Source organism: Cryptomeria japonica, chromosome 1 (assembly GCF_030272615.1).
Source record: "Cryptomeria japonica chromosome 1, Sugi_1.0, whole genome shotgun sequence".
In the NCBI taxonomy this organism is placed as follows: domain Eukaryota; kingdom Viridiplantae; phylum Streptophyta; class Pinopsida; order Cupressales; family Cupressaceae; genus Cryptomeria; species Cryptomeria japonica.
The window spans coordinates 675,103,325-675,391,682 of NC_081405.1; the positions used below are offsets into that span (position 1 = coordinate 675,103,325).

At 37.8% G+C, this 288,358-nt stretch overlaps 1 protein-coding gene and 1 pseudogene across 2 annotated transcripts; both read right to left on the minus strand.

Annotated features, from left to right (window-relative positions):
- Nucleotides 1-16,505: 16,505 nt before the first annotated feature.
- LOC131858482 (uncharacterized) lies at nt 16,506-53,178 on the minus strand (annotated as a pseudogene).
- Nucleotides 53,179-64,693: 11,515 nt separating this feature from the next.
- Nucleotides 64,694-192,682, minus strand: LOC131026752 (importin subunit alpha). 2 transcript variants are annotated; one of them, XM_057956691.2, is made up of 11 exons: nt 191,997-192,682; nt 191,288-191,354; nt 158,724-158,820; nt 158,547-158,638; nt 158,323-158,454; nt 158,027-158,212; nt 157,745-157,908; nt 135,537-135,615; nt 106,854-106,982; nt 106,602-106,729; nt 64,694-65,475 (listed from the first exon to the last, which is right to left on the minus strand). In XM_057956691.2, exons 1-11 carry the CDS (start codon nt 192,131-192,133, stop codon nt 65,064-65,066), a joined length of 1,623 nt encoding a protein of 540 aa, XP_057812674.2. In that variant the 5' UTR covers nt 192,134-192,682; the 3' UTR covers nt 64,694-65,063. The 2 variants fall into 2 exon arrangements, with proteins under 2 accessions (XP_057812674.2, XP_057812675.2); XM_057956692.2 differs by lacking the exon at nt 191,288-191,354.
- Nucleotides 192,683-288,358: the final 95,676 nt, after the last annotated feature.

A 288,358-nucleotide genomic window follows, 5' to 3' on the forward strand; every position in this document is an offset into this window, starting at 1 on the left:
GAGCGTCAATCTGGAGCTTATAAGACAGGTCTCAAGTTATCCATTGCCATAGGGAGATATTCCATCAATTCCATCTACAAGGCTTGTGCCATGGAGAAGGAGATGAGAAAAGTAACTATAAGATTCTTCAAAGCTAGGAAGTATTTTGACTACAAGGGCATGAAGAACAAAATCAAGAAGAGTTACAGTCATTTTCACCGGATTGAAGATGTATGGATTGATTTAGAACAGAAGAGGACATCTGGACACTTGACTATTATTGTTTGACAATAGAATAAATTGAAAAATTTGATCGTGTTGAAAATCCTGAGGATCTTGATGAGGACAGAGACATCCTAGATCCTATATATGAAAAGACCAAAGTTGTTGGATCACCTTTGCCTCTTATTCAATGGTCCCAAAAGGAGAATACTTCAATTAGGGCTAGGTTTCAGCTAAAGCCTTTCCAAACTGAATCATTTAAAGAAGATGGTGCAGGGCCTAAGGGAAAGATTTATAAATTGAGGACCAAAAAGAGACAGGATCCTATGGCTCCTAAAGGTCCAAAGTTCAAGTTCATTGTTGGAAAGGGTAAGAGCCAAGGTGAGTCTTCAACTCAAGACACTCAAGTCCATGATGAATTTGAAGGAGAAGAAGAAGAAAATGAAGGTGAACAACACCAAGAAGAGAATGGACCACATAATGAGTAGGAATAAGACGAAGGATAATTTGATGAGGAGGGATTACCTAAAAAGCCAAGTACTTCCCAGTCTCAAAAGACGCACGAAGATTTTCCTCTTACATCATGTGACATCATAGTTACTAATTTAGTCTCAATTACTGATTTTATTCCTTTAGGTTCCATTGTGTCACTTTCGTCAGAAGCTCTTGAAATTCATGTTATTCCCTCTACTTCCACAAGTGAATCTTCCCTTAAGACACCTCATGACAACCTTGATATTGTTTTCCTTCCCAATTTATCTGAGATTGCTTCTTCCATGTTAGAAGATTTTGATAAATTCATGTCAAAAACCCAAGTTCTTCCTTGGGTTTCTACTACTCCAAATCAACCCACCATTGTTACCTCAACTCCACCCATTATGACTACAAGTATTCAGTCTCGGGAGTTGGAAACACAAGTTTTGACTACTGGAGTGGATGACGATGCTTCTTTGCCACCTTGGCTAGTGTCTAACACTCCTAAGAGAAAGAAGCAAGCCATCTCTCTAGATGACTTTGATTTCAGCCAACTAGTTCCTGTTAAGCCCAAGGTCACAGAGAAGGCCAAGACTTTGTCCAGATTGAGAATAGACCAATCAAAGAACAAGTATGTATAAATGGAAACTTCCCCTCCAGAAACGGACTTGGATAAAGTACAATCTACTAATTATGTCATTAAAATAATTGATTTTGGAAAACAAACACACGAGGGTGTAGTTGAAGATGCTCAAACTTCTTTCCAGCATCTTGTGGCAATGTTCAATAAGACAAAATTAAGAAATAAGGTGATCAAATCATAGAGATCTTGATCAATATTACCAAATCATTAGAGGTAGTTGAGCCAGTAACTTCCTTAGTGGATAAAAAAATTGTTAAACAAGATGAACAAGTCAATTCTCATGGGAGAATAGTTGGCGAATGGATGGATAGATTGTTGAGTCAAGGAAATCATCTCCTATGTTTAGCTGTTACTCTTGTAAACAACTTGGAGGAGGTAAAAATTGAAATTGATAAAAGTTTAAATTTATTTTCTAATAAATTGGAATCACATAACAAGGACTTTGACTCTTGGTTGAAGTTGGAGGATTTAGAATTGGATTTTCTAGTTGATAATGGAGTGATCCCTTCAAGGGATATGTACATTGAGCAAAGAGAGATATTGGAACATCAAACTAATACAATAGAGATGCTTATTAAAGGTTTTGAGGAAAACACAAAAAGAATGTAATGATAAAGTGCAAGACATCATCGAAAAGATATCAGCTCTTCCTTACACCTTCCTTGATGAGAATCAGAAGCCCCTTCATGAAGATGCCATCATCAAAGAGTTCAGTCTGCTAATTGGTGAAGAGGTCCATAAGAAAGCTTTCTTATTGTCCTTAATTGATATGTTGATAGATATCCAAGTAAATATGGATGATCTAGCCTCTCTTCTGAAGAAGCACACAAAATGCCACATAAGCCTCAGAGATTCTATCACTCAGGTCAAGGTCATAACAAGTCACACAAAAGAACCTAATCAGGAATAGATGAAAGAAGTTCTACAAAATCTTGAGAAATTCATGAAGTAGGATGAAAATGGAGTGTCTGGTGACACTTGTAGATGCATTTTTGAATAAGACTTTGACACCTCAAGTGTCATTTTGTATTTAGTTTTTGCACTTAGGCAATGGACGAGTCCAAAGTCAATTAGGACTCTTCTTTGAATTAGTCATAGTTTTTCCTATTTTTCTCAACGCACCTCTCCTATATATATGAGGTTTCTTATTATAATTTCAATCTAGAATCTTTAATCTATATGTTGAAACTCTGATGAAGTGAAGAGAAAAAGTGAAACTTTGTGTTCCTATTGTGATTTTACAAACTTGATGAAATAAGAAGAAAGGCTTGGCATCCAGACTTTGTGTTGGATTCATTTGTGGTTTATGGTGAGAGTGTTCTTATGTCATTTTCATTATAAATTCTGTTGGCATTGACAAAACCGATCAATCCAGAGAACCAATATATGAGCTAAGATTTGTCATTGATGTCTAACACTAACCAGTGACCAGTGAAGTGGTACCGGTGGAGTGGTGTATCTTAGTAGTAAAAGTGTTAACTTGTAAACACATGGAAACAACATAGGAGACAGATGACCAAAGTTTCAATCATCTCAAGGGAAGATAGACTAAGCTAACCGGTCTGTCACTCAAGAAGATCGGTGTTGAGGTCAGATCTTCAGGCTGGTCATTGTGATGATGATGAAGCCACAAAAGGTGACTTAGGAAAGAAGGCTTGAGGTTGTATGCTGTAGCATCCTAAAATTGTGACAATTGCAATTTCGACCGCATTTGGGTCTTCACGATGGCGATGCAACACGAAACCTGAATGGAGACCCCGAAACTTGTCCACGACACCAAAAACTGCATTTTTTCCAGCACCCTGCCTGATCCCTCCTTGCACCCTGCTGTCCCAGGAGGTGGGACCAGAGCGCCCAGTGCCCTGGTCCTTTAGGACCAGGGCACCCAGCACCCTGGTCCTCCAGGACCATGGCGCCCAGCGCCCTGGTCCCTGGCCCTATTTTGGGCCCGGTCTCCTGTGAGGCTTCGGGTCTTTTTGTTTGCGAATTGGAAAATAACATTTCCTGGTCGGCCTAAGGTCGGGAAAATCAGTCTATCAGCCCTAATTGACAAGTATATAAACTACATTTCCTCTCCCATTTTGGTAAGACGGAAAAAGGTGGAAACGATACTCAAACATTCAAGCATTCAAGCATTCAAGCATTCCTTCAAGCAATTGAACATTCTAAGTCTCCATTCAAGGCTAAGTGTTGCATTCAAGACAAGGATTCAACCATTGAAGAGGAGATCACTTACTACATACAACTTACAACATACAACATACAACAACATCTATACCTTCACACATAAGGATACAAACATCCTTACAACAAGGTACTAGTACTTGTTTTGCATTACAGTCATTTACATTTACAGCATTTCTCATTTCTTGGTTAATTCCAAAACCGGGGTTTGACCTAAGGGCAAACCCCTAATCCCTAACCCCCCAATCGTCTTCGCTTTTCTGTGTGTAGGTTGTAGGTACGCGGCTGAAATTGAAGATCTGGAATCCTTGTGCAGAGACGAACAGATCCCCCTTCATTTCGTGGATTTTTCGGAGGACCGTGTGCACGTTGGGCGCCATCGTCCCATCAAATTTTGCTCAAATTTGTAGGACAATGCCGTCTCAACATTTTACTGCTATTTCCAGGTCCGCAGCTTCATCCTATATCCCTAGCTCAGTTTATAAGCGAATCTTTCTCACTTTCTATGCATTCCTAGCTTAATCATTCTATCTACATTCTTTACAAAAGAGGGTAGCCTTGCTGTCTTAACCCTTGAAACTCATTTAGAGTCCAATCTTGCATTGTGTGGGATTGGATCTTGTGGGTTTCAACCCCTCTTTTGAATGTAAAGTCTCCCCTAAGTGAAAACCGTCAACCCTAGTAACCTCCCTTCTCTCTCCTTGGAGTTGGAAGAGGGGAGAGCAACTAGGGTTCGATTATTTTCCGCTTTAAGTATGCAAACTAGAACCTCATTGGAAAATAGAATTAGAGACTTGATATAATCACAACAAACTGGCAATCAAAGGTTGAACCATTAATGTAGAGTGTAGTGGTATACCGATACACTGGTGAGGCAGAAGGAAGATAGGTCATCACCATAAATCTCAGAACGGTGATTAGTTATTCAGTTGTAGAGGAAAAAGGTGAGTTTGTGAGCTTATGTCTATGCAAAACTAAAGGTTGGTGAAGTCAACTTCAGTTATCATGCAATTAAGCCATGATTACTAGCGAATTTTCTGGTTTGCATTTATAAGACTGAACCTGACCCGGAAGTCAATATTTTTGGGGGATGCGATGGCAGAATTGGTTGAGTAGTTGGCAGAATTGTTGCACGACATGCAAAGAAAGAGTGGGAATATTTGAATTCTAAATCTACCAAAATCTCTTATTGCTTTGATTGAGGAAACACCTGCAGGTGACGATAGAAAATGTATAATATATTTTTTAGTTCATTCAAAAATTCTTGATCATAAAATTTGCAAAGAGAAGATCTTATAGAAGGCGATCCAAAGTGAAGAGTAGAGTGAGAGGAGTGCTAAAAAGATTTAGCAAAGAAGAGAGCGTATGAGGTAGACTGGCAAATTGCAAAGCTGAGGGTTAGAGGACTGACAGAGTGCAGAGCCGAAGGTATAAGTAGAAAATCAGTGTTGTGCAAAGAAGACACAACCGATGTGGATAGAGTATGATTCTCATTATGATTTGATCAAGCTATTAGTAGCTAATCCAACAGATCATCCTTCTTTTTCTTTCTAACCATTACAACTTAAATCCCTTAACTAGGTGGACTTTAATAGGTCCCTTTGTAAAATCCCTTAACCGGGTGAAATCTTAATTGATGTTCTTAAGTCCTTTAACCAAGCTACCTTTAATAGGGTAAGGCCTTAAAAAAAACCCCTTAATCGGGTGGCACCTAACAATGTCTTTATAATCTCCTAACAGGGATGGCTCCTCACCAGGCATACTCGAGAAGAGTACAAATTTTGTGAGTTCAGACTCACACCATGGTTTTCTCCCATTTGGGTTTCCATGAGATAAATCTTGGTGTCATTGTGTATCTTTTCATGCATGCATATTCCTTTGCAGTAATTATTTATATTGATGAATGTTAAGTTAGTGCAAACTTGAGTTAAAATTTTTAATTGGGTAAAACCAGTAAAGTGTTGATTCACCCCTCCCCTCCCAACACCGGTTGGGACTAACAAATTCTTATTTTGCTCAAGTAAGGGTATGTTAAGAGAATATTTATAGTGTAGAGGCAATTGTTAATTGTGAACTTTGTGTCATCTTTTGACTCTTGTTATTAGAATTAGGGATTGGCGATTGTGATATCATTTTGAAGACTTTGTGCTTCATATTGGTATTTTCAAGTTAAAGTTAGCTGAGAAATATATTAAGGTTATACTTTCAAGACTTTGTGCATTATTGTTTCATCTTGGAAAAGGAAATCATAACTTGAAGACTTTGAGCTTCATATTATCATTTCATAAAAACATTATCAAAAGTGAAATTAAGAATTATTTTTAAGACTTTGTGCTTTACTTTGATTTTCTTAATTAACACATTGGGTTACGGAAGTATTTGTAAAAAGGTTGATAGGACAGAAGTGAGTTTTAAGACTTTGAGCTTAAGCACTCTTTCTCATCCCAGAGAAGCAACATAAGACTTTGTGCCTTTATAGAAACTTTGCTTCTTTCTTTATCCATATTGTATCATTCTTGCATTCTAAGTTAATTTGTAACGGTAAAATTGTAAGAATTATTGCTTCTCTATATTGTAAATTTTTTCTTTAAAAGAGAGGAAAAGAATAACATCTATCTTGGAAAAAGAGGATAGGATGATGTACAACCCAAGCTAGATTAGGAGTTGAAACTTGTATCTTATTTTATAAATATAGAGTAGTGAATTACAGGGGGATCCTTCCCTCATAAATTAGGAGAGATTTAATCTCGTGTTGTTGTGGTTAAAACCACAATTTTGTAAACTCTTCTAGTTTGCAAAATTTTCAACCAACACATTCAATAAAAGACATTTTCCATCTATTTTCAATCAGTTCTTACTTTTTGTTGTATGCTCAGCCATGAGATCAATCTTGTAGCTCAATTCTTTTGATTTTTTTAAAATATTTTCATGTAATGTAACTAGACGATTCTTCAAAATCAATGAGAAGACATGTTGTTCCTGCCATTCTCTTGTCATTTATGTGATGTTGTATGATTTTTATGAGATTTATTATCAAAATTTCAATCCTTTAAGTTTCATTTCATTTTTCATGTATCTTCTGGCAAGTAGTTTTATGTGTTGATTAGGTTGTATGTAGTGTGAAAACTCCATTTCAACAAGCAATATTGTATGAACATATCATATTTATGTAAAATGAAACAAGTTGCCTTCATATGAAATGTTTATGGTCCACATGAACATGAATAGGTTGTGAGCATGGTTGTTTTTATCAGTTGATTAAGCTATAATCAGTTATTTCAAAACCAAAAACATCAAAAAACAAAATATCTTGGTGCATCACCTAAAGTTAGTATAGATTTTTATTTCAAAGAATCCTTTTCCCCTTTTCCTTGTCTAAAGTCGGTAGTTTTTAAGAAATTTCAAAGGGAACCAACCCTCTCTGGAGGTCTACTTCCGTTATAGGGTACCCACAACCTAGAAGTAATCCCATATGTCACATGTTAGTTGAGTCTAGGCTAAGCTAGGGTGAAAACATTAGTGATAACAATCATAGTGTTCCACCTCCCTATTCTCAACCTCAACCTAGATATAATAATATTACTCCTTCGTCACAATCCAATATGTCTAATTTCAATCAATCTATAAAAGAAACCATCAATAACGTAGCTCAAACTGTGTCATCCTTACAATGAGAACTAGATTCCATTACCCAATCCAAGTTTAATGTGCCCACATTTGATGTAGTGATCCCATTATTCGATGACATTGTTTGTGTTGTCCCTCCTAGACATATGGAAGTCCCTCAATTGGAGTTTAATAATGGAAAAACATATCCCTTGACTTGTGTAAAAATATTTCAAACTTTGTGTAGTGACTTTTCTCATGATCAAAGATTTATGCCTAAATTGTTTACTCAAACCTTTAGGGATAAAGCTTTGCAATGGTATTTTTCTTTGTCTCTTTACTCTATTACATCATTTCAATGGTTAGCTAATGTTTTCATTCAAAAATTTCATAATAATATTGGTCCTAAAATTACTTTGACTGATTTGATTCATTGTAAGAAAGGTGTTAAAGAAAAAGTGACTGATTTTATTGGTAGATATAAACATTTGTATTCTCAAATTTCTTATCTTATGTTTGATCAAGATGTTCAAATAATTTGTATTTCTAATTTACAAAAGTACATTAAGGATAAGATTATCTTTTATGAGTTTACTTCCTTTACATAGTTGTGTGTAGTGCTCCATAATTATCAGCTTCAAGTGAGTCAATTTGAATCATCTTCTTCAATGGCTCTCGTTGATAAAAATTAAAGTGCTCAACAATCTATTGTGATTTTAAACTGAACAAGGGATTCATCAAGTTCAATGACAACATGAATACTCAAGTGGTAGCCATGACATCAAGTGTGGCTCCTTTATCCAAATACTTTAGAAAATAATTTACTCCTCTTTCCAAGTCTTTGCATAGCATAATGACACAATTGATAAATAAAAAATGTGTTGAAACTTACTCCCACCAAGCCAATAGATACCTCCAAACCTTTGGCAACTTATCATGATAACAAAGTTTTTTTCTAATTTCATCGTCAATCCAATCATGATATGTTGATCCCACAATACTATTGGAATCAATGAACACTGGGAGGGGGGGTGAATCAGTGTTCTGCAATTCACAAATTTATTATATTGTTTCTTAAACCACAAGATGCATAAGAATGAAAGTAAAGTGCAGAAACATAAACCAATCAACCATAAAACCATAACACCAAAATTTTTATGTGGAAACCCGAAAAGGGAAAAACCACGGTGGGATTTGAACCCATGATATTATTATACTTTGATCAAGAGTATGATAATATTACAAAAAGGGGAATGCACTTGCATTCAGGCACATTGCCTAGAGCTCATTGCTCAAATACAAAAGAAGGATACAACCTAGAGGACTCACTATCCTACATATTATTACAATAATTAATGAACTAAAGAAAAACATCTGCTAATGCCAAATAACAGTTCTGATTAAGCACAATCTGACTATCTTCTTCCGTTCTTCTTATATGCTATGTTCTACTACACAGTCATATACTTGAGCACCAAAAATTTGCATATCGATGCTCACTCACTCATCACACATCTATCATTCATCTACCATACCAAAATAATCATACAAGTCGATCTTATATATCTGCACCACCAAAATAAACTAATTCCCATGTCAACTTCCAAAACCCTCATAACACGCAACATGAAACATGTACTAATAAGTCAGCTCAACTCATCCACAAATCCATATGCAGACCTAAATGAATCAGTAAAAATATACACACATGTCGACTCAATCACTTCGAACACAAAAAAATCACCGAAATCAACCCAAAGATTCTGCATCACATGTTACATCAAAAATAGCTTTGTTCTTCCTGAATTATCAGATACTAAACCTTCAGTATCACTCATGAATCAACATCAGATTCTAGGATTACAAAATAAGTTGCCTCAAACCTTGAATCATCTGCCTCTATTACTGTAACCAAAGTTATGCAACCAAAATCAAGATCTACACAATGTACTCATACTCTGTCAGATACTATATTCCACCTTCCAGACTTATGCCTAATGATAATACAACTTCTGATAAATCAAATCTACGCACACAGGATATGATTTTTGAACTGAGTTGCCATCAATGACAACTCCTAAACATTTCGCATGCATCAATCTTCACCAGAACAATGTCTCTTGCCAACAAATATTGGGTTACACTCTTTGGTACATCTTGATTTTGTTGAAATCATACATTTTTTAGAAAATATAATAATTTAAGCTTTAAGAGGCCCCATTTGAAGTAATTAATTGAGGGTTAGATCAAAGGCTCTTACATCACAATTTCTTGGATAGACCCTTTCTACTTCTAAATCATACTTGCAATGGAGTCTCCTTCACATAGATCAAAATGCTCATAAAAAACCACTTTAACATTATCTTTGGGGGGTCAAATGAATTCATTTAGAAGTTTTATTTTTCAAAGTATTTAGTCCTTATTATAAGCTTTCCAAATAGTACAATTTTAATATATTTATGTTTTATTTCTTATCAATTTAGGTTTTTCATCGAACATTAAGGATTGTGTTTCACACGTAGAAAATTTGAAAAATAGAGAATTTTTTTTATAAAAAATATCATTTCCTTAGGTATTGATATCCTAATTTCAACACAAAAAGAATAAATTAATTGAAATGCATACAAAAAAAGTTATGCAGTACGGAATACACCTCTGTCCAAATTACACTTACTATGTCTTTAAAAATTAACGAAAAAAATATATGTAACAAAAAATTATGAAAAAATATCCATTCACTAGATATTGGTCTGACAATTCTATATTTCAAAAATTAGAATTTGCTTCTCAAGGCTATAAAAAAATTTATGCATTATCAAATAAATGTTACTTCTAAAAAATGTTGATTACTGTAAATATTGAGTTATTAGAAGTTACATAACAATATGGACAATTAATTTCTAATTTCTTTTTAAAAAATATATTTAAAATCTATATGAAGAATCTCACAAATTTATAGTTTAATTCATCTTCAAATTCTTAATGTTTTAGCTACTATAGATTTTAGAAAGTAAAGGTATGATGCAAAATGTTGATTTCAGTGTCAAGTTTGGCTAGAAAGTGTAACCCAGTATTATGGGATCACCCGATATTAACAAGTGTTATACCTTAAGGAGTAGAATCCAAGACTTTACTGATAACAATACCATATCTGTAGCTAGTTTGAATGACAAAGGAAACAAATTTGTATCTCCTCCTAATCAAAACCTTCAAATCTTTACTAATCCTTTACCTTCACATTCTACAAATGTGGTTGAGTCTGAGCCTCTTGCATATTATCCTGATAACCTTGGCCTTGAGTCTAATAATGTGGTGAATCTTGTTGATAAACCTACACCTCTTAAGGACCTATGCATTACCTTTGATCCTAGTGAGACTATTGATGCACCTGGTGACCCACTATATATCATTGTGAAGATCAAAGACAAACTCTCACGAGGAGTGCTCATTGATCCAACATGTATGTTGAATGTGATGATTAAAGAATATATTTATAATTTACAATTTCATCAAGTAACATATGATAAGCCTAATGTAGTGGTTAAGGTGTATGATGGTTTCTATTTCCCTACTATTGGTTTCGTCACTCTTCCTGTTGATATTGGTACTAAGTGCTTAGATGTCATTTTTGCTATCATTCCTACATCGGATCAATTTCGTGTGAAATTGGGATACCCTTGGCTCTCTTCTTGAAAATAATCCCTTCTACTATTAATAAATGTCTAAAATTCCCTCATAATGATAAAATAATAATAATTAATCATAACATGTATTGACCCACAATGAGGCGTGGAGATGTCAACTTTGATTACTTTTGGCCTAAAGAATTTGAGCCTATTAAGCCTCAAAGTAATGTTCTTTTTCTATATTACCAAAAGTGGAAGAATGAGATGATCTTATCTTTAAGTAAGCCTAGAGATCCTAGACCTATTCCTCCTCCACATGATGGACTCGGTCTCCTTCCTATACCTTCTATTCCTCCTATATATGTTGTAGTCCTGCCTCCTACATCTTACAAAGGGAAGTGTCTGACATCTCCTATTTTTTAACTTAGTAGACCTTCTCCCATTCATCCTTCTTTAAAGGAAGATAAGAAGCCTATGTCTATGGATCCTAAACCTTCACAACCCTTAGCTAAAGCTAAAAGAACCTATTGTGTGAGAGAATGTCGATATAGACATCGTGCTAAGGCTCATGAACTTTCTTATTAACCCATTTCCTCCCTAAAGACACCAAATTTTACTTGGTCTCATTTTTCTAGCCTTTGCTTAACCCTAGGGAGGACGTTCAACCTAAAACACCAAGATTGAAAATGCTTAAGAAAGAAGATAGTTCATGTTCTATTCATATTAGAGATCCTATTTGTATTAATCTTGATGAAGATATGGATGAAAATGATGTTCATGCTAACAATGTTGATGATAATGATGAATATGAACTTGTTGATGTTGACAATGATTTAAATAAACAATTTTCAAAAGCATTAATCCTAGTGACAGACAAAGTGACTCATCACTAGAGCATGGTCCTTGTTTCGAACTTGTAGTAGCTCCATCTACCATGCTATAAGTTGATCCTCTTGCATCTTGTCCACCATCCCAAAATAATGTTCAACAAGATTGGGAGGAGGATGACTTTCTTGATTAGCTTCATTCATGTTGTAGATTCTCTCTCTCCTCTCTTTCTTGTGTCATTAATCTATTTGTATCTCAATTCTACTATTTTTTGTCCCTTGTGTTGTCTACTTGAGGACAATGTGAAGCGTTGAGATCTCTTTTGGTCTCTTCCATGTTGACTCAAAAGACACGTTTCTTTCTTCCATTGTGGCTCTACTTCCTTTGGGGGATGAGGTGAATTCAATGCAAATATATTTCATGATATTCATTATTTATCATAAGAGTATACTGATGCCAAAGTTAGTAGAACATTTATGTGTTTTGTGACCATTATCCTTTGATTTGTCCTTTCCTGGGGGCATATCATTGTGGCGATGTGCTTTTCTTTTGGATACATGCTAACTTAAAGAAATTGTTCCTGATAAGGCGTATGCAATTTATTTAACATGGGGTATGCACTTCACTCAATTTTTCACTTTATGCACACACTATCACATATCTTGATACTCAAGTTAATTTGCAAACTAAGCGTTTTGCTTTGTAATTTGCTATTTTTCTTTTTCATAGCTCATAGTAAGAGAACCTTACTAGGATAGCAGTAATGATTCTCTCTCTCTCTTTTTCTTATGATGTCCCTTTTATCTTGATGTTTGAGTAGTAAGATCCTAAAGTCCATTGGGGGCTTAGCATGCCTTGCCTCTTTGATGTCTTGATGAAATTTTTCAATTGCAAACCTTTGTACTTTATTGTGAGTATGCTTAGTCTCATACTCCCATTAAAGTGGGGGTTAAATGTAGCATCCTAAATTGTACTCCTTTATAATTTTGTCCTCATTTTGGCCCTCACCTTGGCATTCATCTCCCAGGGCCTGATTGGAGCCTTGATTATGCTCATACCATGCACCAAACATGTTTTTCTACACACTTTCTCCCCTAAATTTATGTGTCTCTGATTGGTTAGGACTAGAGCGCTAGTGCCCTGGTCCTCAAGGACCAGAGAGCCCAGAGCACTAGTGCTCTGGTCCTCCATATCAAGGCCCATTTTGGGGCCTCTTAACTATAACATGAAATGGGTAGGGACATACATCCCATGTTGGCTCATGTTAGAAAATAATTTGTTTTACAACTAAGCATGTATAAAAGGAGGTCTACCCCTCTCATTTTGATATCCACATTCATGAATTCAATATGATTAATCAAACATTCAGTCTTTTTTCAAACATTGGAGCAGAAGTGAAGTCAAGATTAAATCATTGGAGATGAAATTCACATTTTATGTTTTATGAAGACTATATGAAACTCTAATTCCTTGTAAAGACAAACAAAACTTCATAAAAAAGTATATCATTACTGTTTCAAACATTTTTCAGCATTTCCCTCAAAAGGAAATCACTTCCATTACAACAATTCATTTACATTTGAATTTTATTTCATGGTTAATTCCAAAACTGGGGTTTGGCCTAACGCAAACCTCTATTCCCAACAAATTTCCCTTCTTTACTGTGTGTAGGAATAACTACGGAGCTCCAATTTTTAGGATCAACATTATTCACAGGGGCGAACAGGTTCCCCTTTGGACAATGAAAATTTTGGAGGACTAGAGCGTCGGGCATTCTGGTCCTGACAATTTAGGATGACTTTTTGGGAATACATCCAAACACTGTCATATTTCTCAAATCTAGGTTTGTAGCTCTGTTTGATGACTATACCTCACTATTTATGCATAATTGCTTCAATCTCAACACATGTACCCTAATTTCAACATTTTCACAATTCAAATTAAGAAAGGGAATCAAATCTTAACCAGTGAATCTAATTAAAATTATTGGCCCTATCCTTGTTGATTTGAGGCTAGATCTATTGGATTCACCCCTCTTTAATGTATTGGTACCTAAGAAAAAATTAAGTGGTTCTACTACATTCTAGGGTTTTACCACCTAATTTTTCACCATTACAAATGGCTTTAGGGTTGTGTATCTGGTAATCTATTGTTACTGGTTATTAATCTCCTCAAACCCTCTAACAAATCTATATGGAAAGAAGGCTAGTGAAAATAATGCACAATCCATGATGTCATCGTGTGTGGTTTGAAAAGATCAAATTTTGTCAGAGTAAAGCATTTTCAAACAAAAAAAGACATGTTGGATAATCTTTAGAATCTATGAAGGTGATGAAAAAGTAAAGAAGGCCAAGATCCAAAAAACAATTTGAAATCTTGAAGATGAAAGATAAAGAAAATGTTGGAGCCCAAGTCTTTCATATAGATGAAGTTGTCAATTCCATTAAAGAGCTTGGTGAAAATTTGATGAACTAGTGATTGTGCAAAAAGTGCTAAGATCCCTCCATTTCAAATTTGATGCAAAAGTTTTCTATTAAAGACGTGAAAGATTTGAATAAGTTGAGAGCGGATAAATTTCATGTAATTATTGCTACATATGAGATGAGGACTAAACAAGAAAATCCATCAAAGTGAGAAGCAACCTTCAAAGTTTCAAAGAAGAAGTAGAAAATGAAGACTATGAAACAAGCATTAAATCAAAAAATAAAAAGGGATCTCACTTAATGAGAAAGATAAAGAAAGGATCAAGAAAAGACAAAGGTAATTTACCATTTCATTTTTTTAATTGTGGTAAAATAGCGTATTTTGTTGCTAAGTCTTCTTCTAGAGAAAAATATAACAATGATGATAAAGATCATGATAATAAGAAGCAAGGGAGTAAACATCAACAATATGAAAAAGGCCACAACCATGAAAAGAAGAAGACCTTCTACAAGCACAAGAAAAAAATCTATTGCAAAGAGGACACCAACTCATTTGAAAAGAGTGATGAAAGTATCTTAGACAATGAAAGGATAGAAACTCTCTTCATAGCTATAGAGATGAATAGTGATGTCATGGAAGATCAAGGCAACTGTGTGAAAGAAGAAGAGCAAAGATAGAAACAAAAGGTTAAAAAAAATGAAATTGAAGAAGTGAATCTTGAAGAACTCATTTATTCCCTAAGTAAGATCAAGATGCTTAAGAAAAAAAATATGAAGAAAAAGTTGCAATTACAAAAATTTGAACAAGATTGATTTAAAGGTTGAGCTATCTCAAATCCTTAAGGATTTTGAAAAGTTGGTTATCATCCTAAAGGTTCAATTGTAAGAGGTTAAAAACATAGAAGTTGTGAGAATTTAGTTGAAGATAAAGAAAGAAGACTATGAGAGGCTTGGACCTGAAATTGTTACCTTAAAAAAGGAATTGGAGAAAGCCAATGATTAGTTGAACAAATCTTGAAGTTGGAGAAGAGTACTAAGATCTTAGATGATAAATTATTAATAGTCAAAGGACACCATTCATCAAGACATGTCTTCTCTATGAATAAGGGCAATAAAATATCAAAGTAAATTAAAATTCAAAGTCTTCTAAACCTCCAAATGAAAAAAAAATGCAATCAAGAAAACTATAAAGAGTGAGGACAACAAGAAGAAAGATAATTATTTTATTAAGAAATTCAGCAAGCATAACAAGGGTTTTCGAAGACCATTTCCAAATTCTCATATGACGAAGTTCAAATCTTCTTTCTCTGGTTATTTCTTTTTCCATAATCAATTTCTCCATAAGGCAATAGATTGTGCAGAAAATGCAAGACGTAATTTCACATTGGAACAAAAACAAAAATAATGTGTTCTCGAATATGAACTACAATTCAGTTGCTCCTTTTTTGAATTACAAGGCATATTATATAAGTGCAAGAATATTGGTCATATAACAAGATTTTGTAGATGTATTTTTGTGGTATCGCCTAAACAAGGCAAGAAAGAGGATACCTCTACTAAGAAAAAGATAGAATTTACAAAAGCATGAAGCTAAAGAAAAAGCTAGAAAATCGTTAGACAAAGAATTCTATGATTGTGCAAGATGCATTTCATGCACAAGATGAAGGGAAATAATGATACATTGGTAGTGGATGTTAAAGCTACATGACAAAGGATAGAATAATATTTCTATCTTTGAAGGAAATAGATAGAGGGATTGTGAGGTTTGAAGAAAATTATCCAAAAAAATAGTTGGAAAACGTGCTCTTAGTCTTGACAATGGAAAGACAAACATAAATATGTCTTGTATGTTGGAGGCTTGAAGCATAATGTTCTCAATGTTAGTCAAATGTGTGAGAAATGTAGTATAAATAGAATAAACCTAAAAATGCACACTAGGAACTTATTCATTCTCGATTTCCAATTTTTGGGATCATTTCACTAGGGGAACAACCAACTAGGTTCAAGTTCAATACTCAAGGAGATCTAAACACTTTTACTAATTGTTCCCCTTTTTTATTTGATTTGAATGGACATGATTATGATATGAATATGAAATATCTAAGTAAAATTATAAGAAATTGACAACATTCAACATAAATTGAAAGATATAGTGCTAGAAAGAAATATAAAATTACAGATTTGAAATCAAGAGATAGCGAAGAACATGTGCTAACAATATGGAGTTGGATATGTTGGACCAATTTTCTAGGTGCCCTAGTCTGAAGGTATCTTCATAAATAGAAAGATTTGGATTCTGAATTGGGAGGCTTTGTAGATCTTTCCCTCCAAAACTAAACCTAAAAGTGTCAAATAGGTGTGCAAAGTGTGCAAATCGGTAGAGTCTCAGGGTTTTCACTTGTTTGAAACTAGGTACCATTTGTTTTAGTCTACTTTATGCAATTTTATAACTTCTAGTTATTGTATGTATACCTACACACATAAGAAGATGGAAAAATGTTGTCTTGTATATGCACTTGCCTAATTCAAAGCCAACATTCGTGTTTCCACCTTCACTACATCAATGTTGGATGAAAGAGAGCTTACCCTAGTAGGGAAAAGGCTGAAAAATCCAAAGGAAATATTTGAAATAACAAATGATACCTTTAGTGAGAAACCCTTGCCTTGAAGTCTCACACAAATCTTGATGATTTTTAATGGATGTTAATGCATGCCTTCATCTTAAAGGAACACATAAAACTTGATCATGATTGCTGAAACTTAATGCTTGAATTTGTGATTGCAAACTTATCCTCAATTGCCTTGAAGATGCTTGATTTAATGCTCAATTAGAATTATATTAAAGGACCTCTTGATGATAGATGTGCAAATGAGAAAGGGATTTGTATTATATACTTATACTTACAAAAGTGACCATTATGATTTCTTGTTTGGGGCCAAAATGCTTGGACAAGTGTGCTAGGAACCCTATTTCAAGAGGGTAGGGACACTAGGCACCCTAGTCTTGACATTCTAGGCTAGAAAAAGGTCTTTAAGTAGGGGATTACATTAATTGACTATAAATTGCCTTGAAATTGAGCACAATTAGACATAAATCAAGAGCATAAGGAACAACTGCCAAAGTGAATGTGAAATTGTAGAGGTATGCAATTTATGAAACTACAATGTGATCAAGGGCACATCCTCACTTTCAATGAAAAAGGTTGTACAATCAAAAAAACAAGTACAATAAAATTGGTTGTAGATGCATATAGGATAGCAAACAATCTGTACATCCTCAATGAGATCAAGGGATAAAAGTGGTGTATGGGAAAAATAGATGGGATCTATTTCTTCTAGAGAAGAGTGGATCATATGAAATTTGACAATATTGTAAGGATCAATACCAAGCAAGTGGTGAGAGATATGTCAAAGATTACTAAGCCTCAAACACTCTTTGCAACCAGTGTCAACATGGAAATCTTATAAGAGCTAGTTTCAATTTAAAGGAATACTCAACAACAAAACCATTGTAACTTTTCTACACAAACCTCTATGGACCGAGCACAAAGTATACAAGGTGACACATGTCTTATGTTATTGATTGATTATTTTTCTATAACGACATAGGTTACCTTATTGAAAGAAAAATTTGAGGCATTTGAAAATTTTAAAGTTTTCAAAGCTATGGTTGAAAATGAAATTTGTTCAAAGACTAAGTGTCTAAGATCAGAAAGAGGAGGCAAGTTTACATTAAATGAGTTTGAATTTTTTATGAGAAACATGGAATAAAAATAAAATACTTAGTTGAGTTGTGAAAGGGAAAATAAGACTATCCTACAAATGGCCTAAACAATGTTGAATAAATTCAAGTTATCAGGCATGTTTAAGAGAGAATCAAATAACATTATTGTCTACATTATGAACATGTGTATAGTAAAGTCAACAACGACAAGAAACCTTATGAATTTTGGAAAGGAAGACTTGCAACATTCAAGTACTTCAAGGTATTTGGAAGAAAGTGCTACATAAGAAGAAATGATAAAGATTTGGGGAAGTTAACTCCAAATCAAATGAAGGAATCTTCCTCAAATACTCCTTAAGAAGAAAGACCTATAGATGTTACAACAAAAAGTGGCAAAAGATATTTGAGACTGCAAATGTGAAATTGGATAAAACAATGCATTAAAAGGAAAAATCACAAGAGGATAATCACTCAAAGGAATTATACTATACAAAAAAAGAATAAGCAATAGAATAAATAGAAAGAAAGAATAGAAAGACACCATCTAAGTGTGTTTAGAGGGTTCTCTCAGAGAGTCAAATCCTTGGTGATAAAAATGCTAGATTTTATATAGAAGAATATTAGTAGGTATAACTAAACAAGCAAACGTTTCCTTCATATTTAAGATAGATCCTAAGGATTTTTGTATGGAAGTTAAAGTATTGAAACAATTTTCTACACTAATCTTGAGATGAGGGTAATGCAAAATTTTATAGATCTTTGCAACAGTTATAGAAAATTAACAAAAATAAATATAAATAGCATGCATGACACAACATAGTGATTTATATGTAGAAAAATCTTTTGGCAGAAAAAATCCACACTCCAAAGCCATCTGATATATTATTCAAAAACCAACAATAGATTACAATATACTTGTAGAGAAACCTCCTCACAAGAGTATCACCAACGAAGATCTAGATGTAACTCAACACCTATCAAACTATCATAACACATCACAATGCACAGTTGTAATATAATTTCCTCATAAATAGGGTTGCCTTCTAGGACAAAAAAATTTCACAAAATATCCATCATTAGGTCTATGGTCTAATGAGGAATGGTTAATATTCACAATGATGAATTATAAATAAAATTATGTTTTGGGGGAATTACCCCAAAAAAACCCTCCCATGGCATGTTGCAATCCCTTGCACTTAATTTTATCAACAATAATCTTTTATTAATAATACCTTTTTATTCTTGCAAGGTTGAGACCCCATTTTCCTAACAATTTTGTAGAGGCTAGTAAAGCCAAGCATTGGATTAATGCTATGGAGGAAGAATTAAATCAAACTGAGAAAAATGAGATATGGAAACTTGTTCCAAGGCTAAAGAAAAAAAAATGATTAATACAAAGTGGGTTTTCATAAATAAGTTGAATGAAGATGGTTAAGTGATTATAAATAAGGCAAGGTTGGTTTGTAAACATTATGCTCAATTTGAAGGTATTGATTTTGAAGAAACTTTTGATCTTGTTGCTAGATTAAAAGCTATCAAAATGTTCTTAGCATTTGATGTTTTCAATAAATTTAAATTTTATTAAATGGATGCCAAGTCTTCTCTTCTTATTAACAATTTGGAAGAAGGGGCATAAAGTGAACAACTAGAAGGGTTTCTATTATCAGAAAAATAAGATTATGTGTGTAGATTGAAGAAAGCAGTTTATGGACTAAAGCAAACCCCTAGAGATTGGTTTTCTAGAATAGATAAATATCTAGACAATAAGATTTCAAAAGAGGAATCAATTAATAATCTCTATATCTAGACTAAAGGTGAGAATCAATGGATAGTTGTGGTCTATGTTGATGACATCATTTTTGGAGGTAGCAATGACAAAATGTGCAAAAAAACTATTGAAGATATGTAAAAGGAGTTTTAAATGTCTAGGCTTGATGATGAGATGTCCTTATTTATTGGTCTACAAATTTCTCAATCCAATAGAGGTATACTCATTTCACAAACCAAGTATATCGGGGATATGTTGAAGAAATTTAGATTGGAGGATTGCAAACAAGTGAGCAAACCTATGGTTACAGTTTGTAAGCTGAGCAAATCTAATGAATATCCTAAAGGAAATAAAACCTTCTATAGATCTATGATTGGTAGCCTATTGTATGTAACAACATCATGACCAAGCATTATGCAAGAAATAGGCATGGTGGCAAGATTTTAAGTAGCGTGAAAAGAGACACTTGTGCAAGTAGTCAGAAGAATTTTCAGATATCTTAAAGGCACTATGGATTTTGCTATATGGTATCTTAGAAATAAATATTTCACTTTGAGAAAATATATAGATGCCTCAATTGGGTAGGTAGTGTTGATAATAAGAAAATAACAAGTGGAGAAGCATTTTTCCTTGGAAATAGTCTTATGTCTTCGCTAAGGAAGAAGCAAGATTTTGTTTCTTTATCTACAAACGTAGTGGAGTACATAGCAATAGTGTTGTTGCACAAATGTTCTTTAGATGAATCAAACATTAAAGGACATTAAAGTAGAGTATAATTAACCAATTTTTATTCTATATGATAACACATGTGATAAGCATATCATAGAATCATGTTATGCACTCAAGGATAAAACATATTCCTATCAAGTATCATTTATTGAGAGAGGTCATAAAACTACAATTCAAGTTGGAATACATTGCCACAAAAAAAAATGTAGACACTTTTACAAAACCTCTTCCAAAAGAAATTTTTGAATATATCGGGTAGAAGTTGGGAATTATCTCTTCTTCCTCTAGTCATTAATTCCTTAAAAAGAAGCATAGTTTCAAGGGGATCAATTCAATGTGCTATTTTTCATCCCTAAAGAGTTGTAGTTGCAATGAGGAAAAGGTGAACAAAAAGATTATTGTAGCACTAAACATCCCTTTTCCATTGATGTCAAAGGGGGAGAGATGTAGCAGGAGAGATGCAATTAAGGGAAGAGATGCCCTAAGGGGGAGAGCTAAATAACAACATTACACATGGGAGGAGGAGTACAATTCTCATAAGTCACTAGTACATTTGGAGTTGATTTCCGATGACATTTTGTCAAATTTGGGATGAATTTTCGTCGAAGTGTCGACAAAATCCACCATCAAAAACTCGACGTCGGATTGGTTGACGATGCCATGCCTGTCGGAAATTCGACAACCAATGGACTCTGTCGACGGTCAAAGAACTTGTCGGTCGAAAGCTTGGTATTCATCGTAATTCCAATGATGATAATTTTTATCAAAAAATAATAATTATTATCACCGAAGATAATTATTATCATCGATTATGTGTTTTCATCGAAAGAATAATATAGATCAGGCAAAAGGAAGCTACATCGATAAAAGATATCGATGAGACCTAGCAATGTCTCATCGATATAAAAGAGCCATCGAAGGAAGGAAACGTCGATGAATTGCAGAAAGGACTCACCGAAGATAATAACTTCATCGACAAAAGATATCGAAGAAAGCAGAGAGGGTCTTCATCGATAGGAAAAGTTCTCGAGGAAATAATACTATCGGTGCAACATAAAAAGGACCCACCGAAAGGAGCATTTTCATCTGTTAGTGAACAGATTTTGCCTTTCTTAAAAATGATCAATTTCAAACTCTGTCACCTTCTTTACAAAGACAAGTGTTCAACTAAACAGTTAGGCAAATGTTGTATAAACCACTTCCCTCTGAATTTTCCATAGGTACAGCTCCCTATCTTAGTTATTCAGGGAATAATCTAATTAATTTTTTATCAGTATGCTTTTAATCTGAAAGCATGTAAGGCTACCTACTTCATTCCTGGATGAGAGGCCGATATTTCACACATATTTCAGAGAAAAAGAATTAACTTCCCAATCATTTCAACACAAGAAATGGAAATAACCGAAACAAAGTTCAGAACGCCACTCCAACAATTCAGATAAGAAAAGAACAGATAAGAGAAACCAAATCTATCCTCAAGCACAAAACCCTTTTTTTTAAAAATAAAACTTACGAAAGGAATCCCAGAAAAAAAAAAAATTTCTGCACTAGAAAGGTGATTACTATCGTTTGATTAGATCAACATATGCAAAGATATGCGACTACACAGATTCAAAACCCACAGATTTTTCTTCTTTCAAAAATAGTATGATCCTTATATATATATATATATATATTATGCGACAAAGGCACAACAATACATCTATAAATCCTTTTCTATTCCAGATTTTAAAGTTTGATCCTTCCTTCCACAAAACAGGACCTTTACAAAACTAAGGAAAATAAAAACCCAAAAGCTAACTAAAATTCTTCACAAAATCTAACCCCTATTCCATCTATCTTCCTTTAATTTATAGTTTTTAGAACAGGGGAGGTCTCCCTGAAAACTCAACCTCCCCCAAATCAGTTATGAAACCAACAAGATATAATTGGGACAGATGTCCCGAAGTCTTTGCATAAACATGAAAAATCACATAAACAAAAATAGGGCCTGGATCAATGCATTATGCTGCTTTCCCATCACCATCTTCTTCTCTGCTTTCCTGGGCGTCATGGGCAGTTGTGAGTTCCTGGATTATAGATTGGTTCGGAACCTTCATTGCATTGAGCTTTGCCTTCACCGCTTCCTTATTCCACCGGTGCTTCACCATCTTTTCCGCATGTTTCGGTAACTGATCGTTACCAATAAAGGTCATGGACTCATTCCGAGCAACCCATGTTATATCCTCAGGAGTGAAATTACCCTTGGCTTTGATTTTCTCCATGTATATTTGGAAAGCTCTAATTGCATCCTGCGTGTTCAACCCGCAAATTCCCAATTGCCAATCATGGTCAGGGTTAACCACCTTGTTGTCATTAACTATACTGCATTGGAGATCTTGGAGTTCATACACAGAAGTCTTAGCGTCAAAGATCATAGATTTGAAAGTAAGCACCCACCACATTATGGTCTTCTTCAGCATGAAGAGCTGACATTCATCCGATACCAGTTTGATTGAGTGTTCTGTCATAAACCTGGCAGCCCCATATTCTTCCATTTTGGCGAACAAAGGCAAGACATTCTACCATTTGTGTTCCTCTTTTTCCCACAGTAAAAGCTGATTTTGAACTTTTGCGACGAGACTCTGTATCTCATCACATAACTTCCAAGACTCAGTGATATACTTCTCTCCGTCCTTGACTATTCCTTCAATCCATCTCTCCACGACCTCTGCAATACTTTTGGCCTGTTGAACCTGGCTCATCAAATTTTTATTTTCTGGTGAAGTCGGATCAAAGTTCTCTGTAGCATGAGATATAGGAAGTGCCCCAAAACAACCAATGTCGTCAATGAACTAGGCAAGAATATTTATGTGTTGCTTTAGCTCTCTCTTCTCTGACCCATCTTTCTCCGATCTGGTGAGCATTTTCTTTGCCGATACCTGGAAGAAATGATTGTCTGAGTCCCTACTCATATTTTCCAGCTCCACCTTTGTGATCTCAAAATCATCTATGCCAGTTTCCTTATTTTCATCCTTGGGCTTGTACGAGGCAATTTCAGTGACCCATTTTCTAGTTCCTTCATCATTATCCAGGCAGGCGGTGGTTTTGAACTTTTTCGGCTTGGGGCCCTTCTCTATGTACTTAATGACCATCTCTTGAATTGGAATAGTCACGGGAAGAAAAATCTATTTTTTGTTTACCAAAGTGGTTAACCACTTCGGAGTTGCACTGGAACTGGTTGTTCCTTCAATCGCTTTGGAAGGTGGTGTCATAGCTACGGTTACCGCATGGGAATCCAAGGCATTAGCAACATCGCTATCCAGATCTTCAACTTCAAATATTTGGGCATCAAGAATCATATCCTTCACCTCTATATCCTTAGCTTGATCCATCCTTCTCTAAGTAGCACTTCGTGACCGGGTATGTCGAGGAGTACAAAAATCCAAAGCTGAATTAGACCTATGTCTAAGCTGAGGTGGCTTTTTATCTTTACCTGCATGAACAGGCATAGAAGCATTATTAGAAAAATGCTTTGGTAAATTCAGAGGAACCTCATTACTTCTCGCAGAATTAGACTTGATGCCTAATTCCACTGCTTTCTTCCTAGCAACCCATGTCGCGATCCTCTCCAAAACTCCTTTGGTTCTTAGTTGTATATCAACTTCCTCTTCCTCATTGCAGTTGATTGAAGGCACTTCGGTTTCTGCATGAGCTAAGTATCCTGGTTCAAACAGTTCTAGATAGTCCTTTTCGAGCCCCTTAATGTCCAGCTTCACCTGTAATGAAATAACTTGCTCTAACACCATCCTCATGTTTCCCTTTTTGAAAACCTTGAGTTCATCACTACAATCTTTCCAGAAGTCCTCTAATTGTGGCATTGGGAGATATGACATTAGACCAAGACTTTGGGAAAAACCCTTATTATCAAAACCTTTCCTTTCAGGATACAGGAAAAAATTGAAGTTTTTGAGATCCGCTCCAATACTCAAGGCATCGGACATTGAACTGCAGGACAACACACCCAATTGGATCGGAAAATGACCCTCCCATTTATCCCTAGGTTGCGCCTTTTTAATCATAGAGGTCAGCTACTTACATATCTCTGCTAAAACAAAGCAATCTGAACAAAAATGAGGGAGCTTGAAGGGTTCCTCTTCAAAGCCACCTATTCTTATGTAGCAGAAACGTGGAAATTGGATAAAGAAACTGCCAAACCTCTTTATCAATGTCTGCGCATCCTCGGAGATTCTTTTGGCTTTCATATTTTTCAATTCATAGCACAAATCGGCCAGAAAAGCATTGTGTACCCTTTTGAAATCCTACAAGGCATTATCCTTTTGCAGCATGGGGTAGAACTCATATACGAGAACATCCTCCTCAGTGAGTTGTTTTGGTATTCCAACTAACTCCTTAACACATGCTAAACAATATACAAGATATGAAGACATGAAGAAATTATGCTTAAACTATTTAGCCATACTCAGTTACTCCCTCATTGAATCAACAACCAGTTTTGCCCAATCAAGATATTGCTTCCCTTCTAAAACCAACTGCACATAGCAATAAATCTAGTCATCGAAAGTTGTAAGCTTCAGCAAACCCTCTGGCTCGATGCAACAAAAGCATGACATCGTGAATGTGAGGCAACATGTGATTATTATTGGGATTCTTGGGCAATTTGGAACCACCTCTTTGAGGGACCTTCAACCAATATTTTGCTACATTGTTACGGTGTCTGGTTATGTCCGCGTTGAACTCGATGATTGACTGAGCAGGGGAAAAGTTAGAGAACTGGTAATCAGGTATCTTGAAGACAGAGGAAATTACTTCATGATTTATGGCAAGAAGGGTTTCACCATTGTCTTTTCTAATGGTCTTAGAGACTGGATCATACCTAGCGATACATTCCCTAATCAATTATGGGCAAGGGATAGCTGGGGGAAAAGCTGCCGCTTCTATGAGGCCGCTACTCAAAATCTCCACACCAAAAGATCTATCAATTCCCTTGAACACCCTTTCTTTTAAAACCTCAAGATTTTCCCCTTTAAGGTCGGTATCGCTAACTATAGGTTCGGTACATGCAAGGCTAAAAACATTCCCGAACAAATGTAGTGTGGACTTCATAATTCAAAGCAATAATCCTTAATTAGTTGCAGTAAACCTTACTATGAGAGAGAGAATGCAAGTAAAAACTACTGGAGAGAACAAGAAATGGACTCTCCTTCACAGTTGAGCAACCAGATGACTAGCATCAAATAAGACTCCTATCCAGGAAAAATAAAACCGCAGCAGTGATGAACAAGATGCAGAGAACTAATAATCCTTCATACCTTATAGCGAGGGCAATGATATGGAACTATTAAGTGCAATAATTCCAATTGTCAGTTTGAGTGTGTTAAGTTTGTGGATTGGACATCGCACACATGCATTGAATGCATGGCGATGTTTTTGAAGTAACCGCCAGTTCCCGAAATAATTACTTACTTCAAAATGCCAACAATTGACGTCACTTAAGATATGGTTCACCTCCCTCATATTTGGCAATCAATGCATCATCAAATCACTTAGCCCGCAAGACCCACCAAATTGGAACACATATGAACATCCTGAACAGACTTCATTGGGGTTCAGGTAGTTCAAGGCATACGTCGTGCTCAAGGGAAATCTTTGCTGAGAGTATTAACTATGTCAAGCATTGTTGACCATTTGTGCTGTGTTGAACATGTTGAACACATTTGAACCTTTTGAACCTGGTTCAATGAGTTCAACGCCTGGAGCGAGATGTCATGACACGTCACCGCACAAAAGCCATAAAGAGCCGCTGCAAAACACTTAAAGGAAAAGTTAGTATGAAAAATCCCCGGAACACATAGGAACCCATGGAACCTAAATGAACCTGATGAACCCGGTTCAAGATAGTTTAAAGTGTTCACAGAGTTCAACCAATTACTACAACTCAACATTTTTGATTGAAAGATGACTTACAAATAGATTAGGGGCTTGAACCGAGATATTACAAGAAAGACAAGGACTCCAAATGAAATTTTATAGGGTGACTTACTCTTTTCATGAAGGATAAATGATGCAGTAACATCATCGAAAGAATAATATCGATCAGACAAAAGGAAGCTACATCGATAAAAGGTATCGATGAGACCCAGTGATGTCTCATAGATATAAAAGAGCCATCAAAGGAAGGAAACATCGATGAATTTCAGAAAGGACTCACCGAAGATAATAACTTCATCGACAAAAGATATCGAAGAAAGCAGAGAGGGTCTTCTTCGATGGGAAAAGTTCTCGAGGAAATAATACTATCGATGCAACATAAAAGGACCCACCAAAAGGAGCGTTTTCATCAAAAGAATAATATCGATTAGACAAAAGGAAGCTACATCGATAAAAGATATCGATGAGGATATAGGTTTCGAGGAGGTTAAAAGGCATGTTCTCGATATGCATGGTTTTGCCGATGTAACTTTATCGGTGAAGAACGATAAGGGAAAATAAAGAAAAGCTTCGGTGAGATAATAGACTCATTCATCGACAGGGCATAGTGATATAGATGAAAGAAGTATTTCGATGGAAAAATAAAGGAGGACACCGAAGCCCAAGGTTTCTTCGACATAAGACCCGATGGATATCAGATATGTTTCGATGAGGAGACAACCATACTGACCGAATACAGTATTTCGATGAAGGGAAAAAATACTTGATCGAAGTAATATTCGAAACAAAAGTATTGTCTATTGGCATTATAACAGACATGGGAGATTGTTGGCATTTCAATAAGGATATTAAGAAGGTTGTTGATGATTATGGATATAACTGATTATGGATATTTACTGTCTTAACATTATTATTTTGTCATTGATGTCAAGAGATTGATTTTCTAATTCAGTATGATGTTGCCATATCTTAAGAAGTATGTTTTGGTGAGTATAAAGAAGTCGGTAAAAGACACAGAAAAGAATATGATGAATAAGGGGATGAATAAGGTATTCAATGGGCAACTATTACCGAGTCAGACAATAATGAGATCATGATGTTTTAGATTGTTTTGATATCTTACATATGTTGTAAATTGTAAGGTTAATACTATACAGTGATTATCGAGCAAGGAACCTAGTCGATAAACCCTAAGGAACCTAGTCGGTAAACCCTAAGGAACCCAGTCGGTAAACCCTAAGGTTATCGCTATTGGTTAATAAAGGCGGAATGTCTACCGAGTGAAGTTTAGTATTCACCAAGTTGTAACCGAGTAATAACAGAATGCATTAAATGATTGAATGTGTTATTTAATGAAGGATATTGATGACCTGGCTATGATTAGATGATTGGTAAGTCGTGAATCAAGTTTGTTAAAGAATCTATGGTATAAGAAAATCGGCAAGAAGATCTATAGCTCAGATTGAACCGCAATACCCTAGCACAAGTTCCAAGGAAAGCATGCAAGTTCCGAGGTAGGGTAAAACATTTTCAGATCGAAGGATACACTGAACCTGGACAAGATTGAAGATCTGATGGCTATGATTGATCATGGGAAATGTGATTAAGGAGATTAAGCGGTTGGAAAATTGTTTATAAAAAGGAACTGTTGATAAACAATGTATGCAAGCAAATGTAAGCATAGGGGTTGCTATAGAGTGATTACTGAGCACAGAAGCTTGAAGACCTGTTTTGATAACAGAGAATAGAAGCCCAACAGATGGACAAGATTAGTTCTATGTCTAGATTGTATTGAGCAAATAAGAATCTACTTCAGCATTTTAGATGTGAAGTTGCAGATAGATTTTATTACTGTTGTTTTGTGAAAGTGACAGAAAATCTCTTAATCGAGTGGACTTAACAGTCTTATATGTAAATCCTCTAGCAAGGTGACATTCTGATTGAGCGTTTGAAACCCTTTGATAAGGTCACTTCTAACAAAGTGAAGATCCTAACAGATCTGAGGGAAATCCCTTAATCGGGTCACATCTAGCAATGTGTTTTGTAATCTTTAACAGGATTTTCTTTTAACCGAGCATACTCTAGAAGAGTATATTTCTTAGTGGGTCCGAAATCCCACAGTGGTTTTTCCCTATTTGGGTTTCCACGTTAAATCTGGTGTTATGAGGTTTATAATGTTTATATGCTTTTGAGTTTACATGTTTAGCAGTTTTGGTTATTTTACTGCAGTATATGTTACTGAGGTTGAATTTGATGTTTTTATGAAAGATTAAGTTTGTATGATTCACCCCCCCCTCTCATCTTGTTAGCTTGGCATATGTACTAAACATTTAGTATCAGAACTATCAATTGGTATCAGAGCTTTGGACTCTGGAAGAAAAAGTTTTAAGGCACTTGAGGCAAAGATCCAAATATGTATAAGAGGGATGCACCGAAGCTGAACAAGTCAAGTTTCTCTACATGGCAGAAAAGGATGAAGCTGCACCTATCAGGAGTTGGAGAATATGTTGTATACTATCTGGAGAATGTTTTCATTTCACCGAGCACCTATCCATTGACAATAGAAGAAATAAAGGCAAAGCAAGAACATATCCAAGCAATGATTGAAATAACATCTGCATTGACCGACTTAGAGTTTAATGATCTAGAAGGCTGCAATGATGCAAAGGCAATGTGGGATAAGCTCATATCTATGTATGGTGGTGATGAACATGTTCAAAGAGCTAAAGTGGATAGTCTAAGAGGACAACTTGAATCTATGAGGGTGAATGAAGGTGAGAACATAACTCAGTATAGTACAAGACTAAAGGAGATTGTCAATCAAATCAAAGGAGTGGGTGGAATTATTGAAGAAAAGGATATAACAAGTAAGTTGTTAAGAACCCTTCTACCAACTTATGCAATCCGAGTCTCTGAAATCAATGAATTGAGGTCTGTACCAAATATGCCAGTTTTTTTAGATGCTACTATTGGTAAGCTACATGCTTTTGAGTTAAGTAATTTTGATAATAGTGGGTCATCGGTAAATAAAGTAGAATTTTCTTTCAGTTCTTTTCATCTTGATGAAACTGATGATTACAATGATAGAATGAGTAAGTACATTGAAGGAGATCACAGTGGAGCAAGTGAGAGATTTCACAAGAATATGGAAAAAGTACACAAGCTGTATGAGGAAATCAAGAAACAAGAAGAGTTTGAAGCACTATTAGCCAAAAGGTTACCAAGAGGGAAAGGTAAGTACAAAGGAAAGCTACCTTTGAAATGTTTCAATTGTGACAGAATAGGACATATGGCTTCTAACTATCCTGATAGAGAATCTAGTGAAAAGAGAGACTACCGAGATGACAGACAGAAAGATAATCATTACAGAGGACACCGAGATTTTAGAAGAAGAGATAAAAAGACATGCCTAATAGCTGATGAGGAATCTAATGATGATAAATCAGATGAAACTGATACAGAGGAAGTTGTTTATGTGGCTATTAAAGATGGATCAGATGAAGAAAGGTATGAAGAAAAAGCCCTACTATCTCATATAAGTAAAAATGATTCTTGGATCATAGATAGTGGATGTTCACATCACATGACAGGTGATAAACACAAGTTTGTTATGCTAGAAGACTATGATGGAGGCTATGTAAGATTTGGTAATGATGCACCATGTTTGGTAAGAGGTAAAGGATCTATAACACTTCTTGACAATGCAAAATGCAATGATGTTTATTGGGTTGAAGGTTTGAAATACAATTTGTTGAGTATAGCATAGCTAAACAACACAGTTTACCAAATAGAATTTCAGAATGGAATTGTCAAAGTTCATGACAAGCATGGAAAGTTAGCTGCTACCGGGACACAAACCAAAGGTAACACATTTCACCTTGACTCAACTCGGAACAAGTGTTTATATGCAAAGATAGATGATACCTGGTTATGGCATAAAAGGTTTTGTCATGTAAATTTTGATAATCTGATCAAAATAAGCAAGAAGCACCGAGCAAGAGGTCTACCGAGTCTTGAGAAACCTAAGAATGCTATATGTCGAGGATGCCAGATGGGTAAGATGACAAGATCAAGCTTTACAAGTAAGTCCTACACTTCTAAGGGAATCTTAGATCTTGTGCATACTGATCTTTGTGGTCCCATTGAAGTTCAGAGTTATTGTGGTGATAAATATTTCATATTATTTGTGGATGATTACTCAAGGATGATGTCAGTAATGTTTTTAAAAGAAAAATCAGAAGCTTTTCAAATGTTTAAATGGTACAAGGCAAGAGTTGAAAATGAAATAGGAAGACAACTGAAATGTCTTAGGTCAGATAGAGGAGATGAGTTCACATCTGATGAATTCAACTTATACTGCAATGATCATGGTATTAAAAGACAAGTATCTGCACCGAGAACTCCACAACAAAATGGAATTGCTGAGAGAAGAAACAGATCTATTGTGGATTGTGCCAGAACCCTGATGATTTTAAAGAATGTGCCACAAACATTTTGGAGAGAGGCAATAAGCACAACAGTTTACACCCTGAACCGAGTACAACTGAAGAAAGGAACCTTGAAGACATCATATGAAATCTGGTATGACAAGAAACCTAATGTAAGTTATTTTAAAATCTTTCGAAGTAGATGCTATGTACAAAAAGATGATAGAAATGGTAAGTTCGATCAGAAAAGTGAAGAAGGAACATTTCTAGGTTATTCTTCTAGAAGCAAAGCATATAAATGTCAGATCAAATCATCTAACAAAATAGTAGAAAGTGCAAATGTGAAAATTGATGAATTTGCAGAAAGAAATGATGAAGGAAATTCCAAAGAACCAGAAGATTATGTTGAATTTGTCTATGTTCAATCGAGAAGTCTTACCAAGCAGACTGCTGAAGGTAATGAAGAGAATATCTAGTTACCGAGTGATGAAGAAGATCACACAAAGCCTACTGAGCCTGTATTAGCCAAGTATGTCAAAAGACATCATGCATCAAGTCAGATTATAGGAGATAAGGATGATCTAGTGATGACAAGGAACAAACTAAGACAAAACACATGTCTGATATCTGAATTTGAACCGAGAATAGTGAAAGAAGCATTTAACAGTGAAAATTAGATAAATTCTATGACAGAAGACATTGATCAAATCAAGAAAAATTACACATGGACACTGGTCCCAAGACCGAAGGACAAAAATGTAATCGGTACAAAGTGGATCTTCAGAAACAAGTTAAATGAAAAAGGTGATGTCATTAGAAATAAAGCAAGACTAGTTTGCAAAGGTTATGCTCGAGAAGAAGGAATTGATTATGGTGGAACTTTTGCACCTATGGCAAGACTTGAAGGAGTAAGAACATTGTTGGCATATGCTGCTTACAAGAATTTCAAGATATATCAAATGGATGTCAAATCTACATTTCTGAATGGTATACTAGAAGAAGAATTTTTTATTGAACAACCTGAAGGATTTATTGAAGATAAGAATAAAGATCAGGTATGTAAATTGAACAAAGCTTTATATGGTTTGAAACAAGCACCTAGAGCATGGTATGATAGATTGCACTCTTATTTGATTCAAATTGGTTTTATAAGAACAAGTGAAAACAGTAACATGTACATGAAGAATGATGAAAATGGAATACTGATCTCAGCCATATTTGTTGATGACATTATATTTTGTGGAAATGACTCTCTATGCAAGAACTTTGGAAATGAAATGAGCAAAGAATTTGAGATGTCATTAATCGGTGAGATAAAGTATTTTATAGGTTTACAAATACTACAAATGAAAGATGAGATTTTCATTACCTAGTCCAAGTACATAAAGAAAATCTTGAAGAAATTTGGAATGGAGGATTCAAAACCAATAAGTACTCCTATGACTACCAACTATAAACTATCAAAGAATGATGAATCTGCATCTGTTGATGAGACACTCTACCGATCTATGATTGGAAAATTGCAATATGTTGTTCACAGCAGACCAGATATAGCACATGCAATAGGAATAGTTGCAAGATTCTCTACAAATCCCAAGGAAACACACATGACAACAATCAAGAGAATTTTCAGATATTTGAGAGGAACTGAAGATTATGGCTTAGTATATCAGAAAGGAAATAATTTTGATTTAAACATTTATACTGATGCTGATTGGGCAGGCAACATTGATGACAGGAAAAGCACAAGTGGTGGAGCTTTCTTTTTGGGAGAAAGACTAGTGAGTTGGCTTAGCAACAAACAAGGATGTGTTTCACAGTCAACATCAGAAGTTGAATATGTTGTTGCAGCATTGAATTGCACTAATATAGCATGGATCAAACAACTGTTGGAAGGTATAAATGAGCAAGTTACCGAGTCAGTAACTATATTCTGTGACAATACTAGTGTCATTAACATTTCAAAGAATCCTATTATGCACTCCAAGACAAAGCACATCTCTATCAAATATCATTATCTTAGAGAAGAAGTTCAAGAGAAGAAAGTGGTGTTGGAGTATGTTAGCACAAAGAAGCAAATTGCAGATATCTTCACCAAACCACTACCAAGGGATACTTTTGAGTATCTCAGAAGCAAGTTAGGGGTCCTATCCCTATCTTCCATTCACTGATCGAGTTTGGTGAAAGCATCAATTCGATGACTCTACAAAATATCTGTTCAGGAGTTGATGCTGATTTACACACTTTAGGATGTTTTCTAAAGGTGTACAGGAAACAAAAACAGGGAACAAGAATTTAAGTAGAAATGCTCTGACCAAGACTGAGTAGATACATATCAGCCAGGGATCTACTTCTCAGCAAAAGAAATCATGTTTTAGTTCTTTACTTTTTGGCATTGTTGTCAAAGGGGGAGAAGACTATTGAATGGGGGAGAAGACTACAGGAGAAGTCTGAAGGAGGAGACTGCATTTCAAAACCAGGGAGAAGACTAATGACAGGGGGAGAGCATTTCAGCATTACAACATTTTTTTACAGAAATCCAAATCTGAATCAATTAGGTCAAATCAATTGGTTTTGCCATCAATGCCAAAGGGGGAGATTGTTGGCATTATAACAGACATGGGAGATTGTTGGCATTTCAATAAGGATATTAAGAAGTTGTTGATGATTATGGATATAACTGATTATGGATATTTACTGTCTTAACATTATTATTTTGTCATTGATGTCAAGAGATTGATTTTCTAATTCAGTATGATGTTGCCATATCTTAAGAAGTATGTTTTGGTGAGTATAAAGAAGTCGGTAAAAGACATAGAAAAGAATATGATGAATAAGGGGATGAATAAAGTATTCAATGGGCAACTATTACCGAGTCAGACAATAATGAGATAATGATGTTTTAGATTGTTTTGATATCTTACATATGTTGTAAATTGTAAGGTTAATACTATACAGTGATTACCAAGCAAGGAACCTAGTCGGTAAACCCTAAGGAACCTAGTCGATAAACCCTAAGGAACCCCGTCGGTAAACCCTAAGGTTATCGCTATCGGTTAATAAAGGTAGAATGTCTACCGAGTGAAGTTTAGTATTCACCGAGTTGTAACCGAGTAATAATAGAATGCATTAAATGATTGAATGCGTTATTTAATGAAGGATGCTGATGAGCTGGCTATGATTAGATGATTGGTAAGCCGTGAATCAAGTTTGTTAAAGAATCTATGGTATAAGAAAATCAGCAAGAAGATCTACAGCTCAGATTGAACTGCAATACCCTAGCACAAGTTCCAAGGAAAGCATGCAAGTTTCGAGGTAGGGTAAAATGTTTTCAGATCGAAGGATACATTGAACTTGGACAAGATTGAAGATCTGATGGCTATGATTGATCATGGGAAATGTGATCAAGGAGATTAAGCGATTGGCAAATTGTTTATAAAAAGGAACTATTGATAAACAATGTATGCGAGCAAATGTAAGCATAGGGGTTGCTACAGAGTGATTACCGAGCACAGAAGCTTGAAGACCTATTTTGATAATAGAGAATAGAAGCCCAGCAGAGGGACAAGATTAGTTCTATGTCTAGATTGTATTGAGCAAATAAGAATCTGCTTCAGCATTTTAGATGTGAAGTTGCAACTAGATTTTATTACTGTTGTTTTGTGAAAGTGACAGAAAATCTCTTAACCAAGTGGACTTAACAGGCTTATATGTAAATCCTCTATCAAGGTGACATTCTAATTGAGTGTTTGAAACCCTTTAATAAGGTCACTTCTAACAAAGTGAAGATCCTAACAGATCTGAGGGAAATCCCTTAACTGGGTCACATCTAGCAATGTGTTTTGTAATCTTTAATAGGATTTTCTTTTAACCGAGCATACTCTAGAAGAGTATATTTCTTAGTGGGTCCAAAATCCCATAGTGGTTTTTCCCTATTTGGATTTCCACGTTAAATTTGGTGTTATGAGGTTTATAATGTTTATATGCTTTTGAGTTTACATGTTTAGCAGTTTTGGTTATTTTACTGCAGTATATGTTACCGAGGTTGAATCTGATGTTTTTATGAAAGATTAAGTTTGTATGATTCACCCCCCCCTCTCATCTTGTTAGCTTGGCATCTGTACTAAACATTTAGTATCAGAACTATCATTGTCGATAGAAACAAAGAGATCAATGGACTAAAGAAACAAATGATCGAAAGACATATCCTCATCGAAATGATTATTGACTGCCACGAAAATCAGAAACAAATCCCACGAAAGGTCACATCGCCATTAAATTCAAACGTGTGCCTGAGTGACCATTGTCCAAAATGGCCATTACTAACTGATTAAATACGCCATAAGTAGTGGATCAACATCAAAGGACACAACATTAAGGAATTCACAGGCGACGAACTAAAAGCAGGAATTGGGCAAATTCACAGATAAAGCTCAGTAATTCCAAGTAAGTTGTTTGCACACATACCTCTTTTTTAAAATTCAAATGGAATCATCATCTAAAACTAATAAGACTAGAAAGGGAAAAGAACCTGTCGCTGCAGAAGAAATACCTAAAAGACAAAAAAGGGAAGGGCGTTCTTTGGCCCAAGACCCGATTGACCAGTGCCCATCATCCAGTTTGAGGTCCAAGAAGATTAGAGCTAATGAGGAAGACCTGGAGGACCGGTTTGAGGATCTTGGAGACATATGGACAAAATTGAGAGGGTATGAATTATTCATATATGGGTACAACAGAAGAGCTGCCCCTCAACCTATCAACAATTTATGGCGATTGAACTTAGGAAGGTTAACTGTGGCTAATGTATTCATGAATGTGGAGCTCATGAAGGAATTGGCAAACAATTATGACCCTAAAACCAGGACCATATATAACTACATGGGTGAGCCAATTCTTGCAATCAGAAAGGAGGTTATTGACACCGTGTTCGAGTTGGATTGGGGATTTGAAGAATTGATTGACCTCAAGAAGCTAACAAGTGAATATTTTAACCTAGAGCACATTTACAAAACGTGGAGACTCCCTATACATAGACCTAGGAATGCAGGGTCCTTAGTGCCACTAGGTCAGGATGACAAAGCTCCCTATGATGTCAACTCTTTCCATCCATATTTCAAGTATACCTATTACTGTGTTGCCCAAGTGCTAGGGATAAAAGCCCATCCTTTGATGGATATTGCAGCCATGGTCATTTGTGCCGATTTGCAGTCTAAGGACCCCTGCTTCTTTGATTTTTCTGCTTATTTGGTTGAGGTTTTGAATCATGGGTTAGAAAAGTTAAAGGGGGATGTCATCAATGTTCATTTCAAGCATTATTCCTTACTTATGCATATGCTATTGTATGTGGGCCAAGATGAAGGGATATGGCCAGAAGAGTTATGTGTTAGGACATATGAAAATGCTGGGATGAGAAAACCAGTGCAACTATGGGTTTCTTCATGGGACCAGAGGTATATGAATAATCAATATTGGCATTTTGAGGAGTTCTTTGTCAAGCCATTATATAGACTGTTGGGATGCCTGTGCGATCATGCCCTTGCACCAAAGGTTCAAAGATTCCTAAGACCAAAAGATTTCGCTGAAGATCCCTCAATTGAACACAATTGGGGAGATTGGTATTGTTTTTCATACTGCACACAAGTCAGGGTATACGGGTTCGAAGGGAGACCATACTTACTACCACTTATAGTCCCTAATAGAGTGGCTTGTCTGGAAATTGTGAGGCAACTGTCAATAGTGAGTACAGAACATCTGACAAGCCATGGGAAACAATCAATTGTACCTGGGTTGTTAGTATTTTCATATTTTATTGCGAAAAGTTCAAAGAGTTATGGCCTGCTGCGGACAAAATTGGATTATTATGGCATGGCTATGGGGGATCCAAGGCCCAATTTTGATCCTAAAGGATACCAAAGGATATCCCAGTCATCACAAAAGCTGAAGGCTGGAGAGCATAAATCTTACCTACCAGATGACCTCATTAAGAACATTGGCAGAGAAGAGGCCAGAGTGAAGCGAATAAAGTTTGAGAAAGCAATGCAAGCTTATAAATGGAAGCTTTTTAGAAGGAAAATGGATGAGAACGTGCTACAAAAGATTGAAGACCCCTTGGAGTTGGCCAACAAACTTATGGAGCATGAATTGGAAATACTTGAGGGAGTCCCGCCTCATGTTTTTAGGAATTACATTGATACTATTAGGAATACAGAGCCTTTGGCTCATATGTCTCCTGCTTCCACATCTGGCATCGTTCCATTCACTCCTCGAGAGGATTACCCCCTGGTTATGCAGAGGATACACTGATAGACTTGGCAACAGGACAACTGAATGTCCGAGAAGTGGCTGACATCAAATTCTTGGAGCATGAGGATTTCATTGCTGATAGTGACTTCATTGATTCCAAGGAGTTCACCGCATTCCTCTGTCAACATAAAGGATCTCAAATTAGGAATAACATGATAAATAGTGAAGAATAGAAACAACTTCAAAAGTTACAAGAGGAGATGGATCTTGTGATGAGAGAAATGACACCTGAGAAGGGAAGATAGTTGCTTAAGGAAGGTGGTGTGCTATTATACTCTGGATGGGACATGAACTCTGCCTTGTTGTTTGATGGATTCCTCAAGAAATAGGACCCAAGTAAGAAAATGATGCCAAAAGAGATTGATAAACTCTTTAGAGGATCAGGATATGATCCAGATCAGAAGGCTCTTCTATAGTAGGCTATCTATCCCAAAGATAAAAGACCTATATTGGTTGATACAAAAGAATCTTTTGGACATTTGATGGTGCAACAGGTTGGAAAGACTAACCCTAGAACAACTACCAAACTAAATTTGGATGTTGCTAAACTAAGCCAAGATCAGATAGAGTTTCTGGTCCAAGAAAATTCTACATACAAAAGCCTATATGAGAAAACCGATGAAGAAAAATACAGGCTGCAAGCAAGATTGCTTCAGATTGATACAGGTACCAATCAAATGGGGATGACATATGGTGTTGACAGAGATGCCATGGATGCCTTGACAGATGCTATGTATTGGAGGAACAAGGCCGAAAAGACATCTCGGCAAGTAGAAAAGGTACAACAAAAGATGGATAAGTTGATTCTGGAGATCATTGAACATAGGTTCAGAAGTATGATGCAAGTTGCACAAATCTATTGGAAAACATACACTAGAACAGTCAGAGCTTTGAAAGAGCATGAAAGGCTCAGGTCTTGGTTGGAAGACATGATGAATGACAACAGTTTGATTAATCCAGGTGAGAAAATTGAAGTCGAGGCTTACTTGAAGTCCCATGATGAATTGGTAAATCAATTAAGGAAAGAGCTTCAAAGGCTGGACAATGGGAATTCCCCTAGGGTGCCCTCTTTTTATAGTAATAGTGAGTTAACATTGTTTGAACAGTGGAAACAAGAGTTCATTGATGAGAAGAATCGAGCAATAGCAGAGTTGGATCAAGACAAAGAATTGTCACTTTGTGTTAACCATATTCTATCCAATCATTTCTAGACAGAAAGCGACATGAGGACACTAAACAATGGTGTTCTATTGTATAAAGATGATAAGTACATTCAACACATAGGAATGCTAAGCTTGTTTATCTTCCAGTTTGTTAACAAAAGTGCTAATTAATAGTTATGTGTTGAAAAGCCACGATGCTTGGTGACAATGTATACCCTCGTATAAATGAGGGAACTTTTGTAACAATAAGGATAATTAGAGAAGAAGTAGAATATAGCCTCAGGCTTACTATTGTACCATTTTGCGACCATACATAATATAATTAGTCGTCTTTCCTTTGTGTATATGTTGTGGATTACTGCATCTTTTTGTAGGTAGTTGCTTGTGATATTATCTAAAGGAGATAAGGTTACTTGTGTTCTTCCAGTAAAACTCTGTGTTTCATATTGTGGATTTGAATAAAAGATTTACTTGCGAATATAGTTTTGTATATAGTGCGCCTGCATATTATCTCAACCATGGTGCGCCTACATATGTATATAGTTTTGTTTATAGGTGGAAAGCCTGAGGTTCAATGTCGAACTTGGTTGCTCTGATACCATATGTAATATTCCATTAATTCTATACTTAAAGAAAATAAATTGTGATCTATATTAAGATAAAAAATTGAGCATTTCAAAATAAAACATAACTACTTCAGTTGAAGGAGAAAACTAACTAAATGTTCTTCAACATAATAAGAATCTAACTAATTTATCTAAAAGGAAGGTAATATTTTAACGATAAAAAAAATTGAACAAATATTATTAAGCTAATCAATCTGAGAAAGGAATTCAAATGGCTAGTTTCATCACTTAGATAAAGCATCACCATCTTGGCCAAGGTTTTAACATTGCAAGCACCAATGTGTTGTTAGTGTTCACCTCCCTTGCTCGACTTGTACATCCAATTCTTGAGCTCAACAAACTCACTAGTTACCAACCATCTAAACAAGACATCTGCTTAATGTGTACTAACAATAATGGTTATTAACAACCATCATATGATAAATAGCATACACTTGATCCAACTAACTCACTGGTTTACTAACCAACTATCTAGCGAACTACTTAATGTCTACTAAGAATAATGGTCATAAATGACCATCATAAGATAATTAACATACACTTGAGTCAGTTGATTCATTAGTTACAAAACTTCTAAGTTTAGCTGATCCAATTCGTTACATAACAGTCTCATGTCTACTGACATTAACGGTTTACAAGGACCTTCATGGGATTGTGACATAACCTAACAAGCCAACTACTACAAATCCCCTATCTCTAACAAGCTTCAACTGTCATCATGGAATTAAACCTAATACAACATTGGTTCCCTTATTTAGCTAAATTAACACATCATATTATGACTCGACAAAAAATACGGTTCTAATATATTTTTTTGTCTTTCTATATTCCCAAAAGTATGCATCTAATTGATGATAAGAATCCTTCTTCAGGTCTTGCAACCATGGAGACTCGTTATAATCTGATTATAACCGATGTGCATTGATTCCAAGATGAACCATATTCGGTTGAACTATGAGTTAAGAGTGAGAAACAAATAAACATAGAAAACAAATAAACATAGAATAGCTACAAATTATAGCAAGGTATTGTGACTATAAGATAGAAACTATCCTAGGAGCCTCCAATATATCAAAAGTTGAGAAAGTAGCAAGCTTACTGTACAAAGACAGTGATCACTATAAAGTTGCAGTCAAGTTCAAAGCATTGATTTGTGGGAACAAAGGGTTTCATATGGGGATAGAGCAGTCTCATGAAATATCATGATAGTCATAATCATAATCTAAAGAGTAGTCAAATCTTCAAGATATATTGGTGATAGTGCAGTCATTCTGTTGAGCATCAAATCTGAATTAAGTAAAATATCTTGATTTGAGAAATTAAATCATAGAAGCCATCTCTCTTTGGAAGAAATCATCATTTTCATTGATACTGTAATAACCCATAAGTTATCGAACAAGTCTAAAAGCATTCTATCGAAGTATCTAAGATTCAAACAATATTGATGAGACCCAACAATATCTCATTGATATAAAAGGGGCATCGAAGAAAGAAAACATCGATCAACTTCAGAAAGGACTCATCGAAGACAGTAACTCCATCGATAAAAGATATCGAGGAAAGTGGAGATGGTTCTCATTGACAAGAAAAGGTCTTAGAGGATATAACACTATCGGTGCAAAAAGACTCACCAAAAGAGATGGTCCCACCAACAAAAGGTATTGAAGAAACCAGAGGTGGCCCTCACCGATGAGAAAAGGCTTTCGAAGAAACAATATCATCGATGCAAGATAAAGAAGATTCATCGAAAGAAGCATTCTCATCGAAAAAGTGATATTGATAAAACAGAAGAAAACTACATCGATGAATGATATCGATAAGGATATGAGTTTCGATGGGAGGACAAAAGAAGTCATCGAAGTCCAAAGTCTCTTTGACATGAAACCCGTCGGACAACAAAAAGATTTCGATGAGAATATGAGTTTTGAGGAGACTAAAAGGCATGTCTCCAATACACATGGTTTCATCAATACAACTTTATTGGTGGAAGACGACAAAGAGAGGATAAAAGGGGCTTCGGTGAGACAACAGACCCATTCATCGAAGGAGCATAGTGATATCGATGGAAAAAGCATTTTGATGGAAAACTAAAGGAAGTCACCGAAGCCTTGGGTTTCTTCGACATAAAAAAGGACCAATGGATACCAGATAGGTATCGGTGAGGAGACGGCAATACTCAATTTGTTTATCTTCTAGTTTGTTAAACAAAAAATGTTGGTTACCGGTTATATGCCGAAAAGCCACAACGCTTGGTAATAATGTATACTCTCATATAAAGGGGGGAGCTTTTGTAACATGAAAGAGAATTAGAGAAGGAATAGATTATAGCCTCAGGCTTACCATTGTACTATTTTGACAAATATACATAATAGAATCAGTCATTTTCCTTTGCGTTTATGTTGTGGATTATTGCATTTCCTACAGGAAGTTACTTATGATATTATCTAAAGGAGATAAGGTTATTCGTGTTCTTCCAGTGAAATTCTATGTTTCATATTATAGATTTGGATCAAAAATATTTACTAGCAAATTGTAATTGTTCCTGGTATTTCTTCCTTGGATGGTCTCTTAAAAGCTAGGGTTAAATTCATTCAAGCAGTTTACAATATAGATATTGAAGTAGAGCTCATAAGAAATAGTAACTAACAGACTCATCAAGAGGTGGTGGGTTTAAAAATTGTCTCATAAGTTTACATAATAAGTCCTAAAGAAATATAAAGACTCTATAGCCCAAACAACGAAGAAAGGCACTGGTCATCTATAGAATACAATTCATCAGTTCAGATTTCATTTTAAAGCAATAGGAGTAGCTGAGTAGGAAATATAGAGTAGACTATAAATAGTGTATATACATAAATTTCAAGCACAGAAATCGAATAATTTCTACAACAACAATCTTGAAGTCATCTGCTATATCTTCATCTTGGCAATTTATGCCATTCTGAGATGCATTAGGTTAGTCTCAGTCACTAGCACACAATTTGCAACATGCATTAGGAGTTGTCCTCCTTACAAATAGTGCAAAATTAAAAAGGTATTATCAAAGCTACAACCACAATTCAAAGAGGAAGCTTACAAAGATAGGACAAAGCTAGGTACAGTCATAAGTCAAGGCAAATTCATAGTTGAAACTCAATCCAAAATAGTGAAGTGCAACAAATGACATGAGAAGTCTAAAGAAGTATTATAGCAGTCATGAGTCAAGGATTAATGAAGAGATTTTTTGCATCCATGAACAATCCTTAAAAGCATCCATGATACAATCTCAAACACACTTTTTACCATTCTCTTGGTGATTGTGCCCAATTGTGTATGTCTTGCTTATGTATGAAAATGTCATTTTGCAGCTTTCCACCGACCATGTATTTGAGATGTCTTTGATTTAGATATGGCATGAGCTTAGTCGTAGAGTGAGACTAGGAAGTTGGACCATCTCAACCATGGTGTGCCTACATATGTATATAGTTTTGTGTATTCATTAAATATTTTCATTTAATTTTAATCAACTAAAGAGCAATATTCATGACTTACAAGTAATAAAAAAACTTACAAGGATGAGGCATATTCATTACTTACAAGTAATAAAAAAACTTACAAGGATGAGGCATATTCATAAATTTTGCAGTCCTACCTTGGATATCAACACTAGAAGCAACTCATATTATTCGTGTATAGACAAGACAATATGGGAGTTCATTATACCCAGCAACTTGTGGTGTTGTTGTTCGTGTTGGCTCTGTTGGACCCTGCAATTAAGATTCAATATACATTATTCAATAAGATTAACTATGCAACATAATGAAATATTGAAAAGTGTGTTACCTTGTTGAGCTTCGCTTGGTTTCGAGAATAGTTTAATATTCTCTACTTAACAGGGCCAACCACGTGAAGGTGGAAGCTCATTTGGCCCCTCCCCCCCCCCCCCCTAACATCATTCTAAATTCCCCGTTAACATCTTATAACATTCATTCACTAATTCTTTCTACCATTAATAAAATATAGCATGCATTCATTAATATCATATAACGTTCATTAACACATAACATTGATTAACATTAATTAACACGCAACACTCATCAATATTAATCAACACATATCATCCATAACCATTAATTAGCACATAATTACATTCACTAACACATAAAAATCAGTCATTATCAAATAAGTTAGATTACAATCATTTCTTTCTTTGTTTTTTCTTTGAAGCTATGAAAAGACTAAGTGGAACATCGGTTTCTTCATCATTTCCCCCCTCTACATATGTTATGCCAACTACTCGTGATCTCAATGTATGCCTAGCCCTATACTGAGGATGAGGACACTGAAGCGAAGGGGGGTCCTCTGCAATAACAAAGAAATGGGTTAAATTCAAAAAAAAAATTATTATTGTTACAAGTATTTCATTAATTTAGAGAACATAATTGTTGTGCTCTTTACCTGATGGGGCCACATCATTTTGTGTAGCCTCAACCTCAACATGTTGAACACCCTCTAGATCATCTGGAGTTGAAATACTAAAGGTTACATTAATGCTAAACACCAATTGCAATTATATTTGTTTAAAGTAATAGCAATGGTCCTCTTTACCTGAGTGGGTAACATCACGTTCTTGAGGTTGTGTACCCAGATCATGCTCCACTTGCTCACCACCAACTACATGCTCTAAAGTATTAACAAAAAAGGTTACATTAATTACTACTCTAATTACAAATTAAGATGTTTAAATGTATTAATAGCTAAATAAATAAATTTGAATAGCAAATGAATACCTCTACTACTGTGATGCACATTCGGACCTTCATGTGCAGGTGGTGTTTCACAATTAGCAGGTTGCATTCCAATGACATGCACATTTTTATCATTGCTTGCTTATTTAAAACAAATATAGTCACTTTATGTTGGAACTCAACATCAATTAGATTATTGGTAAAGTATTCAATTTGAAACAACTTCCATTTAGTATATTTACCTGTGTGACGGATGCACTCGAATGTTGTGTATGCCCACTCAATTCTTGTAGCTGATCAGCCATGGCTGAATAGCCTTGCTAGTAGGCAATTCTCTTGTCATCTTCTGTGGGTGCTCTATTGAATTCAGAGCCCTGCATTTTTTCTTAGTATCGTAAATTTTGCTTGCATTGTTTGATTAAAAAAAAAAGTTTACAATTTATTAATATTTTGATGCAATATTTCGTTTACATGAGATACTTACAATTTGTGCAACAAGTTTCGTGTAACCACCAGAGCCGAGTTTGTGTTGCCTATGCTTTTCTTGCCTTGCCTTGGTTGCCTTTGACGTGTCACTCAGTCTATAAAAAGTTTGAAATATGTTATATTATATAAATATAAAGAGTAATTAATTAGTACATAATTACATTCTTAATAGTATCTCATACCTTCTTCTGGCGTCTAGTGGTGTATTTCCTTTTTTCCTTTCAATTCTCTCCTTGGCATCCAAAATTAGGTCCTTCCACTCCCTCTCTGGAATCATGGGGGGACACTCGTACTTTAGGTTCCTCTCCAAATGGGTCCTGTATTGGTCCCTCACATACTTTAGATATGTGCCAGCTTTTTCAAGGAGCTTGGTTTTGTCAAAGGTGGCATTTCCAAACCACTCAACCATTTGGTTTGTCAATTCATCTTTTAACCTTTTTTCTTGGTCATTCTACCTTTTAAAGCAAAAACAAACCTGTTAGATTCAGAAATGAACTGAAGCTACATTTATTACACTTCAAGAAATGGATCAAAGGAAAACTATTCTAGCAATGATATGAAATCAAAAGTGGATTAGGGTTAGTTCACATATGATGTACCACCTTTTACATATGGTGGGCCCAAATATTTGCAATGCAATGTCACTAAGATGTTTATAGAAAATATCATTGCCTACAAAAAATTCATGGGATCATTAGTCCAAAACGAGTGATCATAAAGTAAATTACAATTAGAGTATATATAATAATAATTTTAAAGTACCCGGAACCTTTTGTATCTTTAAGGGAAGCATTTCTTCGTCGCTCACCACCAATGTGGCCTGCAACATTCTCGTACTAGCAATACGAGAAGATCCAGGAAATGATGGTATGTTATCAGCAGCAGTCGCCTCTGGCACATCCTCATGTGTATCGTCTCCTACAAAAAATGAATCCACTATGAAATGGCATTAGAATTCAAGAAAGAACACTTGAAGGGAAATAAACACATGACTGAAGATAGAGAAAAAGAGGGATCTACCAACAGTGGGCGGGCCAATATGACGTGCACTAGAGGATGTCTGCATGCTATGTGTTGCCGACATTGCAGTCAGCAATACAGGTGTGGGTGACCTCTGATGAGGCGGTGGCAGCATTTGCACAGTAACATTGACAGCACCTAAAGAATAATACATTAAATATATCAAACATTAAATATATGAAAAGTGCAAGAATTGTAAACAAGGATGAACCTTTATTTTGAAAATTGACAATATCAAGTATGATGTGTTTTGGGTACTCGGAGTGATAAGCCAAGCAAGTGATAATACAAGAAAATCGGCATCACCTGAAGATCCTGCAACGCCTTGATAGTGGGAACGACTTTCATGAGGGTGGATAAATTGTTGTAAAAACAATACGTTCATATTTAAGTTAATGACATAAAAGAGAATAAAATATAAACCATTATTGAACTTTTGTTATAATTAAAGCTTTCATTACTACTTACTTGCAAGTTTTTTGCTGTCTTAAACAATAATTCCACCCTCTGTCGTATCTCATCAATGGTAGGATGCATGGCTACCAAAGCAACAATCTCTTTTCTAATTTTTATAAGAGGCATTTTAAAGAATTTCACAAGATCTGTGGGATCTTCAGGGTCATCATTGCTTAACCCTAATGATTCCACATCCCTAGAAAGGTGCTCAGGTATTGCAACTCCCTTTCCCTTTCCCTGAACATCCGTCTATGTCAAGAATATCATTAACAATTACAAAATTATTATAAATCGCTAAAAAAAGAACATAATAATGTAACAGTTTGCTTCTATCTAATTTGTACAATTACAATGAGGTTTACCTGCTCGGTAGAAGTGTCGCAAGCTACATCTCTGTCTGTGATATGTGATGGATCCATGTTGGCCCGTGACAAAGAAAAAATATAAAAAACATTAGCGAAATTACATAGTACACAACATGATCAACATGAACTTTGTAGACAAAAAGAGTATTAAATAATAAAAAGATGTTGTCATCAAAATCATTGTAATTTTTTTAATTCCTTACCTTTACTTTATGTAGACTATGCAGGATCCTCAACTAAATGGTTGACGATGTCTGTAGTCAACGACCTGTTCCCACCAAGGGTGACAGCATCACACAGGGACTATACCTAAAATCAACACCATCAATTGAGCATCATAAGCATTACTACATTTGTAAGTTGATAAACAATAAATACATATGTATCATAAGCATCAAAAGCATCACATGATGTGTCATCATATATGTAATTAGGCATCACAATTAGCATCACATATCATGTGTCATCATAAACATGTAATCCATCACATATGTATCATAAATCACCATCCATCACATAGGTAATAAACAATCCACGTTCTATAAATAAACACAAAGTTCAAAAAATGTCACATGCATCATCATAAACATGTGATCCATCACATATGTATTTTAAATCAACATCCATCACATAGCTAATAAAAATCCAATTTCCATAAATAAACACAGTTTAAAAATTGTCACATAAACAGTCACTCTCCCTATCTCCATCTCTATATTAAAAGGTGCATCATGAATTAATTATGTAATGGCATTAGAATTCAAAACATAATGAATTAATTATGTAAAAACAATTCTATCAAGAAGTCAATATTAAATAGATAATATACTAATCACATACCTCATACATTTCATTCTTCATCATCATGAACATCAAGGTCATCATCACCAACATCAACATCATCATCATCATCATCATCATCATTGTCGTCGTCGTCGTCGTCATCATCATCATCAATGTCTTCGCCATCATCATCACCATCATCACCATCATCACCATCGTCAGCATCACCATCACCACCACCACCATCACCATCACCATCACCATCACCATCACCATCACCATCATCACCATCACCATCACCATCACCATCACCATCACCATCACCATCATCATCATCATCTTCTTCTTCTTCTTCTTCTTGTTCTTCTTCATCGTCATTGAGAAACTATCGATCGTGATCATCATCCACTTCATCTTATACTTCTTCGATATCTTCTTCTTCGGTATCTTCTTCTTCCATCACATTATACTTTATCGGCCTTCCTCTTGGATCATGTCTAACAACAAATGACCAACCCGGTTTATGTGGAACCTCTTAGTAAAATACTTGCTCACATTGGCTTGGAAGAACATAGGGCTCATCCCCAACTAGTTCAACTGACCTTGTATTTAGCATTATAAAACCATTATCATGTTCAATAACAGTTCTATCAGGATCATTTTTATTCAATCGTAGCCTGTACCATTTGACGACGAACAAAACTAATTTGAAGGAATTAAAGTCACACTCAAGTATATCATCCAAAATGCCATAGTATCGATTTTGAGACTATTGAGGATGAATGTCATTTCTCGATGAAATATTTGTCACCTCAAAGACTGCAGTGATGCTAGAATCACAAGTTTTCTTTGTGTCATCCAACTTTTTTAAGCAAAATTTATGACCATTGCAACACATAGCGTTGTGGTGTTTGACCTGTGATATGTCAAACATGTAAAATTTATTGCATTGTGAGTTGATAAACATATGGGTGATTAATAAATTTATATGTACCTGTTTATCTCTTAAACCATATGCTAAATCAATTTCCCTTTGCGTAACATTGGAATCTCCATTACGATGTGCTTCTTTAACCAATGAAGCCACATCTTCCCATGTTAACGTGCATCCAAAATGTTGACAACGTTCAATCCATACCGTCATCCAATCAAGATTGTTTGCAATATACAAATGTAGTGCATCCCACTCTCGACCAACTGTACAAAAAATAAATAGACATCTTACAATCGATTTATTTTGAAGATTAAGAATTAATTAACTACAATAACATCTTATAATTACCTCTCACTTTCCTCAATCTACCTTTCCCCGTCAAGTACTCCCCTTCGAATTTGTTAATGGTGTTGGGATCCCAAATGCAATCCACGTGGATCTTTGCTGCAAACTTAGGAAGATATTCAGAAATGTACACCATAGTTTGGTATACCATATATCCCTCCACCATAGAACCCTCAGGATGTGCTCTTTGTCGAACCAAAGCCTTCAAAAATTTCAAGTGCCTCTCAACCATCCACATTGACCTAGTATGTACAGGTCCACACAATTCAATCTCCTCAACTTGGTGTATGAGGTAGTGTTCTTGTGCATTGAAAAAAGCCGAAGGTAGACACTTTTGCATTTCACACATTAAATGAGGAATTTTTCTCTTCCAATATTTCATATCGTCTTTATGGATTTCTTTACATGACAACCACCTACAAGGTATTCAAGACACCAAAAAATATATTACATAAGAAGTAAAACAAATCACAAATATAATATCTATACAATGAACTAAACAAATATCACTACTTACCTCATGTATTTGCCAAGATCATATATGACTTGCTTGACATTATTATCGAAGTTGTCTAGGAGAGATAGAGGTAGAACGTACTGCAACAATTATAAAATTATCTTTTCATTTTTTTGTAACATAATGAAAAGTACACGTACGTGCAGTACTTAAATACATACTAAAAACACAAGAACGTGAATTACCTTAATGAAGGTATGCCAATCATGCGTTTTCATCCCTAGCCCAAATTCACTTTTCTTTGATATGAGATTGTTTATGTTCGCAGCAAATCCTGTGGGAAATCAAATTTTTCGTATGACTTCTTTTATAGCATTGCTTTGCTGGTCCGTTAATAACCAAGGAAGCTCACTTATATTAATCTGGTCTCCATGGCTATTTGATTGAATGACATTTATCATTGCATGATTGGAATCTTGAATGTCACTACATATTTTGACAATTTTTTCTTTGTCACGCCTTCCATCCAATATTTTCCATATTGTCTTTGTTATATTCTTTCCAATATGCATGCTATCAAACAAATGAACAATTTATAATTGCTCATAGTAGGGCAACCTACTAAATTGTCAGGGATAACTTTTTATTCCCTTAGGAAGGTGGTCATTTATGCCTTCAGGGCCTTCATGATCATCAATCACATCATCAATAAACAAAACAAAATAGAAAAGATGTTTTATGACAAACCAATAGATGGAATGGCATTACCTTGACGATTAATTCTATTATATTCCAACTTCCACAGGTGAGGTGTCATTCTTCGTGGCTTTGATGTATTCTCTTCTTTCCCATTGAAAAGATGTTTTTCAGTATTTCGATACTTATGATTTTTGTGGAGAAAGTGCCTATACTCATCAAACACCTGCTTTCCTAAACTTTTTGAATGACGAGATTTCATCTTTGGACCACAAACAAGACATGCAAATTTTCCCTTTGTTCGAAGACCTACAAGATAATGTATAATTGGATTAAATATGATAATTTTTTGATTTATAATGTTCATGCACAACTTAAACACTATAACGTACCACAAAAATGTGTTACCCTCGGGGCATCATGTATTGTCCATAGAAGCATCACATGGAATTGAAATTGTCTTTGTCCTATTGGTCTAGAGACGTCATACATAGTGACACCATTCCATAACTCCAGGAACTTGTCGATAAGAGGCTCAATATATGCATTCATATCTTTAACTTGGTACTTACCTAATCGAATGAACAAAAACATTACATAATTATTATGATCATTTTACTGCAATATTTATAATTAAATTTAGACGACTATATTTAAATGATAAAATACCTGGAACAATCATTGTCAACATTATGTGCTCCCTCTTTATTGACATCCATGGAGGAATGTTATTGTTGATAACAAAAACAGGCCACACTGAGTAAACAAATCTCATCTCTCCAAATGGATTGACACCGTTCGCTGCCAATGAAAGCCTGAGATTACGAGGTTCTTTAAAGTGTGGCCACTTTTCCTCTATGTCCATAAATGTTGAACCATCTGCAGGCATTCGAATAATGTCATCTCGACTTCTATTGCGTGCATGGTAATCCATAAATTGTACCAAGCTAGTGCACTTGAATAATCGTTGCATACGTGGAATAATGGGAATATAGCGAAGAACCTTGCGAGGAACCCTTTTTGTTATTTGATCTATTCGATATCTACTGATATGACATTCAGGGCATTCAGTTCAAAATTCATGTTGTTTGTGATATATAATATGATCATTGGGACAAGCATCTATTGCTTGATACTCCATTCCAATATCTTTCATAACGGCAGATAATTCTCAGTATGAGCGAGGTAGAATATTTGACGGTGGTAACAAAAACTCACCTATCAATCTACAGCGAAAAAATATAATTTGTTATAATAAAGAATATTAATGGTACATCATGATTCACAGTTTATTATGACATATATGACATACCTTAACATAAGTGACATTGTTATGTTGGATAAACCATTCATAACCTTCAAGTTCATCAACAACAATACAACGGAGAGAAGAGTTGCCTGTGAGCCTTTGTAAAGGGCCTCAGATGCCTTCTCAAGTAGAGGGACATCATGAACAACATCAAGGTCATCTTCATCATCATGATCAGCTGCGCGAGTACTAAATGAGTCATGGATCAATGTATTTGTACCATCATCTTCAATTGTGTTTTTTGGCTCATGATTGTCATCTTCCATGGGATCATTATCTTCAGCTTCGATATTCACACCTCCATGTTCGTCCACTTCGAAAACCATATTCTCAGCTTTTGTGTTGATCCATACCATGTGCTCCGGGGTGCTCGACCTATATAAAATTGATAAACATAAATAAACCGTGATCATGATCTCATCATCACGTGATTTATTATGTATATAAATTGTCAAAACAATATAACGAAAAAATTACCAATGGATGATAATCATGTCCACCTTCAATGTGACCATGTAGCCTACAATGTTTCTTCATTGTTTTAATTAGAAGTCTTCTAGTCTTTAACCCCTTACAAATTTTGCATAGACAATAACATTTTCCATCACCTTTCCTTTTCAAGTTAGACCACAATCTAGCAATTGTCTCCTTATTTTATTGCTCCTTGATATTGTCTGACATGGTCTTTCTTCACAAGCAATAAAATAGAAATTATCATCATTGAACAAAGCATCTTATTGAATCTAAATTTCTAGTTTGCTTATGGTACATCACACAACATGGAAAACAAGAAATACTCAATAAATAACAGGATTCATTGATCTAGTATTATCACAATCTGCACTTGGCCTTCAATATTTTCTCCTCCTAACACTGTTTATCCATTACCTGTCAAGTACAGAACTCTAAAACCCGTGGCTATTAAAATACATAAGACAACATTGTAGCATCTTATAATCATCTGCTATAAAACCAAAGCACTTGGGAGTGATTCTTTTGTTTGTCACAGTCCAGGAAAACGGTGTCTACTAGAGACTTGAATAACTGACTAGAAAGATTTTTAATTCCTTTTCTTTTTCCTTCTGATTTTTTCACTGTCACTTCCATCCTCCGAGTCAGATGCCCTCGCCCTTTTCTTTCTTCTTGTTTTTTCATACTCATTGTCATGCTTTGAATTATTTTTCTTTCTTGGTGACTCCTTACTACTCTCACTGTCAGTTTCACTCTCAGAATCTGAGTCTAATGTATCAGAATCTGACGAACCTGATGAACTAGAAGAATCGTCATTAGAGGAAGATTCATCTGACTCGGGAATAGACTTTTGTTGCTACATTACAAGCCTTGGCATATTCTTCAAATACTCACGTAAACTCTCAGTGATACCACCAAGACCAATAGAAGTAAAGAAATTGATAGCAAACCGTGAATTTTTGGGATTGTCCTTTGGAAAAATTGAATCAAAAGACTCCTGCATTGTTGGATCGTTGAACCTTTCATTAAGAAACAATATACCGAGCTGCTCTACCAGCTCCTGGAAGAGAATCTTTATAAAAATACAAGAAGAGGAAGTAGTATCTTCCTCTGTCAGACGTATATAAGCAAGACAATGCCATGGAAGAGCATTTGTGCCAAGTAAGTGGGCAAAAAACTTTGCAACATTACACATTTTATTTGTTTCCAGTCTGTGTATCATAGAATATTGTTGTACAAAACACTTATCAAAAAATTCCTGATAAATTTTATTGATCATACAGAATCTTTGCCCAAGAAGACCATAATAACGAAGGTATGTTCTCTCTTGACTGCAGCATTCTAACAACATGATGCATAATTCCATCTCTTGACCAGGTTCAAGCTTGATCTTTAGTAGCTTATGACCAGCTTCCTCAAAATCGACACTTGACACGATTGTCAAATAAATTGTATGTCTTAAATTGACCAAGTTTGTCTTTGTCTCATCCTGTATTCTCAGTGCTTCCTCACCTTCCTCTTCATCATCATCATCATCATCATCATCATCATCATCATCATCATCATCATCATCATCATCATCATCATCATCATCATCATCATCACCATCATCATCACCTGAATCATTCTCCCCTTCTGCTTCATCTGAAGAAGCATCTCCAAGGATATCTTTCTTCAGTTTTTCATAGGTTGCCTCATGCTCTAAGAAATCAGGATCTGGCTTGAAAACATCCAAACTAGCTTCTTGATCAAGTTCATCTTCTAGGAAAACTTCATGTGTTAATTGATCTGGACGCACAGTTGGATGACCCTCGAACTTAGCTTTGCGAATTGCAAAAAGGCCTTCAATTAAAAACTGTACTCGTTTGTCAATTTCCCCCTCATGGAGATTACCTCTAAATCTTTCAAAAATCCCATAGAGACCTTTGGGTGAAAGGTCTTGCAACAAAGAACCACATTCTTTCACGAACCCAACAACAACCTCTACACTGTCATCTGTGGGGTTATCTAGTAAAAGGGTGAGAAGTTCCAAGGCAATGATCTCATGTGCAACTTGTTGATTCACTAAATGAGCTATGAATTTGGCTGCTGCTATCAACATGTGCTTGTCATTGCGTTTGTATGCCCTCTTAAGCTGCAAAATAATTCTTCGCAAAAGCAGATTGCCAACTTTAGGAAATTTTGTATTTACCACAACAACCAACACAGCAAAAACATCTGTAAATCCAGGGGATGCCATTTGGGATTTCATACAAGACCTACAAAATAGACCCCTCCCACAGATGAGATTCTCTGCAAACAACTCTGGAATGATATTCTTGATGTTAGATGCATTTACCTTGTTTACTAACCCATTGATACTCTTCCGAAGGGCATCCCATGTCATGCGCTGGTATTCCACATTGCTCTTGTCTTCCACATATTTCATCATTTGAGCCAGCTTAAATGGGGGAATGTAAACACCCCCACTTCTTCCAACACCCTTCTCAACTCCTCTTACAACACCTTCGCCATTCCCATTTTGAGATGGAGCAGACACAACACGAGAAGTTTTCACTTCCACTGCCTCTCTGTCCCTCTTGTTTCCAGAAGCCCCTTTACCACTTAATTCGTGCTTATTTCTGTACATAAACCCATCAGGAAGCATGAGTTTTTGCATATAAGCTCGTCCAAATATTTTACAATTATTTCTCATCAAGATTCCCTCAGGAGCTGGCAGATCCTGCTTCCATACTTTAATGTTGTTTTCTCAAAGGACAATCCTAAAAATCCATGCATTGCAAACAACTTTTTACACCTTTGTTGGTTGTGGTGGCATCACAGAGAGTTTACATCAATAAATGAAGAACATGCCAATGCTTTTAATGCAGCAGTATAAGTCTATCTCTTATTCAATATCTCTAGTGAAACCCCCATGATCTTTTGTTGGAGTAGAATTTGTTATATTCTAGAAAGGGTCTTGTCCTTTGTTGATGGGATATTCATCTACCTCAAGAAATAATTGTTCTTTTCTCCACCAAGAAGTGGAACTAAATGAAGATCTAGCACCATGAAATGAATCCTCAAAAGGATTACTATAGTTAGTTTTGGTAGATAATGATCTGGGTAAAATACTAATGTGGCTTTAGGAAACATTATGTACTAGCTTAGCATACTCTAACAACTTTGGTGCGACATGCTACATCCAATTAAGTCTCCATCGGTATCTCTATTTTGTTTATGGATTGGGATTCAATGTACTCTTTTTATAAACAGATTTTACTTTCAACTGAGGAGGTTTGTATGTACTTACTTGTCTTTCGATTGTATCCCTATTTCAAGAATTTCTTCTATCAACAAATCATTTGTTGTAAGTTGTACAAGTGGAAGCTTGAACATGCCTTCCATGCTAGCCTTGTTGATACGTTCAACACCATCTTGTGCAACAAATCTTTAGAACTCCACTATTTCATTGAAGAGGGAGTAGTAGGGACAATCTAGGACACTTACAGAGGTTTTGCAAGAGAGATAAATAGACCTAAATATTATTGCTTAATAATGATCAATAGGTAAACAGATAAGAAACTCTCAATATCAAAATGACTTTCTCAATTGTTTTTACTAGAAATGGATAGATCTGCTAATAATGGCTTTACGATTGTATGTCAACTTTAGACTCAATCCAAGAAGAGCTAGAACTAATATGTGATATCTAGATTTATGATCTCTATAATATAACAATCCCATAATTATGTTTCCATGCATCTATACCACAACACAAACATCATGCTAGTGTTCAGCCATAGCAATTGATATCCTAATTATAGAATGTGAAATATGCACATAACTATGAATAAAGATTAAGAAAAACAAAGAAAGATGCTTATTGCAAACATAAATGACTAATGGACAAGAATTGAATTCATTGTAGATAGTTTTGAATATCAAATTCACTTATTTGTGTGCATTTAGTAACTCATGTACTTGTGGCCAACCATTTATCTCTTTCATAAATTAAACACTAATTAATAACATTAAATGGCTAAGTAATTATGTTTTAGTTGAAATTGAAAATAAAATATTTTATTTCAGGACAGCTCACACTATTCCCTATCATATTTTAGACTCTTGGTTTTGTTAGTAGTGGTTTGATGTCTTTGGAGCTGATCATTGCATTTCTTTAGTTACGTTTGCCAGCGTACTCCCAGCCTGTGCCAAAATGGGAGCTTTGGAACAGGGTATGGACATCCATCAAAGCATAAAAGATAGAGGAATTTTGTCAGATGTAGTTGCAACTACTCTGTTAGCATGTATGCAAAATATGGAATCATAGACAAGGCACGGGAACTGTTTGACGAATTGCCTCAAAGAAATGTGGTTTCCTGGACTGCAATGATTGTCAGATATGCACAAAATGGATTTGTTGAGACGGCTTTAGAAACTTTCAAGCAAATGCAATCGGCAGGTGTAAAGCCAAATTCCATGACCATTGCTACCATCCTCCCTACCTGTGCCAAAATGGGAGATTTGGAACAGTGTATGGACATTCATCGAAGCATAAAGGATAGAGGAATTTTGTCAGATGTTGTAGTTGCAACTGCCCTAGTAGACATGTATGCAAAATGTGGAAGCATAGACAAGGCACGTGAACTGTTTGATAGAATGCCTAAAAGAAATGTTGTCTCATGGACTGCAATGATTGCTGGATATGCACAAAATGGATTTGTCAAAAAGGCTTCAGACACTTTCAAGCAAATGAAATTGGAAGGCATAAAGCCAAATTCCACAACCTTTGCCAACATCCTCCATGCCTGTGCAAAAATGGGAGCTTTGGAATAGGGTATGGACATCCATCAAAGCATAACGGATAGAGGAATTTTGTTAGGTGTTGTAATTGCAAATGCCCTGCTTGACATGAATGCAAAATGTGGAAACATGGACAAGGCTCGTGAATTGTTTGATACGATGTCACAAAGAGATGTGATCTCATGTGAACAATCAACACGCGCATATACAGGAGGAAGGGATTGCTGCTACAAAATTGAACGCTCACTCCTCAATCACAGTTCTATGATTTTACGAGATTAAACTAGGGCAATTAACCACCACATGTATATTTTTTGCAAAATGAAATTAAAAACTAGGGCAATTTGAATCTACCTCCTGCGCGAGATTGCAAGCAATGCCAAAAATGCCTTCGACGCGGGTTTAATGTTCTTGGGGGTTGAAGTCACCACGGACGCCTATGCGGGAAATTTGCAATTCACAAATGAATTCCCCTCTTCTTCTTTTTTAAGTAATGGTCGTTGTCGTCGGAATTATGATGAACTCGAGCACTTTTTTGGGAAAAGGAAAATTCTCATTGCTAATGCCTTCTTCATTGAAACCAAATGGGAAATTTTCATCGGAATTACGACGAATGCGGGTATTTTTTCAAAAAAAAAATCAAATTTGGCCGCAATATACCTTCTCTGTCAGAAACCTCAGTCGGAAATCTAGTCCAAATGTATTAGTGAGTTGTGATTTATTTAGAAGTTGCTACCAATGACAAGGGGAGAGATTATTGCAAATGTTGTCATTGGTGTCAAAGGTTGGTATTGTCTTTTTCAGTTGAAAATATTGTCATCAATGTCAAAGGACCTGTAATGGTGAAAAATTAGGGCTTTCACCTGATTAAGGTAAAAACCATTAATTTTAAGCTTAGGTGCCACTACATTGAAAGAGGAGTGGACCTAATAGATCTGGCCACAAATTAGCAAGGATAGGGTTGAGAATTCTATCGGATTCCCTGGGTCACAGGTTGACTGAATCCTCTTTTAAGTTGAGTTGTTGAAATGCTGAAATTAGGGTGAATATGTTGGAATTGAAGTAATTATGCAGAAACAGTGAGCTATAGGTGTTGAATCAAGCCACGAACCTAGATCTGAGCAATATAAGAATGTTCTGACCTATTCCTAGAAGCAACTTCTGATTTGTCAATACCAAAATACCCGTCACTCTAGTCCACCCCACTTTTCGTTGTCCAAAGGGGAACTTGTTCGTCTCTTTTAATAAAGCTAATCTGAAGATCGTAGCTTTGTATCTATTCCTACGCACATTAGAGAAGGGAAATAGGTTGGGAATAGGGGTTTGCCTAAGTCAAAACCCGGTTTAGGAATTAACCTTGAATGAAATATTGCAAATACTAAAATAAATAATGGAAAGGTATACCTCAAATATGTAATTGTTGATGATGATGCTTTGTTTCTTGAATGTAATCGCATATGTTGTATGAAATGGAATGAACCTAATAAAACCCTAATCACACACACACACACATGCTTTCATATGAATGATTTAATTTTGCTTGACAATGGTTGAATGAAGAATATGCAGCCTTGAAGATCTTTGAAAATGCTTGATGAACACTTCACGGATGCAAGAACACTTGATTGCTTAGAGATAGAGACCTAGGTTTGAAATGAATTGATTGATGTCTTTATATATGAGATCATAGGTCAATTTATTGAATAGGTCGACCTCCAACGGTCATGTTGAGCCACCAATTTCATTTTACACTGGAGAGACATGGCCCATCTCACACTTTAACATAGGGCCTACTAGCGCCCTAGTCCTCCTCAATTAGGGACCTCAATAAGCCCTAGGGAGAAGGATATCCCTCCAAGAAATCAACTAGCAAGTGTACATGGCATCAGAAATGGAATTAAGGCACTGAATAGACCTAGATAGGAGATGAGAGAAAGACATGCTAAAGTAGGGGCACAAACATGAGGTGTAAATTGGTCGAGTGACAATTTACGACGCTACAAGAGCAAGTTGAACAAACAATTAGGGTTGACATCTTTAGATTGACCTCTAGAATAATTTTTACAATGTTCATAGGGTTTGAGCTTACCTATTAAGGTTACAATATTTCTCTAAGTCCAAAAACCCTAAAGTTGTCCATGACCTAGTTACTTTTGTTATATTTTTGTATTGACTAGCTCTAGCCTGTTTTTTATTGTTTAAGTGATATCTTAAGCCTTGTTAGTTTGTGCACTTATCAAACCCACTTTCTCAGTATTACCTTTTCTCCTGGTTTCCTAATATTGATTTTAATTTTCATGTTGTATATATGTCTTTTGTTGGATGTTTTATTATACTATTGGATTGGTCTTGAAGTTTTTTATCTCATGTTTATGTGTTGTTATATTGAAGGACTTCTTTATGTCAAATAATGTATAGACGAGAAGTTGTAATCAATATTTGTATTGGGTTGGATATATTGATGGCATGTTATCTATTTATTATGATTATTCTATCTTGGTTTTAAAGGTTGGCTAGTTGGATGTTTTAAGGTTTGGCTAGTTGGATGAGTTAGCAACTTCTTCTGGTTTCTATTCTAGTTGTGTTGGTTAGTTATTTGTAGCTACTTGCACCTATTTGTTATCATTATATTTGGTATTTTTGTTTGGATGTTGAACTGAGGAAGGATTCATACTTCTATGTGAAAATTTTGTGTCATCTCTTTTGGATTGGATCTTATGTTGTGTATGGCATGATGGAGAATGTGAGAGTTCTTGTTTGAGATGGTGGTCACCTTGGTTATTGTTGTAGTTATATTGATGGAACACATGGAGAATTTGGATGTCTCAATTATACATGTTGGATTTAGAGAATGTCCACTTGATGTTTGAGTTTACTTTCAACCCCTTATGTAATGCATACAACAAGTGGAACAATTTTGAGAAAAGGTGTGTTATTTACCTTTTATAATATTTATAATGTAAAAGTAAAGTTTTATTATGGTTAATTTATAGAATCTAGGGATGCATGTGTCACATGGGTTAGAAATTCTTAGGAGGACTTTGTATGTTGTATGTGATAATTTGAGACAAATATTTAATGTAGTTTGTACATTAGGAAAATGTTTATTATTGGGAAAATATAGTACCAAAAAATAAATGAAATGGATATAGTTTTGTAAGGGCGGAATTTAGAGCTATATATTTTATGTAGTACCAAATTTTTTTCATCGGTAACTCTTACGCTTTTGACTGGAACTTTGAACCAGTGGGATCACATTGGGGGATCTCATCCCCACAGTTAGATTGTCGAGGTATTAACACCTCCAAGTTTTTGACTCATGCAAAATTAACCATACACCTTACCCCTTATCTCTCCATACTCCTTATCCCTTCGATCTCCTTACATCTCCTGTTCATGCTCCAACATTATCTCTTCGTTGCACCGAGCTTACCACCTTATCTCTTTGTACTTCTAATGCCTCCTTCTACCACCCCTTATTGCTCCATGAGGCACCTCTATTCCTTCCTTGATCTCTGCCTTTAACTATCACCAACTCCTTCCGTACGTCAAGTAGGGTCATCGCTGGACTATAGGGACGCCAATGTGGGTACCCCTATGGACTGCATCACCCTCCTTTGCTACGCATGCCACACAATGCAATTGACCTTTCATTCACCTCATACTAGGAGGATCTGCAGAGAGTCGAACACAAGATTCCTCATGAACGTAGCTCACAACATTATCGTTGCGCTATGGGATTAACCCTATGTAGTACCAATTATTGGTTATATGCAAGCCTTTTCTATAAATTAAGCACATGACTAGTTGTTGAGGTTGGCTTGTTTAACCTTTGGCTTGTTGGATAAGTTTGGATTAAGAATCTATTGCAATTTGCATATGTGAGGAGAGGAAATGTGGATCAGTATGTGTGGTTACATGATTTTCATTTTCTTATTCACATGGATTGCAATTATAGCAATTGATGGAGAATCTAAAAGTGTATTATAATTTTTGTTCATGAGATAATACATTGAGTTTGTGAGTTTTTTTTGGAGGCTAGGTTTTTTTCCTCATGGGGTTTTTTCTAGGATACATATGCATCATCTTAATGGCATGTTTGTCTGTTATTTACATTGTGGATTATGAATAACTATTTTTATATTCTTCTCTCTTGGAAACATTATATGGAAATAGTTTATTATGGTTTTGAATTTTCTTTCAAGCAAATAAACTGAACCTACTTTGATTATATTGGCAAAAATAGGATTTTTCCATTTATTTTGTGGTCATGTCGATTAGAGCCTTTGATGCAATGACTAATCTACAAATGTGTTTTTTGCACAAGGTTCCCAAAGATCCTAGACCTAGCGTAATTCTATGTGCACACATCTAAGGCCTAGTACTAATCCTTAGTTGATCCATTATTTTATTAAATTTGAATCCACAACCATGAATATAAACTTGGTTTATTTATATGATGTAAAATACTCAATACTAAATTGGGCCAAAGCCAACCCCTTCCTACTTAGGTGTTTGTTGTCAACTTAAGTTTGAAAATTTTCAAATTATATGTCAGTTCATTTTATAAGAGGACAAAACCTAATTCACTTTATGACATTTATAAAGATCCACTAGCTTGAATTCCGATTTGTATTATCATTGAAGGACTACAATGCATCATTAATTCATCAACTTACATCAACATTTGCACTTAATGACAAATTAAGAATCTTGCATGGTTGCTTGTTGTCTTTGATACTTTTGTTAAATCATTAAATCATATCCTTAAAGTTTGACGAAATGATGTGATGCCACAATTTTGGACTATTTAAAAATTTACTATATAATTTTAATTTATCTTATACACCTATTGAGATTTGTTGTACTCAGGTTTTGTGTAGTATTAAACAATTATTAAGAATTATCATCATTTCATGTATATTTTGATTTTATGATGGTTGGATATGATAAATAGTTGTTAGACATTCGGAAGTGACATATCATCATTTGAAAAATATTTGAATATTTATATTGCATATGATTTTGATTTTATACTTATATCATGCCAACTAACATGTTGACTAACTCTTAATATTTTGTGTGAGGTTTGTCCCTAACAAGGGAGACTATCATGGGGCACATTGATGTAGGGCATAGGTGTAAAGCTTGGTATTGACCCTTTGATCAAAGAAATTCAATTAGGTTATAAGTGTAAAGGTTTGAGTTATGATAGGCATTCAAGAATATGCAAAGGATAATTAAACAACATAAACAAAGAAAGACAAATAGAACTATATTGCAATTGTAAGCATATAATATTAAAACATCACAAGTAGAATTTAAGACAAACTTCAAGTCCAATTACACATAACATTCACACTAACCTACATAAACATCAAATGGAGCATTCTAGATAAGCTCTATGTTAGATAATGTGTGTTTTTCATTGTGGGAATATCTACTTGCTCAATCTAAATTGTTCATTGTGAAAGATGAGAATTCAATCTAAATTTATATATTTTTTAGGATGTCAATGAGGATTGGTGAAGTGGATAAGGATAAGCTTGCTATTATTATTTAATTATATAATTTATTGATTTCTTAATTTTTTTATTTTATTTTTTTCAAACTATTAACTAATTTGTTTTAACTCATGCATTCAATTTGCTGGATTTTATTATGATTTTATTGATTCGATTCTAATAATGATTATTTAGATTTTATTTATTAATTTTTTATTTTGCGAATAATGAAATATTTACATAAAATGAATAATAAGATATATTTAATTAATTCAATTAAGTGGATTTATTAATGATTTAAATTATGGATCCTACATGAAACATGTATCCTCACTGCACATAGGTGGAAACCTTCTATAATGAATATAGTAAAGAATGTCCATTTTATCTTGATGTATTTTGTACCATGAACCTTCCTAGGACCAACAATCTTAAAAAATGTAAATAGATGTTACTACAAAGCTCGTTTGGTTGCAACATGGTTGAAAAAGGATCTTTGATATGCATGACTAAATTGAGAACTCTAATATGTCTTTGTAGGAACCACAAGTTGTGGTGATCATGTGATGACTAGAAAAGTATTGTAAACCCATAAACAAGCAAACAAATGTGAAAAAAATATTTCTAGGTGATGCAAAATTGATCTTATGCCTTAGATGTTCTTGCACCAAAAGCATTCCACTTACGTGTTCAATTAGATATGTCCTTGATGATGTGAATTTTGGGCCATTGGTTTTGTCTGAATCTAGTTACTAGTGTTCCCACCTTTGTTCAAAGTGATGAAATAAAGGGTGGGAGGATGGCAAGTCAGAATATTGCATCATAGGTAGTAATAAATTAGACAAATGGTTGGCAAGTGGTTAAGAATGAAATTGAAGGCAATGAATTTATAAGCATATTTGCAATCAATCGATAACATATGAAATAATACTATATTTATGTTATTATCTATGTTAATCATGGTGCAATAACTTACATTTTTGTGTGTTCTCCATTACACCATTGCCCAATAAACCACTTTCTATAGAAAGAAATGGGAATAATGATCAACTAGAGGTGACTTAATATTCCCAAAGTCAACCCATTAGTCCATAGGAATAATGTTAAGATTACAAAGTCAACAAGTGTAGTGGAGGAAGGGTGCACTAAGGTTGGAAGATTCAAGGGTCAAACCTATTATGTATTTTAGTGAGAATGCCATTCCTACTACAACTTCTAAGTCAATGATAGATGAGGATGTCAAGAAGAGAATCTCTACTCTCTATTCAATCCAATATGTACTTTCATGTAAGATGATCTCAATACAACATGCAACACATAACCCACAATGCCATGAGCTTGTTTGTATAAGCACATAACCTACATGCAACACATAACCTTCTTGTGTGGTTTTACAATGCCATGAGTTTGTTTGTATAAGCACAAAGCTTGTAACAAACCACCAAGTGATTTTACAATATAATGGGTACAAAACTATGGATCCCCTTAATAATCCACGTCTCCTCATGTTACATCACCCACAAGTCTCTCCACATTCCAAGGCATCTCATTTGTTTACCCTTTGATGCAACCTTTCACCTTCAAATGTCTCTATGTTTGTCCTTTTGTGTCTCCCCATAATGTTTACAATTTTAATGTCTCCTACAACAATAGACTAGGACAAATCAGCCTAATAACCAAGTGTGGTGTCCCATTCCACGAGGACCACAACTTAGAACAGCATTTTATGCTATTACAAAAGGCATACAACACACCTTCCCTAACAAACATTCCAATGTCATCATGCAAGATGTAAAACACACTTTTCCAACAGTTCATTCCCTCCAAATTGCTCAAGTATTGTCATGGATGTGCTTGCTTTTAATGAATTCAATCTGCTACAAGTGTACAACAATTGGGAAAAGATCCTTCAACTAGAGAGCAAAAGACCTTGGCAATAATCTAATACTAGACGTTCAACAAAGTAACGAGTCTCCAATTTGTGATTAGCTCCAAGATCATGTAGTTTGAAAGCAAATTTGATATCGCCTTTGTTAATGACTTGGCCTAAAGAGCTACTATGAGAAGCATTCATATAATTTCTAAAGGTTAGGCCTAATTGTATCACCTAGCTTTGTGCAATTCACAAGGGATACCATCTACGATGGTGAACTTATCACTAGCCATTTGGAGAGTCGCATCATGCAAATTCATTGGCATGTAGAAGCAGGCCACATGACACATTGTGCATGAATGAATTTGCATGGCATCATTTGATGGAGGAGAATCTTAGGGCTGCAAGAAGTCTTGCGTCAACCAAAACACTTGCTTTATATTTGGTTGTGTTTTGTAGTCAGTTGTTTTTAGTCATTTTTCCAAGTCACACTTGAGTTTTCTATCCATGACCATCAAATATCACACTCAAACCAATAGATAGAATCAACCATGTGGTAACACATTTACTTCAGATCGCCATGAGATTATATCCAAAGCATCATATGAGCATTTAGAGCATGTCCACATGTCTAGTTTTATATCTCATGTTACATTGTAAAGGTGGCTTGCAAGGAGGTATATAAGGTGTTAGCCATGATTTTGAGCTTTGTGCAAATGGCTAATGTCATTGGTAGCATTATTGGTCCCAAGGTGGTTTGTATTTAGAGCCGCAAAGTTTAGAGTCACATATTGCCAACATAACAGAAGATGGCATTTACACGTTTCATAGCATTGCATCCAATTCTGATGCAAACTTAAAAAGTGAAATCTTCTAATATCGAACCCATAATGCGTATCCTGAGTCCATGGGGGGTTATACTGCATTTTTTGTAGTAGCAAGCTTCTACATCAACCTTCACTATAAAGGTGGTCGAATCATTGAGTGGTAATCCAAGAGTTCAAAGAAAAGCAAATATAGAAGATTGGCCAAGGTAGTTCATGTTATTGGGTCACACTCTTGTGAAGTGCGTAATTTGTGTTGTAATTGAAGGCAAAGTCATCGATCTGATTGTAAGCCCTAGTGGCAGTAAGCCAGTAACTATTGATGTATTCCAGATTGTGAAGTTATAAAATATTATTTTTCAGCTCAATGTCATGTTGTTTTGTTGGTGCTAACTGAATTCTGTTGTGCATGTTTGTGGAGTGTTTGTGATAAGGCTGCATGATTGGATAGCCATCAGACTGACCATCCATGACTGCATTATCACCCTGAGGCACGCCTGAGGAGTGAGATCTTAAGTAGGGGTGATCTTGGGAGGTGAAGATGGCTTTGTGATGTTCAACAAAGGCACACAAAATATCACACAACTCCATCAAGTTTTAGGTCTCATCTTGTATGGCTTTGATCTGATCAGCCAAGTGCCTGATGCATTGATGTTGGAAATGTTGAGCCATCCAGTCCCCAATCTTCAGCACGTGCATACGACTGCAGATTTGCACACTAACAAAAAAGAATTAGACTACATGAACTTGATTGGTCAAAAGAAGAAGCACAACAGAATACAGCTTACCAAGTACAGTACTTTAGAAGACACGAACTTTTCACAGTCCCTAACTCATTCTGTAGTTTTATGTAGATTTAAATCCCAAGAAAACTAGAATCATCAATACTGGGAAAATATTCCACCCGTGCAGAATTCTTCTTTTCAGTAAGATTATACAGATCTAACTAGACAATCATCTTAAGACATTTAAATGTACTAACCATGTGATCGAAATTCACCATGACAAAATTGGGCTGACAAAAAATACCATCATACAGCCTGTCAATATTTATTATCACTTTGAACGAACACAGAGACAAAGATAGCCAATATAGACAGCTGGGAAACTTTATTGTCGGCTTAAATATGTCTCTAACATTTAAATCCCTCAATGAAAACAATACAAAGGTGCAAACAATTCCCAAGAAATGGGGATATCCACAGTAAATTTATTTCTTTGAAAAAGATATATCACAGATTTATCTTTAAAAGTCTCACAAATACACTGCACGCCCAAAATTTCAGCTGCCACAAAATTTAGCAAAATTTTACGCACAAGAACAAGTAGCAATCACATTTTAGAACATAGAAGGCATCAAAAGAAGACCTCCTTAACCAAAAGTGAAACCGCTGGGAAGTTTTTCTGCTTGATTTGCACCAATATTGAAAGTTGGCTGATCATCAGTGCCATTAGCAACTATGCATAGGTCATTCTTCCCATCATCTTCTATTACATAGTAGTTCTCATCATCTTTTTCCCAATAGGTTTCAAGAATCTGTACAGCCTTCACATAGTTCTCATCATTATTGTAAATCTGCAAATTCTCTATCTTTTCAATTCCTCCAGCATCATTAACGTATTGAGCATATAGATTTATGCCTGCAGTGTTCCCTAGTTCCTTTTCTGCTTCTCCTACTTTCATGATATTCTCAAGGCCCTCAAGGCAAAGGTTCACAAGTTCTGGGTCTTTACAGTCTAACAGATCACACAGAGGCTTAATGCATCCTTGATCAACCAAAAACCTGCCAAATTAAGCATATATCAGTCTTCATTATGTTAATTTCCTGTACAAAGTTGACGTTAAAAACTATTTAAAACAATTTTCTATGATCCTGAAAAGACAGCAGCAAGCTGAGATGAAATAATTCATGTCTTCTTTTTCTCAGTGTTGATCAGACAACATAACTACGACTGAAACTACAATAAGAGAAGAAGTGAACCATACAACAGATGGGTTCAAATTTCTAACATACAGTGTAATACCTCAAATCACCATACATTCAAAACTGCAAACATCATCTGAGTTTATCAAATGATGTTAAAGAAATAAGAGAACCGGGAAAACTGCATAGGCTTCACCCAGAACAACACTGCATGCATCTAGTAGAATGTCACTAATAAACACAGGAAACCATTACACGTACCCTAAGCAAGGCTTGCCACCATTGCCTAACTAGTTTTCTAATCTATAAAGTTTAGCATGGGGTCACATCCCATTGATGAGCCATCTGAACAAGGAAACTCTAAATACTCATGAAACCCACAGATCACATCACCATCTGGTTTCACAAATTAAATTTGCATAGTGATTATCCAGTTATTGACAATGATATAAACCTAAGTCTAACAGAATATGCTGATGGTCAACCAAAAATCTCTTTTAATATAAGCCAGCCCAAGGTGGAGAAGCTATCTGCAATCACCACCCCAGCTCCTTAAAAAATGACAACAATGATGGGATTTTTAGGGTATAGAGCATGAAGAGAATCAATCCAGAATCTAATGGCAAATGAAATTTAAGGCAAAATTTTGAAAATGAAAAAAAATTGAGAAGCATACCTACATTGCAAGGAAAAAATTATATTAATTTCCATAATTAATTAAAAACAAGTTAATTTTGTAGTGTCCTAGTGATGCATCCCTGCAGTTTTGTGACATTTCTGAGTGGGAGGACGGGGACAGTACATCTCCACCACATCACTTTTTCTCTGTGTTTTTTGGAGATGCTCTTAATGAAGAGCATATCCTGGAAACATTCCGCAAAGGATTATGACATAACAACATGTCCCAAATACTGTGCAAACATTACATTTGTTGTCCTGCCAAGCAGAGCAGTTGTCCTGTCAATCTCTTACAGGCCATCTTGAGCACAAATCATTGAGGATCCATGAATATTCACTGTCGATGGACGGAAGTGTCCGTTCATATGGCTGCCTGTCCATAGCAGAACCACTTTTCTCCACAAATTCTGACAGAACTTGACACCAACTAAGCTGATGGAAGGATGGACAAGGGATAGTACTAACATTATCCAGGATATTAAATATTTCATTTTCTATGAATGCTTGAACCTGTTGGAATGAATTTTCAGGTTGCCAACTAAGTTACTGGGTGCCTTTGTTTTGGCTGGCATATTGGCAAACTACAATCTTGGTTTGAAAATGAATAATGACTAAGAAAATGCTTCAAGTTACCAATTCCAGAATCGCTAAGTTCTGATTTCTACTTGTAAATCTTGAATTTAAGTCCTAAAATCAGAATTGAATGACTTTAAATGATAATTCTAGGAATCGAATCATTAATTGAATATGAAACTCCTCACAAATTATGTTAAAATCAAGCATGTATACTTGACAAAGATCTGATTATAAATCTGAATGCTTGAATTAGGCTTTATAATCTGATTGCTCTCCATAGCAAGAAGCGATTTGGACTTTGATCTTCAATCAGCCTTCTTCCCTTCTCTCAAAATTCGATTTTTGCTTTCACTTCACCCTTCAATGCTTGACAAAGCTTGATTGAATTTTGAATTCTCTTTCGCTGGCTGCAATTTTGAGAAGATCTCCTTAATGCGAATTTGAAATGTTCCTCTTAAGCAGATTTGAATTTGATTTGAAGGAATAGCACATGTCTCCTTTATTTTATTTGACTTGAAACTAATAATCGCACCCTTTCACTCTCTAACAAGGCCGACTTTGCCTTTTCAAAAAAAAAAAAACATTTTGTTTTTGCATCTAATTAAAATTCACATCCCTTGTCAAGTCAGCATTCTCCTTTTCCTCATGCGATCTTACAATTAAATAATCATTAATGTGAAGCGCTTAAGTTTGAATTGCACATGAAGGGTGAAAATTCGATACTAAAAAGGAAGACTTTGTTTTTTGTTCAAATTCGATTTCAATCACCTTCAATCACTCAAAATGAAGAGTGGAAAACGCAACCTAGAAGGAAGGTGCAGAATTTTGAGGTGCACAGGGAAGATTTTGCCTTGGAAATTCATTAAACTTGGAGTGGAAAATCACCATGCACTAGGAAGGTGCAGAATTTCACTAGGAAGGAGGAAGGTTTTCCTTCTCAAAAATTTGCTCAAGGCTTGATTTAAATAGAAGAGTAGAAATTTGAACTCTACTAGGAAGATTTTGTTTTTCATCCCTTAAAATTTCACCACCTTTATTCATCGTTCAACATAGAGCAAGGGTGGAAAATCGATGTGTAAAAGGAAGATTTGACTTGTTTTTTAACCTTCCTTGTTCCAAATTACTAGGAAATTTTGCCTTGAGTAAAAAATCAACCTCTAGAAGGAAGATTGCCACCTTCATTTCCTTTCTTCTTGATAACTTGTTCAATTGCCAAGGGTGGAAAATCAACTAGCACAAGGAGTGGAAATTTGCATTCCACAAGGAAGATTTTGTTCTTTCATCAATATTTTGCCTTGCAAATTTCCCTTAGAGTGGAAAATCAATTTCCATGGGGAAGATTTCCAACTTCTCTTTAACTTAGCTCTCAATTTTCAGTAGTGGAAATTCGACATGTAGAAGGAAATTTCCAAAAAAATTAAATTGTCATGAAATAACTCCATTGCTTAACACTTGACTTCATGTAATGTCCCCTACTAGGAGGCTGCCTGTTTCCAAATGATTTAACACACATTACTATACATTATTATGCTTCAATTCATATTTCTTAAACTATTAAATGAATTAGTATTTATAACAGATTCAACATTCATTATACTAAGTCCTATCTTAGCCTCTTTCCTAATCCTAATGAGAGATGGGGATTTACTGTCATAGGGTGCTGACACCAACTACGAAGAGGCTCCCCCAAGGCCCAGGATTACGTCCCTACCCATCTTGGGCTCACCATCACTTGTGACGGGTTTACTCGCCTTTCCCTACACACACCAACCTATCCTCTTATAGGCATTAGCAAATGAATTAAAGTCCAGGCAGTTAATATAATAGTATTTCATGTACTATGAAAGTATATGAAATTAAGTATGACTGTCATACATATTGCTGTCTATATTAATATTACTATTAAATTCTGCATAATAACATTATCAGACTTCATATATTAAGCAAACATATTAAGTGCATCCCCATGCATACCACCAAGAACAAGGATGTTACTCCCTGTAACTTAATAACAGTTCTGATCTGATCTGATCGATGATGATATCATTAGAGGCTTTTGATTCCTTTCCTTTATATCTCTCAATGTGAGGGAGAGGTCACACCTCTTCATCATGTATGCCCTTTGGCAAGAGACATGCCGATTTCAACATTAGCACCCTTTGAAAGAGTGCAACTCTTCATTATTTCTGCCCTTTGAAAGGGACACAGCCTTTCACAATCAGATCTGCACTTCTTATTTAAATGAATTAAATCAGATCTGCACTTCCGATTCCCAAAATTATCCCCCCTTCAAATGAGTTCTCTTCTCCCTTTTATACCTCGTATTTGGGGGAGTCACTGTTGATTTTAGTCTTTTAGATTAATATAATACTCAGAAAATAGAAATTTATCTTACTTTCAGATTAATATTAATTGTTGTTAGTGTTTAGGAATATCCAGAATTAAGCAAAGGTAAATTAAGCAAAGGTAGAGAAATGAACAAAATGAACGCACAACACACAAATACCCTGGGAAAACCTCCTAGGAGGAAAAACCCAGCCAGAAAAGATCCTCAAATCTGATTATGGATTATGAATAATAATCTGATTACAATACTTATCTCAGTTCACCCTTAGGGCTAAGGGCATCTTCAAGTAGTTTCAGATCTGCCCCTTAACCAGTTTCGGATCTGCCTTTTGTTGTATCAACCAGCAACCAAGGGTTTGATCTTCAAATGAAATGTATGTCTCCAGCTGATGACTGTAATCAACTTCAGAACAGCATGTCCTTCAATTGGCAGATCACTTGATGAATAGCACTCCCTTACCAACAGAGATGAATCGCTTTATGCCCAGCAGATGAAAAACTAAGTTTGTTGTCCTGCAGATCAGATTCGCATATATGAGAGAGTAGATGTGATGTGTCTAAATGAAGTCAAGTTGACCTTTATTTATATGAGGCGAGGGATCTAGTTAGGTCGGCTTTGACATTAATTATTAATATAGCTTTGACATTAATTATTAATCTTTTCCTTTGTGCGAATTGTCTTTTGAATATAGGGTCGGCCCTATTTATAGGGAACACGTTTCCTTAGTGTGGCGTGAGGATTTAAGTTAGGGAGTGGCGTGTGGGTGAGGGCCCAACCCTACACGTGAAAGAGGGGCCAGCCCTTTGGGCGGATTCCAATGTTGCCTAAGGCAATTGGAATCCGCCCCTCCTACCTAATTACAATCAACACTCCCTCTTAATTAGGGAGAAAACATAATCAGAATATCATAATCTTCCATCTTGCACACAAGCAAAGAATGGATTACATAATCAGAATATTGTAGTCTTCCATCTTGCACACAAGCATATAATGGAACTACATAATATAATCTTCCAGCTCACACACAAACATAGACTAGATCCACCTTACATTGCCCACAGAGGGTGGAGAGGATCTTTTCTACCATCTTACATTGCCCGCTGAGGATGGTTAACAATTACTCTTCCCCCTGAGAAGATTACAATACCACCTTACATTGCCCGCAGAGGGTGGTTTGATACAACACAATGTATCACTGAGGTTGAGACTCCCTCTCAATCAGGGTTTCATTTTCCAAAACACCGAGTCTGTCTCTAAAGTACACAAACTTCACTTTGGATAGAGGCTTGGTAAGAATATCTGCAACCTGCTCATCAATGTTGACATACTTCAGCTGAATGGCACCTCTATGTACCATATCTCGAATGAAGTGATAATGAGTTTCCACATGTTTTGACCTGTCATGAAACACTGGATTGACAGACATTTTGATACAACTCTGATTATCACAATGAATAACTGTAGGTTCCCAAGTTTGTCCAAACAGCCCAGCAAGAAGCTTACGAAGCCACACTGCTTCTCTAGGAGCAACACTTGGAGCAATATACTCAGCTTCAGCAGTAATTAGTGCAACTGAGGATTGTTTTCTGCAAGCACAAGAGATCACTACGGATCCTAAGCTGAAACAAATGCCAGAAGTGTTTTTCCTATCTTTGACACTTCCAGCCCAATCTACATCTGAATAACTGTTGACGTGTCTTTTGTACACGACCAAACACAGAATAAAATACCTAAAGGTACCTTATCCTCTCTTGAACAAAGCTTCCTACTGCTGAAGATCTCACCGAAGGATTAGTCGGAGTAACTCCAAGGTTTTGTATGTAGGATCTCTACTCGTGGATAAGCTCTTTGTGGTATGATGTGATTTTTGCTCGAATCACAAGGGGACTTACACTTGACGACCTAAACGTCTGATTCGCTTTGAATATTACTGGAACACAAGATTTCACTAGTCTAGACTTTGAAAAAAAAAGGAAAAAAGGATGAGGGCGAGGAAAGGATCTAATTTTGACACTAAGAATGTAGGAGCAATGAATGATCCTTGATGAAATTCTAACTAAGTCTTGTTTTGACATCCCAGGACCATCTCCACAAGGTTAGTGCGATCTTCGGAGGAAAGTTTTATGATGTTCAGATCATTGTTACAGGCATAGACACCATCAGGCTGATGCATGTCAATGAAAAAGCGACAATTGAAGTTAAGCTTAAGCTAAATGATTCCAGTTGACTACACAAGGCAAGTCTGCAATCAACAAACTGCTAGTAGTATGGATATACAAATTTCACCATCAATCAAACACATTTCTTCCACTCATCTAATAACATGAAATCAAATCTGAGAAGTATAAAGACCATGCAAATTGTTGAATCAACCCATTGATTTCACCATTTCTTCAATGAAGTTTTACAAGTCTTTTACAACAACATCTTGGCAACAATCTTTGCCTTCTCTTGCTATTCTACTTTAATTGCTATTCTATCAAGTGACTATTCACTAATAGCTACTATTCACCTACTATCAACTATTGACTAACTATTAACCTTTACAAAATGAAGAGCTTGAGCCTTTTATAATGCTCTCAATACAATTCAATGGCTCAGATCAATTTGAGATCAATGGCCGAGATTTTACAATGAAAACCCTAATTAGTGTTTGTTATAACAAACTCAATTCTAGCCATTGAAATAATTGCATTATTTGGACACGTCTTCTCTGGAATATTCGACCAATGGATAGTCGAGGTAGGTACATCGAAGTTAGTGCCATCTTTGATGAGTCCGGTACATTGAATCTGGACATGCTAAAGTGGACCAACCCGACTGGAGGAACAGTGACTGGGATGCCACCATGTCTGGTACTTCCTTTGTGATGACTTTTGTCGATCCTCCATCGTCCTTGATATACTTGATGAACTATGTACCCTTCCTTGACTCTCTTGTGTTTGCCTATGAGATCCTCTTGAAGAGGTCTTCCTTTGACCTTGATGTTGAAATATTCTTCTTGAGATCTTCATTCCGATCTTCCTCCAACCTGGTCTTTCTGATTTCTTTCTTTTCCTGCTGCAAAACAAACAAATGAACATCAAACACATGATATATAGCTTCTACAATCTCTGATTTTATGTGATTTGCAGGTCTAATAGGTGCAGGTTTAGGGTAGATTGTCCTTTTCTTGAGCAAATTTGCTCTTGCTATGATGAATTCAGTCCTTCCTTTATTGAATTTTGCCGTTGTTAGGATGTACTCTGCGCCTTAAAGTGACTGATCTCTATAAGACCTGAAATTTGCCTCCTCAATCACCAATCTGTCTGATGAAATCTGCTTTTGAAATTCGCCTTGATGAATTCAGTTGCTCCTCAAATTTGCTCTTGTCGAATTCAGCTTGTGAAGATTGTTGACAAATCTGGAATTTGCTTCTTAACTGCTGAAGGATTTCGCTCTTTGAAGAAGAATGTTTGAAATGAATGATGAATAATTTAAGAATCAACCTCCCTTATATAGGCGCCTTTATGGGAGAATGCACTTCTTTGATGAAAGCCGACTTTGTTTGGATGAATAAATAAATTTTATTTCCCTTTAGCTGGCCGACTTCTCTTAAAAAAATTCGAATTTGCTTTTGCCGCCAAAGTGAGATTGGTTTATTAATGCATCAAATGTTTCTAGGTTGACTTGCACTTAGTCTTCTCTTGATCTTTTCGGTTTTTTACCATAATGCAATTGCCTTTAATAGAATTTAGCCTTGGTACCTTAGAGAGGGACATGAGCGAGCTAGGATATAAGTCAAATTTTCATCAATATTTGATGAAGGCAAGCTTAGTTCTTACGATCTGCATGAAGTTTAGGATGCTTGAACACTTGAAACCACCATGAAGAAGACTTACAACACGCTATCATTAGCATATTACTCATCGTCAATGCATTTCGCTCCTATACCTTTGGAAGGTACCTGAGCAAACTAAGGGCTAATCTTAGTTTTCTCACTCACATACTCAATTTTCATTGTCATTAGAAGGCTCATGCTGCAACAAAGACTTAAATTACCTTCAAGAAGGCTTGTCTTGATATCTTGATTAACAAAACATTCCTCTTCAAGAGATTTTGCTCTTGTACCTTCGGAAGGTACATGAGCGAATTTCTTCCTCTTGACTCAATTCACGCTTCATTCCTATCACTTTGCCTTAGACTTGATTTTTGAAATTCTCTTCTCATCGTGCTCAAGTCAATCTACTCCCAACTTTGCTTAAAACAAGATCCTCTTAGTGCTTTAGGTGAGATAGGAGGTCCTTCCAAGAGATTTCGCTCTGGACCCTCAGAGAGGGACATGAGCGAAATTCTTCTTTTGATTCAATTCCTTCACCATTCCTCAATACTTCACCTTGAACTTAGCTTTTGAATCCTTCTTCCATCATGATCAAGTCGGTTTGCTCCCTAATAAGATCTGTTCAATTGCTTGAGTGAGAAATTAGGACCTTTCAAGGATTTCGCTCCTGTATCTTTGGAAGGGTCAGGAGCGAAATATGCTTCTTGGCTCAGATTCCTCATGTTTTCCTATTCAAACTTGTTTCAATTCAATTTCAAGGCATGCATACATCATTTCCTCTTCAATCACGCCATAGGAGCAAGGATTTTGGTCCAACTTAGAAGCAATGGAGGGCTCTAAGAAAAATTCGCTCCTGTACCTTTGGAAGGGTCAGGAGCGAAATTGACGATATTGTTCAAATTCTCTAGACTTCATCATTCAGCTTGGTTTGAATTCACTTCTAAAGGCACACATAACTCAAGCTTCTTTCAATCAAGCCTCGAAAGCGTGAGTTTGGATCCAAGTAAGGAGCAAGGTGGTGTTCTAAGAAAATTCGCTCCTATACCTTTGGAAGGGTCAAGAGCGAAATTTCTCTCTTTGCTCACTTTCCTCATTGTTCATGATCAATAACTCGTTCAAACAAGTCTCTGTCACTCCAATGTGAAAAATATCAAATCAACCTTTTAAAGAAGGCCTTAGGAGGGATTTCGCTTCAAATTGGGAATACTGGACAGTTTCTTCACTTGACGAAACTCATTCCATCAACTCAGATCCTAAGTCTTAGTCATCCATATCAGATTAACCTCAAGAAGACCTTTGAAATCCATTTGCTTTCCAAAGCTTCATCCAGATTTAGAAACTAAGTTCATCGAATTTTAATCCCTAAGGCAAATCGGTCATTACATCAGTCAAAACTTCATCTTTCGTTGTCAAAACCTTCTTCACTGAATCGGCCATCAGAGGTTCTTTTGTAGCAGATGATTGATCAATCAAATTCACTTGCTTGCACAATTGAATCAGGCCTGATTTTCATAAGCTTTGGTCTGATTTTAGGACTTTCTGCATTTGCAAGATTAATTCTATCTGAGTGCATTCTTCATGTGGAGATGCACAGATCAGATCTCTTCCCTCATGTGGAGGATTCCCCATTTTTGGTTTATCATCATCTTATATTCCTTGTGCTCCATTATTTGTTTACAACCATACCTACAAAGACACAAAACTGGAATTAATTATCATGTACATTAATCATATTTCTGAGTATGAAATAATACTTAGATCTGATTGTGGTCTAAACTCAGAGAAATTAATCCACTGGAAATTGCATTTAAACCAAGAGTGAATGAGGCCTGACCTCTTCCTGAAGATCTGACAAATTTTCCCGTGATTAGGAACCACCCTGCTTGAATTTCTTCTTACACAACTTATCCCTTATAATTCACCTCATTTTTTGTAATGGACACCCCCTGTTCGGTACTAAATTTATGTCCTTTCTACTTAGTGTAATTTTGTCAAACAGTTGGCGTGCAAGCTGACTACTGGATTTTTTTTGGTTCTTGATTTGCTAGAGGATAAATTTGGTAAACTGGTATTTATTGTAAAGCTTTCAAGTTTATTCAATATAAAAATAACCAGACATATCAAATGCCAAAAGCAAGAGGATTAATGCTGATGATATTTATTTAATTCCAACTCCAAGCATACAAATCAGATTTGAAGAATATTACAGACCATATGATAATAAACAAATTCAAACCTGGACTCCACAAGTATAGAACCTGCTGAAAACACTGTTCACGCACTGTAGCTGCACTATTCACGGCACTGTAGCATTTTTACTATTCACGCAGCACTGTAGCAAAACACTGTTCACGCGGTACTGTAGCAAAAACACTGTTCACGCGGTACTGTAGCAAATCACTATTCACGCGGTACTGTAGCAAATCACTATTCACGCGGTACTGTAGCAAAAACACTATTCACGCGGTACTGTAGCAAAAACACTATTTTCAAATCTGCACTTTCAAACCCCTGTAAAAACATCATGCGAGAGCACCAAATGAAGCCCAATGTGTTTCCTGAATGAAAACACCATTAATCCTCCTGACTGTGTCTTTCAACAGCGAAGAGAATGCTAGCAAAGAGGGATTCCGTCCTCCAAGCCCAATAATCAAATTTCTACGAAATCCAACAGCATCACATTAATTCATCCCAGCATCCCAAAAGAGAGCTCTCAACCTCCATTTATATCTTCTTCCTGAATGCAAACACTTCATTTTCTCAATGTGGGATAATACATTTTAAAATAAAATATTATTTCCCACAATATACACATTAAAGGGAACTTTTAATATTTTAAACATTACTTTATATTCCCAACCTTATAATATAACGATAAAGTTAAATATTTAATTTAACTTTACACTTTATCGTTAAATATTAAAACCTTGTTGATAATCCCTTTAAATCATTGTCGCCTTCAAATATTTTCTACTGATAATTATGCCAACCAGGGAAACACTAAAAATTCCAAGTCACTGCTTGGAGACTAACTTACTATAAATAGTAAGTGTCTAGAAACCTTGTCAAAGCAGCACCGATTGGCCTGAAACTGAAAACACCTAGGCCAAAATACCTCAGGATCCCACCAATGTCCTTGTTAGCCTTCGGGATCGTGTCAGAATAGGCTAACGACACCCCATATCATGTTGCGCTAAAAAGGGGACATTACAGTCCGCCCCCCTTGAAATTGCTTGTCCTCAAGCAAATTCACTCCTGAATGTTGCAATACCTGTTCATTCTCCCATGTAGCATCCTCATCTGGCAGGTCTCTCCATTTCACCAAGTATTCCTTAACGATTCTGTTCCTGAGTGTCCTTTCCCTGACATCCAGAATAGCTTCGGGTACTAACACAAGCTTCCCCTCCTCATCCAAAGGGGGTAAATCTGCAGAAGGCACTACACTTTGACCAATGGCTTTCTTAAGCCTAGACACATGAAACACATTGTGCACCCGACTGCCCTCTGGAAGCTCAAGCTCATAGGCGACTTCACCCACTCTGCGAATCACCCTATAGGGACCATAAAATCTAGGCTTCAATTTTTCAGCTCCGCTCTTCTTGAGTGATGACTGTCTATATGGTTGTAGCTTCAAGTAAACCATATCCCCTACCTCGAAACTGCGCTCTATTCGGTGCTGATCAGCGTACAATTTCTGTTGATTCTGGGCCTGTTGTATATTCTCCTTGAGCACTTTCAGGATGTCCTGACTATCCTGCAATAAGTTTTTGGCTTTGGGCACTCTGCTGTCCCCCAAAACTAAATCCATGAAGCTAGGTGCGTCATAACCATAGAGTGCCATGAAAGGAGTCATCTTGATGGACATATGATAAGTGGTGTTATAACAATACTCTCCCATATGCAACCATCTGACCCAAGCCTTTTGTTGTGCAGTTACATAGTTCCTCAAATATCCCTCCACCCATTTATTCACAATCTCTGTTTGCCCATCTGTCTGCGGATGATAACTAGTACTAGGTGTAAGATCTGTACCACACAACCTAAACAACTCCTGCCAAAAAACACTCATAAACTTACTATCCCGATCACTGACAATGAATCTGGGCAACCCATGTAACCTGAATATCTCTCTAAAGAAAAGATCTGCCACCTGTGCTGCTGTGTAAATGGATGGAATAGCAAAGAAGTGAGCGAACTTCGTCAAGCGGTCCACCACCACATAGATGCAATCCCTTCCCTGCACTTGTGGTAAACCAGTGATGAAGTCCATCGAAATACTTTCCCATTTCCTATCTGGAATGGGCAAGGGCTGTAATAAACCTGCAGGAAATGTGTGCTCTCCCTTATTCTGTTGACAAACCGCACACTCCCTGACATACCTCTGAACATCATTCTTGAGCCCTCTCCATGTGAACCGCTCTCGGATCTGCCTGTAGGTCTTGAAGATCCCCGGATGCCCAGCTGTGGGTGCATCATGAAATGCCTTAAGTATCACCTCTCTCAAATGTGATGACGGAATCAAATAAACCCTGTCCTGAACTCTGATCAATCCATCTATCACCTCATAGCGATCATCCTGTATAGTACCTGAAATCAATCCAGAAGCCCAAGCATCTCCGACATACTCTGCTATAATCTGATCTCTCCAATCTCCTGAAATCTCTGCCAGGGCACATAAGTGAGGTCTCCGAGATAAGGCATCAGCCACCACGTTTTTCTTACCTTTGACAAACTCTATGTCAAAGTCATAAGCCTGCAATTTAGTAACCCATTTCTGTTGTCGGTCATTAAGATCGCGCTGGTTCATGAAATATTTAATACTGTTGTGATCAGTTTTGATCACAAAACGCCCACCTACCAAATATGATCGGAATTTGGCCAATGCATGCATTATGGCCAACATCTCCCTGTCATAGATAGAATAGCTCCTCTCAACACCTCGGAGCTTCCTACTCTCGAATGCAATGGGATGTTTCTCCTGCATCAATACTGCCCCTATCCCATCACCTGAAGCATCACACTGAAGTTCAAATGGCTTCATGAAATCTGGTAGAGCTAAAACCGGACAAGATGACATCACTTGTTTGAAGTGGTCAAAACATCGTTGTGCTGCTTCTGTCCATACGAAGGCTCCCTTTTTAGTGAGGTCTGTCAAAGGTGCTGCCGTCTGTGAAAACCCCTTAACAAACCTCCTGTAAAACCCGCATAAACCAAAGAACCCCTTAAGCTGTGTGAGGTTCGTGGGAGTAGGCCAATCTACTATAGCTCTAATCTTTTCAGGGTCTACTTGAACTCCATCTGCACTAATAATATGCCCAAGGTATAGTAATTCTGTCATACCAAACTCACACTTAGACTCCTTAGCATATAAAGACTCTCTCTCTAAGATAGATAATACCTCCTCCAGATGCTGTGAATGTTCCTCCCAGGTCTTACTGAAGACCAAGATGTCATCAAAGAAGATCAAAACAAATCTCCTCAACTGCTCCCTGAATACCTGGTTCATACAACTCTGAAATGTAGCGGGTGCATTGGTTAGTCCAAACGGCATAACCATAAACTCAAAGTGGCCATAGTGGCATCGGAAGGCTGTTTTCTCAATGTCCTCTGCTCTCATCCTGATCTGATGGTATCCGGATCGCAAATCAATTTTGGTGAAGAAACATGCCCCATGCAACTCATCAATCAGCTCATCAATCCTAGGAATGGGATACCTATTTTTTATTGTTTTCTTATTCAATGCCCTATAATCGATGCACATGCGCATTGTCCCATCCTTCTTCTTTACCAGAACTACAGCTGAAGCAAAGGGGCTTTTGCTAGGCCTGATGTGCCCCATTTCCAACAATTCCTTAATTGCCTTCTCTATCTCATCTTTATGTTTCTTAGGATGACGATAGGGAGTGATCATTACTGGTTTGGCTCCCTCCTCGAGCTCAATAACATGCTCTGCACCCCTGTCAGGAGGAACCCCATGCGGAATATCACTGAATACCTTGGCATGTCTGTCAAGAATCTCCTGTATATCTGGTGGATGACTCTTCACTCGAGGCTCTGGTGAAGTTGGCATAACTAAGCACTCTGTTGCCCACTCTATGTCATTATGTCGAAAAAGTTTCTCCATTCTCCTCAAAGAGACTACCCTGCAACTCCCATCTGAAAGTCCCCTGAGTACAACAGTCCTACCCTCATGCTGAAACCTCATTTCCAACTTCGCTAGGTTGAAAGTGAACTCAACCAGCGATGCCATCCATGTCATACCGAGGATGACGTCGTAATCTCCCATGTCCACAACATAGAAATCATCCTCCAACTCATAGCCATCTCCAAATCTAATGTGAAGATTTGAAACCTTCTGAGTACATAATAGCTTTTGGCCATTAGCCACCATGACTCTAAAACCATCATGCTCCTCTGTCTGTAAACCTCTCCTGGCTACCAACTGTGTATCTATAAAGTTATGTGTAGCCCCAGTGTCAATGAGAGATATCACTTTCTGCCCCTGGATAGTACCCCTGACCTTAAACGTGATTGCCTTTTGGGCCCCTGTCAAGCGTGCCAACGATCTATCATCCTTAGGAATGCTGCTCTCCTCTATCGTGTTACCCTCATCTGAATCGGAGTGCTGATCCTCCCCCTCTGACTCTGACTCTTCTGCTGAAAAATACTCCATTTGATTTGCCTTAGCCTTGAGAGGGCATTTATGAGATAAGTCCCAAGGCTCTCTACACTGGAAGCATAGTTTCTTCTTTCGTAGTTCATTCAAGGTTTCACTGTCTAGTCCTTTTGATCCTTCTTTGGGTTTGTTATACTCTTTCTGAAATGGTTTTTTGTCTTTGTCCTTGCGATAGGGAGAATCTGTTGAATGGTATTTTCCTTTGTATACCGAAGGGGCTAAATCTCGTGCCTTTTTAGTTGCTTCTGCTAAGGTGAGTGGATCATGTCCCTTCACCCAACCACGTAACGGATCAGCAAGCCCATCACAAAATAACACCACCAATCTCCTAGGAGAGATATCAGTAACAAGTACAGACAAACGCTGAAACTCGGCGATGTAAGCATCCACTGAACCTGACTGTTTTAACTGTGCTAGCTCCTTGAAATGTAACTCGGGATCCCTAGTGTCAAATCTCTCGATCAATCTTTCTGTGAATTCCTCATAGGATGTAATCTGATTATGCCCCAGAGTCACCATGCCATGATGCCACCATTCATGCGCAACGCCGTCCAAATGCATAGCCGCATACTTGATAGCCTCATCCTCAGGCATAGGATTTAGCTGCAAGTATGTATCTATCTTCTGCACCCAAGCTCGTGCAGTCATCTTCCCTGAAGCATCATAATAAGGCAAGGAAAGTTTTCCAACTTTCTTTCTTAGCTCAAAATTCTGATTCCTCCCTCCTGCTCTAGGCATATGTCTCATCCTCAAGTCCATATAATCTCTGAGGGAAATATCTGCCTGAAACTCGGGTCCACTGGCCTCCCAGTCCCTCCTGAACTGACCCTGTAACTCAGTAATCTACGGTTCATTCACTGGTTGAACCGGATCCCTAGGTGGGAAGGTGGGTAGAAGAGGTCTCGAGCTCGCTGTTCGAGCTGGGCGTGCAACGTGTCTAAAGTTATCCGCCTCATTCCCATTGTTGCCATGTCCATTATTACCATTAATATTATTCTCAAGGCCATTGTTGTTGCCACGACCTCCATTATTATCATCTCCCCTATTGTTATCGTTTCCCCCATTGTTATTGTTTCCATTGTTGGCATCACCTGGATTAATATTGATGCCCATCTGTCTAGCCATAAGCTGCAACATCATGTCCATTCGCCTATTCTGCTCCTGCTGCATACGCTGCCCCTGCTCTAACGTACCCAGCAACTGTCTGAACATCACCTCCCCCTGATCTGGAACGATATTCCTCTCATCTCGGTCACCCATACTGCTGTCCTGATCAAAGAATATTTCCTCTATGTCTGTATGACTGGATTCTATGTCCACCTGCACGGATGAACTAGACTGCTCACTCTGACTATCCGGATTTCTATTTTGTCTGGCCCTGGTATTGCGAAAATTATAATGCCCCTGTCGCATGCTCAATCATACATTCTGGACCTGTTTTATTTCTGCAATATGTTTTGGTGAAAGTTTCCCACAAGATGGCAGAATCTTCTGCTCTGATACCACTGGAATGGACACCCCCTGTTCGGTACTAAATTTATGTCCTTTCTACTTAGTGTAATTTTGTCAAACAGTTGGCGTGCAAGCTGACTACTGGATTTTTTTTGGTTCTTGATTTGCTAGAGGATAAATTTGGTAAACTGGTATTTATTGTAAAGCTTTCAAGTTTATTCAATATAAAAATAACCAGACATATCAAATGCCAAAAGCAAGAGGATTAATGCTGATGATATTTATTTAATTCCAACTCCAAGCATACAAATCAGATTTGAAGAATATTACAGACCATATGATAATAAACAAATTCAAACCTGGACTCCACAAGTATAGAACCTGCTGAAAACACTGTTCACGCACTGTAGCTGCACTATTCACGGCACTGTAGCATTTTTACTATTCACGCAGCACTGTAGCAAAACACTGTTCACGCGGTACTGTAGCAAAAACACTGTTCACGCGGTACTGTAGCAAATCACTATTCACGCGGTACTGTAGCAAATCACTATTCACGCGGTACTGTAGCAAAAACACTATTCACGCGGTACTGTAGCAAAAACACTATTTTCAAATCTGCACTTTCAAACCCCTGTAAAAACATCATGCGAGAGCACCAAATGAAGCCCAATGTGTTTCCTGAATGAAAACACCATTAATCCTCCTGACTGTGTCTTTCAACAGCGAAGAGAATGCTAGCAAAGAGGGATTCCGTCCTCCAAGCCCAATAATCAGATTTCTACGAAATCCAACAGCATCACATTAATTCATCCCAGCATCCCAAAAGAGAGCTCTCAACCTCCATTTATATCTTCTTCCTGAATGCAAACACTTCATTTTCTCAATGTGGGATAATACATTTTAGAATAAAATATTATTTCCCACAATATACACATTAAAGGGAACTTTTAATATTTTAAACATTACTTTATATTCCCAACCTTATAATATAACGATAAAGTTAAATATTTAATTTAACTTTACACTTTATCGTTAAATATTAAAACCTTGTTGATAATCCCTTTAAATCATTGTCGCCTTCAAATATTTTCTACTGATAATTATGCCAACCAGGGAAACACTAAAAATTCCAAGTCACTGCTTGGAGACTAACTTACTATAAATAGTAAGTGTCTAGAAACCTTGTCAAAGCAGCACCGATTGGCCTGAAACTGAAAACACCTAGGCCAAAATACCTCAGGATCCCACCAATGTCCTTGTTAGCCTTCGGGATCGTGTCAGAATAGGCTAACGACACCCCATATCATGTTGCGCTAAAAAGGGGACATTACATTTTTGCTTGAAGATCTTCTCTCCTTTGGAGCCAATCAGTGATTAATATCTCCCTTCAAGGTGGATCTGTAGGTACAAACCTAGAAGTTTTGAATCAACTTTGAAGTGAATTGCTTTATATTTTTTACCGCTGAATCTTAGTGAAGTCCAAAACATGCCACAAATGTGAGAAGGGATGAAAGGTGTAACAACAAAGAGGATGTGGTGTCAAAGAGGATGGGGTGATGTTGTAAGGAAGTGCCACGGGTGAATAAGGTGGAAGGATAGAGTGAGGTGGATGCTCTCCCTTTTAAAAATTCTATTAAAAAAAAGTACTTTTCTTTCATTCCAAAAATTCTGGTGGGGCCCATTTAATATCAAAGACAAAAAAAACATTTAAATTCCCCAAACCAGTGGTTGGTGGGTCCCAACAAGAGTCTTCAATGAAAAGTTAATTCAATTCTCCATTTTGAGTTTAAAGTGGGGCCCAAAAAGGTGATGAAAGGAATGTGAGGGAAGTGGTAAGGGAAGCTGCTACGTGGAGAAAGAGGGGAAATGGGATGTTGGAGGAAAGGGGGACATGGGGGATATAAATGATGGAAGTAGGAGAGGCGTCGAGTTAGGAGGTATAAGAGGTAGTGGATGGAGTTAGGGAAGGTTAGGGAGTAAAATGTAATGGGAGGTATGAGGGGGTAATGAAAGGGTAGAGGGGTGTAGGTTATAATGGGATGAGGTTTAGACTAGGGGAAGGAAAGGTGGGATAGATGGGCAAGAAGGTTAGGGGTAGGTGTAGAGGTAAGCTTAGGGAAATAAAGGAAGTGAGACTTATGGGATATGGGTTAGAATAGGTGATTTTAGGGGAATAAAGGGGGAAAGGAAGTTAGTGAAGGGAGGTGAGGGTGTAAGATGGAAGGGTAGGTTTAAGTTAAGTGAAGGGAGGTGAGGGTGTAGTGGTAGGACTAAATGTACGTGAAGGGTAGTAGATGAATATGTTAGGTGAAGGTGATAAAAGATAAAAAGAGATAGAAGGTAAGGGATATGGAAGTGGAAAGGGTAGGGTAAAATGGTGATGGTAGGAAAGGGGAAGTGGAAAGCCGTCAAGATGGAGGGTTATGGAATGAAGAGAGAGACGAAAGGATGGAAGGGTGGAATGGTGATGGCGAAGGCAAGGAATGGAAATGAGAGTGAGCGGGCTTGGGCACCCACGAGTAGTGTTGGGAGAAGTGGAAGTGATAAAATCTTGGCTGGGTAAAGGAAGTGTCGAACCTCGGTTCATTTTAAAGAGACAAACTTGATCAACTTCTGACCTCTTGACCCACTATACCACTTCAATGCAAAGGTTCATAGCAAAAGACTCAACACCAACCTAGAACTAAGCTAAGAGGACTAATCCTAGAAAGCGAAAAGCAGGGGTCCCCATTCGCAATGGGGCGATGTGTGAAAACGTCACAACAATAACCTTCCAAGGTTATTGAAGTGTTAAGTGGATACTTCAGCCCATAACCAACTGTACCTAGCAAGTATCTTAGGATGTGCTTGGTTGCAACAAGATGAACATGTTTGGGCATGCTCATGAACTGGCTGAGAGCATTCACTACATAGCATATGTCTAGTCTAGTGTTAACTAGATACATCAATGATCCAATCAACTGCCTGTACTCCGATGGATCTGCAAAATCAGAGTTAGCTACGGAAACACTTAACTTCTTTAAGTTAGATTCCATAGGAGTAGACATTGGTTTACAATCCATCATTCTAAATCTTTTCAAAATATCAATAGTATACTTTCCTTGCTTAGAAAATTTTCGTTAGATCTTTGCCATACTTCTAGACCTAGAAAATAATGCATTAGACCTAAGTCCTTCATTTCAAATTCTGAAGCTAGTTCTTTCTTACATCTAATGATAAGTTCATCTTTACTTGTAAGAAATAAATCATCCACATATAGAACTAGAATTAGCATTTCATCATTAGTTATCTTAAAGTAGATGTTAGAGTCAGCATCATTTTTACAAAATCCTAAACTTAACAAGTACTTATCAATTCTTTCATACCAAGCACGAGGGGCCTGTTTGAGGCCATATAGAGCTTTCTTCAATCTGCACACATGAGTTTCTCTATCCTGAATCTCATAACCCTCAAGTTGTTCAATATAGACTTCTTCCTCAATGACACCATTAAGGAAGGCAGACTTAACATCCATTTGATGTAGCTTCCAACCTCTAGCTGCAGCAATAGCTATTATAGTTCTAATAGAGGTATATCTAGCAACAGGAGCAAATGTTGCTTCATAATTTATGTCTTCCTTTTGAGAAAAACCACGAGCTACAAATCTAGCCTTATATTTTTCAATACTACCATCAGCATTATGTTTAATTTTGAATAACCATTTAGAGGAAACAACAGATTTACCTTTGGGTCTAGGCACAATGTCCCAAACATCATTCTTAAAGATTGACTGATACTCTTCATCCATAGCAAGCTTCCAGGCATGATGGTTCAAGGCTTCTTCAACATTGCAAGGCTTTGACTCAATGAGATTACACATCAATGCAACGTAGTTGGAGAATACTTGAGGTCTCTTGGTTTCTCGAAAAGTGCCACTGGGAGCTGCAAATCTTTCAGCTTCTTGAATGGTGTTTCTTACCCAAAGTAGCCTCTTTTTGCTAACAACAATGTCACTAGGTATATCAGTGGGATTCATAGGCTCCGATGGATCATTATGCTTTTCTTGAGGTGGAGGTTCAACAAGCTCCCTCTGAATCTCAGGGTTAGTATCAACATTCATATCTTGATTGTCATTAACTTCATCAATAACATAAGAACCTTTTGATTTCTTAAAGGCAATATCTTCTTCAAAAGTAACATCCCTACTTACCTCAACATACCTTTGACCTGGAATATAGATCATGAAGGCCTTGGAGGATTCACTGTATCCAACTAGCGTGCCTTTCTTCCGGGAGGGCTCCAACTTGGTTCGCTTTTCCTTGGGCACATGAACATAAACAGGGCTTCCAAAAATTCTTAGGTGACTGATGTCAGGTTTGGATCCTGTGAAGGCTTCTTCAAGAGTCATATTCTTTAGAACACGGTGAGGACATCTATTCTAAATATATAATGTTGTTCTAGAAGCCTCAGCCCATAGAAAGGTCTGCAAATCTTGATCATGAATCATAGCCTTTGCAGCCTCAACAATAGTTTTATTCTTCCTTTCAGCAACTCCGTTTTGCTGAGGATTGTATGGAGCACAAAACTCTCTCTTATTTCCTGTCTCAACACAAAAATCATGAAAGCTATCGGAGGTATACTCACCTTCATTGTCAAATCTTAAACATTTAATTTTTTTACTAGAAGAGTTTTCAGCCAATGCCTTAAACTCTTTAAATCTACTTAAGACTTCATCAGATTCTTTAGATTTCAAGAAGTAGATCCAAGTTTTCCTAGAGAAATCATCTATGAAGATTACGTAATAAAGAAATCCACTAGGAGATGCTATAGACATAGGACCACATAAATCAGAGTGAACAAGTTCTAGTTTATATTTAGCTCTACTTTCACTTTTATGAAAAGGGCTTTTAACATTTTTACCTATAGCACAACCTTTGCATGTATCATTGTGAATTTGACTGAGTTTAAGCATACCTTTGACTAACTTTCCAAGGGAGGGAAGTGCTTGATAGTGTAAGTGTCCAAGTCTTCTATGTCATAGCTCACAAGATTCGGGAGCCTCATCAATGAGGGCTTGAACAGGGTTAGTAGAGAGCTTATATAAACTATCATATATATTACCAATTACACGAGCAAATTTAAAACTAGATTTCTTAGGCCAAGCAAGTACTTTTCCCTCAGAAAATGCAATTTGATAACCTTTATCTTCTAGAACAGAAATGGAAATTAAGTTTCTTTTAATTACAGGTTCAAATAAGATGTCACTAAGGTGAAGTGAAATACCAGAGTCTAAATTTAAAGTAGTGCCAGAACCTCTTACCGAATATCAAGCATCGTCACCAATTATCACATGAAGATTGGTATCATTTTCTACTAAGTCTGCAAAGTGATCATGGTAGCCTGTGATGTGTCTGGAAGCACCATTGTCAATCAGCCATGTGTTACTGTCTGTGGGCATGCTGCTTGACAGGGCAGAGATGAATAAAAAGTCATCATTTTGTTCTGAGACTTCATTTAGGTTGGCTTCTCTTTGCGTAGGATCATTCTAACATTTTTTAGCATAGTGACCAGATTTGTCACATCTGAAACATCGAACACGAGAGATATCTCTTGGCTTCTTCCAAAAATACTGAGAACTAGGTGGTCTGAAATCTCTATTCTTCTTGGGATAATGTTTCTTCCAATTTACACCTTTCTTGCATTGGGCTGCAAACATATGTTGATCATCTACATGAAGACTTTTGAGTTGCCCCCTTGTGATAAGACGTGACTCTTCTTGAATGCAATCATTCTTAAGGCGATCAAAAGTAAGTAACTTAGTTTTACCACTTATGGTTTGAATAAAGGACTCCCACAAGTGTGGTAGACCATTTAAGGCAATCATAACAAGATCCTTGTCTTCCATGTTATGTCCAATTGTACCTAGATGATTCTTTAGTTCTGAAATCCTCATAAAATAAGACATAACAGAATCTTCTTTTGACATTTTGATATTAAGTAATTGTTGCCTTAAAGTAATTGCCCTACTGAGATTGTTAATTTCATAGGTACCTTGTAGATGACTGAATATTTCTCTTGTAGTAGTGAATGAGGCAATGGAGGTGACTAGGTGGTCTTTAACTGAATCAATAAGGAGCTTTCTGGTTTTGACAACATCCCTTTTGAATTGTTTTAGCTCAGTTGCATCCGTAGGTTCAGTTAGCTCTTTCGCTTCTATGAAGTGAAGAAAATCTCCCTCTAAAGCAACCATGATTCGAACCTTCCATGCAGCAAAGTTGAGATTTCCATCAAGTTGAGATTTCCATCAAGCCTATCTTCAACTTTCAGCCCCATTGACCTGACCTGTGAATGAGACAACAATCTGGAAATAAAAGAGTACTAAATTCTGAAACTGAAGGTTGATCTAGCCTATAGCTCTGATACCATGTTGATTTTAGTCTTTTAGATTAATATAATACTTAGAAAATAGAAATTTATCTTACTTTCAGATTAATATTAATTGTTGTTAGTGTTTAGGAATATCCAAAATTAAGCAAAGGTAGAGAAATGAACAGAATGAACACACAACACACAAATACCCTGGGAAAACCTCCTAGAAGAAAAACCCAGCCAAAAAAGATCCTCAGATCTGATTATGGATTATGAATAATAATCTGATTACAATACTTATCTCAGTTCACCCTTAGGGCTAAGGCATCTTCAAGTAGTTTCAGATCTGCCCCTTAACCAGTTTCAGATCTGCCTTTTGTTGTATCAACCAGCAACCAAGGGTTTGATCTTCAAATGAAATGTATGTCTCCAGTTGATGACTGTAATCAACTTCAGAACAGCATGTCCTTCAATTGGCAGATCGCTTGATGAATAGCACTCCCTTACCAGCAGAGATGAATTGTTTTATGCCCAGCAGATGAAAAACTAAGTTCGCTGTCCTTCAGATCAGATTTGCATATATGAGAGAGTAGATGTGATGTGTCTAAATGAAGTCAAGTTGACCTTTATTTATATGAGGCGAGGGATCTAGTTAGGTCGGCTTTGACATTAATTATTAATATAGCTTTGACATTAATTATTAATCTTTTCCTTTGTGCGAATTGTCTTTTGAATATAGGGTCGGCCCTATTTATAGGGAACACGTTTCCTTAGTGTAGCGTGAGGATTTAAGTTAGGGAGTGGCGTGTGGGTGAGGGCCCAGCTCTACACGTTAAAGAGGGGCCAGCCCTTTGGGCAGATTCCAATGTTGCCTAAGGCAATTGGAATCTGCCCCTCCTATCTAATTACAATCAACAGTCACAACTTATCATTTCATGCCTTTTGACCATTCATAATTTTAATCAAGTTCTAATTATATTTAATTTTTTTTATATATTTTAATTTAATTTTTCTTTTTATTATTTTGTATTTTAAATTTTATTATTATTATTTATTATTAAATTATGTTTCAAAGTGGGGGCATTACACTTCTTCAACTCTCCAAAGTATGAAAAAACGATTTTAGAAGGAAATTTGGGGAAATTCGCTCATCTTGACCTCTTTTGACAGCCTTGCAACATGACAAACTTGACAACTTTACAACATATTTACAAAATTGACAACATTTGACATAATTGCCAATATTGCACTTGCTTCTATCCTTCAATCGCAAGGATCCCTCATCTAAGCTAGCTCGAAGAGCAAACCTCTGAAAGTGAATTGCTTCCTAGTTCCTGGAGATCAAAATTTACTGCCAAATTAACAAAACCCTAAAAAGCAAATAGAAACCCAAGCCAAAAAGGGGGGTCCCCATTTGCAATGGGGCAATGTGTGAAAAGGTCACTACAGTGCCCAAGACAAAAAGTTATAAAGACTGATCATGTTGAAGACACATAAATATATTTGCCATGTAAGGGGTCAATGCCAACTCAGAAGAGCAGCGACTTAATCAGTATGAGACACAAAAATTAAAGACAATGAGCAGCGATAGCATATTGAAGCAGCGGTGAGATTTTAAGTGCAATGATTTTAATATGGACAGCAATTTTTTAAAATGGTGGTTATACTTTATAAAGATCAGCGATTTGTTTGAGAAGCGGCTTTAGGTCTTCATACACCAGCGCTTGTAAATAATAATAGCTTGTGTATATATTAAGTATAAACAAAGAACATAAAGCAGCGATTTCATTAAAGATTGTTTTTAAACATAATTATGGTTTAGAGCAGCGATTAGACATTGAAAAGACATGTCTCCTTTGAAAAGAGATATCTAATCCCAAAGGCTATGTCCCTTCAATTGATATGTGGATATAAAGAGAGAGAGAAGTGTGTGCAAGATAAATAAAACATACCAGATATACACCAGCAGGTTGATGTGAAGAAGGAATTAAGTGTAGAGTCAAAGGGATACATCATACCAATATAAGAAGGGTTAATGAGGAATAAAGAATTGTGGGAATATTAGAGAGAACTTGAAGGGAAACTTTATAGCAGATTTGTGAGTACGATTATAGCAAATTTGTGGACAGAATTTTGAGGAGAAATTTATATAGAGGTTGGTGTCTGTTGTGACCATTTCACACATCGCCCCCTCAAAATGGGGACCCCCTCTCTTTTTGGGGTCTTGCTTTCTCTTTGCTTAGCTTTTCTCTGCTTGTTAGGTGTTTTGAGTGAGTTAGTGGTGGCCTAGGTTTGGTAAGTTAGGGTTTCCTTCGTAGAGCTTGCCTAGGGTTCCTTTTAGAGCCAAGTTTGACCTAAGCTTGGGGAAGTCATTTTTCTCTGCCTTAAAGCCCTGATGTAATTTTAGCAAGACCTTGTCTTAGAAAGTTGCAGAATGTATATTTTGTTGAGGAAGTCTAAGGGGAGTCTGAGTCTAGATGAGTCAAGGTTGTGAGTTGTTAGGCCAAAGTCTTGTCTTCTGTGGAGTCTGAGTTGATATGATAAAGCAAGTAATCGAAGTGTGGGCATGAACGATGAAGGCGGGCATGGGCAAGTTAGGAGGTATGAAATTATGAGGGATTGACTTGAAAATTTGAGAGAGAGTTAAGGATGTGAGCTCAAAGAAGAAAATCACTCCTGACCCTTCCAAAGGGTCCAGAGCGAATTTCCTCATACCTTCTTTCTTAGTCCTAATTTACATCACAAACCTTGCTCCCATGACATCTTTGAAGAGGATAAATACACTTGGAACGAAATGGGATGAGGAAACCGAGTCTAAAACATCAATTTCGCTCCTGACCCTTTCAAAGGGTCCAGAGCGAAATCCTTAGAAAGACCTAATTTGTCATCAAAAGCATTGAATTAACATCACCTTGAAGGCAAATGGACTTGATTAAGATGAAGGACCCAAAAACCAAGTCTAAGAGCAAAGTTGAGGGGAAAATGAGAAAATTGAGCCTAAAACCTCAATTTTGCTCTGGACCCTTCCAAAGGGTCCAGAGCGAATTTCCTTGGATCTCTCTTCTTGGTCCTAATTTGCATTATAAACCTTGTCCCTAGCGCATTATTGAGAGAGTATTGATGTGTGCAATAAAGTCAAGTGATGAGAAGGTCAATAATTTGGGCATAATTGCAAATTTCGAACCTGACCCTTCCAAAGGGTCCAAAGCAAAATTTATCCAAGCTCCTGACCCTTCCAAAGGGTCCAGAGCGAAATTCCCTAAAAGACCTAATTCTTCACCAAATTCATTGAATGGTTGTCATTCTGAGCAAAAGTGAGGGCAAATTTGCAAGATCATGGAGAGAAAAGGGTCAAAGATCAAATTTAAAGCAAAGCTAAGGCAAATTGGATGTGGATTGAGCCTAAAACATGAATTTCGCTCCCGACCCTTCCAAAGGGTCCAGTGCGAAATCCTTAGGATAGCTTATTTCCTCACCAAAAACATTGAAATGAACATCACCTTAGAGCAAGTTGGCTTGAGTATGATGAGGTAAAGGTCAAAGGGACGAGTCCAAGGCAAGTTAAGTGAAAATTGGGTCTAGAAAGGAAATATTCGCTCCTGACCCTCTCAAAGGGTCTAGAGCGAAATTCATCCAAGCTCCTGACCCTCTCAAGGGGTCCAGAGCGAAATCCTTAGATGGGCTCTTAATTTCACCTAGTGCAACACTAAGACAACCTTATTTTGATGGCAAATTGACTTGATCATGGTAAGAGGAGGTTTGATAAGACAAGTTTAAGGTGATTTAATAGAAAAAGAAGTGTAAAATGAGCCTAAGGAAGAATTTTGCTCCTAACCCTTCCAAAGGGTCCAGAGCGAAATTTCTTAAACCTCTTTTTTATTCCTTGTTTGAAGACCAAGTTTTGTTCCTAGGACATGGTTGAGGGAGAAGTGATGTATACTTGCCTTAAGAAATGATTTGGAGCAAAAGAAGTGATAAAATTGAGACTTAATCACAAATTCTACTCTTGACCCTTCCAAAGGGTCCAGAGCGAAATCCTTAAATGGACTCTCAATTTCATCTAGTGCACCAAGGGAAGCCTTGTTTTGATAGCAAATTGACTAAATAGTGATAAGGGGAGGTATAATAAGTTAAATTCAAGGCAAAGAAAGGATGAATGAATGATGGATTGAGCCTAGGAAGAATTTCGCTCCTGACCCTTCCAAAGGGTCCAAAGTGAATTCTCCTCAAAACATATATTTCCTCCTTGTTCAAATCCAAGATCTTAGTCCCTATGGTGTAATTGAAGAAAGATTGAGGTATACTTGCCTTAAGAGGTGAATTGGAGTGAAGGCAATGATGGATTTGAGGTTAAAAGAGCAAAATTGCTCCTAACCCTTCCAAAGCGTCCAGAGCGAATTTTCATAGAATCCTCCCTTTTGCTTCAAATTTGGACTAATTTTATGCCTTAGAGCATTAGCTAAGATGTTATCATGCCTTGGAAGCAATTGAGGGGTGAAAAGGTGAAAGATTTGGGTCTAAAAGACAAAAATCACTCCTAACCCTTCCAAAGGGTCCAGAGCGAAATGCATTGAAGAAGGGAATTTCGCTCATGTCCCTCTCTAAGGTACAAGAGCGAAATCAAGTGAAGAACAAGTGCTTTGCATTGGGAGGTGTTGACGTGTATTTTATACACAATCATACACAGAATAAAATACCCAAAGGCATCTTATCCTCTCTTGAATAAAGTCGCTAACTGCTGAAGATTCGCAAGAAGGATCAGTTAGGATGACTCCAATGTTCTTGTAAGTAGGGTCTCTACGTGTGGACAAGCACCAGTGGTCGTTGTGATTGCTGTATCATCAAGGGGCCTTACGTTGCCGAAGATTTTGCTAAACTAAAGAAGCTTTTTCAAAAAAAAATAACAAAAGGATAGGGTTTGCAAGAGGTCTAATCTAGTCCAACCCTAAGAATGACTTAATGCGGACAAGACTTGGCAAAATTCAACCAACTTCAACATTGCCATAAAGTAACAACTCAATTGAAATTGATGCGATCTTCTAAGGTAACAAATGATTCTTCAATACATCAAAGATCAAAGACACTACCACGAAGGTACATATCCAAGATACAACAACGATTGAAGGTTAAGTGATTCAAGTATTCTCCAGTCGACCACGCAAGGCGTTCCTACAATCAGCAAGAAGCTAGTGGTTTGGAAAGCGAATCCTACCAAAGATAAAGTCCAACACTTTGTCCATCGAATTAACACACTACTTTGATTGAGAATGATTCGAGAAAATTGAACAACCATGAAGATAACCAAGAGAATTGCAACAAAACACCATAACTTCAATATTTCATTGATCTCAAAGCCATCATATACAACAATTGTTTGAATTCCTTCTTCAAAGCTCAATCTTGCTACAAAAAGTAAATTGCTTCTAAACTCTAATCTCTCTCTAATGCTGATATCTAATCTTCTTCTAATAATCTAATGACAAAATGAAATGAAATGAGGGTATAAATAGCATCCTCAATTACAATGAATGGTCCAGATCAAAAGCAGATCAACGGTCAAGATTATGACACCTAAACCCTAATTAGGGTTTGTTACAAATAGCCTCCTTTTTACTGAACAATATTAAATGCATAACCAAATATTAAATTTGGCACAAAAACCCAGGAGACATAGACCAATGACAATTAAGGTGCCATGTCATCTATAACAACCTCTCATCTAGAATCTTATTCCCTTTCCAATGCTCCTTTTTAGCATATGCAATGAATCTTGATACGATTCCTTCGATCTCAGCAATTGGAATTTCGGGAAGATTCTTCATTCTTTCTTCCAAGTGGATGACCTGATCAAATGCCTCGAGAAGAGCAGTGTCCCATTCAGGTTCAAGTTCCTTAGTCTTTTCAATCAGGAGCATGGTAGCAAACATCTGGTCCTGTTGCTCATCTGTGATATTAGCGTCCTTCCAAAAGATGACCTTGATTCTATCCTCCAATTCCTGCAAATCCACATCTGTCTCAACTTCGATCCTCCTGCCAAGAATGGTACGAAGTACCTCAAATACTCTGTCCTGGATCGGGTTGATCACCTCCTCAACATGGCTACATCTAGTACTGATGTCCTCAAAGAGAACACTCTTCATCTGGAGTAAGGTTGACCACTGAAGCAAACTGTGAGGTCCTCCATCCATAATCTTTTCCTACGCTAAGACCTTCCTCGATGTTTGTCTGATTACTTTCAAGACAGGAATGATAACATCCTTGGTATGAGCAAAAGCGGCTACTGTTATCATCAAGTTGTGGATGATCTCAAGAACCTGGATAGCCCTATGAATAGTCTTCATCATCCTTGTTGCAAATTCTACGGCAACTGTATGAGATTTGTCCATCCAAGTACTCATACGCTGGACCATACTCCTGAATCTCTCTGCCTCATTAATTGATTGAAGGGGAAGTGCCTGCACGGGTGATCTTGCTGGATCCTGACGTCCTAAAGGCTCATTGAGATGGCTGAAATATGTTCTCCATGCACCGACTTCTCTCTCAAGCTTTCTATTCTTCTCCATTTCTTCTCTAAGCTTGTCTTTCAAGGCCTCAAATGAATCGGTGGCATCGTCCATCGTCTGTTCGGCTGTGGATGGACCTAGCTCAAATGTCTCTACATCATATTCCTCTGCTAGAATCTCCCCTTCATACTTGTCCACTGCCGGTGTAGCTATCTGTAATTTTCTGGATCCAGTCTCATCTCTAATCATCTTGGACATCTTGGTAGCCTTCCTCTTCTCTGTCACTTCCTGAGAACGTCCAACAAGGCTCTCCAAATCAATTACATTATCTTCGTCCTCAATCACGATCACCTTAGTTAATCTTTCCTTCAACCAATCTGGGATGGCTGATCTTGTCTCACCTTAGTTAATCTTTCCTTCAACCAATCTGGGATGGCTGATCTTGTCTCTTTAACCTGTATCTCCTTATGCAATGTTTCTTCTTCTCTGGGAGGAGATGCTGCTTCGTCATTGTTCTTGTCTTCATGTAGCTCATAATCTTGGAGAGATCCACTTGGTGACCCTTGAGGTGCCTGTCCTTCTTCCTGCCTATCATTCTGTACCATCGACTCCATAGACTCTTCCACTTCAAGTGTCCTTTTCTCTTGTCGAGAAGATGTGCCGGATGAACGATCTCGGTTGGCCCCTTGCTTCTTCTTGGAAGATTCTTTCTTCTCAGGTCTTTCTTTCCTTTTCGAGCCTCTTGGACGGAGATCGCCTTCACTTGCACTTCGAAGGTTACCTTCACCTGTATTTTTGGGATTAGGATTGCCTTCGCTTACACTAGCTCCACCTTCGGCTGGTTTCTCTTCCAAAGTGAAAGTCATAGCTATGCCTTGCTCTCTCAACTTCTGATGCTGCACATCAACCCATCTGCGAGTACAAGACAAGACTGGAGCCATCAAAGCATCTAGATCCACGACCTCGGGCTCATTCCAATCTAACCTTACTGACTTGCTTTCTCTATCATAGGATGACTGGAGATGTCTGCCACTGTCCTGAGCTTGGTCGACCACTCTGTAAATCTTGCATTTCCTGATGAAATCCAAAGGCAATCTAGAATGCACCTTTCTTTTCACTTCAAGATCGTCTAAGAGATTCATCATAAAATCCTCTATTTGAAACTCATGCTTAAACTTCCTACCGACTGTCTCCTCTATATATCCATGTGGATCAAAGCTTTCTCTCAAAGCAAAGAATGAAAAAGAATACAAAGCTAACTCCTTCTCTGCGTCATCCATGGCTAAAGCATTAAGACATACCTCAACCGAATTGCCCAAGATGATAGGTACCGGAACTCCATTTCCATGTCTGTGTCTGAATGCCTTCGCATAAGCTGCCAACTGTCTTGTTACCTCAAGTAACACAATTCTGTCCGTCGGATATCTCGGCAACATGTATGGAGGTGAAGGACATCCATGAACTCTGATATAAGTAAACTTCGGAAATTGGATAAACCAAGCACCATACCTTTTTACTAGCTCCTGTGCATCCTGAGATAATCTGTTGTGAATCCCACCTTGCAACGTCCTTGTGATGTTCATCGTGAAGGTATCATTAACTAACTTGTAGTTACTTCCTGGTGGATGATGCAAGTGGACATAGGAATCACAAACTCTGACCTCGTCGGGTCCTCTTCCAATCACTCCTCTATGAGGTAGTCCTGCGTACTCGAAGCTCCTAATCAAGGCATATATGACGTACGAACTCACGTGGAAGGACTTGGTAGCCTTAAGTCTCCTCAACTGTACGTCCAAGCAATGGCTAATCATTCTAGCCCAATGTATTGTTCCTTTTCCTTGAACTATCACCTGGATAAAATAGAACATCCACTTCTCAAAGTAGAAGGCTTGAGGGGCTCCTGTGACTCGGTTGAGCATTGTAATCAAATCTCTGTACTCCTCCTGGAAATCAATCCTGTGTGGTGTGTTCGGGATCTTGCTCAGGCGAGGACGACTCTTGAGTAACCAATTCTTGTTGATGATGCTTAAGCAAGCATCTGGATCATCTTCGTACATTGACCTGGCTCCCTCTATGCTTTTGTAGACCATATCTCTGTGCTCTGGAAGAGGAAAGCCTCACTTATAGCTTCCTCTGAAAGATAAGCTAAAGTGTTTCCCTCGTTGGACACGATCGTTCTGGACTGTGGATCGTAATGACGAGCACACTCGATCATCAACTCATGACATTGAACTGTTGGAGGGAAGCCGGCCGCCTTAATGATGCCACTTTCAATTATCCTCCGGGCGACAGGTGATGGCTTGCCAATGTAAGGGACCTCTCGAAACTTCTTCGTGTTGAAGTTGCCCAAGTTAGTATCTCCAATGTTGCTCCACTTAGACACGATCTTGGTCTCCACTTCTTCGGTCTTTTGATCTTCCTTCATGAGAGCTGGACGGCTGGTGGATGCTCCCGCCTTCGGGGTCGCCATACCTACACAACATTTCATAATAAGTAGCCAGATTTTGCAATGTATAACAATAGATTAGAGATTAAATTTAGGAAACTTCATAATAAGTCCTTGAGTTATCATTTCCTAAAAAAAAACGATTGAGCCATTGGAATTCAAACTTTCAAAATTCAAACTTTAAGGCAATGACGATCAAAATTCAAAACTCAAAAGAAAGGAAGATTTCGCCATACCTTGCTTGAGAGCTAACTCTAAAATGCAAAATAAAGAGAATCGCCTAGGCAAAATTTAGAATTTGAAACTTTCCCACGTGGTCTTCCTTTAGCGAATGTCCTCCTTAGCAATTTCGCCACCCTTGGGATGTCTTTGACGTAGTCTTTGGCAAATTCGCTCAAATCTAACCAAGGTTCGCACTCCTTTGATAATGCTTCGCACCTTCCTTTAAACACAATTCGCACCACTTTGTCTTCTCCAAAATCACATATGAAAGATGATAAAATGATGATTTGAAAATGAAATAAAGCACTCCCCTTTATAGGCGCTCACCCTTACAACTACCTCAAGGCTGACTTGGTAAAAATGAGATAATTAAAAGCAATTTTTAATAAAAACCAAGGCCGACTTTGCAAATAATTGAGAATTTAAATCAAGCGCTCCAATTCAATTTTTAATTAAATTAATAATTAATTAATTAAATGCCTTAGTTTATTAATTCAATTTTTAAAAGGCAAAAATTAATTAATTAAATGCTCATGCATTAATTTTTAAATGCTATCAATTGAATATTCCAATTTATCGATTTTTCTAGCATTTAATAAAATTCAAAAAATGTTTTAGCACCAAACTTTGGATAGGTGGAAAAATACGAACCATATCGCCCTGGTCCCTGGCTGAGGGACAGGAGCGAACTTCATTTTGGCCTTGATTCTTTTGCCTTTTACGTTCACGACCATCATCTTCATGTTGAAACTAGCATGTTCACTGGGAAACTCGAACTTGATTAACTTGATTTGTGGATGAGTGCCTTTTGTGACCATTATCGCCCTGGTCCCTTGGTGAGGGACAGGAGCGAACTTGGTGTTTTCTCCTTGATCCTAGCTTCTTCGATCATCAATCTTTATCATGTGGCAAGTAATGACATTACCCTTTCACTTCATGTTCACTTTATACGTCCTTAACAAGGCATTTTGATGCTTAAATGGATTTCGCCCTGGTCTCTTGGTGAGGGACAGGAGCGAACCTTATGTTCTAGCTCAAATTTGCTATCTTTCAACCTTTGCTCCTTGTTCATTGCCTCCCAAACGATATCTTCAACCTTGTGTAACTTGGCTTGATGTGATCTCGTGGAACGAATGATAGATTTAGTGAAAATCGCTCTGGTCCTTGCCTGAAGGATAGGAGCGATCTAGCTTCTTGGCTCAATTTGATCACTTTTTGATGTTTAACTTTCTCGCATATCATCCCTTTAAGATCACTTTAACCCTTTGCAACCTTGCACGACCTTGGTTTGACATAGTTTTCGAAAGAAATGGCCAATATAATGAATATCGCCCTGGTCCTTGCCTGAAGGACAGGAGCGAATTTTAATGTCTTCGGCTCATCTTTGTTCTTGTCAACTTGCAATTGCCTTCACAATGTAAAACGGTGTCCTTTGATCCTTCTTGAACGTACGAAATGTGATCAACATCCAAAACTTAAGCCTCCATAGAAATTTCGCTCTGGTCCCTGACTGAGGGACAGGAGCGAACTAGGGCATTTAGTGCAAAATCTTCATCATATTAACTTGTAATTGTCTTCAAAGTGCAAAACGATGTCTTTTACTCCCTTTCAAACATTTAAAATGTGAATGGCAACTTAAATTTGGCCTCATTTGAAAATTTCGCTCTGGTCCCTGCTTGAGGGACAGGAGCGAACTTGAGCATATAGTGAAAATCCTTCATCCTTGGCGGTCTTTGATACTTCGTTCTTTGTCGAGACGCCTCCAACGTCATTGCCACCTTGTATTCTGACTTGGAGTGATTTTAAACTCGGAGGAAAGGCAACATAACTAACATATCGCCCTGGTCCCTGGCTGAGGGACAGGAGCGAACTTTGATTTGTAAGCTCAATCACACTTTGCCAACTTCAAAAATTATCTTCAATGGACTCGTTGTGTGCCCTTCCTTTCATCCTTAGCCTGGAGTTCGTTCTAACTTGGCAAGAAATTCGTTTAAGGCAAAAATCGCTCTGGTCCCTGACTGAGGGACAGGAGCGCCTAGGCAAATAGGGAGTTCATCAGGCGTCTTGCAATCTTCAATTTGTCTTCAACAGGTTCATTACACCTTCTTTGTTTGCCTCAAACTCAAAACTTGCTTGATCTTTGCTCAAATTTTGCCCTATGAGGAATTTCGCTCTGGTCCCTGGGAGAGGGACGGGAGCTATCACTGAATTTCGCCCTGGTCCCTGGCTGAGGGACAGGAGCGATTTAGCTTCTAAGTCAAATTTTCCTTATGTTTGCGCTTTCAAATTATATTCAACTGATGAAACATATCTCCTTTGATCTCTTCAAATCGTCAAATTGTTCAAATCCTGCAAGGACAAGGCAATGTTTGATTTTGAGCTCCGGTCCTCCGCTGAGGGACAGGAGCGATTTTTACTCCTGGCACATCTCCATGCTTGTGAAATTCTTCAAATTATATTCAACGGAAAGATCATGCCTCCCTTTATCACTTCCAATTCGAAATTTGTCTTGATCCTGCAAGGACAGTAAGATTTCGAGAAACAAGCTCCGGTCCTTCACTGAGGGACAGGAGCGATTTTGCTCCTGCAAGCCAAAATATCAAAATTTTACGAGTTTAATCACTTCACAAGGCAAAAACAAGTCATTTCCAATGCCCGGGATCAATTATCAAAATTTTCAAAATTTGGTCAAAATTACTCAATCGGACAAAAATCAAAATCTCATCATCAATACTTAGGCAAATTTGGACTCTGCATTCAAAATTCCAACTGAAACTAGACCAACTCACTTAGCCTCTGGCGAATTCTCTTTATTCAAAATTGCATCCTACGAGAGGAAGCTCAAAAAGCTCTCAAGACTGACTGGATTCTGGCCTGAAAATGTCAAAATGAAAACCCTAAGGCTTGACCCTAATCCAGACAACTGACAAACTACCAAAACCCTAAAAAAGCAAAGAGAAGAGCAAGCAAAACGAGCAAAAAGAGGGGGTCCCCATTTTAAATGGGGCGATGTGTGAAATGGTCACAACAGGAGGTCAGCTTGAGAGAATATCATTTTGAACAAAATTGAGGACAAGTTAACATGAGCAACTAAGGAAGCAAATTCGCTTAATTTAAACACTTATTAAATTCAAAACTTCAAATGTTCACCCTTTGGCGCCAAAGCATTTTTTTAAAAACTCTAATGAAAAGTCGGCCAGCTTGGACAGGGAATTATAATTTATTTTTTTTTTATATAAGCAAGGTCGGCCTTTTGGAAGAAAGGTGAAAGCGCCTATAAAGGAAAATGGATCTTAAAACCATTAATCATTCAATCAAACATTCTTCCTTAGCGAATTTAAAGAGCAGACTTGGAGAAAATAATTCCAGCAGATAGTAGGCGAATTTCAAGACTTAAGAAGGCTGGTCAAGGTGAATCTATCAATCTTCAAACCTGGATTTAATTCTCCTAAGTGCGAATTCAAGGAGCAATGAATAAAATTTAGATTTAAGGAGGTGAATTAAGGGAATACCGATCCTTCTAAGGAGATTCTCACATATTTAGATTGCAGGTCTGAATCATTCAGGAGGCTATCTTGTGAAAGCATCACTTGGAAAGAAGGCGAATCCAACAGCAATTTACTCTTTTACACATCTTTTTCAGGTTGATAACTAAAAAATCAAGATTAATTATTTTTGAGAAGTTAAGTCTTCATGATTTAGATTGATTCATTTGTAATTTCAATTTGTAAATTTCAATGCTTATTCATTTAAGTTCAAATTGAAGTTCAATTGTTCTTTTTAAGGTCTTCAATGCCTATCTTTGTGACTATACCTAAAACCTAACTTAAACCCTTTTTATAGGTAACAAATGGCGGCCCCCAAGGCAAGTGGATCCTCTACCCGGCAAGCCCTCATTAAAGAAGATCAAAGGAGTGACGACTTGGAGACGAGGATCGTATCCAAATGGAGCAATATTGGAGACACCAACTTAAGAAACTTCAATGTGAAGAAGTTTTGAGAAGCACCCTACATCGGCAAACCATCACCCATAGCCAAGAAGATAATTGAGAGTGGGATCATCAAGGCCGCAGGCTTCCCTCCCGCAGTCAGATGTCATGAGCTAATGATCGAATGTGCCAGGCACTATGATTCGCATTCAAGGACAATTGTAGCCAAAGATGGAAATATCCTCGCCTATCTCTCAGAAGGAGCTATAAGTGAAGCTTTTCATCTTCCAGAACAGAGGGATATGATCTACAAGAGCCTAGAAGGAGCCAAGTCTATCTACGAAGATGATCTTGATACTTGTCTACATTTCATCAATAAGAATTGGTTACTCAAGAGTAGGCCTTGCCTAAATAAGATACCTAATACCCCTCACAAAATTGATTTCCAAGAAGAATTTAGAGACTTGATAACCATGCTTAATCGAATTGTAGGTGCCTCTCAAGCCTTTTTTTTCAACAAGTGGATGTTCTTCTTTATACAAGTGATTTTTCAAGGAAAGGGAATGTTCAATTGGACCAGGATTATCAGTAACAACCAGGATGTGCAATTGAGGAGGCTAGTCCCTACTAAGTCATTCCACATGAGTTCATATGTTATATATTCTTTAGCCAGATATTTTGAGTATGCGGAACTACCACACAGAGGAGTTGTTGGGAGAGGGCCCGAGGAGATAAGAGTATGTGATTCTTATGCTCAATTGCATCATCCGCCTAAGAATTACTACAGGCTAGTCAACGATACTTTCACAATGCATATCACCAGAACACTACAAGGAGGAATTCACCAAAGATTGTCTCCAGAAGCACAAGAGCTCGTGAAGAAACATGGTGCGTGGTTCATTCAATTTCATAAATTCACCTACATCAGGATCCATGGATGCCCTTCACCTCCTTATATGTTGCCGAGGTATCCTATGGATAGGATAGTACTACTTGAGGTGACTAGACAGTTGGCAGCTTGTGCTAAGGCATCAAGACATAAGCATGGGAATGGTATCCCTATACCTATTTCACTTGGAAATTCAATTGAAGTTTGTCCTAATTCTCAAGCAGCTGAAGATGCAGAAAAGGAGCTATCTCTCCACTCATTCACATCTTTCGCTTCGAGATATAATTTTGATCCTAGTGGTCATATGGAAGAAATAGTCGAGAAGAAACACAAGCATGTGTCCCGAGTAGAAGGATTTTGGATAAATGCTCAAGATGATTTGGAAATACAGAAGAGGATGCACTCTCGATTGCCCTTGGATCTTATCAGGAGATGCAAAGTTTATAGAGTAGCGGATCAAGCACAAGACAGTGGCAGATATCTTTAATCTTCCTATGAGAAAGAAGACAAAGAAGTGAAGATTGATTGGGATGAGCAAGAGGTTGCGGACTTGAGAGAATTGATGGATCCAGTCTTGAGTTGTACTCCAGATGGGTAGATGTCCAGCATCAAAAGTTGAAGGAACAAAACATAGCTATGACATTTAGCTTAGAAACAAGAACAAAAGAAGGAGAGGCAAGTGCAAGTGAGAACACTTCTCATTCTAAGGGGTCGAAGAGAAAAGGACCTGAAAAGAGAGAATTGTCCAAGAAGAAACAAAAGGTGAATCTTGATCATCCCTCTAGTGCTTCTTCTAGACATGAAAAGGAGATAAGTCAAGGAGAGGATCAAAGAGAGAAGGTGTATGAGATAGATGAGTCCATGAAGTCCACAGTACAAAATGATAAACAAGACAAAGGAAAGACACCACAGCACTCATCAAGTCAATCTCTTCCCTCTCCAAGTTGGGGTTAATGAGCAACAAGGAGAAAGAAATGATGATGAAGAGACATCTCCTTTTAGAGGCGAGCGGCCATTGCCTGAGGAAGTGTAAGTAAGAGAGGGAAAGTCTTCTATTACAAATTGGCTTAAAGAAATACTTACAAGGGTAGTTGTGGTTGAAGAAGAGGAGTAAGTATTTGATTTGGAAAGTCTTCTAGGCAAGTCTCAAGAGGAAATTGAAAAGAAGAAAGCTACAAAGATATCCTAGGTGATCAAAGATGATACAGGCTCCAAAAAGATACAGATAGCTACACCAGCAGTGGACAAGTATGATGATGAGATCATGGCAGAGGAATACGATTTGGAGACATTTGATCTTGGTCCACTTACCTCCGAGCAAGCCATGGAAGATGCAACTGATTCAGTGAGGGCAGTCAACGATAAGCTAAAAGAAGAAATGGAAAAGAATAAAAGGTTAGAGAAAGAGATTAATGCTTGGAGGAATTATTTTAGCCAGCTTAATGAGCCATTAGGGTGACAAGATCCAGTAGTCTCACCCTTGCAGGCACTCCCTCTTGAGTCAATAAATCAAGCAGAAAAGATGAAGAACTCAGCCCGACTCATGGATGCATGGATTGATAGATCTTACATGGTAGCCAAGGAATTCGTCGAAAGAATGATGAAAAAAGTCCACAGGGCCATCCAAGTCCTTGAGATCATTCATAATCCAGTGGTAACTGTCGATGCATTCACTCACACTAGAGACATTACCATCCTAGTATTGCAAGTGTTAAGGAAGACATCAAGACAGGTTTTGGCACAAGAAAAGATGGTTGATGGTGGAACCCGTAATCTCCTACAATGGTCAACCTTGCTCCAAATGAAGGAGGTTCTATTCAAGGACATCAATAGTAGGTGCAACCGAGTTGAGGACACTATCCATCCTATTCAGGATAAGGTGTTTGATGTACTATGTGAAATCCTTGATAGAAGGATAGAGATTGAAACAGATGTGGATATCCAAGAGTTAGAAGACAAGATCAAGGTCATCTTTTGTAGAGAGGAAGACAAGATCACAGAAGAGCAGCGAGATCAAATCTATACTACTATGTTCCTAATTGAGAAAACAAAAGAGCTGGAGCACGGATGGGAGATACCTCTTTTTGTGGCCTTTGATGAGGTCCTTCACTTGGAGGAGTGAATGAAGAACCTGCCTGAGATTCCCATTGCAGATATTGAAGGGATCACGTCCAGATTCATTGAATATGCCAGAAAGGAACAAGGAAAAGGGAACAAAATTCTAGATGAAAAGTTCTTATGAGATGATGTGGCGATTCAATCCCTATTGGAGGATGCCTCCTCGCTATTTGTGCCAATTTCTATTGGCTATGTTATGATAATGCTTATCTAAGTAGGGTTATTTTTGTAGCAAACCCTAATTAGGGTTTAGGTGTCAAAATCTCAGCCCTTGATCTTCTTTAAATTTGGGCCATTCATTGTATTTGAGAATGCTATATAAGCTCTCACTCAATTCATTTGTAAGGTCAAGAAGAATAAGTTTATTAGCAGCAGAGAAGAAGAGTAGTTATTCATAGAGAATACAAATTTGGTGAAGAGAGAAAGTTGAACAATTGTTGTTATATTTTGCTACGAGATCAATGAAATATTGAAGTTATGGTGTTTTATTGCAATTTTTGTGACTTCTTACGAGGTTGTTTATCTTCTTGAATCACTCTTATTGAAGATAGTATTTAGATGTTAGAGTTAGATTGAGTGATAAATGTTGTACCTGATCTTTTAGTGAAGCTCATAGTCCAAACCACTAGCCCCTTACTGATTGTAAGTGTGCCCTATGTGGTCAACTGGAGATATTGAAACTGTTTAGGGTTCAATCATTACTTGAATACTGATATGTATCCTATTGATAGTATCTATATTTATTAATGATTCGAAAATCTTTGAATTCCCTTAGAAGATCGCACCGATTCCAGTAGAGTTGTTGTTTTATGGCAATACTAAGATTGGTAGAGTTTCACTAAGATTGCCCTTCATTTAGTCATTCATAGGCTTAGTTTAGCATAGCCCTCTCTAATCCCTTATCTTTTGTCTTTTTTGATACATTGGTTAGTAGTTACAAGAACCAGCTTTCATAGAAAGTACGTAAGGCCCTTTGATGAAACAGCAAACAAAAAGAACACTGGTGCTTATCCACACGTAGAAAACCTACATATTAAAACCTTGGAGTTGCCTCGATTGATCCTTAGGCGAAATCTTCAGCATCCGGGGAAGCTTTGTTAAAGAGAGGATGAGGTACCTTTGGGTATTTTATTCTGTGTTTGATCATGTATAAAAGACACATCAACAGTGTATCATATTGAAAGACATTTGTGTGTGTCCTATTGAGTTCGTTCTCAAGTATAGGAGATTGGTGTCTCCTGTAGGTTGATGCCTACAAAGTTTGTAGAGACAAGTTTATATAAAGCAAAATTATTGTTGTGGTTCTCTCCCACAAGGGTTTCCATGTAAATTGTGTTCTAATTGTGTTTCTTAGTATTAGATCTTTCATATGTGCTAATATTGATTAAGTCTAGAAGTGATTGAATAAATTTTAAAACGTAAAAGATTGTTGTTATAGTAATTCACCCCCAGCCCTCTTAGTATAACTGTATGCTCATCAAATTAATGGTGTACAATCTATAATGGCTGCCTCATTGACTATGCTAAAATTGATGCTTAATTTATTGTGTGAAATAAAAAACAATATTGAAAAGTGGGTCAAGAGGCCCCCTCACACTTCTTTTGTCAGCCCCCCTACTAGACTTAGGCCAGTCGCCTCAATTCCATTCTTTGCAATTTGAAGGCACCATGCCCCCCACCACTCTTCATTACAAGGATAATAGTGCATGCAAAACCGTGAAGGGTATCTCTCTTTCTTTGTCCACTCACTGCATAGAGCGAGGGCTTTGCATCCGTGCCAATAGCCAACCATTGAGCCAAGACAAGGGCACAAAAAAAAATTGTGGAACTCGTTTGAAAAAATGTTGTAAATTGCAGCACACAATTTTAATGTATGTAGACAAGAAGAAATCGGTCAACAAACATTGATCGTTATATTTTTACAAAACAATTTTGTCCAAGGCAAGTCGCTAGTAGTGGCATTTCATGATTTTGCTGATTAATCAGGCATTTTTGGCAATTTTCGCTTCCATGAAAACGACCCTAGAAGCTGAAGAAGTGACTAGGCCTACAGCTAGAAATACTAAAGGAATGGGGTAAATGCAATCCAAAGAATAAAAGGTTAAATATATAAAGTCAAGTGAAAAGAGCACGCCCAAGGGAAATTGATTTGACCTTAAGTTTTTATAGTCAACAATCACAAGTTTTAGAATTATACCCTTTGAAAGAAGTGGTCTTGATTGCACCAGCTTTTAGACTAAATTGAAGCACTTGAGAATTGGTTCCCTTGCAGCAGATGATAGACAAGGCCTGGTAAATGAATCTTTTACAACAGTTCATTTAGATGTATCTAAGCAGCCAACTAACAATGCTTCTTATTCACATTTACTTGATGTTAATGATTACTAATTGTAGTGTGTAGGTTGTGATTGCAGCACAGATGGATTCAACTGTGTAGAATTATTTAAGTCCAACATTCTGAACCTTGTTAATGGGCTCATTGTTAGGGAAAAAAGCTAATGCTTTGAACAGTGTCTGTTGAGTGTGCCACAGTTTATTTGAAACATGTCTAGTATTATTACTTGGGAATATTTTGAATACTGTAAAAGTTTATGTATCGAATTTGAGATATTTACCGCATGTTTCCAAACAAGAACTTTTAATTGAGTTAAATTTTCTGGGAAGCTTTCTGCGGACTAGCTTTAAAACAGTAAAATTGTTGTATAATTATTAATCTAGGAGACAGCTGACTTTCTAGTTTCTAAAACTGCAAGATTTACTTATCTACATATATGAGGAACAGGGTTATGAATTAATGTCTTCAAGCTTTGGAGGACACAATATATGTCATGTTAAAGAAGGTACGTATAGCTCTAAATATAAATTTGCATAGCTGTTAACTACCTTTACAGTTTTTCACGTTGCTGCTTTTCTTATGTACACAAAAAATCACAATACAGGTGGTTTTTGTTTTTAATATATAATATATAGTTACATACATGATTTGCTCATGCGAACCACCTGATGTGGCATTGGAGATTGCCCAAGCCGCCTCTTTCTTGATGTCAAATTCAGCATTTTGAAGCAAACTCATAAGTGGTGGAATAATGTTTGCATCTATGACAGCCTGCAGACCAGAAGGAAAAGCAATCAAAGAGCATTGAAGCCAGGGAAATATTTCATAAGACCTGTGTAGCAGTTAAAATTCAAGCAGAATAAGCTCCTCGCAGTGAATAATGTACACAGCTGACCTGTATTTGCTCTTTATGGCCTGCCACGATGTTGGATATCATCCAACATGCTTCCTTCTTGATATTCTTCTTAAGATTATTTGACAGGATAGGTAAAATGTAAGGAAGCACTTGATTGTCAATCACAATCTACAACATAATGCAATATAAAATTGTAAGGTAAGATCATCTAGCAGTACCAAGAACAAGGCTAATTGTAACATTAACATTAGAACAGATCAATGTTAAGGTACAGAACTAGACGATACATTATAGTCAAAGCTAATTGTGTGCGAGTTAAATCCCAGGAACTCAAAAACATTATCAATAACTAAAATATCAATAAAAATTTGCTCAATTAGATGCCAAATCATTTATCGAAGGCATAAACATAAAGCTTGAAAGCAGTAAAAAGAAAAGAGGTAACTTTCTAAAGTAAGATTAGTAGCAAGGTCCATAAACAAGGGCATAAACAAAATGCCAAACTATTCCCTTGCGGCTTCCACAAATGGGGTCTCATACACCAAATTGGCGTTATCTTTTACATATACTTGTGCTACAAGATGATATTTTTAATTTAATGATACAAACATAAAATCCTACAATATTTATGAGACTGAACTGTTTTCTTTAAATATTTTCCTTGTTCTTGCCCTTTTTATTTATAAACCATCTCATTCCCTGTGGTTTCTAGAGCTACTTTTATATCATATATTTTCTATAGACGAATATCCAATGAAATTAATGTCACCAACTTTTTAAAGTATCGACATCCCTAGACCCTGAAAGTGGGATTTTGCATTTGTTTAGCTCTGATTTCAATATACAATCTTAATTTTTATTTTCTTCTCAGCTGCTAGCAACCACATGCAATTCAATTTAGTATAGTGTTCTTTAAAATTTTGACTGTAAAAAGTCTACATTGCCTATTTGACTATGGGTATGTGTTGTGACCATTTCACACATCGCCCCATCGCAAATGGGGACCCCCTCTTTTCGCTTGTTTTCGTTCGTTTTTGCTTTCGTTTTTAGGATTTTGTTAGTCAGTTAGTTATCTGGATTTAGGGTCAAGCCTTAAGGTTTTTATTTTTGTCTTTTCAGGCCAAAATCCAGTCGTTTTTGAGATCTTTTGAGCTTCCTTTCCTAGGATGCAAATTTTGAATGCAATGAATTCGCCAGAATGGTCTAATTTTCAATTGGAATTTTGAGTGCAGAGCTTAAATTTGTCTAAGTGTTGATGTGAAATGTGAATTTTTGTCCAATTGACTAATTTTGACCAAATTTTGACCTTTTTGATTTTTGATCCTGGGCATTGGAAATGATTTGTTTTTGCCTTGTGAAGTGTTAAAATGTGAAAAATCATGTTATTTTGGCCTGTAGGAGCAAAATCGCTCCTGTCCCTCAGTGAAGGACGGGAGCTCGTTTTCAAATATCTCACTATTCCTGCAGAGTCAAGACGAATTTCAAGTTGGAAGTGATGGAGAACAACGAGATCTTTCCATTGAATATAAATTGAAGATTTTCATGAGCACAGAAATGCCTCCAGGAGGAAAATCGCTCCTGTCCCTCAGTGAAGGACCGGAGCTACAAATCAAATTTTGCCTTGTCCTTGCGAGATTTCGACGACTCGATGATTTGAAGACGTCCAAAGGGAGATGCTTTACCAAATGAATATAATTTGAGATGCAAAAATGGAGGAGAATGGTCCACAATGCAAAGTTCGCTCCTGTCCCTAAGGAAGGGACCAGGGCGAAGTACCTTATAGCTCCTGTCCCTCTCCCAGGGACCAGAGCGATGTCCTTCATTAGGCAAAATCCAGGCAAAAACCAAGGCAAGTTTACGTTCAAAAGCAAGAGAAAGCATGAGATGAACTCATTGAATACAAATTGAAGATTTTAAAACGTCCACAGGGGTCCCAAAAGGCCTAGTTCGCTCCTGTCCCTCAGGAAGGGACCAGAGCGATTTTTGGTATAAATGATTTTCTGGCTAAGTTACAAGCAATGTTAAGGCATGGACGAATGGAGTGGAGTATGACGAGTCCGTTGAATATAAATTTAGAACCTGACAAAGTGAAATAAGAGCCACAAAAGGAGGATCGCTCCTGTCCCTCTCCAAGGGACCAGGGCGATATAGTGAATATATTGCTTTTCACTCAAGTTTGAAGCCGATCCAAGTCAAGACAAGGTGGCAAAGGACATTTCAAGGCGTCTTCATCAAGCACAGGCACTCGAAGGTCGTTATAATGGAGAGATTTGCACTCTAAGACCTAGATCGCTCCTGTCCCTCAGGAAGGGACCAGAGCGATGTTGGATATATTGGCCACTTCATGCAAGTTTTACGTAAGGACAAGATTTTGCAGGGTCTTAGAAGGTCCATGGTGCCTTTTGAAGATGGTATGTAGAGATTTTGAACGTAAAATGATCATCATTTTGAACATGGAGACCATATCGCTCCTGTCCCTCTCCAAGGGACCAGGGCGATTTGCTTTGGACTCTTTATTTTGCTTCAAGTTCAAACTAAGTTAAGACTTCACAAGGTTATACAAGGTCCAAGGCGTTCTTTGAAGATAATATGCAAGAGTTTTGAACGTCCAAACGTTGCTAGTCAGGCTAAAAGACTCACATCACTCCTGTCCTTTGGACAAGGACCAAGGCGATCTCATCAAGGGCACTCATGTTCCTTCAAAACGAGGCAAGGCGAGGATAAGCAAGGCAAGGGACGGCGTTTGGAAGACATCTCAACAAGGATCTAAGTTAGAAGTTGCCAAGGTCAAGGAGAAAACATGGATCGCTCCTGTCCCTCTCCAAGGGACAAGGGCGATGATCCCTTTAAACGTCCAAACACGTCATGAAAACGAATGGAACAAGCTTAGAAGGAACGAGCAAGGATGTTATTCACTCTACAATGAAAGATCAAAGATCAAAGATGCATATTGAACGTGAAAATATGGAGATCGCTCCTGTCCCTCTCCAAGGGACCAGGGCGATAAACATCCAAAAGGCACCCATGAACGCATGCAAGATGATCTAATTCGGAGGACCCGTTAAAATGATCGATATTGAACGTGGAGATGAAGGAGTTGAACGTAAAAAATGCAAAAATCACGACCAAATCATGGATCGCTCCTGTCCCTCTCCAAGGGACCAGGGCGATGAGGTACGTCCCTTTCATTTTCATAATTTTGGCGCCAAATAGACAATTCGAATTTCCTTAAATGCTAAAATCGATAAAAAATTGAAAATCCTATTTAATTTGGCATTTAATACGGCGTTGAACATTTATTAATTATTTTGCCTTTATTAGAATCGAAATTTGCAAATTAAAAAACGTAAGGCATTTAATAATTAATTAATTAATTAATAAAAATCGCATGGAGCGCTCATTTAAGGGAGGTCGGCCTTGTTATTTCATTTAAAATCATTAAAAAATTGTTTTATATCCTCAAGTCGGCCTAAGGGATGAATGCAATGCAAGCGCTATATATGGAGGGTGAGAACTATTATTGTCATATCATTATTTTTATCCTTCATGCGAATTAAGGAGAAGCGAAGATAGTGCGAAGTATTTCATGTGTGGTGCGAATTTAATCCAAAGGTGGCGCTAGTCTATCAAAGGGTGGTGCGATATTTGAAGACTTCATTGGAGCGAATTTGCCAAGGATCGAAGACCACGTCAAAAGGGCGAGACTTGGAAGATTTGTTTGGGCGAACTTGAAGGTCCATTTGAGCGAATTGTCAGAGGTGCAATTGAGGATCGCGTTTAATCCAAGGGTGGCGAAGTGGATTTTCTTGAGGAGATAACATTGAAGACTATTTATACCTCAATTTTGCCTAGGCGATCTTTTCCTTTTTGCATTCTAGAGTTAGCTCTCTATTGAGGTATGTGTTGTGACCATTTCACACATCGCCCCATAGCAAATGGGGACCCCCTCTTTTTGCTTGTTTTTCGCTCGTTTTTGCTTCCGTTTTTAGGGTTTTGTTAGTTAGTTAGTCGTCTGGATTTAGGGCCAAGCCTTAGGGTTTTAAATTTTGTCTTTTCAAGCCAAAATCCAGTGGTTTTTGAGAGCTTTTGAGCTTCCTTTTCTAGGATGCAAATTTTGAATGCAATGAGTTCGCCAAAATGGTCTAATTTTCAATTGAAATGTTGATGCAGAGCTTAAATTTGTCTAAGTATTGAAAGTGAAATGTGAATTTTTGTCCGATTGAATATTTTGACCAAATTTTGACTTTTTTGATTTTTGATCTTGGGCATTGGAATTGATTTGTTTTCACCTCGTGAAGTGTTAAAATGTGAAAAATCATGTTATTTTGGCCTGTAGGAGCAAAATCGCTCCTGTCCCTCAGTGAAGGACGGGAGCTCATTTTCAAATATCTCATCATCCCTGCAGAGTCCAGACAAATTTCAAGTTGGAAGTGATGGAGAACGGCGATATCTTTCCATTGAATATAAATTGAAGATTTTCATGAGCACAGAAATGCCTCCAAGAGGAAAATCGCTCCTGTCCCTCAGTGAAGGACCGGAGCTACAAAACAAATTTCGCCTTGTCCTTGCAAGATTTTGATGACTTAGCAATTTGAAAGGGTCCAAAGGAAGATGCTTTGCCAAATGAATATAATTTGAGATGCAAAAACGAAGGAGAAAGACCTATATTGACCAAATCGCTCCTGTCCCTCTCCAAGGGACCAGGGCGAAATACCTTATAGCTCCCGTCCCTCTCCCAGGGACCAGAGCGATTTCCTTCATTATGCAAAATCCAGACAAAGGTCAAGGCAAGTTTACGTTCAAAAACAAGGAAAAACATGAGATAAATGCGTTGAATATAAATTGAAGATTTTTGGGACGTCCACAAAGGTTCTAAATGCCTAGTTCGCTCCTGTCCCTCAGGAAGGGACCAGAGCGATTTTTGATATAATTGATTTTCTTGCGAAGTTACAAACAATGTCAAGGCATGAACGAATAGAGTGAAGAAGGACGAGTCCGTTGAATATAAACTTGGAACCTGGCAAAGTGAAAATAAAGGCCATAAAGGGAGGATCGCTCCTGTCCCTCTCCAAGGGACCAGGGCGATACAATGGTGATGATACTTCCTACGCAAGTTCAAGGTCGTTCCTCCAAAGTTCAAGGTCGATCCAAGTTAAGTCAAGGTGGCGAGGGACACTTCAAGACTTTTTTTTAGCAAGCACAAACATTCAAAGGTCGTCGCAATGATGAAATTCGCACCCTATAGCCTAGATCGCTCCTGTCCCTCAGGAAGGGACCAGGGCGATGTTGAATGCATTGGCCATTTCATGCAAAATTTACGTAGGGACAAGACGTTGCAATGTTTTAGAAGGTCCATGGTATGATAAAAGGATGATATACAAGGGTTTTGAACGTAAAATGATCATCATTTTGAGCATGGAGACTATATCGCTCCTGTCCCTCTCCAAGGGACCAGGGCGATTTGCTTTGGATTCCTCGTTTTGCTTCAAGTTCAAGCTAAGTCAAGATTTCATAAGATAGCATATGGTCCAAGGCATCGTTTGAAGATAATTCGCAAGATTGTTGAACGTCCAAACATTGCCAATCAAGGTGAAAAGCTCCCATCGCTCCTGTCCTTTGGACAAGGACCAGGGCGATATCACCAAAAGTGCTCATATTCTTTCAAAAACGAAGCAAGGCGAGGTTAAGCGAGGTAAGGGACGACGTTTGAAGGACATCACAACGAAGATCAAGGTTTAAAGTTGACAAGGTCAAGGAGAAAACATGGATCGCTCCTGTCCCTCTCCAAGGGACAAGGGCGATGATCCCTTTAATACGCCCAAACACTTCATGCGAGCAAATGGAATAAGCGCAAAAGACACGAACAAAGGATGTTATTCGCCAACAATGAAAGATCGAGGAACAAAGATGCATATTGAACGTGGAAAAAATGAAGATCGCTCCTGTCCTTTGAACAAGGACCAGGGCGATGAGCATCAAAAAGGGACCCATGAACACATGCAAGGCAATCAAATTCGAAGGACCATCAAAATGATCGATTTTGAACGTAGAGATGAAGGAGTTGGACGTAGAAAATGCAAAAATCAAGACAAAATCATGGATCGCTCCTGTCCCTCTCCAAGGGACCAGAGCGATGAGGTACGTCCCTTCCATTTTCATATTTTTGGCGCCAAGCAAACAAATTCAAATTTCCTTAAATGCTAAATCGATTTAAAAATTGAAAATCCATTTTTATTTAGCATTTAATATGGCGTTATCTTTTATTAATTATTTTTTGCCTTTATTAAAAATCGAAATTCTCATTTAAAAAACGCAAGGCATTAATAATTAATTATTTAATTAATATAAAATTCGATTTGAAGCGCCCAATTAAGCAAGTCGGCCTTGTTATTTTATTGCAAATCATTTAAAAAATGGTTTTATTTATCAAGTCGGCCTAAGGGGTGAAAGGATGAGCGCGCTATATATGAAGGGTGAGAGATTTTCATTTTCACATAATCATTTTTACCTTTCTTCATGCGAATTGAGGAGAAGTGAAGATAGTGCGAATATTATCGAAGGTGGCGTAGACACTCCAAGGGTGGTACGAAGTGTGATTGAAAGGTGGTGCGAATTCAAACCAAGGGTGGCGCTTAGTTATCAAAGGGTGGTGCGAATTTGAAGACCACACCAAATGCGAACTTGAGGATACATTAAGGCGAATTTGCTAAGGACTTGGAGGATTTGTTTGAAGACTCTTGTCAAGGGCAAATTTGAAGATCATTTAAGACGAGACCACGTCTAAGGCGATACTTGAAGATCACGTTCACTCCAAAGGTGGCAAAGTCAATTTTGAGGAGATCATATTGAAGATTATTTTATACCTCAATTTTGCCTAGGCGAATTTTGTTTTTGCATTCTAGAGTTAGCTCTCTATCGAGGTATGGCGATTTTAATTATTATTGCTTTATTCATTCATCGTCGTATTTCAAATTTTGAAATTTTGAATTTTGAATCTCTTAGCTCAATTGTTGTTTTTTTTTTACGAAATGATAACTCTAGAGACTTATCATGACGTTTCCTAAAAATTTATCTCTCTTATTTACGCTATTTATTGCAAAATCTATTTCTTATAATGAAATGTTGTGTAGGTATGGCGACCCCAAAGGCGGGAGCATCCACCAGCCGCTCAGCTCTCATGAAAGAAGATCAGAAGACCGAAGAAGTGGAGACCAAGATCATGTCGAAGTGGAGCAACATTGGAGATACAAACTTAGGGAACTTTAGCACGAAGAAGTTTCGAGAGGTCCCTTACATTGGCAAGCCATCACCTGTCGCCCGGAGAATAATAGAGAGTGGCATTATCAAGGCGGCCGGTTTTCCTCCAGCTATTCAGTGCCACGAGTTGATGATCGAGTGTGCCCGTCACTACAATCCACAGTCCAGGACAATTGTGTCCAATGAGGGAAACACTTTGGCGTACCTCTCAGAAGAGGCCATAAGTGAAGCTTTCCATCTTCCAGAGCACAGGGACATGATATACAAGAGCATTGAAGGAGCCAGATCGGTGTACGATGATGATCCAGATGCTTGCTTAAGCATAATCAATAAGAACTGGCTACTTAAGAGTCGTCCCCGTCTAAGCAAAGTACCGAACACACCGCACAGGATTGATTTCTAGGAGGAGTACAGAGATTTGATTACCATGCTCAACAGAGTTACAGGAGCACCTCATGCCTTCTATTTTGAGAAGTGGATGTTTTACTTCATCCAGGTGATTGTTCAAGGAAAGGGTACGATACATTGGGCTAGGATAATTAGCCATTGCTTGGACGTACAGTTGAGGAGACTCAGGGCTACTAAGTCCTTCCACATGAGTTCATACGTCATCTATGCCTTAATCAAGAGCGTTGAGTACGCAGGACTACCTCACAGAGGAATGATTGGAAGAGGACCCGGCGAGGTCAGAGCTTGTGAATCCTATACCTACTTGCATCATCCACCAGGGAAAAACTACAAGTTAGTCAATGATACTTTCACGATGAACATCACAAGGACGTTGCAAGGTGGGATTCACAACAGATTATCTCAGGATGCCCAGGAATTCATCAAGAGGTACGGTGCTTGGTTCATTCAGTTTCCCAAGTTCACTTACATTAGAGTGCATGGATGTCCTTTACCTCCATACATGTTGCCGAGGTACCCGACAGACAGAATTGTGTTACTTGAAGTAACAAGGCAGTTGGCAGCATATGTGAAGGCATTCAGACACAGACATCAGAATGGAGTCCAGGTACCTATTATTTTGGGTAATTCAGTTGAGGTATGTCCTAATGTCTTAGCCATGGATGACGCAGAGAAGGAGTTAGCCTTGTATTCTTTTTCATCTTTTGCTTGGAGAGAGAGCTTTGATCCCCATGGACATTTAGAGGAGACGGTCGGTAGAAGATTTAAACATGAGCAGCAAATTGAAGATTTTATGATGAACCTCCTAGATGATCTTGAAGTGAAACGTAAGATACATTCTAGATTGCCTTTGGATTTCATCAGGAAATGCAGGATTTACAGAGTGGCCGACCAAGCTCAGGACAACGGCAGGCACATCCAATCTTCATATGATAGAGAAAGCAAAACAATTAGTTTGAATTGGAATGAGCCCGAGGTCGTGGATTTAGATGATTTGATGGCACCAGTTTTGTCTTGTACTCGCAGATGGGTAGACGTTCAGCATCAGAAGTTGAGAGAACAAGGCATAGCTATGTCTTTTACTTTGGAAGAGAAACCAGCCGAGGGTGGAGCCAGTGCTAGTGAAGGCAATTCTAATCCTAGGAATTCAGGTGAAGGTAACCTTCGATGTGCCAGTGAGGGCAATCTCCATTCGAGAGGTTCGAAGAGAAAAGAAAGATCAGAGAAGAAAGAGTCTTCCAAGAAAAAACAAGGTGCCAACAAAGATCAAACACCAGGTACTTCTTCCAGACCAGAGGATAGAACAGTTCGAGTGGAAGAGTCCATGGAGTCGATGGTACAGAATGACAGGCAGGAGGAAGGACAGGCACAGCATGTTTCGTCAGATGGATCTCTCCAAGACTATGATTTAGATAATGATAATGAAATGACATCTCCTCTCAGACAAGAAGAAATAGTACATAAAGAAATTCAAGTTCAAGAGACAAGATCAAATATTCCAGATTGGTTGAAGGAAAGATTGACCAAGGTGATCGTCATAGAGGACGAGGACAATGCAATTGATTTAGAGAGCCTTGTTGGACGTTCACATGTGATAACAGAGAAGAAGAAGGCTACAAAGATGTCCAAGATGATTCGAGATGAGACTGGATCCAGAAAACTGCAGATAGCTACACCGGCAGCAGATAAATACGAGGGTGAGATCCTAGCAGAAGACTATCATATACAAACTATTGAGTTAGGACCATCCATTGCAGAGCAGACAATGGATGATGCTACCGACACATTTGAGGCATTAAAGGACAAGCTTAGAGAAGAAGTGGAAAAGAATAGAAAGCTTGAGAGAGAGGTCGGTGCATGGAGGACATATTTCAGTCACATCAATGAACCTTTGGGACGTCAGGATCCAGTTAGGTCACCAATGCAGGCATTGCCCCTTCAATCGATCAATGAAGCAAAAAGATTCAGGAACCTGGTCCAGCGTACATGTAGTTGGATGGGTAGATCTCATACAATGGCCATAGAGTTTGTTACAAGGATGTCGAAGATCATTCATCAGGCTATCCAAGTTCTTGAGATAATTCAAAGATTGATGGCAACAGTAGCTGCATTTGCCCATACCAAGGACGTTGTCATCCCTGTCTTGAAAGTAATAAGACATACATCCAGAAGAATTTTAGCGCAGGAGAGGATCTTGGAAGGTGATTCTCACAGTTTGTTTCAGTGGTCAACCTTACTCCATATAAAGAGTGTTCTCTTCGAGGACATCGGTGTTAGATGTGGTCAAGTTGAGGAGGTGATCAATCCGATCCAGGACAGAGTATTTGAGGTACTTCGTACCATTCTTGGCAGAAGGATCGAGGTAGAGACAGATGTGGATATACAAGAATTTGAGGATAGAATCAAGATCATCTTTCGCAAAGACGCAGATGTTACAGATGAGCAGTATGATCAGATGTATGCCACCATGCTCCTGATTGATAGAACGAAGGAACTTGAACCTACTTGGGACGCAGCTCTTCTAGATGCATTCGATCAGGTCATCCACTTAGAAGAGAGTATCAAGAATCTTCCCGAGATTCCAATCACAGAAATCGAAGGAATCGTGACAAAATTCATTGCATATGCTAAGAAAGAGAATTGGAAAGGGAATAAGATTCTAGATGAAAGGTTGTTACAGATGACATGACATCTTATTTCTCATTGGTTGATACCTCCTAGATTTTTGTGCCAAATTTAATATTTGGCTATGCATTTAATATTGTTCAGTAAAAAGGAGGTCATTTGTAACAAACCCTAATTAGGGTTTAGGTGTCATGATCTTGTCCGTTGATTTACTTTCAATCTGGACCTTTCATTGTAACTGGGGATGCTATTTATACCCCCATTTTTTCATTTCATTTAATAATAGTGTAATAGATAATAGTCGAATAGTCAGATAAGAGTGAAATAGAGAGATTAGAGTTAGAAGCAATTTTTATTTTGTAGCAAGATTGAGTCTTGAAGAGAGAAATTCAAGCAATTGTTGTATATGATGACTTGGAAATCAATAAAATATTGAAGTTGTGGTGTTTTGTTGCAAATTTCTTAAGTTATCTTCATGGTTGTTGGATGTACTTGAATCACGCTCAATCAAAGTAGTTTGTTAATTTGAAAGACTAAGTGTGAGATTTGATATTTGGTAGGATTCGCAATCCAAACCACTAGCTTCTTGCTGATTGTAGGAACGCCTTGCGTGGTCGACTGGAAAACATTTTGAGTCCTTAACCTTCAAGCATTTTCGTATCTAGGATATGTACCTTCGTAGTAGTGTCCTTGGTCTTTGATGCATTGAACATCATTATTACCTTAGAAGATCGCACTAATTTCAATTGAGTTGTTATCTTATGGCAAAATTGAAGTTGGTTGAGTCTTGCCAAATCTCATTCATGCTAAGTCGTTCATAGGGTTAGGCTAGATTAGACTTCCTTAAACCCTATCCTTTTGCTATTTTTTGAAAGTTCCTTTTAGATTAGTAAAATCTTCGAGCCTTTGGAATCCGTAAGACGCCTTGGAGGAAACAGCAAATCACATCATACCATTAAAAAGCTTGTCCACACGTGGAGACCCCACTAAAAGAACCTTGGAGTCCATCTAACTGATCCTTTTTGCAGATCTTCAGCAGTTAGAGACTATTTTCTCAAGAGAGGATAAGATACCTATTGGTATTTTATTCTGTGTATGATTGTGTATAAAATACACGTCAACAATATGGCGATTTGATTTTATTGTTTTATTCAATCATCGTCATATTTTAAGTTTTGGAATTTTGAATTTTGATTCTCTTAGCTCAATCGTTGCTTTTTAGGAAATGATAACTCTAGAGACTTATCATGACGTTTCCTAAAAAAATTCTCTCTCTAATCAACGTTATTCATTGCAAAATCTAGTCCTTATATTGAAATGTTGTGTAGGTATGGCGACCCCGAAGGCGGGAGCATCCACCAGCCGCTCAGCTCTCATGAAAGAAGATCAGAAGACCGAAGAGGTGGAGACCAAGATCGTGTCGAAGTGGAGCAACATTGGAGATACAAACTTGGGGAACTTTAGCACGAAGAAGTTTCGAGAGGTCCCTTACATTGGCAAGCCATCACCTGTCGCCCGGAGAATAATAGAGAGTGGCATCATTAAGGCGGCCGGTTTTCCTCCAGCTATTCAGTGCCACGAGTTGATGATCGAGTGTGCCCGTCACTACAATCCACAGTCCAGGACAATTGTGTCCAATGAGGGAAACACTTTGGCGTACCTTTCAGAGGAAGCTATAAGTGAAGCTTTCCATCTTCCAGAGCACAGGGACATGATATATAAGAGCATTGAAGGAGCCAGATCAGTGTACGATGATGATCCAGATGCTTGCTTAAGCATAATCAATAAGAACTGGCTACTCAAGAGTCGTCCCCGTCTAAGCAAGGTACCGAACACACCACACAGGATTGATTTCCAGGAGGAGTACAGAGATTTGATTACTATGCTCAACAGAGTTACAGGAGCACCTCATGCCTTCTATTTTGAGAAGTGGATGTTTTACTTCATCCAGGTGATTGTTCAAGGAAAGGGTACAATACATTGGGCTAGGATAATTAGCTATTGCTTAGAGGTACAGTTGAGGAGACTCAGGGCTACTAAGTCCTTCCACATGAGTTCATACGTCATCTATGCTTTGATCAGGAGTGTTGAGTACGCAGGACTACCTCACAGAGGAATGATTGGAAGAGGACCCGGCGAGGTCAGAGCTTGTGATTCCTATACCTACTTGCATCATCCGCCAGGGAAAAACTACAAGTTAGTTAATGATACCTTCACGATGAACATCACAAGGTCGTTGCAAGGAGGGATTCACAACAGGTTATCTCAGGATGCCCAGGAATTCATCAAGAGGTACGGTGCTTGGTTCATTCAGTTTCCCAAGTTCACTTATATTAGAGTGCATGGATGTCCTTTACCTCCATACATGTTGCCGAGGTATCCGACAGACAGAATTGTGTTACTTGAGGTAACAAGGCAGTTGGCAGCGTATGTGAAGGCATTCAGACACAGACATCAGAATGGAGTTCAGGTACCTATTATTTTGGGTAATTCAGTTGAGGTATGTCCTAATGTCTTAGCCATGGATGACGCAGAGAAGGAGTTAGCCTTGTATTCTTTTTCATCTTTTGCTTGGAGAAATAGTTTTGATCCACATGGACATTTAGAGGAGACAGTCGGTAGAAGATTTAAACATGAGCACCAAATTGAAGATTTTATGATGAACCTCCTAGATGATCTTGAAGTGAAACGAAAGATACATTCTAGATTGCCTTTGGATTTCATCAGGAAATGCAGGATTTACAGAGTGGCCGACCAAGCTCAGGACAATGGCAGGCACATCCAGTCTTCCTATGATAGAGAAAGCAAAACAATAAGGTTGGATTGGAATGAGCCCGAGGCCGTGGATTTAGATGATTTGATGGCACCAGTTTTGTCTTGTACTCGCAGATGGGTAGACGTTCAGCATCAGAAGTTGAGAGAACAAGGCATAGCTATGTCTTTTACTTTGGAAGAGAAACCAGCCGAAGGTGGAGCAAGCGTGAGTGAAGGCAATCCTAATCCTAGGAATTCAGGTGAAGGTAACCTTCGATGTGCTAGTGAGGGCAATCTCCATTCGAGAGGTTCGAAGAGAAAGGAAAGATCAGAAAAGAAAGAGCCTTCCAAGAAAAAGCAAGGTGCCAACAAAGATCAAACACCAGGTACTTCTTCCATACCAGAGGATAGAACAATTCGAGTGGAAGAGTCCATGGAGTCGATCGTACAGAATGACAGGCAGGAGGAAGGACAGGCACAGCATGTTTCATCAGATGGATCTCTCCAAGACTATGATTTAGAAGAAGATAATGAAATAACATCTCCTCCCAGACAAGAAGAAATAGTACATAAAGAAATTCAAGTTCAAGAGACAAGATCGAATATCCCAGATTGGTTGAAGGAAAGATTGACCAAGGTGATCGTAGTAGAGGACGAGGACAATGCAATTGATTTAGAGAGCCTTGTTGGACGTTCACATGTGATAACAGAGAAGAAGAAGGCTACAAAGATGTCCAAGATGATTCGAGATGAGACAAGATCTAGAAAACTGCAGATAGCTACACCGGCAGCAGATAAATACGAGGGTGAGATCCTAGCAGAGGATTATGATATACAGACTATTGAGTTAGGACCATCCACAGCAGAGCAGACTTTAGAGGATGCCACCGACACATTTGAGGCATTGAAGGACAAGCTTAGAGAAGAAGTGGAAAAGAATAGAAAGCTTGAGAGAGAGGTCGGTGCATGGAGGACATATTTCAGTCACATCAACGAGCCTTTGGGACGTCAGGATCCAGTTAGATCACCAGTGCAGGCATTGCCCCTTCAATCGATCAATGAAGCAGAAAGATTCAGGAACCTGGTCCAGCGTACATGTAGTTGGATGGATAGATCTCATACAGTGGCCATAGAGTTTGTTACAAGGATGACGAAGATCATTCATCAGGCTATCCAAGTTCTTGAGATTATCCACAGATTGATGGCAACAGTAGCTGCATTTGCCCATACCAAGGACGTTGTCATCCCTGTCTTGAAAGTAATAAGACATACATCCAAAAGAATTTTAGCGCAGGAGAGGATCTTGGAAGGTGATTCTCACAGTTTGTTCCAGTGGTCAACCTTACTCCATATAAAGAGTGTTCTCTTCGAAGACATCAGTGTTAGATGTGGTCAAGTTGAGGAGGTGATCAATCCGATCCAGGACAGAGTATTTGAGGTACTTCGTACCATTCTTGGCAGAAGGATCGAGGTCGAGACAGATGTGGATATGCAAGAATTTGAGGATAGAATCAAGATCATCTTTTGCAAGGACGCAGATGTTACAGATGAGCAGTATGATCAGATGTATGCCACCATGCTCCTGATTGATAGAACGAAGGAACTTGAATCTACTTGGGACGCAGCTCTTCTAGATGCATTCGATCAGGTCATCCACTTAGAAGAGAGTATCAAGAATCTTCCCGAGATTCCAATCACAGAAATCGAAGGAATCGTGACAAAATTCATTGCATATGCTAAGAAAGAGAATTGGAAAGGGAATAAGATTCTAGATGAAAGGTTGTTACAGATGACATGACATCTTATTTCTCATTGGTTGATACCTCCTAGGTTTTTGTGCCGAATTTAATATTTGGCTATACATTTAATATTGTTCAGTAAAAAGGAGGTCATTTGTAACAAACCCTAATTAGGGTTTAGGTGTCATGATCTTGTCCGTTGATTTACTTTCAATCTGGACCTTTCATTGTAACTGGGGATGCTATATATACCCCCATTTTTCATTTCATGAAAAAAGGGAGTAATAGTTGATGTAATAGAGAAGAGAGATTAAAGCTAGAAGCAATTTTATTTTGTAGCAAGATTGAGTCTTGAAGAGAGAACTTCAAGCAATTGTTGTACATGATGACTTGGAAATCAATAAAATATTGAAGTTATGGTGTTTTGTTACAAATTTCTTGAGTTATCTTCATGGTTGTTTGATACACTTGAATCGTGCTCAATCGAAGTAGTTTGTTAATTTGAAAGACTAAGTGTGAGATTTGATATTTGGTAGGATTCGCAATCCAAACCACTAGCTTCTTGCTGATTGTAGGAATGCCTTGCGTGGTCGACTGGAGAACACTTTGAGTCCTTAATCTTCAATTATCATTGTGTCTTGGATATGTACCTTCGTAGTAGTGTCCTTGGTCTTTGATGCATTGAATACCATTATATTACCTTAGAAGATCGCACTAATTTCAATTGAGTTGTTATCTTATGGCAAAATTGAAGTTGGTTGAGTCTTGCCAAATCTCGTCCATGCTAAGTCATTCATAGGGTTAGGCTAGATTAGACCTCTTAAACCCTATCCTTTTGCTTTTTTTGAAAGTTCCTTTAGTTTAGTAAAATCTTCGAGCTTCGAAAGCGTAAGACCCCTTGGAGGAAACAGCAAATCACATCATACCACTAAAAAAGCTTGTCCACACGTAGAGACCCTACTAAAAGAACCTTGGAGTCTACCTAACTGATCCTTTTTGCAGATCTTCAGCAGTTAGAGACTATTTTCTCAAGAGAGGATAAGATGCCTATTGGTATTTTATTCTGTGTATGATTGTGTATAAAATACACGTCAACAGTACGAATTCACAGGTATGGCGAAAAAATTTCCTTGGGTACGGATACATCAAAAATAAAACAATATTATATTTATTTTTTTATCGATAATAAGAGTTTATTATATTATTAAAGATAAAAGATTTACATCCTTGCAAGCTTAAAGTCCATCCAAAAAAAACACATACCACCCATCCTCAAAACCAGCCAAGCAATTGACAAAAACCACTTGACAAACCACCCTACCAAAACCACCTAAGCCACTGTTCTGAGCTCCAAAAAAATGCTCAAAAAACCAATTTTCTGTCCATCTAAACTACGAAAGACATCTAAACAGCCTGCCATACAACTTAACAGTCTGCGATAAAAGATGGAAAACCAGAGTTTAACCCCAGAAAGCATTACACACAGTAGAAGAAACAACATTTCTAAGCACGGCTACCCGTGCCTTTCTCCAACTTTAAAGGCCACCACCTTCCTCTTTCTTTGTCATCTAGCTCTAGGTTCTGCAAGACCCGCTTCCTCCTTCGCCGTTTGCAATTCAGCCTCAATCTCCATCAGCCGCACAAAGACCTTCAGTGCCTCCCATCCCCGACAAGCCTCCTCTCTGCAACGGGCTTTGAAAGGACCTTCCGGCCACCTCATAAAGGCAATGCATTTCTCAAACACCTCATGATTCAAATTTACAATGCCCTCCCGAACATTGAACCCAACACCAAGGACTGCCCATTCAAAGATTGACTCCATGCCTTCCAAGTTATCTTGGTGCACTATTGTTGTCATAAGCCCTCTCACAACCTCCACTGAATCTCCCAAATCCAGCCCCCACGCCATAATAAAGGAGTAGACATCCATATTTGTCCTACCTGTGTCTTAAGTCGCCAAACGAATCTCCCAGAATCAATTGCACACATTTAACGAACCTCTCATCCTTGAACAAGAACATTCCATTCAATCTTCGTTCTGAAACAAAGTCGAGAAACGGGCATAATTGTTTTCTCGACTTAAGCATGAAATTCGCTTCCATCTCTCTACAACTACAGTGGCACCACCTCACGCCTTTTCTCTCAGTCTCTTTCCTTTCGCAGCTTTCTCCATAGAAGCATCGAGAAAAGGAAAGAAAAGGATTACTCCAACCTACCATCGCACAATCAATCCCTCCCATAAATGCATAGTACTAATGTTGCACCGTCACCCTTCCTGAGAAACCATTCTCCAAGCACATTGCATTTAATTCGATGCAAAGTACACCCTCATCAGTACCATGAGCATTTAAAACAATAATGTCAGTTGCCAACTGAGTCGGCCAAAGTACTTCCTCATCAACACTACCCCACCACCGGGTAACAAAAGGGTCCAATTCACATGCCACATTGGACAAAAATCTGCCACCCCATTCCCTGCCCTCTTAATATGTGAAATTCGCAAATCTTGAAAGGAGAGTAACTTTGAACAGATAATTGAAATGAATTTACTTATTCACCAACATGGAGAGGAACCCTTCGAAATTGCATCAACTATAATTTTGGAGTCTCCTTCTAAATGTAACTTTGGAATTTTTAGGTTACAAGCCAATTCGACCGCAAGCAATGCTGCTTGTGCCTCCGCCTCATTGTTAGTACCATCCTGCAATCTTTGAGCTCCTTTAATTAAAACACTGTCTGAAGCCCCTCCACCACTAGGATTAACCCTAAAAAGCCCATGAGTAGGCCTGAACTTCAGCAAGGACCATTTGGCCTGAATTAACTTGTCAGCCATGCTGAACGGATATTTTGAGAAGTTGTGACTAATTGTCAAAGCAAACACTACTTTTGAGATTGCCCTTTCAACTCTATCAATAGCATCTCACTTGATTCCTCCTTTTCCTGAAAAATACGTTTGTTCCTCTCTTTCCAAATCTCCCATACTGCAATTGAGGGCATGACAGTCTAGATACATGAATAAATCAATTTCCTATGCTCCTCAAACCAACTCTTAAAAAGATCTACCACCTTCAACGATAACGGGATCTCCCACGAAAGCTTTTGCAGCAAAGATTTCCAGACACTTTGAGCCACCTTGCAGTTCAACAGCAAATGGTCTAAAGATTCATTATCATCTTTGCACATTACACACTGGAAAGGGCCATTAAACCCCAGTCGACTAAGTCTATCTCCTGATAGAATTCTCTCTTTCATAACAAACCAAGCAAAAACACCAGCCTTTGGTAGACAATGAGAATTCCAACAGAGTTTGATCGGCCAGTCCTCTATTACCATTGCTTCCTCAACCACCTTATATCCTATTTTAACTAAGTACATCCATGTCTTTGAGACACACCATCTCAAAACATCCTCCTTGGGTGAGAGATAGGGTCTGTATTCTTTTAGAATGCCATCAAACATAGCTAGTTGCGGGGGGGTGACAAAGGAAGTGTCCTGATATCCTTCCATCTCCACTCATCCACTCCATTCCTTCTCGATCTCTCCATGTAGTCACTAACCTTGGACCCCCAATGCAACTCCGCCACTTGCTTGATTGTCTCCACATTAGCTCACAAAAAGAGTGTTGGCCTTCCTTCCCAAGAATCTTTCCAAAAATCAGCTTTATCCCCACTCCCCAACTGCCATGTTAGATGTTGTGTAATCACTTTCCTACAAGAAACAAGAAAATTCCATATAGCGGAGCCTCTGGAAGGATCACGAATAGTCAAGATCCGTTCTCTTTGGTTGGATTCCAAGTATTTATGCGTCAAAATTTGAATCCACTTCTGATCAAGCTTGAGATACATCTGCCAAATGAGTTTCGCTCCCATTGCTTCGTTCAAGAGGCTCCAATTTCTCAAGCCCGCACCTCTAGACTCTTTAGGTTGACAAAGCTTGTCCCAAGCCAAAAGTGGGATTTTATCTTGGTCACTTTTCCCATTCCAAAAAAACTTTTGCATACGTTGATTAATTACTCTTACTACTTTCTTAGGAATTTTCAAACACATCATAGAGTAAACTAGGATGGCAGACAGCACCGATTTCAGCCTTAAGCCATTACTCTTCCATCCTTCCAACTTGTTTACACAACAATCCACCAACCTATGCCACAGCTCCACACTACTTATTCCCCCAAAGAGAGGAGTACCCAAGAATCTACCTAGTAAGTTTCCCGCTTATACATCAAGGATCCTAACAATATCTCTCTGCCGATCCAACGGGGTATTGTTGTGACACCTTCACACATCGCCCCATTGCAAATGGGCACCCCACTTTTCGCTTTTTAGAGCAGAAGTTTTGCCTAATTTCCTAGTGTTTGCCTTTGCCGATGAGAGGGTTTTGAATTTTGAATAGGATCGTGTGTTTAAAATGTCAAAATGTTAGAGTGATCCTGAGTTTTGCCTAAGTCTAGGGGTTCCTTAGGGTTTTGATTTATTCTTTTTAAGTGTTGAGTTTTAGTTTTGCCTTGACATTTGAGTGTAAATGTGTCTAAGCGTGGACCTTTTGAGCGTAAACATGTTTTTCAATGTCCTCGTCGGTGACTTTTGAGTGCCAAGGTGTTTTAGGGCCTTTTGGGGTTGTTTTCTCGCTCCTAGGTGTTGGTGTTGGAAATAAGCCACACCCAGACCGAGGATGGATTGGTCCAAGAGGGGCTAGTAGCTCAGTGGTAGAGCACTCCAGTAGCATATGAAAGGTCCTAGGTTCGAGTCCTAGTTGGTCCATGTCTCAACATGGTATCAGAGCCAGGACTAGGCTAGGAGCCCCAAGCACACGAGAGGTGTGGCTTAAGGGGGGGTGTTGGTGTTGGAAATAAGCCACACCCAGACCGACGATGGATTGGTCCAAGAGGGGCCAGTAGCTCAGTGGTAGAGCACTCTAGCAACGTATGGAAGGTCCTAGGTTCGAGTCCTAGCTGGTCCATGTCTCAACACTAGGAAGTTATTCAAGTTGGTTTTGCACTTTATCCCGATAGGTTTCCTTTTGTTTCGCTCAAATTTTGGTGATTTTGCCCAATTCCAGATGAGTTTTATTGAGTTTTTGAAGTTTCCTAATGGTTTTGAGTGGAAAAATCATCATATTCCAGATGAAAATCCACATTCTAAGGGTGAAAAGGTCAAAATTTCAAACTAGAGATGCTTTTCCCCTCATATTCCTAACTACCCATGATTTTCCCCACTCAAAATCCAGACTGGACATGGATTTCCCTTGGAATCCAAACATGCCCTATTTTTCCCCCATTCAAAATCCAAACTAGGGGTGATTTTCCACCAAGATGATTAAATTGTGTCTTTGTGTTGGGAATTTTCCTGACTACCTTTGAATTTCCCCTAGGGAGTGTGGATGAAGTTGCAAAAGACTTAGGTGAGGATTCCTGATGACAATCGATTTTCCACCAGAGCTTTTCATGATGACTTTTTGTGGATTTTAGTGCAGATAGTGATTCCAGACTTGGTGCGAATTTCCACCAAGTGCAAATTGAAGATTTTTAAGTCCGGATAACTGTCCAAACAGGGGTTGATTTTTCCCCCAAAGACATTTTCAATGATTTTTAATAAGTTTTCATTGGGATTTTTATCCCAACATGGGGCAATTTTCCCCCCAAGGATCAATTTTGATCTAAATTTTAAAATATTTTAAATAAATTGACCCGAAATTAATTGTTTTTACAAGTGTTGACAATTATTTAAAAAATAAAACAATCATTTAATGATTTGCAATGATCATTTAATAATTATTTTCCTAATGCAAATCGATTTTCCCAGGCAAGTATAAAAGGCAAGTTTTTATCCCACATTGCTCGTGTGGTGAAATTTCAAGTGGAGAACAAGAATAAAAGGACCCAACCAGCATTAAAATATCATTATAAGTGCTGATGGTGATGGCTAAGTGGCTGATTGAAGGCAGATTGAAGGTCCCAGTTAGGCGATTTTTACCCAGGTGTCCATTGGACACCATTTTTGGAAGCTAAGTTGCAGATTTAAAGAGTTTGTTTGCCCAATCAGACCTGGGCGCCACCATTGGAGAGGAGTTACAGCATGTTTAATGGCTGATTAAGCCACATATAGCGATTTTGGGAGATGGTGGCATGTTTGGAGGGGCTGCAATTTTGTTTGTGAGGCAGATTGCCCTTCATTTTGGGTGATTTTTGTGATTCTCTTGAGTTCCATTGTTGCTGGGAGGCTGCCATTACACTCAGATCAGAGTTTGACGCCATTGCTGGAAATGATTTGGACACCATTGTTGGGTGGAACCTTCATTTCCAGATTTAACTTTTCACTCCCAGCCATCGCACACTTAGGCGATTTCATTGGGAAGCCATTTTGGAGTGATTTGGAAGCATTTTCTGAGGTACAACATTGTTGTTACAGTCTGAAACTCCATAGTTGCAGGTGTCTTCAGACTAATTTTCATTTCCAGCTACCTCCATACTTGGGAGATTTTCATTGTGCATCATTTTGGGTGAGTTTTTTGGGCATTTGGTGAAGCTTCCATTGCTGATCTAAGTCTGAAACTTCACTTTCAAATTTGTTTTCAGACTTAGATATTTTTTACCAGCTTTTTGTTCGTGCCCAGATTTGACAAACTTCACTTTGGGAAGGTAAAATCCATCAAATACAAGTGTTTCCTATGACTGCGACAAGTTTAAATGACTGATTTATTGAAATTGCTGGTTGTCTTCAGACATTGGGCAGCCATTGTTGGACCTTGGAAGGGTGTCTCCAAACTTAAAGAACTAAAAATTAGACTTTTCCACACCCTTTTCCAAGCATTTTCAGAACTGTGGTATACTTCCGAGCACCAATTTTGACATTTTTCTAAGTATACCAAGTTATCTTCAGACTGAAACTTCACTTCCGGCCACATAATTGTGCCCAAATGTGACCATTTCTGAGTTTTGGAGGGTAAAATAATTCAAATGCAAGCATGTGACATGGCTGTGACCACTTCCAGCCATTGATATTCATAATTTTCAGCGTGTCTTCAAACTTTTTGGTTTTCAGACTTTCAAAGGGTGTATTCAGACTTAAGAATTAGAAAATCAGACTTCAATACACCATTTTCAGAGTGTTTTCAGACCTCCAAGTGATACTTCCAGACCTGGACATTCATTTTTTGGGCTCCTCATACTTGATTTTCTGAGTTTACATGGGTGTCTTCAGACTTAGCTATTGTGATCAGACTTATCCTAAGTCTAAAGGTCAGGTATTTTTGAGGAGAATTTTCCAGACTTCAATTCGGACCTTCATATTTTCCAGAGTCGGTGCTACAGTTTTCTAAGATTGCCTATCACATATTGGGACAAATGTCAGGAACAAAGTCCTAATGGTGTCCGAATGTCCACTCCATCGACTAATGATCCAGTCAACACAAAATTTTCAAGGACAATGAGTATGGATGAGGGTCAGATTTCCACTTGAGTACGGAATTACAAAGGAAGGAAGTTGTCCAGATAGACATCGAATTTCCACCAAGTGAAGCAATGGGCAAGGATAATGTGGATGGTTTTGAGGACTAATTTGTCCATATACGGATGGATTTCCCACCAAGGTTGAAATTAGGTTTATCATACTGGTGTTTGATTCAATGTTTATTTGTTTTGGAGGATTGTTGTGAGGAAGGGAAGCATGATGATCAAGGCTTGAGAAGGATGCATATTGCAAGGACAACATCACAAATGCGGATGAGGAAGATCAACACTTCAAGGATTGGATGAGGATTTCCGGACAGAGATTCCAGAAGGTGAAGATGACGACTAGATCAATCGTGAAGAGGACTTCACCTTGATGATGAACAAATGAAGGGAAGCGAGTTCAAGACATGAGTGCAAAGAGATTTCACATCAAGAAATCCATAACTACATCAAGGAATTTCAATATCAAAGAGCGCCAAGGAAGGAAATAATTCAAGATTCCAAGATCGGGAAAATTTTCTGAACATAAGGAAGGAACAGTTCATGGAATTCCTTAACATAAGGATGGAATGCAAAGTATCACAAGGAATTCCAAACATTATGAAGAAGAGGAATGTACAAGGCAAATTGACTAAGTCTATAAGGCAAGCTAAGGTGGCATCCTAATCACCATATGTTCAATCAAAGGGGTACCAAGTCAACATTCATTCAAGGAGGGAATAAGTGACACATGGCGCTACACCAACTATTATTTATCTTACTTACCCTCGTTTCTCATTGGCCAATGTAATGGTGGTTGTAACAAGCCCTAATTAGGGTTTTATCTTGTAATCTTGGTCGTTGATCTTGAATCAATCTGAGCCATTCATTTCTTTTGAGGCTCTATATAAGCCCTATTGCCTCTCATTTGTAAGAGAGAGATTTTGAAGAATTGTTGGTATATGCTACAACTTTTTGAATATAAATCATTCTTCGACTTGATGGTGATTTTGTTTTTCAAGTGTTGTCTTGCATTCAAGGTTCTCAATTCCTCCAAGTTAGATTAGAATTTTAGATTTAGAATTTGCTTTCAATGTTTGTTAGATTGAATGAAAGAATTGTTGAGTATATTTGTGTGGAATCTATCAATCCATACCACTAGCCTCTTGTTGATTGTAAGTGCGTCGTGCGTGGTCAACTGGAAATTTGTGCAAGCTTAACTTCGATTATTATACGTCCATTGATATGCATCAACTTGGATGGTCTCAATGTTTGATTATAGTAATTTTAAAATCTATGAAGTATACCTTAGATGATTGCACTAAGCTCGTGTCAAAATCTATTCGACTTGATGGTGAGACCTTGCCTGGTTTGATTCCACTAAATTTGTTCATCATTTCCTACATTCTTAGGCTTAGGATAGATTTCCTGAACCCTATTCCCCTTTGTCATTTTTTTAGAAAATTCTTGTTAGAGTTTAGTCAAGAACTACATTGCCAAATCCTAAGTTATTGGCATACCAATCCTAATCCATGATAAGATTGAGCGTTCATGTACAACGTAAGTCCCCTTGTGATTCCAGCATTATCACATCAAACCACTGAACTTATCCACAAGTCAAGACCTGACATTTCGTAACCTTGGAGTTGTCTCATTTGATCGCGAAGCATAGCATATGAGACTTTGTTCAAGAGAGGATAAGATACCTTGGTATTTTATTTTGTGTTCACATGTGCATAAAAAACACATCAATAGGTATTAAAAAAGAAAATATCAAATTTAGCCCAATTTACCTGTTGTCCAAAGGCTTCACAAAAGGAAGCGAGGGCCTTCTTGATGGTATGCACTTCTCTAAGGGAGGCCTCCCCAAAAAGAATAGTATCATCAACAAATTGTTGATGCGTTGAAGATTACAATCCTGCAGCAATACTAATGCACTTCCATTGAACATTCCTTCGGAGGTTCTGAATATGCCTCCCCAAGGCCTCAGCTAAAATAATAAAAAGGAAGGGAGAGAGAGGATGACCCTGTCGTAAACCTCTTGAGGATTGGAAAAAACCCTAAGGACCACCATTGACAAGTATTGAGGACCAAGGTCCATCAATACAAGTTTTCACCCAATTCAACCACTGTTCAACAAACCCAAAGCCTTTCAAAACTTGGAGCAAAAAGGATCGATCCACCATATCATAGGCTTTCTTGATATCCATCTTTATCAGCATCCGATCTACCTTAGCTTTCCTCACTATGTGAATGGCTTCATGAGCAATGATTATGCCTTCCACTATGGATCTACCAGGGACAAAGCCACTTTGTTCTTCAAAGATAATCGTCTTCAAGATTGGTTTCATTCTATTCATCATAACCTTGGCAATCACTTTGTACAAAATGTTGCATAAAGAGATAGGGCGAAAGTCACTAAAAGTCTCTACTTTCTCAACTTTGGGGATCAAAGCAATAAAAGTACAATTTAATTCCTTTGCCACACAAGCACTTTCTCTTGCCTCCACAACAAACCAAACTTCAATCCCAACAACTTCCCAAAAATGATGGTAAAAGAAAGCAAGAAAGCCATCAGGTCACAAGGCTTTATCCCCTGGCATCGAAAAAACAGTTGCTTTCCCCTCCTCCAATGTGACTGGTCTACAAAGAGCCTGATTCTAACTTTCAGTAATGACCTTTGGATTATTAGCAAGCAACAAATTTTGTCGTAGGTCATTTAACTCCTCATTTTGTTTTAATAACGTGCTAAAGAAATCCATCGCCTGCTTATTAATGGCTTCCATATTGTCTAAAAATGTGTTATCCCTACTCTTAATTGTAGTAATTTTGTTCCAGGATCTCCTAACTTTAACTGAATTATGGAAGAACTTTGTATTTCGATCACCTACTTTTAACCAACATTTGCAAGACTTCTCTCTCCAGTACACCTTCTCCCTAGCTAGAATTTCATTGTACTTGCTTTTCAACTCCTTTTCCTTATTGAAGGTGTCAACTGTCATTCCCCGGTTCATTATGCTCTCTTGAATCTCACTTGACTCTGATTCAAGGGCAACTTTGTCAGCAAAGATATTCCCAAAATTAATTCTATTCCATTCTTTCAACTTTTCTTTCAAAAACTAAAGCTTTTTGAAGAACATAAAAGCGTGTGAGCCAATCACCGTCAAAGCCTCAACCCACCATTGTTTCACCAAATCCCGCAGGCCACCATCCCATAACCACATTATTTCAAACTTGAAAGGGCACCTAATTGAAGCACTATTGAGAAAAACAAGTAACTCTATTGGAAAATGATCAGAAGCAAATGGCTTTATGGAAGCCTCAAATAATAATGGTTTATTTTCCCATTAACCACCCAAGAAAAACCTATCCATTCTTTCTACAATGTGCCCCAAACCCCATCTTCTATTGGTCCAAGTAAAGGCCCCACAGTTAGTCTTGATCTCTCTCAACCCATTAGAAGAGAGAAAGTTCTAGAATTCCACATGCGAGCTTCTAAAACCCACTCTCCCCCCTTTCTTATCCGCCATCTCAAGGGTTGCATTAAAGTCTCTGCCCAAAATGACCAACTCATCAAATAAGTTTTGTAAAATAAGAGATAATTGTTGCCAAGCTTCTGGTTGCATTCGAGCCTTAGCAGGACCATAGACATTCAAAACAAAGAAATCACAGTTTAACCTAAAAGAATGTAACTTGCAAAGCTGCCAAGATTGGGAGTTCGCTAGTTCCTCAACATCCAGGGAGACTGGGTTCCAAAGGATGCCAAGGCCACCAGCAGAACCATTCGCATTCCAAAAAACCCCCGACCACATCCTCCAACATCTCAAAAGACTTCCCGCCTCCTTCGAGCTCATCTTAGTTTCTTGTAAACAAACTAAATCAGGCTTCATTTGATCCAGCCCAAGCTTGATCAAACACCTCTTGTCAGGGGCATTGCATCCCCTGACATTCCAACTAATGAGTTCCATTTCTCTTCAGGAAGGGTCACCCCCTTCCCTACTATTAATTTACTTTGACCTTAGCACTTCCCGTCATAGCAAGTCTAACTCTGTTTGATTTCCCTCCTCTTGATTTTTTTCCCCCAAGCAAGCTTTTAGGACCTGAGAATCAATTTGGTCAATAGTTCGAATATCCACAATGCCTTCTTCGTCCATCAATCCCCACTCATCCTCTTCATCATCCCAGGACATGTTGTCTGAATCATTATTAGCTTCACTCACTGTCCCCATATTCTTATCCTTCGTTCTACCATTCTCAACCTGGTCACTCTCTGCAATGTCCTGATCCCTTTGTTGAACCCTCCTATCTGCTTCTAAGGCTTCCATTGCTTTCTCCACTCTGTCTAGAGCTTCTTCCACTAAATGAGTCGCCTCTGCTTGGCTAATAACCTGACTAGAACCTTGGGCCAAAGATCCATCAACACTAAGGACTGGTTGTTTCACCCCACTGTCCTCAATACCTGAAGCAAGGCTAGCTGAAGGCGGAGCCACATCACTCAAAATATTCTCCTTCCGGACCCTGATCTCCTCCTGCACAATCTATAGTAGCTTCCTCATTTGCTTCTAAGGATTTACCCTTGAGACCAACAAAACACACCTCCTCCAAATGCCCATCTTTTTTACAGATTTTACAACATTTCATATTCTCTTCAATTTCAATTTGTTGAATCCAACACCCTTCATTAGTATTAATCTCAATAGTAGTTGGCAAGGGGAAATGCGGTTTCCAACCAATACAAATGCGTGCATACATACTAAAATCCTTCGCTTCTATTGCTTCATCCGATTTGATGTAGAAGCCCAATTTATTTCCGATAGTCATGAAGGTCTCTTCGTTCCAATACTCCCGCGGTAGATCGTAAAGTCTCAACCAGATCAGGACCTCTTCTAAATGAGCTTTAAGAGGATTGAAGTTGGGCTCCCATTCTTTAACAAACAAACCCTTGCCTCCCATAAAAAAGGGTCCATTGTTAAAGACCCAGTTTTTGTTGTCACTATTCTCCGCAATCACCAAGAAAAAACCATTCAGCATTGTCTTAATATCTACTTTAAACGGCCAGTTCTCTGCACACCACATCTTAACTCGACTAAAAGCGGGCCACTCCCCCGCCCGTTTCATAAAAAAACCTCTCACCCTCAAAAAAGAAACAGTCATCCCAGCTTATATTGTCAAGAAAGAAAGACATCTTTTTAGCTTCTGGTTGAGGCTGCTTTACCTTATCAGTTTCATTAGCTCTTGGGATCTTTTTTGAGCTCCATTCCTTGTCTCAAACACTTTTCTAGTCTGATTTCAAACCATTGGGAAAGCTGTTGAGGCCCTTGAAAGCCCCCAAAGTGTCATTTCTACTCCACCCGAAACCCCTACTCCTGCCATTACTATCCATCCGCAACTGCGAAGGAATAGGGCTCCTGTTCTAATCTTCCCAAACCCATTTTGGTTTTGACCAAGATCTGAAAGCAGGCTGAGCATAAAACCTAGGCTGATCTCTCTGTCTGAAATCTCTAAAATCTCTTGGTTGCAGACCAAGCCTTCTCCTCAACACCATTCCTCTTTCTAATTTGAGAGTTGGTTTAGTATCAATGTTAAACAATATTATATTAAACTTGAATATATTATAATAAATTCAAAAAAAATTATGATAAAAATATGTTTAAATTTTAATTTATATATAAATAATAAATATATTATATAATTTATATCTAATTTTAATATATTGAATACAAACAAATCATGAATGTTTAAAAAATAAAATATTAAGATATTAAAATTTTAGATATTATCAAAGACCTTTACTTAGATGATCTTGGCTATCATAACAATTTTTCTACAGAAAATAATGTTATCTAAGACCTATACTTATATAATGTTTTTAGATATCTAATTTTAACATATTGAATGTTACACTCAATATAGTCGTTTTTCTCCAAGAAATAATGTTTAACTATTCTATTGAGTTATCTTAATATTATCGTTAATGTCTAAAAATTAAATCATGAATGTTTAACTAGCGTCGTGATTTTTGTCTATGGCTAGACATGCCACCCAGTACGAACCCGGGGACAAACCCATCTCGTACCAGAATCCATATCGAACCCATCTCCAATTCCGCCCCTAAATGCACGAACCCAGTATTTGAGTAAAAAGCCAATGTAGCTGATATTATGTCAGGATTGTCAATATTTTTCTGATGTAAGTAATAGTTGTGATTTGTACAAAAATTAATGCATGTAAGATGTGAAAATCAAATAGTTTTCATATGAACCATGACTAGCTTGCTAGCACCTTACAGCCATCCTATGGTATAGAATCCACAATTTGGCTACTGTATATGAGCAGAAGGATGTACATAACACACAACAAACCAAGCAACCATTCTAAAAGATCACACAAATTATTTTGGTGAAGAAACTAATCTGAAGCAATTACACAACTTTCTTGACGACTGATTATGTTGAAAGGATATATCATATTTGTAATTTTGAAAACAATAAGATCTGATTTGATATATACCTGAGTTTGGATATTGTCTCCAGTAACCATATTGCCCACTGCTCGAAGGGCGGGAATAAGAACATTAGAAGAAGGATGTCTACGAACAACCAAATAAAATTCTTGATAAGTCCAAAAGTGAAACAGGTAAATTGCTAATAGAGCAACAATATAAGAAGAATAAATTTTATATTTTTGTGGTCTATGCAATTTGTAGTGCTAAATATATGGAGAAACCTAAAGCTAGGCCAGATGGAGTTACAAACAAGACATCAAACCTTTAACATGTGGCATAGATTTACCAAAACTGCCCATTTAAAAACAAATCATATTAACTGAGTATTGCTATTCTTTAAAATTTGTATTTATAAAACTTCACCAAAATGCAGCAGTACAAACAAAACCTTGAGTTCTTAATTGCTAGTCTTGTACTTGTATGCATCCAAAGCCCTAATCATAAATTATTAAAGACTTGAGCAACAGTGTTATGACAGAAAAAGCACCGAAAAAATTAATTACACGCAATTTTAGCCTAGTGCAGTGCCTTCTTCAAAGTAACTCATTACTGCCAAACACAGCACTTAATAGAGATATACAGCTTATCAATTATTTTCAGGACATATTTGAAGCTAAGCCTAACAACTCTTTATCTGGCAGATAAAAATAAGAACAAACCATGGCATAGTATCTAGGGGAGAAAGTAGAAAATGTAGATGCAAAACAGTAAAAGTAAACAGGACAAAAATTCATCATTAATTCTCTTCAAAAGACAAGATCCTGAGTTATTGCATTTGACATATCCTTTATGTAGAGAACATCAACTGATCCAAATTCAATTGGCAATCCATGGATAACCCACTAAATTGCAGAAATTTGAAGTGTTATTAAAGCAATGAATCAAAGAAAAGTCGAGTAAATCCAATATAATATATCTGATACATACTGCAATGCCTTATGGAAAAGAGCTATTTACAGAAATGTGATTTCTGCAAAGAAATATTTTGTTACAAAACTACACCACTCCCCTTGCAGGTGAAGCACCTCAACTTCTACAATAAAGAACATAAAAAAACAAAAACACTCAGGAGAAGATGGTGTGCTCTGCTGAAGTTGGGGCAAACTGGGCTAGTGGATAAGGGCAAATAAAATTGGCAGTTATACCCACATTTGAACCAGAATCATGGTTTGTAAAATATTGAACATTCTTGGGTGGTTCTTGGGGTTCAAACTTTGTCGAGTTCCATGCCCTTTGATAATGTTCTACACATTTTAAGCTTTCCAACATGTTTTGAACTGGTCATTTCAAGCTACAGTTGCAAAGCTATGACCACAACAAGCTAGTCCTTCCAATTGGCATTTCAGTGCTCATCCACATGGATCATCAATACTTCTTGGAAATACAACCCAAAACGGATCATTCATTATCATTTGCAATCACATGTATGATTTGTAGTTGTACAACCCAGAAGATAAACAAGACTCATACCCTCACACTTATCATTTGAAAGATGAATATAGAAACTCAAATACGAGGAAAGAATGATGCAGACAGAAGAACAGAGTTAGAGACAGTTAATGAGGCTCTAGTGGTGGTCTCGACCTGAGGGACTCCCCTAGCTGTTGAAGATGTTATAGCTACGGTCGGATTCCTCTGACCAACCTAGCTAATCCAAATATCTAATTGGCCTATCGGCCTTAGACATTTGTGTGTATTCAATTTACTTGTTCCTGTCAATATGTTCTTAACTTGCAGATCAAATAGACTAATTGTGATTACCGATTTGTTATTCTAGTAATCATTGTCATGTTTACTATAGTCGTGTATAACCTATTAACTATCGATTTATATTAATCAATTCTATTTTGTTATCGGGCTGTTTAATATTGTTTATTTTGATGTCCCTACTTTGAAATATAATTTAATAATAATAATAAAATTAAAATACTAAAGAACAAAAATTAAAAAATTAAATTAAAATATAAAAGAATATAATTGAATATAATTAATTAAATTTAATTAAGTAAATGAATGGTCAAAGACATGGAAGGAAAAGTTGTGACTCTCTCAACGATGAGATATAAAAGGGAGAATAGAACCTCATTTGAGAGGGGGACAATTTGAAAATCGGAAGTGCAGATCTGATTTAAATAAGTACAGATCTGACTGTGAAAGGTTGTGTCCCTTCCAAAGCGCAGAAATAATGAAGAGTTGCACTCTTTCAAAGGGTGCTAATGGTGAAAGGGTATGTCTCTTGCCAAAAGGCATACATGATGAAGAGGTGTAACTACTCTCTCACATTGAGAGATATAAGGGAAAGGAATCAAAGCCTCCAGTGGCATCACCACAGATCAGATCAGATCAGAACTGTTTTTAAGTTACAGGTAGTAACGTCTTTGTTCTTGGTGGTATGCATGGGGATGTGTTTAATATGTATGCTTAATATATGAAGCCTGATAATGTTCTTATGCAGAATTTAATAGTAATATTATTTTAGACTGCAATATGTATAGCAGTCATACTTAATATATAGAGAGAGAGAGAGAGAGATAGTGTTTGATCAGACAAATAACAATATTAGAATGTAAATCAGAAAGAACCCTTAAGTTAGTAACAGTAAGAAGAATATGTTTATATATGATACTTGTTACTACTGTCAGTATTTATGAAGTTGGGGATTGAGATGTTCCAAAGAGGGGCAGTCTAAATCCAAGCAATAGGTTAAGTCCCAAGATAGGGTGGGGATCAACGACCCATAAGCCTTGAGGGTATAGACCCAAGATAGGTAAGGACTTGGATCTGTAAACTTTGAGGAAACCTATTGTATTTGGTCTCTAAGCGCTTTGCTAACATACATAGACCCTTCTCCCTTGAAACGGAAGTAGTAGCAGGATCTGATATCTAGATTAAGAACTATGAATAATGAAATTAATCATCTAATGAGGAAAATAAATAAGCATTTGTTAATAACTAATTGAAAAATATCAATCAATTTTAGCATATTGAAATAGATCGGGTAGGGGACATAACATTTATGTAATGATCAGTATCGGTTATTCATAACCAATTGTATGTGATCCCGGTTGAACATAATTCCAATTATATGAATCAGTTTGTAACAAATTAATGTAGTGAATGGCCATTGTGTCTCTTCGTATAGAGTCACGACTTCATTGAAAGCCATCAGGTATCATATATCTACATAGTGTGTTTCCTTTGGAGTAGATGATACAGCAATACAATAAGGAGTTAATATAGAGCAGTCTGTGAATATAGCAGTGTGTGATTATCACCAAGTTGGAGGAATTCAATAACCTACAGCAATCAGTGATCTCTAAAGATCGTGGTTATAGATATAAACCCAGCAGATCATATATATGATGACAGATTGAATCACATTCAATTGAGACATATACACACATTAGTTAGCGAGATTCACCCACAGCGAATTCAACCTATATTCTGCAGATTGGATTCATATCTTACATAGTTTGAATTAATATCAAACTGAGATCAAAGTTAAAATTACTTACTTGTAAAATCTGATCAAAATTTAACACTAGCATCTTTAACTTTCAAAAAAATGTGATGTAAATATAGTGCCTTCAAATTCGCAGGGCATATTTCTCAGACATCAAATGCATAAAGCAAATTTGATGTTTGATGAATCCATCCAAATACAATAGGCAAGAAGAATAACAACCCGAAATGGAATGCTTGGCATTCCATGTTTTTTTATACACAGCAATACTATGCTCACATAAAAGAGAAATTAGAAAATTCAAAAAAATAAGCTTGGTTTCCGTAGCAATTCATAGGGAGAAGTCCAACCAAATGTACAAATGTCAATAGAAACTAAGCATTTTACAACTTACAACAGATACAGAAAACAGCTATGACATCAAACAGTAGTAAGTTTGACAGAGCTACATGGAGGTGAAAGCAAAGTTTTACATTGCAAATATCTTTTCAAAAGTAGTATAAAGTAGAGAAAAGGAAGAATTGACGTATCTTCTAGGAGGTTGGGTGAGGATGAGATTGCAGACATCTATTGGGAGGGCACATATTCTTGTTTGACTGCCTAGCCTCATGCTTTTGACACATTCAAATTATGCACAAGCTGCTCTTGCAGACTGAGTTCTTTGATTGCCATTTGTAGCCTCAAATCAGAAGGGATCTTCTATGGTGGATGAAAACTCATTAGATTGACCAGGAAATATGCAACGATCTGACTCTTGTTTAGCTGAATTACATTAGTCACTTGCCTCATTTGTTGTTCTACTGTCGGGATTTCTTCTATTGTTTTGTATCTGCTTTGATGACTAATAATGTTTTTTGTCAACAGATTAAAGCACTCATATTGACAACTTAGGCAATCTTGAAGGATTTGTTAGTTGTGTTTCTGCTCTCAAATGAAAACACTAAAATAGCAATACATTTCTGCAGAGTTTTGTTTCTGGTTGCTTGGAGTCCATTGTTGTTAGCAACTCTTCAAGAGTCTTATATGTATTGAACAATGTGTTGTGCATTGCACACGCTCCTTGTCACCGACAGGGTCCCCCTTTTTTCTTTTCCAATCTTCGGCCCGCCCGATGTAGGATTTTGTTTTTTCTCCGCCATTTTGAGATTCAGCAGGTAGTAGTGAAGTAATGATCGTGCAGGAGAGTGAGCCCGCCCGTTTCCTCCAGTCCTGAGGAGTTCGTAGGGGGGTCAGCAATGATCCCCTCCGGGATAAGAGGATTGAATCATGAGTTGTGCAACCATTAAGTTTTGGGGCGCCTGCTAATTCAAGTCGCAAGGCCAGTGGGTCAATTTGCAGAGAGTCTTGCCATCTGAAATATGCAAGATTTCTTCCAAGGGAGACTAGTTTTAGCATAAGCCTGAAAATCGGCTAAATAGGCAAGAGTGTCAATTGTCCCTGCGTTTGCAAAATGCCTTCAGGCCGAAACCCCGAATTTGGTAAAAGGCGTCATTTTTAAGCTTTTCATTTTATCCTCCCAGCCCGAAATTAGCCAACTTCGGTGAAAATCGCGAGCCAAAATGAAGTAAGGCGTTATAAACTTTAAAACTTTTCGAAAGAGCCTTTGAGACCGAAAACGCAAGTCAATTGGTAGGGCGTTAAACTTGAAAGCTTGCATAGAGTGCTTTTGGCCCGAAAACCTGTTGTACGAATCGCACACCCATCCCCGTCTTGGACAGGGACCCCCAGTTTGTGCCTTTCTGTCCTGATCCTGAAATTTGGCTAAGTCTGGAATTCCCTGATCCTGAAATTTGGCTAACTCTGAAAAACTGAGGAAACCTCCAAAAACTAGAATTTGCAATATAACTCCTGGAGGGCCGAAACCACTCTCAAACATCCTGAAAGTATATATGGAATATAACTTAAAGTATAATCCTTTCTTATACTTAAATGTTATATTCCATATGCTCATTTTCGGACCCAGAAGCCAAAAGTTGAAAAGGTTAACAGTTGCCAAAAGTGTTCCAAGGTCCGAAATTCACTTTAGACCTCCAAATTCGGACCCTGGGGCCGAAATTTCTAAATATGACAAAATCGCAAAAAAGTGTTTCAAGGTCCGAAAAACACTTTAAGTGTCCATTTTCGGACCCTGGGGCGAAATGTTAAAAAACGCGATTTTGCAAAAGCGCCTCCAGGTCCGAAATCACTTAAGTCCCTCTTTTCGGACCCTTGGAATAAAATAAAGAAAACGCGTAGTTTTAAAACGGACGCTTCAGGTCCGAAAACCCGAAATATCCATTTTCGGACCCCTGGGTTTAAAAACGCGAAATATAAAAGGACGCACTAGGTCCGAAAACTAGCGAAAGCGCTTCAAGCCCCGAAAAACACTTAAACGCCCAATTTCGGACCCTACCTCCGAAGTTCGCTTTAAAACCGCGAAATTTTCAAACGCGCTTTTAGGTCCGAAATCAGGGTAAAATCGCCAAAAGACGTTTAGCGTCTGAAACTCCGAGGTTCATTTTAAAATCGCGAAAACTCAGAAATTTGTAAAATCGCCTTCAAACTCCGATTTTGTAAGCATGTTTGGGTCCGAAGTTCACTTATATTGCAAAGGTGGTTTAGCTCCGAAAATGAGAATTCGCCAAAACGTGAAAGCTCTGAAAATACACTTTAGATGCTCATTTTCGGACCTTGGGGAGAAAACTAAAAACGTGAAGAGTTGCAAAGTGGCCCTTAGCTCTGAATTTGCCTTTAAAATTTGCAAAAAGTTCAAATGCTCCGAATTTGCAAAGAATGCCAAAGGTCCGAAGTTTTTTGCAAATTTCAAAGGTGCCCTCCGTTCTCCAAAATTTACCAGAAAAGCATGAGTGTTATGATTTTAAAATTTGCAGAAGTTCTCCAAACCTCCAGAATCGCGCCATAAACCCATTTAAAACGTCCAACACTCGAAAGGTAAAATCACGCAGAGGTAAAAGACCAAGGATCAGATTTCACAATCGAAGAGAAAGAGAAGCATTTTCAAGATACATCCCGCAAAGAGCTTCTCAAGCCAGACGTCGTAACTAAATTTAATGTTTGTTAAAATTAGATTATTTAATTTTTCAAATTAATTTAATCAAGTAAAATTGGTTGATCGCAGGACGTCATCGAAGAACCAGGAGAGAGACCTGAAACGCAAATCGAGGAAGGATCGCAATTCAAGGCCAGGCGCTGAAGATTGGAAAAGAAAAGATGCAGGAACGCAAGAGCAACCGAGCATTGGGAATCGTGTCGTTGAACATAGATGAAGTCCACTGGCGAAATTGAAGGCAAAAGGCAAAAGAACACTCAGTCTATGCATTCTCGAAAAGTGCACACATGGATTTAATTCCAGGAATTCAATTCCTAAAAAGCTGAAATTGCTTTATTGTAAACTGCCTATGGGTCCCGTGCAAGATATTTTTGTGGATAACTATTCCCAACCACCAAGAAGATTGGATAGACCTGAATTTAAGCCAAATAATGGCAGGTAGTTGAGATAGTGGCTGGTTGGATAACTGAGAATTAATTCGGCATGGGTCAAAGCTGTCAGCTTCTGGAAGACAGATCAGGGCCCTTGGATGCAGTCCATCCTGGCCTCTGATTCAAAATTGTAATATCTATAAAAGGCAGAGGCCTTTCTTTTGTAAGGGTTAGATTGTTAGAGAGAGATTGTTAGAAATTGCTAGATAGTTAGATTTTAGAGTTAGAATAGGTTAGATCTTAGCAGTAGCATAGAGATGCTGCAGGAATTGTTGTAATAGGCAGTTGAGATCAATATATGAACATTGATTTGGTGTTTATTGTCTTGTTTTCATCCTGTTCGCATGGTTTCTTTCAGCATTTTAGATAGATCTTTCTATTTTGGGTGTGCAGGTATTTGATAGATTCAGGCTCATACCACTGAGGATATTCTGATTGTGTATCCTTTTGTGTGGTTAACCTGAGCCTTCGATTGTGCTTAGTTCAATTGCAGGTGTCCGTCTGAGCTGCGCCAAAATTGGGTGCTTAGCCGTGTGTCTCCAATCTGAAAATCTTCCAAGTTCCTTTGAAGATTGCACCGTTCCTGCAAGGTTGTGAGCCATTCTGGCCAAGCAAGAATTGGTTATGTTGAATCTGTCTACCCGCATACCCGTGTTGTTAGTTTTAGATCTCCTAAACCTTTCCTTTTTCTCTTTATTGCGTAATTCGAGAATCACAACAGACTAGCTTGTTGCAAATCGTAAGTCCCCCTTGTGTTTCCAGCATAAACACATCAAGCCACTGAGAGATCCCGCGTCAAGACCTGACAAAAGAAACCTTGAGGTAGTCTCCTTTGATCAAACTTAGAAAACAGCATTAGAGACTTCCTTATCTCAAGAGAGAGTAGGATAATCAGTCGGCTATTCTATTCTGTGTTGGCCGTATGAAGTTTGCAGCAATGCGATTTTAGACACGTCAACAAAACCATAGATGGGCGTTGAACTTGGAACTTTGCAAAAGGGCCCTTTAGCCCAAAGTTGCAAATGAAGTAGGCGTTCAACTCAAAAAAACTTTTCAAAATGCCTTTTTAACCCGAAAGTGCAAATACATCATGAAAAGTGTTAAGTTTAAAAACGTTTCAGAATGCATTATCAGCCCAAATTTTGGTAAGGCGTTTTTTATAAAGCAAATTTTTCAAAAAGGTGATTCTAGCCGAAAATCGTGAGTTAAGTGAAATCGGATAACTTAAACATTCTGCAAAATGCCTCCCCTACCAAAATAAAGTAAGGCGCGAAGTTTGCAAAGGGGGTTTTTACCCCGCGAAAAGGTAAAGCAAACTCATTAAGCTTGCAAAAAGTCATTTTGGCCTGAAATTGGGCAAGCATTGAAAATCGCGAAATTTTAAAACACTTTTGCAAAACGCCCCTCTTACCTGAAAATCGCGAAATATATAATAAGGGCGCTTTATGAGTTTGCATTTTATGTTTTTGGCCCAAAATTGGGCAAGCAAGTGAAATCGCGCGAATAGGTAAGAGCGTTTTGATTTTGTGACCTTGCAAAATGCCCCTTACCCGTAAATCGCCAGAGAGGCGTTAAAATTTACACTTGAAGGCTTTTCAAAGATTATTTTTGCTCGAAATTACAAGAGGAAAATCGCGCAAGGTATAGGAAAGAGCGTCTTTTTTTTTCGTGGAGTTTGCATTTCGTTACTCCGCCCCGAAAGTGCAAGGCATAGGGCACGGCGTCACTTTTTAATAATGCGTTTTAGTGGTTCCACCCCGAAAAATCGGCAGACACATGAAAGTCGCGAAGGCAGAATAAGGCATTATAACTCTTCGAACTTTGCAAAAGGCCCTCCCAGTCTGAATTCGCGTGTTAGGGTTTTATCTCTGCATTTTCATTTAGCCTCTCCAGCCCAAAAACGCGAGTTTTTGAAAATTTGACCCAAAAACGCGAGTTTTTGAAAATTTGAAAGGCGTTCAACCTGGCATAAATCCTTGCAGTCCAATATCGCACAAAAGGGGAAAAGTAGATAAGGCACAACATTTTGCAACACCGCCCAAGTCTCCGAAGTTCATCCTACGTTGGACAATTCGCCAAGTAAGATTTGAATCTCTCCTTTAGATCATTAATTTGCGCAAAATTGGTCGTAATGCTTAAACAGTGGATTGGAGAGTGAAGTTTCGTAGGTTGTGATTTTAAAAAGCATTAAACAATGGCGCAAAGCAAAACCTGCTAGGAAAATTGACCGTTGCGCTAAATTTCAGACTTAGAGAAGTTTTGAATATCTCAAAAAACTAAACTTAGGCAAAACTCTTCTCCAAGTGCGAAAATTGGCAATCATTAAAACACTCGCCCTCAGCTGCAAAATTGAACATTTGCCCGTACCGTCGTAATTAGTCGGAAGTGGCACTTTTTGGAGCCCACTCCAAGTAGCAAATTTTAAACAAAGCCAACTTAATTTCCTGTTTCAAATAGCATTTCATTTCCAATTAATCAAGCTCTTTTATTGAAGCGTCATGCTTTTTCGAATTCGATTTGATCATTGGTTTTATGCCTAACATCATCCTCTGTTTTGGCTAACCCGTTCGCTTCCTTCATCTCGTCTTGTAATCCGTGTCTGATTATGCAGGATAAATGCCTAAATCGGCGGTAGAATCCTCAAAGACACCTGGTGCAACCAGAACATCTCAGGTTTCCAAGTCTGACATCCCCCGCAAAGGCGAGAAAATGAAGTACCAATACCAAAAAGGAGGAGTGATGGAGTCAAAAGTCCAAAGCATATGGGAGAACATAGGTGATACTGATTTGGGGCACATAGACATTCAGGATTTCAGGAATAGGGTATACTCTCCTAACGCCTATGGCAAGCCCAGGCGAATGATGGAGAGTGGTATTGCTCAGGCAGCAGGTTTCCCTCCGTCCGTGCAAAATTATGAACTAGTAGTTGAGGCTGCCAGACATTATCAGCCAGAGACCAGATTAGTGGTCCTAGAAAATATGGTGCTAGCTAATTTCACACCTGAGGCCATTGGGGAGGCATTTGATATCCCGTTTCCTAATAATCCTGTTGCTACAACTATTGATGAGGCGCAGGTTGCTTATGACATGAATCCTGCTAAATGCAAGACGTTGATAAACAAAGAATGGTACAAAGAAAGGAGGCCCCCAAGCATTAGGATCAATAAAAAGACCCCCAGAAGTGATTTTTATAATGAGTATGGCGATATGGTCACCTTACTCAGCCGGGTTATGGAACTCCCTCAATCTAATGTTTTTGAGGAATGGATGTTCTACTTTACTGAACAGGTCCTTGTCGGGAAGTCCAAATTCGTCTAGGCTCAGATCATCAGCGATAACATCCATACACAGCTGGTCGAGCTTGAAGAAAAGAAGTACTTCACCATGACTTCCTACCAGATTTACATGTTTGCCCGACACCAACCACTGACAGGGTTAATCAAGAAAGGTGAGATCGGGAACAAGCCAAATCAGGTAAAGGTGTATGAATGCTACCCTCAACTGCATTACTATGACATAGCTCAAAGAGAAAAGAACAACATTGCTCACGCAATTGGTCAGTATGAGCGTGTCAATGACGCCTTTACAATGCGCCTAGTCAAGTTGATGCAAGGAGGATTGCACATAAGGCTTTTTGAGCAGGATACCATTTTGATACAAAAGTATGGTGCATGGTTTATCCAATTCCCTAGGTTCACTTACATCAAGATAGCAGGTTTCGAGGGAGCACCCTTTCGACTTCCACGCTATCCAACAGACAAAATAGTCCTTATGGAGGTCACAAGACAAGCACACCCAACGGGCAGCTTACTCAGAGATAAGAAACAGTCTGGATTCACCTTCCCCATGATCTTGGCTGCCCTCGATGTACATTTCAAAAAATCGATGCAAGCTGATGAGTCATTTGTTGAATTAGCATCCGATGGCCTATAGGCACATTTCCCGAGGAAGTGTTTCGATCATGGCAATTTGGCAAAGAGAGCCTATGGTAGGCGCTACAAAGCGAAGGCATCAATTGAGGATTATTGGAGCAACTGTTCCGATGACTATGAGATCCAACAGCGTGAGTATTCTAGGCTAAGTGTGCACCAAATGTGGCTTTATGAGTACCGTCGGGTCCCAGATCAGGTAACAAATTATGGCAATTGCTTGCAAGTCCAAGAATTTGAGGCAGTTAAATACCTCTTGCCAAGCATTGATTGGTCTCAGGAACTAATTACTGATTTTGAGGCGGTCATGGAGGCTCCAAGAAGGTATACCGATCACTGGTAATAACTGAGAAAATGACCCATGAAGGGATTCAATTTACATACAATCTAATGGGCAGTTTCGATTCCCAGCCTTCGGAGGATGAGGGAACCTCAAGCGCACCAAAAGAAGAGGTTGAGAAACCTGGAAAGAAGAGGAAGAAGCCAGAGCCAATAGAGGGACTCAGGCATCAAAAAGAACCAGAAGAGAAAAGATTCCTATAAGGAGGCCGGAAGTTAGTTCGTCATCCAAGGACCCCAGTTCGGAGGATGGTGTAGTTGAACTTGACTATATACCTGCTCCGCCTTCCCAGAGTGATGTTGATGCGTTCGAGGCTAATAATCCTCCGGCACAAGGTGAGCCAGATGCAGAGGTAGGGATCGTTGGCTTCGATGAACCTGAGAACCAAGTTGAGGAGGGAGAAATTCCACCTAATCAAGAGGTTGGTAAGCGTGAGCTCACACAGGGAAGTCAGCATGAATTACAATTGAATAGCGTCGGCAAAGATGACACCACCGTTGAGGGAGAACAAAAGGGGGATTGTTTGCCCTCTCGGGTAAACGGTTAAATGCAGAAAGTAAATGCACAGAACATAATGGAAATATATTAAATAACCAGCCTCTATATTAATTCCACAGTCCATGTACAATAAGTGCTTATAACATTAAATCTGACACGACTAACATGATCATACTTCGAAGAAAAGGTCCACAATATATAATACCCGAAGGGGTACGACACAACCGTCGCGACTCCAACTACCTACCCGTCGGCTAACTAACTGACCACCGTAACTCATTATTACCGACGACAACATAAACATAATATAACAACATAACACAATGATTATTCCCGTCAACATCATCCCCCCCAAGAAAATAAGTCGACTCCGACGACTTAATACAAAATAGAGATGAACGGCAGGAACTACTGATGCCAGTCGGGCCCGGATCTTATACACTTCCTACGTCCTCGCCTGAAAACCCTTTTCTGCTACCATCCGATGCTCAAGTGCGGATTTCACCAATAGTGCTTCCTTTGCCATCACAGTCCTCCTGGGCCTAACCCAAACTTGTCTGCAAAACACGTTTTTCAATCTCAGCTTCCACCAACTGCTACTCAATTGATACTATCTCCCTAACCAATTTGTCCTCGATAGCCACCCGTGTTGCTCTCCCGGCATCCAACTCTTGGGTACGCTGAACTAAGTCTCACGCGACTATTGCCTCCAACCTGGTGGTCAGCTCCTCCCGAGCCCTCTGTGCATCCACCAAGGCAACCTCACGTCCAGCCCAGACATACTCCGAGTTCCTCAAAGCGTACTAGTCATGCCTGGAGGTGGCCACAATCCGCTGGCACAAATGCTAGGAGACACATCAAATCCTCCATCACACTCCCCAAAGGCTAAAAACTGAAATGAATAACTCCCTGGTGTCATACAACTGCGCGGACCTGCAATGCCTTCCCTCGAACTTTGTTTGTTCGCAACCTCCAAATCCGTCTCCCTCTACGACTTATGGCTTCCCTACCAATGCTTAGCTGCAGGCTTCTTTCTCACAATACGGACAACCACAACACTTCCCGTGGTCTTCTGTAGCTCAAAATAAACTGGGGGTTTGGGGGCAACGCCCTCAACGAGGTCGAGGGGCAGCGCCCCTCGCGGGGTCTGGGGCAGTGCCCCAGCGGGTTCAAGGGGCAGCGCCCCCGCGGGGTCGAGGGGCAACACCCCCGCAGGGTCCTGGGGCCACCTTCCCGTGCGATCAACACCTTTCTTATCGTACGGACACACCTCCGGTCAACAACAGCACTGGCACCTCCAATCGTGTGGCTGCTTGGTCTACCTGTGGCGGTCGTTTTGCCCTTACGTGGCTGTGTGGATTGTGTGGGCTTGGTCTCTTTTTTTCTTTTTCCTTTTGCGGCTGCTGCGCGTTGGTGTGCGTAACCCTTGCTGTGCGTGTTGATCGGGCCGTGCGGTGCGTCTTCCTCCTCCTTTATCCCTTGCTGTGCGGCGGTGTTCGGTGTTGTGCGGTGGTCGGGCTGTGCGGTGTGCGGTGCAGTGTACGCTGGTGGGTTCATATCTCGGCAACAACCTTCGGTGGCTCCCCCCGCACGGTGTGACCGCCGCACGATGGTGTCACCGTCGGTGGTTCCACCGCACGGTGGTGTCACCGTCCACCGCACAGTGGTGTCACCTTGGTCCCACCGTACAGTGGCCATTTTCCCTTTTTCTTTTTTTTTTTCTTTTTTTCTTTTTTGACCATACGGTCGCTGTCATATGACCGTGCAATTTTTTTCAATTTTTTTTTTTTTGAATAAATTTTGATCGTACGGTCGCCTGTCATACGACCATACGTTTCTTTCTTTCTTTCTTCCAACCGTACGGTCATCTGTCGTACGGCCCCATACGGTGGTGTTTTTTTTTTCACAGAATTTTTTTTTTTTTTTTTTAAGTTGTCTAGAGAGTCTTTGGCTCGGGTCCCCTGTCTCTGGGATCGCCCTTCATCTTTCTCGGTTTGCCTCGCCCGAGAGTCTCCCGTTTTGGTCCTGTGCCTGGCGAGTCGCCTGCCCGGCCTCTCGGGTCCCCTTCCATCCTCTCAGGTCCCCATCCGGACTCCCGAGTGTCCTTCCGGCCTCTCGGGTCCCCTACGCGCTTCTCGTGGTAGGGTTTCAATTTGAACCTATTGGTGGCAAGTTTATTTTCCATGGCCATCCGAAGACCTGGAACCACAAATTCTATAGGGACCACGGTCTCCTTCCCGTACATAAGAAGAAGGATAATAAAGATTTTGAAGACTGCGGTCTTCCACACAAGGTTCCAATCGTTGCCAACACTCTTCGGATTATCTACGTCGCCAGGGTTTGGGGCGTCTCCCTTCCAATATTCTTTGTATTCCGGCAGGTTCACCTCTGTTGGTTGCTCTGGTTCCTCTAATTCGAGCCTGTAGCTTTGGAACATTTCGTAATCCTCCATTTGCCAGTGGAAGAGCCCGTTAATTGAGCATACCTCATCTTCAGAACATCCCTCCAATTCGAGCACCCCTTCACTGTTCGGCTCCATCGCGTTCTTGCCCTTGCTTTCATCGAGACCCCCTTCCCCTTTATTAGAGTCCACTGAGTCCGAGTCTGAAGCGGCGAGCTCTTCGCCGACATCTTGGGTGTGTAGGTCAATGGTATATTTCCACCCTCCCTTCTCCATGGAAAGTGTATTTTTCTTCCAGTTGTGGTTTACCCTCGCGTTGATCAACCACGCTCTCCCCAGGATGGCGTCATAGCCTTTCTTCTTCGAGGGAATAACCACGAAATCTAACAAGAATGGTTGCGTACCAATCGTCACTTGCTGGGCCATCAACAGGCCGAGTGGCTTAATGCCGTGTTGGTCCGCTCCCACCAGGTTGAATGTGGGTGGCCACAGGGTGGGCTTCCCCAGCCGCTTCCATGTTTCTTCTGGTAGTACATTCACCCCAGATCCCCCGTCCACAATGGTGTCCTTCAGAATGGTCCCACGGATACCCATTTCTACCACAGTTGGGTGTCTACCACTGCTCACGGCTAGTAACATCGGGCCAGTCGAAGGGCTAACGAAAACCTCCACCTGTGGTGTACTCTTCGAAGCAGTGGCGGGAACCCCTACCTGTGGTGCACTCGACAATGCGGTGGCAGGAACCCCTACCTGTGGTGTACTCGATAATGCGGTGCTTTGCACATTGGTGAGGATGGCAATCCTCAATTGTGGCATAGAGTCTAGAAGGTCTTTTACCTTTATCGGCACCTCCATCTGCAATATTTGCCCAATGATGTTATTTTCCGCTTCCGTACGGAATGATGTACTCGCCACCTCGTTGTCCCGTCGTTCGGTCGTCATCTCACGTTCAATATTGGCCTTTGCCTCCCGTAATCTCTCCTTCTCCGTACGGGGGTCGAGATAAGTGGCTTTTTTCGTCTGGGCGCGGGTGATCGCCAGTACTTCTTTCTCACCAGTCTTCTCAGCCTTCTCAATGTTGAGGAGATTAACCCCTGCCTGCGAGCAATTTGCATCCTCATGGTCGCCTGGCCCACACCAACGGCAGAGGTGTTGAGGGGTGGCTTCCTTCGTGCAATCACGGGCAAAGTGCCCCCACTGATTACAGGCCCTACATTGGATAATTGGCCGGCCCTTGGCGTCATACTGGATACGGCTTCCGTTATTGGTATTGTTGCTATTCCTTCCGCCGCCGCGTCTGTTGTCCCGGTATCCTCCAAATGATGCCGTTGTGTTAGTATGTTGACCGGTACCCGCTGGTGCGGATGTTGTGGCCTACTCCGTGAACAGCACCTGGTTCATTTGCGTACTTCGGGTTTTCATGTTGTATGGGCACTCCTTGGTGGAGTGTCCCATCACTTGGCAAATCTCACAGAATGCCTTCTTTTGGCAAGTACCCTTTGTGTGCCCTTCCTCTTTGCACTCAGTGCACCATATGTCCCCTTCGTTCCGACCAGTGCTTCTCATTATTTTGAATTCCTTTCTCATTCGCTCCATGTCTTTCTAGAGCGCTTGCACCCGTTTGCCAGCCTCGTCGTCATTGGTGCTTTCCTGTGAAGAGTCGTCGTCCTCGAATGAGGATTTATTACTTTTCCTCTTCTTTGATGTTTTGTGTTCGCTCTCCAGGTCCATCGCCCTATTATAAGCGTCGTCATATGACGTCGGGGTACAATTTTCATCTTCCTCCGTAGGGAGGATTTCAACCCTTCAACGAACCATCGTTTCTTCAATCCATCTGCGGGTTGGCTTTCCATTTTACCCAAGAGTTCTTTCAACCTCCGACTATATGCCCGTACTATCTCCCTGGTACCTTGTTTGGTATTGTATATCTCCGTTACAATTTCATTGTCATCACGGAGCAACCGAAACTCCCCCGTGAATTCCTTCTGTAGATTGGCCCACGTGGCCACTTTTTGCTTGTCCACATCGGAGTACCAATCTATGGCAACTCCTCGTAACGTGGCTGGGAACTGTTGTACCCAGTCATCCTGGTCTGTTACTCCGTTGGCAAACCAAATGGTTTCACATGTACGGCAGTGCCGTAAGGGGTCTTCCTTGCCCTCCCCTGTGAACTTTGGCAATTTTTGTTTACTCGCCATCCCTCCGCTGGGTCTCGCTCCTCTAATTCCTTGTGTGCTTGTACCTGGCGATCCTCCGCCTCCTGCAACTGAACCTCCACTCGTGGGTCCTCCGGAAAAAGTTGCTGACACCGAACCAAACAAATCGCCTCCCGTACGGTACCCTTGTGCTCCCTCGGCACCTTCGGTCGTACCGTCACCTTCCGGTGTCTCCCTCTGGTTGGTTGTCTCCCTCCGGTTGTCCTCTGAAATGGACAAATTCTTTAGCAAGTCTCTGGTAGCGTCGATCAAGTTTAGACTTCGCCTTGTTTGTTCCACCAACTCTTCGCGGCTTCTTGCCCTACGGTTGTATTCTGGCGAACTGTAAAGTTCTCCTTCGGCACCCTCTGTGACTCCTTCTGGCAGCCCTACAACAGTGTAGACAGTGTAGTTCTCTCCATCTATCTCTGCCTCCGCAACCTCCGTGACACCTCCTAGGTTCCCTTCGGGTAACCCCTCAGCCGGTTGTCCCTCGGCAAGCTGCCTTAGCCTACGCCTTCGTTCTATCTGTTGTCTGAGATTCAACGCGGTTTGTGCCACTTCCCATTCGTCACTCTGTATCTTTTTATTTTTGTCCTTATTTAGTCTATTGGGCATAAGTCACTTCCATACACAGCAAACACACGCCATGTACACAAAAAAGACTTTTATTATTTTTATTTTTATTTTGCCTTTCAGCCACAATTTATATCAGTAGTGTGTCGGGATTATTACAAGGTTCAATTTCCTCCTGGCCTGGCGCCATCTTGTTCCGTTACCTGTCGGCTATTCTCTTCGTAGCGTTGCAGGATTTGTTGTCGTCGCTCTTCCTGGGCAATCTCCTCCAGGCGGGCCTGTTGTGCCAGCGATGCCTGTGCAAGCAACCGAGGGAGGTGGTTCATCAACCAGTTTACTGTCGGGCTAACCTCCAGCACTGTCCACACAGCACTTGGTGGGATTTCTGCCTCCGCCGCCTCTCGTCGGACATAGGTCTGAATGGCTACCTAGAGCAAAATTGAAAATTCTCGCGTTGCCATGTCTTCTCCTGTGTAAAGTTTTGTCCGCGCGTCGTCGGCCTCCGGGTTTACTTCACCAACGGGTAGGCCCATTGTGTCTGTGCGCCATCCGTGTCTTCCGTTCCCGAGTTCGTCTAGGCAGCGGCACCAAATGTTTGCCCTCTCACGTAAACGATTAAATGCAGAAAGTAAATGCACAGAACATAATGGAAATATATTAAATAACCAGCCTCTATATTAATTCCACAGTCCATGTACAATAAGTGCTTATAACATTACATCTGACACGACTAACATGATCATACTTCAAAGAAAAGGTACACAATATATAATACCCGAAGGGGTACGACACAACCGTCGCGACTCCAACTACCTACCCGTCGACTAACTAACTGACCGCCGTAACTCATTATTACCGACGACAACATAAACATAATATAACAACATAACATAATGATTATTCCCGTCAACAGGGATGAGACCCAAGAGCCCGACAAAACTGAAGAGCAACCATCACAAGGGGATACCCGGCAGTTGTTCAGCGAGGTAGGGGAAAACTCAGCCATAAGTAAGGGATTGGATACTGCATTCGTTCCTTCTATGACCGATCAATTGCAGATAGGCAATGAGCCAGCTGAAACCTCCAAGGAACAAAGTGGGAATTTGGCAATAACATCTGGATAGACCATCCCTCAAGACTGGTTAATTGCTCATGCACAGCGGAAAGCAGCTATCAAACCACCTATCAACTTGGAGGATATCTTCTCTCGCATAGGAGAGATAAAATCCAAAGGTAAGAAAAAGCCCAAGACCTACTCCGGGATCACTAAGGATGAGCAGAGGAACCGCACCATTCATATCGCTACCCCGCCTACAGATAAGCCAGCCAATCAGATTGCATTGGCCGATTATAATATTGCAACCATCCCAATCGAGCAAGCCACCAAAGAGCAAGAAAGGGAAGAATTCAAGGATTCTGTGCAGAATATGCTCAGACAGCTCGACGAAATGACCACTGAGAGAGACATGTACCGAGCTCGTGCTGAGCAGGCAAAGGGGTATATTGATCACCTACTGAGGCCGCTGCAACATGCCATTGAATCCCATGATCCTTCATTAGCATTAACACAAAGAACCACAGCTGAATTTGACGGAGTGCATAATACCGCCAAAGCCGTCAGGGAATGGATTTAAGGCATTAAGGAAAAGGGAGAGCAAATCTTCAAAGATCTACGAGAAATGGCTCTCCATAGGGAATCCGCTCTTATCAAAATGTGTAAGCTAAGGAAAGAATGTTATAACACTCATGAGGTGATTGCCAAGGCATTGCCTCTCATAAGGGCTCTATTTTGGACCTGCTCTCAAATCTCCACAATTGATATTATCCTAGATCCTTATAATGTCAATACCTTCAAGTTATGGTATTGGATTCTCAGCATGAAGAACGACATGAATGATAATATCAATAAAATGCAAGATAGATAATGATAGATAATGAGGTACAACCACAATGGGAGGACAGGCTTAAAACCAAGGTCACCTACTCCATGGAGGACCTAGATTTTGCTAGTGGGCTACAAGCAGATATATCATGCTTTGAAAATCATAGATCATACTGGAGAGAAGAGCTGGAGAATGTAGATAGCCTCCTAGAGGGTATTCATTATAAAATATTTAATCCTCCTATGCCTCCTACAACCGAACTGTTCAAGTTGTGCCTAAGATTCCAGGACTACGTTCGGGTAGAGCGTGCAGCCGATCAAGATATCTGGGGAGAGTACTTGCGCGACAAAGTCGAATTTATTGAAAAGGAGTCCACAACAGGAAAAGAGAAAGTGCTTTCCTAAACTATGTTTCCATTTAAAACTTAAAAAAGCACTTTTCAGACATAAAGTTCATTTCTAACTACCAAAACAATTGTAAATCTTGAGCTCCGTGCATGTGCACTTTTTGGAGCAGCTTTTTGGGTAGTTATTGATTACCTTTTTGGTAGTTATTGTTTCTCCTTTTGTTGTTGTTGATATTTTGCCTCCCATTTATGGGTATGGGTAGTTTTGATAAAAGATGAATCTGGCCCACTTGTTTAAGTTTAAATCTTGCCATTCATCCATTTTTGGGAATTCTATATAAAGGAGTTTCTCCTTTGTAACGAGCAGAAAACAAAGATTGTTGCAAAAACTCTGGCGAAATATATACAGGATTAAATGGATGTTAAAGCTGTGTTTGTTTTACTATGAGTGCATGGTCCTCTTCTCCATTTATTTTATATTTTCTGCAACTGTATTTACTTTCAGACAGTTATTTATGCATGTATTTGATGGAAAATCTTGGTTCATACCATTAGGAAATAGTTGATTATTGTTTCCTCTGCATGGTTAGTCTGAGCCCCTTTTGTGCTAAGTTCGATTATTAGATTTGGATGAATGGCTGTCAGAGTCCATCATTTGTATTTAGTAGTTTGAAAATTCAAAATCCTTAGATGATTGCACTGGTTTTTACCTAGTTGTGCTGATTAGCTGGCAAAGTAATTTCTAGTTATTTTAAGACTTTCGTCTATGTGTTGAAATATGTTGTCTTAGTTAATTAGTTAGCTGTTCTTATTCACTCTTTATCTTTATCCCTCCTTTTTTCCTTTTTTATTAAAGAAGCCCGCCAGTCAAGCTGAAATAACATCAATTAGAAGCAAATCAGATGATATAGGACTGTAAACTTTAGGGAACCCGTACAAAACCAATTCCGTCTAACCGTAAGTCCCTTTTGTGTTTCTAGCAAAACACATCAACTACTCAGCTATCCTGCAGTCAAGACCTGACAACCGAAACATTGAGGTAATCCCCTTTTATCAAATTAGCACAGCATTAGGGATTTCCTTATCTCAAGAGAGGATAGGATTCTTAGCATTTCTATTCTGCGTTGGCCGGATGAAGTCGTAGTTCCGCGACTTTAGACACATCAACACAATCCAATGTGTAGAGTCAAGTCTTTGATTTGCAAAGACTTTCCACTTGGTCTACTGGAATGCTGCAGGGCTTTGCAATAATAAGGACTAAAGGCTTGGTTGTTGCTGATCTCATCCTCCAAAGGGCTGAGATCGATGCATTGTCATTTATGATATCAACCTAAAAGGGGCTGTAGCCGCTATATCCTAACTATTGAGATGGAAAAACATTTCAAGCCTTCTATGTGATTACTGACAGCCAGTCTATGCATAAATAGGCCCATCAGGCTCTTGTATTGCCATATATAGATAGAGTTTATGTTCCAATTAAGTGTACGAAATATTTTGATGTTGTTTAAGTTGCAAAGCATAATTATTAAAAAGCAATATAGAGATGTTCATTGTCCCACAGTAATCTTGGTGGCTCCAAAGAGAGCATGGATTGTATTTGTAACTTGCTAATTCCAGTTGGCGTTACAAGGCACACACTCAGTTACCAGAGGTTTTATTCTTAGAGGGTGTCTCCAATGTATCTGTGTTGACGTATGTGCTGTTTACTTCTTTGTTCAATACTTGTTCATTCTTTCACACTCATTCCATTTCCAGCACTTAAGCAAACATTCTATCCCTACGGCAGAGTTGGTTTCTCAAAACCAGCACTTAGAACATCATCACACTTGTTTTAACTTTTGGTTTTAGTATTATACAATTGAATATATGAGAAAATGTAATAAATTAGAGACAGCAAATAAGTGCATGAAAACTGATTGTCAACAGTGTAGACATGAATTACAATTAACATAAAGGATGTAGGTGGCAGCTCATTACTGCAATACATCAATATTCAGCCTTACGCATGTTAATTTTCAATAGCAACTTCACTGGATTAGCACATAGGAAATTCCAAAGCAGTGTTTAAGAGTTGTCAATTGGAATATCTGTGCCAATTATGGCTGTGGTGGAATTAAAGGGTTTGTTCCATTTGGCTTGTGTAGGGCTTTGCTGATACATTAAAATCCATGTAAATTTGATATAAAATATAACTTGGAAATTTTCATGACTTAGATGATAGGCAGTAATTTTTAGTTTGTGTGAGAACTAAAAGTTTTAAGACACAATGTTTTAATCTATATAAGACAAAATTGGGCAAGCCAAAGAAGAAATATTAGAAGCAAAACAAAGGACAATTGCATAGGGGCTTAGAATGATTCAAGCATACTAGGGCTTATCCTGTTTGAAGAACAAGTCCTAAGTGACATGTTTGGCTTGGTACAAACCCAGACAGATGCATTCCACTAAGTAAGAACACAGACAGACAAGATCCACTCAGCAGGAACCCACACATCATTTGATAGGCTTACCAAGGCAAATTCAGCTTGGTATGGAACCAAATTGTATATGACACAATGGTAGAACAGGGCATACAAAGGGTGTTTTGAGATTTAATCAAGCAAAGAACCAAGAGCTTATTTTTTGCCAGGGTACATATCTTATGTTAATGGTAGTGTGTGTTGTGTACTTCTTTCCATGCTTGTTCATTGCTTTCATGCTGATTTTACCCTTGACACTCGAAAAAAACATTCTAAATGTATGTCTGGTTGACTCTCAAACACAATACCAAGAACATTAGCATTTCAGTACTGTACCCTGAATTTATGCATTGAGAAAATGAAAATCATACATTGGTACTTGGTAGCAGCAAAAAAGTGTAAGAAAAATGCATTTCAGCAACATAGTATTAGTTTGACAATGTAGACACTGCACGCAGCACACATGCTGTAGTTGACAGGCTATTGTTGTAAAATACACCAATTTTCAGCCTACTGATGCATGTTGGTTTTCACTTTTCAGTAGCAATATTCTTTGGATCAGAACATAGGCAATTTTAACTCGGTGTTTAGGAGTTGTAAATGGTAATGTCGATTTCAATTGGAGATCAGAACATATACATACAGCAAAAGTTTAAGAAGTCTATGGCAAACACCAGCCTCTATCACAGCTTGAATTCTGTCATTTGTTCCATCTGACAGGTATGACAGAGCCCAACATGCATCTGACAAGATTTCTTCATCATCTATTTGAATGAGACAACCAAGAGCTGGAAGTGCTAATTTTGTCTGCACCAAAGAAGACAGTTTTAAGTAATACAGGAAGGGTCAGTATGTCCATACCATGGCTTACAGCTACAATTATTCAAATTCTCAGGTGATAGACAATCCTTTTCATAATTTATACCTGCTCAAAGGGTGGCTGTGGTGTGCCACGGCAGATATTATGCAGTGTAAAACTAACATTTCTCAGCATTGACAGCTTTGTATGATCATTCAATTGATCCAGGAGTGGCATAAGGGCACCATGACTGAGGACTATATCTCTAAACTCGGTGCTGTCACCAGCTAGATTTGCAAGAGCCCAAACAGCCTGTAACAGTATAAAAATGTCAGCAATAAAAAAGCACCGTAGAAAGCCAGTAGATGCAAAAATTCATAGTTACACAACAAAGTGACAAGCGAAAAGGTTCATGACATAACCTGTTCCCGCACATCATCTCTAGGGGATCTAAGAAGCTCCACAAAATGTGGAACAGATCCGTGATTAATCACAACTCTTGTTTGTTCTGAGGTTCCTGATGCAATGTTTGTCAAAGACCATGCAGCTTCAAACTATACCATGACAATTGAGAGACAAAAATTACTGAGACATTATGCTGACTTAATATTCTATCAAAATTTATTCAGCGAACTGGACACTCCACCTGAAGTGAAGGAAACTCATGCCTTGTAAGGAACTCTACAAACCGAGGTACAATGCCTGCATTAATAACTTCCTCAATGGGGGGGCACCGTTCTGTTACATATGTTTTGTCAGATGGTCATCTTTCAAAAGCAAAAAGGGCAGAAACATGATAAAACAGCAAGATAAGCATACACACCAATTGAAAGAAGCTTCCTGAATAGATGAGTTGCTTCCAACTGCAGACTAGGATCATTTGAGTATACTCCTGACACCATTGCAGGAAAATTTTCCAGCTTCAAAATTTTCAACAAAAGAAAAAGGTAAGAAGGTTTCCAAAAAACTAAGAGTGAACACAAATATTATTATTCAAGGAACAACTAATTTCTTGCATAAATGGTTAAGAAGTATGAGATTTGTTAAATTGAATAGATTATCGTAAAATATCTTCTCGATCCCATTGAAGAAACTGAGAAGACTTTAAAACAAGTTTGAATATGCTCATAATTCACAGAAAACTAATGAATGGAGATGCCTAAGAGTGTGCAGGGCCTTGTAAAATAATTCATATATCATAACTCTGTAACCTTCCTAACTATCAAAATAGATTATTTAAGACACAATAACAGTTACAAGACAGCCACATAGTTTACTCCAAAACTAACTTGAAGAACGGCTTAGACCAAAAACTTAATGATCTTCAAGAGCAAAGGCAGATTGGCAAGTCCCCAGTTTAATCTTAGTTTTGTCTGATCTTGAGACTTGAAAGGACACAAAACTAAAAATAAATGAAGGTATGGGGAAAAGTTCCCTTGTGCTAGAGTAAACCATTTTCCATGCTCAGATTGCTGGCTAGGCCAGGACCTGAAAGATTTCGTCTTTCTTTATCTTTGTGTTTTAACATCACTACTTATAGACACTGACATGAGACATGTCAATATCCTTATCTTCACATTACCATCCTTAATTATAGAGAAATATCTTTGTGTTGATGCACATTAAACAATCAATAATTATTCCATTAAAGTTGAATATGGCAGTTGGAAATATAATTAAAGAGATCACATGTTATTCAAAATGTTTTGTAATAAGAAATATATAAATATTTAATAGTCGTCTTCAGTACAAAATAGTGACCATATAATAGATAATAAAATTAGTAATGTCAATTTTCTAACCTCATTGTAGACCACGAGTTATCGTCAAGGACTTTTTGTTTCACACTTCTTCCCTCAGATGTGCTTGCCTCAAGCCATCTACCTGTTGTGACCATTTCACACATCGCCCCATTTAAAATGGGGACCCCCTCTTTTTGCTCGTTTTTCGCTCGCCTTTCGCTTTGCTTTTTAGGGTTTTGGTAGTTTGTCAATTGTCTGGATTAGGGTCAAGCCTTAGAGTTCCTTTTCGATCTTTTCAGGCCAGAGTCCAGTCAGTCTTGAGAGCTTTTTAAGCTTCCTTTTGTAGGATGCAATTTTGAATGAAATGAATTCGCCAGAATGGTCTATTTTCAATTGGAATTCTGAGTGCAGAGTCTTAATTTGTCTAAGTGTTGATGATGAAAATGTGACTTTTATTCAATTGGGTAATTTTTGACCAAATTTTGAGTTTTTTGATATTTGATCTCGGGCATTGGAAATAATTTGTTTTTGCCTTGTGAAGTGATTAAACTTGTGAAATCTTGATATTTTGGCCTGTAGGAGCAAAATCGCTCCTGTCCCTCAGTGAAGGACCGGAGCTCGTTTTCAAAAATCTTACTGTCTCTGCAGGATCAAGATGATTTTTCAAGTGGACGTGGTAAAGAAAGGCGTGATCTTTCGGTTGAATATAAATTGAAGAATTTCATGAACACGGAGAAGCCCCAGGAGTCAAAATCGCTCCTGTCCCTCAGTGAAGGACCGGAGCTCAAAATCAAATATTGCTTTGTCCTTGCAGGATTTTAACAACTTGACGATTTGAAAAGGTCCAAGGAGATGCATTTTACCAGTTGAATATAATTTGAAGGCACAAACATGAAGAAAAATGGCCAGAATGCCCAAATCGCTCCTGTCCCTCAGTCAGGGACCAGGGCGAAATCCATTGTAGCTCCCGTCCCTCTCCCAGGGACCAGAGCGAAATTCTTCATAAGGCATGTTTTAGGCAAAGATCAAGCAAGTTTTAAGTTTGAAGGCAAGAAAGGAGGTGAATTGAACCCGTTGAAAACAAATTGAAGATTACAAAACATCAACAAGGGACCCAAATGCCCAAGTTCGCTCCTGTCCCTCAGTCAGGGACCAGAGCGATCTTTGCCTTAGACGAATTTCTTGCCAAGTTTGAATGACTTCCAAGCCAAAGGTGAATAAAATGGGGCATAGCAAGACTGTTGAAGATAGATTTTGATGTTGGCAAAGTGAGATGAAGCCTACAAGAGCAATATCGCTCCTGTCCCTCAGCCAGGGACCAGGGTGATATGATGGTTATATTGCCTTTTCTTCAAGTTCAAACCACTCCAAGTCAAGGTGAAGGGTGGTAAGGACGTTTTGAAGCGTCTCAATGAAGAACAAAGTATCCAAGGTCGCCAATGTTGAAGGAATTACACCAAGACACCCAGTTCGCTCCTGTCCCTCAGGTAGGGACCAGAGTGAAATTTTCATGAGGGCCTCGATTTTGAAAGTTGATCGCGTAACAAGTGGCCAAGAAGGATCAAAGGACTTCAATTTACACGATGAAAGCAATAGCAAGTTGATGAAAGCAAACATGAGCCCAGGACATTGAAGATCGCTCCTGTCCCTCAGTCAGGGACCAGAGCGATATTTATCATATTGGCCAAATCCTTCCAAAATCGCGTTAAGTCAAGATCATGCGAGGTGGTGAAGGGTCTAAGGTATCTTAAGAAGGTGATATACAAAGGTTTCAAACGTCAAAAGACTATCAATTGAGCCAAGGAAGCTATATCGCTCCTGTCCCTCAGTCAGGGACCAGGGCGATTTTCACAGGATCCTTCATTTTCCTTCAAAATCATGTCAAAGCAAGATCGCACAAGATCAAGATCGTCGTTTGGAAGGCAATGAACGAGAAGTTAAAGGTTAAGTACGAAGAATGTTGGCTAGAGTACTAAGATCGCTCCTGTCCCTCACCAAGGGACCAGGGCGATAATCTCCCAAACATCGAATATGCCTTGTAGAAGTCAAGCGAAACAAGCGTAGAATGAAGAAGTGATGTTATTTTTCGCCTTATGATGGAGATTGGTGATTTAAAAAGCAAGATCAAGGAGAAAACATCTAGATCGCTCCTGTCCCTCTCCAAGGGACCAGGGCGATAATGGTTACAAGAGGCACTCGTTCACACAAGCAAGTTAGTCAAGTTCGAAATTCCTAGCAAAAACGCCAGTTTCAACGTAAGGATGGAGACTTTGAACGTCAAAAAAGCAAGAATCAAGACCAAGTTGATAGATCGCTCCTGTCCCTCAGTCAGGGACCAGGGCGATGAGGTTTGTATTTTTCATCTTCAAATTTTGGCGCTAACAAACATTTTTTGAATTTATTTAAATGCTAAAAAATTGATAAAGTTTGAAAATTCAATTAAATTAGCATTTAAATATAGCGCAAAATATTAATTAATTATTTTGGCCTTGTAAAAAAATCGAATTTATTAATTAAAAAACAAAGGCATTTAATAATTAATTATTAATTAATTAAAAAATCAAATGGAGCGCTTGGATTGAAAGGTCGGCCTTTGTTATTTATTTAAAATCATTTTAAATTGCCTAATTTTATAAAAGTCGGCCTCAAGGTAATTGTGGTGTAAGCGCTTATAAAGGGAGGTGAAGATTTTCATTTTCACATTATCATTTTACCATCTTCATTCAAGTGCGATTCGGAATATACAAAGGAAGGCGCAAACATCATCAAAGGAGTGCGAACTTGAAGTTTGAATTAAGGCGAAAGACATTGAAGAATACGTCAAAGACTCCAAGGGTGGCGAAGTTGATAAGAAGGACGTTCACTTGAAGATCACGTGCAAAGGGCTATCTAACGTTAATTTTTCCTAGGCGAATTCCTCTATTTTGCATTCTAGAGTTAGCTCTCTAGTGAGGTATGGCGATATTGGTTTTATTGTTTAAATTTTGAATCGTTGATCGTCATAGCTTAAGTTTTGAATTTTGAAATTTTGAATTCCCCTAGCTCAATCGTTTTTAGGAAATGATAACTCAAACATTCATCATGATGTTTCCTAAAATTTACTCTCTAATCTATGTTATTCATTGTAAAATCTAGTTCTTATTATGAAATATTGTGTAGGTATGGCGACCCCGAAGGCGAGAGCATCCACCAGTCGTCCAGCTCTCATGAAGGAAGATCAAAAGACCGAAGAAGTGGAGACGAAGATCGTGTCGAAGTGGAGCAACATTGGAGATACCAACTTGGGCAACTTCAGCACGAAGAAGTTTCGAGAGGTCCCTTACATTGGCAAGCCATCACCTGTCGCCCGGAGAATAATCGAGAGTGGCATCATTAAGGCGGCCGACTTCCCTCCAGCAGTTCAGTGCCATGAGTTGATGATCGAGTGTGCTCGTCATTATGATCCTCAGTCCAGAACGATCGTGTCCAATGAAGGAAACACTTTGGCGTACCTTTCAGAGGAAGCTATAAGTGAAGCTTTCCATCTTCCAGAGCACAGGGATATGATATACAAGAGCATAGAAGGAGCCAGGTCAATGTATGAAGATGATCCAGATGCTTGTCTAAGCATTATCAACAAGAACTGGTTACTCAAGAGTCGTCCTCGCCTGAGCAAGATCCCGAACACACCGCACAGGATTGATTTCCAGGAGGAGTACAGAGATTTGATCACAATGCTCAACCGAGTTACAGGAGCCCTTCACGCCTTCTATTTTGAGAAGTGGATGTTCTACTTCATCCAGGTCATTGTTCAGGGAAAGGGAACCATACATTGGGCTAGGATGATTAGTCATTGCTTGGACGTACAGTTGAGGAGACTCAAGGCTACCAAGTCCTTCCACATGAGTTCATACGTCATATATGCCTTGATTAGGAGTTTTGAGTATGCAGGACTACCTCACAGAGGAGTGATTGGAAGAGGACCCGGCGAGGTCAGAGTTTGTGATTCCTATGTCCACTTGCATCATCCGCCAGGAAGCAACTACAAGCTAGTTAATGATACCTTCACGATGAACATCACAAGGACGTTGCAAGGTGGGATTCACAACAGATTATCTCAGGATGCACAGGAACTAATAAAGAGGTATGGTGCTTGGTTTATTCAGTTTCCGAAGTTCACTTATATCAGAGTTCATGGATGTCCTTTACCTCCATACATGTTGCCGAGATATCCGACAGATAGAATTGTGTTACTTGAAGTAACAAGACAGTTGGTAGCATATGCGAAGGCATTCAGACACAGACATGGGAATGGAGTTCCGGTACCTATCATTTTAGGCAATTCAGTTGAGGTATGTCCTAATGCTTTAGCCATGGATGACGCAGAGAAGGAGTTAGCCTTGTATTCTTTTTCATCCTTTGCTTTGAGAGAAAGCTTTGATCCACATGGACATTTAGAGGAGACAGTCGGTAGGAAGTTTAAGCATGAGTACCAAATAGAAGATTTTATGATGAATCTCTTAGATGATCTTGAAGTGAAACGAAAAATGCATTCTAGATTGCCTTTGGATTTCATCAGGAAATGCAAGATTTACAGAGTGGCCGACCAAGCACAGGACAGTGGCAGACATATCCAATCATCCTATGATCGAGAAAGCAAATCAATAAGGTTAGATTGGAATGAGCCCGAGGTCGTGGATTTAGATGCTTTGATGGCTCCAGTCTTGTCTTGTACTCGCAGATGGGTTGACGTACAGCATCAGAAGTTGAGAGAGCAAGGCATAGCTATGACTTTCACTTTGGAAAAGAAACCAGCCGAAGGTGGAGCTAGTGTGAGTGAAGGCAATCCTAATCCTAGAATTTCAGGTGAAGGTAACCTTCGAAGTGCAAGTGAAGGCAATCTCCATCCAAGAAGTTCGAAGAGGAAAGAAAGACCAGAAAAGACGGAATCTTCCAAAAAGAAGCAAGGGGCTAACCGAGATCGTTCATCCGGTACTTCTTCTAGACGAGAGAAAGGAACACTTCAAGTGGAAGAATCCATGGAGTCGATGGTACAGAACGATAGGCAGGAAGAAGGACAGGCACCGCAAGGGTCACCAGATGGATCTCTCCAAGATTATGAGCTAGATGAAGATAGAGAAGGCAACGAAATAACATCTCCTCCCAGAGAAGAAGAAGTAGTGCATAAGGAAATTCAGGTTCAAGAGACAAGATCGGCTATCCCAGATTGGTTGAAGGAAAGACTAACCAAGGTGATCGTGATAGAGGACGAAGATAATGTAATCGATTTAAAGAGCCTTGTTGGACGTTCACACGAAGTAACAGAGAAGAGGAAGGCTACCAAGATGTCCAAGATGATTAGAGATGAGATTGGATCCAGAAAACTGCAGATAGCTACACCAGCAGTAGAGAAATATGAAGGTGAGATCCTAGCAGAGGAATATGATATACAGTCTTTTGAGCTAGGACCATCCACAACAGAGCAGACACTAGATGATGCCACCGATTCATTTGAGGCATTGAAAGACAAGCTTAGAGAAGAAATGGAGAAGAATAGAAAGCTTGAGAGAGAGGTCGGTGCATGGAGGACATATTTCAGTCATCTCAATGAGCCTTTGGGACGTCAGGATCCAGCTAGATCACCAGTGCAGGCACTCCCCCTTCAATCAATTAATGAGGCAGAAAGATTCAAGAATATGGTCCAGCGTACGAGTACTTGGATGGATAAATCTCATACAGTTGCCGCAGAATTTGTAACAAGGATGATGAAGACTATTCATCAAGCTATCCAGGTTCTTGAGATAATCCACAATTTGATGATAACAGTAGCCGCATTTGCTCATACCAAAGATGTTATCATTCCTGTCTTGAAAGTAATTAGACACACATCAAGGAAGGTCTTAGCGCAAGAAAAGATCATGGATGGAGGACCTCACAGTTTGCTTCAGTGGTCAACCTTACTCCATATGAAGAGTGTTTTCTTTGAGGACATCAGTACTAGATGTAGCCAAGTTGAGGAGGTGATCAATCCGATCCAGGACAGAGTATTTGAGGTACTTCGTACCATTCTTGGCAGGAGGATCGAGGTCGAGACAGATGTGGATATGCAGGAATTAGAGGATAGAATCAAGGTCATCTTTTGCAAGGACACTAATATCACAGACGAGCAATATGATCAGATGTTTGCCACCATGCTCCTGATTGAAAGAACAAAGGAACTTGAACTTACATGGGACACAGCTCTTCTAAATGCATTCGATCAGGTCATCCACTTGGAAGAAAGTATGAAGAATCTTCCCGAGATTCCAATTGCTGAAATCGAAGGAATCGTATCAAGATTCATTGCATATGCTAAAAAAGAACATTGGAAAGGGAATAAGATTCTAGATGAGAGGTTGTTATAGATGACATGGCACCTTAATTGTCATTGGTTTATGTCTCCTAGGTTTTTGTGCCAAATTAAATATTTGGCTATGCATTTAATATTGTTCAGTAAAAAGGAGGCCATTTGTAACAAACCCTAATTAGGGTTTAGGTGTCATGATCTTGACCGTTGATCTGCTTTCAATCTGGACCATTCATTGTAATTGAGGATGCTATTTATACCCTCATTTTCATTTCATTTGTAATTAGAATCAATCAGAAATTAGAGATTGGAGAGAGAGTTTGATGTATTAGAGAGATTAGAGTTAGAAGCAATTTTACTTTTGTAGCAAGATTGAGTTTGAGGAAAGAAAGTCAAACAATTGTTGTACATGATGACTTTGAAATCAATGAAATATTGAAGTTATGGTGTTTTGTTGCAACTTTCTTAAGTTATCTTCATGGTTGTTCAATTTACTTGAATCATGAATGATAGAGCCGAAGAACATCAAAGGGTCGTAGCCAGAGAACTTCGCAATCAAAGGAATCCACAATAATCCTCACAAGACTTCACGCTGGATCGCATTGGTTCATTCTCGCCCGAGAAACATCAAAGACTATTGAGGTCGACACCAGGCATCAAGAATCTAGGCGAACTTCAGTTTACTTCAAAAGCGAAGCGAGTCAAAAGAGAAGACACTTCCAAAGAATTCGAACTAAGATTGGAAGGATCTCCTGAGTCATCACAAGTTCTTCAAGAACAAGTACAAGCGGCGATCCAATCCAGTATCCAGGCAATTTCTCAAACGAAGGGCCAAGCTAGTTCATCAAGTTCAGTTTCAAACTCTCAAGCTTCAAAGAGTACGATGGCTCAACGTGCTCCGCCGCCTCCTCCTCCTCCTCATATACTTAATGGTGCGACCTGGCTAGTCAACAATCCATCACCGTTGGAATTTGCAGTTTATCATGATATGCCGAAGAATCCAGAGCATTTTTGTTCCAAGTTCAATGTCAGTGATTTCCATCGCACGGCAGAAGATCATATCAAGATGTTTGAGGACCTTCTTCGTAACAGACAAATTGAATATGGAGATGTGGCATGTAGGCTTTTTCCCTACTCATTGGGAGAAGAGGCATACTTTTGGTTCATTCACTTGCCTACAGGGTCCATCAGGCTTGGGACGCGATGAAAGATGCATTCATTGCCAAATTCGGTATCCCAACTACACCAGCTGAGTTGTATAGACAATTTGTTGAGGTCCGAAGGAGAGAACATGAACCCATCACTTCTTTCAACAACAGGTTTCACCGCGCATACACAATGCTACGTCCTCCTTATCTCATTGCAGATCCAAGAGAAATTTACTATGGAGCTTTAGATCATCTCACTGCTATGTTTGTAAGGACGCATCCTACCCCGAATGATCTAAATGCGGCGTATGCAAAGGCTATTGAAGTTAGTAAGCACATGGGACAGAATATCACTGGGCCACTACTACACATGGGACCTGTCGCAGCGCCAAACCAGATGCAGGCAGTTGGTACGGCATTGGCCAACCAAACTCCAGTCATCAATCCAATTCCGCAAGCAACTTATCCGAGCGTACAGCCGGCAAATCAGTTGGTCCTTCACCCTGGAGCTCCAATTTCTCAAGCTCCACCCGCACAACCTGTGTACCTGCAAAATGCCACAAGTTCGTCAAGGACACAAGAAGAAAAAGATGAAATGAAAGAATTGATTGAACAAGTCAAGAGGTTATCAACCGAGGTGACCCACCTGAGGAACCAGAATAATCAACTCCAAAGCATGCAAAGGATCAACCATGGTCAACATGCGAATAACCAAAGTTTCCAAGGAAACAATAATCAAGGCTTTAGAAACAACTATCAAGGAAATAATAACCAAGGCTTCCAAAGGAGACCATGGAATACGGCTCCCAACAACGGAAATGTGGTGACGCCACTAGATAACCCGCCAAACTCGCAGAATCAAGAAAATTCTTCTACAAGCAAAGTGTTTCTAGCCGAGGCAGCCTTGTCCAGTTGGTGCAGACTTCACAATACGAACCAACATTCTGAGTTACAATGCCCTGAATTCAAGATCGTGGCTGACATTTTCCAACAAGAGATGCGCAGCACTGATCCACCTGAAAATCCGCCCACGACAGGATACGAAATGGTTCCAACCACACAGTACGGTCAAGTCATGATTGTTGAAACCTGCAAGTATTCACAAGAAGAAATTAGTCAAGCACAAAATGGGAGATTTCCACCAGAATCAGCCAATGGACCGATGGTACCACCAGGATCCCAGTTCCCACCTGCATCTGCAAATGGACCCATTGAAGATTCAGAGTATTATTTTCCACCATTGAACAATAGTGTCCTAGTTGAAGGGATAAAGGAAGTATTTCACCAATCTTCAGGAGGTGTGAACCAAAGAGTCTATCACAGAAATCAGAGGAATCAAGAACCTCTAACTACGTCGATACCTCCAAACAATTTCTCTACTCCGCCGGATCCCCAAGCCAGCAACATTCCAGAGTACCCGCAGAACACACAAGAATACAGACAAAGGAATATTGTACCTCCCATGGGCAATGAAATGAAAAGATTGTCCGCGTTGGTGTTGGATGAACTTAAGAAAGTTAAAGTAAGTCTACCACTCTATGAGTTGCTCAAGGTGTCAGAAATCAAAGAAGCAGTGATCAATAGCCTAAGTGAGTCTAGTACAGTAAGGTCAAATGTTCAAGACTCGACCAACAGAGTTCAAGCTACTATCAACGTGACCCAAGAGGAAGCTGCTGACCAAGGACAATCCGAACAGAACGAATGCATGGTCCAGACCATAACCTTCCCAGCCAAAAAGGAAGACATATTGGAAGGAAAAGTGTTACTCAAAAGAGGCGAGACTAAGAAAACTCAGCCTACTATCAAAGAAGGCCTCGCCACTAGCCAAATTCTTCCAGAAAAGGAAGTAGCGATTAAGAAAGATGTGGTCAAGAAAGGAAAATCCACAAACAAAGCCTATCACTCAAAAGAGGAGAATCTAGCAAAGGGCGATCATTCAAAGATTAATGAAGTAAAACATCAAGAACCAAGTGAGGAGACCTCAGTACCTTCCCAAGGAAAAGATGAACCGGCACCGTTCCTGCTATCAGTTAGAATATTTGGAAAATTACTACACAATTGCCTTTATGATTTAGGAGCTTCCAGTAATGTGATGCCCCTGGCTGTCTGTCAAAGATTAGGTATAACTCCCGCTCCTACCAAGAGAAAGGTCACTCAGCTAGACAAGACAGAAGTTCCAGTCATGGGCGAGTTGAATAACATCCACATGCAATTGGCCGCGGACCCGAGAGTCCAGAACTTCATAGATATTTCAGTAGTGGATATTCCAGATTCATATGGGATGCTCCTAAGTCGAGATTGGTCACGAAAATTGAATGGATATGTATCGACTGATTTCGCACACGTGGTTACCATGGAGAGGAGTCCCGAATCAAATCAAGATCGATAGTACTCCAAGGTTGAGGTTGATGATAACTGAATATGGGGAAGACAATGAAGTCCTATTTTTAGAGTCCGACCTAGGGACATACAAGCCTAAGGTGGAAGAAATTTTGATGATAGAAAACATACAAGATGAAGATAGCCAGCAAGAGGTGATGGAATCGACAGAGATTGTTATTGAGAGTGATCAGGGATCCGACCAAGAAGATGAAGGAATGTTTGAAAATTTCAGGAGGTTCATACATAGAAACATACAGCAAAGTGTGCAACTTGGCAACTTGGCGTCCGTCCGGGATTTGCTTCTTCCAAATTGGTGTAGAATTCACAATGCCGTCCATTCGGAATTATCTTGTGCTTTATGTCAGACTGCATTAGAACAAGTATACAAAAGAGCCCCGCAGACACTAGTTATGGAAGAAATTCAAGATTCAGAGAATGAAAGTTCTACGGAAGATGAAACTTTATCTGATACATCATCTGAAAGTCAGGAAAGTCCAGAGACAGAGAATCAAGAAAATCAAATATGGACATTAAGGTTCGACGGATCTAAATCTAAACAAGGATCTGGAGCTGGTTACGAATTGATTAGTCCAACAAGAGAAACCTACCTTGCCGCCCACAGATTACAGTTCCCTTGCACCAACAACGTAGCTGAATATGAATCTTTGATTCATGGACTATTATTAGCCATCAGAAAGGGGGCGAAAATACTACAAGTATATGGAGATTCAGAAATAGCTATAAGGCAAATCAGGAAACAATATGTTTGCCATGACAAAAGATTGACCAGATATAGAAATCGAGTCTGGGATCTCATTGAGAGTTTTGAAGCTTTCAATATCAATTCGATTTATAGACATCAGAATCAAGTGGCCAATTCACTTGCACAGGCCGCTAGTTCTTTGATACCATTAGCAATGGAAGGATTGAAGAAGTTCACAGTCGAGTTAATATCAGTTCCTTCAGTCCCAGACAACATCACCAATTTCCAAGTCTTCGAAGACGACAAGCACATCCTAGACTTCTTAACCAACACAGATGTCTTCTTAACACAGATCATTGATGAAGATGAAGTAGGTGAAGCAGAATTCGATGCTGAAGGTGTCCTGAATTTAAAGACAAACACTATTCCAAAAGGAATGGTAAAATTAGAAAGAATTTTTGATCCTGACAAGTTGAAAGAAAAGAAAAATCACAGCATGGAAGGAAACATGTGCGACACGATCAATCTAGGTGATGATATACAAGCTAAGAATGTCTTCATTGGAAAGTCCTGCACAGCAACTGAAAGAGATGGAATCCTAAAAAACATGAGAGACTTCCCAGATGTCATTGCATGGAGTTATGAAGATCTCAAAACCTATGACACTGCAATTATCACTCATACAATCCCGTTGAAGCCAGGAAGCAAGCCATTCAGGCAGAGACAAAGACCGGTTAATCCTTTATTGGAACCCCTGATATACCAAGAAGTGAAGAAATTGCTCTCAGCCAAGATCATCTTCCCAGTAAGACACTCGACGTGGGTCGCCAACCTGGTACCTGTTAGAAAGAAAAATGGAGAAATCAGATTGTGTGTTGATTTCAGAAATCTCAACAGAGCATCAGAGAAAGATAATTATCCGCTACCATCATTAGATGAAGTGTTGCAGATTGTTAATGGATCGCAGATGATGTCCTTTCTAGATGGATATTCAGGATATAACCAAGTTCTAGTCGAACCTGAAGATCGACTAAAGACCGCTTTCACCACCAAATGGGGAACGTTTGCTTACAAGAGAATGCCTTTTGGACTTATAAATGCCGGAGCCACATTCCAGAGAGCTATGGATATCGCTTTCAGAGACTTAATTGGTAAATGTATTGTTATATATATGGATGATATCACAGTTTTCTCCAGGCAAAGAGAAGATCATGTGAATGACTTAAGAAGAGTCTTCCAAAGGTGCAGAAGATACAGTGTCTCCCTCAATCCAAAAAAATGTATATTTGGAGTAACAGAAGGAAAGCTTTTAGGACATGTCATTTCAGAAAAAGGAATATCCATCGATCCTGAAAGAGTGAAGGCTATATCCACTATCAATTTGCCAGCTAGCAAGAAGGAACTCAAGTCATTTTTTGGCAAAATCAACTTTGTCCGAAAATTCATCACCGGATTTGTCGAGATTGTCAGACCTTTGAATGAAATGTTGAAGAAGGACGCAAAGATTGAATGGACTCCACAAGCCAAAAGGGCGTTTGAGGAGATAAAGACCGCAATCACAGAAGCACCAGTATTAATCAGTCCTGATTATCTCAAGCCCTTCTATTTATATTCCTTCGCTTCTGACTACACTTGTGCCGCCATTCTCACCCAGAGAAGTGAAAAAAGGGATGAAAATCCGATTGCATTCATGAGTACTCCGCTGAAAGATGCAGAACTCAGATATCCCAATGTTGAGAAACAAGCATACGCATTAGTAAAAGCAGTTAAGAAATTCAGACATTACCTCATGAGGGCCAAGATTTATGCAATAGTACCAGATGCAGCAGTCAAGACTCTTCTCATGCAAAATGAATTAGGAGAAAGAAGAGGTAAGTGGGTCGCCATTATCCAAGAATTTGATATTGAAATTCAGCCCATGAAACTTGTTCGAGGACAAGCTTTGGCGCAGACATTGGCAATTGATGGACCAGGATTAGTCCAGCAAGTTTATGAATTAGAGGACGTCACACATGACGAATGGTACAAAGATATTATGACATACTTACTTAATCACAGATGTCCTGCTCGCATGACACCCACACAGAAGAGAGCATTAAGAATGAAGTGTCAACACTACATGCTTCAAGGATCTGTTCTATATCGCAGAAATCATGAAGGAGTATATTTGAGGTGTGTTGGCAAAGATGAAGCAAAACAGATAATTGAACATTTCCATTCCAAGTTTGGAACCGGACATGGAGCCAACCTCACTACAGCTCATCAGATCCTAAGAGCAGGATATTACTGGCCTACGCTTTTCAAAGATACATTTAATCACATCAGGACTTGTCACACATGCCAGGTCGCAGCTTTTAGAGAAAGGAATCCTGCCATGCCACTGAATCCAGTGATTGAAGCCAGACCATTTGCCAAATGGGGAATGGATTTTATTGGTGTTATCAACCCCGCATCCTCAGCACAACACAAGTACATCATTACAGCTACAGATTATTGTACCAGATGGTCAGAGGCACAAGCACTTAAAGTTTGCTCTACTGAAGTTGTAATCAAATTTCTGGAGGAAAACATAATCACAAGGTTCGGATGTCCTTATGCGTTGGTTTGCGACAATGGATCGGCATTCACATCATTAAGATTCTCGAATTGGGCTTTTGAGTATGGAATAACCCTCAAGTTTTCATCAAATTATTATCCTCAGGGTAATGGGTTAGCTGAGTCTACCAACAAGAATTTACTCAGTGTTATCAAGAAATTGCTAGAAAGAAGTCCAAGAGAATGGCACACCCAGTTAAGATTCGCTCTATGGGCGGACAGAATTAGAACTAAAAACGCATTAGGCATTTCACCTTATTTTCTGGTTTATGGCCAAGATCCAGTCTTTCCCATGCAACTCAGGATCCCGACTTTGAGATTCATTCAGGAGTACATGGAAGACACTGATGCGGTTCAAGCCCGGTTAACGCAATTAATGAACCTGGAGGAAAAGAGAGATCAAGCATTAGAAAACTTTGCGAAACACAAAGGAGTGGTAAAGAGATGGTTCGATCGACAAGCTAGAGTTAAGGCATTCCGAATTTCAGATCTTGTCCTGTATTGGGACAAAGCACATGAAAAAAGAGGAGAACATGATAAGTTTGATAAGCTTTGGAAAGGCCCTTATCAAATTTCAGAGATATTGGGAGAAAATGCATTTAGGTTGCAGACTTTAACTGGAGAAGACATCCCGTTGCCTGTCAATGGGAGGTATCTCAAACATTATTTCCAGTCCTAAGATGCCCAAGGCCTTCCCTTGTACATAGCTAGTTTAGTTTGCTTTTGTTGTTTTTCGTTTGCTTGTTTTTGCTTTTTGCTTTTGTTTGCCTTTTGTTTTGTTTTCTTAGGTTAGGTGTTTTGTTTTAGGTTAGTTGTTTTGTCCTGAGGGGTATCCATTTGACATTGGGTGATTTTGTCATGTAACGCTCTGACTTCCCGCTAGGTTGTTGGTTGCATTTGGAAAATCATGAGGTCTTTTGGAATTACAAAGAGAGTTTCTTTTAATAAAGCTTTGAGTCAGGACGTATTTGCATTGAAGCAAGATTAGCTTATTGAACTCACGTATTTTTGTCCTCCAGTTATTATATCTTTACACACTTATAATCTCTGAGTCATTATGGTTTCCAGGCGAAGCTGTGATCAGTGAAAAATCTAAAGTCTGACTTCAGCGCCACCGCAATCCTCAAACCCTAGTGAGTTTCACTACTCACAAGCCAAAGAATTGACGGAACTGAAAAACAGTATCAAAAAGAAAAAATGAGAAAATGAGAAAGAGAAAAAAAAAAAAGAAAAGAGATGAGCTAAAAGGAAATATCAAAATGGCTAAAGGGAATTTACGAATAACTCCATCGGGGCTATAGACGCCTGGCTGGCAATGGAGCAATGTTCGTGAGCTTGCGGCGATAACCTCGTCGGGACTATGGACGTCTGACTGGCAACAAGGCTCTATCCAGGATGCTTTTGGAGTCTAGACGAACTACGTAGCTTATCACAGGGGAACCTGACGATCATGATTGTCTTGTTGAGGGGAATTAACGCATTTGCACACACATGGGTAACTGTGGACTTGATACTTTGTCTCAATATGATGGTCTCTTCTTGTAAGTGTTTCTTAACTCCTGGTTTTGTTGAGGGAGGTTTTCTAAGTTTTCTTCTAGAAAGATTGATTCCCAAATGTTTTTTCAACATTTCTCAGTGGTGTCGCCAGATGTTGTGAAAATTGGTAGTCTTTTGACGTTTGAAACCTTTGTATATCATCTTTCAAACATACCTTAGACCCTTTATCACCTCGCATGTTCTTGACTTAACGTGATTCTGGAAGGATTTGGCCAATATGATAAATATCGCTCTGGTCCCTTGGAGAGGGACAGGAGCGAACTTCAATGTCCTGGGCCCATGCTTGCCTTCTTCAACTTGCCATTGCCTTCATTGGGTAAAATGTAGTCCTTTGATCCCTCTTGGCCATTTGATACTTGTTAAACTCTCAAAATCTAGGCCTTTATGAAAATTTCGCTCTGGTCCCTGCCTGAGGGACAGGAGCGAACTTAGGTATTTTAGTGCAAATCCTTCATTTTAGCGGTCTTTGTAACTTTGTGTTTGATTGAGACGCTTCGAAACGCCCTTGCCACCTTTCACCTTGACTTGGAGTAGTTTGAACTTGAAGAAAAGGGAACATAATCATTATATCGCCCTGGTTCCTGACTGAGGGACAGGAGCGATCTTGCTCTTGTAGGCTTCATCTCACTTTGCCAACGTCAAAATCTATCTTCAACGGATTCGTAATGTACCTTTTCATTCATCCATGGCTTGGAATTCATTGTAACTTGGCAAGAAATTCATCTAAGGTAAAAATCGCTCTGGTCCCTGACTGAGGGACAGGAGCGAACTTGGGCATTTGGGTCCCTTGTTGATGTTTTATAATCTTCAATTTGTCTTCAACGGGTTCAATTCACCTCCTTTCTTGCCTTCAAACTTAAAACTTGCTTGATCTTTGCCTAAAACATGCCTTATGAGAAATTTCGCTCTGGTCCCTAGGAGAGGAACGGGAGCTACAATAGATTTCGCCCTGGTCCCTGACTGAGGGACAGGAGCGATTTTGCATGTTAGTGCATTTTTCTTCATGTTTGTGCCTTCAAATTATATTCATCTGGTAAAATTTACTTCCTTGGACCTCTTCAAATCGTCAAGTTGTTAAAATCCTGCAAGGACAAAGCAATATTTGATTTTGAGCTCCGGTCCTTCACTGAGGGACAGGAGCGATTTTGACTCCTGGGGCATTTCCGTGTTCGTGAAATTCTTCAATTTATATTCAACGGAAAGATCACGCCTTTCTTTATCACTTCCATTTCGAAATTTGTCTTGATCCTGCAGAGACAGTAAGATCTTTGAAAACGAGCTCTGGTCCTTCACTGAGGGACAGGAGCGATTTTGCTCCTACAGGCCAAAATATCATGATTTCACATGTTTAATCATTTCACAAGGCAAAAACAAATCATTCCCCATGCCCAAGATCAAATATCAAAAAACTCAAAATTTGGTCAAAATTACTCAATTGGATAAAATTCCCAACTTCATCCTCAACACTCAGACAAATTAAGACTTTGCATTCAAAATTCCAATTGAAAATAGACCATTCTGGCGAATTCATTTCATTCAAAATTGCATCCTACAAAAGGAAGCTTAAAAGGCTCTCAAAACCGACTGGATTCTGGCCTGAAAAGATCGAAAAGGAACCCTAAGGCTTGACCCTAATCCAGACAATTGACAAACTAACAAAACCCTAAAAAAAACGAAGCGAAAGGCGAGCGAAAAACGAGCAAAAAGAGGGGGTCCCCATTTCAAATGGGGCGATGTGTGAAATGGTCACAACAGGAGGACATATTTCAGTCATCTCAATGAGCCTTTGGGATGTCAGGATCCAGTTAGATCACCAGTGCAGGCACTCCCCCTTCAATCAATTAATGAGGCAAAAAGATTCAGGAATATGGTCCAGCGTACGAGTACTTGGATGGATAAATCTCATACAGTTGCCGTAGAATTTGTAACAAGGATGATGAAGACTATTCATCAAGCTATCCAGGTTCTTGAGATAATCCACAATTTGATGATAACAGTAGCTGCATTTGCTCATACCAAAGATGTTATCATTCCTGTCTTGAAAGTAATTAGACACACATCAAGGAAGGTCTTAGCGCAAGAAAAGATCATGGATGGAGGACCTCACAGTTTGCTTCAATGGTCAACCTTACTCCATATGAAGAGTGTTTTCTTTGAGGACATCAGTACTAGATGTAGCCAAGTTGAGGAGGTGATCAATCCGATCCAGGACAGAGTATTTGAGGTACTTCGTACCATTCTTGGCAGGAGGATCGAGGTCGAGACAGATGTGGATATGCAGGAATTAGAGGATAGAATCAAGGTCATCTTTTGCAAGGACACTAATATCACAGACGAGCAATATGATCAGATGTTTGCCACCATGCTCCTGATTGAAAGAACAAAGGAACTTGAACTTACATGGGACACAGCTCTTCTAAATGCATTCGATCAGGTCATCCACTTGGAAGAAAGTATGAAGAATCTTCCCGAGATTCCAATTGCTGAAATCGAAGGAATCGTATCAAGATTCATTGCATATGCTAAAAAAGAACATTGGAAAGGGAATAAGATTCTAGATGAGAGGTTGTTATAGATGACATGGCACCTTAATTGTCATTGGTTTATGTCTCCTAGGTTTTTGTGCCAAATTAAATATTTGGCTATGCATTTAATATTGTTCAGTAAAAAGGAGGCCATTTGTAACAAACCCTAATTAGGGTTTAGGTGTCATGATCTTGACCGTTGATCTGCTTTCAATCTGGACCATTCATTGTAATTGAGGATGCTATTTATACCCTCATTTTCATTTCATTTGTAATTAGAATCAATCAGAAATTAGAGATTGGAGAGAGAGTTTGATGTATTAGAGAGATTAGAGTTAGAAGCAATTTTACTTTTGTAGCAAGATTGAGTTTGAGGAAAGAAAGTCAAACAATTGTTGTACATGATGACTTTGAAATCAATGAAATATTGAAGTTATGGTGTTTTGTTGCAACTTTCTTAAGTTATCTTCATGGTTGTTCAATTTACTTGAATCATGCTCAATCAAAGTAGTGTGTTAGTTCGAAGGATATAGTGTGAGACTTGATCTTTGGTAGGATTCGCTTTCCATACCACTAGCTTCTTGCTGATTGTAGGAACGCCTTGCGTGGTCAACTGGAGAATATTTGAATCACCTAACCTTCAATCATTATTGTATCTTGGATATGTACCTTCGTGGTAGTGTCTTTGATCTTTGATGCGTTGAAAATCATTTGTTACCTTAGAAGATCGCATCAATTTCAATTAAGTTGTTATCTTATGGCAAAATTGAAGTTGGTAGAATCTTGCCAAGTCTTGTCCACATAAGTCATTCTTAGGGTTAGATTAGATTAGACTTCTTGCAAAACCCTATCCTTTTGTTATTTTTTTGAAAAGCTTCTTTAGTTTAGCAAAGACAAGGACTTCGGAGTGTAAGACCCCTTGAGGACACAGCAAATCACATCATACCACTGGTGCTTATCCACACGTAGAGACCCTACTAACCAGAACATTGGAGTCATCCTAACTGATCCTTCATGCGAATCTTCAGCAGTTAGCGACTTTATTCAAGAGAGGATAAGATGCCTTTAGGTATTTTATTCTGTGTATGATGGTGTACAAAATACACGTCAACACTACCCCACTCTGTATTCACCACCACTGATTGTAGAGCCTCTTGGACCTCAAGCATCCTCTCTAATAAAATGAAGTAGCTCGCATATCTAGTCTCCACGGGCTTCAGGAATTCCTTCCTCGAAAATGTCCTAAACAAAACAAGTGTGATGGTTTTAAATGAACATCTGCAATCTCTAGCTTCTGACACCATTGCCCTCACCCAATTTATCTTCCCAATGTCCTTCAAGGTATTGTTCAATGCATACACACATGGGGTCCGATAAATGTGCTTATAAGCACCCTCCATCAATCCAACTAACTTACACAAACAAGCTAAATTCGTCAATATATTTGCACAACATTGGAGGCTCCAAACTCCTTTATGGCATCTCTCAAAATCTGAAATTGAAAGGCTGCATCCTTCCTTTTCCCCGTACAATCTACATCTTTAAGAAAATAAGAGCCTGCTGAACTAGTGACAATAAGATCGATGAGTGGCCAATGTTTGGTATTGGTCCACCCATCCATGATTATGGAGCATCCATCCCTTATCCATGTTTGTCTCCAATCCTCCATCGAAACACTCACCTTGGAGTCTCTCTATCAAGAATGGCGATGTGTAGCTTAGTTTCTCCAAGTTAAACAAATGAGGGACCAGCAGCTTGAACATTTTTTAACATTTGCTTGAAATATGGCGAATGTGAGACATGAAAGGGTATGGCATGAACATAAAAAAAAAATTAGCAATAGAGGCTTCAGCCACATCTTTTGCTTGTATGTTAAACAAATGTGCAACATAGCACTTCTCTTCTTTCCCCTAGTAGAAGTAGTAGAACTCTCTCCCCCTTGAGAAGCAACATCCACGGGTCTTGTAGGCATTAACACACTAGGCTGCAGACTCTCCAATGGAATCCCTTTACCAAATGCCTACCCCTCCATATGAAATCTAGTTGCCTCAATTTTCTCAACTTGAGTTGTTTTTTTGCAACCTTTCACCCCTTGACCCCCATCCACAAAAGATGGCAATAAACTCTAGTGTAGCTGCTTCTATATTGTTTGTGGCACAAATGGCACTGCCATACAATACTACCCCCTGAAATTTTTTTCTTTTCTTTATCAACTCTTGTTGCAAATTGTAATAGAGGTTTTTTGGGGTTGAATGGGCCTTTTGCATAGGTTTTGAGGATTCAAGGACAATCAAATGGATTTGAACTTGCTGGGTTAGAACCTGAAGACCCCCCAAATAGCTGCCATACTACTAGGTCTACTTCTTTCTTGCATTTGGACTTCAACATCCTCACAATCACTACTACTACTGCTCATGACTTTTTTATGATAATTTCGAAGAGAGCTGCAAGTTCAAATAAAATAAATAAATAAACTCACAATGCCCTACCTTTGTGTTGAAAAACTTGAAAAAAACTTCAAAAAAATGTAAAATAAATGCCAAAAACAAATGAAAGATGAATAACTTACCTCTAGTGAAGAAGATTTTATGCCTAGACTACTGTTTCAACTGCTGTTCAATACTTCACCACCTGCTGCTCCTCTCTTGCTGCACTTTTTTGTTTACCAATGCTATAGAATGAATGAGTTTTATTTCTTTTTGGTTGATTTGAATGAAAGATTAGGTTTAGGTTTACTTCAGAGGGGCTGGGGGGGTCCTTGTGGGCCCGCCCCATACCTTTTTAAAAAAAAGGTTTTTTTATAATGGCATCTAAATTTGGCCCCTATGTCACCTACTTATTTCCCAAGCGTATCGGGGACGTTTCCAAATTTTGGGGACAATAGGGGATGGGGAAGGGACGTTTCCTAGCTGTCCCCAAGTCCCCAAAACGTTTTGGGGATGGGGACAGGGGTAAAGGGATAGGGGACAGGTCCCCATGGAAGGTAGCAAATAATAACTGAATTAAAAAAATTGCAAGCAAAAGAGCAGATGACCTAAAAGTGAGCATGGGCAAAATGGATGGCTAGGTAGTAGGGTTGGCAAAGCAAAATTTGCCTTCAACAACAGTGATAAATATTAAATATTGAGAAGATGATTGCATATAGTTTTTTCTAAAGGCATCTACTACATAAGTGGTGGAAGAAGACACGATGGGTGAAGAGTGGTCGGAAAAGAAGATGGCATGCAACATGATCCATTAAATCTTTTACTAGGAAAATAAGGAAAAAAGGAGCAAAGGTGAGAGATGCAAGCAGTAACTCAAGAAAAACTTTCCACAAAGGGCTTTTGAATGGAATGGCCAAAGCTCTTCCTCCATTGAGTGCTAGAGTTGCTACCAAGATGGACAGTTCTCTAGTAACTCCTATACTACTTAAAGAGTGTAAGAGCACAACAAAAACTTCCCACTCCTATAGTAATTTTTGCCAAAAACTAATTGTGGCCACAAATGTTGCTAATCCCATCACAAAGGCAGCTATGTCTTCCCTAGATAAGGACTCACTTAGGTCCATCGCTCTAGATGAGGATACAGATGGTACTCACACTAGTCTGAACCCTCCACAGAGAGAATATTTCTCCAACCCTTACCTTGGGTGACATGAATGTTAGCCTGACCGATGATCCATCAGATTTTCATATTCCTAACAAAAGCTTTGATGATTAATCAAATTGTAGATGACCTTGGCAATAGATATTTGATCTTCAAGTGTTTGGCAAAATGTCCTTGTTTGTGAAGTTGATCCTCTAAGTGAAAACCACTTGGAGGGAGATCACTACGCCTGCCTTGCTTTTTTTGGAGCACGGTTTCTTTCTATTGAATTTAAGATTGCTTAAGGTTGCAGATTTGTGTGTTGTAAGGGCCCTTCATTTAATGGAAAAGTTGGTATTTTCACAACATCTTGGTCCCATTTCTTTGATCCTTCTTCAAGAATCATTACCAAAGTTTCAATCTAGTTACAATTGTATAATCTCCCTTTGATTTTTAGGAGTTTTGGGCTGATTCAAAGGATGTCGGAACAAATGGACGAAATTGTGTAATTCCATCGAGCTAAGGAAAATCCACAAAGACAATTTGTGATGATTCATATCTTGATCAATATCTCTAAGCGAATAATAATTCCATTTGGATTCTCTCTACTAGAGTTCATGGTTACAATTCCTAAATTTTGAGGATTGTCACACAAGTGCTTTTGGCACAAGAAGTTGGATCACATGATTGGAGGTGTCCCACATCAATCCCTAGAAGTCATCATACCATTCATGTACAAAGGTGGGTCCAGAAATTGGGTAACCCCAATAAGGAGTTTATCTAGTGCAACCATGGTTTTTTTGGTGTAAAATGAGCCTTCTTCTAATCAAGGGTTACAAGTCTAATCCCCATTTATATTTTTTATTTAAATATTTATTAATTGGTATATATTTAAGTGGTGTTAAAAACACCCTTGTTTAGAATAGTGTTGGGAAGCCAACTTCAAGAGGGAAGGGACATGACATTTTCCTCAGTCTACAATGCAAGGTAGGCACCACATCTTTTATTGGTTATGGAATTTCATGCTCTACAATAGAGTATAGGCTTTCAATAACATGACAACAATGTGATTTTTGATCCCAATTGATATAGAGAAGTTAAATTTCTCTTTTCAAGGTCCATTTTAGTTGAGTTGGAAAATATTTGTTTAGATTGAAGTTAATAACAATAAGGATTTTTGTTTAATAACTCAAACTATATATTTCAGGTTGTTTTATTCCATCAACACAAATGTGGGTTTCTAAACAAAACTAGAATTTTTTTTGAATATGTGGAGTTTTTCTTAAATATGCATTATCTTTGGGTTCATAAATCAGGATTGAACTTGTTGTGCTTTTGACAAAAGAACCAAAGAAAAAGCATCCATATAGAAAGAATCCAACTGATTCATTTAATAGCAAGTTGTGGGTCAAAATATCTCAAAAGACTTACAAGTTAGTGGTCTAGAGTTGATATGTAAGAAATAATTCCATTGATAAAAAATTATTTGAAACCGTCGTGAGTAGAGTATTTACAAAGAATAAAAAAAACAGTCCAGACTAATGATTGTGGAGTAGGAGGTAGCTCATCTCATTGTGAAAGCCATTTAGATTTTCAAGTCAAGTCTTCAAGTTATTTGCATCCTTGACCAGCAGATCAGGACTATGCAATAAACAAACAATTCAAGTGTTTACCTTTTGCTTCAGATAATCTTTAACCCTTTGAAGCATGCCACTCTGCAAAATGTGAATGTTAAAAAATGCAATGTCGCCATAGTTGAAGTCATAATGAAATGCCTTATGGAGATAAATTACCCTAACCACTTCCAACATAAAAATGCCTTCCAAATGTAAAATAAACAGTGAAATTCCTTCAAAAATGACTATAACATGTATAAACATAAGTTGCCAGTCTGGGTGACCTGTTAAAGGGTCTATTAGGGTTAATCCTAGTTGTTCTCAAGAAAAATATCTACTTGGCGCCCTCTGGAACCTGGTTGGATCAAAATTAACTTCGATGGTGCAGCACGTGGTAATCCAGGCCCCTCTAGTGCGGGTTGTGTGGCTAAGGACTACAATGGTAAAGTCATTGCTAAAGGCAAACAGCGTCTACCCATAGGAACAAATAATGAAGCCGAAGAAAAAGCCGCTCTGGTGGCGGTCCAATTGGCGGGAAGGATTGGTGTGACAAAAATCCACTTAGAAGGGGACTCTCAAATCATAATCCATGCATTTTTAGGGGTGAAGCACAAAATTGGAAGATAGATAGGGAAATTCATGTAATAAAGGAGCTCTTAGCTAGTTTCCAAAGTTTCAAGATTTCCCATGTCCTAAGAGAAGGAAACAAGGAAGATGATTTATGTGCCAACCAGGCTTTCAAATTACAAGTAGGCGAAGTCAAATTTGATACCTACCTAAACAACGGCTATTATATGAATTGAATGGTAGAATTTCAAATTCAAAACTAGAACACGGTGTTGTTTTTGCCCGTTACTTGTGTGTGGTGCTATATGGTTAAAAGAAGCAATTTGAGTCTTAAATGCTTATCAAATGGAGCACAGCGTCACAACCCAAGGGTCGTATATTTCAAAGAATCTTTCCCTATATCTTGGGCGGGTGTGATTGCAGAGGATGGCTGCGTTTGTTTGGCAAAGGTGGCGGCAATTTCCTAACGCACTGTACTGTGTGCGGGTGAATTTATGGCGGGGTTATTTCTCACACATGTTGCCACCTTTGCAAGACAAGATTCATTTATGACATATGAGACGAACCATCTACTTGAGTCTTGTCCTAGCTTACTCTACAAGCTAAATGCTCAAAGTGAACCGAGGTGGAGGGAGCGCTTGGTGAGACTGGGTATCGAGGAGTGATCAACTCAGAGTGCAATTGGCGCCTTTCGAGACCCCCTAATCATGGAGCCCAATTTTCCATTGCAGGCATCCAATTCGATGGTGGCCTTTTGGGGCCAAATCTCTAATGAAAGACTTTTGAATGTATTCAAGCTTGAAGAGAGGGAGTTTCTCACCCGAGTAAAGATGGTATTGGGAGATGAATACTTGCGAGCTCAATACAAGTACCACACGAACGCCGACATAGCTTCAATGTTTACAGTGTGGTGTTTTGAATTGGTGAGCAAGGAGAAGGTGCAGTGGATTGTAACAAGCTATGTGAGGGAGGAATGGCGCGGAAGTTTTGAGAGCTTCATGCAAATGTAACGCAATGGGTTGGGTTTCATCTGCCCAAACAGTGTTTGGCTCCATGTGAGCGAATTTCGCCCCCCACTGCGCCCTTACCTGCTTTAAAGTGCAAGTTGCAATAAGGAGGTGCGTTGTGCGTCAGTGCAAGTGGGTATGCATGGGATAACCGAATATTTGAAGGCATGGGAAAGACAAGATATCAAGCGCGAACTGGAGAACGGAAGCGAGGTCAGCCAAGGGGTTCAAGAAAGAGACCGACAAAGTGCACTCTGTGGATAGGCTTCCCTCCGGAGGATAATGACAACCTAGACGACCCCGAGGAACCACAGGATGGAGACCAGAATGACGATGGGAGAGGCAAGGAACTCACGGTAGCTAGTTGACTGATGTTTTTTGATTTCATAGTTGTTTTCTGTTGTTTTGCATCGAAATCGTAAACTCTGTATAAACTGGTTGGTTTTTGTAGAATGTTTAGGGGAGGATTGATATCACAACTGTGTGATAAGTCGCAGGGATTTATCTTTCTCTGGATTTTGATGCATGGATATTAGAATCTGGACTATGTTGATGGATGTAATTTTGTTCTTTATTAATACAAAATTAATATTAACCAATCAAAAAAAAAGTTACCAATCTAGGTTCGGGTGTGGGTTTGGGTACATGAACCTAATTCGTGGGTACAGGCAATTTATTTTTTTTGCCAATGGGTTCGTGGGTTTAGGTTTATACATACACACACATATACATTATATACAAAAATTTAAATAAATATACAAAATTATAAAACTTAATACATTTGATAGTATGATACTTCATCATTGATCAATGCCAAATGCCAATTGATAGTTTAGATTAGGGTTTTAGAGGAAAAAAAAAAAATTTAAGTGATTTTTATTTAAAAATGTCACTTTATAAGTGACTAGTGGTTTGTTGGCCCACGTTCGTCTGGGTTCGAGCCCGAGTTTGCCCAAGTGTGGCTCGAGTGCACCCCAAGGGCCTCGGGTTCACTGTGGGTCCGCGTTCATGGACCCACAATGAACTCATGGCGCACCTATGCGTACACAAATGTGGACTTAGACCCAGACGAACCTAGGCCAGATATAGCAAGCCATTTACACGAACCCAATAACTCAGGTATAAAACCTAATGCCCAAAACAAAATATGGGTTGGTAAAAATCAATGAAAATAAATCCAATCAAATAACCCACAATTTAGAAATGTTTCAATTGATTTAATCAGAATTACCAATGAAAAGACTTGTCAAAAAAATTGACTATGAATTTTTCAAAAAATGTGGTTCTTTACATGAAAATTTGAGGAACTATAGCAATCTGCAATCTTTCCACAACTATTGCTTCTATGAGTCGTAGTACCAAAATAGCATGCTTGCCTCCAGTGATGTCCCCATCTTTAACCTTATAATAAGAAGCAATAAAAGACTTACATGATCAAGATTGGCAGCCTTGAAACACTTTCAACTAGTTAGTAGTTAGGAAATAACAATTTGTACTTAGTAGGTAGCTTTGCATATCAATTAAGACTGTAATAACCCAATCGTTAAAGGCCACAAGCCACTAATCGTTTACAAAGACACAAAGGTCGATTCCCACAAGAGCCAAAATTCTTCTTGACTGAGGAGAGCAGATTCAATAAAGACGTTAATAATAGTATGTTAGACTTCAAAAAAATTTGCAAACCGAAGATTATCAAGTAAGCTCGTTGAAGTAGGAAGCATTGTGAATAAAGCATTATGAACAATGGTGACTGGTGATCATGAAACTAAGCAAAAGTATGGACAAGCAATTATACTAGTAATAACTAATGACAAGTCAAAGACAGTGCCCAGAGCAGCAATTAGAGAAAACAATACCATTGATTAAAAGAGACACAAGTTACATGGAGCAAGCCAAGCGGCATTAGAAGGTAATTGTTTTGTTATGGTAGACAACGATTAATTAATTAATCAATCAAAAGCATCAATTACAATGAAGATAAAAAAGGGTGCAATCAAAGTTCATAAGGATAGAGACTTGTTTTGGTGACATCAAATACAAGAGTGGAGACTTCGTTTAAAGTCAGTGATATTGGAGATTACCATTAATAATGAATGAGTTAGCAATCAAAGAAGATAAGCAGCGATTACATTATGAGGAGATGCATTGTCAAGGTAGTGATTAAGAATGACAAAGGGTGTAATTTAATTAAGACAAGTCAGCAATTTACCAAGTCTTCCAAAAGTATGATTTATTACAATGAAATTAGTTGGCAAAGAGGAGGCACAATTTGTTAAGGATAATGGAGAGTTGCAACCATTCGTATTCATATCCCTTGGAGCATATTAAAGAAACAACAATAGTCATTCCATAACATCACCGGTTTTTGTCTTTATTTTTTATTTGTATCAATATTTGGATCTGCTCAATCGAGCATTTGCCTTTGGCATCAAGCAGGTTGCATACTTCAAGAGATAAATCAGAAATAGCACCACACACATTGCATATTTCCTAAGTCATAATCAGAAACAGCAATTATCCTTCATCACTATAGATGATAGGAGAAAATTATCAGCATATTGTTATTGCCATATCAGACACAGCACTTTATAACATTATTGCTATCATCAAGGAGGCTCATAGCATATATCTCACATTGACACATCAGGAAGAGCAGAGATCTTTCTATACTTCTGCAGATTGGAACATCCAAACTTACACAATTACATTAGTCATATCAGATACATCAGTGATCTACCATCCAATCCACATATTATTATTTTTAGATTATACATATTACTTATATTATCATATACTTCATAATTGATACATTATCATTCTATTAAGCATTTGTTATCAGCATTATCAATATTTCATAAGAATTTAAGGTTTCTGTAAGAAGAAGTCTCTTGCAATTGATTTGCAAGTTACTTATTCCCTTCTTCATAAGCGATAACATAAGGGGACATTACACCTACCAACCTCATATGCATATCTACTTCAATATTCAGTATAAAACATTGTATTGAAAAATCTCTACATAACACTTTCTTGCATTGTCAATTTTGGTTCTTGGTTTCACTCGTACAGTTATTTTTGTTGCATCACTTGCATTTGTGTTGTGGTAAGAGTGAGATGGAGGTCTATGGTGATGATGGAATGCAAATTTTATTCTTCCTTTTTGACAGAACTTTCTCTTTCTATAAATCCATTATCCTGCCAATTGATCAGTTCATTTCCAGGCATAATGGTGCAAATAGATATACCTCATTTCAAATTTTAAACTCTGTTCCTATTGTATCTTTTGGTCTAGCTGGAATAAGTTAAGGCTCATTAAAATTAACTAATTTGTGTTCTTGAAAACATTAAATACCATTGGCAATCTAAAGATCTGTTACTTGTAATGCTTTTAACACTATTTTGAACCAGAAAGATTAGCAAGCAGTGCACCTTATAAAATTTACTGCCTTCAACATTCCAACTTGCTGATTAAAGAATAAAACACACCAATTGGAACCCATCCTCAACTGATTTCTCATCAATACAAAAATTCTTAACAAACTCCATCCTAAAATAAATAAACCAAAACACGTTAAAAATGCTATCAAAAATATAAAGCAGCATTCTAAGTAAGAAGCAAGAATTTGGGAAGAGTGGCCTTTCCCTGGAACAGTGTGCTAATATAGCTAGTCCACAGCCTAACTGCAAAGTATGTTCTATTATTTCTTCTCATTGTCTATGTAGACAAAGGTTGTTTTCAAGGTCACAAGCAAAGTTAGACACCAAATTTGACTTCATGACCATGTGCCTTTCCAATCGGCCTACATTTACGTGTGGGGAGTGTAATGTCCCCATTTTCATGAGGATCAGTCCGCAGAAGTGTTTGGCCAATAATTTGACCCTCATAGGCTAAGGAGTTGTTTCGGGGGTCGACTTGGCGGAAATTGGTGGCTTCACATTCTATTTCTACTTGGTTTTATGGCAAAATAAAGAGATAACACGTATCATGAGACGTGTGCACTTTAATATTATTATAAAGTGCATATGTAATAAAATAATAAAGTGACTTAAGTATAAAATAAAAATAATTAAAAGTCACTTAAGAAATAATAAAGTGTACCTACCCTCTTCTAGAAGGAGTCTTATGATGGGTTATGAAAAGAATAAATAGAAGAGGGTAATTCATGGATGGGCATCAGTTGTTTGTGATTTTCTTGAATTGAGTTGTGGAACCAAGGGCTGTCCGCAGATTTGATCCTAGGGAATGATACCTCCCTTCGATCCGCATAACTGAGGAGGTGAAAGATCCTCTGAAGTGTTGCTTAGTGAGTGAGGAACATTCAGTTCTTCACATTGAGCTGATTGGAGTTTCATATCAGTTTGAGATATTTGCATCAGACTTTCAGCCCACCCCGATTTTGCCCATTGGTCATGGTGAGTGCATCCTTTCGTGTGTTTTGAAGACAAGATATCATCTAGAGGAAGGGGCAATTCTATTTGATGTGTTTGAAGGAGGATCGACTGAGGTTGCAGCCAATAATCAATCTGAAGCAGTTTACATCCTCCCCACGATTTGGTTCATTATCAACATTAGTGCATCGATTCACATGTTTGAGGACAGCGAAATTAAGAGGAGTCCAAGGCGCTTCATTTGGAGGTGATTATTGGTGATATTGTTGAGAGATCAAGACACTACCAATTTGGATTGGGATCGAACCAGTCATCTGCTGTCCTTCGATTTTTGTCATATTTCCTCTTTGGGCTTCAGTTCTCATCCACACAAGGTGGCACTACCCATTTTAGGAGAAGGCGATCTCTTTGGAGCAGGGCTAAAGACTCATTACTGATCATTATCAGAGATCAGACTTCACACATGCAGCAGCAAGGGGCGAATCTCAGAGTGGTTTGATTGGGCACATAGAAAGGTCTTTGGTCTTGCATACTGCTTGATTCTTCATCACCAAACATAGCGATTTACACCAGGTTCTTGCAAATAGGGCTCATTGTACTTTCCAGTTTGGTGTGCATAATTAATAAGTATCATTTGTCCTCAGAATTAATGCTGTCTTATGAATTAAGGTTGAGGAGTTTACGGCCACATCTTTATGATTAGTTTCTGAGGTTGTATGACAACTATTTGATATAATGACAGCTAGTAGATGTCCATGTTTGAGAGCTCCATTTGTCTTGCAATACATCTAGTTTGCTGTCTAAGCATTCCAGGATTAACATACTTTTATTTCAGGTTGTTGATGAATGTTCTTTCATGAAAAATTAGTGTTTAATGTCCCTTATTTATCAAACTGAAACTAATAGCAGCAGACTGAGAACCTATTAGCCAAGTGTTTGACAAAAGGTCTAAGCCAAGAAAATTAGAATTTTGTATCAGAACTGACAAGGGCATTACAGGGAGCGACTATCCAACCATCACAATGCATCATGGCATCGATGGCAAGGATACACCATAACTCAAGTCCACTATTCCTAATTGATTTAACTCAGACACAAATGCCAATTCAACATCTATTCAATGTACCATCAGCGCCAACCCATCAAAATGCAGTTTTTCATGGAAAAAGTTGGAAGACATAAGATGACTCGCAGCGTTTTACTCATTTTTTTTGTTGATTTTGTTTTCAACATTCTATATCTCTTTTTTTGGCGCCAATGTATTCTGATTTATTTCAACGAACATTTTTTTGGCGCCAATAAATTCTGATTTATTTCAACGAACTTTTTATTGTCTATAAACTGCTATGAGTGAAAGCTTCAAATCTTTGGTCATGGCAAAGAAAATCAATTGGAAAAAAAGGCAAGAGACATTTTCAATGCCACAACTAGGATCATCACAGCAAGTCATTATTACTTTTTTGTTGTTTCTTTGCATGCAAACTGGTTTATTATACATCATTGAATTTCACTGCATGTTAATATTGATTTTGATGAAATAATTGTGTTTTGTGTGTATGCGCTACAAGAGTCTTGATGCGAATAGATTATCAAGAATGTTGCCACCACAGCATGGGAATTTGATAAATTAAGAGGATTGCAGAAAGAGAAATGGCAATGGAGATTTGTCCAGGTCTTCCAAATGACATTGGCAAAGAGCATTTGTTGAGGGCGCCATCAAGCTCACACTACAAGCTAACTCTTGTTTGTAACAGTTGGAAAATGTTGTATGCAGACCACTCTTTGATCAAGATTAAAGTTGGCTCTTATTTTTTAAAGTTGGAAAAACATTGTATGTAAGTAATTTTACTTTGGATGGAGCTTATCTCTCCTAATTTACTTTGCATGAGTATGTTTGTAACATATATTTCTTGTGTTGAATTTAATAAAACTCTGTGTTCATTTGATTTAATTCACACATTTAAACTTTTAGTTTTCAAGTTATTCATTTTTCTAAATATTTAAAATCTTTAAAAAAAATTATGAAGTGTATATATTGTTAATATGTTATTTGGAATTTTTTATTTTAATAAAGGTAGACTCGACTTTTTTGAGGATTATTTATCCCACAATTATTATAATTTGGTAATATTCAATTTACTTACTAATACTAATGAACCATAATTGATGCATTTCATAAATCCATGAAGAAAAACCAATACATTTTTTTAGTGAGAACAGAAGTGATGTCAAGAAGTATTACTCGACATATGTACATAATATCAACTTGAAGTATTGGATCTATTGTTCAAACTAATCTATTCAACCCACCTCATGTATTTTTTTTTCAACTTCATTTGACTATTAGTTTACAACAATTAATTATTTGTTTAGGAGAGATCAACTCCATGCAAAGTAAAACTACCTACATAAAATGTTTTTCCAACTTACAAACGAGAGCCAAGTTGTAGTGTGGGCTCAATGGCACCCTCAACAAGCATTCTCTATCAATGTCATCTAGAAGACTTGAAAAAACCTCCATTGCAATTTCTCTTTTTTCAATCCTCTTAATTCGTCAAATTCTCAAGTTGTGGGGACACCATTCTTGACAATCTATTCACATCAAGAACCCTATTTTGCAATCCTCTTAATTCATCAAATTCTCAAGTTGTGGCAACACCATTCTTAACAATCTATTCACATCAAGATTCCTGAAGTGCATGCACACAAAAAACAATTATTTCATTGAGAACAATATTAGCATGTGGATTCAATCATGTCTAATAAAACAGTTCACATGCAAAGAAACAGCAAAAAATCATTATGACCTATTGTGATGATCCCCATTGTGGCATTGAAAACGTCCCACTTATTTTTCCAATTGACTTTCTTTGCAACAATCAAAGATTTAAAACTTCCACTTGCAATAGTTTACAAACAATAAAAAGTTCGTTGAAATAAATCAAAATACATTGGCACAAAAAAAATAGATATAGAATGTTGATTAAAACAAAAATACCAAAAGAAAAAAAGAGTAAAATGTTGTGAGTTATCTCATGTCTTTCAATTTTTTTCACGAAAAACTGTCGTTTGATGCATCGAGGGCGATGGCATAGTGAACTAATGCTGAATTAGAGTCTATATTTGAGTTAAATTGATGAGAAGCAGTGAATTTGAGTTATGTCGTATCCATGCCATCAATGCCATGGTGCATCATAATAGCTGGATAGCTGCTCCCATATGTGTGTGCATATATAGACCATGGACATGAGACCTAGAAAGTACTTGTTGAATCATGAACCAAGCAAAGCTCTGCCAGGTCAGCTGAATATACTCCCACGGTAAGCCTAGCCTGCCAAGGAAAAAAGGAAACAATAAAACAAACAGAGGGGAAAAGAAATTTTAAAAAATAAAATGAAAATGAATCTTCATATATTTTTTCAATTGCCAGTTTTCTTTTGCCAAATCTGCAAACGAATCCAAAATCCATCTACTAGTGTGAGGACTGCTAGTATGATATCTACACATACATGCATCCATATATAGTATTTATGGATGCATACTTATATATAGTTATGAAAAAGCCCTATGCACAACTTTTCCGTTACAAGCAGACACATATCTAATTATCAAATCTATTTCGCGTACAATTTGGAGAAACAAAATTTGTATTCATCAGTCAAGGCTGTGTGAGCTTGAAGTATCTGAATCAATCAATACATGACTTCGATATAGAGAACTGGGTATTTTGCATGTGTATCCATATATAGTATTTGTGAATGTATACGTATCTATGATTATCAAAAAGCTTTTGTACGCGTCTTTATGGTAATAAACCCACCTATGTCTAATTATCAAAATCTAGCGACACAAAATTTGAAAGGAAAAAGTGTACTCAACAACAAGGACCCCGGAAGATTCAAGTCATTTAGGATTTCAGATTGAAGACAATTTACAATCCAAAAATAGGCACAGGGCTAAGAATTCAGCACACCTTGCTACCAACGGTAAATTGCCCTTGTTGAGCACCCTGCATTCCTTGTCTTCTCTTCTTGAGGAGATTATCATCCTTCTTATTCTTCCTGATTTCGATAAGATTGTCTTCTCTCTTTCGCCGAGCGTCCTCTGCATCAACACCCATCTTGTAATATTTTCTCCTGAGCTCCGTACGAATATTGGGTTTGAGCGACATTGTGAAATATCAATTGGGTACTCAAGAATTCAAGTAAACTCAGTTTGCTTGGCGATTCGCAGAATTTGAGGGTTTTAATGAACATATGAATGGAATAATAAGTAAAGAATGAAAAATGAAAACCTTCGAAGGTTTAATGGCAACTTTGAAAGGACTTGAGAACTGGAAACGTTTCAGTACAAGAAGGCGGGAAAGTGAGAAAAAGAAATGTAGAATTTTGCGTCAAACGACAGAATTGAGAATTTTTCTATCAGTCGACTTAGAAAATTTCAGTCGGGTTCATCATATCCGTTAATTGATGGGAATAATTTCAAAATCCTTACCATGTTCAGTTCGACTGGAAGGGAAGATTTTGTGGTTTTCAAATCCTCCCCTTCCTACCTATTTAGTTTGCTTTTTCTATTAATAATTGCAGATGATCTGTTGTTTATAGAACAAGAGACACAAAGCTTAAGTTCCTGGGAATGTGTGGTAAGTTGGAGTAGATGAAAGTAGAGAGGAAGATAGAGGGGGAGAGGAAGAGGGAGATAAATAGATAAAATAGATTTATGTAACTTATATGTGTCGTAGATTCAAGGATACAAGTGTATGGAGATTAAAATAAATAAATTATTACATAAGAAATATGTGAATAAATGTACCATGCTCACAATTTATGTTAGCAAAAGAGAACATTAATATGAAATATATTGTAACAGTATCTCTAACAAAGGATTTCACGTCATGTGGACTACAAGGACCGTAAGATATCCACAAAATGGATATATATTAAAAATATTATAGGAAAATTGAAGCAAATACTATTTGTAGATGAATGTCAAATGAATGTGAAATCATAGGGATATCCACAAAATGGATATATATTAAAAATATTATAGGAAAATTGAAGCAAATACTATTTGTAGATGAAAGACAAATGAATGTGAAATCATAGGCTATAATAAGTGTAAGTTATACATAGTGGATTTCCTAAAAAACTTTTAGAAATTGTCAAGCAAACATATTTGATAGATGCAAAGAAAAAAATCCACAACCTTCATCAATGTCCTTATTTTCTATTATTGGAGATTTGGAACAAGGTGTGTACGTCCATCAAAGCATAATATAATATGAAGATGAATTTTCTCAAATGTTATGTTTGCATATACCCCTTTTGAAATCTATGCAAAATGTGGGAGATAAAGAAAGCATTGAACTATTTGACACAATTCCTCAAGAAGCTATGATTTAATGGAATGCATTCTAATTAGAAAAGTTACATTATTACCATTATAACAATCTCTTAATTTGTTTGTGTCTATCATGTTGTAGTCAATTTGAAAACATGTGTGATACATTAATTTCAATGACCACTATGTTTTTTAGTAATTGATAATTTTAGATTTATTTTACAACTTTATAGTATTTACCAAAATGATCATTTTTTTATGAAATCATAAAACATACCATCAAAACAAAAAATATCAAAATTACAAACTTTGCTTTTTTTTTTAAATAATTAATAATCAAATTTAAATAATTAAATCTATTAATGGTAATTATTATTTCACTTATTAAATAATATTATACTATTGTGAAATAATTTTTCAAATATATTTTTTTAATTTCAAATTTTATATAAGTAAATCTTAATCCTTAACTCTCCTTTACCTCATAATTTGAACGAATTTTATTTTAATCCAATGACAAAAATATATTACATAAGTGTCTAATATATATTAAAAAAATCAATAATAATATTTTGTAAAAGGCAAATATAGAAAGTACATACGAACTAAGCTATCCAATTATATTATATTCCCCAATAGGACCAAAAAAGCAACTTTTTAACATCATAAATATTACTTAAAAACACAAATTACATTGACAATAATTAAAAAATAAAGACTAGAATTATATTAAAATATTCAACTCTTAAAATTAAATATAAAATAAAGTTAAAAAAAAACAATTCACGTAGCAAGAAATTAGTAAATCTTATTCTAATATTCATTAAAAAAAACATGAAATATTATTTAATCAAAGTGGTGGAGTTTGACACATTTAATTTAAGGGTCAAAATCTCATCTTTGAAATTAATAAAAACTTTGAAAAGTAGAACAACAACATGGTGGGGCCATTCAGTAAACAAAAGTTAGAAAAAAGTGAAGAGTTAGTTAACATGTTTTGAATAAAAATATAGACTTTATAGCGATGTAGCTTCAATTCCTCTTGTGTGGAGAAAGGATTTAATCATATTTATCCGCTACATTTAATAGGTACATTGAATTCCGAATGAGAAATGTAATTCTCTACCTATACAGAAAATTCGTTTAGGGCTGCTTTATTGGATATACAAAAGAGAAAATATTTTAATGCTTTTCCAGACAAAAAAGAGATCTACCGTTCCCATTCAACAGTGCGAATCAAAATTATTGTCGAGATTTACTCTGCATGCGAATAAAAATTATGACGGATGACGTATAAGCTTGGCTGCACCATTGTATGTTACGCCTTTCAGCGTAATTAAATTAATACTAGCAATTGCATCTTAGTGTGCAATGGGTACGCCGAAGAGGTATTGAAATTCAATTAAGAAAAAAATTGGGTTAGTTTTTGCATATATTTGTGTATTGCAAGAGGTTAATGGATAGTAAATTTAACAAAAAATAATAATTTTTGAACAACAAAGGTGTCAATGGAGAAGTGATAGTTTTCAATCAACCATGCATCCACTTACATAGATTCAAACATGACTAAAACAAAACCTTTAAATTGGGAAGATAATTAGGTTCCATTATTGAAAGGCTTGTGTTATGTTTGCAATAGGGAGAGATGGAGATAGATATGCTCATGTTATCTTAGCAATAGAGAGAGGTGGAGAGAGATATGTGTATAGGAATAGAAAGTGGGAGAGATGGAGGGGGGGAGAGCAATATAGAGGGGTGTAGAGATAAGGATAGAGATAGAGATGTAGGAGAGGGATATGGTGAGGAAAGAGGGATACAAGAGAGATTGAAAGATAAAGACATATATAAGAAGTGATGTGTAGAGAGAGGGATTGATATAGGAGTAAAGAGAGATGCAAATATAACAAGATAAAAATAGAGGGAGAGATGGATGGAGAGGTATATGGAGAGAGATAGAGAAGTAAAGAGATATAGATATAAAGGTCTACAAAAAGGGTGAGGGAGAGAGAGGGAGAGTGATTGTTGAAATAGACCAAGTCCATTGATCTTGATAAGGCCATTTATTCAAGTGCCCAACATAAAATATCTGAACAAAATTTGAAATACTTTATTGTCTAACTGGGACACATGATAGTTGGATTGAAATGGACTTACTTGTGAGAATTAATTGGCATTCCAAGAACCAAAATTTATTGTCAATCACGTGGAAAGGTCTTAATTGAATATTAAATATGGTGAAATGGAGATCCAAAAAGGTAGAGAGATAGTGCAGTGTAATGTCTATTTACTCCGAAAGTGAAAGAGACAAAGAGAGAGGGAGAGAATGATAGAGTTATTATATTAATCTAATAATGTTTAATTATTGTTTTTCAATTTCATAAAAAGAGCAACTAATCATTAAAATAAAATTCAAACTTAAATAATATTAATAAAAACAATAATAAATAATTATTTTATTAAATTAATAATTAAAATAAATTTAATATATTATAAATTAAATACAAAATTAAAATACATCAAATCAAAATAATAATTTAAACGATAATTATGAATAACAAATTTATTAAATGAATAAATAAAACGTAAAACTAATTTTAAAAATAAAATAAAACATATGAAAATCAAGTAAATAAATTAATAAATAAATAACTAAAATAAATTTAAAATATTATAAATTGAATACAAAATTAAAATACATCAAATGAAAATAATAATAGAAAATAATAATTTAAACGATAATTATAAATAACCAATTTATTAAATAAATAAAAAGAAAGAAAAACTAAAATTTAAAGTTAATAATAAATTATAAAAATAAAACTTAAAGATGGGAATAAGAACAAAAATGTATATTAAATGTGTCATATTCAGTTAGTGCCTATATTTCCAGCGGACCCAGTTAGCATTGAAGTAGCGCCATTGGCTGAACCGTGACCGAAGACATTTTTAAAAACTTTAAGTTTAATAAGTTTTAACATTAAAATAATACATAGTGTAAATTGATAAACAACAAATAGTGAGTTGTTGTACGTTTTCACTTGCAAAATATAGTACGTGCTTTCTGCATTACTACGGATGCCAAATAGCAACTGGGAAAGATTGGGAATTTTAACCATCGATTGACAGTTTATTTATTTTTTAAACTATTTTACTGTTTTCTTTGTCATTTCAATGACATGTTATTTATTAAATGTACACAAATGAGTTTTTTTTTTTTCGAAAATTGAATTTTTTACTTACTGTTTTTAATATTGTCCAATGAGAATAAAGAAAAATGATATTTTTGTAATTATATAAAATATCTAATAAATATGAACTATATATAGGCTTGTTTAAAATTCTTAAATTTGATTGGTAAGCAAAAATAAAATATCTAATAAATATGAACTATAGGCTTGTTTAAAATTCTTAAATTTGATTGGTCAGCTAAAAAAATAAATGACCCAGGTGAATGCATAAATACCCAATGATTATTATTATTACTCTTTTTTTAAGCTCCTCCATATGATAATTAGTCAAGAGAAATTATGAATAATTGAACGGAGGTTTAGACACACTCCTCCTCCTCTTTTTAAACACTTCCTCCTCTCTCTTTTTTCCTTTCTTTCTTTCTTCCTTTTTTTTTTAAGAAACAAAGAATGTGGGTAAATAGTTTAGTGAAATGTATTTTTGGGGGGGATTAAATCTAAATGAAATATTTCTATCAAATTTAGGTCTTCGCGGTTACAAAACAGGTAACATAGATGTTAAAAGTATGGTTGTCATTACACCAAAAGATCAATTTGTTAATGTCTAACACAACCAGTGGATTTATGGAATCTACAAGAAGCGATTAAGTCATGTCACAAACCCGAGCGTTGTGTTGCACAATACAAGGAGACCAAGGGCACACACCTTGCAACAATCCCCTCCCAGTGCAAGCGAAGGGGTTTGAACATGTGACCTAGGCTCTGATACCACTTGTTAGAAGTATGGTTGGCATTGCATCAAAAGATTGACCTATTAATGCCGAATACAGCCACTAGACTTATAGAATCCATACGAGGTGGTTAAGCCATGTCACAAACTTGAGCGCCATGTTGTACAACACAAGGAGACCAAGGGTGCACACCTTGCAACAATAGATTCCTTGATTTTCCTTCTAAATTTTTCATGGCTTTGTCCTTTTATATACATGACCAATCTCTGTTTGTTTCTATTTTTGAGGGGGGAAGTTTATCTTTCCTTTAGGTTCGCATTCTTGTCAATTCCTCATTAGCTTTCTACAGAAATAGAGTATTTAATTTAAAAAGAAGAAGAAGAAGAAGATGAAGACAATTTTAACGTCCACGAGGCTAAGGATAGCCTATGGGATAGCCTGTCAAGATCATTTTTTGTAGATCAATTCTTTGCCTATGCAAGTTGATGATGAGTGCTCTCATATTTTCAATATACTCCTCGATGAATAAATTATACCACGAGCTAGAGGTGAAGATATTAATAAACTTATCCATTTTGTCTTTAAGGGCGTCACACTCTAAGATAAAATGTTTTTCAATTTCCACTTTCCCGAAGGTGCAAAAATTGCAACCCCTTTCTTCCCAAACCTCTTTTAGCCTTTTCCACCATCCAATCTCACAATGGAGTTGATGAGAACTAGTTCTAAGATGAGCAATAGGAATTTTAGCTATCCATGAGATGTTAGCCCCTATGTAAACTTTTTGAAGATGATCACACGTGGGGTTGAACTCATTGATATAGTATTGTTTCTTTCTTCCTAGCCCAATTACCCATATTTTCTTAGAGAACTTATCCATAACGAAGGGCCTTATCTCTTTGTTATTTGTGGGGCACATATTCAAAAAAATGTTCCATTTACTCATCCATTTGATATTTTGTTGCATCCAAGTCTTCTTTCTTTTGCACAATTTGTCATTAAAGACAACCTTAGGCCATCTACCTTCTCCCGTTTACTCGATTATTTTTAATTAGTTAATGAAGCGCACCATAGCAATTGCTTCAATGGGGTTAGCTCCCATTTCACTTAACATTATACCATAGGGAACTATACTTTTAATAGCGAACATGCTTGTGATTAAACGTTTTTGAATTCTCTTAATTTGCTTCCACTGTGAGACTAGGGTACTACTAGCCCAAATTTCACACCCATAGAGGACAATCAGTAGCACTAAGGACCCGAAAAGAGTTTGTATCATTTTCCAATCCCATAGCTCTACCTCTCTACATCTATTTTGAAAACCATAAAATGTTTTTCAACTGCCTAAAGTTCTTTTCTTCTTGCAGTCTTCCCAACTTAGAATTTTGTTGAAATCAATTCCAAGATATTTGTAATATGTAACTTCTTCAAGAATGTTGCCTTCAAAATTAAAAGTTATGCTGATTTTCTTTTCTTCTATTGGAGAAAACCATGACTTTCATCTTGCTAATGTTAACTTGCATTCCCACCATGCTGCAAAAATGCTCAAGAGCAAATAAATGCTCTTGCAAATGAAGGGAAAAAATTTAGCAATCAAAATGAGATCATCTACATAAAGGAGCGGCCTTATCACAAATTCACCCAGCTGAATACCCTCGCCATTTTGCATGTTCAACCACTCTTCAAGCTTGTCAATATATAATCCAAACAAGGTAGGAGATAGAGGACACCCTTGTTTGACCCCAATACTACTCCTAATGCTATTTGAAATGCTAAATGAAGTTCTAATTTTGTTTTTAACCTCCTCATATAGTCTATGAACAACTACCCTAAGATGCATAGGAATCCCAAGTTCTTCCATTATGTGTCAAAGCTTATCACTAGGGACTGTGTCAAAAGCCTTTTTAAAAATGACAAAGCAATAAAAGAGATTAGCACATTTATAAATTTTGTAATAATGAATTAGAATTATATGAAGGAAGATTAGTAATTTAGTTGTAGAATGTATAAGAACAAATGGTGATATCTATTATGTGAAAGAAAATGGAGGAAGTAGTTGTTTGTTGGTGCAAAGCAATGAATGTTGGTTGTGGCACGAAAGGATGGGACAAATTAATTTTGATAATATAATGTGTTGGCATTGTGATTTTCATTGATGTCAATCGGTATTGGATGGTTACCGGTATAAGAAATGTTTGTACAGTACTATTATTGTTGCATACTTAATGAGGTGTCTTTGATATTCACTAGTGAGTGAGGAAATGTCTTTCAGCACAAAGACCTTTGGAGTCACCTATACACAAGTTAGTATTGACTTGTGCAAGGACTGCAGACCAGTATAGGATATGCTGGCAATGCATTGTTTCCAACTGACAAGTGAGTTAGTGTCAACCGGCAACTGGTATGCTGAAAGATGTTTGGATAAGAAACAACAGGACTCCCACCAGATAAAGAAGCAATCACCATAAGAAGTAGTTGACATGATGATGTGGTCACAGGAGTTCACTCAAACTGAAGTTTAGTAGTCTTATGCATGACTGGAGCTCTCTGGACAAACAAGTGATCAGTTTGCTTAGTGATCAGTGACCGGTGGCAGAAGATAACAGAGTTACACTAGTGAACCGGTGATACAGGTTGAAGGATGATATCCACCGGGAATCTCAGAGCAGTGACTGGTAAGCTAGATGTGATGACCAAAGGTGAGTCAGTCATGGCGAGATATCATCAAACAAATGGATAGTGAAAGTCTACAATAGTTAACAACCAGTTAAGGTGAGATTTGTGCAGATTTTCTGGTTCGCATTAAAAAGACAGAACACAACCCAGAGGTTTGTGAAATTATGAATTCCAGAGGCAATCAAGGATGAGTTGCTGGTGAGATTGATGGAGAGCACACGGAGAGAGTGCGGGAAGATTTGGAAAGATTTGAATTTCAAATCTATCGAGTGTCAGGTGTAAATTGATTGAGGAATCAGCGGGTATGTGTTGGCGAAATATGGTATAAAGTTTTTTGGCAAAAACCAAAACGATTGATCGAAAAATTTGCAAGGTGCAAATCCTATGAGAGGCGATCCAAAGTGCAGAGTGAAGAGTGAGGAAGTGCTAAGTGATTTAACAGAGTAGAGTGTGTGTGAAGTAGACCGGCAGAGTGTGTGTGAAGTAGATCGGCAGAGTGCAGAGACGAGGGTATGAGCATAGGACCGACAGAATGTAAAGCTAAGGGTATGAGCAAATAATCGGTGTAGTGCAGAGCGGACACAACCAGTGCAGACAGAGTATGATTTTCATTGTGATCTGATCAAGCTATCAGTAGCTATTCCAGCAGATCAATTTCTTGTTGCTTTCTAACCATTGCAACTCAAAATTCCTTAACCGAGTGGACTTTAACAAGTTCCTTTGTAAAATCCCTTAACCAGGTGACATATTAATTGATGATCCTAAGTCCTTTAACAAGGCTACCTCTAATAGGGTAAAGGCACTAACAGGCCTTAAAGAAAATCCCTTAACCGGGTGGCACCTAACAGTGTCTTTGTAATCTCCTAGTAGGGATGGCTCCTCACAGAGCATGCTCCAGAAGAGTACAACTTTTGTGAGCATCAACTCACACCATGGTTTTCTTCCATTTGGGTTTCCACGAGATAATTCTTGGTGTTATTGTGTATCTTTTCATGCATGCATGTTCTCCTGCAATAAATGTTTGTATTGATGAATATTAAGTTAGTGCAGACTTGAGTAAAAGATTTTAATTTTGTATAACCAGTAGGTAACTGATTCACCCCCCCCCCCTCTCAGTCACCGATAGGGACCAACATAATGAAGATTAGTTCCACTATTGTGTTGTAAGAGATCTGTCAAAGATCATCAAGACTACTAATACAATGTGCAAGGAATGTTAGATGGGAAAGTTGTAACACCTCACCTCGCATATAACTAATAAAACACTAAACTATTACATTATTTTTCTTCAATAGATGGTTAAATAGATTTGGGGATCATAAATGAGATGATTGTGTGGAAAAATTATTAGTATTCCCTAGTAAACCCAATAAAAAATTGATATCAAATAATATGACTTTTTATCGTGGTCTAACTATGCTTATGAATGTGTTGGTTATGTGTGGGAAAGTAATGAGGACTATGGGAGAAACACCTTTTCCAAATCAAATTTCCTCTATGAGAAGTCATAAGTTCAACCATTGTTGACTTAGAAGGAAATGGGTTTTTATTATTTGATATAGATGTGTTTGTGAGGTTTATTAGTGTTAGTAATTCAATCAAAGTTTTTTAGTCAAAGATCATGTTTAAATTACAAAAATAGACCCCCAGGGCCTATACCCTTGAGGTGGGGGCCTATCGGACATGCAATAAAGGTCCTAGGAATTGATTTCACTCTCCAAAAGTCCTCATTAAGATGAGTGACGAATTTTGAGGATAGATGAGTTGATGGTACGAACCCCACCCCCATGCCTCATTTATGTGGGAAGACTTAGGTAATGGGGTGTCCTAATTTTGTCCCCTCTTAAACGAGGAAAAGATCTCATGGAGGAGAGGATGGGAATGTGACAAGCATCACCTCCCCATCCAATTCTTGCAAGATAATCTCCCTTATATTGAGTTTGTGAAGAGAGAGTGGGTTGTTACCCACTTCTCCATTTTGGAGAACTCTTGTAGGAATTAGAGAAAAGAAGATAGTTTTGAAAGAAGGAAGGAGCCCGTGTATGTGGATATGGAGGTCAATTATACATAGAATTGGAGAGTTAAGTTGATCTTACTCCCTCCACCCTCCTTGTTGATGTGTTCTAAGATTGAGATAGATTTTCAAGGTTCGTCTCTAGCTTGATAGGAACAAAATCAAACATGGAATGTTGAGTGGGTGGCATATTTAGATTTGTGTGAACCTTGTAGTGGTCATGTGAAAACTACATATCATGTTATCTTTAGTCAATCTATGGCATGTGCAAAGACTACATTAATATGACATGGGTCTATAATAATTTGCTTGCTTGAGGGTATGGATAGAGCCCATGTGGCTCCATGACACCATTATGGTAGGGCGGAGAGAAATAATTATTTTTTTGTGTTTTTTTCATTTGAATAAAGGAGCGTAAGAATTTCATTATTGATAAGAGAACAAGTTGTGCAATATTTTATGTTTGGGTCAAAATAAAACTATATAAAAAATTTAATTGTGGGTTAAGAGCAAGTGTAGTACTCATTGGCATGTCATCTTTAAGGATAATCTAGTGATGAAGTTTAGCTATAGTGTAAGTGAAAACACGTGTTGATTTATAGAACTCTCTTGTTGTTGTATTATAAGTTGTATTTAATGCCAAATTATAATGAGAAGATGTAACACTCTTATAGATAGGAAGGAAGTAGTCTTGATTCTTGTAATGTAAGGTTCATGATTATTTATGCAAATCCATTTCTTGTCTCTCCCTTTACACATAGAATACATCTCTCTTTTTACCTTGTTGGTTGGGTTCTAAGGGTTGTTTTTGATCAATTCATTCAATTAAGTTTATTTATCTCACAATAATGTGAGAAGAAAAGATAGAGGAAAAGGTTTGAGCTAGTTGTAGTAGTTTCAAAAGTGGAAGTTATAAGGAACACTACTTTATAGCTCTTATGGACTAATATTTACAAAAATAAACATGAGTTGATAAAGAAACAAAAAACAATAAGTAGTAGTTCTTCTCAATATCCCTTAGTAAGTATTCATATTTCTAAATGAAAGGATTAACCACCCCTATTTTAACTCGACTATGGTTAAAGAAAATATATGCATTTTTTGAAGAAAAAAAAAATTTTTTAAGGATGGCTGTTAAAATAAATAAACAAGTAATTGTAGAAGTGCCCATAACAGACCAGACTAGTATTGATGCATACACTACTATAAAAACATAGAATGGAGTATTGAAAGATAGCTACCTTTGTATAAATAATGTTATTCTTCAAATAAAAGAAACAAATTAAAATGAAGGAACAAAGCTAGTTCTCAATTCAACAATCAGGTTAGTATTTCTAAAGTATTTTCAAAAATGTCAATTTTTAAATACTATTCAACAATCCTCCAGTATAAGCTAAATATTATTTCGTAGATTAATGAATACACCAAGTAGTTAGTGGATTGATTACCATGGAATTTTAGATTGGTATGTATGTATGCATGCATGTATGTATATGTGTGTATGTGTGTGTGTATGTGTGTGTATATGTGTATATGTGTATGTGTATGTGTATGTGTATATGTATATATGTATATCAGTGAGACCAAATCTCTATTCAACCTTGCTCCTCTATTTTACCTTGCTTTATATGTTTTATTGCATTGTCTTCAAAGTTGAAAAGGATTATACAAAAAGAGAAGCAATTTGTTATAAACCAAACACATATTGTTTGCTAGACATGTATATGCATAGCACAAAAGATAATACAGTCACACAAGACCGTATGTAGCAACATTGTAATACTAAATGTAATATTATATCAATTATCACAAACACATAAATCGATGATACTCTTATAAAAACTATATAGTTATATTGTATTTACACAAAAAAAATTCACTAGTTGCATTTTTTTACTTGAGTGTAAAATTATGGGCATGACATCTAGTATCGAAACCCCAGGTTGCAAATCTAGGGAGCTCTGGAATTAGTTGGGTCTTGGTTTTTAGTATGTATGTCTAAACTATGTGATCCATTTGGTGTTAAATATGATAGAGTGTAGAAAAAAATTTATCATGGACAATCTATTTTTAATTATCAAACCTAATCATGGGCATTATGTATCCAAAGGTTAAATATTGACCTTGAGAAATGAGTCAATTAGATGCATAATTAAGAAATTTGAACAAAAACCAAACCAAATAAGAAATATATCATTAAGTTACATAGAGAAAGCATTAGCCTGGTTAATAAGGGTTATTGCGCTAAACTCGCAGTTCTATCACTTCATTCATTTAAACTCTAAAAGAAATATAAACTTGATATTTTAAATATATAGTCATTTTGTTAGAAACATGTTTGGAAAAAAAAAGAATGAGAAATCATCATGATGATTGATATTAAAAAAACTTAATTCCATTGACTTCTCGAGAACAAAATTCGTAGAAATGTTACTTCTTAAGTTATGGCTTTTGTAGGAACATGTTTGGCTATACAATTTTACTACCAGTAAAAAATAATGGTAGCATGGAACACTGTAACTCTAATTCGAAAAATATAATGCCTAAATTAAACTGAGGTTAAAAGAAAGAAATCATTTTTTCTAAGACGTGTTTAAGACTCAACTATACATACACATATATTTTATTTTTCTGTGTTTAAATATCAGAGATATTATCACGACTACATTACTTCCAACAATATTAGTTGCGACAATAACTAAAATGTCTTCTGAAAAAATCATGAAAATGAAGTTGGTTGTGTAGACACCTGAAAATTGCACAACTAATTAAATAAATTCTATTCATTTAATCATTATTTATTCACCTATTAATTACAGTAAGGTTTAATTAATATCCCTATTCCTCTAATCAACCTATTAATCAAATTAAAGATTTGATTAAAATCTATTTCTTCTAGCCTAACCTGTTAATTAAACTAAGGTTTGATTAAGTCCCCTTTAGCCATTTAATAGAATAAATCTTATTTATTTAATTAAAACCCCTTTTCCCTTTTAAATGAATTTACATTTGATTAAAATCCCTTTGCATTTAAATAAATCGTTATTTATTTGTGAATAGTCCCCCCATTTGCAAAATCCTACAAATGCAAGTTGCACCCCTTTTAGTTAAAATAAATTTTTTATTTTATCTAAAAATGCCTTTTTCCCTCTGTTTATGGTAAAAATGGAATAACAATGTTGAAAGACTAAATGAATTCAACCACAAAACCCTAGCCTAACAATCAACAAAGATCCACCATAACATATGAAGATTACCTAAGACAAATGAGAATCAACAAAATCATAAAGATTATATCATCACATGTCCAATAGGGTTTGGATCTACATTCTTCCTATCTCTATTGATCTTGCCTGATATATTTGTTCTCAGATTTTTTTGGTGCACAAGAGCTCAACAAAGAACGGAAATGTGGTTGCAAGTAGACTTGATTGCATATGAAAGTTCGAATGCTAGAAGGCTTCAAAGATCGATTAGGATTGACAATGAAGGAAGCATCTCCTTATATAGAAGACACTATAAGAAATGGAGGGATAAGATTGAGAGGTGTAAAAGATAAATGGTCGGTTAGGATTAGAGGGTAGGTAGAAGAAATAAGAAAATAATAAGAGGGTAGGTAGTGTAGGAATTAAGAGATGAATGACATGTGTCATTGGTATAAAAGGTTAATGAATTAATTAAATAAATAAAGATTTATTTAATTAATAGAAGAAGTGGGATCAATTAAATAAATAAAATATTTATTTAATCTAGAAAAAAAAGGACAATAAAAGTATTTATTTAAATGAGAAATAAGGCTAGAAGAGGATAAATTAATTAATTAAATAAATAGAGATTTATTCAATTAATAGAAGAACTAGGCTTAAAATAATTAAATAAATAAAGATATTTATTTAATTAGACATGACAATTTTAGGTATCTACATTTTGCCCCTCTTTGAGACAATACAACTTGTTGCATTGTTTCAAAGAAGATAAGATGAACTGATACAAAGTTGCCCCAAGATGGGAATGATATGCCCCCTCAAGAGATTGGATGAAAATGTCATGAAAGATCACAGACAATTTCTCGATAAGAAAGAAAGGCTAGAAAGGACTGACAAGATAGGATAGAGTGACAGAGTCAAGGAATAAAGAAGATTGACTCGGGCTAGGGCTAGGGTAGCCTATAAGATAGACTACGAGGGGAAAACATCCTCATTGTCATCCACACATCCAAGAGATTAGAGTGCAAAGAGAGCAAAGAGCAGTCAACAGTCAGCAACGATGGCTTTGATGCATATATTCGATCGTGTTCGCCGATTTCAAAGGCCAATAGATGCAGGAGAGCCGGTAAGTACCGCAAAACCTCCTTGTGCTTTGGCACATTAAATGTTGTCATAAATGAATGTTAGGTAGGTAATAAATGCACTTTAGGTATGTCAAGCGGGGGGAAAAAACGTTAAGGCGTGTTTGCATTGGTGCTAGGCACGTCTGTGTTTGTGCCCGACACGTCTATGATTGTAACAATGTTTGTGTCAAATGCAAGCGCGTATGTGTCTTGCAGATACGTTTATGTAGGACAAGTGCGTCTGTGCCGAACAGAGGCACATCTGTGTGAATCAGGTGTGTTTGTGCAAGACAGGAATGTTTGAGAAGTATGTAAGCACATTTGCGTCTTCAAGGAAAAATCAACAGTTATGTGATGAACATGCATTGTCAATTGGATAAGTTGTTAAGAGAATACACTCAAATAGGTCCTCTAGGGAAGACTAGAATAGAATAGAATATAGGGCTAGGATTGACAATTCTGTGATAGAACATACGTTGCCAATCAGGAAACTACTCAAGAGGATACACTCAAGCAAAGGCCCTAGGATAGGATAGATCGAGGCACTTTGTGATGAACATGGATTACTAGGATTTTTAAAAAGCAGTACTTTGTGATGAACAAGGAGTACTAAAAAAGAGCAACACTTTGTGATGAACAGGGAATGCCACTAGGATAGAAAGCAGTACTTTGTGATGAACATGGAGTACTAAAAAAGAGCAGCACTTTATAATGAATAGGGAATGCCACTAGGATAGAAAGTAGTACTTTGTGATGAATAGGGAGTACCACTAGGATAGAGTGTCATGTGATAGATATAAGCACTAAGACAAAAAGCAACACTTTGTGATGAACAAGGAATGCCACTAGGATTGACACAATTGATTTTCTTGATTGCATGAGGACCTACCTATGCTAGAGTCACAAGAGAGATTCTCGTCGTCTCAGAGTTTGCGAGCAGAGCTCACATTCGATGATAGAGTAGCAATTCAGGCTATCGGCTTGCGATATATTCTGTACGTGCCTAAGTTTTGGGCGAACATGGGATTGCTGACTGCTTTAGCTGAGAGATGGCACTGAGAGACATGTACGTTTCATTTGTCGATGGGTGAGATAACAATCACCTTGGAGGATGTGTATAGGATACTGAGGATACCGATCGATGGGGAGTTGGTTCCTTATGATCGAGATGGAAACAAGGATGCACTGAGATGAGTGTTTTAGGATCCAGGACTGGAGATGAGGGTTGGACATGTGGCGTGGGACACCATGACATAGACAAGATTGGCACTACCGATGGTTCTGGCATGAGTGATCAGTGGATTCCTCTGTCCGGATAGGGCGACACGAGGGTTGGCCATGGGATGGGGGAGGAATCTAGAGACATTGGTGATAGAGCACTCCAGGTTTGCATGGGGACCGTGTCTGTTGGCACACTTGTATTATGAGTTGCATCAATTTGTATATCATGGGTCAGCAGGATTGGGATGCAGAGTGACCTTGTTGCAGGTATGGGCATATGAGCATTTGTCGATTACACAACCGATACATTTCAGAGGCAGAGGATATGGGTGCAACTATGTTCACTTATATGATATGATTACGTCTCAACCATGGATTGGGAGATTGGAGTATTGGCATCGAGTGATTGACGAGATAGACAGTGTGGTATGGAGGCCATACCAGGACTGTGAGGAGTGGAAGGATGATGCAATGGAGCTACCATATGTATTCTAGAGCAGGTATCTGATTGGTCAGACACCGTATGTTATTGAGAGGCAATTGGTAGATAGGGTGGGTAGGCAGTTCGATAGGATAGAACGGATGCCACGGGGATCAAGGATGTATGCACAGACGATGAGAGATCAGGTGCATTTGGGGCCATTGTTATCTTATGATCAGGCAGTGAAATAGCTAGTAGAGATGATTCCCTTGCCTTGGGATATGTGGGCAGATATAGAGGATGCAAAGATGGATGCAGAGTACGCTGCATATTGGGGAGAGAATCTATTTCCATGGCTGATGGATCCAGGGGAGTCGATAGATGGAGAGTGTGGAGGTGACGGAGATGATAGTAGAGATGGTGGAGGTAGAGGTCAACAGCGACGGCGAGGCACAATGGTAGAGAGGAGAGTGGCTCCGAGGAGAGAGGATGGAGAGGAGAGACAGGCTCAACAAGCTCATGTAGTGAGGGGAAGAGGTGGATTGCCATTACAGGTGCCAGCAACACAGGTTCCCAAATAGGTACGAGGACGGGGACAGGGACAGGGTGAGGGGGGAGAGGAGGAGGATGAGCTACTATCCTCGAGGGAGATCTGCCAAGGACAGGCAAATGAGATCCAATATTTGGAGAGGGAGAAAGCTAAGGGACACTAAGTGGGAGAGGGATCGGGCTATTCAGCGCTATATAGAGGTTGAGACAACACTAAGGGCAGGGAGGTAGGCAGTAGAGGACATGGGGTCTGGATACGCCTATGTTCTGCGGGTAGGGGAGGAGATAGCTTACTGGAGAGACCTATACTATGGAGTAGTGCCACCAGATCATCGGCCTAGGAGCTTCCAGAGACCATCGCAGATGACGACGACCACTGGAGGGAGAGACGGGAGATAGGCCTCTAGTGGTGGGGTCATGGGTCCTCCACCACCACTAGATAGAGGGGGCATGAGAGATGATCCTAGGGTGGGTCCTTCCAGGGCTTAGACTCCATTGAGGCCAGCCGGCTTTGAGGGAGGGAGTTCATCATAGCCTTAGAGGGCTCCCTATGTATCAGTTTTTGTACCATTTTATATGATGATGTAGACACCTTCAGGTGATTTTGTAGCCATATGTATTTTGACATCATTGTATCATGACACTTATGATTTTTGAGATATATATATATATATATATATATATATATATATATATATATATATATATATATATATATATATATATATATATATATATATATATATATACGAGATGATTCATCCTTGTGGCAACTATATGCATGTGTACCTATGTGATGCATGTTTCTATGTGATGCTTATGATATGGATGTAAATATGTACATGAGGAAATGCAATATTTTTGTTCTTTTATGTTTTTAATATGTTATGCATGATGCAAATGTGAATGTATGAAATGCAGATGAACATGATAATATACATAACTATTTACATGATGAGATTGTAAAATGTGCTAACATGTGTTGTGTGCAGGATGTGATGTAATTGTGATATCTATATGTATGTATGAAATGCTAAAATGTGGTAATGCAGGTGCAAACTATATGAAATGCATATATGTTTGGTGTGTCATTATACTCAGTCATGTGATAGCGGGCTACACAGACTCTGGAAGGATGATGAAGGTCAATCAAGAAAGGGGAATGGGAGATAGAAGATATGGAAGTGAAAGATCTTCTTGTGCTATTATCATGAGTTTTATTATGGAAGAATAGGTTATGACAAACGAGGTATATGTTCAACCCATATAGTCATTGTACCTGTTTGTATGGAGATCAGACAGTCGCAAACAAGGAATGCCCCAGTTCACACTAGACTCTTAGTGTCCTCATATCCTTAGACAAGTCATAGCATTACTAAGAGACAATCCACAGACAACAAAGAAAAATAGGTGACGATACCCCATCCTCACCTTTCTAGTCAAAGACATCCTGGAGATAAAATCTCTAGTCAGAGACATCCTGGAAAAGCTAAAAGACATGTCACCAAAAAGATAAAGTCAAAAAGAAAACCAAGAGTCGACACCAACATCCACTGTAGTCCTCAAGTTTAGTGTCTCTTGTCACTTGTATAAGTCTACTTGATTGTGGTCACAATGTTTACTTTCATAGAAGGATAGATAACACTGAACCATAATGTTGTTTGAGTTTGTTGAAAGATTTGATTTGTTGAAGCCTGTTGCTGCCGTGTCTCATTTAAATTGACTGAATTCATGAAACTGATACTTTATTGCGGAGAAGATGAAACTTTATTGCGGATTGGCGATGCAAGTGTTGCTTTATTGTGGATTGTGCGCGGATAGATAAAAGAAAATTGGAAGAAGTTGTACTCCTCGGAACGTGTGATGCTCTCAGTTCCACACCCATCACTAGATTTAGGATTTGCCTTAGCCACAGATAGGAGCTGATTTATTATAGATGGAAAGGGTGAAAAGGAGGGATTATTATGAATGGCTAACCAATCTTGGGTAGATCAATAACAAGCCATGATGGGAATAGGTAAGTTTATGGATGCATAGGTTGTGAGTGTATGCAAAGTGAAGGAGGAAATGGAATCCTGAAGGAGGGAGCAACAACGTCTCTACACATGGTGTCCGTGACCCAGTTTTCACCATGGTACTTGCCCAGGGCTCCACCGAAGTGGTTTTCACCGTTGGACGAAATGTTCTTTTTCTTTACTTTTTTTTTTCAATTTTTTTTTGTGTCACAAGGCGCTTGTTTGCCAGGTTTTCACCAAATAACAATTTTTTATTTTTTATGATTTTTTTTTTGTCTTTTTTGAATTTTTATTTTTTATTTTTATATTTTTTATTTTTTTGTATTTTTGAATTAGGATAGTCTTGAAGAACTATGTGTAAAACTTGCGAAGGTGCATGTTGTTGATAGGATCCTCTAAAGGTTCGTCCTCTATGGTTGAGAGATGATAGGCACCGGATCCATAGGCTATTGTTATGATGTAAGGACCAAGCCAATTTGGTTCGAATTTTCCCTTCTTTTCTTTATCTTGCTAATTTTTTGGATTTTCCTTGAGAACTAAGTCACCTACCTCAAATGGACGAGGCTTAACATTATGATTGCAGTCACATTGTTTCTTGACTGAATGATGTGTAGCTTGAGTGACTGTCTTCCTTGATAAAGGAATTAAAATAGAATTACTAGCGTGTGGAATACACAAGCCCGTCTGCGCGTCACCTAAAGAAGTTTGGGCATCCCTGATAACAAAGTCCTTCAAGGAAGTCCTTCAAGGAAGCTCCATTAAAGTTCCATTGATGTGATGTAAGGCCAAAAGGGAATGGATGTGCATATCAAGTGGATGAGTGATGAAGGCTTATGATTGTGAAAAGAAGTGAAAGTAGGACAGCATGATGGAGACTCAACATCAACAAGTATTCTTTTTGACTTGAAATTATAGAACTTTTGCCCCTAGTTATTTTGGTATTAGGGAAGATCATCGCTTGTTCTTTTTCTTTCATAGGATTTTTATCCTCGACTTTGATTTTTGTAGAGTCCAACAACTTTTGATTTTGATTTGAACTAAAGGACTTCTCTTTATTTTTGACTTTCAAAATTTTCTTTTCAAATCTTGATTTTTCATCACCAATGAGTAAGGGCTTTTCTGATTATTTTTTATCCAAGTCTAGGAGAGGAGTGGAAATGGAATGAGTGGATGATATGGTAAATCTATGTGAGTTCTCAAGAGTGATGGTAATACACTCAATAGATTCTTTGTCGGAACCACTCTTAGGACTATTGATAGCAAGAGCTTCTTGCACCACTAGAGGAGATTTGCATTCAAACTTAGTAGCCACAACACTAGGTGGTTCACACCCAATTCCTTGGCATTAAAAATTGTTTGTAGATTGTTCCTGTCGACTGAAAACCTTAGGAGATAGTGGGAGTTGATCAACACGAAAGATATACTCACCACATCCCATGTCTTTAACCTTGAATTTTTCTTTTAGCTTTGCTTTCTTTGATGTGGAAGGTTTTAATGATTTAGGATCAACATATGTTGATGAAGGAATAGCCTCTCGATTGATTGGGATTGTTATTTCTGATCTAGGCCGCAGATTGTTGTAATATATGAATGGGTTAGGATCACCATTGAACTGTTACTTCAAATCCATTGTGAGGAAACTTAATGCATTGGTGGTATGTAGATGGGACTGTCCTCATCTCATGAATCCATGGGCGTCCTAGCAATATGTTGTAAGTGAGATTGAGGTCTAGGACTTGGCAAACCACATCCTTTGTAACTGGCCCAACTCTGAGAGGCAAGGTGATTGTGCCTTTGGATGAACGCTCTTCATCATTATATGCCTTTTATGGTAATTTTGTTTGTAGCATTCATAACTTTGTCTGAATATCCCAATTGTATTATTGTGTTCAAAGTATATATATTGAGACCAACTCCTCCATCTATCAGGACTCATTTTTTTTTATGTTTGTGTAGGGAGGCTTCAATGTGTAAAGGTACATTATGTGGTTGGCTCACGGAGACATCGTCAGCTTCTGTGAATGTAAGGGAGTGTGGAATGGAAAGGTATCCCACCATGGCTTGAAACTAGTCCACATTTAGATCAGTGGGGATGAAAGTGTCTCTCAAATTTTTATCACGAATGGCTTTATGTGCAGGGGATATGCGTAAAAGTTAAAGGATGGAGATAAGCGCGGGTGTCTTCCCTAACTATTCTACAAGGTCATACTCCGGTTTGGTTAATGAGGAAGCAGTGTTTTTAGCTGGAGCACCTTGCAAAGTGAATTTACCTCGATGAGTTGTAACATTACATTTAGAGGTAGGTTCGGAAGAAGATCCAATGCCTTTTAGGACAACCTCGGGTCTTTGGGCAGAATTTTCAGGCATTTTGTCCTTGATGATAATGGTAGAAACATAATTGTCCATTGAAATGTGATTAACAGTTGAATCATAGTTATAGGATGCTCTGGTATAGTTGGTTTTCTCATCTGTAGCTTTGGCTTTTCCCTTGTCATGTTTAAGGAATGGTTCCTTATACATCTCATGTTCTTGATTGGATGAATGTCCTTCAATCTCAATGTCACCTCTATCAATAAGATCTTGTATAATGTTCTTCAAACGATGACAATTTCCTGTTTTATGTCCTTTGCTCTTGTGAAATTCACAGTACTCATCATCATTCCACCAATTTGGTTTGACCTTTGGTTCATATGGAGGATTGTCAGTAATTGTTATTATCCTGTTTGCCACTAGCTTCCTGAAAGCTGATTCAAGTGGTTCTCCCAATGGGGTGTATTTCCTTCGTGGTTTTGCAGTTGTTTGAGCATTCACCTAGTTGTTTGTAGAACTTGATCTAGAAAGAATGATTTTGGGTCGCACTGTATTAGCATCAACAACACCATCATTTACTGTATTTTTGTTCTTGTTCCAAAATCTTGGCTTGTATTTTCCTTTAAAGTCTTCTTTGTTTTCTTTGAATATTTTAATTACTCCTTGTTCAATTAGGACCTTCTATGTTGCGAAGCCTCTTTCAATGATGTCCTTGAAAGTGGACAAGCAAGCTTTTCTTAGATCATAACCAATTTCTCTATGGACATTCTGTGTGAACATTTCTACCATTTGTTTTTGTGGAATTTCACAAGAGCATCCGCTGGCTAGATTTCTCCATCTTTGTAAAAATGATGAAAAAGATTCTCCATCCTTTTGCTTGGTGTTGCATAGAGTGGTGACTGATATGTCTGTCTCTATGTTGTATGAGAAATGTTGGATAAAAGCCTCTGCTAAGTCACCCCATGACTTAATTCCAGGTGGAAGTTGGGAGAACCATTCCATAGCTTGATCACCTAAGCTTTGTGGGAATAATCTCATCAAGTATGTTTCTTCTGATGCTACCTCAATGCAAGTTGTGAAGAATTGTCTTATATGTGCCTTAGGGTCTCCCTTGCCTCTATAATCATCAAACTTAGATGTCACAAACTGTGTAGGAAAAGGAGGCATTGGAATGCTTTTGTCAAATGGATAGGGACATATGTCTCTCATTGTATAGGTTGGCTTTGGTGTATTTATGTCATCCATTTTCTTTTGTAAGTCCTTAATTTTGTGTTCCAGATTGTTCTTAGGTGGAGACCGACTTCTTGGACCATGTCCCATGCTCGAGCCACCCGGTGGAGGAGGAGCATGTTGCATATATGGATGGTATTGATCATACACATGTTCATATGGAGGAGGTCTATAATGATGTTGCGTATAAGGACCACTTGGTATAGAGTCATGATGAGGAATGAAATATTTGTTTTGTCCATGTATACCATACTCTACAGGCATGTCATGAGTTTGTTCTAGTGTGTTGCCCCCAAATTTGGCACGGGGTTTCCTTGTGTCCAAATTTTGAACCTGCCTTTGGATATCCAATTGCTTTGGTGGTTGGTCCTTAGCATTGGCATACGATTGAGTATATTTTTCTGCATAAGACTTCCATAATGGTCTGCAAAGGTGAGTATCATATGCTTGACCATATGTATGTAGGACCTCAGGTTTTTGAAACAAAGATGATGGTGATTTAGTCACAAAATGTGGTCCTCTATTGCCTCCACTATTAGGCCTCCTTTGATCCATGTTGAGTTGAGGTTCTTTCAAAGGTCGATGTTCCATTATTCGAGACATGTCAAAATCACGAGGAATCTCGGCTCCACTTTGTGCCATTACTTGTAGAAAATATTGTCTATCTCTCCTCATTATTTCTTCAACCAATCGATTGAAACGGGGATCCATGATGGAGTCTTCCACTTTTGCTGAATGTACAAAAAAGTTGTCCATATTGTCATTGTGTGTATCATTGTTATTTGTAGTGTCCATGTTCTCTACATTTGGAATGTTTCTATAGGAATCCATGTCAGGTAATGTGGTATTATCAGAATTGAAAAAAACATCATTATCATACTCATAGGCACTCATGTTTGCAGACTCGTGAGCCTCTTTAGTTTCTCTCCTAGATTTTTGGGAATGGGTTTCAACCATGGACTAGGTATTGATCAAGATGTGGGAGACTAGATGAAAATGGAAAAGAGTATGGAAGAGCAAGAGTTGGATGAAATGTAAATGAATCTGAGGTTTACTTGCAATGTCCAAAGTGTAAGACCGAGTATGTATGTAGTAGAGTAGGTGTGGCTTCCAAAGAGATGATAGTTTCTCTTGATGAGGTAAGTTGACCTTGACTCTAAGTAAGACCAAATGAGACCCAAAGGTGATAGACCTTGATGAGGGACTACTTAGCAAAATGTTGTTGTATGTAGTGCATTGACAAAGCAAGATGAGGACAAGCAAGTGACCTTTTGACTCAAGTTTAGACAAATGTGAATGTAATGCAAGGTGTAAAGCAATGATGAACTTTGTGAGACACAAAGGTAGCTTGAATGCTAGATGAAAATCCGAAGAGATAACTTAGGAAGCTCAAGAATTCTGAAACTGATTGCTCTTTTTTGTTGGACTGTAATTTTTTCCAATTTGTGAAGTTGTTTGTTGTGACTAAATCTGAATTTTTGACTTTTTTTTGTGACAAGAGGACACAATGTTGATGAAGACTCGATGTTTGTAAGTGTTTAGACTCTAAATAACTCAAAGAAAAGTGTGTTGTTTGATGTAAACATGTTTTGCATACACTTGAAGACACAAAAGATACAATGTTATGATGTTTGGGCTTCAATGTTTGAATGTTCAAAAGAAGACAAGTACAATTCTTATGGTTGGCCAGGATAATAGTTGTTGATCTCACATGGGGTTTCCCCTGAGGCTACACTATTCAGAGTGGATACTTAGATGCTTGACCCCACTGGCTCCACCCTTGGCACTCACTTCTACAAGGCAACCAAGCATCAGTCCCCACAAAAACTCCCCGTGGCGAACTTTGTATCTCTACTAAGAACCGTATGTGTGTGGGCTGCTCCAGAGGTCCGACCTCCTGCCCCAACAACTAGATGGATTTTGGCTTTCTAAAACAAAAAGGTGCTAGTAAGGGCATCCACTCGTGTGGCCATACATGCGGCACTTTCAACTCTGTAAATACAAAAGGCTCCCATCCCAGCCGGTAGGGGTTACGCCCTACAACTGATCAAATAAATTTGATCAAACGGGTTTATGGGGAGACAGTGTGTCGGTATGAACTAATCAACACACGTTACCCATGACTTTCACCATGGATACAGTTATTTATAGTGGTTCCGAAGAGGTGGGTTTTCCTCGCTACCACTTAGGTCGTTCTCTCCTCACTAGTAGTCCTAATGACCACATGGGGAGACAAACCCTCTAGAGATTAAACAAAAAGAGCCTATTCCTCAAGACACAAAAGACATTGGTTCAATTTTAGTGCACTAATTGAAGTGTTTGATAATCTATGAAAACAAAGCACACAATAAAGATAAAAAAACCCTTGCCAAAATTCTGCAACAAAGATTTGTTAGTAGTTTTGCAATAATACCCCTCCTGCAAGCACGCAAGTTAGGTAAATTTTAGATCCAAAAGACTTTGTGAAATAGGGGGCCTTCAACAATGCGTTTTTTGACAAATTCAAAGATCTGATTTTTCATGAGTTCTTTTGCATCATAAAAAAACAAGGAACCTGTAAAATTTCAAGACATTTTCAGAAATGTAAGAAAATCCAAAAAAATTTGGTAATTTGCTCCAAACATTAATTTTTTATGAAAAATCATAATAAATTCATATAAAATGCAAAATTGATCCAAAAAATCTGCATTTGTTGCTGGACACTCTTGATATCCTTCCAAAACCGCATAAAAAAAATCATGCAAAAATTCCAAGCAATTTGTGTGATATGATCAAAATAATGCAAAACCCTAATTTTTAAAGATCCGATTTTTCAAGGAATTATTTTGCTTCAAAATTAAAATCACAAAGAACAAATCTTGTGTACAATTCTTAGATATTTCCAAAAATGTAAGAAAATCTAAAAAATTCGCTCATTTTCTCTCAAAATTTATTTTTTATGAAAATACATAAAAAAATTCATAGAAAATTTAAATATGCTCCAACATATCTGATTTTTTTACTGAGCACCTCTGATAATGTTCCTGACCTGCAAAAATAAAATTGTTGCCAAAATGCAAATTGATTTGTTAGATTTGATCAAAATAATGAAAAACCCTAATTTTTAAAGATCGGATTTTTTAGGAAATATTTTGCATCAAAATTAAAATCACAAAGAACGGATCCTATGTATAATTCTGAGATATTTCCAAAAATGTAAGAAAATCCAAAAAATTATCTCATTTTCTCTCAAAATTATTTTTTTTATGAAAAATCATAAAATATTCATGGAAAATGCAAATATGCTCCAAGAATTTTGAATTTTGGATTGAGAGCTCTTGATACTGTCTTCAACTTGCCAACAAAATTTGGTGCAAAAATTCCAATCCGTTTGTGAGATCAGATCAAATCTCTCCAAGATCTTGATTTTGTGTCCAAAACCCTAGTTGCACAAGGTTATTCTCCAAATTGTTTTACAAAACAACAATATAGGGTTAGAAAAACTTGCAAAAACATAGATCTAACAAAAATCCACGTCCCACGAGGCGTGCCAAAATGTTTATGGTAAAAATGGAATAACAATATTGAAAGACTAAATGAATTCAACCACAAAACCCTAGCCTAACAATCAACAAAGATCCACCATAACATATGAAGATTACCTAAGATAAATGAGAATCAACAAAATCACAAAGATTATACCATCACATGTCCAATAGGATTTGGATCTCCATTCTTCCTATCTCCATTGATCTTGCTTGATATATTTGCTCTTAGATTTTATGTGTGCACAAAAGCTCAACAAAGAATGGAAATGTGGTTGCAAGTAGACTTGATCGCATATGAAAGTTCGAATGCTAGAAGGCTTCAAAGATTGATTAGGATTGATAATGAAGGAAGCATCTCCTTATATAGAAGACACTATAAGAAATGGAGGGATAAGATTGAGAGGTGTAAAAGATAAATGGTCGGCTAGGATTAGAGGGTAGGTAGTGTAGGAATTAAGAGATGAATGACATGTGTCATGGGTAGAAAAGGTTAATGAATTAATTAAATAAATAAAGATTTATTTAATTAATAGAAGAAGTGAGATCAATTAAATAAATAAAATATTTATTTAATTTAGAAAAAAGGATAATAAAAGTATTTATTTAAATGAGAAATAAGGCTAGAAGAGGATAAATGAATTAATTAAATAAATAAAGATTTATTCAATTAATAGAATAATTAGGCTTAAAATAATTAAATAAATAAAGATATTTACTTAATTAGATAGGACAGTTTTAGGTGTCTACACCCTCCACTTGCATTCTCCTACACTTTCCATTAGCATGCTAATATTCTTCTAGAACCTCTCTAACCACTCACTAATTAGCCTAATTCCGCTAATCATGTCACATCCCTAAATTTGGGGGAGTCACTTCTCCAAATTTGGAAGAAAGTCTTCTAAATGTGTTGAAGACTTTACCTTCTCCAACAAGTTAACTTGTTGAGTCTTCCAAACTTGTAAGGTTATCTAACTTTCAACAAGTTAACCTCCAAAGTCTTCAAAAAGCATTTAATGTCTCTTACAAGACATCATCCTAGCCCATGATGGTTGTCTCTTTGGCCATCCCTCAACTTTGCACAAGAGTTTACCTCTTGGACAATAAATAACATGCTCCCTTGGATAATGGCATTATCCAATGATGTCATCCCTTGGTGGTATCCCTAATGCTTTCTTGGCATCTAATGCTTGCTTAGCATCCTCTCAAGCCATCTCGAGGTAACATTTGTCAACTTGGGATTGGATTGAATCCCCCTCATGGATTGATAACTTTTAATCCTAGCACTTGTTGAGATTGCTCAATCTCAATCGTCCATTTCTCTATTTCCTCTATAAATAGAGCCCATTTCTTTAATCTTAGGATCCATCCATCTTCTTTTGCATCCATATTATAGTTATTTTGTTGTGTGGGTTATCAAGAAGCTCCAATTGTTCATCTTCAAGCATCTAGGCCATCCTAATTGCATCATAGCTTAGATTATATCATGTTTTAGATTATCACTTAGCTTAATTTCATATCAATTCCATAGCATTCTCATATCTCATCTTCATCTTAGCTTAATTAGATCACTTAATCTTTCAATTTGGAAATATACCTCCATCTTGCATATCATATCAATAGCTTTTCATCTCATCACTATGATCTTAGTTGCATCCATTTTGATCCTATATCACATTCTTCAATCTTGTTCTTTATCTTGTCATCTTAAATATCAAGTGCTCTTCCAAGTGAGAACCACCTTGAATCTTGAAGATCCTTGGAGACAGAGGACCATGAGACAGTTTTGAGCAATTTGATTTGATGAACATGCTTTCTTCATTTAGATTTCTTGATATAATGTTTCATGGGTGCATTTTATGTTTGTTTGTTGTCTTGCAGATCTCCAACAAATCAAGTGCACATTTTTGGCACCCACCGTGGGGCTTGACCCCTCAATTGACCAAAATTTTAACATTTTTGCGCAAGTCTCGCCAAGAAAATTTCCAGAGTTTTTTAGCGCATTTGCAATATGATTCAACACATTCGACCTCTTTTTTTAGTGTGTTTGACCTCTGTTTTAGTGCATATGACCTCTGTTCTAGCGCATTTGTAGTACAACGAAGCGCATTTACACTTTGTTTTAGCGCATTTGCCTCTTTTGTCTTTTTTTGTCTTCTGACAGTTTAGTGTATTTGTAGTTTCTTTTAGCGCATTTGCAGTACAATTTAGTGCATATGCTTTCTATTCTAGCACATTTGTCATAGAAGCAAAAACTTTGGAATCCGTTTGGCAAATTAGGCTTGTCTAGCCCACCAAGTGATTAAAATTTTCACTAACTTCTTTTTTTTTTGCAGGTTTCTAACAAATTCTTGTAGGTTGGAGGAGTTAAAATAGGATTTTGATTTTCTTTTTATCTTTTTCAAAATTGGTTAAAAAGAACTCATTTTCCTTTTGGTAAAAAGAACCTCATACTTTCATTTTGGTGCTTTAAAATAAATCAAACTTGTTTTTGGGCTTAAAAAAAATATCACTTGCAAAGGTAAAAAGAACCACAAATGAAATTTTGGTTTCTCACAAGTTGGGAGCAAAAACACCTAAATTTGTGCTTAAAAAGAACAAATCTTTCATTTCTTGCAAAGGTAAAATTCACAATCAACCTTTACTTGCAAGTTAAAAAGAACAATCAACTTGTCATTTTTGCAAATTGATTTACTTCATAGCAACGTGCTTTCATTTTGTTGACCAGGATTTCAATTTCCTAGTTAGAAAACAATTGCTATGTGGGACTAAAATAAACATCATGTTTGATTGGAGCAACATCTCCAATTAGGACTTAGATAATCATTGCTTTGAAAGGTAAAAAGAACTTTGTGTGCTTTGTCTTGAGTGGTGGGTATATACTCTCCCCTTAATTGGGTGACCAAAAAGCCAAACCCACTCTTTTCATGTTTTATTTACTTTCAAACATTTAAAACCTTTAGAGGGTCTGCCTTCCCAAAGTCTTGAGGGGGCTAGTGAGAAGGGTACGACCCAAGTGGGCAACGACTTTATCACCAAGTTTACCAACCCACTATAATCAAATGTGGAGGCTGATGAAAATCCCCTCTAACAGAAGTGTGTATTTGATAGCCTTCCCCTAGTATCCTTGTGATGCAAAAAGCCTTTGTTCTAAATGTTGGGAAACCTCTTAATCGATTTTATCATTTGTCGCGCCAAACGAAACCTTTACTAAGAACCATAGAAGTAGAAACTTTGAGCCAAGTCAGTTGCCATACATTCGCAATATCATAGTGCAAGGGTGGGGAATAATCCACCCCCAAGATCACTCACCATACATTTCCCAAGATAACTACTCAATTGTGGAGCAATTCTCTTTGGGTTAATTTTTGAAAAAAGGCAAAAAAATGGGCACCCTCTAGGGGGTGACATGACTATTTGAGTTGAAGGAGTATCGATCTGTGGGCTTTGATATTGTCAATGACCCTTGAATAGTTGATAACATTCTCAAAAGAACATACATTAAATGTTTAGCATTAGGATGACCATTGTCTTCATGTGTGCTATGTATTCTTGTCACAAATGATCAAATATCTTGCAAAAATATCAATCAATCAACTCAAAAATTAGTTCAAAAAAGGAGAAGTCCTAAGTGGAGGAGATTTTCTAATCCAACGAATCACCTGTTGAGGTGGTTATCAACTTTTCAACTATCTTTAGGCAAGTTTTTCATCCAACAAACTTAGAGGAGTATCAAACCAAGTGATCAAGAGTTATCATCCAACTATCTCAACAACAATACCTAGCTAGGTATTCAAGTTTGTCAAATTTGGTTTACATATCAAGAAACTTGATCCATATCATTTGACGTACTTTGTCATAGGGGCCTATCAAAAAAACCCTCTATTTGGACTAGTAAGCTTGAGTATCAAAACGAAGTATCTATATCAACCAACAATATCAACATTTTGATCATTTGTATGACCACTCCCCGTATTTTGAGAAGAATAAGTCTTTGTCAAAAGACTAAGTTGAATAAGAGACAACCTAGTCCTAGGGAGCTTATCAAGAGGAGAAAGTTTCGCTGCATTAACCGTCAACTCTTTGTATCACATCGTATCTTGTTACGTCACATATGATTATATCTTCAAGGAAAATCCAACGAGTTTGACGAAGAGCCTTTGAGAAGTAGGGCTTTTACTTAGAAGTCGACATTCAACCAATATCTCAACAAAGGGAGAAAAATCAATCCTGCCTTCTTTCCAAAAAATTGTATCACTTACAATAAAGCTTGACCCAAACCACCAACTCCACCAAGAGAGGAAGAAATATCAACCCTGCTAAGAGAAGAGGAATTCACTTATTTATAAGTATATTAATGCGCATTGTCACTCGATCTCGAAAAAATAAGAACCCACAACCAGAATCAAGCATAATTCGAAGGGAGTCCAATCCTTTCTACGAGTACACGAATATGGGGGAAGAGGAGATCACCGAGGATCTCATCCTACAATGCCAACAAAGTGCCACGTTCCAAAAACTCATGGAAAGGCTTATAGAATCAGACAAACAAAAATACCTCCTCATGCTAACTAGTAAAGGAGTCAAGATTTCCAAGGATTTTGACATGGAGAATTCAAGGAATACCCATGAAATAATCCCAAGAATAAGGGAAAGGACCTACACGTTCAACACTCATAATCAAGAGCACTTGGGAGGAGATGAAACCCATGACCAAGACAACACCTGTGATCGAGACGATACCCGCAATTACGACAACATTAGTGAACAAGGGGATGCCCGTCATCAAAGGTTCAACGAAGAAAATGTTCCCTTAGCCAACATAACACAACAACTTCAAGCACTCCAACGACAGATGCAGAATATGGAACAAGGGTCCACGACAAGGTACTCCTTGGAGGACATTTGTCCTTATCCTTTTGATAGAAGATTAAACATGGTGCCCTTTCCACCAAACTCAAATATACCAAAGTATGACAAATACAATGGTAAGAGTGATCCTCATGATCACGTTAGGGAATTTTGCACTATGATCTTGGAGTTTGCCCATGATGAGGCTATTCCCATGAAGTTTGGGAGGAAAAACAATGGAGTGGATTTCAAAACTCACACCTCCTATCAGGTCATTTGATGAGTTAGTGAATAATATCATTTCACAATACTCCTATAATATCCAACTTGAGGTCACCATGCTTGACATATGCAATACAAAACAAAAGAACAATGAAACTTTCATGGTGTTTTTACAAAGATGGAAGTGCATGGTCTCAAGGTACCCATGTGATGTGCCTAAAAATGAGAAAATGGAATTTTTTTTAGACAATTTGAATGATGAAATGAGTTATCAACTCAAAATACAATGTCTACCTACTTTCCAAAAGTTAATTGATAATGGCATTCAAGTGGAAGAGGCCTCGATCAAGAAGGGAACCTTGAAATTCTCTAAGGAAGGTGCTAGTTCATCAAACAACAACACCTATACCAATAAATACAACAACTCTGACAAGTCCAAGTTTTGGACTAGAAACAAGAATATTGTTAATTATGGTGTGGTTGATGCCAACAATGTAAAATCCAAGCAACCCGTGCTAAATTTATGAGGTGGGACACCACCCAACAACAATCAAAGAAATACCAATCAAGGCACAAACAACTATCAACACACTACCTATCAAGGAAACAAAAACAATCAAGGAAACAACAACAATTGAGGGATCAATAATCAAGGGAGTAACACCAACACTCCACCTCCCCAATATCGAAGAACGTTTACACCATTGGGACAAACCCTGGAATTTACATTTTGAGAACTCTTGGAAAACAAACTCATCACATTGCCAAACATAGGTAATTTTGAACCCCAAGTCAAACCACCATGGTGGAATGACTCACACTATTGTGACTATCATTAAAACAAGGGGCATCGCACAAATGATTGCCTAAGGTTGAAAAATCTAGTTCAAGACATGATAGACAAGGGAGATATAACAGTTGATGGCCATAAGACCAATGGTGACCGCAAGGCATTCAAAGACCCCCTTCCTAATTATGACAAGGGAGGGGCAACAACTTCCAACAACAAAGGAGCTCGCATAAACTACCTCTACAACAACGTCATTAATCACATATCGACATATGACAACCAAGTGAATGTCATAAAAATCAAGAGTAAACAAGAACACATGCCAGTGAATGTGACAACAAGGGCACAACATATGTTTTGAAGGGGAGTACATCTAAACCAACAACTCTTCCTAAGACTCAATACAACTTGGTAGACCAATTGCAAAAAACACCTGCTCAAATATCAATACTAGAATTTCTCAAAATCTCACCAAAACATAAGGACATTTTGTAACAAGTTCCTACAGATATTACAGTTCCAAACAACCTAGACATAAATTGATTCCAAGCCATGGTGGCACATATGATGATGCCTCATAACCTATCCTTTTTAGAGCATGATGATGTCTCGTTGAGTCATCTACACAACACCTCACTCCATATCGAAGTTCTTGTCTACAAACAATGGGTAAAATGTGTGTTAATAGATGGAGGAGTTGGCCTAAATATATGTACCTTAAAACTTATATATGCATTGGGCTTCTCAACGAAAGCTATTGATCCCAAAAATAAAATCACTATCAAGGCATATGATGATGAAGAGAGGTCATCAGAAAGAATAGTGGTGCTACCCATTCAGGTAGGACCTGTGCAGAAGGATACGATTTGCCAAGTCTTAGACATAGACTTTGCAAATAACATACTCTTGGGTCATCCTTGGATCCATGAAACGCAAGCGGTTCCTTCTACATATCATCAATGTCTCAATATCCCTTACAATGGACAAGAGATCTCAATATCAGCACACACCAACCCCTTTCAGTATTGCCACACTATGAAAGAGGCACAAAATGTTCTAGTACAACATAACAGGGAGGCCTAAGCTTCCTCATCATCCAATAATCAAGAAAAAATCAAGTCTTTGTCCATTGACTTTGAAAATAAGATGAAAATAAAAGACCAAGGCATGGGGGAATACTCTTTTGAACACCTATGTCTATCAAAGTTGCTAACTTCGCCAAGGTCTCACAAACAACCTTCAACATCAAGGCACAAAGCAACACAACCCATCAAAAAGTTTGATGGCAAATTTATCCAAGTAGAAACACTTGCAAAAGAATTAGAAGACAAGGATATCCTCAACTGACTATACAAAGATGAAGAAGAAACAAGAGTCACTACTTTAGAAGTTACCATCCCCACACAACAATATGGTAATGGATTCAAAATCATGCAAAGGATGGGATACAAAGGAAAAGACCTATTGGAAAGTGTCAAGAAGGCATCACAAAAATAATTCAACCCCATTCACAACTTACCAAAGACAAATCTGGACTTGGGTATGGCCAGCATATCCAACCTATGCAAAAACAAGATCATCATAATCCCCGACGAAGAAGAAATATAACACGTAACGAGGAATCATGGCAATAGGTGATACATTAAGCAACTGGAAAGATAAAAAAAGAACAAAAAGATGAAGAATATGAGAAACAACAAGAGGAACTTGCTATTCAAAGAGAGGAAGCTTCCTATAAACAAATACATCACATGCAAGCAATAACAAAACCTGATCAAGCTAGTACAAAATCAGTAATAAAAAGAATAGTTAGAAAACAAAGAGAAGATGAATATGAACCACAACAAGAAGAACTTTCCATTCAAAAGGAGGAGATTGTTTATGAATAAATCCAAAGAATACAAGCAAGCACAAAACTTGAATCAACACAAGCGACAAAACTTGTATCAATTATCAGCAAACTCTTCTCGCCATACAATATTCCTGTCATATACAATGGTGTAGCCTGAGAAAGTGATTTTGAGACAGACTCAAATGAATATGAATGGGATACTTCCTCTGAAGTCACTGAAGACATTGGGGTAGATACAATCCACACATATACACCCATACCCTATGATGGACAAGGTTTGAGGTCTAGATCATTTGAATTTGAACCACTACATATCTATGAGGCTAGTGAGAACCAACAACATCAATATGAAACATGCAACATCGAAGAGAGTACTATCAAATACCTTGATACCATCATAGACTTTGATACATCCAATGACAACTATGACAACATCTCCATCATGACTCTTACAACAACAAACCTTGACCCACCAAACGATCCCCTACCTCTCATGCATCCCAAGTTTATAGACTGGGAACAACCTGAACACATTGATATACCAACCTTTCAAAATGATGACTCCATTGTCCAATACCTTTGTTCTGTGAACTCAGAAACATGCTCCACTAGTGAACCCCATGACAATGTCTACAATCAGGGGAATGCCAAGTCTCTTAGTTGCAAAATGAATAAAATGAAAAATCGATCTAATGGTGAAAACCATTTAATGGCAGTATTAGATTATAAAAAAGTAAAAAAAAAGGACGTATCTGATGGTGAAAACCTCTTTGAAGCATCTGAGGATGAGAGACTTGACACTCTTCCTGAACATAATCAGGATAGATCACCAATTTTGATCAAGCCAACTCAATCAATTAATATCGGCACTGAAGCAGCAACAAGAACCATACATCTGGCATAATCACTAACATAACAGGAAAGACCTAACTTCATCAAATTATTCAAAGAAAAACAAATCAACTGTACTTGGTCTTATGCAGATATGCCAGGAGTTTATCCAAACCTCATTATGCATCACTTATCAATCGCTCCAGGAGCTAAGCCCGTTAAACAAAAACTTAGAAAGATGAATCGACATGTGGCATTGCTAGTCAAAGTTGAACTAAAGAAACTACTAGATGTCGATTTTATCCGGCCTATAGACTATGCAGAATGGATTTCCAACATTGTATCAATCTCCAAGTCAGACAAAAGCATCCGGATCTACACCGATTTCAGGGACCTCAACAAAGCTTGATCAAAAGATGACTTTCCTCTACCAAGCATTGATACAATTGTGGATCTCACGACAGGGCACGTGATGCTATCACTCATGGATAATTTCTTAGGTTACAACCAAATAAAGATAGCTCCAGAGGACTAGGATAAAATGACATTCACTTGTCCATGGGGTACATACTGCTGGAATGTCATTTCTTTTGGTTTGAAAAATGCTGGTGCGACCTATCAAAGAGCAATGACAACAATCTTCCATGAAATGATGCATACTTTTATGGAGGATTGTGTAGATGACTTTCTAGCCAAATTGTTCACAAGAGAGGGACACCTAGACATTCTTGATAAAATATTTTAGAGACTAGAGCAATACAGTGTGATTAAACCCTAAAAGGTGTATTTTTAGGGTCACATCCGGAAAGATATTGGGCTACATTGTATCAAAAAAGGGCATCGAGGTGGACCCAGCAAAAGTTCAGGCAATCATGGAAATGTCACCTCCAAGGAACATTAGTCAGCTACAATCTCTTCAAGGTAGGCTACAATCTATCAAAAAGCTCATTGCTCAGCTGGCAGACAAATGTCTCCCATTCAACCATCTACCTCATAAAAATGTACCTTTCAGATGGGAGCACAAGTGTGCAGAATCATTCCATCAGCTCATGCAATATCTCATGAATCCACCTATTTTGATACCAACAACAACATGCAAGCCACTCATTCTCTACATATCAGCAACAAAAGTGTCATTGGGGGCATTACTAGCACAAGAAGACTCAACAGGAAAGGAAAGAGCCATTTATTACATTAGCAAGATGCTAAATGGCTACAAACTTAATTACACCTTCATTGAAAAAGCTTGTTTAGTTGTGGTTTTCGCTTCCCAAAAGTCGTAACACTATATGTTATCTCATACTATGAAGCTAGTGGCGAAGATCAACCCATTAAAATACTTACTCTAGAAAGCTGCTCTCACAGGGAGGTTAGCAAAATGGGTCATAATCCTAAGCGAGTTTGACATTCAGTACACACAATGGAGGGCTATCAAAGGACAAGCAATAGCAGATCAATTAGCAGAAGCACCACTATCAGACAAACACCCACTATGTGTGGAATTTCCAGATACATAAGTGCTCATTGTTACACCAAAGCAATGGATCTTATACTTTTATGGGTCCTATACATAGCATGGATCAGGTGTTGACATCTTGTTCGTCACTCTAGAAGGACACACAATTTCAAGATCCTGGAGGTTGATGTTCCCAAGCACCAATAATATCGTTGAGTACGAAGCTCTAGTGATAGGTATCGAAGTAGTTGTGGAGTGGAAAATCACATAATTGAAAGTCTACGGGGACTCTCAATTAGTTATCAATTAGGTCAATGATCAGTATTAGACGAAGGACAATAAGTTGATGCCCTACAAACATATGGTGGATGATTTTAAGAAATACTTTGTACACATCATATTTGAGCAGATTCCAAGGCTAGACAACAAAGTTGTTGATGCAATGGCCACCATTGCCTCGCTCCTACAAATTCTAGATAGACATAATCGTTATGAATTTCTGGTGGAGCAATTGTTTTCCCTTGCCTATGACAACTCAAAATCCCAAGTCATTTGTACTCTAGACGGTTCTGATTCACCCCTCTATCGAAAGATCTACACCTACCTAAAAGACAATATCCTTCCACTAGACCTATCTTGTAACCAAAAGACACAACTTTATTCATCAAGCAACTCATTATACCCTTACTGCTAACACATTTTATCATCGAGGTCTTGATGGTACTCTTCTTCGGTGTCTTGATCATAATGAATCAAAAATCGCCTTACATGAACTTCATGAAGGTATTTGTGGCACACATTCAAGTGGTCCTACTCTCACCAAGAAACTTCTAAGGATGGGTTATTATTGGCCAGCCATGGAGAAAGAATCATCAGTTTGCCAGAAAACATCCAAAATGCCCAATTCATGGCAATCTTATACATGGACCAGCCCATGAGCTACAACCATTCACCACATCATGGCCTTTCTGCCATTGGGGACCCGACCTAGTGGGCAAGATTCATCCTTGATCATAAAATGGTCACAAGTTTATCATCATAGCCATTGAATACTTCACAAAGTAGATTGACGCAGTTTTGTTGACCACAGTTACCGACAAGCAGATATCTTCCTTCATTTTGAACTACCTCATCTGTTGGTATGACATTCCTAGTTCTATTATCACGAATAATGGATGACCTTTCAAGAATCAAGATGTACAAGAAATTTATGAGCGATTCCATATCCAACATCGCTTTTCAACACCATATTATCCATAAGGGAATGAAGATCCTCAAGAAGATAATGAATGATGTTGGTAAAGATTGGCATTTTCAACTCAATCCTGCACTTTGGTCATACAGAACAAGTATCTGCACACTTATAGGAGCTACACCATACTCATTGGTGTATGGATCATAAGCCATCCTCCCTATTGAGGTAGAAATTCCATCACTCAAGGTATCATTGAAAGGCCTCATTCCAGATGAGAAGTATCAAGTCAATAGACTGCAAGAGCTAAAGCTGCTAGACAAATGCTGTCAACATACCTTTGATCATCTCAAGGCATATCAACAACGAATGTGTCAAAGATACAATAACAAGGTTATACCAAGGGTATTCAAAATTGGTGATCGTCCTAAAAGAAAATCCTCGAAATCAACAAGATTGAGAAAAGAAGGGGAAATTTGAATCTAACTGGTCGGGACCCTTTGTCATCATACCAACTTATGGATCGAGAGTGCTTGTCTAGCCAATAAGAACAATAACTAGATTTAAAGTCTTAACTCAAATATTGGTGATCCATTCTGAGTAGCTATCATTTCCATGACTAAGGTTCATTTATTTGTCAACCCAGGGACGTATTACTTGAAATGGGTCCGCATTGTATATGCACTAAGTTCTGGTGAAATTCATTCTGCACTACTATAGCAACTAAGTCTATCTAAAATAAACAAGCAAAAATATGATAACTGAATGGCTACAAGAAATCTTAACATTAATAGAATATTCTAACTAAATAGCTATTCACTAAGTTCAGAGCTGACAAACAGGAATTACTCTGTCTGCTTTGGCTGCAGGAACAGTTAGTTGTTAAAACATCTACTGCAACAAAAAGGAAACTTAATCCAACAATCACACATAAATACTCACCAAGTGGGCCCCCTTGGATGAGTGTATCCAGACTTCAAAATGATTCTATATACTTAGAATAACATAGCTTTTATTCATTATTTCCAAAAGTTGATACAATGCATAAGATAAGAGAAATGCTTCTAATTCTGGAAAATGTTGTCTAACCTCTATGAAGAGGTGCAAGCCTTTATTTATAAGAAAGTTATAACAAACTTTCAACTACTTAGATCTAAAGAGGGGAAAATAGAATGAAAGGGTAAAATGATCAAAATGACAATGAAATAAACAAGAAAACTATAAAACATCAAAATATCATTTTATACGTTTGTTATTTTACCTCTTCCTCGAATTGATCCTTCGGTGAAGTTGAATAGCACCTCTCTTCAACTTGATTGGATGGGCTCCTTCTTGATAGATGTGGAATGCTCTACAAATGCTCAACAAAATAAGCGGATTATTGGATTGGATTTGGATGATGGATGGATTTGATAGAGAATTGTGAAGAGGATGAGAGGAGAATTTGGCAGCATGACAATGCATGAGAAGTGGATCATTTATGAGGAGAATAGGCTTCAATTTATAGATTGGATGAGGCCAATGGAGGGCCAAGATTGATTTGATTATGAAGGGTTGAGATTGATTTGAGAATAGAAGGCATGGATCAAGGGTGTCTACTCCAACAACAATAATAATAACTTTAATTGAAGTCTCAACCCGAAGTTTGGACATTCATCTGGTAAAGTTACTATTTTCATGGCTAGTGCTCATTTAGTTATCAACCCAGGGACGTAATACTTGAAATGGGTCTGCACTATATATGCACTAAGTTCCTTCGATGGCTATTCTGCATTACTGCAGCAACCAACATTATGCGAAAAGGAAAGGAAAAAATGGAAATTATGGAAGGCTACAGGAAAAACTTATAAAAACAATGCTGGAAAGATCTAATATAGATAACAAAAATTACTTTGTTCTGGCTTGGCTGCAGGAACAGTCAGTGGATCTGTTTCCAGTAGCTGCAGGAACAGTCAAAGCAAAAACTTCTACTACAGCTAAAGAAAAACTAATTTCAATGAGCACACAAAGGATCACTCACCAAGTGGGCCCCCTTGGATGAGTGATATCAAGCTTCTAGAAAACTACCTTTAATGGATCAGAACGATAAAATTTGTATTCATGGCTTCCTGAAAGTGATTAAATATATTGAAAAGAAACTCAAGAATGCTTATTAAAAATCCTCTGCTCTATTCCTTTCTATTATGTCCAACCTCTCAGAAAAATGAAGAGCTTATTAATAAAGAGAAGATCAACTACAATAGACAACATAAATCACGCCCAGAAGAAGAGGCAGATGATTGACTGATAAAGAAGACAACTAGAGCTTGGCTGTAGGAAATATGGATCTAAACTGAACCACAGTCTTTGCATGCTGTGGCGGTGTTTTGCAAATTCAGTGCCCACTAAAGTTAGACTTCAGCAGTGTTGCTTGGCTTCTCTGCCTATACCGTACCTTGCGCTTGCTCAGCTCCTCTTCAGTTTGATCTTCAATTATCTCTTACGTGATCTTTCCTTCTTCAGGAGTGAAAGGAGAATATCCACCATGACATCATTTATTACCTACACTACAACAAAAATAACATACAAGGACATACATACACATTTTATTTAATTAACACATCCATTAATTCACATTTGATATTACCCTAAATAATCTGCATAGCAACAAGAACAAATCACATGGTTGCATGAATAAATGGCATGGCTGCAAGAATAGACCGACAAAGTTCAAACATGATTTCATAAGTTCAGGCTTAACACATGGAAGACATATAGTCAATTTACAATACATCACTACTACTATGCAAACCAAAAGATGTCAAAAACCTAAGAGTTCTGATGATAAAAACATGACAAAGTCTCAACTTATCATGCCCCCAACTTTAAGAGCTTGTTGATCCTACAACAAAAAGAAAATTTATGACTCTTGTAGTAACTCTCAAATCACCAATGGTGCCCTGACCTGTCCCCCCTGAAGCCAAGTTCTAATAAAATCCTTTCGTTTTTTCCAGCCTAGGCCATCTGGTTGATTCTTTTGTGACTGCATCATAGTTTTGTTCCGTAGGCTGACATGCCAAAAGTAGCCACATGAGAATTGGGGGCTGAAAGATCAATGGTAGCCAATTGTTGGCGTTTTCCCTACCTAACTGTATATATCTGGGAGCTCTTTGCATGACTACCTGAAAATTTTGTAGTGAATAAGGTTCTCCTTGCTTTAACTGTTTTGGTAAATTATTCCAGCGCTGAGTTAACCCTTCTATTGTAGTTGTCCTGTCAGTCTGAACCAAATGCTCATATGCCTGATAGATTTCTTCTCTCATTGGAAGCACTAATTTTCTAACATCATCTCTTACCAGTAATTTTTGCCACTCATAATAAAGAACTCTTGGTGCTTTTGATTCTCTCCTTAATGGTAATGGACAATCAAACTCGAATTTTTCATATTCCTTGGTTTGTGCCCCCATGATGATCTCATTTTGGATCCATGATATTAAAGCTTTGATATGGATATCCCCAATATACAATAAAGGATTCCATTCATTATCTGAGGGTACAACATAGTTATGTAAGTACAATTCACATAGCAAATTATTCACAGTCGGTGGAGAGGTTTGGTAAGCATAAAAGAATTCTTCAGGTTTTTCTAAGGAGGGGCTAAGGTCCCTAATAATGCGGTTCAATTTGAAGTTCAAATACCGCTCCTTCAAGTGCATTGCATAAACCCTTGGAGGTGACCTACACTACATCAACTCAGGAACCATACTAACAATTATTTCCACCTTAGCCTCTAATTCCTCAATTATGTTATCTCTCTTTGCAATTTATTTTTGTTGTTTATCAATAATCCCTTGCAACCTAGTCCTCTCTATTTCCCATTGTCTATAAAATGTTAAAGCAATAGATAAACTACTTAGGGATGAAGGAGGTCTAATAGGTGCTACCTTGGGCCGTGGGATTTCCTCAATAAACTCCTCAATTTGTGCTGGCATCTCTCTAATATTTTCCTCAGGTTGTTGTAGAATGTCTTCAATAGTCTCTTCAAACTGCCCAGGAATATCTCCAACAATTTCTTCAGGCTGCTGAGAAATATTTCCAACAGTTTCTTCAAGTTGTTGTGCCACAAAAGCAAGATTTGCTAGTCTATCCTCATCAATTTTTACTAAAATAAAATGCGTATGTATGTCCTTGTATCTGTTCTGGCTTGGCTGCAGGAACAGTCAGTGGATCTGTTTCCAGTGGATGCAGGAACAGTCAAAGCAAGAACTTCTACTGCAGCTAAAGAAAAACTAATTTCAATGAGCACACAAAGGATCACTCACCAAGTGGGCCCCCTTGGATGAGTGATATCAAGCTTCCAGAAAACTACCTTTAACGGATCAGAACGACATAATATTTATTCATCACTTCCTGAAAGTGATTACATATATTGAAAAGAAACTCAAGAATGCTTATTAAAAATCCTCTGCTCTATTCCTTTCTATCATGTCTAACCTCTCAGAAAAAGGAAGAGCTTATTAATAAAGAGAATATCAACTACAATAGACATCACAAATCATGCCCAGAAGAAGAGGTGGATGATTTACTGATAAAGAAGATAACTAGAGCTTGGCTGCAGGAAACGTGGATCTAAACCAAACCATAGTCTTTGCATGTCGTGGCGGTGTTTTGCAAATTCAGTGCCCACTAAAGTTAGACTTCAGTAGTGTTGCTTGGCTGCTCCACCTATGTCGTACCTTACGCTAGCTCAACTCCTCTTCAGTTTGATCTTCAGTTATCTCTTACGCGATCTTTCCTTCTTCAGGCGCGAAAGAAGAATATCCACTGCGACATGATTTATTACCAACACTACAACAAAAACAACATACAAGGACATACATACACATTTTATTTAATTAACACATCCATTAATTTACATATGATATTACCTAAATAATCTGCATAGCAACAGGAACAAATCACATGGCTGCAGGAATAAATGGCATGGCTGCAGGAATAGACCAGCAAAGTTCAAACATGATTTCCATAAGTTCAGGTTTAACACATGGAAGACATATAGTCAATTTACAATACATCACTACTACTGTGCAAACCAAAAGATGTCAAAAACCTAAGAGTTCTGATGATAAAAACATGACAAAGTCTCAACTTATCAAAGGGTGCCTTGAGAAAATAAATAGGAATATAAAATTCCTTGGGAAAAGGGGGGGAGAAATTTGAATCTCAAATATGAGGAATTAAAAATTCCAAAATAAGGATGCATTGAGGGATTCAAAGAAATTTGAATTTCTTTGAAAGACTCAATGTTGATGTGACATGAGTGGGAATTAAAAATTGAGGGATAAGGATAATCATGATTATGAGAGATTCTATAAGGATTAATTAGGCTAAGTGGGATTAGGAAAAGTGATTTGTAGGAATCACATGACTAGGTTAATTAATTAGAATTAATTAACTGAGTGGGTTTAGAGGAAATAATTATTGGAGGGGACTTTAGAAGAATAGTGGAATAATTAATTTATTTGATAAATTAATTATTGGATAATAGTGGCAGGATTAAAATTGATTCTTAGAAGAATAAGGATAACACAATTAAATTAATTAATTATGTTGATAGGCTTAAATTAATTAAATATTAATTGTAGGTGTCTACAAGATCATGCCCATGAAATTAGGTGGAAACATTTATTACAGCAAGGAGAAGAAGTTAATCCACAGAGAACGTGGGACTTTACTAAACCGCAACCAAGAATATAGCATGGCGGTGGTTACTAGATTGATGCTTATTGGAGACAACCACAAATGAGTTTGGTATGGCCTCACTATTCCTTTGCTGATTCACTCGAACACCATCTTCTCCACTGTATTAAATGCTCAACCACTCCGGAATGTCTTCAACTGTTTGCATGGTGTGATTCTCCATCTGGCTTAACATAACCACTTCTACAACAACTTATTTACTCCTGCATTAAAGGTTAGAACATACAAGCATATATATATATGTATATCCATTTTCATTAATCACAATATTTATACATCCACACATGATATTACCATAATAATCTGCATAGCTATAGGAATATTAAGTTAGAACAATACAAGGTTCAGTGGGTTTGCCTATCATTCAAAATGCACATAATTAAAACTTTGATACATCACATGACTTAAACATTGTCCCAATATTCAACTTAAAATATAGGAAAAACTTATCAGTCATAGAAATAAAAGAGCTATTATTTTAGCTCATCATTTTCCCCCCAACTTAATGTCTTGATGGTCCTCCAGCAGGAGAAAAATTTATTACTCTGGCGCTAACTCGAAAATCACCTATGGTACCTTGCCTGTGCCTCCTGTAGCCAAGTTCCAATAAAATCCTTTCATCTTCTCCAGCCTAGCCCACCTAGCTTCCTCCGCAGCCTCATCATATGATTTATCTGAAGCTCTGCATCCCATCAATGGCCACATAAGGATAGGTGACTTAAATATCAAAGGTAGCCAATTATTGCCTTTTGTCGTGCCCAAGCGGATATACTTGGGATCTCTTTCTATGGATGCATGATAATTGGTCAATGAATGGGGTTCACCCTACTTCAGGTCCTCTGGAAGGTTGTTCCAATGGTGAGCCAAATATTCAACTGCAACTTGATTCTCAGTTCCAATCAAATTTTCATACTCCTGAAATAATTCCTCTCTCAATGGTAAAACTTGGCTTCTGACATAGTCAACAACTTTTGCCAATCATAGTACATCTACTGTGGGTTTTTAGCTTCAACTCTGAGTGGTAGTGAACAATCAAGCTCCAAGTTCCTGTACATTCTAGTTTATACTCCCATATTAATTTCATTCTATATCTAGGACATCAATGCTTCTAACTAAATATCACCAATATACAACAAGGGATTTCATTCGTTGTCAGAAGAGACAACATAATTATGCAAATAAAACTCACATAGAAAATTTTTAATGGTTGTAGGAGAGCTTTGGTAAGCACTATAAAACTCTCGTGGAGTCTTCAAAGAAGGAATTAGATCCCTAACAATGCGGTTGAGTTTAAAACATAGATATTGTTCCTTCAGATATAAAGCATAAACTCTCAGCGAAGCCCTGCACTGCATTAACTCAAGAACCATGTTTTCTACAGTATCTACTTTAGTTTGTAACTCAACAATTTGGTTGTCCCTCTTTTCAATTTTTTTTTGTTACTTGTCAATTATCCCCTATAGCCTAGCCTTTTCTATTTCCCACTGTCTATAAAATGTGAGGGCAACAGATAAGCTAGTGAGACATGAAGGGAGCCTGCGAATAGTTACCTGAGGGATCAAGATCTTATCACCTGGTTCTTTAAACTGCTATGCTATTTGGGCTAAATTTGACAGTCTTTCGGCTTCATGTCCTTCTTGCGGCTTACCCTCTTTTTGACTTCCGTGCCCTAATTCTGATGTTTCTACAAAAATAACCTCACTCACACCTCATGTTGCCTAAGTTCTTTTCTTAACCCGATGACTTCTTCTTAATGGAAATTCTTGTGTTGTTGTAGGAGGTTCTTCTACAGGAAAATCCTCCTTCATTTTTCACTTTTTAGCTGCAAGAGGAACCTGCGCTTCTTGAGGCCATTCCACGGTTTCTCCCCCTGCATCGCCTTTTTCTTTACATTTCCTTTTATAAAATATAGCCCCACTTTGAGTTTGAGTGGAGGGATGCTCAACTACCGTTCCTTTTGTGCCAGACAAAGCTTCCTCGGCAATAGGAGGTTCGACTGCCGCATAAACCCTAGGAAACAAGGCTTTTGCAATATTTTCCTCTCGAACTATAATTTCTTCTGTAGCAGGAACATTTTCTTCCCCAAATTGCCTGATATCCTCAAACTCTCCCCATGACATGTGTGAGACATCTCTAAGAGACCGTTCTACCAATAATTTGATTAATCCATGATGACTTACAAAATGGGTACTACCCTTCAGTATCTCCTTTGCACTAATAGAGATAAGATTGTAGACGTCTAAAAATGGTCAACGCTTGCGGAGTCATACTTTAACATCTGCACATTGCCTTATTTTAGGGTTCTTGCGTCACATTCACATTTCTTCTATGTTGCGCACTTGGTCTTTATCATTTGCGAGCATCGAGTCCTTCTTTTGCATTCCTCATTTTTCTCGCTTTCGAATTTGGTCTTGTCGATAACAATCTTCAGTTATGATTTTGGTCGATCTTATCCTGTCGCATCAATGTGCGTGCTCATTTATCATCATTTTGGACATCGTCAATCCTAATCGATGATAGAATTAGGGTTTTTTCCTCTTGTCAATCTTGTCATTTTGCGATCGATTTGTCATCGATCCTTGTCCTGATCAATCTTGTCATTTTGCGATTGATTCATCATCGATCTTTGTCCTTTTCAATCATGTCAATTTGGATCAATTAGTCATTGTTCCTCGTCAATTGGCGCCTATCAATTTGATCTCTTTGTCAATCTTGGTCAATTTGTCAACCAATCTCAATCATTTATCAACATTGGTCCTTTGTCAATCAGAATCATGATTGAACCTACATTAATTTCTTGTTGTCTTGACCTAATTACTTGTCCTCTCATTTCTAGGGTTTTATGATTTGTTCATTTAATCCTTTTCTTCTTCTTGGTGGGTTAAATAAATCTATTTATTTAGTCCTAGGTCTCTCTCATGAATTAATTAATGGATGAAAACCTATTAATTAATTCACCTAATTTCTATTTCATCTTTTTCCTCAATTTTCCAATTTACTAATTTCTCCTAATTCCTAATTTTCTATTTCTCCTATTTTCTTCAATTTTTCTAATATTTCCCCTAATTTCATGGGAATGGCATTTCAATTTTGTCATAATTTGTCATAATTTGTCACTCAATCAACCTGCATGTCAATTTTGTCATAATTTGTCAATCAATCAACCTTGCATGTCAAATTTGTCATAATTTGTCAATCAATCAATCTTGCATAGAAAATGTCAATTTTGTCATAATTTGTCATATTTGTCATTCTTGATTTGAAATTTCCTTTCAAATCTCTTCATGCTAATCTTGTCATCTCTCCAATTTCTCTATAAATTGGATGATTTTCTTCAGTCATGGATGAATCAATCACACTTCTAGTATCCTTATGCTGTCATTTCATCTTGTCAATCTTGCTTTCATACTATGCTTTTGCACTTGTAGGTGAGATCCACAAACAAAGTAATTTGAAGGAGAAAGAAGGACAATGGAGAATTATGGAGGAGATATTCGCGTTTGTAATGGTTTGCATTTGGTTTGATTATCTTGTCTTCATATCTCTATTGAGTGTAATTAGGATTTGTTGTTGCAATCTAGTTTTTGTGGTTGAGCTAGTTTAAAGTTGTTTTTTATGCATTCCAAATTCGTATTTACATTTTCTGGTGAACCCGACGTGAACTAACCATTTAACCATGTTTTTGAGTGCTTTTGAGCTAATTTGCAAGTGAAAAAACAAGAAACAGGGCGACTCAGAGCTTTCTGGACACTTCTGCGCTTGTGTCAAAGCATTTTGCGCCTCTGTCAGGGCATCCTACGCCTATGTCAAAGAGATCTGTGCCTATGTCAAAGAGATCTGTGCCTGTGTCAGGGCATTTTGCGCCTATGTCAAGGCATTCTGCGCCTATGCTGAGACATTTTGTGCCTATGTAAGGCCAGAAACAGAGGTGAAACCAGTGTTTTTACTTGCAAATTACTTTGTTTTCATTCTATTCTTATATTCTAGTTTTTCTTTGGTACTGATTCTCTGTGCAGCAACTTGGCATTACGTGTGATGAAGACATGAAAATGAAACTACTAACAAATCTTATGCAGGACGCGGTCAAAGACTTTTATTAAAACATCTTGCATGCGATTTTTAAAGTAGTTGCACATTTAATTTCTTAAAGGTTAATGAACACCATGCATGGTTTGTTTGCTTTTAGTTTGATTGCATGTTTTAACCCTTAGAATTGGGCCTGCCTCTCGATTTGCCTGGCACTTCGCACAGGCATTGGTGAGAGGGAACGACCCAAAGTGGTGACAGGCCAAAGCCAAGCTCTTCCGAACCACTCTAAATAACTGTGGATGCAACGAAAGTTGTAGACAATGGGTGTTGGAATGGTATTGCAATGATTTATTCGCTGGATCAATACCCACCCGAACGGATGCCCTTACTAGAATCTCTTGTTTTTTAGAGGCCAAAATCCTTCTATCTGTTGGCTCAGGCATTGTGATACGTGCATGCCAAAGACACCTCTCATGTACTCCTCAGTTAGAGATAGCAAGTTGTTGGGAAGTGATGCCCCTTGAACTCAAAGCTTGGTATGCCCGAGAAGTGAGTGCACTGTAAGGGGGAGCCAGTGCTACCAAGCGTCTAGCTATCCGGCTGAGTGTTGTATTTCGAGTAGAGGATTCAACAGATATTGCCCTTACCAGCCATAGGATTTGTTGTAAATGTGCTTGATTGTCTTGAGTCAAAGTCAAACAAAAATTTTGTCTTTCGTGATTGTCAAAGGTTAAATTAAAAACAAACTTTCAAAAGTGCTCATAATCAACTTGGATTTTCAAAATCAACAACCTTCAACTCAAAACACAATCCGAACAAAAGTCCAAATTTGTCCAAGTATTCATCCAACATTTGAACATGGCTTATCAAAACATTGAATGTCTTTGTTTCAAAATTCATGTCACTTTAGGCTAGGTTTTGCATAGTCCCACTAAGGTCCTAAGGCATACTGTCATCTCCTTTCATTTTAGTCCTTTTCATTGCAAGTGTCCTCATTTTGCACTTAGGTCCAAGATCATTTTCCCTAAGTTTGCATTTCATTGTCATATCCAAGCTAGATTTCCATTTAGGTGACATTCCTACATTATCCTTGTCATGCTAAAATTAGGTCTTGCCTAGGTTGCATTTTGCATATTCCAAGTCATTGGTCTTCGCATATCCTTGTCATTGTATTGCCATCTTGTCTTGGCTTCATCTTGTCATATCATATCCTTAGATAATTTTCATGTCCTAAGTTATTGTCATAATCATTGCCTTCCTGCATTTAGTCTCAAAAATTTGGTTTGTCGGATTTTGGAAAATCAAAACTTTGGATGATACCCTAAGTTGTTGTTAGGGAGTCTTGACCTAGTCTAAAAATTTGTCCTTTCATTAATATCACTTTTGTCAAAACCTAGCTTAGTATCCAAGCATATAGGTGTGACATTGTCAATTTGTCCTATTGTCATTTGGTCCTTTGTCCTTTAAGGTCTTGGCTTCATTCCAACTTCCCAAGGTTGAGTCTTTAGGGTTGCATTTCAAAAAGCTTGTCAAAATCTTGAAAAACAACAAAAATATAGGTCGCATTCTTGCCATAGATTGCATTTTCATTTATTTAGGTTGCATTTAGTTGCATATCATACATCATCCTTTTAAAATCAAAAAAAAAAAATCCCAAAAATATTGCATTTGCATAGTGACATGCCTATTGAAACAAGGTCAAAGTCTAAGAAGATGGGTGAACCAATATATCAACCCATGGACAACATATCAAACTCACAGTTTCAACCCAGTCAAACATTGCACATTGAAGGTTCAGAAAATACATCATTACCACAATATGGAATGGTTCAACTTGGACCACCTCCACTATATGAGCCAATGTTTGTACCCATGAAACTGGGATATGGAAGTGTTCCACCAACGCCAAGGGAAAATGCACCTTTTGACTAGAATCAATCGAACATGCAACATGAAATTCAAACTCAAACATTACATGAGGAACAAACTCTTTCACAAGGATTTGGTTTAGATCAAGGCATTCAACACGAAACAAATCCAAATATTTTACCAGATTCTTCATCAGATTTCGATGCTTCTGATGATGTTGATATGCTTCTTAAAGATCCAAAGTTGACAAAAAAGATGGATAAATTCTTGAACAAGGTCTTTAAGATGTTTCCACAAAAATATCTTGATATGATGAGTAATGTGACCTCCTCAAATGACCAAACTAGTGTGCAAAAACAACAAGGCGGTGATTTGTTAAGTTTCTCTCCACATCCAAATGAAGAAAATGTACAACAAGAACCTCAACACACATTGTTGAGTAAACGTGTTTCACAAACTTTGACAGTGACTATTCCACAAAAATCAACATTTGAAACAATAAAAAATTCATTGTTTACTGCAACACCTTTAACACAAGATCAAATGATGGCCACACAAATGTCGACAGGTGTACCTCAACAAGAAGTGATTCCTCGCATGCCTAAAATTGGATCCAAATCTAAGATGCAAGAAAGCTTTACGACTTGAATGCCTGAACTTCCGAATGTTCAAAAAAAATCTACAATGCAACAAAGTTCATACGTCCCCTCGAGCTCAATACGTTTGGCAAATACTCAAGCACCCGTTATGCAAAATATTATGCCAAATCCTTCGATAGTGGCAACACAAAAGGCCACAAATAGTGATATTCACTAACAACAAATGTTGCAACAATTGAGAAATACACAAAAGGCACAATCGAATGCACAAACAAACAATGCACAACAACAACATTATCGCATCCGACAACAAGTCGCAGTGTCTTCTGCACCATTACAAGTCAATTCAAACTTGCAACCACCACAATGGATTGGACAAACAACACAACAAGTCAATGCAAGTGCCATACCCCATCTAAAGGAGAAACAACAAAAACCTCCCAAACAAAGTTTTTTGCAAATGATGGGATTTACATCAGGACAACAACAATTGACACAAAGTCAACAAATGCCAATTCGTCAGCATCAATAGCAATATGTGCCTCAATATGTGCCAGGACAAACAAGTTATCATACATCACAACCACAACTGATGTCCATGCAATATCAACAACACCCTCAATTGCAATATCAACCAAGGCTACCAATGATGATCCCATCACAAGAAACACAACAACATGGTCAATGTCAAGGCATGGCACAACCACAACAACCAGAGTTGTATCAAGAACTTTATATGCCAGAGACACCAAAGGCAATAATTTTAGAACATCAACAGCCAATGGAGAACATGATGTATCGACAAAGAGTATACCCAAGAAGGAATGATGAACTTCCAAAATCTTCGATATCTGACACAGTTGCGCAATAGCTTGAGAAGTTACAATGATAAATCGAAGCATTGCAAACCAAAGAGGCAAAGAAATTATACACCGATCAAGATTTATGTCCTAATCCATATGACAAGAGCTTGTACATGCCTCCCTTTCCTAAGCATTTTGAGGCACCTCATTTTGAGAAATATAAAGGGACAGGCAACTCGAAAGACCATATACGAGCATTTTTCACAGCATGTACTGAAGTGAGCTATGAGGAAACATATTTGATGCATTTATTCGCATGAAGTCTCACAGGACAAGCCATGGATTGGTATTCACATTTGCCAGGGAACATAAAGACATGGCTGGAATTGGCTCAAAAGTTTATATCCCACTTCGCATTCAACATTGACACCGAAGTGACCATGTCAAATTTATGCAACACCGAGAAAAAGCAAGGTGAACCATTAGTGACTTTCTTACAAAGATGGCAAAGCTTATATAGTCATTCTTCCTTAGATATACCTTAAGAACAACAAGTGAACTTGTTTATTCAAAATTTGGTCCCAGAAATGATGTACGAACTTAAACTGAAAAGTCCTAGTACCATTGAGAAGCTCATTAAGAAAGAGATGAACATTGAAAATGCTCTTGTAGCTAAGGGACTCATTAAACTCAACAAAGACAGTGATAACACAAACAATTCAGGGGAGAAAAATAGATTTTGGTACAAAAACAAGAATGTCACTAATGAGGGAGTTGTCGACGCAAGAGCAGTGAATGCAATTCAACCCAAGTTCATGATAAATAAATTGAGTGCTCCTAATATGGCGGCTATGCAACAAAATCAGACACAAGCAAGCAATGTTATTCAACAGCCGCAACACCAACAATATAATCAACAACAAGGTCAACAACAAAACCAGTAGCGAAAACCTTTCAGATCAAGGGATGGGCCCCCTCGATAGTTTACGCCATTGGGGGAGCCTATTGAATCAGTAATGAAATAAATAATACAAGCAAATTTTATCAAGTTACCAGATATCAAGGAAGAACCATTGGTAAAGCCGCATTGGTGGAATGATAATGCATATTGTGAATACCATCGGTCAAAAGGACATAAAACCGCATCGTGTTTTCAATTGAAACATATGATTCAAGACTTGTTAGATCAAGGAGTAATTGAGGTAGACCCGCTCACCGTGACTTCTAACACTGATCATACAATTTTCAAAACTCCTTTGCTTGATCATGACAAGGGTAAAGCATCTTCTTCAAACTCTACCCAAACAACGAATCTTAATTATGCAAATAATGGTTATAACAATGTCATCAATTGTTTTCAAGCGTCAAATGAGTATGTTTCCACCATAAGAATAAAGGGACAAGATCCTTCTTGCGCAATCACCACTCATCGATCCAAAATAGTCCTGAAAGGAGCTCCTGCAATTCCTCCCAAATCCATTCCTACGAGTCAGTATAATCTCTTAGATCATCTGGGGAAGACACCTGCACAAATATCAATTCTTGAGTTGTTGAAAATGTCCCCTATGCATCATGCAGTCCTAGATAAAGCTTTAACTGAGTCCATTGTCCCGACAAACATTGATGTTGACCAGTTTCAAGCCCGAATTGAACATCTAGCTGTTTCCCAACACATTACCTAATTTGATAACGATATTTCTCCTGATAAGCTCCCTCATAATGATCCTTTACATCTTGAAGTCTTTGTCCATAATTACAAGATGCGACGAGTCTTGATAGATGGTGGAGCAGGTCTTAACATCTATACCTTGAGAGTGGTCATTGGTCTTGGTTATACAGAAAATGACATTGATTCTTCCAGAAGAATAACAATCAAAGCATATGATGATGCTGAGCGTCCATCTAAAGGGGTAATTTCATTGCCTATCAGATTCGATCCAGTGATAGAAAACACTTTCCTGTAGGTCCTAGACCTTGATCTCCCTTACAATATGATTCTTGGCCGTCCGTGGATCCACGCAATGAAAGTAGTTCCATCTACTTATCATCAGTGTTTAAAATATCCTTACAATGGGACTGAGATAACAATTCTAGGAGATTGTAATCCATTTCAATTTTGTGCTAATCTAAAGGATTCCCCGCAACAACAAGTTCCAGTCAATAGAGAGGCTCACTCACATAATTATGTGGATCCTAATTAGTTGTTAGATGTTGTCAAAGGAAAATTGAAGATACAGGACCAAGGATGCAGAGAGTATTCAATGGCTCAAACGTTCCTTATTGGGAATTTACCAATATCTCCAAAATCACATGGTAAACCACATTTGTTGCAAAAGGAACCTAAGATAGTCATTCAATATCAGCCCCCCACTACATTTACAAGATGGGGTGAACTTGACAAGGAAACTTTGGATGATGATGTCATAGATTGGCTTTATAAGGATCCAACTGAGACACCACCTATCAGGTTGCCAATGGAGCGATATGGCAAAGGGTTTACTATGCCGCACAAAAAGGGATATGATGGCTGCAGTGGTTTGGGCCCTAACAAGAAAGGAAGACTAGAACCTATTATACCCAAGATGCGACATCCAACTTTAGGGTTAGGTTTTGTACCATTGCGAATTGGAACCTCGTCTACCAAATTGACCACGTGTGGAAAAGGGCGTGACTCTGATGATGAAACAACACCCGAGGATATCCAACCCAAAACTGATTCCAATGAATGGGAGTGGAGTTCCTTTTCTTCTAGTTCCTATGCCCTCGAAGATGTTTTTCTTGACCCTGATGATTTGCCCATGGAAGACAAACATGAAATAACTCCTCCTCCCAAAACGTGTCCTAATGCTTGGATAGAGTCATTCTGGGACCCAAGCTCTGAATCAGATACGAGCAGTTTAGATAGTGATACCATGGACATTGTTATCCTTACCATCTCGGCCCTAACTCTCCTTGAAACCAATGATGACATGCCCCTTGTCTATCCACAGCTTATCCAACAGGACCAACAAGAACCACTCAAATTGGATTGTTTTCAAAATGACGAAGCAATTGCAGAATTCCTTGGACTACGGGAAGGCATACCACAAGGTGATCATAAGGCAGGGTTTGCTATTGATTTAGATTCTACAACATATTTTGGGGAGTCAACTCCATCTTATAGTCATAAAAATGAAAAAGAAAAACTAAAAAATCAAAAGAATGGGTCTTTGAGTGAAAACCGTAAGGCACTCTCTGACCATGAAAAAGTAAAAATACAAGACGTACCTGTAGGTGAAAACCTCTCTGAGGTGCTCAAAGGTGGAAGATTGGACATACCCTCATCAAGTCAGGATAAATCAACATTGCTTGTGGAAATGACTGAAGAGATAAATTTGGCTACACCTGACAACCCTAAGGTCATTTATTTCGCTGCTTCTCTATCAAAACAAGAAAGGATAGATTTTGTCAATTTCTTTCTCGAGAAGAAGATCAACTTTGCATGGTCTTATGTAGATATGCCCGACCTTGATCCTGAATTAGTCCTTCATCACTTGCCATTAAAACCAGATGCCAAGCCCATCAAACAAAAGCTCAGAAAGATGCATCCCTAGGTGGCTCTCTTGGTCAAAGTGGAACTCAAAAAATTATTAGATGTGGGCTTTATCAAACCAATTGATTATGCAGATTGGATTTCAAATTTGGTACCAGTTAGCAAAATAACTGGGGGCATAAGAATCTGTACGGATTTTAGGGATCTTAATAAAGCATGCCCTAAAGATGACTTTCCACTGCCGAATATAGACATCATAGTTGACATGACTGCTGGATATGAGATGCTATCATTGATGGATGGTTTTTCCAGATATAATCAAATTCGTATTGCTCTTGAAGATCAACATAAGACTGCATTCACATGTGCTTGGGGTACCTACTGCTGGAATGTGATGCCCTTTGGCCTTAAAAATGCTGGAGCAACATATCAAAGAGCTATGACGACAATTTTCCATGATTTTATGCATACTTTGATGGAAGAATATGTTGATGACCTATTATGCAAATTCGTCACAAGAGATAGTCATCTACCCATCCTTGGCCTAATCTTTGATCGAATGGAAACCTACAAGCTCAGGCTTAACCTGAAGAAATGTGTCTTTGATGTCACAGCCAGTAAATTATTAGGGTACATTGTTTCTCACAGAGGCATTGAAGTAGACCCTGAAAAGGTTAAAGCAATAATGGATATGTCTCCTCCTTCAAATCTCCGTCAACTAAGAAGTCTGCAAGGAAAGTTACAGTCAATTTGTCAGTTTATAGCTCAATTGGCAGACAAATGTCATCCCTTCCAACATTTATTTAATAAAGGTGTCACTTTTAAATGGACTGAGCAATGTCAATCAAAATTTCAAACTCTCAAGGATTATCTGTTGTCGCCACCTATTCTAATGCCTCCTATATAAGGGAAGCCATTCATATTGTATATCTTTGCAACTGAAACGACACTGGGAGTTCTCTTAGCCCAACAGGATGAGAAAGGCAAAGAACGGGCTATTTATTATATCAGTCGGACACTAGTGGGCTATGAGCTGAATTATTCAACTATTGAATGGGCATGTTTAGCAGTAGTATTTGCAACACAAAAGCTTTGACACTATATGTTAAATCATCAGACATTGCTAGTTGCAAAAATTGATCCCTTGAAATACTTGCTTAGTAGGGCAGCTTTGACAGGTCGCCTAGCAAAGTGGGTTATGATCCTTAGTGAGTTTGATATTGAGTACATTGAGACAAAGGCAATAAAAGGACAAATTATAGAGGATCAACTTGTAGAGGCACCTATTCATGATGATCATCCAATGTTGATGGATTTTCCAGATGAATCAGTCTTTGCTGTCACATCTTCTAATGAATGGAAATTATATTTTGATGGATCCCATACCAAATTTGGGTCTGGAGCAGGTATATTGTTTGTCACCCCTCAAGGTGATGCTATTCCCAAATCCTACAGAATAACTTTCCATTGTACCAATAATATTGTTGAATACGAAGCTCTGGTCACAGGACTCCGAGTAGCAATCCACTGGAACATCACACATTTGCAAGTCTATGGAGATTCCCAGTTAGTCATCCGTCAAGTGAATGATGACTATGAAACAAAGGATGAAAAGCTTCTTCCCTACAAGCATATGGTGGATTTCTTCAAGACAAAATTTACGGCTATCCATTTCAGTCAAGTTTCAAGAATTCAAAACAAGTTAGCAGATGCGATGGCAACTATTGCTTCCATGTTAAATATGCCCCACAATATGGACAGATGTGAATTTTTGGTCGAACAGTTGCTTGTCCCTTCTTTTGAAATTCTGACAGCAGATGTGATGTGTGTTCTTGTTGGTCCTAATTCCCCGTGGTACAATGACATCTATCAATATTTGAAATCCCAAACCTTACCACCTAACCTTTCCTCTAACCAATGCCGAGCCTTCATCTGCCAAACTGCCAAATATGTCATCATCACAGACACCCTTTACCGTCGTTCCTTTGACCACACCCTCCTTCGGTGTTTAGATTCTGACGAGGCACAAATGGCTTTACACAAGGTTCATGATGGTATACGTGGGGGCCATTTCAATGGTCTGAGTCTAGCTAAAAAGTTGATTCATGCTGGGTATTATTGGCCCACTATGGAAAAGGATGCTCATGATTTTGTCAAGAAATGCTACAAATGCCAAATCCATAGAAATTACATTCATGCTCCAGCTCAAGAACTTCACTCCATCATATCTCTGTGGCCCTTTTCTCAATGGGGATTGGATCTTATTGGCAAGATTCACCCGACATCTGCAAATGGACACAAATTCATCATTACGGCCTTAGAATACTTTACAAAATGGATCGAGGCTATCCCCATGACCTATATCACTGGTGTTCAAATTTCAAAGTTTCTACTGAATTATATCATATGCAGATATGGGGTTCCCCTTGCAATTGTCACAGATAATGGTCGTCCATTTAAAAATAAAGATTTCAAGGAACTCTGTGAAAAATTTCGCATCCAACGTCGTCTCTCCAGTCCTTATTATCAATGGTCAAGCCGAAGCATCAAATAAAACCATCATTAAAATCCTAAAAAAGGTTGTCAATGACGCTGGTCGAGATTGGCATGTACAATTGAATCTAGCATTATGGGCTTATCGCACTTCCATCCGCACACCTACTGGCGCAACACCTTATTCCTTGGTGTATGGTGCGGAAGCCATTTTACCCTTAGAAGTGGAAATTCCCTCTTTGTGTGTTTCCTTGCAACATTTGATTGATGATGAAATGCATAGAGTCTCTCGGTTGCATCAGCTTGAGATGCTAGATGAGAAACGTCAGACAGCCCTGACACATTTGTAGGCATATCAAAACCGTCTCCGTCACTCTTATAATAAGAAGGTTAAAGGGCGACACTTCGAAGTGGGAGATTTGGTCTTAAAGGTGAACCCGAAGAATGCACAATCTATTGACATCATCCAAGGAAAGTTTGAGCCTAATTGGGTTGGGCCTTTCATAGTTACTGCAGCCTATGGCTCAGGGGCATATCAGCTTGCAACCCCAGAAGGTGAACCTTTGTTAGATCCTGTAAATAGCATGCACCTTTGCAAGTACTGGGCATAGTTCTTTTGTCAAGTAGTTCTTTAATATGATCCTGAAAAAATACAAAAAAATCAAAAAGCTCAAAAAAATTAAAAAAAAAAAAAAAAATACAATTTTTTTTTTAAAAAAGTGAAAAATTGAAAAAACAAAAGGTAAGTAAAGAAAAATCATTCGCCCTTTAGTGAAAACCTGGCAAACAGGTGCTTTGGGCAAGTACCATGGAGAAAACTTGGCAAACAGGCGCCATGTGTAAAAGATTATTGCTTCGTCATCTATCATGACCCCTAGCTATACCTTCCCCCCGCAGATCCTTGTCCTGACCCAATGTTTTGTTCCAAGCCTATGATTGGTCAACATCATTGTCTTGCATACTCAGGTTCCAGTCCTTGTGCATGTGTTTTGGTCCTGGTCGCTGTATATGTCTTTCAAATTTTCATTGGGTGCGCGCCCTTTGTCATGATCAATTACTGGAGCTTTCAAATCAATAATGTCTTGAAAAAATCCCTAAAAATCAAATAATGTCCTGAAATAATCCAAAAAAAAAATGTCCTGAAAAAATCCCTAAAAATCAAATAATGTCCTGAAATAATAAAAATAAATAAAAAATAAAATGTCCCAAAAAAATCCCTAAAAATCATATAATGTCCTGAAAAAATCCCTAAAAATCATATAATGTCCTGAAAAAATCCCTAAAAATCAAATAATGTCCTGAAAAAATCTCTAAAAAGTCAAATAAAGTCCTGAAAAAACGAATAAATTTTTTTCAAAACATCAAAATCCAAAAACAATTCCTTTGGCATTTTGCATTTTGTCAATAAATGGTCCCCTTTGTGCATAGACAAATCGCTGAGCATACATCCAATGACAAATCGATCAAACATTTGTGTAGACAACAAACAGATAACATGTTACAACATTGTGCTTTAATGAAATCACATATTAACAGATGAACTTTTCAATCAAACCAGACATTCAAACTGATCGCAATTGTCATATCAATCAATCAACGTCAATATCATTTGTCCTTGTCACATTATCATGGGTCTTATACAGGGTGTGGTATACTCGAAACCAGACTGTGTCCTGTCTTAGATGGGGTACCGCATTCCCTGAAACCAGACAACATGATCCTTCTTGTTTTCCACCTTCGGCAATGACGATTAGAGTGTTTGTTTGACTTGGTCAAATTTGTGCATCTTATCTTTTTATTGATTTATCTTTGGCTTTGATCATGTTCCTATGTTGCTCGATGATGTCACTGTGTGATTTAGAGTGATCGGGATGGTTCATGGTCCCTTTCCTCTTTTTTGTTGTGTTTGTTGTTTGTGGAATGTTTGTCACAAACTGGGGCAACTATATCATTGGGTGTCTATGATAAGTACGTTCGCTTTGTGAACACCGCACATACCTCGACCCTTGATGTATGCACCCTAGGATGCTTCACTCATTCCTTGTGTGCGATGTGTCTGTCTTTTGCAAAAGGGGTTGTGCTTTAGCTCTGGCCTTCAATGCCATGATGCTTTGCATCTGCTTTGCTACATTAAATAAAGGTTCTCACCTACTTCTGTGCATTGCTGAAAGCAAGTTTTTCTTCATCTCTAACTGTCCTCTGTCTAATTTCTTCTTAATAACATTTCTTCCGTCAGTTTGGGCAGTCAGTTCGGTCTAGTTCTCCGATCTCCAAAAAAACAAAAACATAAGCTGCATCCTGCATTCATTGATTAGTACATTTGCATTATATCAAGTCCATACAAAAACATTTTATCCATTTCATATTATAAATGCATCAAAAACACATAAAAATATATTCATACATGTTCCACAATGGTACATAAATACTGCATAAGACATCCATACATGGAATGTAAACATAAGCCATAACACATTGCATCCCATCATATAGTTGCATATCATATCATATATCAAAACAATATCGGAGTACAAAATTGGACTATCTGTCCTAAGTATGGCTCGCAGGCTGAGTATATAATGTCAAACTATATATGTCTCTATCATAAAGAGTACGTGCCTCTCTCACTGGGTGCTCCCTCTGTCCTCCTCATCCCTGTCATGTCTCAAAGATGATGTCCCTCCTATCCCCGGTCCTAGCTGTGGTGGTCTCATAGGTCCACTCACCCCCATGCTGCTCACTAACCTCCGAGAGCGTGGCCTGCTCTCTGTCCTCGACCGTGACCGATATGTCACTGCTCTCTGCTCTAGTGGAACTACACTCTCATATAGTGTCCTCAACTGGCGCATCTCATCTCTAGTCTCTACCAACATCTGTGCCATCTCACATGCACTGGCATCCCTAATCGACCCAATATACTCAGTCACTCTTTGCTTTGCTTGTTGTGTCTAGGCTATCGCTGTCTCTCGAGCCGCTGTTAGTCTGGCTATCTCTGCTCTGAACTGATCCTGCTTTGTCCTCAAGATAGCATTCTATCTCTCTAATGTGGCAATGTAATCATGCTGACTTGCTATGGTGGCCCTACATGTCTGCATCTCCTCTATGCTTGTTGTCTCCTGCCCTATGGGTATATCCTGCAATGCCTCATGATCTGTCGGATCTGACTCATCTCCCTCTTCATCATCTCCCTCCTCCTCATCCTCCTCATCCTCATCATCTCCCTCCTCATCATCCCCCTCATCCTCCTCATCCTCATCTCCCTCGTCCTCATCTCCATCCTCATCATCTCTCTCCTCCTCTCTCGCGAGTGGGAAGTCCTCCTATCTCCTAGGTACCAGAATATCAGGATCCGTCAATGGCACTGGCCGCCATCATGCAAACCATCGCTCATACTTCTCTATCATCCCAGCATCTACAACATCTGATCTCCAATCCCACTGTCTCTGCTGTAGCTATGTGAAGTTGGTATATGCTATGTGTGGCTGAATCATCCTCCCCCACTGACTCGTCTCTTTGTGAGATCGGGCAAAGTGTGCAGTCCCTATCGGTACATCCTATCTCTCTCCAAACTGTCGTCTGACTCTCTTTGGCAGGTACATCTCAATCAATCTCTGGCGGTTTACTGGTCGCCCAATCAAGTATCTCTCCTGTTTGCTGTATGATAGCTCATTTTCATCATCTGACCATCCAGGGCAATCAAGATATGGCCTCCATGTGAACTCTCTCAATCTGTCTAGCTCATGTCGCCAATACAATATGTATCCGAACGGACCCTATCTCAATGTACCCCCATAGCAGTACACATATGGTCGATGTGGTACTACTTGTCTCTCTGCAATCGGTCGACATATGCCTATGTGCTCAAACGCCCATACCTGTAAGAGTGTGACCCCACAGCTCAAAGTCCGAACCCTCTGATATGCTATATGGTGCAACTGAAAATATAGCATGGCAAGCACACATGGTCCCCATGCGTATACAGTCCCCTTTGTCGCCATCCGCTCTAGCACTCTTCCCCATCCAATAGGGAATCAATGTCCTCGTCTGTCCCCTGCTAATAGGCATGCTATAACTTCGGCTATCACCACATATCACTGATCGTACTCTGCTGCCATGGTCTCCCAGCGGATCTCCCTCTCTATGATATCAAGGTCATCTGCGTCACACTCAAATAATCTGCACAATGAGTCTCTCCCTGTCGCTGGGTCATACACTACCATCTCCCCATGAATCGGAATGCAGAGGATACGCCACATGTCCTCTAGTGTCACCGTCGCCTCTCCAATCGACAGATGGAATGAGGAAGTCTCTGAATGCCATTGCTCTGCCAATGCGGTGAGCAGTCTCCTGTTTGCCCTAATCTCGGGCATGTATGTGATGTAGTATAATCCAAGTCCTGCTAGTGTATCTTTGTTAGTACTCCTGAGTCTATATCGCAACATGAAGCAGTCGGGTCTATTCTCCCGTGTAATCAATGGATACTGTTGACTTTGCATCACAATTGGGGCACAAATTTGTTAGTTTTAGGGTTTTCTCCTAAGGGGTACATTTCCTTGTTTCATGCACCAATCAGGGTTTCTCTTATCTATTTTGACCTATCCTACCCTTATCCCTCTTTTCGGGATCATCTGTGTGCTGTTTTCGGTCAAATTAGGGTCCTAAGTGCACAACTACGCCTGTGTACCCTGTCCTGCACTTGTGGAGCATCAAACTGCGCCTGTGTACCTTACACAGGCGTAGAACCTATTTACACAGGCGTAGAATGCACCCACATAGGCGCAAAAGTCTCTTTTTCCTTCCTCTGTGGGCCTCGCAATGTCCTGCAAGCAAGCCAAATTCATGAAATTTGACATCTGGGTTTTTGAGCTACATACCATTGCTCCCGCGTTGTCCGATCATCTATAGGTGCGTACATGTTCCCTGAGGTAATCTGCCATTGGAATGTTCACCATCTCTATGCAAGGGTCCTTTTCCAGAGCAACAATTCCTCCACTTTGGCCAGTGCAAATGAACTCTTTTCATTCTCTTTGTCTCCTATATAGCTCTTTGTTTGTACCTAGATGGACGTGCATCCTCTCCATCTTATGCTAGTCGCGGTCTTTTGCACCTTCCATTGCTTGTCCTTTGTGCATCCTACCTCCGATCTTTCATCCGTTCGATCCTATCATTTTCTATCATTCTTATCGATCAATTGGCCTCTTTTCTGGATTTTTCCGGCCAATTCCTTGAGGGGGAATGTATATGTCATTGTTATTGTCTGGGGCATTTTCATTATTGTTCTTTGAAACAACGCTTAGAATCGCATTGTCTCAAAGAGGGGCAAAATGTAGACGTCTAAAAATGGTCAACGCTTGTGGAGTCATACTTTAACATCTGCGCATTGCCTTATTTTAGGGTTCTTGCGTCACATTAACATTTCTTCTATGTTGCGCACTTGGTCTTTATCATTTGCGAGCATTGAGTCCTTCTTCTACATTCCTCATTTTTCTCGCTTTCGAATTTGGTCTTGTCGATAACAATCTTCAGTTATGATTTTGGTCGATCTTATCCTATCGCATCAATGTGCATGCTCATTTATCATCATTTTGGACATCGTCAATCCTAATTGATGATAGAATTAGGGTTTTGTCCTCTTGTCAATCTTGTCATTTTGCGATCGATTTGTCATCGATCATTATCCTGATCAATCTTGTCATTTTGCGATCGATTCGTCATCGATCTTTGTCCTTTTCAATCATGTCAATTTGGATCAATTAGTCATTGTTCCTCGTCAATTGGCGCCTATAAATTTGATCTCTTTGTCAATCTTGGTCAATTTGTCAACCAATCTCAATCATTTATCAACATTGGTCCTTTGTCAATTAGAATCATGATCGAACCTACATTAATTTCTTGTTGTCTTGACCTAATTACTTGTCCTCTCATTTCTAGGGTTTTATGATTTGTTCATTTAATCCTTTTCTTCTTCTTGGTGGGTTAAATAAATCTATTTATTTAGTCCTAGGTCTCTCTCATGAATTAATTAATGGATGAAAACCTATTAATTAATTCACCTAATTTCTATTTCATCTTTTTCCTCAATTTTCCAATTTACTAATTTCTCCTAATTCCTAATTTTCTATTCTCCTATTTTCTTCAATTTTTCTAATATTTCCCCTAATTTCATGGGAATGGCATTTCAATTTTGTCATAATTTGTGACAATTTGTCAATCAATCAACCTTGCATGTCAATTTTGTCATAATTTGTCAATCAATCAACCTTGTATGTCAAATTTGTCATAATTTGTCAATCAATCAATCTTGCATAGAAAATGTCAATTTTGTCATAATTTGTCACATTTGTCATTCTTGATTTGAAATTTCCTTTCAAATCTCTTCATGCTAATCTTGTCATCTCTCCAATTTGTCTATGAATTGGATGATTTTCTTCAGTCATGGATGAATCAATCATGCTTCTAGTATCCTTACGCTGTCATTTCATCTTGTCAATCTTGCTTTCATACTATGCTTTTTCACTTGTAGGTGAGATCCACAAACAAAGTAATTTGAAGGAGAAAGAAGGACAATGGAGAATTATGGAGGAGATATTCGCATTTGTAATGGTTTGCATTTGGTTTGATTATCTTGTCTTCATATCTCTATTGAGTGTAATTAGGATTTGTCGTTGCAATCTAGTTTTTGTGGTTGAGCTAGTTTAAAGTTGTTTTTGATGCATTCCAAATTCCTATCTACAAAGATGATACAAGACATTTGGAATATTCATCCTTCGGCCATGCCTCAGATGACTCAATAATTTGAAATGGATAGAATGCAAATTGGAGTACTTACCTTCACAAGTTAAATACTTCATTACATGAAAGGCAACCTGCGACCATTCTCCTAGAAGGGATATCCACTTAGTTCCTTGCTTCTCCATGCTCAGAGGTCCATCAGTTGGGTGAGTAAACTCTTTCCTTACACTTCTTGTATCTTTTTCCTTAGGAAATAGTTCTCCATCCTGCGACAACCCAGTGACTTTGACTATTCTCTGCTATGTGGCTATGACCCGTAACCCTTTGACAGAAGCCTCCCCATTACTAAATGTGCACATAAATTCCTGCACAATCTCCTCATTAAAATCTGTCAATTTTAAAATATAATCGATCCACCCATAGGTCCAGAAATAGTGTTCACATTGGTTGTCCTGTAGCAAAGCGTCATGAATCACAAGCTCATGACAGATAGGGGCACCTCCCATGGCTAACTTGACATTCAAAAACAATCACCACAACAAAATGAATATCATCATAACAAAATGAAAGGCTGAAATATCCTAAAAGATTTGAAAATTCATGCCCTGTAACCTTTTATTTATTCTTTAGTACCTTTCATCAACTATGGCGGCAAGAAAGGTATACTCACTCGTACTATAGGCTTTCACATTAGTACTAACTCATTGAAAAATAATGTCAAGAAAATTAAAACGCATCATGGACAAGGGCACATAATTACATAGTTGCAAATAGAACCATAACCCCCCCCCCCCCCACAACTTAAGGTGACACATGTCCACACATGCGAAAAAGGATAGAGGGAAGGGGAATGCAGATTATGCAAATCATATCAGGTAATAATCATAATGAAACTATAAATGCATAATTAAAGAAAAATAAATAATATACATACTTGCAGTTGTGCTAATTAATGTTACAATCAATTGATTAGTTATTCATGATATGAGATGAGGTGAAGTGAAGTGGATGATGTGGCAGAAATAGAAATGAAATGAGATGAACGAGAAAATTATTAGCGGGGAAAGGTATTTCCATCAAATATGGAAATGTTTATTATGAATGCATGCAAATGGAATTTTAAGACTTTGGACCAAGAAGGCCCCCTGTAGAGGTTACAGGAATTGTGGTTTGCACTTGGTTGTCAAATTGCTGCAGGAAGTCTTCTTTTGTTGCAAGCTTATGATAAAGGCGTAGTCGATGACCATTAACCAAAAGTTTGAATCTGACTGGGTCTATTGTTGCCAATCGAACTGCTCCATTTTGAAAAACTTCATCAATCTCATATGGGCCCAACCAACATGTTTGTAGCTTCCCCATTGTATCCTTATATCTGGAACCATATAACAATGCCCAATCTCTAGATTTAAATTTTCTCTCCTTAATATATTTATCATGCCATTTAGCACGTTGATGTTGAATAATTTATGTATGTTGGACAACCATCTTTCTCAGTTCATCTAGGGCATTCAATTGCATGATGTAGTCTTTTTGTACTTCTGACAGAATCATATTCAATTGCAGAGCTGTCCTAAGAGTTTTATGCTCAAACTCAATGGGCACCATGGTTGTTTTTCCATACACAATTTCAAAAGGTGTAAAACCAATTGTTGTCTTCCATGTTCTTATGTATGCCCAAATGACTTCGGGAAGTCTATTTGACCATTGTTTCTTATGAAGAGATATTTTCTTGGTAAGAATAGCTTCTAAATCCCTATTTGTAACCTCTACCTGACCATTTTCCTGAGGATGGTATGGAGTAGACTTCATGTGTCTGATATTATATTCATTAACCAATGCTGCAATTAATGTGGAAGTAAATTGTGGTCCTTGATATGAAACAATCTCTCTTGGTACTCCATATCTGGTAAATATTTCCTCATAGAGAAATTCAGCTACCTTATTATCTCTTGCATGCGTTATTGCTCTTGCTTCCACCCATTTTGTAACATAATAAGTGCATACTAGAATATAGGATTTCCCATTGGAAGGAGGATCAATTGGTCCAACAAAATCCAATCCCCATTTGTCAAATGGTGCAACCAATATTTGGGGATACAATGGTATTTCATCAAATATGGTGGTTCTACCCATTTGTTGACATCTATCACATTTTTTAGTATATTAAGTTGTATCTTTATGCAAAGATGGATGATAATACCTTGTGTTAAGGATTTTAAGTGTTGATCTTTTAGCAACAAAATGTCCTCCACATGGCTCATCATGACATGCATGAAGAATATCATACATTTCATCCTCTCTGACACACCTTCTTAAGACTTGGTTAGGTCCAGTATAATATAAACAATCAACAATCCAAGAGAAATTAAAGCTTTTCTCAACTAGCAACCTTCTTTCTTTAGGAGAAAAATGAGAAGGCATCTTATTAGCAGGAAAATAATTTGCAATATCAACATACCAGAGAGTGTGAGCTTTTATCAAGAACAAATGTTCATCTGGGAAAGCATCATCTATAGCTTCAGGATTATCTTGCAATTGAAGCCTAGAAAAATAATCTGCAACTACATTAGCTTTACCAAGTTTATCAACAACTGTAATATCAAATTCCTGCATCGATAGTAACCATCGAGCCAATATTTTTGTAATTGAAGGCTTGTTCATGAGATTCTGATTGTTGTATGGTCAATATGCACATATATTTGATATCCTCTGATGTAATGCTTGAATTTTTTAAGTGCATATATTACTACTAACATCTCCTTTTTTATGACAGTATAATTAAGCTCAGGTCCCTACATGTTTTTGCTGATGAAATAAATTGTATTCTCCAAATTGTCCATCTTTTGTCCCAAAACTGATCCTATAGCATAATCTGATGCATCTGTATGCATATGAAAAGGCACTGACCAATTTGGACTCTTGAGCACTGGTGCTTGAGTCAATGCATGTTTGAGCTTCAAGAAAGCTTCATGGCATGCGGGACTCCAATCAAACTCCATATCTTTAGTCAAAAGGCAATATAAAGGTCCTGCAATTTTACTAAAATCCTTAACAAATCTTTGATAATATCCAACATGACCAAGGAAACTTCAGACATCCTTTTTCTTTGTGGGAATAAGAAAGGTTTTGAATGACTTCAATTTTGGCTGGGTCAACCTATATTCCAGTTATAGAAATATGATGACCAAGAACTATGCCTTCCTACATCATCATAAAGCATTTTTCATTGTTCAAGGATAAATTGTAATATTCACACCTCTATAAAACTTTATTTAAATTCTCCGATGCTTCTTCAAATTCTGAATCATAAGTGGTAAAATCATCCATATAGATCTCCATGCTATCTTGAGAAATATTTGAAAATATGCTTATGACTGCTCTTTGAAAAGTAGTTGGGGTATTACACAACCCAAAGGGAAGAACAAAATATGCATACATTCCCCAAGGGCAAGTAAATGTAGTCTTTTCCTAATCCTCGGGAGCAATTTGAATTTGGTTGTAGCCACTAAATCCATCCAAGAATGAAAAGTACCGCTTCCCTGCCAAGGAATCTAATACTTGATCCACAAATGGTAATGGAAAATGATCCTTCCTAGTTGCTGAGTTCAAAGCTCTTTAATCTACACATACTTTCCATTTACCTCCTTTCTTTGGAACTATGACTAGAGGCGACACCCATTGACTATCTGATATAGGATAGATAAATCCAGCATTTAACAATTTATGTAGTTCATCTTTAACTATCTCCCTTAATGCAGGATTAATTCTTCTTTGTGGTTGTCTAAGCGGTCTACAGTCTTCTTTGATATAAATACAGTGTGTACAAATCGTAGGATCTATTCCTTTCATATATTTGTAATCCCACACAAAAGTGTGTTGATGACATTTGAGAAATTCAACCAGTGTTAGCCTTTGAGTTTCTGTGAGTTGATTATTGATATTCAAACATTTATTTGGATCAACTTCCACCTTGACAGTAAGATCGACCTGAGCTGCTTTAGAAAGATCAGAAGTTCGAACTTCTTGCGATAACAAGGTATGCAATATGTCAGTGGTTGTTTGAAAATCCGATGTTGTAATACTTGATGTTAACTCCTGTGATTGCTGGTCTAGATTATACTAATTTTCCAAAATTTTAGAAAGGATAGAATCGTCATCCTGGAGTCGTATAAATGATTCTCTATTAATCATCATAAGATGACTGACAGAATTGACTTCCCCTTCTAATTCCTCCCCCACGTCAAGACAAACAACTTGTTCTTGATCAAGTTGGGGGTGAGCAAGTGAATACAGAGATAGAGTTTTAGTAGTATTTCTATCAGAAAGTCATGTCCCCTGATCAACATCCAATATATACATTGGCTGTAGCAAGCCAAGGTCTCCCCAAGATGACCGAATATCCCACCAATGTAGCTTTAGGAGACGATATCATAAAATCTGCTAGATATTCCCAGGAGTCTAGAGTAACGACAACATCTTCAATCATACCATCAAGTTGAACGGTGGAACTGTCAGCAAGCTGCAAGACCGTAGGAGTAGGCTTGCGACTGGTTATGTTAAGTTTTTGCATAATGTCTTTTGTCATTACATTAATGGCTGCTCCCAAATCTATTAAGACATTCTTTATCTGAGTGTCATTGATGACTATTTTCACAATAGGACTACCAGGGTCAGAATATTTAGGTATCGAAACTTTTCCCAACATAATATCAACCAGTTGACCTATTACATGCACTGTTTGCGGATCCTTTTTCTTCCTACCAGGTTTCCTTAAACATGCCTCTTTAATTGCCATACCATAGATAGGGACATCCTTAATAGCCTGAAATAATGGAATCTTAACACATGTGTTTCAACTGATTAATGATATCAAAATTTATATCCTCTTGTTGAGGAATATCTTCAACTTGCAACCTTTGATGAAATGGGAGTATTTGCTGACTCTAGGGAATTTGGGTTGTTGGGCTAGATATTTCCTTTTCCTTTTATACTTCAGTTATAACTAGAGGGGACAGATTAGGAAAAGTTGTCCCAGATGTAAGGTGAATATCACTTATAGAAAGAGAATATGTTGGGTATTGATTAGGATCAGTTGAATAAACTTGTTGTTGTTGCTGAGGCTTGCTATTAGAATTTGGCATGGGTTGAGTGGGTAGTTGTGTGGGTTTAGGTGGAACGGTATTAGTAGCAGGAGGGGGCATTATAACAGGTTGCTAAGAATGCTGAGGCTGCTGTAGAGGTTGATGATAACTAGAAGACTGATTTGACCATTGCTGACTTCCTCTCCATTGAGGAGTAGGTTCCCAATTCCCTTGGAATGGTTGCCATGGTCCTTGAGATTGATACCAATTTCCTTGTGGCTACTACCATTGTGGAGTTTGATTGGCAAAATTTTACCCTTAGCCTTGAGGGTTATACCAATTTTGATAATTTCCAAAATTTTGAGCATATGGAGGTTGCCACTAATTATTTTGTGCATAGGAATTTCCATTATAACCAGAAAAATAAAGTGGCTCAAGAGGCATACCTTGTCTTGGAAAATTTGGCCTTCTTTGAGCAACATAAAATATTTGTTGTAAATGTGCCTCTAATTCACTTGACATTGGTTCATCCTAATCGGGTTAACTCTTGCCGATGTCTCTTCTTCCATCGGAGCTCAGAGAAGCAAGTTTGATATTATCCTGATGACCTATGAAGTCAACTTCAATCATCAAGATAACTTCGGCTTTCGGGAAGACTGCATCATTGTTAAGCTGATACCTGGTAAATTTGGCAAATGTCATTCCATGTTGATTGAGTTATATCACCACCTCCCATAAGGTGTAAAACATCTGTGCATTCGTCATTGATCCCTCTCAGGCATATCAACTTAAGAGAATCTTCATTTAAAGTAATATGCTTGGACTTCTTGACATTGAATAGAAATCTCTCCAGAAAATCTTATAGACTCTCATCCTCCCTTTGTGTCATTCTAAAGATATCATCCCATGGCGGTCAATCCCTCTACAATAATCTTTATATCTCACAAGAAACAACCATTTCATCTCATCCCATGTATTGATTGTACTACTTCTCAAACTCATAAACCATCTCAAAGCTGATTCTTTTAGAGTGGTAGGAAATATTTTAAGTCTATGGGCATTTGTAGTGTAATCATAACTCCTACGGAGGAAATCAAATTCAAACAAAAAAGTATCGGGATCCTCTGTCACCAGTCCATTAAAATTTAGGAAGAGAAGAAGTTGGAATGTTCTTGAGGTTAGCATTATCATGCAAATCAGAAATGGGGAACTCAAATGTTGGGTTCACAGGTGGAGGTGGGTTATTCCCACCAGGGGTGGATTTCCTTGCATTGGTCTTTGAGGAGAAGTTACTGGACAAGGGTCCTCTTCAGGAGGTCTAAAGAGGAAATGAAGTTTGTTCTCAGAAAGTTCAAATGCAAGCGGGTACAAATTATCTAGGGCTTGGTAAAGTGCAACAAAAGGGTTTACATCTAGTGCTTCATATGGATTGAGTCTTGTATGATCATGATGGTTAGGAAGGAATCTACCTTCAGCATCTCTTCTTCATCTATGCATGTAGATTCATGAGAACTACTTAAAACAAACTGAGCTATCAAAACCAACTATACTGAAAACCTAAAAAATCATAACTATGACAGGTTCTTAGTTTGACACCATCCTCGGCAACAACGCCAAAAATGTTTGCCTTGCCAATAATAACATTAACTAGATTTAAAGTCTTAACTCAAAGATTGGTCATCCATTTCGAGTAGCTATCATTTCCATGACTGAGGGTCATTTAATTGTCAACCCAGGGACATTACTTGAAATGGGTCTGCATTGTATATGCACTAAGTTTCAGTGAAAGTCATTATGCACTACTGCAACAACTAAGTCTATCTAAAATAAACAAGCAAAAATATGATAACTAAATGGCTATGGAAAATCTTAACATTAATAGAATATTCTAAGTAAATAACTGTTAACTAAGTTTAGAGTTGACAAACAGGAATTACTCTGTCTACTTTGGCTGCAAGAACAGTCACAAGATCTAGTTCTAGTGGCTGCAGGAACAGTCACAAGATCTAGTTCCAGTGGCTGCAGGAACAGTCAGTTGCTAGAACATCTATTGCAAAAAAAAGGAAACTTAGTCTAACAATCACACAGGAATACTCACCAAGTGGGCCCCCATGGATGAGTGTATCTAGACTTCAAAACAATTCTATATACTCAGAATAACATAGCTTTTATTTGTTATTTCCAAAAGTCAATATAATGCATGAGATAAGAGAAATGCTTCTAATTCTGGAAAATCTTGTCTAACCTCTGTGAAGAGGTGCAAGCCTTTATTTATAAGAAATTTATAACAAACTTTCAACTACTTAGATCATACCCATGAAATTAGGCAGAAACATTTATTACAACGAGGAGAAGAAGTTAATCCACAGAGAACGTGGGACTTTACTAAACCACAACCAAGAATATAGCATGGCGGTGGTTACTAGATTGATGCTTACTGGAGACAACCATAAATGATCCTAGTATCCCCTCACTAATCCTTTGTTGATTCACTTGAACACCATCTTTTCCACTGTTTTAAATGCTCAACTGCCCTGAAATGTCTCCAACTGTTTGCATGGTGTGATTCTCCATTTGGCTTAACACAACCACTTCTGCAGTAACTTATTTACTCTTGCATTAAAGGTTAGAGCACACACACACACACACACACACACACACACACACACACACACACACACACACACACACACACACACACACACACACACACACACACACACACACACACACACACACACACACACACACACACACACACACACACACACACACACACACATCCATTTCCATTAATCACAACATTTATACATGCACGCATGATATTACCATAATAACCCGCAGAGCTATAGGAATATTAAGTCAGAACAATACAGGGTTCAACGGGTTTGGCTATCATTCAAAATGCACATAAATAAAACTCTGATACATCACATGACTTAAACATTGTCCCAATATGCAACTTAAAACATAGGAAAAACTTATCAATCATAGAGATAAAAGAGCTATTATTTTAGCTCATCAGGGAGCATATCAGTTATCAAATTCAGAAGGGGACATGCTTAACGAGCCAACTAACAACATCCATCTGAAGAAATTCTACACTTGATTCATCCAATGCACGGATCAAGAAAAAAAGCAAAAAATAAAAAATTATCAAAAATCATCACTAGGGTGAAAACTTGGTAAACAAGTGCCTTGTGGCACAAAAAAATAAAAAAATCAAGAAAAATACAAAAAAATGAAAAACAAATCAAAAAGTGCAATAAAAACAAGTGGTGAAAACCTGGCAATAGGCGCTATTTGTGATAGAGCAACTCCTTTATCTATTAGTACTCGTATCATATATTTGGCTCCATTTGATCTAAGCCCATAGCCATCGTAGAACACTTATACATGCAACATTATCCCAGACATACTTAGCGTAGTCACTGTCCTTGATTATCTGAATCAGTTATCTAGAATTATATCCACCCATGGCTTGGTGATCAATGTACATATCCATATCAAAGTAGTTGTTGGCATATTGGCATAACTAATAACGTGAATTGATATTGGCATAACTATTGATGATATTGATGAACCGGTATAAGGATTGTTGGTGATGATATAGTTGAGATGTTGTTTGATGACTTGATGATCAGTTTGTGTTGTCATTGATGGCAACTATGATTACATTGTTCTATCATGTTATCTAAGTCTTCTATGATTGACCAAAAAGCTATGGAATGGATTTGACATTTAACTGGCAAATAGGACTTTAATCGGTAAATGTGAAACCGTGTTATGATTAAGTAATTTCATCTAGAGATTCATGAGGAATTTGGTGTTGTGGTTTGGAATATGTGTTTGTAACATTGTAATGAGGTTATAACCAAAACCACATCATGTTTTGGTTACTGGAAGTCATGTTTGTGAATAATTGATGTATTTTTTGTAGGGTTTTAGTAGCATTTAAGAACTAGTATTCAAATATTATAACCGGTAACGATTTTGAGTTTGACGGTGTATTACATTATTTTTGTAAGATGGTGATGACGTGGTTGAATCCGCGTGAAGTGTTTAAATATTATTTTGGTGCGATTAAAAATGGAATCTCTTGGGAAACAACGAAGAACATAGAAGAATGTTTTAAGGGGTTGATTGCTTATCAGATCAAAGTGCGGTGATGATTTATGATCATTCAACGATTGTAACTGATTTGTAATTTGTTGTAATGATCTATATAATGATCTGTAATGATTTGTAAAGATTTGTGATGATCTATGATATAAATCTTAGTATGAGGTTAGGGTTTTGTAACTGACTAAGTTGTAAAGTCTATATAGCGTAGGTCTGCGATGATTTACTGTGTCGGTGATCAAAAGAAGAGTGTGTGGCTGAACCACTGTGTGTGTCTGCAAGATAGAAGAAAATTGGAGCAGAAAAGGATCTGTACAAGCAAGCAGAGAGTGCTATTTTTAGATCATACATCTGTTGTTCCCTAAAAATTATAGCAGACTCAAAATCCCTTAACCAGGTATGTCCTAACAGGCCTGATTGTAGAAATCCCTTCACCGGGTGACTCATTAGCTTGGGTTCTAAATCCTTTCACAAGGTTACTCTTAACAAAGTAAAGCTCCTAACAGGGCTGAGGTAAATCCCTTAACCGGGGGACTCCTAACAAGGTCTTCTCCTAACTGGGAATAATTATAATCTCCTAACTGAGCTAGGCTCCTAACAACCCACACATTCCGAAAGAGTGCAAAATCTTGTGGGTACCAATTCCCACTGTGGCTTTTCCAATTTGGGTTTCCATGTGAAAATTCTAGTGTTCATATGGTGATTGATTTGATTTCGGTTTGTTGTTAATACTGATTAAACCCCACACCCCCCCCTCACTATTAACCGAATCCTCTAAAAAACAATTGGTATCGGAGCCTTAGGTCCTCTATGTGCAGGAAAATTAACAGCTCGAGGAAAAGATCCACAAGAAAATGATGAAGGAGGGTCCGAAATTTACTAAGGACAACTACACAATATGGAAATACAGAATGAAAATTTATAGCAAAGGTATGGGTTCTCAGTTTTGGCAACATGTTACTACTAAATATGTACCCCCTACTGATCCTCTAACTCTAGATAAGCTTAAGGAGCAGTAGGAAAACAATCAAGCACTGGAAGCCATTGTAAGTGCACTGTCTGATACTAAATACATTGATGTACATTGATTAGAAACTGCATTTGAAGTTTGGGAGAAATTAGAACTAATCTATGGCGGTGATAAACATGTTCAAAAAGCTAAGGAAGAGAGTCTTAGAGGTAAATTTGATGATACGAGAATGGTAAAAGGTGAAAATATAGCTCAGTATGGACAAACGATTAAAGAGGTTGTTGGTGGTATTAAAAGTGTTGGAGGAAAGATTGAAGATGACATTGTTGTAAGTAAGATTCTTAGAACTCTTTTACCTACATTTGCAATCAAAGTTTTTACTATTCAAGAATTAAGGTCAGTAAGTAATGATAAGGTCACAGTTGATTCTCTTATTGGTAAACTAACTACATTTAAATTAAATAGTTTTGATAACAGTATTTCTGAGGTATCTGAATCAACTTTTAAAGCATCTGTAATCAGTACACCTGTGATAAAAGGGAAAGATGTATGTCACAGTTATGATTGCAGATCTAGTCATGGAGGTAGCATAGGAGATAATGATGATGAGGACAACTTGATGGAGTTTGAAGCTCTTCTGGATAAGAGACTTCTAAGAGGCACTGGTAAATATAAAGGTAAACTACCTCTTAAGTGTTTCTCTTGCAATAAGATTGGACATATTGCTGGAAATTGACCTAATAGTGATATAAAGGAGAAGTTTAGGAAATATAAAGGAAAAGGGAAGAAACAATGCTATGTTGCAGTTGATGAAGGAGTGACAGATGAGGAATCTGAGGAAGAGGACAATGAGGAAATTGTCTTTGTTGTTGTGAAGGAAGATCTGACTGATGAAAAGGCTTTGGCATCTCAGTTTGAATCTAGTGGCGAGTGGATAATAGATAGTGGTTGTTCACATCACATGACCGGTGATAAGAATAAAATCATATCCCTTGAAGAGTTTGATGGCGGTGTGGTAAGATTTGGTAATAACTCACCCTGCATGGTAAAAGGTAAAGGATCCATTTTATCAAATGGTAAGAGTAATGCAGATGATGTTTATTGGGTTGAAGGTTTAAAACACAACTTGCTGAGTGTTGGACAACTAAATGATAAAGGATATCACCTTGAGTTTAAAAAAGGAGTGTGCAGGATCATGGGATGCAATGGAGATTTGATAGCTACTGGTAAACAGACTAGAGGTAACCTTTTTCATCTGAATGCTAATGTGAATAGTTGTTTGGTGGCTAAAATTGAAGATAGCTGGTTGTGGCACAAAAGGTTTTGTCATGTCAACTTTGATAACTTGATAAGGGTTAGCAAATCTAATATGGTGAGAGGTATGCCCCAACTTGTTAAACCAGATAATGTGTTATGCAAAGATTGTCAGATGGGTAAGTATTTTATGATATTCACTTATGATTTTTAAGGATGTTGTGGGTAAATTTCTTGAAGGAGAAATCAAAGGCATTCAACAAATTCAAGATCTTTAAAGCCCTAGTTGAAAAGGAAACCGACAAGAATTTGAAGTGCTTAAGATTTGATCGGGGTGGAGAATTTACTTCTAATGATTTTACTAAGTATTGTGAAGAACATGGAATAAAGAGATAGATGTCAGCACCTAGGACTCCACAACATAATGACATTACAGAGAGGAGAAACAAAACAATAGTGGAAGGCGCTGGAACAATGTTGATACAAGGAGATATTCCAAAAATATTTTGGAGAGAAGCAGTTAGCACTGTTGCTTATACTTTGAACCAGGTTCTTGTGAAGAAAGGTAATGATAAAACACCTTATGAACTTTGGCATGGTAAGACTCCTAATGTCAGCTATTTTAAAGTTTTTGGTAGTAGATGTTTTATTAAGAGAGATGATTTTATTGGAAATTTTGATGCGAAGAGTGATGAAGGGATATTTATTGGATTTTCTACCAAGTGTAAAGCATTCAAATGTTATAATAAAAGGACAAAGAAAATAGTTGAGAGTGTGAATGTTAAAATTGATGAATTTTATGATAAACCTGATGAGTCCAATAGATATGAGCCTGCTGATGATAAAGAAAAACTTTTGTATATTGAACCGGAAGTGCAGAAGGAAGATGAGTAGAACAATGCAGAAATAGGAGCTCAACCGATAAGCGATGATGAAGATGATGAACATGAAGCAGAAAGCATTGCACCGAAAATGGTAATCCCAAGATATGTGAGGCTAAATCATTTAGAAGACCAGATTATAGGTGACAAGAATGCTAGTGTGCAGACAAGAAGAAAAATCAAAGAGAATTCTTTTTTGATTTCAACTATTGAGCCGAAGACTGTTAGAGAAGCTTTGACAGATGAAGATTGGTTGAATGCAATGAATGAAGAACTTGACCAGATTGAGAAGAAAAATACATGGTCTCTTGTTCCTAGATCAGAAGACAAAAATTTTATTGGGACAAAATGGGCATTCAGTGACAAACTTAATGAGGATGGTGAAGTTGTTAGAAACAAGGCGAGGTTGGTTTGCAAAGGGTATGCACAAGAAGAAGGTGAAACCTTTGCACTGGTGGAAAGACTTGAAGGTGTTAGAATGTTACTTTCCTTTGCTGCTTTTAAAGGATTTAAGGTATATCAGATGGACGTCAAATCAACTTTTCTGAATGGTATCTTGGGAGAAGAAGTATATATAGAACAACCAGATGGTTTTGCATTGAGTGAAGATGAAAATACATTTTGCAAACTACACAAGGAACTATATGGATTGAAGCAATCTCCCAGAGCATGGTTTGAAAGATTGCATGCACATTTAATCAAGATAGGATTCTAGAGAACCAGTGAAGACAGTAACATATATTTGAAGGCTGATGGAGACAAAATGTTAAATTGCTGAAGTTTTTGTTGATGATATAATATTTGGTGGAAATGATGACATGTGTATGTCTTTTGTAGATGAAATGAAGAAAGATTTTGAGATGTCTCTTATCAGTGAGATAATATTCTTTATTGGTTTATAGATTCAACAATTGGAGAATGGAATATTTATCTGTCAAACTAAGTATGTAAAAGAAGTCTTGAAAACTTTTGGCATGGAAGATTGTAAACCAGTTGGTACTCTGATGGTGACACGTTGTAAACTATCAAAACAAGATGATTCACCGTTTGTGGATGAGAAAGAATACAGGTCTATGATTGGAAAGTTGCATTATGTTGTTTAGAGTAGACCGAACATTGCACATGTTGTTGGATTGGTTGCAAGATTTCAGAAAGATCCTAAGGAGACACACATGGTAGCGGTAAAAAGGATATTTAGGTATTTGAAAGGAACAGTTGATTATCATTTGTGGTATCCTTAAAATGATAATTTTTCTTTAAAAGTCTTCACAAATGCATACTAGGCTGGAAATGTTGATGACCAGAAAAGAACGACCGGTGGAGCTTTCTTTTTAGGAGAAAGATTGGTGTCCTGGATAAGCAAGAAACAATCTTGTATTTCACAATCTACAGTTGAAGCAGAATATGTGGCAACATCAATGAATTGTACTCAAGCTATATGGATGAGACAAATTTTGGAAGGTTTTAAGGAAGACATGTTTGAACTGGTGACTATTCATTGTGATAACACTTTTGAACCGATGACTATTCATTGTGATAATACTAGTGCTGCTAATATTTCAAAAAATCTTGTATTACATGCAAGAACAAAGCACATTGAGTTGAAGTATCACTTTCTAAGGGAAAGAGTACAAGAGAAGAAAGTAAAAATGGAGTATGTGTCTAACAAAGAGCAGTTAGTAGATATATTCACTAAACCTTTGGCTAAGACAACCTTTGAATATCTTAGAGGTATATTAGGGGTTGTACCCCTACACAAGATCAACTAAGATGTTGGTGATGCATCAATCTGGTGAATTCATTGAATATCTTTCAATTTTGGATTGATGTGAAGTGGGCTACTCCTCAGGGGGAGCAGTTACGATGAGATAAACATAGATGGCAGCAGCAGAGATGAAGACAACAAAGGTATTTGCACCTTTGGCATTGTTGTCAAAGGGGGAGAAGAACTAGTTGAGAAGAAGAAGAACTAGATAACCGACAAAAGAAATACAAAGGATATGTTGAGTTTGAAAATACAAAACTGTAGTGTCATAAAATTGCAACCCTTGCAATTTTCAACCACATTAGGGTCCTCCCGTTGGCGAATCGAATCCCCAAGCCTGATCGGAGACTCGAGACTTGCTCATCCCTGAAAACTGCACCTTTTTTTGCCCTCCACATTGCCTGAACCTGCTTCTTGTCCCGATTTAAGGTAGGATAGGGGGTGGCACCCTGTCCTAGGAGGACATGGGCGTGTCCCTGCCCTATCTTGGGGATCCTTCATTCAAACTATGCATTTAACTTTGTGATTAAAGTGAAAAAACCTTCCCTGTGTCGGCCTATGACGAAAAATCAGTCCAAAAACCCTAATTGATGAATATATATATCACATTTGCCCTCCCATTTGTAGAAGTTGGATAAGGTGAAGTGCATAAGTTTGAATTCATGAGATCGCGTTTTCAATTATTCCTTTCAAGCATTGAGCATTCTCAAGTCTCCCTTAAAGGATAGATGTTGCATTCAAGTCAAGGATTCAACCATTAAAGAGGAGATCCTTTCAACATTCAATTCCATACAAATAAATCATCCTACATTTCTATCACAACCTCCCTTGAGGTGAGTTACATTTCAATCTTTCATTTACATTTACCTGCAAGTACTTTCTTTCATCATTTGGTTAATTCCAAAATTGGGGTTTGACCTGAAGGCAAACCCCCAATCCCAACCCCTTTTCCTCTCTTTTGTGTGTGTAGGTTGTAGGTGCGTAGCCATATTTATAGATTTGGACTCCATTTGCAGAGGAGAAAAAACCCTTTTCGTTTCGTGGATTTTTCGGAGGACCGTGTGCGCTTTCAACACTATCCCGACAACTTTTCCTCAAATTTGTAGGGAGACTTCGTATCAACATATTATAACCAGATCCAGGTGCACAACTTCATCCCATGCTTCTATCTCAAGTTATAATCAGTTCCTTGCTACTTTTACACTTAGTCCCAAAATACATAATTCAACCATTACTCATTCTAAAAGAGGGGTTAACTTGTCATTTCACACAATTATCAATTCATTTAGTATTCAATCTCTCTCCTCAGAGATTGGATCTAGTGAGTTATCCCCCATCTTTTAAATGTAATGTGTGTGAGGTGATCGAAGGGAAATCCATAGTAAAACTTTCATCTCTCCTTGGAGAGAATAAAAACTTTCCTCTTGATCTCTCCATCATTCACTTTTCACCCCATTACAAGAATAGATCAGTTCAACTCAACATGATGAGGTTTTTTAGTGTTGCCATGAATGCCAAAGGGGGAGAATGTTGGCATATTGGCATAACTGATAATGTGAATGGATATTGGCATAATTGTTGATGATATTGATGAACCGGTATAAGGACTGTTTGTGATGATATAGTTGAGATGGTGTTTGATGACTTGATGATCAATTTCTATTGTCATTGATGGCAAATAGGGTTACATCATTCTATCATGTTATCTAATTCATCTATGATTGACCAGAAAGTTGTGGAATTGATTTGACAGTTAAGTGGCAAATAGGACTTTAACCGGTAAATGTGAAATTGTGTTATGCTTAAGTAATTGGATCTAGAGATTGATGAGGAATTTGGTGTTGTGGTTTGGAATATGTGTTTGTAACATTGTAATGAGGTTATGATCAGAACCGCATCATGTTTTGGTTACTAGAAGTCATGTTTGTGATTGATTGATGTATTTTTTATAGGGTTTTAGTAGGGTTTAAGAACTAGTATTCAAATCTTATAACCGGTAATGATTTTGAGTTCGACGGTGTATTACATTATATTTGTAAGATGGTGATGATGTGGTTGAATCCACGTGAAGTGTTAAAATTTTGTTTTGGCACGATTAAAGATGGAATCTCTTGGGAAACAATGAAGAACATAGAAGAATGTTTTAAGGGCTTGATTGCTTATCAGATCAAAGTGCGGTGATGATTTATGATCATTCAATGACTGTAATTGATTTGTAATTTGTTGTAATGATCCATATGATGATCTGTAATGATTTGTAAAGATCTGTGATGATCTATGATATAAATCTTAGTAAAAGGTTAGGGTTTTTTAACTGACTAAGTTGTAAAGTCTATTTACGATAAGTTTGTGATGATTTAATGTGTCGGTGATCAAAAGAAGAGTGTGTGGCCAAACCAGTGTGTGTGTCTGCAAGAGAGAAGAAGATTGGAGCAGAAAAGGATCTGTACAAGTAAGCAGAGAGTGCTATTTTAAGATCACACATATGTTGTTCCCTAACAGTTGTAGCAGACTCAAAATCCCTTAACCGGGTAGGTTCTAACAGGCTTGATTGTATAAATCCCTTCACCGGGTGACTCATTAGCTTGGGTTTTAAATCCTTTCACAAGGTTACTCCTAAAGAAGTAAAGATCCTAATAGGGCCGAGGTAAATCCCTTAACCGGGAGACTCCTAATAGGTTCTGCTCCTACCCAGGCATAATTGTAAGCTCCTAACTAGGCTAGGTTCCTAACAAGGCGCTTTCCGAAAGAGTGCAAAATCTCAAGGGTACCAATTCCCACCGTGGTTTTTCCCATTTGGGTTTCCACATGAAAATCCTGGTGTTCATATGGTGATTGATTTGTGTTTGTGTTAAGTTAATATCTTTCTATTGCATGCATGATATGGAACATTTAAATGAGCAGTTTGATAAATCTGATTAGTAGATTGATTTCAGTGGCTATTGGTACTGGTTATGATCTGTTTTGGTGAAGTATTGATCAGTTTGGTTTAAGATTTCAGTTTGTTGTTAATATTGATTCACGCCCCCTCTCATTATTAATTGGATCCTCTAAATAACAGTATTATTAGCAGCAAGAGGCAAAATCCTGACGTCCCTGGGGGCATTTCGCCCCCTGGGTTTAGACATCAGACTAAACATGTAGTAAGACAACAAGGATCAAAACAACCAACAGTGAACATAGCAATGTGAGAGCGTAACCATCAAGGATAAACATCAAGGATTTGAATTGATTTCAACTAAACGAAAGATCTATTTGCAAGATGTTTTATTCGACAAGAATACTTTCTAGATAGCGTGCATGCTTACTTATGGTTGTTGATTTTTGCTTATCATATCTCCTAAGCAACTCAAGGATGTCTCCAAGACTAGAGAAGCAAGGAAGGAATGTGATGATTTATTTGTCTATTGTTTGGGGTGAAGCCTTCTACTATGCAAATTTGTCTTATGACGTGATCCGGTGGCATATCACTGAGGACATTTCAGATTTGTATAGGACTAAGGTTAACTCTTGTCTATTTTATGCAAGCAACACTCAGGTTGTCTTGGTTCAATTATACCTCAACACTTGTGCCATCTTGCAATATCAAAATCCATGTAAGTTATACTTGGGTCATTATGGTTCAATTATACCATGATGCTTGTATCAAATTTCAACAAATCAAGGCTTGATGATGAAAAAAAAAGGGAAGCATTGGAAATTTGATCAAAACAGATGGCAACATTGAGAACGAGAATGCATGTTAAGCTTTGTATAAGAGTACACTATCATTATCATTTTCATATCATGTGAAACTTTACATTAGATGCATTATCATTGTCATTTTCATATCATATTAAGGTGGCATTTAGATCGCATTATCATTATCATTTTCATATCATGTTAAGATTGCATTTAGATTGCATTATCATTTTTCTATCATGTTAAGGTTGCATTAAGGTGCATTATCATTATCATTTCATATCATGTTAAGATTGCATTTAGATTGCATTATCATTTTTCTATCATGTTAAGGTTGCATTTAGGTGCATTATCATTATCATTTCATACCATGTTAAGATTGCATTTAGATTGCATTATCATTTTTCTATCATGTTAAGGTTGCATTTAGGTGCATTATCATTATCATTTCATATCATGTTAAAATTGCATTAGATTGGATTATCATTATCATTTTCATATCATTTCACGAGTGCATTAGTTGCATTATCATATTAAGCATTTCATGTCCTACATTTTCACACATCTCATTTTCAAGATACATCTCATATGTATCTCATTGTTATCATTATCATTTACATCTCATTCTCATTTCACATCTCATTTTCAAGATACATCTCATATCATATCATTATCATTATCATATCCTAATCAAATTGCATTAGATGCATCATCACTATCATCCCATATCAAAATACATTAAAAACATTTTGCATGTTAAACGATATTATCACAAGCATACAAAAAGGGCAAAAACATGTTAATGCATTCACATAATCCATGTACATACATGCATTACATTTAGAAACACAATAAAAGGCATACATTTATCATATCACCTACAAAACATATAGTTTTTGATTAATGAAAAAGTAGGTTTTGAAGGGGCCCCGAAACCCTATAAAAGCATGATTAAAACAACAAAGCCACGAGAAACAGAACAAAAGGAAAAAACCAACGAAAAATCGAGAAGAACCCACTAAAGCCCCTAAAAGCCAGCAGGCCATCCAGAGATCAGATTTTATCCAGGGCTTTAGCCAAGGTGCTGCTAATTTCTTGCAGCTCTTTGATGTTGTCTTTGAGGTTGGGAGGGTCCTTGGCCGCAGCAGCCACAACTTTCTTGATACTAGCCCTGGTTCTCTTAGCAGATCCGCCTGCCGGGGTAGCATCACCACCACTTCCAGTCTGGATGGTGTCCTCCTCTAGGTCAAGGTCCACGACTGGTTTAGGAGTATGGTCAAAGACCTTGGCAATGTCTTCCAAGTTTTTGGTGATAGTAGAGAGGATACTTGGGATAATTCCCATCAGATTTTTCATTGCTTCTTTTCCCTCTTCCAACAATTTTACCTTATTCTCCATTTTCTGCTTCCAGTTAGTATGCTCTTTGTTTTCATCCTCCCTCTTTTTATTCGAATTTATCCCTTGCTTCTCCAAGTTTTTTAGGGTTTCATAAGTTCGTATGTCAAAATTCATTCTGGCCTCTGAGAGCTTCTTGAGATTATCCAGGATAAGCCCCTCTCCAGCACTATCCCCTTCCTTAGCCAGGTTCTTCTTGGAGCATTTGTTTGGTTCCTTCTCAGAATTAGCTTCAGTTTCCTCATTATCCTTGGGAGTTGTCTCCTCCATCAGATGGCTATGTCCTTACCAGGGTGATCACTTGGAATAGGGCTATCTTGACCAGGCTCAAAATCTCAACTTTCTTCCTCATTGCCCAGTTCCTCTTCCTTCCAGCTATCTTCCCCGTTAGAGTCATTTGTCTCCATACCACTGCTTTCCTTGACAATGTCCTCAGTTTCCAATCCGGGGGAGCTTTTCCTTTTCTTGCTGGATGAGGCCTTCTCCTTGCTAGTATCTCCCTCTTCCAACCTCCTTTTACCAGGGGAGGCAGAAATCTGCTTGTTTTCCTACAGAGCGAGGGTTTTGCAATGCTCATAGATGAGCAGCAGGAGCCCGCAGTGGAGAATCAGGCTGGAAGGGTTCGTCATGTGCTTGTTTAGGGATCTGGAGAGGGATCGAAAAAGGTAGTAGGGCAAAGACACTTTTTTGTCGTGTCTGAAATGGTTCAAGAGCACGAAGTGGTTAGTGTGGACCCTGGAGAAACAACCTTCAACCATAATATACTCCATGATTGCATTCAAGACCCAGCCCCACAACTTCTTGATGTTTGCAGCATCATAATAGCCCCCGGTAGCCTTGCCGATTTTGGCCCGCTCTTTCTCTTTTCGCGAGAACAGGGTAACTGCATTGTTGGAGACCTTGAGGTCTCGAAAGAAGTTGAGCCCAGAGTGGGGCATACCAGTTACAGTAGAAATAAGCCCAACATCCAACTTAAATTTAACTCCGTAAAGTTTAAAAGAGCCATTAGACCAGTTTTCAGAAATCTTGGAAACAACTAGGTTGACCCTACCTTTGTCATAGTCTTCAAGCTTTTCCATGAAGCTGGTGAGGTGGCCCTTCTCCAGCTTTGCCCAGACTTTAGGCATTGCTTTCTAGGTCGTCATGTTGTCAAGTTCTTTGCGTCTTAGATCTCCTCCCATTTTCGGATGCCGGATGTCGACTCTGTTTCTCTGCAAATTTAGAACTTCTTTCCCTTTGCAACTCAAATTATCGCCCTGAGTAACCCACAAAGCGTGCTGCAATTTTTTGAAAATAGTAAGAGATCTGCCATGGTGCCAGGTAATGATGGCCTTTCCAGCAAGGCACGAGTGGTGCTTTTTACTTGTCATGATTTAATTGTCCTTCTCTCCCTGTATAACGGTCCTTTCTGAGGATCTCTTTAATGTTTAAATTGAGATCATCCTCGTGCCAAATCGTTTGAATGTCAGAATTAACTCCAACATTCGCTAAACAGTCAAAATTAACAAAACATATAGTTAGGCATGATCATAAAAAAAAATTAAGCATATCACCTTCAAAGCATATAGATCATAGCATCATATCATCATCACACATCACAGAGGCATTCATTTGCATTATCAAAGCAAAAGTCATATAGATCATGTTAATGCATGATAACTTTGGTAAGATAAATGATTGAATGAGAGATAAATGAAGTCTCCCATTCAATCATTTATCCTATCGATAAACTATGATGAAAAAATTCAAGCTATTGTTCCTTCATTTGATGATCATTATTCATTTGTATATGTTCAATCTACTTGTAAAGTTCGATCAATGCTTAACTATCGATAATCATCTCATCGCACAGAATACCGATTGATATCAGTTTACATTATAACTTATGCACTCCGATTAATATAGGTTATCATATTAATTGTGATCACCGATTATTATCGGGATAACCAATGTATTCCAATTAATATCAGTTGACATATTAAACGGTGAACATTGATGGTTATCGGGATTAACTAGTATACACCGATTGGTATCGGGTGGTTAATTAAGTATACACCGATTGGTATCAGGTGGTTAATTAAGTATACACCGATTGGTAAACACCACGATAAGTCAAAGGGTGCGATCAAGTAATGTCTTGATTGATCATGTCTAAAAGATATGACTGGTCAAGGCATTGCTTGATCCTCCCTGCTTATATATACATATCAATCGACATTTGTGAGAAGGACATTGAAATCAATAAATGCTCCTCTCACCTACAATATAAAAGAAGATAATTAGATTTATCATATTAAATATATAATACATAGTTAAAAGAAAAAGATAGCCTTGAATATAACCTGCATCTTGAATTGAGAATTTAATAAAATTTACATCGTATCAGAGCTATAGTTAAATTGAACCTGAGACTGTTCAATTTTGTGAAAAATTCAAAACAAGCATATATTCAACATCACAATTCTTCTAATGGCTAGCGCTATCAGATTTGAAGATAGAATCGGAGGAGGTGATGACTTCTCAGCATGGAAGTTTAGAATTCAGATGATTCTAAGAGAAAATAAAGTCGAATCATTTGTAAAAACTAAAACTGTAGAACCTGACACTGAACCTGACAAAACAACTTGGAGAGAGGGAAATGAAAAGTCCATCAAAATCATAGTTGATGGGGTGAGAAATAATATTATGCCCATCATAAGGAAACATGAAAAGGCCTACAACATGCTCAAAGCACTTGAAGATGCATTTGAGATATCCAATGCTAGTAGAACCTTGGCTTTAAAAAGAGAAATAAATCACATAGCCATGATCAAAGGAGAATCGATCAATGCCTACTTCACGCGAATATTAGCCCTCAGGGATGAACTAGCAACTCTTGGATATGAGATCCAAAGAAAAGAATTAACACTCATTTCTCTAGATGGGTTGCCTAGTACATGGGAAACATTCGTCCAAGGCATCAGTGCAAGGGATGAATTTCCAAAATTTGATAGGCTAAAGGCATACTGTCTCCAAGAAGAATCAAGGTTAAATAAGAAAGGGATCAAGCAAAAGAATATAGATGAAGATCTCCAAGTTCTAAATACAAACTCAAACAAGAAAAGCAACCAGAAATAATTTAGGAAAAGAAAAGGTCGTCATGGCATGAACACCTTCAAGAAGGAAATTTCACAGATTCAATGTTACATATGTGACAAATTTGGGCACTATGTTGCCAAATGTCTAGAAAGAGCCAAACAACAAGCCACATTTACCAAAACATGAAAATATAAAAGGGAAGAAGACTCTGAGAAGTATGTACTCTATTCAACACTTACAAACCAAGCATCAAACAAAGTTAACTCCTGGGTGATCGACAATGGCTCATCCAGACACATTACAAGAATCAGAGAAGTGCTAGACTCCATGATAGAGGAGAATAATGAGGAAGTGACTATCGGATATGACTCCACACATCTAGTCAGAGGAGTTGGAAACTGCACCATCAAACTAAAGTCTGGTGTATCATTACAACTTAAAGGAGTACTATATGTCCCATGTATCAAGAGAAACCTAGTCTCCATATCAGCACTAGACGATAATGGATACAAAGTGACCTTCATGGACAATAAAGTGTTGGCTTGGCCAAAGAATTTATCCATCAAGAAAGATAAAACCATTGGTCAAAGACAAGGCTACTTGTATGAGTTGTGCACAGAGCCCAACTTAGCCCTAATCCATGAAACTACGGATGCTAATGAAGTTTGGCATAGAAGACTAGGTCACCTAAATTTTAGAGCTTTATCATCAATGGGAAACCTTCTCACAGGCCTACCTAAGTTAAAGCAATATCATTCAGGGGCATGCAAAGGATGTGCCCTAGTAAAAAATACGAAGGGTGCTTTTCAAAATAGTACTAGGAAAACAAATAAAATTTTAGATTTAGTTCATTTTGATATATGTGAACCTATGTCCGTACCTTCTTTAGGGGGATTTTTGTATTATGTAATATTTGTTGATGACTACTCTAGGAAAACTTGGATCTACTTTTTGAAGTGTAAATAATCAGAAGAGATCCTTAATAGGTTTAAATAATTCAAATCACTAACAGAGAACTACTCAAGAAATAAAATTAAAACCCTAAGAACTGATAATGGGGGGGATACACATCAGAATTATTTAAAGATTTTTATAAAAAATCAGGGATTAAGAGGGAGTTAACAATACCTTATAATCCTCAACAAAATGGGGTAGCTAAGAGAAAAAATAGGACAATCGTAGAAGCTGCCAAAGCTATGATTCTTGATCAGAATCTAAATGTCAATCTTTGGGCAGAGCAACTAGTATTGTTGTATATATTCAAAACAAATGTCCTCACTCCCATCTTGAAGATAAAACCCCTGAGGAAGTCTTAACTAAATCAAAACTAGATATTAGCCACCTTAGGATATTTGGATGCCTTGTCTATATTCATGTACCTAAGGAGAAAAGATTAAAATTAGAGCCTTTTGGAAAAAGGGGAATACTTGTAGGATATAGTGAAACCTCCAAGGCCTACAAGATCTATATACTTGGTCGAAAGAATATTGAACTAAGTAGGGATGTGATCTTTGAAGAAGACTTAGCCTTCAAAAGAGCCCAAAGCTCACTAGAACCTGAAGTCTATATCCCTAACCCTAGCATAGATGAAGACCCTGCTCCTAAGCTTTAGAGGGAGAGTCTTGAGGAAAATGAAAATGAAACTCAAAACTCACCTAGAGAAAATTTCAAGAAAAGATCACTATGGGCCACCAAAATTGTAGAAGAAGCTCAGAAGTATGCTACCCATTTAGGGACTTTCAGAGAAAGCAAAAGGCCTAACAAACTGACCAACTATGTTGCTCTTCTAAATAACTTCTTAAGAGCAGAACCTACTAATATATCAGATGCACTTAAACATCAAGTATGGAAGAATGCCATGTCTGAAGAATACCAATCCATTATGAAAAATGATGTTTGGGAAATTGTTCCTAGGTTGACTTGGAAATCTATTGTCACCTCCAAATGGTTCTTCAAAATCAAGCACACTGCAGATGGTAGCATTGAGAAACATAAGGCTAGATTTGTAGCCAGAGGGTTTTCTCAAAAGGAAGGAATTGATTATGAGGAAACATTTGCACCTGTATCCAGATACACTTCAGTAAGAGTAGTCTTAGCCATTGCAACATCAAAGGGATGTAAAGTTCATCAGATGGATGTTAAGACAACATTCCTTAATGGTGAGATCTCAAAAGAGGTATACCTCAGGCAACTTGAAGGGTTTGAGATTGATGATGAAGAGTCACATGTGTGTACACTCAAGAAAGCTCTCTATGGGCTTAAACAGGCTCCTAGGGCCTAGAAAAGATCACCTCATAGATCAGTGTAAGAAAGACATTTCTAAAGAATTTGATATGAAGGACTTGGGACTCCTTCATTACTTCCTAGGGTTGGAAGTATGGCAGAATACTGATGGTATTATACTAAAACATGGTAAATATACCTTGAACATTTTGAAGAGATTTGGAATGCTAAACTGCAGACCCATGACCTCTCCAATGGAAACAAACCTTCATAACCTTAAAGAAGCAGCATCATAATCACAACCATCGGATCCTACTCTATATAGGCAAATGATTGGGTCTCTGATGTATCTTGTAAATACAAGACCAGATATATGTTATGCAGTTAATGCCTTGAGTCAGTTTCTGTGTGAGCCTAAGGAGATCCACCCGATTGTAGTAAAACACATTATGAGATACTTACAAGGTACTCTAAACCTTAGTCTTAAATATGAGAAAGTTGATCTAGACCTGCATGGATTTACAGACTCAGATTGGGCTGGAAGTGTGACTAATAGGAAAAGCACTTCAGGGTGTTGCTTCAATTTAGGCTCAACCATGATATCCTGGATCAGCAGAAAGTAGTCTTTTGTGGCTCAGAGTTCCACCGAAGTTGAATACATTGTAGCTTCCATGGTTGCCTGAGAGGCATTATGGCTTAGGAAGTTGCTTGTGGGATTGTTTGGAGAGCCTATGAAACCTACTATCATACATTGTGACAATCAGAGCTGCATAAAGCTTTCAGTAAATCCAATGTTCCATGACAGATCCAAGCATATTGAGATTCCATACCACTATGTGCGAGATATGGTAGACAAGAATGTGATCCAATTAGAATATGTTAGTATAGGAGATCAGATTGCAGATATTTTGACCAAACCTCTTTCCAGAGTGAAGGTTGATCACTTCAGAAAAGGTTTAGGTATGATAGAAAGGTAATTTGCTTTGTAATATGTATTTACATATCAATAAGATGTTTAATGTGTAAACTTCTTTGTCATGATAGGACATTTTGGATTTTATCCCTTGGGTTCATATCTAAGAGGTGACGATCTCTCAAGATAATGAACACTTGTATGTAGACATTATAAGGTGATGATCTTATGATGCCCAAACCAATTATCATATTGGATATCTAGTATGTCATGGATGTGCCATGATTGTGTTGTGGTAAAACATTTGTATAAGATGTTAGTGCACATACCACAACTTGGATAAGATGAGAATTTAATCATCCTCATATGTTTATCCTTAAGTATTGCATGTTTAGGCAATACTGATATCACATGCTTAGGTGATATCCTGTCATCACAAGATTGATGTGACGAACATTTGTGTGTAGGGGAAAAAGCGAGACTAGGTTAACATGCCCTAATCCTACCTTTGGACACACATTACAGAATACGAAAGAGCCTAGAGGTATCACACAATTGGCTACTTCTTTTTGTGAAAGAGAGAGCCACGGGCTACCTATTAGGATTTCTATTCCTTTGTTGCAATTGAAAGATAAAATGATGCAAGTTCAAGTCCTAATCCCAAAATGCAAGTATGAACAAGATTGCAGAATTGAGATTAAACAATGAAAAGCTATAAACACAAGGAAAAAACAAGAATGCAGATGCGTACCTGGAGTCAAAATTTGATTGAAAATGTTCAGGATGGGGGCGCGGGCGCCACTCTCCTAATTTTGTCCCGGAAATTGCTCCTGAAACTGCTGTTTTGCAACCTGGAAAACTGCCGGAAATGCCAAAAATTGCTGTCTGTCAGGAGGACCAGGGCGCCTAGCGCCTCTGTCCCAGGGACCAGGGCACCCAGCGCCCCTATCCTGGCAGGACTAGGGTGCCCCACGCCCGTGTCCTGGTATTTTTCTCTGCAACTTGGTGGGAAGGTCGGTCTCAGTCTGCTTCTCCCGGATCTGCAACCTGCGGCATCGTCCGAGTCCCGAAACCTACACTTATATCTGAAAAGGGTATGGTGGGTAGCTATATAGGGTTTTGCCTTAGTCAAACCCCTGCTTCGGTGATTTCCACCTCCATGAATAGCCAAGTTGTATTGTAAAAATTATTGTGTGTGCAGACCTTGTGTGTGTGCAAGATCCTAAAATGCAAGTAAGCAAACTAGAGCAACCTAGAAAGTAAACCCTAATTGCTTGAAAATGACAATGTAAATGCTCTAAATCAAAATGCAAAGTGATCTAAAGCAGGAATAAGAGATATATTGAAGCTTATGCAAAGACATGAAAACAACATGAAATCATACCCAATCCCAAGGGAGGGGTACAAGCCAATCTTCAGTCGGTAATCTCCTATTGCTCTTCAATGTCTTCCAAGCCCTAAATGGATGAATGAAATTGATAAATGCTTGATAGATGGATGTTGAATGTTGTTGAAGTCTTCAAAGATCTGCTCTTTCACTGCATATGAGGTTCCTGAAAACAAAATTCGGATCCTTTCAAATGAAGAAAGAGAGCTCTTATGTATGAAACCCTAGGTCGTAATTTTGTCTTTTGGCCGACCTAGAGATTGAATCTCCTGCCAATTTCTTGGGGTTAAGATTTATTTTATGATTGGATTGCGCTCCTAAAATTTTGGGAAAAATGTCCGGGACCATGTGCACTCCGGGCGCCATGGTCCCGACAACTTTTCACCAAATTTTGAGGGTCGTCGGATATGATGATTTTAGAGAGAATCCAGAAGTTACAGGTGATTTCAAGATGTTTTGACCCCTGAAACCAAGCCCCCAAGTTCAAAATAGGACCTAATTAGGGTTTTTGATTGAATGATGTATTGGAGGAATAAAATGAAAAGGGCACACTTTAACGAAAGGGCCCAACTTTATGATGTGGAGGATGATGAAATAGGACCTTAGACCTAATTAATTTGATTAATTAAGTGCTAAAGGAGAAATGCAATGCAAAATGTAAAATGCACCAAGGCGGGTGCTAAACTAGGTGTGAAATTGTACCACCCTAGCAAGTGCGTACAATTTACGATGCTACAATTTGTATCACGTGTTTAGGTGATATTTCATGTCACGTGATTAGGTGATGTGATTCTCTAAAGAGTCAGATTGTATGAAGAATACTAACCATCATTTGAAATGTGATGCCTGATATATTGTTTTTAATTTATCTTACCTAGCTAAGAGGGAGTGTTAATGCATGATAGCTTCGGTAAGATAAATGATTGAATGAGAGATAAATGAAGTCTCTCATTCAATCATTTATCCTATCGATAAAATATGATGAAAAACTTCAAGCTATTTTTCCTTCATTTGATGATCATTCTTCATTTGTATATGTTCAATCTACTTATAAAGTTCGATCAATGCTTAACTATCGACAATCATCTCATAGCACAGAATACCGATTGATATTGGTTTACATTATAACGTATGCACTATGATTAATATTGGTTATCATATTAACTGTGATCACCGATTATTATCGAGCTAACCAATGTATTCTGATTAATATCGGTTGATATATTAAACGGTGAACATTGATGGTTATCGAGATTAACTAGTATACACTGATTGGTATCGGGTGGTTAATTAAGTATACACCGATTGGTAAATGCCACGATAAGTCAAAGGGTGCGATCAAGTAATGTCTTGATCGATCATGTCTAAAAGACATGACCGGTCAAGGCATTTCTTGATCCTCCCTGCTTACATATACATATCAATCGACATTTCTGAGGACATTGGAATCAATAAATGCTCCTCTCACCTACAATATAAAAGAAGATAATCAGATTTATCATATTAAATATATAATACATAGTTAAAAGAAAAGATAACCTTGAATATAACTTGCATCTTGAATTGAGAATTGAATAACAATTACAGATCATACATATAGATCATCAAATAGAGGTATCCATAACATGTAAAAGCATAGCTAGTATCATATCATCATGCACATGTGTGATCCATGCCGATCCAAAGAAAAATAAAAGATATAGGTTAGAATGAATCATTAGTGAAACAATAAATGTTCAAAGTCCTTGGATATCGCAACAATAAAAAATTCTATGAATCAAGAGACATCAACATCTATCAATGAATCAAGGTGTATCATATCAAATCAATCAAAATACAAAAATGTACATATTGAGGGAATCATGAAAAATACAATGATGTGTATAATCAATAAAATATATCAATGGTACATCATCATCATCATGGAGGAGGCTAAGAGTGCCTACCTCCTGAATCCGACTGCCTGGCACCTGCACCTACACCGCCACTAGGAGGATCTCTCCTAGGAACCATCACACCCTCATTGCCTCCTCATCTCAAGGAACCCCTGCACTGAGAACTGCTAGCATAACTAGGAGCTCGTTGCTCTAGGGGCACGACTTGGAAGTACAGAGTCCAAAAATATGCAGCTCACTTTGTCTAATCAATGAGACTCCTAATAGTGTCCCCTGTGACCCCTCATGTGGTTGCCTGCTGCAATGTCTACATTGTCTCCTCTGCATGGCCTCGCCGCTCTATCTCTAAATCCCTCTCAGTGGTCAACTATGTCACTTGTGCCTGCAGCTATGTGATTTGTCCCTGTGCCTGTACTAACTAAGTCTGAAGCCTCAGCACTAAGGATTGTAATCCTTTTATCTGTGCTTATTGCTGGTGAGAGGGCACTGTGATCTGAACTGAGGGAGGTCGTAGTGCCTGTGGGACTTGTGCTACCAGTGCTTGTGAAGAGCTCACCTGTCTTGTGGCTGGTGGGGGCATCTCTAATCTCCTCCATCATACCAATGGTTGTACATCCTCCTCCTCCTCTTCCTCATCGAATCCCATGCCACCCAATCCTACCCTCCCACCACCTAGCTTCTCCAACTCTGTCTCCTCATCAGAGCCCCTCATCACTATTCCCAACTGTTGCCATGGCCTCTAGATGAACATGCCCTCCGTGACCTAACATCTATCGCCAATCACCACCCCTACCCCTCACCCCCAGGCCACCAGATCCTCCTCCTCTCTTGTCTCCACCATCATCGCCACCACCATCCCCACCTTGACCCAACTGTCCTCTACCTCAACAAACTCCCCGATCTCCCCCTTGACCTCTCCTCCCTCTCTCCACACCTCGGCCTTGTCGGCCCCCTCGCCGTCCTCCATTGTCACCATCATTAAACTTCTCTAAAGGTGGTACCTTCTCTCTTGGCCCTGTCAATCTCGGGAATCGATGGCTCATCATATACAAGGCATAATCCTGGTGCATGCCCGCATTAGTCACTATCGGCCTCATATCCCACACAACAATAGGAAGAGAGTAGAACTACACATGGGTTGTGGAGTAATCTAAAGGTGGCCCCCACTCCGCTCTCTCCTTGTACACTCTCACGTACAAGGTTGTCCCCTGAGGCATCAGTTTTGGCCGAACAAATTGTCGATATACTCGGGACAATACGAATCTCTCTACCACATAGGGCATTCACCCAATTAGATATCTGCTCTGTAATAAAACTGGGACCTTTGTAGCATCCTCGGGCCATGGCTCACAATCCAAATATGGGCGCTAGACCACTGCATCCATGTCATCTAATACACGTCTCCAATACTCTAGCTTCCCTAGCATAGGATGAGAAGCTGTCTATCTGTACATGTAAAGATAAGTGTAGCCCACTGGTTGAGATCTCTGCACAATGGGGCGCGTAATGGCTATACGCTCCCAAGCCCAAATATGAAGCAATGTGCACTCTGCTGCTAAATTGGACCCCCGATCCCTGCCATATACTATCTGGTCCAGCTCATGATATAGGTGGGCCAAAATACATATGCCCCATGCATACCGGGTCCTCTCTCGTACCATCCACCAAAGCACATGACCCCATGCAACTGATAATCCATGTGATCTCCTATTTGGCAAAAGGAAACAACCGACCAATCCAGCTATAACTGATGGAAGAGGGGCATATATGTCCACCATCTCCTGCCAACACATTGAGTATCCATAAATGAGGGGATCACCAAAAATCTCTCGTAGTGCATCAGTCCCTCCAATATCCTACCACATCATATACAAGAACTTCGCTAGTGATCAAAATCTGGAGAATCCAATAGACATCCTCAAGAGTGATTGTGATCTCTCTTGTCAGCAAGTGAAAGGTATTATGCTCACTGTGCCATCGCTCCACTAAGGTCTTCAAGAGTACTTTGTTCTTCCGATAGGAAGGCATGAGAATAAAGTGAATCAATCCACATGCTTTGAGCACCGCTTGATCATCATTTGTCAATCAACTGTGTAGGGAGAGTGTCTTCGAGTATCACTCCCAAAGCTGTATAACACCTAGGTCTACCTATATCAACACATGAGCACCATATCAGTTTCACCTATTCTAAGCAATCACGCACGCATCAACTTTCAATCAAACATGGACACCTATCCAAGCGACGACATTAACGATATCACACAAAGAGTTCCAACTCAGACACTCTTGACAACCTAGTGGGTTCAACCTAACCTATCTATCGAAATAAAATCTCATATTGAAATCAAGTCTCATATCGACATCAAGAATCATATTGAAATCAAGTCTCATATCAAAATCAAGAATCATATCGAAATCAAGAAGCATATCGACAATCAGTTTGACCCATATCAACAATCAGTTTGACCCATATTGACCTACTGACCCATATCAATCAGTTTGACCCATATCGACCTACTGACCCATATCAATCAGTTTGACCCATATCGACAATCAATTTGACCCATATCGACAAATAGTTTGACCCATATCGACCTATTGACCCATATAGACAAGTTTGACCCATATCGATAAATTTCACTCATATCAACCAATTTGACCCATAACGACAAATTTGACTCATATTGACCTTTGACCCATATCGAATTTAAACCATATTGACCCGACTCATATCAAACCATGACTCATATCGACTCTACACAGAGTTTTCAACATTACGCATCTCAACAGACACAATGGACGCATATCAACACATCGAAAAGATGCAAAACATTCTAACGAACCTAAAAATCAAATTTGCACGTCTCAAAATTTCAAAAATTTCAAAAAACTTAAAACTGTTGCAAATGCGCTATAACAATCGACGAATGCACTAAAACGTATGTATTGTACGAATTGACAAATGTGTTGTACAAATTGACAAATCCAATGATGTCATCCCTTGGTTGTATCCCTAATACTTACTTAGAATCTAATGCTTGCTTAGCATCCTCTCAAGCCATCTTAAGGTGACTTTTGTCAACTTGGGATTGGATTGAATCCTCCTCATGGATTGATAACTTTCAATCCTAGCCCTTGTTGAGATTGCTCAATCTCAACCATCCATTTCTCTATTTTTTCTATAAATAGAGCCCATTTATTCAATCTTCAGATCCATCTATCTTCTTTTGCATCCATATTATAGTTATTCTGTTGTGCAAGTTATCAAGGAAATCCAATTTTTCATCTTCAAGCATCTAGGGCATACTAATTTCATCATAGCTTAGATTATATCATGTTTTAGATTATCACTTATCTTAATTTCATATCAATTCCATAGCATTCTCATATCTCATATTCATCTTAGCTTAATTAGATCACTTAATCTTTCAATTTGGAAATACACCTCCATCTTGCATATCATATTAATAGCTTTTTATCTCATCACTGGGATCTTAGTTGCATCCATTTTGATCCTAGATCACATTCTTCAATCTCGTTCTTTAGCTTGTCATCTTAAAGATCAAGTGCTCTTCCAAGTGAGGACCACCTTGAATCTAGAAGATCCTTGGAGATAGAGGACCATGAGACAATTTTAAGCAATTTGATCCAATGGACATGCTTTCTTCATTTAGATTTCTTGATATAATATTTCATGCGTGCATTTGATGTTTGCTTGTTGTCTTACAGGCCTATCAAGTGCATAGGTTGTTTTTAAGTACTATGGGGTACACTATTATGAAGCAGATGATGCGTCTGGGGTATTGCTACATTTTGGAATCCTATAGTGATTCAAGGGATAGTTGTTGTCTCCAACCCGAATCATATTGCTACCAGGATTACCAACCTTTTGGATGGCTCTTCATGCATTATTTCAAATATTTATGCTCCTAATAGCAAGGATTCTAGAAAGATTCTTTGAACTTCTCTGGTGAATTCTAGACAACTTTTGAACAATGAGAAGTGGATTCTGATGGGAGATTTTAACTCCCCCATCTCAAACCTGGAAAAGAGGGCTGGAGCCCCAATCTCTGAAGAAAGTAAGCAAGATCTATTAGATTTCATCAATGCTCTTGGGTTGTTGGATGTAGATCTCGGTGGTTCCAATTTTACTTGGTCCAACAGGCGTAGTGGCTCGAATCTTATTCAAGTAAGATTAGATAAGGGGCTCATTTCACCTGATTGGCCGATTGATTTCTCTTGCAACTTGTCTTCTCTGTCTAGGATTGGATTTGACCAATTTCCTATTATTTTGAGTATTTCCTCCCTTAGTAGGAGAAAGGCCTTCCCTTTTAGATTTGAAAAAATGTGGACCCATAACCTTGATTTATTTGATAAGATTTCTTAATGGTGGGATATTAATGTCCAAGTAACTATTATGTACAGAGTAGCTAAGACATGTTTAAGACTCAACTATACATACAAATATATTTTATTTTTTTGTGTTTAAATATCAAAGATTTATCACGATTACATTACTTCCAACAATATTAGTTGCAAAAATAACTAAAATGTCGTCTGAAAAAATCATGAAAAATGAAGCTGGTTGTTTTTAAGGATTGTGGGGTACACTGTTATGAAGCAGATGGTGCATCTGGGGGTATTGCTACTTTTTGGAATCCTAGAGTGATTCAAGGGACAGTTGTTGTCTCTAGCCCGAATCATAATGCTACTGGGATTACCAACCTTTTGGACGGATCTTCATGCATCATTTCAAATATTTATGCTCCTAATAGAAAGAATTCCAGAAAGATTCTTTGAATTTCTCTGGTGAATTCTAGATAGAATTTTAGTAATGAGAAGTGGATTCTGATGGGAGATTTTAACTCCCCCATCTCAAACCTGGAAAAGAGGGGTGGGGCTCCAATCTCTGAAGAAAGTAAGCAGGATCTGTTAGATTTGATTAATGCTCTTGGGTTGTTGGATTTGGATCTCGGTGGTTCCAAGTTTACTTGGTCCAACAAGCATAGTGACTCAAATCTTATTCAAGTAAGATTAGATAGGGGTTTCATTTCTCCTGATTGGTCAGTTGATTTCTCTTGCAACTTTTCTTCTCTATCTAGGATTGGATATGACCATTTTCCTATTATTTTGAGCATTTCCTCCCTTAGTAGG

Bases quoted from the DNA above. Each gene is read 5' to 3' on its own strand.
- LOC131026752 (XM_057956691.2), bottom strand. From the start codon at position 192,133: ATGCAGAGGACGCTCGGCGAAAGAGAGAAGACAATCTTATCGAAATCA. The intron at 158,213-158,322 runs GTTATGTCATGA...ATACTGTTACAG, and splicing joins GAGATGATGTGCGGGAACAG to GCTGTTTGGGCTCTTGCAAA. The intron at 65,476-106,601 runs GTATGTAACTAT...TTAATTTGGCAG, and splicing joins GGTTCGCATGAGCAAATCAT to GTTTTTGGTTGATCAAGGAT.